The sequence below is a fragment of the Ixodes scapularis genome, unplaced genomic scaffold (genome assembly GCF_016920785.2).
Source record: "Ixodes scapularis isolate PalLabHiFi unplaced genomic scaffold, ASM1692078v2 PGA_scaffold10__122_contigs__length_95168666, whole genome shotgun sequence".
In the NCBI taxonomy this organism is placed as follows: Eukaryota; Metazoa; Arthropoda; class Arachnida; order Ixodida; family Ixodidae; genus Ixodes; species Ixodes scapularis.
This window is the reverse complement of record NW_024609836.1, coordinates 37069263-37287455: the sequence shown is the minus strand read 5'-3', so window position 1 is coordinate 37287455 and position 218193 is coordinate 37069263. Positions and strand designations below refer to the sequence as shown.

General features: G+C 45.6%; 2 protein-coding genes, 2 non-coding genes and 1 pseudogene across 14 annotated transcripts; 3 read left to right on the top strand and 2 right to left on the bottom strand.

The window, feature by feature from the left end:
- The first annotated feature begins 1402 nt into the window (after positions 1 to 1402).
- LOC8039095 (neutral alpha-glucosidase AB) lies at positions 1403 to 57431 on the top strand. 3 transcript variants are annotated; one of them, XM_029986620.3, is made up of 22 exons: positions 1403 to 1473; positions 2128 to 2229; positions 4592 to 4828; positions 6482 to 6658; positions 10549 to 10591; positions 18508 to 18598; positions 21520 to 21616; positions 22657 to 22761; positions 25682 to 25757; positions 26290 to 26463; positions 29072 to 29278; positions 33197 to 33367; positions 35605 to 35793; positions 37015 to 37111; positions 44039 to 44199; positions 44694 to 44943; positions 46104 to 46180; positions 47544 to 47618; positions 49750 to 49863; positions 51017 to 51129; positions 52032 to 52132; positions 56825 to 57431. In XM_029986620.3, exons 1-22 carry the CDS (start codon positions 1457 to 1459, stop codon positions 56935 to 56937), a joined length of 2787 nt encoding a protein of 928 aa, XP_029842480.2. In that variant the 5' UTR covers positions 1403 to 1456; the 3' UTR covers positions 56938 to 57431. The 3 variants fall into 3 exon arrangements, with proteins under 3 accessions (XP_029842480.2, XP_029842481.2, XP_029842482.2); XM_029986621.4 differs by lacking the exon at positions 1403 to 1473 and adding an exon at positions 1476 to 2024; XM_029986622.4 differs by lacking the exon at positions 1403 to 1473 and adding an exon at positions 1646 to 1710.
- A 2553-nt stretch (positions 57432 to 59984) lies between these two features.
- On the top strand, positions 59985 to 213988 carry LOC8039098 (calpain-A). 9 transcript variants are annotated; one of them, XM_029986616.3, is made up of 21 exons: positions 59985 to 60198; positions 144749 to 144928; positions 155857 to 155926; positions 156667 to 156919; positions 159141 to 159309; positions 162671 to 162748; positions 167010 to 167104; positions 168484 to 168561; positions 169204 to 169379; positions 176376 to 176542; positions 182051 to 182268; positions 187706 to 187748; positions 191570 to 191705; positions 196127 to 196216; positions 199450 to 199476; positions 202099 to 202157; positions 202423 to 202491; positions 205521 to 205599; positions 207562 to 207678; positions 208481 to 208539; positions 212822 to 213988. In XM_029986616.3, the coding sequence occupies exons 1-21, from the start codon at positions 60148 to 60150 to the stop codon at positions 212846 to 212848; spliced, it is 2241 nt and encodes a 746-aa protein (XP_029842476.2). In that variant the 5' UTR covers positions 59985 to 60147; the 3' UTR covers positions 212849 to 213988. The 9 variants fall into 9 exon arrangements, with proteins under 9 accessions (XP_029842476.2, XP_040356746.1, XP_040356748.1 ...); XM_029986615.4 differs by lacking the exon at positions 59985 to 60198 and adding an exon at positions 103739 to 104889; XM_029986617.3 differs by lacking the exon at positions 59985 to 60198 and adding an exon at positions 134880 to 137103.
- Trnal-aag lies at positions 103041 to 103122 on the bottom strand. The gene has a single exon. It is a non-coding gene; the product is annotated as a tRNA-Leu (tRNA).
- LOC115325939 lies at positions 148787 to 148954 on the top strand (annotated as a pseudogene).
- Trnac-aca lies at positions 180353 to 180434 on the bottom strand. Its single transcript has one exon. It is a non-coding gene; the product is annotated as a tRNA-Cys (tRNA).
- Positions 213989 to 218193: the final 4205 nt, after the last annotated feature.

The window sequence follows — 218193 nt, the reverse complement described above, 5'->3', positions numbered from 1 at the left end:
GTATTTCAATGAATTTTTGGTAGTCCAAACAAAATTTGTGTCTTCCAAGGAGTTTGAATTAATGAGTCTACTAGTGCGGAGTCGGTGTGGCTTCAGTGAGGTTGGCATTATTTCCAGCGCCGACTATTAGTGCTGAGCTAGTGCTGTGGTGTATGTGTGAACAGGCTTTTACTGGCCATAGCTGACAGAACAAGAAGTGCAGGGTACCTGTCTGCAGTATGCGCTCATTGCCTTCTGCTCTTGAGCTACGAAGGCGTCATCAAGGTTAGGAAGCTCCTGCCAGCAACTGGAATGCCAAGGAAGCTTTGATCACGCCGTGCGACCGGCGAAACTTGTTTTCTACGAGTTGTGCCTTTCTCCTGTGGTGCTGTGCTTTCGTAAAAATTTCCACCTGTTCTCAAAGGCAAGTCTCATTGTTTTCACGGGGTTTAAGAAACTTCTTGGTCGAATAGCGACAAACAAGTAGAAAACGTCTTCAGCACGCTTCAGCCAGCCTCTGCAACGGTTGCACAAACGCGATTTCACTGCATGCAAGATGGTCATCCAGTGGTGTAACTCGTGTCTATTTTTTGTGTGTGTATGCTGGTATTTCCAGAAAACAGCATTTCTGAGGCTCATTTTTTAGAGTGCAGCGGTTAGGTGCCCGTTTCCGGCTTGAGCGGTGTCGCCATTGGCGGAACCGTGCGCGTTGCATTATGGGACGCTTCCCTGCTAAATTTAGCGGAAAAATTTTCTTGCTAAAGTTAACGAAGAAATTGATGTTGCGTGACCTCAACACCAATTCGGTTTCCCCGCTAAATTTAGGGGGGAAAAGGACGTCACGACTTCGTGTCATGGTACATCACCCATGAACAAATTCAGTGACAGGAGGAGAGGTGGAGGAACAGAATATGGAGGAAAAGGGGCATACCCCCTCCTCCTCCTCAAGAGCTGCGCTGACGTCTTTCTTTTTTTCTCGTTATTTTTCAAAGTAAACAAAAGTGCCACGCCCCTTTGAGGAACACGTGTTAATGTCCTTTTGACAATGGATTACAAAAACTATCAGGTTTGACACGAAAGCACGAAAGGGGGGGGGGGGGGGGGGGGGGGGGGTAAAATACGGCGGGGACAGCAAGCCACGTAAACCTCGAGCTGCTCGAGCATTGACCTCAAGTTAACAAAAAACAGGGGGGTGGTGGTGGGGGTGGGGGCAAAATGCTGCAGCTGGGCGGCCTGCGCCAGAAAAAAACAACAAAAATTGATGACGTCTCAACAAAACAATTGCGCGAGGCTAAAAAAAAAAACGGTTCGGATACTTTTGGAAAGCTTAATTTACGTAATCCCTTTAAAATTAATCCACTAAAGAAAAGCGTCATGCAGTTGCCCGCATTTGTAAATATTACGTGTCATTCAACCATTTGTCGAGTTTCGCGACTTCCTTCACGCGCCGCTCCGCGTCGCGTCAGTAGAAACAAAAATGGCCACGTGCGACCGGTGAGTTGTCTTTAGCAGTCCGATATTTGCTTCTTTTCCCGATTGAGCTGTGCCTCAATAGACCCTCTTTTGCACCCTGTGAAAGGTTACACAATTGTAACTGGACTCTTAAAATGGGTCGACGTTTCCTCTAACCGAGTTTGGGAGGCACAGAACGAAGTGAGGAACTTAGCGGAACCAACGCGTAGCGGGCTTACAAGTTGACCGAGAACCTCGCTTTGTGACGCCGAAGCTAAGTTAATACACGTTTAAGGAGCAGCACTCAGTGTAATAGGGCTTATATCTTAGAAACATGACGTCCGCGTACCGCAAAGTTACATACTCGCGGTCCTCGATGTGAGCTTTGTGAAAATTACGAAAGGTGTCCTGCGGAGTCTGACGTTATCGCCGAACCACCTGACATTACATGCCTCCTCTTTTTTTTTTTCATTGTCTGTGTGGTTGCTGATAAGGCGGGTTTGAACGAACGAAACGCGCCCGTGACCCTTCGCGAATACGTTTCTCCGAAATTTTCACGTCGTTCTGATTGGTTTTATTGCGATAATGTCGCCGTAAGTATTTGTTCATCTCCGGTCGAGGGCTTTCGCTAGCGTCTACGGATGCCATGACGACGTGCTGACCGCGTCTCCACTTTTTTTTGGCGTAACTTTGCAGGAGAACCATGTTCAAACTCTTGGTCCTCTTCGTTGTGCTGGGGCACGTTTCACTAGTGGATAGGAGCAACTTCAAGACGTGCAACGACAGCGGCTTTTGCAAGTGAGTAGTGCTGCCTCCGTGTAAAAGTCGAAGTGGTTAACAAAAATATTTTTTCGTTACAGGTGTTCGGAATATTTGTTATTTCGTTATATATGTTTTATCTTGGAGTTGTTTACTGAACGTGATGGGTATGAACATTTGGTTTGTACGGAGAGGAGAGCCATGAAAAGACGTGCACTTTTCTCCCCTGGGTGCGCGTCAGACTCAAACAACGCTACGATCACCTTTTATTATCGAGGGAGTTTCCCACTGGCATTTTAATAGCGAATAATAGGAATGCATGTTCTTGATGTTTGGGTTTATATTTTTTAGTTCAGGTCCCATACTTGTACATATTTTTTAACATTTTGAGGAGTTGCATAGACCACTTGTTGACCGACAATACTAAAATAGTCCTTGTGCATGGCCTTTAGGTGCTCATTTGTATTTATCAATGCTGTTCCATTGAGGGTCTGCATTTATCAGTTCTTACCATCGTGTGTTCAGCTGTGTATCACATTATACCTTGTTCTTTTGTACAATATTCATTATTGTTTCTTATCCCTGCGACAGCAACCCAGAGTTTGTTGCCGAAAAACAGGAGCTCATCTTTTTGACGTATCATTTCTGCGTGTACTGTCAGGTACAGTTTAAACCCATGCGGCAGAGCATGCGGCCTTGGATGCATGCTGCACCAGCTGGAGGCGCCTGAAAACAACTGTGGAGTGGAAAGGGAGGCTGCGAGGGTGTGTGCCTACTCCAACGCTCACACCCTCGCAGCTCCCCTTTTCACCCCGCAGTTTTATCATTTTCCAGGGGCCTCCAGGTAGCGCAGCCTGTATGGTGCCCCTTTGTCAAGTATCGGTGCTCCCATCATAGGGTATCGGTGCTTTTATGGTGTATTATTACTCCCTTTATGGAGTATTAGTACCCCCTTTATATGGGAGTAGTAATCTCTGGTGTATAGGTACCCCCATTGAGAATACCAATACTCTCTTTCTGGACTATTGATACTCACAGTGAGTGTCAATGCTATCATTGGAGTGCGTACTGACACTCCTGTGTCTATCTTTGGTGTAGGCTAGTTATCACCTTTTTCTGTAATCTTTATTTATTTATTTTTTTAATCTGAGTGTAGTACAGCTCCAATTAGAATGCAATGAGGATACTAAAACCATGATTTTACTTTGTGTCGACTTCTACCATGATAGGTCATTGAAACACCAAGGAGCTTGTTGGGTTTGTAAGTGTGTATCGAAGGCAGTCGAAGGCCACATTCTCCATCACTTGGGTTTCATTCATTTATTTACTTAATTGTTATACACCTTAACGGCCCAGAGTCCTTACATAATGGCATATTACTAAAGCAAAAGAACTTAGTATGTTAACAGGAGCTTAGTAGAACACAATTATTAATTATAAAAAATATCTTCTTACCTGTTGGTGAAAAAAAAAAGATCATGGGAATAATTAATTTGTGCTCTTCTTTAGCGCACGTATTTAGTATACATTTCCTTGGTTAGTGGTGGTAAAGGGTCAGTTTGAAGTTGCAGAAACGATAGAGGAGAGGACAAGTATGACAAAACAGCTAACAACTTTGCTTTCGTACACTTCTTCATATGCGTAATCATATTTTCCAGAGGATGTCTGCATATACACAAAGTAACTGACGTATGTGGACAGCCTCTGAAGGTGATTATGCATATAAACAAGTGTACTGAAGCAAAGTTGTGAGTCAGCTGTTTTGTCATGTTCCGTCCTTTCTTCATCCATTCCTGTGAGAGTTCAACCTGACCCTTCACCGATATGTGCAAACTAGCTCAACTGGAACCTGTAAGGCCCGCTTCAGACGGAGCAATTTCACCCAGCAATTGGACGTCGCAACACCAGCAACACCGGCCGCCCGCGTTCACACTCAGCAACCGAATTGCTCCGACTTGCCATCATCATCATTAAATTTGATTTTTATTTCACTATTTAGACGCCCAGCTACGCGCTAAAAACGCATTCTTTTATCTTTGAATGGCATTGAGAATACTAACTCATTTTTCTGAAACTGTTTATTTCCGAAAACGATCCATTCCAAACCAGAACTAAGTCTTTAGCTGTCATCATCACCACCACAGGGGTGTCACGTGAAAATATCGCGTCTCTGATTGGCTGCAGCCGCTTCAACCGTCTTCGAATTGCTCCGAGTTGCTCGCTTGTTCGAGCTGGACCCGATCTCGGCAATTCACGCCGATCTAGGGAAAGCTAGGGAACAACCCGCCAGCAACCTCAAAATTGCTGGAAAAGTTGCCCAGTCTGAAGCGGGCCTAACCAAGTTCCTCGATTAGCATGGACGTCCCAACCCAGCCGTTCGTCGCGTTGCACGCAATTTCAGACGTAACCGCAACATGAAGCCGGGCGAGAGTCCATACCAGGTGCAGCTGTCGACGATCAAGGTGCTCGGCGGTCGCGTGGAGGCGGACGTGGTCAACTCCCGCAACGGGGTGGTGCTCCGGCTGCAGCTGATCGCGCTGGAGGAGGGCGTGCTGCGCATGCGACTGGACGAGCCCAATGCCCAGGTGGCGAGGTTTGAGCCCAAAGAAGCCCTCGCGGACAACATCCGGGAGGACAGGTGGGGACTCCTTCTGTTCCTCGGCAGCCGTGGTGTTTATGTTCCCTTGCGGAGTGCAGGCTCTTCCTTTGTGCAGTATCGGTGCTCCCACGGAGGGCGTGCAGCTTTGCGGAGTATAAATACTCCTTTTGTGGAGTATTGGTGTACAGTTGTGGAGTACTGGTATTCCCTTCATGGAATATCGGTACTTCCCTCCACGAGTATCACTGCTCTCTTTTCTAAGTATTGGTACTTTATGGTGTATTAATTAGTACTCCCTTTATACAGTAGTAATCTTTTCGTGGTGTATCGGTACTCTCTTTGCGGTGTACTGATTCTCTTGGTGAGTGTTAATGCTATCACCGGAGTGCCCCTGATCTGTCGATCTTTGGTGTATTTTAATTATCATTTCCTGTCGTTCCAATCTCTCGGGGGTGGGCGTTCCAAGAGAACGCCCACCCTTGAGAGATTGCCCGTCCTGTTTTTCTGGCTAAATATGTGCAACATAAAAATTCCGAAACGTAGCTCACCCCCCCGATTCCTGTCGAACGTCACGCGATGTCCGACGGGACTCACAATTGCCGCGTGATCTGCTGTACAGGTACATCTGACAAGCGAGTCTATAGCGGGTTTCCGCAATTCTGTCCGCGATCTGCGTGCGCAATATTGACTGCCGTAACACGCGAGTTGTTCCCGCGTGTATATTGCTTCGTGGAATGGGAATTTGCTGCGTCTGCGATTTGTGGTATTTGTTTCCGTGAAATGAGAGTTCTTGGCGGGTTTCCACGGGTCCTTCACACAGTAAAATGCGAATCTGCTACGTTCGCGACCTGTGGTATTTTTTCGCGTGACACAGGAGTTTGTCGCAAATTCCGGCGTGTTTATCGCATCGTGAAATGCAAATTCGCGGTGTCCACAATCTGGAGTATCAGTTCCCACGTCACGTGGTTAGTAGCGGGTGACCCAGTGTTCATCATTTATTTTTGATAAAGTTTTGCTGTGGCATCCCCAAAGATAGCCCACCCCATTTTTTTCCCCATTTATCTCTTCATTTTTGGTAGATGTTCTTTGGGAACTTTACAGTAAGTGTAGTACAGCCCCAATTGAAATGCAGTGAAGATATTGAAACCATACTTTTACTGCATTTGACTATTACTGTGTGAGATGACTGAAACGCCAAGGAACATGTTGGGTTTGTTGGTACACACTCTGCACATGCTCAACCATCCCGTGGGAAAGACTCGAAGTGACTGACTAAAATAAGGGAATGGACAAATGCACATTCAAAGTGCCATCTTTTACGGGCTTCGCTTACTACAATTACTACCGTGCACACTAGCAAGTGCAGTGTATGTACTACCTGCAGATCCAGCTTGTTCCTCGATATTTCGATTACTCAACAAAAGTTCCATTGAACTTGGAAGGAACCTTACTTCTGTTTCCCGAGGTAAAACATGAAGGCTTCCTTTCCTGTACATTTCTTCTTTGGTAGATGATAATAGTAATAATAGTTTTTATTGCAAGCATTTGTGTTATACATTATTCAGCCCACTAAAGCATGTGAGTGCTTGAGTGGAGAGCCTGCAACCTGGGGGACAAAGCTTTCACTTTGCCCCAAGTTGTTTGATTCTTGTTCACAGATTGTGGTTCGTTTCTGTTTTCTTGTTTGTTCAGCATCAAGCTCACGGGTCAGGATGCGCAGTCATTCAGCGTGGCATTCGGTGGCGGCAACCGTGCGGTCGTGCATGCCAGTCCGTTCTCCGTGGAGGTGTACTCTGGGGACCAGCTGGTCATTGTCGCCAATGCCCGTGGACTGATGCGCTTCGAGCACCACCGGACCCGGGATGCCCCGTAAGACGACACCATGTGTAGACGCAGACGGCGCCGTTTGTAAACGCAGACGGCGCCGTTTGTAAACGCAGACGGCGCCATTTGTAAACAACGACGGCGCCGTTTGCAGACATAGACGGCGCCATTTGTAGACACAGACGACACCATTTGTAGACAGAGAGTACAGTTGAGCCACTAGGTAAGCTACGCCCCAGAGTAACGACACTAGTTATCTCGGTGCTTAAAATCCCTGTTGCCGGTTACGAGAAGCTTTATCCGAAATCTGCAAGAAATGGTTTTCTGTACTCCGGAAATTTTCAGACACATCTGTCCACGGCAGAGCAAAGCAACATCGCTTGAGCCACCCAACACTGTTTCCAAAGCCCAGAATGTAGCAGTTTCTAAACGTGTCTGCCACCACTTGCGCCCGATCTGCACCAGGCAACGGAATGGCAGAAAAATACTGCTTTAGCAACATCGGTGCCAAGAGTTCGTCTGGGATGCATCCTTTCACGTGTTTTAGAACAACACAAAGCAGAAAAGATTCATGTTGCGAGCTAAATCAACAGACGTCAACCTAAGCAAAGTGCACATGGAAGGGGTGGGGGAAGGAGTGCCGACATGCTGAAGCGTAGCTTCTTATTGAGTCTATACTCCATCTCCTCGTAACTTGGCAAATGGTAAAGGCTACAGTTCTAGTGAGCTAGTTGGTACGTCGGAGGGAGAGACAAAACTATACTCTATTTCACTAGATGCGTGCAGTGCTGTCAAAACCATGGGCGGGCGGGAGGGAAGGGAAAGCTGCTTTGAAAAGAAATGTTGTATTGCTTGGCTCGGCTAACAAATAAGAGCTTCGGGGACCCAAAGAAGGTCTTTGGGACCTCTGAGGGTCCGCGGACCCCCATTTGAGAACCGCTGTCTTATTGGGAGAAGAGCGATGTCTGGGGTATAGCAAAAGATGGTCCGGGTAAGAGGAGAGTTCCTCCTTCGCCGTTTCTTCAACCGCTTAGGCTGCGTTCTTGCCCCTTTAGCTTTGGCAAGAGCCTTCAGATTCTTTGTCTCCGTCGCTCCAATTGGCTTGGCGTGGCCGTAGCGTTTGCTGCTTGCCAAGTTACGAAGGAACAAAGTGCCGCAGACGATGTCGTTTTCTAGATGCTGGGGAGCTTCGGTTTCCTTGTAGGGTTGCCGGCTGTGGATTGGGAAAATCCGGTGCGGCAGTGCATAAAATTAAATCTTCGTCGCTTCTTTTTTTTCTATTGGTTCAACCAACTGATGGAGGAGTTTCTCTGAATTTCGGTAATTGGTACACCACCTCATTGCACCTTTGCTTGCTCTCAAACGGCAGGAAAGAGCGGCTGGAAGCCGATTCTCGTGAGTGAACTCGCCTTACTGTACGATTACGGTCGAGCCTCTTTATAGTGAAAATAGTGACACAATTAGTGGAGATCGGGGTCGTCAAAGTTTTCGATTTCGGGGAAATCTCTCCTGACTGATAGCCGACGAAGCCCTCCTGCGAAAGCCTACAAACCTTGCAAATTATAATGCACGTATACTAGAGAATATCTTGCAGATTGTCATGCGTATCACTGCATGGCTCAGATCATTGAAAATAGTGCTTAAATCGGGAGAACACTTTACTTGGGGACAGGATAGGAAATTCGGGGAAAGGGTACTTTGAAGAACCCCAGTACACCCTCTTAAGTTCTCCAAATCTCCTTGACCATCTTTGCCCCGAAGTAAAGTGTTCTTTTAGTTCCACTATTTTAGTGGAGTCCAACATTGCATGTCTATGAGTCAAACATTCCTTAGTAGTATGTTCTTCATTGTTCACAAGCTCTGTAGCCTCTCGAAGAGCTTTGCGTGAATGCTGAGGCCGGGAGGGAGATCCTCGGTTCTCAGTCGAGGTGGGAAAAGGTTTCTCGAGACTCAAAAGAGCCCCTGTTCTTGATGTAATAATGCAATGAAGATGTATGCTTTTAATAGCGACATTTAATGTACCGATAGAGCAATGGGATTGATGTAGTGGAGGTACTGAATATGGTGAAGGTGCTCATATAACAAAGCTCCAGATATTTTGAAGGAATGTTGAGGTGCTCTTTAAATACTGGCTTAGGCACTTAATGTACCGGTGTAGCAATAGTAATACTAATATATATAGCTAAGATGACCGATATGGCAAAGATATAGGTAGTGTGAAGCAATGTTAAAGTGGCGCTCGTAATTCTGGTGTATAGGCATTTAACACGCTGCTTTGGTGAAGATACCGATACTAGTATTTTGAAGACAGTGACATAGTAGAGATCTTTCTGAAAAAATTATGAGCGCTTTGAGAAAATTTTATGCAGGTTTTATATGCAGAAGAGAGTAGATAAAAGGAGGAATGTGGGTTTTCATTGTTAGTTGCAAAGCCAAATCACAATGTGCATCAATTTTACTACATCAGAACCTCAAATGGCTTCATCACAGACTGGACATCGTGGAAGTTTGTACGAGTAATTGCAGTGCTGCTTAGTTTTCGGCTTACGTCAGCGGGCTCAGCCACATTACGATCGCGAAAACATCACGTCCACCGCCGTAAAAGAAGACCACTTGCTCCTCGCGCACACAGTCGCCCCTGAAGAAGAAACCAAGCAGGTTTCGAAACGTTGGGCTCCTTTTTATTTTTGGTTGGCGTTCCTTCCTCCTCTTCTAATTGCTTAGTTTTCTTTTGTGAGTAACTGTGACTACAGAGGCACATTTTGTAAGCATGGGTTAGGGGGATCGGTGGTAAAGAGTGCTGGCACATTGCGGCTCGTAAGAATGTGGGGCGAAAGCTTACACTGCAGAACCGGGGGTCCTGGGTTCAATTTCCACCCCTGCCCGCCCGTTTTAATCTGGGTGAGCATTGTACCGGCATGCGATCGCGCATCACAACTGTGTGATGCATGTTAGAGACCCCAGGGAAGCAGTTGTGCTACGCCGGCTAAATTTCTCACCTAAACCGCAAACCACTGTCGCCATGCCTCAAAAGCAGATCAACCTTACACCATTTAAATGCAAATGGCAAATATGTTGTTTTTCTTTTTTTGAGAGGCATGAATTGTTTATAACTTAAATTTCCGCCTTCATTACTCTATATCACTTTTAAAAGGTAATTTTTACAAGTTCGCTACTTTTCTGCAGAGCAAACTTGCGGCCTATTAGTATCCTTGCCTGAATGAGCTTACCGCGTGATAAGTTCTGGGGGTGTTTCTCCTCAAAATTAAGATCTGGGTTAAATTAGGATCTGGGTCTACTTGAGAGTGTTGTCTCTGCCTTATCATAGATTGCGGTGACATGCATGATTTGCAAGAAACTAGCAGATTAGCAAATCTTGTCAATCAAGAATACGAAAAATGCTCTACTGCCTGCCTCTGAAAATAACATTTACTAGTGTTTAGTTTCAAAGCAAGAATAAACTATGCATAACCAGACACCCGGTCTCCGCCAAAACAGGCCGCTAGCAGCCCGGATTAGATACCAAAGTTTCGAAGGCCATTGCGATTTTCAAAATTGTTTCCAATGACAAGATGGGGCCCATACCCGTGAGCCGGCATCGTACATCTTCATGTATTCTTGAGCTTCATTGGCCACCTTTTTCCTCTTTGAAAAATGAAAATCGCTTATAACTTCTTAGTCGGCGGTTTTGGGGCACTTTTTATGTTTTGGGGTCTTTTCAAACAACAAATTGGTGTCTCTGGGTGTGGCCAGAACGTGGTTGACGTTCAGACAATAAAACTAAGGCACTAGAATTGTGTTGTCTAAATGTTTTGATGATGATGATTATGATTATTTTATTTTTATTATAATTATTAATAATCATATAACATCAAGCTCTTAAAAGGTGAGGGAGCATTGTTGTTTGATTGTCTCCCGTTTTGCCGTGCTTCCAGCAAGGAGAACCAGGCTCCAGAAGCTGACGCACCTGAAAACGAGGTAAGCCCACCCACCGTCTTTCTCATCGTTGCCATCAGTGTACTTCCATTAATGTAAGACGTCCCTTTTTGAGTTCCATGCCTCGGGTTGTCTTGAATTTGTGGAAATTCTGTTTCTCATCCGCTGGTTGGTGGCCTTTAGACCATTTGCATAATTTAGCGGACTTCTCGTTGCGGTTGAGTATAATCTTACAACAAAGGCTGATAAAGTAAAGTCTGCCCTGCATTCCTTTTTTTTTTCTTTGTCCAAAGATTATCTTTGAAAAGGTGAAATTTGGTCTCTGGTATTTCTGATTCACTTTTTCTTTATTGACAGGCTATTTATGAAAGGATGTCTCTTCTCTCTATGCGTTCCTAGTGTATGAGGAGAAAACAGCGTGACTGTGTGAATGTATTCAGCCTCAAACGGCAGACCATTACAGCTGTGGCCTGGGTCAGATTTCACTTCGTCGAGGCGCTTGGTTCATAGCGGAATATCAACATTTTCCTGATCTCAGCAGACGACTTTCGTTGTTTTCACATTTTATTTATGTTCTTCAAATAGCACTTTGTAGCAGATAAACCATCTAAGAACGCAATCTTTTCTTGCTCTGCGAGAGGCAAATTAGCTCTTGCTCTCGTGGCAACCAAAATCTGACCCCGGGTGATTAGTTGATGAACGTTAAACGCGGCGAAAAAAGGTGCTTAGTCGGACGGGACAAACGTGTGCCATTTCTCCAGCATTCCTTCCTTTTGTCCCGTCCCCTCGAGCACCGTTCTTCGTTTTCCTCTTCTTTCTTTTCGTACGGTAACTTAGTTGAGAGTCGGCACTCGTGCATGTCTTTCACGCTTTCACGTCCCTTTTCTGTCTCTTCGTTCCTGTACGCTGTTTCTTTTTTATTACGTCTACACTTTTTCGATGCGTCTCTTTATGTCGGTTCTATTTTCCAATTGTTCACGCAAAATTCCTTGGATCGCGCATCAACCGAAAGTCGCAATCCGCAGCAAAGACAACGTCCAGTCTTGGAATAGCTCCGGCACTGTTGGTGTTTCAGACTGGCGTGTTTTTACCGCATACAAAAAAGTGGTCTCTCGATTTCCGCCCAACGACGTTGTAGAAGTGTCGCGCCGTCGCCGACTGCGATCCTTTCGGTAACGTGGCATACACTGCAGGTCGCTCTCCAGCTATACGGACCACGGAGGCTTCGGCAGCCAGGGGCCAAAACGCTGCAGTGACGGCGACGTTTGCGTCGCCGTGGTGTTTCAGCCTCGCTTTTTCTTTGCATTTTGCCAGAACTTCTGCAACCAACCACCGGTATTGCTACGTCCGACGGCGTGACACTCCGGCTTTTGCGACGTCGTTTGTTGGCACTTCGGGACTGGACTACTTTCGAAACACGGGCAGAATGAGACCCTAGATGCACCGGTTGGACACGCGTACCGTACGCCGTTCCGTCGGATCTCGACTTTTTTTGCTCCTGTCGGCTTCGTAACCCCAGCATGCTTCTCTCGTCTCTTGCTCTCTCTCTCTCTCTCCAATAGGAGCTTGACTCCGTAAGTCTGGCCCTTGCTTTGTGTCGTTGTGCACTGCGTACGGTCTTGAGTGCACCACGTTGGATGTGGTTCCGTCTCGCTCGCCTGGTCGTCTCGACCGATACGGTAAGGAAGTGACCGGCATCAGGAATAAGAAAATAAAATTTAGGAAACTGATGGGAAAAGAAAGACTGTTTTATGAAACAGCAACGCCATAAATGACCCAAGTTCAGGTATGAAGTTTAACCCTTTAACCACCAAGTTATTGAAAAAAAAAAAAAAATGTACAAACTTTCCCCAATGTTTTTGTTTGCGCATATTTTTTTTTGTTTTGATTTTGCAAGTGCATTACTTGAGTGGTTTCTGATTGGTATTAACACAAAACGTTCAAAACAAAAAGTTGATTTTTATGGAAGCTTTCCCTCAGTGTATGTATGAGTAATAGAATAACACATGCTGAAATGCGCAGTATTTATTTGAACATATGCATTGTAACAAAAGATAAAGCGCCTAGACGTCTCTCCGTACTAGCAAAATTATTAGTGCAAGGAACACTATCATCTCTTCGCGGTCAACCGGTTTCCATGAAGAACCCTGCGCTACTAAATACGGGACCGCGTAGCAGTTTGTCTCTATCACAATGAAGCTAAAAAAAAAAAAAAAAAAAAAAAACCGAATTAGCCAAGAATGTCTCTTTCGTCAGTGGGTTCCCGCAGAATCCCAGGCACTGCACAAAACGGGAACCTTGGAGGCGCGGGTGGCGGGTTTTCAGTGTTTACGCGTTGCCACACTCTAACACTACCCAGCGTGTCGTCTTCTTCAACACTGTGGTCGTCGTCTAAGTCCGTTTTGTGTTCAAAATCTATGTCCGACTCATTTTTAGAGACAAATTCGATGTCTTCATCGTCGCTACTGTTCGAACTGCCGCAAGAGAGAGCTCGTTTCCGAGGGCCGTCACCGGCATCACTCAAGCGTGCTGCCATTTCTGATCACTGCTGCAAGGCTAAATACGCTCCAAAGCCCGAAACACGCTATGTACTTGTGCAACCTCTCCTGCCCTCCAGTGTTGAAAATTGAAACTAAAGCTGAATTACAACCCTGTCTTGTGTTTGGCAGTGAAAGCAAACCATCATTTTGGCTGGACGAGTTTGACTCGTCATCGGCGATATTAGTACAACCTTCCACGACGAGTACAGCCCGGGCCGGGTGGTTAAAGGGTTAATGTGAGCGCTTGCAAAATAGGTAACGTTGTGGCTCGATGTTCGTGGAATATTGGGGAAGATGAATGGAGACGTAGTAACCCAACAGGCATGTCGCATGAGGTGTATCCCAGTGCCAGCGTGCAGCCGTGTGTAGCCGGGAGGAATGTTTACTAGAAGGAAACTGCAACGGTTCTGTATAAAAAAAAAAACACTTGATTCATCTTCATTCGGCCTCCAGGATCACGGATATTTAAATTAGATTTCAGATTTATATGCCATGTAGCTGCAAAACAGCACATTAAAAAAGGGTTGAAGCCGCTCTTTTTTCAACCCGTTCAGTTGGAAGACCGAATCGTGAATCCTGCATGTTTCAGTGCAGGGCAGTGCGGAATGCGATTGTTGGGTTGTTACACATACCACGTTAACCTCAATTATGTAGCCTACTCCTATCTTGGCCCGTAAGCAATCAATAGTATGTTCAAATAAATAAATAAATAAAATAATATGCAGAGATCTTAACATTTCCGTGCCCTCCGCAAGCCTTACCCAGGCATTCAAAAACGCTGCACACGTTCCCGCGCAGGTGGAATTTGCGAGGCAGTTGAAACCTCTTGCGATGACTTCGCACCCAGTGATTGGTTTTTCGGTTTCTCTCGGGTCTATTGATGCGTTCGGATACTGAAATTCACAGTACAAAAATGCGCTATAATTCACCTCTAACTCATTTTTTTTTTTCAAGAACCTTTTCAGCTTCCATCTAACTGGAGAATGTAGGTTTATCTAGTGGGTTAAATATATTGTAACTTGCCAAGTTATGAGAAAAGCTTGGCGACTAAAATTAACGCAGAAATAAATTGACTTCCACATGAAGTGCGGCACAACTCGCGCCCCTTAGGCCACCAGTGGCCGCTGGAAAAATGTGCCCGGTCTGGGAATAGATCCCGGGACCTCTCCAAGACTAGCGCAGCATTCTGTCAACTGAGCTAACCAGGCAGTCAGTTGACCAAACGGATGTTAGCAGTCGCCATCGACTGCTAACATTCTAACGGCAGTCTATCGTAACTACCGCAAAAGCGAGATCAGACGTTAATGATTCCATATAGAGATTTTTAGTGACGATTGATGCGAAGATTACTGGCAATTTTTAATTCTCTCGCGTTTGTTTTATTTTTTATACCCCCATGGCCGAAGCGTTACAGAGGGGTTGGGAATTCGGGATTAGAAATGTGATTAAAAGTTATTGTAGCGGCCCTAAACAAGAGCAACGATTAGTTAGTGCAACCTTAAACCTATCAAAATCTTCGACTGTCGCCATTGAAGGGGAGGGTGGTCCCTATCACAGTGCTATGTGTGAATATGTAAACTTTACAGGTGATGGTCTAGGCGTGACGATAGTCTGCTATCATCCCAAAAGGACATTGCTGATGTACTCAGTGTTGCGCGAGACTTTGTTAAGAATTTCGCCGTAACGTTTTTAGTTTTCTTTCGATGTAACCGGACCCTGATCGTAATGCGACTGTTCTTTACTTTTTAGCCAAGCGAAGACTATTATGTGAGTACTGCTAGCCAAGTTTAAACTTTCCTTCTTCGACAAAGGGCACATGTAACGTCCGCGTCCTACCCTAAAATGTTTGGGGGCTGCTAAGGGTCCTTTAGGTTTTGGCTGTTCATTTTAGGACCTCGAGGACGATAATGACTATGACGACGAAGACGTAAGTTCCTCCCGCAAAAAGCGCCGTTTTGCTGCCGCTGGCGACCGAGATCCGCCGTTCGCCTTCAGGATCCGGATCGTGATGGGGATGAGGAGGAGCAGGACGAACGCGAAGACTCTCAAAACGTAGACTTTCCCGCCGAGGAGCGAGGATCGGTTGAAGGAGATAACCCCGCCAAATATGAGGTGTCTCAGGTGAGGCTAGAGGGGTGGTGCAACACTTTTTGTACCTTTACTAAATTCCGCATAGAATAAATTCTCGACGTCTTTAACCTACGAAACATGCCTTAGTCTTTTTCTTCACACAATTGCAGTTTTGGGAGAAAATAAAGAAAAATGAGCAGCATTGTCCCCCTCAACTTGCAGACAGAATAAACAGTTACGTGATGCCAGTTATATGCCGCCATTGGAGATCTTAACCATGCGCTGGGATTGGCAAGGCACGGGGCAGGTCCTGAGTTCCAGACATAGTCGGGGTTTGGCTCTTTCTGTCCCTGCAGCAGCTTGGCACGAGTCGCAACCCAAATGCTCAATTAGGCATTGCACTGAGCCCAAGCCAAGCGTTCACACGGCACTTATGCCCAATCTACGAGCTCCATTTGAACGTCGTCGTTATAGGCTAATTCCCCCCTACTACAACCATGATCCTAGTTCCGCGAAAGAGACCGAAAGAGGTCTGTTCTTAACCTCGAAATTATATGCGACGAAGAAGCTTCTCAGTTGGTGGCGTTGCACGCATAGTGCCGGTAAGCTTGCGTTAATGCAAGAAGCATTCCAACACAATATCATTGCGCTGCCCCCTCAAGAAGGGAGGTCGTAGAGCGAGTTAAGTTATTGCTCCTCCTGGTGTTGTGGGAGGCAGGTTTCGCTCCGACGGTCTGGGGCGTGGTGGCTGGAATGTCTTTGAGCGATGCGTCGACTCGCTGCTTGTATTTAACTGTGTACATTTACTTACACGTTGAGGTTACATCTCCAAACTTGGGAGACCATCCTTACTCGTCCAGAGTCTCAGCCCAAGTCCCTCAAAATCTTCCACCGTTTTTTCCTTCGACATTCAACCTTTCACACTCTCACCGACAGCGACCAATCAGTTCAAATGTGGCTTTGTCATGTCACCGGTGAAGACCTTCAACTACTAATCTAACGGACCGCATACTCTAAACTCCCTAAAGTTTGCACTTTTCGCTTAATCTGGTGCGACAGAGAGGTGCCAGACCAGGCTTGTGGTACTGTCCCCTGTGCTAGACGATAAACAGAAAAGAAAACGTCGGGCTAGAATGTGATATCCGTGACGAGCCGCTTCAGTCTCTGGGGCACTCCCTGCGTCACCTCTCCACCCCGAAGGTCACACCGCTGCCGCTGGCGCAACTGCAAAGAAACAGAAACGAGGAAAACTACTGTGTTTCGGAACTTAACTGATCACGTCTCCATTGAGGTTTCGGAGGCTTCAGGGTTGCTTTTCCCACCGCATCTCTAGGCGTCCGATTTCCGGCTCCGTCGAAAGCGTGGCGCAAAGAGCCATCTCCTTCGTGGCCTAGTCGCTGAGTGAGCTCTGCTTCAGAGAAGCGACGCTTCGGCCATCTTGTTGCTTAAAATCGTGGTTGCATGTTGTCTGAAGCCTCAGCCGAACTCACAGGAAGTTGGTTTCCGTCTTCCAGAAATGTTAAAAACAGTCTGCGACGGAGCCAAACATTGCCGCCCGAAGTTCTTGAGATTGTATCTAGAGCTGGAGGAGGCGTATTTACAAGTGTTAACGATTGCCAATTCCACCCGCTTCGCACTAAGCACCAAAATGGCGGCGCCTACGGGGACATGGGGAGTAAAGTGTCGATATACGGGCTGTTCCTGAGAAAAGAGAACCACTTTTTTTTGGCTCAGCTATATAAACTATGCACCGCAGAATGTTCAAACCTTTGAGAATGTGATGATAGCAGTTGGTATGGAACACAAAATTTGTGATGACATTACGTTACCTGGATCAAGAGATAATTGAGAAAAAAAACTAAATTTCTTTATGAGCAAGCCCAATGTTGTCACAACAAGAAACAACATTGTGGGTGCCTGAAACATCTATTTTGGCAAAAAATACCTATTGCCGAAAAAGAAAACAATATCCTTGTTCTTCCTGACAAGTGTTTTTCACTGATATGTGTAGTAAGTAGCACGAGCGTCCAGAATGTCAGTCCTTGTTTTGACGATGTCAGGCTTGGGTGGATATCTGCTCCTAAAGAAATTTCGTCTTTCTCAATTATCATTTGGTCCAGATAACGTTGTGTTCTCAGACTTTCGCATTCTATCCTAACCGCTAGCGTCACATTTTCACAGTTTGAACTTCCTGCAATGCATAGTTCATTTAACCGGGCTGAAAAAACACACTTTTCTTTTCTCTGAAACTCCCTTACTTAAGGGGGGACACTACCTTGAATTGCACCTCTTTTAAAAAAAAAATGCATATTCAGAACTGCAAAGTTTTGGCATGTATGGATAACAAAGAACGCTCTCACAAAGTCTTGTCAATGTGCACTGACAAATGATGTCAAAAATAATTATTATTTATATGTTGGTGAGGTGTGTTGCACTGCATAGCACTCGTCATCCACAAGTGAAAATAGCTGAAGGAATGTCAGTATATCAGAAGAAGTTTGAGGAAGACATCACCTACACTGGTGGAAAGAATTTTTGACATTTAAGACATAAAAATAAATTTTTAAAACTTCATCATGAAACTTCAAGTGCATTTATCTCAGCTTCACTTTTTAGTGTCAAATATCAGTTCAGGGAAGCTATCATTTCATAATAAAATTATGCGTGCAGATATATTTTGGTTTCTGTATATTGAAATTTTCTGGAGAACACGACTGTGAACTTACTTTCTTCATTTTTATGCTCTTTTGTTATAAAAAGTTTATATTTCCTTTAAATCAAATGTACACCAAAAAAAAAACTTTTTTCCATATTTTGTTTTTGTGAATAAATTTTTATAATTTATGAAATTACTTTTCATAGTCGTCTGAAGCAAGTATTCTGGTGTATGTTCCAGCAAAAAAACCGGCCATTTTCATTGCCCTTTCTAAACGATAGCTTTCCTCAGCAGATACACTTTTTTATTATGAACTTTTATGTAACTCATCGTGGGATAAATTTATAGGGTTGAAAATTTCCACAGCATCCTTGTCCAGTGCTATGTGTACACCCTGCAAATTTCATGCAAATAAGACAGACGGTGCAAAAGTTAGCCTTCCGGAGTAGTGTTCCCCCTTAATTAGCGACTCTGGTGGTTACATATTAAAGGCGCAGCGTCAAATGTTGTTGGAGTCACGAGCTGCTTTGCGCCAGTTATTTCATAGTTTTGTCAACGTACCACTTTCGAGGCGCACCTCCAAGGTTCGGTAGTTTGTGAGCATTCAGCAGGACTTTGCCGACCTCTTCTCATACGGGGCTATGGCCCGGCTGAATTGCTGGTTACTGAAAACTGTGGTTTTCTGTCGGCAGGTGGAGGAGGCAGCAAAGGCGGTCGAGGAGGACAACATGGATGGCGCCTGGGAGGAGACCTTCAAGGGCCACAAGGACAGCAAAAAGAACGGTAAAAAAAAGTTAACAATTTGACATTTGTGTTTAGGTGGCATAAGGTCGGTCTGTCTTTGAGGTACGGCAATACTGATTTACGCCGTAAGTGAGAAATTTAGCCAGTGCGGTACCGCCGCTAGCCCGGGGTGTTTGACGTTCATCATGCAATTGTGATAAGCATGGTGTGGGACACAAACTAACCCATTTTCTCATTCATTCATACACGTGGAGTTTCATGGAAACGCGGGGCCAAATCGTTCTCGCAAAAAACATGCATCGCTCAGAAGGTTCATGTGCTATTAGCCTCTGCCAAAGGACCCATTTAAGAAAAATTTGTAGGTTAAGTAGGTTATTTATTACTTTTCAATAATTAACTTTTTAGTCAATAAAGTTAAAGGCATGGTTTTAATTACAAACCTTGTCGGCGTCATTAATAACCAGCAAATCTGTCAACTTTAGGGAAAAATGTGGCACATGCAGCATTTACAACATTCTTGGCAGGGAAAAAAAGCTAAATTTAGACTCGTTTCTTGGCTTGGGTTTTCTAATTGCATCTCCATGCCAACGCTGCCGCACCCATCTGTGGACAAAGTGCGCAGCTACTGCCTCGCCTCTCTCGTACGAACGAAGAAAGACGAGGCGGCGAGAAACTCTCGCGTAGCAAGTGACCTTCATGGACTTTCAAGGGTGTGGGAAACTAGACCATTTACTCCAACAAAGTTCGACTTGTTTTTTTAGAAATATTTTTTAAAAACGTTTGTTAAAACTGGAACCCTGTAACCAAAGAACGTCAACCTATAAGACTGAGCAAAATTTCCGAGTCCATTCAGTCGACCCAGACACTCACTTGTGTCATCTGCCGCACTTCGTGCACTGGTGGAAGGCACTGGAGCTCAACATGCAGGCCAACCCAACGCAGAACATGACTCGTTTGGTGCACGGTTACAAACTCTTAACTCTGAGCGAAATGAACCAAGCAGAATTGGGGAAACCGGGCCGCCAGACAGAACACCAGCGTGTGCGACGGGGAAACATGTGGAAAGAGGAACGGTCCGTCGGAAAAGCTTGAATCCTTCTCGAGCCTACGCTCCGTTTCACTCTAAGTCCGACGGCAACCGACGCCGCAATCGACTGCCGCCAAATGCACGTCGTCGCGGCGCTCGTCGCCTTTGTGCGTCTGCCATTACTGGCTAAACCAATTGCACACGAAGAAAGCGCGGGATCACGGTGCATTTGCCCAACGCGTTCAGTTTCCCTGGCAATGGCAAACACACAAACACTACGAGTGCCGTGACGGCGCACTTTTGGTGCCATTTGACTGTCGCGTCTGCTGGGATCAAACAGTGGATCCGAGTATGGGCCAAGCTCGTGCCCGCCCAGGCAATGCAAGAAGTGCAGAACGGAGAAGCAAAGGCTGTCGTGTCGTTTAACACCCAAGACAGTGGTGCAAGTGTTAAACGACAAGATTAGCTGCCACCAGCTCGCCTGCACACTTAGTCTTTACTAAGCAAAGGCAACATTTTTTGGAAGCAACAACCGGGAAGGCAATCGTGGTAAATGGAAAATGCGCACGTTTGGGAGGTGCGAGAGCCAGAAACATGTGTCAACTGAAAGTATATCAGCGAGGTTCTGTTGTATTTGTAAAACATTTGTGCCATGCAAGGCGCTCGCCGTATGTGGCCTTCTACGGGGTGTTTCCGAGCGCCGTCGAGGTGTGAAACAATTCTTATAAGTAAACCAATGTACCGAGTGTGATCAAACATTTGACAAAGTTGTCCTTTGGTGGTGTACTTATCGTACTGAAATTTCATGACTGTAGGTTTTATGAAAAAGATGAAACCTAAAGATTCCAGTTTTTTTCCTATGCACAGAGAGGAAAATGGTAAAATCCGTTTGGTTTGACGCCGCTACTCGCAGAGGACGAAACCTAAAGCCAAAAATACAGGCTCAATGATGCTGCTGATGGTGGTGATGATGGAGCACAGAATGTTTCGTGCACAAGCCTCATTTCGTGTGTCCCTGCAAAATTTTTCAATCTTTCCATCTGTTCATTTTTTTTGCAAGCATTTTTTATTTGTTTTCTAGTTTTATTGTTGTATTTTATTTTTATTTCAATGTTTTTTTTTTATTGATTGACTTTTGTTATGAGTTTTAATTTGTTCTAGGTATTATTTTCACCCAAAACCTGCCACTCTAGACGTTTGCATTCAAATAAAAAAAGAGAAAAGAAAAAAGAAATTTTTAGACCAGCTGTACTAATAGCTCAGCAACTATGATATCCGACTGCCACTGTATTGACCCAGGTTATATATTCATATATTAACTTTATATAAAATCTTGGCGTGTCACTCGTTCACGACGCTTGCTGCAACGGTCGTTATGATGCTCGTTCACGGCAATTTTCTCGTCAGGGGCGCCCCATAAAGCACATTCTGGGTTAAAGGCATGAAAGCTTCTTTGAGACACACACCTAAAGGTAGATCCGGCAGATCTGAGCATGTGTGGTGCCATCTGCAAGTCGCAGCATCTACCGAAGGTTTTTAATGCTCTCGTTCCCGTGCATGGGAAAAGACGGGATTTTTTCGGCTTAAATTTTTTTCCTCGGTGCCCACACTCGTGAAATTTGAGCACAATAAATGAACTGCTAAAGACGCCTTTGTGAAAGGATTCAGTGCACCCCGTTCATTGGTTTATTTTTAAGAACCTTTTTTCGCGCCGGCGAGCGCTCGGAAACACCCCGTATGCTGGGTGTGGAAGCTCCTCCCACCCCTTTCCACTTCAGTGGAGCAAACGGTGGAGAGGAGATGACCTTCTCTTCACCGTTCGCTCTACTGAAGTGGAAAGAAGTGGGAGGAGCTTCCAGTTTGTTCTTGACCTGTCACCGACTGTACGTTCCCGTGCTGTACTTCACTCGTCTCGCGTCTTTATGCATCGCAGGGCCCATGTCCGTGGGAATGGACTTCACCTTTGAGGGATTCGACCACGTGTACGGACTTCCGGAGCATGCGGACTCCTTCGCCCTCAAGTCCACCGTGTGAGTGTTCTCTCACCTTTCGGCAAATCCTTGGACTAGTTATTCTGCCCGTGACACCTGGCTTTTCTGGAGTGGCGACTTTTTGGAATTTCATTTTTTATCTGCCATTTTGACGTAGAATACATTATAGAAGACTGGGCACTCTCCGATGTTATAAAAATGAGTTGCGAAAATGCTTTGCACAAACAAAGGATGTCTACTTGTGCACCAATTCACCGCTATGTCTGCCATAATAAACTTCATGTGACACACCAATTCTCGCCAATTTCCTCACTAGTTGCCTATAATGCATGTGCATTTCCTGTATTACCGTATTTATTCGAATATAAGGCGGTCACGATTATAAGGCGAGGGGGCAGTTGAAGGACCCAAGAAAAAGAAAGAAATTGTCATTGCTATTTTGAGCTTCGAATATAAGGTGGGGTATGACTTTGAGACTATGGATTTTGGAAAAAAACCTTGCCTTATATTAGAATAAATACGGTATAGGCCTTCGAAGGTAAAGGTTACTGCTAGTGTTTTAAGGTTTGGTGTCACAAATTTGGTCAGAGAGGCTGAAAGGCTCTGCCGACAACGCCGGAAACGTGACGTCAGATATAACTTGGGGCGATACGGAGGCAGTGTGGCTTTTTCTCGACGGGTTACGAGAAGTTTGATGGTGTGAGACGAATGCTGGATAAGCCCACTTCGCTGAAACAAACAAAAATCGGCACGCGAAGAAGATGTTAATTTTGAGATTGCCCGCTCGGCTCGTGGGTCACACAACGCGCAACGCAGCCTCACTGGAGAGCGCGGGAAAATTCAAACTTCGGTTTTTGCGTTACCTTCCTTTGCCGTCTTCTCGGCAGCCATTTCAAATTTAGGTATGACAAATAGCGTGCCGGGAAAGAGCATTCCGAAAATGCGCGTGGTTTGGGTAGCTATAAAGACCATCAGAGCCCTCCTTTAGTAAGCAAGAGGTGTGCATCAGAATTGACCGAGCGTGGTAGATTGGGACCAGACTTCTGTTCGTCTCACGAGCAATCATTTCCTTCTTGCAGGGGTTCCACGGACCCGTTCCGGCTCTACAACCTGGACGTGTTCGAGTACGAGGTGGACAGCAACATGGCGCTTTACGGGGCCGTGCCCTACATGGTGGCGCACAGGTGAGTCCTGTCGGCTCCTTCAAGGTGCGCACTGCAACCTTAGGCTGACATTGAGGCTTAGTCGACAGGAATTTACTATGTTTGTATATACATACGTTATTTTGAGGAGTACCGTATTTGCACGAATATAACGCTAGTTTTTTTTCGAAATTACAAGCTCCAAAACGCACCTCGCGTTATATTCGGAATCGAGTTCAGCCACGAGGCGCGCGAGTCTCGAGAAAGCCAGAAAAGAAAGCCATCCCTCCGGCTCAATGCAAAATATCCGGTATTAAAAGAAGTGGGGGTGTGGAAGGGAATTTATTACGTGAAGGGGCGAATAGAAAACATAAGAAAGCCTTTTTATCGCTTTTGTGTTTGTACAACGCGCGCACGCCACAGAAACTCAGCGCACGCGCGCGCCATGCGGGAATGCGGGCACTGGCCAATTCGAGCCAAGCCAGGCCAAGTCAAGTCAAGTCAACACAAAGCCAAGACCACGAACCGCGTTTACGCAATCGTGCAACAGGAGGCATTTGTTTATGCAGAGGGACCAGAACAAGAAGTGTGATCGTCGTGTATCATATTCAGCAGTCTTCTTTCTGCCTGCGCATCGTTTAGTTTCTGCTCCAGAGTGATCTGGTGTTTGTGTGTTGGTGCTTCTGCTTCGTGCCTTGTTTGGATTGTGGGCTGCCTAGGAGCTCGCAGGGAAGAAAAAGGAACTACCAGACAAGCAGGTGCCATGCTGCTGCTTATCTGTGTAGTCGCCAAGTGGATTGTAGACGGAAGGACCTGAGCAGTGAGGATGAGTGTAGTCAAAACAAACTGATATTTCTTTTATTTCCATTGACTTTTCACATCTGCTATGTCCCCGAGTGTGAGAAATTGACGCGGCCTCGGTTCGCAATATAATAGTAATAATTTTTTTTTTTTTGAGGGCATCAAAACTTGCCCTCGCGTTATGTTCATAGTCGCGTTATATTCGTGCGAATACGGTAATTACGACGAGGGTTCCGAATTTTCGGCGTTTATTTTTTTGTGCAGATTCGGGGTCTTTCGGTTTCGTCGTTTGGCGTTGAACGAGAAATCGGCGTTCCTCTGGGCATACGTTGAAAACGGGACACGTTCGTGAGATTCCTTAGCCGCGAGTGGAGATGGGCGTGGCCCAAATGCTTGGAAGGTGTCGTAGTACACGAAACAAGATGAAAGTCATGGTTCCTAAAAAGAAACAAACTGTGGTTTGCAGACTGTCTCTCTGTCCCTGGAGGAGGTCACTTTCAGGGGTCTATTGGTATTTATCGAAGTTACAGAGCCTTGATTGTAATTAAACCAAGTAGTAACAGGTTCCTGTAAACATCGGACTAAATTACGTTTAAGGCAACTTCGTTCTTCTAACATTGTGACAAGTTACGTCGACCCTCCCCGGGGACACACCCCCTGGGAGGGTCAACTTTTGAACCCTTAGCTTAAAATGAATGAAATTTACAGGAGGTAGGCTGGAGGTCATGCTAGACGGTGCATAACAAAATTTCAGGTCTGTCAAGGGTAAATGGGAAGGAAAATAGAGCAGCTTCTATCAGCAGCATGCCTACATTGTTTAGTCGATCTATCGTCAGAAAACTATCACAATATTCAAGATTTTTATTCGCTAGGTATGTAGCAGGATGCCTAGGGAATGCGGCTATGAAGTTTTTGTAAAAAGACATTTATTTCCTTAAATGTTCTCTTCTGAAAAATTGGTCAACTTTTTGGTTTTCTGTGTTGCCGACAAAAAGTCAACATCTTTTTTATAAAAGACATTCGTAAAGTGACAAAAAAATTCCTTAGCCGCATTCCTTATTTAATTTCAGTCAGAAAAAGTGAAGAACGAGCCTTCCCTATATTGCCATTAACAAAGAATAAATTGACTAAAATTGAATTTATGCCAAAAAGTGGAATGGAGAAAAATGCATTCAAAGTACTCCTAACCCTACTTTTTCTTTAGCTTCGGTGGACAGAAAATCATTTATAAAAAATTAACTATGCAGTGTAAATTAATGAAACTTTCTGGGACAAGTCTAGATGTTGGTGGATGTAAATAGGTCCTTTTCCAAAATCAACTTTTTTTGCAGAATTTTTTTTTCTGGGTGGTGTCCCCCTTTAAAGGGGCACTCAATTGTATTTTCTAACATCATCTATTTACAGTGATAACTCAATCTACAGGCTCTAGGCGTCCTTAAAAAATGAAATTACGCTCGTGGGAGGCAGATATCTCCATTGGACATCTAATCAAAGATCATGACACGCTGTTCTTCCTGCACCTTGGAACACACCAAAGGGCGCCATCAGATGGCATTTGCAAAAAAAATATCTGTATTACGTCTCCTACCCCCAAAGATTTGACAGTTTTGCCAAAATGTAATGCAGAACGCACCTGAAAAGAGCAACCATAGCGGGGTTCGGAGTTTCCACACAATTAACTTTTTTCGTTTGTCAAGTTGTATGGAGGTGGTGGGGACCTGACGATGGCCACCCCAACAGAAAATAGTGCCTCTGCATTGCTATTGGACATTTTACAATCTAGAACTGGTCATTTTTATTGACTAAAGCTCAACAAACAATATGCCATCAAAAACAAGTTTCTATGAAAGTGCTCGCTTAATTGCTTTTTATATTTTTCTTAAGTGTTCACAAACAGTGGTTAACTGGACAATAGTGTCATCTCAATTCCGAGTTTCATGTCTGTCGAAGAACAGTCGTCGGTTTGGTTTTGTGGATGCAGGTGTAATCTACGCAGGTTACGAGGAAACAGCACAAGGTTCCAACAAAAGCTTCCTGTTTAGCGGTGTTTTTGTTTGCAACGTTTGCGTACAGCGCTGGAATGTTAGGCCACTGGGATGTTAAAATAGAGTTTTACGTGCTAGATTGTTGGGACAATCTCCAAGTATTGGTCTCCTTGCAGCGAGACCAGGACGGTTGGACTGTTGTGGCTGAATGCTGCCGAAACCTGGGTGGACATTGAGCCCAACTCAAAGCAGGTAAGTCTTGTGCAGTGGATCGTAGCGGTGTAAATGGCCGGACACAAAATCTACTGCTGTTCACACAATTCTTGTTATCGGAACCGTGCCACTAGTCGGGACGCTCGTAATGTCGTCGTTGTCGTTTTGCTTGCTCAGCCAAAGACTTGCTTTTTTTTGTTAAACTTTTCTTCTTTTTTATATCACTGCGTAGTAATTGGGTGCCCAGAATATGTCTCCAATTGGTGTGTCTGTCGTGTCTTAAGAAGCAGCCACTCGACTTCCGCGTGACACCACCGTAGAAGTGTGGTGTCAAGAGCTGCAATCCTGGCGGCGTCGCAGCAGCTGTGGCGGGTGGGGCAGACACCCGTTCTGCCGCTGCGGGTCGCTCTTCTTCTGCGACGTCGTTTGATGCCACTTGGAGACCACTTTTGATGTATGGGCGGGACATGACGTTAAACATGCCGGTTGGGGGACACAGCTTGGGTGCTCCGTCGGCGCTGCCGTTACATTGTTGTGTCTCGAAGCGATTTAGTGGTGCCCGTCTCCCCAGGGCGTGCTGTCGTCGGTGGTGGACTTCGTGAAGCGGAGCCCTCCCCCCAACCACCGGGAGACCCATTGGTTCTCGGAGAACGGCCTCATCGACGTCTTCTTCCTGCTGGGCCCTGGCCCTGGGGAGGTGGCCCGGCAGTACCGCTACCTCACGGGCGCCACGCCGCTACCCCCCGTAAGTGCGCACTTTCGCAGTAATTCATTTCTATTGCCGTCTTTTTTCCTCGAATTGGGCACATTAGTCGTGCGTGAATCGTAGATTTGGAGTTCAAAGTGAATACAGTCAAACCTCGATGTAACGAAGTCGGTAAAATTCGGAATTTGTTTCGTCACATTGAAATTTCGCTATATAGAAATTCGGAGCCTACGTCGAAGAAAGTTTTCACAAATGTTTTTCAGTTGCATAAAGCTCACCTATGATGCCTTTATTTCAGTTGCAAGTTGTCCGTCACCTTTTTCTGGGCCACTGTTGACATTATTATTGGCATCACACGACATTCGCATAGCCAGACGGCCTGCATCGCATCTTCGTCTTGCTGTGCACTCGCAAACCGCCTCAAGACATCGATCGCGTACACCACTTCATGGTTATTGGGCACATCGCAGGTATCTTGCTCATCAGGCTCGCTGTCGTCCCCGTCTTGCGAGTTCCCATGTATGTAAATAGATTGCTAGCTATCGGCTCGTCGGCCACCTCCTCCGTCGCTATGACAGCAGGGTCGGCTCCTTTGCCTTCAAAATCGTCGACAGCAAACTCAGAAGAATTCCAAAGCGAGCTGCGACATCGTTCTTCTTCTCACCATTGGCGACTGCTTGCACAATCTTTGCTTTCTGCTCAAACAACAACACCTTTCGCTTGCCGGAGCTCATAGTGCTGGAGCACTAATGCACGTAGAAGTGTCACTAGGTTTCAGAAGTATAGAAAGTATGGGCTGACCAGTACAATGAGAAACGCACGCTTTTAGTTATGCCTCGGAACGCACTACGCAGAGAGAATGAAGCCGATGGAGACGAAACGGCGGCGGATCTAGTGTCCTCTATTGGCCGTTCTGTACACCACACTCGCCAGATTCGCCGACTTCTCCCCAGAGGGCACCCTCCGCAGCATTGGGTGCATAGGGCCAGATGTGCCAGTTGGGAGGCACGTTTCACCCTTTGCGCTTTATCGGGAGCCCGTTTCAGCGCGTGTGCTTCCCAAAATCTCATTTGGGAACCAAAAGTTTTGTGCCGAATTGTCCATGAAACTTCGTTTTTGTTACATCGAAATATCGGCGAACGGAACTTCGTTACATAGAGGTCGAAAATACATGGCGTGCATACACTTGTGGTTAGAAAAAGTTGTATACTTCGTTAGATCGAGGGTTTTGTTACATACAAGTTCGTTACATCGAAGTTTGACTTTAGTGGTTTTGGCCAAATTTTTTAGAATTGAATATTGAATAATTTTTTTGAGCCTTTCGCTACCATGTTCCATGCTTGAACGAAAATTCATCTGAACTTGTGCAGATTGTTCCCAACCTTCCACTTGGCCACTTCTAAGCTCAGTTAATTTTAACATAGCTATATTTATGAACTATGGCATGCAAGCAACAAAATTGTCACAGCTATTTTAACCGTGAGTATTTGTAAATCTGCTCGCTAAATGCCAATATTCTTTCATCAGCTTCAAATTTGGCACAAAAAAACAACAAAACACAAACAATGAGCCTGGGTTGTCTAGACATTGCTGCCTAACACATGCTCTCGCTTAATTGCGGTAGATTAGCCTCCATTAAATGTGCCTCTCTACGGAGCGCCAGTGCAGTGCACGGAACCAATAAATGCAGAGCCTGCGAGCTTTGCGGGTATTGCTTCCCCGCAGTGCACGTGTGCTTGACGGAAAGTGCACCCGACGGGGCTAACTCGCCGCAATCGAATGCTTCGAAGAGTATAAACTTCGTAGTTCATCTCTAAGCGAACATTGAATAGCGTATTCGAAACTACTATTTAAAAATTTGAATATTTGCGCAACACTAGCACACATGCTTCTGTTTTGTCTGGTTCTCTTGGTTAGAGTTTAATTTCATGTAGAGTTTGGAATTCATGATCGACCATCATGACCAGCCCGCTGCGGTCGCCAAGAAGATGAAAATGGCAGGAGGGTCTTTCGGTCATCCCGCCTTAGGCGTGAGCTTCCTATCTTCGATGACGCTTCGGAGTCCAAACTTTGAGCTTGCACCCGCAGCTGGAGTGTGGCAGAAGGCAGCGGGCATGCGCCAGGGGTCTGGAATTGTAAAGAGATGCCCTGCTGATCTCATGCTGGTGGCGACCATAGCGGTGCAAGTGCATTGCGCTTTGCTGCGTTGCACCGGCATGCGGTGAGCTCTGCCGCTTTGCACCGGCGGGCTAGGAGCGGCGGCCGAGACGAGGGAGCTTCGATCAGTTTAGAAATATTTCCCTACCTCATAGGTTGACACCCTTCAATTACGATGATAGGTCAACCCCTAGTTTTCAGCTCAAATTTGATTGCACCATGACGTCCTTAAATAGAGTGACTGGCCAAAGTACACTCCTTAAGTTAACACGAAATAAATAAAAAAATAAAAAAAGGGAACTACCAAAAGAAGGAACATCGGCTTCCATGGACACTATTACAAGGACACAACCCCCCAACCAAACAAAAAGTAACTATGTGGCTGCGTTTTATTTTCATATTTTTTTTTTGCCTAAGTTTTTTTTGGAAAGCATATCAACGTGGTTCTGCCATAAATCGGTAACGAATCGAACCTGTTCTTCGTCCGCAGCTGTTTGCGCTGGCCTACCACCAGAGCCGGTGGAACTACAACGACCAGGATGACGTGCGTAGCGTGGACCTGGGCTTCGACGAGCGCAACCTGCCCTACGACGTGATCTGGCTGGACATCGAGCACACCGACGGCAAGAAGTACTTCACCTGGGACCCCTTCAAGTTCTCTCAGCCGGAGGCCATGATCCGCAACCTAACGGCCAAGGTGGGGCCCAAGGTTGCTCAGAGTGTCGACGCTTTTTGCTTGGGACATTGCCGACTTTCGACCAACCTCCAAGCTTTGGGCACAAATTTGACAAAGTTCAACTTCTTAACCCTTTGACGGTCGAGCTTTTTTCCCCAAAAATGTTTCCCAGTGGTTGGGTTTTGTTTTCAAAGGAATAGTACAAAGAAGGGTTCAGCATGCGGTTTATTTTTCTCAATTATCTAACAAGAGCACTTACAGATCTTGCAAACTCTTTTGGTTTAGATGCTGCAAAAGAAAATATTGAAGGCGAAAAGTTGTTTCCTCTTTTTTGTACGGTTTCATTTTGGCGTGTCCGCTTGCGCAATGTTTTGGCGGTTTTGGGTCCCGAACTGGAGGTACTTAACAGAGCTTTTCCACGGGTGGTGAGCTCTTGTCCTCTGAATTCAATTCTGAGAACCGTTAGAAGTCTGGATCAGAAGGGCAGTGCTCCAATTGCCACTGCCCTTAGAACAGTCGTTATGCGAAGCAGCCATTTTGCACGGAGTGTCTAATTTTAAAACTAATTAGCCCCAGAAAAGTGGAACACCATGCTAACGTAATGTTTATAGTTCGCCGAAGACAAAACAAATAGTAACACCTGCCATGCTTTCGCGTTTAGGTGGGCACTTTCAAATATGTAATCATATTTGAAAGTGCGTCCGTCAAAGGGTTCAGGGGGGACGCTCATTAGGAAGGCGAATTTTTAAACTGTAGTCTTATTTGTATGAAATTTGCGGGGCATATTTATAGCTGGGAAAGGACGACGTGCAAAGTTTTAGGTTTAAGTTTGTCTCTCAAAGATTTGTGTAAAAGTACATCAAATAAACACTGCATCCCCTGAGAAAAACTGCCGTTTACAAAAGGTAATGGTAATGGCCAGTTCTTTTTGGTGAAATATACCGTATAACAGTAGTGTCACGTGGCCATGAAGAGAAATCCCAAATATACCATTTTTAATAAAAACAAAAATATTTATAAAAAGTTAATTTTTTCTTGCGTGCTTTTCGTAACGACTGAGAAAATGCAGAAAGTAAGCTTGTAGTAGCGTTCCTTAAAAAAATTTAGTACAGAAATTTAAAGAACTGATTCTACGCGTTAATTCATGATCAAATGATGGTTTTTGTGAAGCAAGATTTGATGGCAAAAAGGGAAACTAAGCTAGTATACTTTTTTTAAAGTTTAGAAAGCTGCGCTTGGATGGTGCCAGCATGTCTAAAATTATTTATTACGGAAAAGATACTTCAGTTACAGGAATTGACATTTCTGATAGTATCTATCGGGATATTTAAAAGCTGACAAAACTACTCATTAAAGACTTGACTTTTAAAAACAAATGGCAATTTTGAAGTAGTGTTCCTTCTAAACGGGCAGTTTGACGAATTTAATGTCCACAGAATCTGCAGCATGTATTTTTTATACCGTTTACCTTGGCACAGGTGAGAGAAAATGTGCCACCTTCCCCTAAAATACTGCGATTTCGCTGCATAATTGCAAAGAAAAAGTCACAATTTTTTTAGATCCGAAGTTGCGCGTGGTGATCAGCTATCGGTACGCAAGCGTTCGTGGTGCCATCTACTGGAAGTAAACAAAACCATTTCCTCTCCGCCACCACCCTCCCCCTCTTTCCCGTGGCGAACCACCTTTTTTCTCGACAGCTCGCCGTGACCTTCAACAATGCTAGGAGGGTGCAGTGTTCTATTGTAACAGAGTAAGACCTTGAAATGTCAATGATTGTGGGGGAGGAATAGATAGTACCGAACCTGATATCTGATGTCACTGCACACCCCATTCGAAAGATAGTGCGAGTTAAGGGGTACTCAAACTTTTGATTTGTTTAATTTTTTTGTAGTGCACGCTAGAAAAAAAATGGTTTTCTGCTTTTCATTGTACAAATAACGTACGTTGATTCCCGCAATTAATTGACCATAGTTCGAAAATGTTGCCCCCTTAAGGGAGGAGGTGGGGAATAAATATGAAATTTCTTATTTCTAGAGATATCTGAACGAAATTTACAGAATGTGTTTATAGCACAGACATAAGAGTAACTGCAAAGTTTCATGGAGCTGTGCATATTATTTCTCAAGTTACATATATTTATCAAAATCGTCCATATGCATTCCTTATCCCAGGTCTGGAGAATTTGAAAAAGGTAGTAGCGGCGTAAAATTTGTTATGATGACCCCTAGATACATTCCCCAGGGCATAACAGAGCCATTTTTTTAAATTTCTTTGTTGAAAAATTTTAACGCAACTTTGAATCTTGTGTGGTCAATGAAACCCACATTCACCAAATTTTATTTTTTTATTATAAATTTTTAGTACAGTTTTCTAAAAAAAGGGCTCTGTTATGCCCTCACAAAGTTATTAGAGAACAGAATAAAAAAGACAGCACAAAAATCCATTCATCAGTTCCTGAGATATCGCTGGGACGAGCAGCCACGACAGTGAAAAAATCCATTCTGAGAAAACAGCACTTGAAAGTTGCACGCAGATTTTCAGCTCTAGAATGACCCTGCAGAATAGTCAGAAGTGTTCTTGCGCACTTTCTTCTTGTTCCGCCTTTCCAAATACTCTTGATGTCGTTTGCTGGCCTTATGCAGACGTAGGGCATCTTTCTCAGCAGCTCGTTGGAGGGCTAGATGGGTCGGCTGAAGTCCCACTGCAACCGATATTTCTGCAGTTGCTTTGTAGCAGCCGGCGTTGAACATCAACACCGCTTCATGCAGTGCAGTTTGCTGGCATAGCTCCAAGTTCGGCTTGAGCAATATCACAATGTCTAGCTTCTGCTTCGATCTCCTCACGTGTGAGGAAATGCGTCCGCAGATGGGTGCTAGAAGACGCGCTCCTACTTGTCGCGGCAGGCGGAAGACGGGCGCTGGGACCCGCGATCTCGGGAGGAACCACAACGGTCGGCATGCTCGGTACTCCAGGCATGAGCGGGGCGATGCGTTCTTCCTCGACGACAGCCGATGGCACAGAAAATCCATCACTGGAAGTGTTGACGCGATCATCATTGACGGCACGCCGTGCAGAAACTTCCAACTTCGCCATCCGCACTAACTTCATGGACCGCTTCCGCGCGCCAAACGCGTGCACCGTCTTGTACTTCGAACCCCGCATCGTGTGCGACCACGAAACAGACGGGCACGCTACACGAAACTACTCAAAGAAAGTTCGGAAAACGATTGTAAAGATGGCGAAAAACGAAGTGGAGCTGACGAAGCAAGAGCGCGTGCAAGCAGACCACTACCAAAAGCAGACGACGTAAGCGGCAACAGCAGGAGAAACGGAGGAGGAGCGCTCTGCGCGCGGAGAAATCGCGTCCCAGCCAATAGCAGTCGCGCGCTCCCCCGCACGCTCCTCGAGCGCGCGCTCTGTCCAATCGCGTTCTTGCGATTGCGACATGGAAGAACGGCGACCACGCCGTAACCACGCGGCCGACGCCGTTTTGGGAGCTGGCAAAAAAAAGAGAAAGAATTCACGTTCAAAACAAGACTAAAATGGCGGCCGTTGGCCCACCGCGTCGAAAATGGCGAGCGCGCGAAGTTGGGGTTGATTTTGACGTTTGACCGTCACTTGGATGCTATTCAGGCCTCGTAAATAATTGTTTTTAAATATTTCCCCGTTGTATTTGGTGCTGATAATTACAGAGAAGGTAGTTTATGAGATATACAACCGAAAAATAAGGTTTTCTAAAAGTCGACTTTTTCGCGATTTTCCGGTTTTCAAAGCCCGCGTCCCCCCTTAAGCGGTGTTGCCCGACCCCTACTCCGGCAGTTCTCAAGTTGCCATAGTGGGTTTTGTACTCTGTGACAAAGTACTTTTGGTTCCCGCCGACTTTGTTCCGACCCGGTTCAACTGTACGAGAATGAGGAACAGTGAGCACCCACCCTGCAGGGCCGTCGGATGGTGACCATCATCGACCCCCACATCAAGCGGGAGTCCGGCTACCACATCCACTCGGAGGCCACGGACAAGGGCTTCTATGTGAAGAACAAGGACGGCAACGACTTCGAAGGCTGGTGCTGGCCCGGCTCCTCCTCCTACCTCGACTTCCTGAATCCCGAGGCAAGCTCCCGCATTCTTGTGTTTGTCCTTTGCGCCTTGAGTGTCTGTTCTCCCGTTCCTCCCATTTTTCCTCCGGTTCCTTGCAATTGTCCCGTCTGTTTGCCTATTCCTCGTGTGTGTAACATAATACTTGCAGCAATACCGTTAAGCCCCAGAGACTGAGGATAAGAAAGTGGTTTTGCACAGCCGGTGATGATGCGTTCGGCTGGTAAGTCTTGAGTTTTTTTTTTCTTCTTTCTTTTAGGTGGGAATGGGATGTTTCAGTCATTGCATTGTTTCTCTTTGACCCTGGCTCCTGTTGAATTTGTTTCATGGTTTTGTATACATTACGAGAGGTTTGCTACGGCTGAGGTTTGCTACAGCTGATGTCTTCTGCAGCTGAAGTTTGTCGAAGCTGAAGTTTGTCGAAGCTGAAGTTTGTCGAAGCTGAAGTTTGTCGAAGCTGAAGTTTGTCGAAGCTGAAGTTTGTCGAAGCTGAAGTTTGTCGAAGCTGAAGTTTGTCGAAGCTGAAGTTTGTCGAAGCTGAAGTTTGTCGAAGCTGAAGTTTGTCGAAGCTGAAGTTTGTCGAAGCTGAAGTTTGTCGGAGCTGAAGTTTTTCGGAGCTGAAGTTTGTCGGAGCTGAAGTTTGTCGGAGCTGGAGTTCGTCGGAGCTCGAGTTCGTCGGAGCTCGAGTTCGTCGGAGCTCGAGTTCGTCGGAGCTCGAGTTCGTCGGAGCTCGAGTTCGTCGGAGCTCGAGTTCGTCGGAGCTCGAGTTCGCCGGAGCTCGAGTTCGCCGGAGCTCGAGTTCGCCGGAGCTCGAGTTCGCCGGAGCTCGAGTTCGCCGGAGCTCAAGTTCGCCGGAGCTCGAGTTCGCCGGAGCTCGAGTTCGCCGGAGCTCGAGTTCGCCGGAGCTCGAGTTCGCCGGAGCTCGAGTTCGCCGGAGCTCGAGTTCGCCGGAGCTCGAGTTCGCCGGAGCTCGAGTTCGCCGGAGCTCGAGTTCGCCGGAGCTCGAGTTCGCCGGAGCTCAAGTTCGCCGGAGCTCAAGTTCGCCGGAGCTCAAGCTCGCCGGAGCTCAAGTTCGCCGGAGCTCAAGTTCGCCGGAGCTCAAGTTCGCCGGAGCTCAAGTTCGCCGGAGCTCAAGTTCGCCGGAGCTCAAGTTCGCCGGAGCTCAAGTTCGCCGGAGCTCAAGTTCGCCGGAGCTCAAGTTCGCCGGAGCTCAAGTTCGCCGGAGCTCAAGTTCGCCGGAGCTCAAGTTCGCCGGAGCTCAAGTTCGCCGGAGCTCAAGTTCGCCGGAGCTCAAGTTCGCCGGAGCTCAAGTTCGCCGGAGCTCAAGTTCGCCGGAGCTCAAGTTCGCCGGAGCTCAAGTTCGCCGGAGCTCAAGTTCGCCGGAGCTCAAGTTCGCCGGAGCTCAAGTTCGCCGGAGCTCAAGTTCGCCGGAGCTCAAGTTCGCCGGAGCTCAAGTTCGCCGGAGCTCAAGTTCGCCGGAGCTCAAGTTCGCCGGAGCTCAAGTTCGCCGGAGCTCAAGTTCGCCGGAGCTCAAGTTCGCCGGAGCTCAAGTTCGCCGGAGCTCAAGTTCGCCGGAGCTCAAGTTCGTCGGAGCTCAAGTTCGTCGGAGCTCAAGTTCGTCGGAGCTCAAGTTCGTCGGAGCTCAAGTTCGTCGGAGCTCAAGTTTGTCGGAGCTCAAGTTCGTCGGAGCTCAAGTTTGTCGGAGCTCAAGTTCGTCGGAGCTCAAGTTTGTCGGAGCTGAAGTTCGTCGGAGCTCAAGTTTGTCGGAGCTCAAGTTCGTCGGAGCTCAAGTTCGTCGGAGCTCAAGTTCGTCGGAGCTCAAGTTCGCCGGAGCTCAAGTTCGCCGGAGCTCAAGTTCGCCGGAGCTCAAGTTCGCCGGAGCTCAAGTTCGCCGGAGCTCAAGTTCGTCGTAACGAAAGCTTTTCGTAACGAAAGCTTTTCGTAACGAAAGCTTTTCGTAACGAAAGCTTGTCGTAACGAAAGCTTGTCGTAACGAAAGCTCGTCGTAACGAAAGCTCGTCGTAACGAAAGTTTATCTTAACGAAAGTTTATCTTAACGAAATTTTTTTATAACAGAAGTTGCCTACAACAGGAGTTCGTTATTGCTGAAGTTTGTCATTGCTGATGCTTGTTATCCCAGAATTGAGTTGCTTTCAACAGAGGTTAGTTACAGCAGAAATTTTTTATGAGTGGCCCCGGATGGTTGCCTCCTCCAAGTCAGAGTCCCTCGAAAGTGGTGGTGTCGTCCCCAGGTGCGGCACTGGTGGGCGGGCAAGTTTGCCCTGGACCAGTACAAGGGCTCGACGGAGCACCTGTTCACCTGGAACGACATGAACGAGCCGTCTGTGTTCAATGGGCCCGAGGTGACCATGCATAAGGACTGCCTGCACACAGGCGGCTGGGAGCACCGGGACGTCCACAACATGTACGGCATGTTCCTGGTGAGTGCCCACACTTGAAACTCCCAACTTGGAGTTGCCACCTCGCCTGGCGGTTTTGCCACCTTCTGATATAACATTGTCTAATACAACATACTAATATTACTACTAATGTAACATTGTCGTTTGCCGAAATCGGCAAATGACAGTGTTATATTTGGAGTATAGTGGAGGCACACGAACAAGCTTTACTAACGGGAGAAACGGTCAGGACTGCTTGAGCTTCTTTGAAAGATCCGCAGCATGATGCGGATTCTTTGCCTTCTGGCTATCCGAAAATTAGAAAAAGGGAACTCTGATCTGTTTCGAATAGCCGAGAGTATAGGTATGAGGGCGTTCAGAGAGAATGGGTGGGAGCAGGAACGAGTGGACGGAGCGAACAGAGTTCGACGCTCGCTGAGTGAAAATTGAGGGCACAATCGGTATTTGTGGGACTAAAATTAAAAATTTTAGTTTAATGTTGGAGGGGGTGCATTCATTATGCGAGTGTGCTCATTTCGTGAGTAAATGCGGTACTTTTTATGTGTAATTTCTTACACTAGAATAGTTTTTGTAATATTTGAGTGATTTTTGAAAATTTTGATATTTGCACTCCCCTACTGAAAACTTTCTGAAGTCACTCGACAGTGAAATGATTACTTTGATGGCTTCTGACACTCTTGAATTTGAGTAGTTGTAATGGCTGGCGATGTGACACTTTAATGTCAGGAGTAGGCTTCAGAATTGGAACTTCTACTTTTTCTTGTTTTTAGATAAGCAAACAAGTTCAACCAATTTTTTGTTCCAATATTTTTTTTCTTTCAAATTCTGAGTTGAGCATTGTTTTCCAAATATAATAATTTCTTCTTTTTTGCTGCTGTGGAATAAAACATTCTTGAAATCTTGAAAGGCTTGTACTTGTTTTCACCTTGAAGACTGTAGGAAAAAAAAAAGTTTAGTTTCTTGTGGAACAGTACTCATTCCTCTCTGTGATGGGATGAATTTAGAACAGTTTCTATGCATTTGAGATCACTGACTTGTTGTCGTATCAAAACATGTGCGGTTAGGACATAAAAAGTACAACTTCTTTTCTCTAACAACCATATCTTGTAATATTTACGTCGCGCAGCATTCTGGCGCCGTTTGTCAAGTTACGTCGAAACAGTGTGTGACGGGGGGGGGGGGGATGGCACGAAACGCGTAAAATGGCACCGGACGTGACGTCTCCCTCCTTCTCTCCCCCAGCCCATGTCAACCTACATGGGCCACCTGATGCGTTCGGACAACAAGCTGCGACCCTTTGTCCTCTCGAGGTCTTTCTTCATTGGCTCCCAGCGTTACGGTAAGGCCAATTCTGTTGTATTCGGCGCCCTAAAGTTTTCCAAGTCACGACCAATACCGCACGAGCGCCGATCGACGGAGACTCACGAAAATTGGGGTGTGTGTATGTTTATACAGCCTAGAACTTAGTCTGCCTCAACGAGCGACCTGTCTCCCAGCTGTAGATGAGAAATTTGTCCAGTGCAGTACAACCGCCAGCCAGGGGTTTTTAACGTGCACCACGCAGTAGTGATACACGACTGCAAGCCGGTACGATGCTCATCCAGATCGAAATGGGCAGGGGTGGGGATTGAGCCCAGGATCTTGGGTTCTGCAGCGTGAACTTTCACTGCACATGCCCAGAGCTGGAGTGCGCTAGCCCACTCGGCCACCGATCCCCCTCAGAGATGCGCGAAATACCCCTTGGCTGTCCACGCAGCTATTGTTACGAGAGTAAGCAATTTGAAGATTTAAAGAGAAGAGACATCGTGATCTACGCTTTTTATAAACTCAGTTTTGCCAGTGGAATTTTTAGGTTTGATTTGTTTATATGACTACTTTGGGTCCTGACCTGACGTGATAAGAACATTCAAAATGACACCGCCCCGCCAACTTGTGCGCGTTTTTAATAAAACAAGACAGCAAGTACACCGTCGCTCCAGTTGCTCAATTTACTCAGGAATTAAACCTGGCTCAACATGTCTTTAAAAGACAATCAGGTTTTTTACAGTTCATGGTTTTCTGACGATTTCTATTGCAACACGTATACTTGTCTTTTAATGGAATCCCAAGTTCGTAGCTTTATCTTTGGCGGTTACTCCTGCTGATCGAAAGTTTGCGCTGCTGGGATGCATCCTTCAACAAAGAGCTCGCGCTTGCAGCCTAGTAGTGGAATTGTACATTACAAAAAGCTGGGAAGCAAAATATTAGCGAATCAAAGGGCTAATGAACACAGATAAGTAACAACTACATGAATATGTTAAAAGAGTGGAGTGACTTTTCAAGTGAAAATGAATCGGCGAGATGAGATCAGGATGGTGCATGCCATTCCTAGCGCTGGAGACATGGGAACGGAGACTCGTAGCTGGGCCGCGTCCCAGCGAGTCGCGGGCCACGTGTTTGAGACCAGAGGTATCAAACAGCACACGATGCGGTGTGCGGGTCGCGTGTTTGAGACCCCTGGTCTACAAGATGAGAGTTTGGTGGGTTGTTTCAAACGCCCCAGCCTCCAGCACATACTCGTCTGCTTTCCCCGTGCTCGGGCTGCATGTGCATGCTCGAGAGACATGGAAGCGAGACAGAAATGTGATGTATGCCACCGTAAGTTCTCTAAATTATGCTCCTTCGATAGCTCAGTGGTTAGAGCAGTTGACTCTAGTGGAAACAATTGCTGTCATCTCTATATCGCCGGTTCGAATCCGGCTAGGGAGACCGAATTTTCGTTTTCTCGTAAATTTGGCAGCCGGGGGCGATCGTGCGATCGCCCCCGTTTTCTCATAAATTTGGAGCCTCGGATGCGGCAGCCGGGGGCGATCGTGCGATCGACAACGTCACCAAGGGTTTCCGCGGGAGATGCCCTCGCAGTTTCCCATGAAGATCCTCACTATCGGCTGTTGCCGTAAAAACAGCCGTATTCGGAACTGAAAATACTCTTAGTGGGGCAAACTTTGTGGGATCTTGCTAGCTACCAACTAACACAAATACCGATAGAGTAACCAAAGGGTTGTCTCAACAGCGGCGGCGATCTCGAAGGAGCCGTCCAACCTAGTAGCCCTCGGTCCCCACATCTCCGCGGTAATATAGACAACGTTTAGGACTACATTACCGCGGGTTGGTTCGATTACTTACCTCCGTCGGTGCCAATGATCATCTACCTTGTCTCTCTCTCGAATATAGTGGAAGACACACGTACCAGAGTAAGGACAGAGTCCAAGAGCATTTATTAGAACACTCTTCAAATGAACTAGAATGTCCTTATCCAAAATGCCTCCCGCGCCGGCAAGGTAAGGAAAGGTCCTTACCTGCTAGGACGCAGGGTTCCGGAGAGCCAAGACTGGGGAAGCGTCGGAGAAGTCGCCGACACACGTCCTACAGGGGTGGAACGGCTGCGCCATTTGCGCCATTTTGCGCCAGACGCATTTATCTGCGCCATCCTGCGCCATTTCGCGGAAACTGCGCCACAGCCAATGCATCGCGCCATTGTGCTCCAAATCGCTGAACGTGCGCCCAATTTTTTTTTAAATTTTGTCTTGGTTTCGGTTTTTATCGACTCGATTGGCAACAATGAGCGCGTTTAGCTTGGTCGGCCTTGCAATCCTTTGTTCTGTTTATTCTTGCTTTGTATCCCAATTCCCGAGTCGGAAGCGCGCGAAAAAACTCGGGGTTCCAATTCCAAGTGCTACACCACCTGCGACTGGATTGTTGTTCTTCAACCATAAGCGGCTAAGCAAGTCGGCCGAGAAGAGGTAGAGCCGTTAAGCGTCAGATTACCTAAGGCTCTGCGGCCCGGGTTCCGGACGTCAGCCAGTTGAAAACACATTAGCAAACGATTCCTTTTAGTACTTCTTTAGAAGTTGGAACCGCATTCCTGCAAGATAAATCGTGATTTGATAGAACTGAAACGCAGTCCGATCCGAAACCTTGCCGGCCAGCAGCTCTCACGCGAGCGATAGATCTTGCTTGACAAACCTTGCTCCTGCTTATCGCTAAGAACACGATAACTCCGTTAATCGTAGTCTGCTGCTTCAATATTGAGTTATACAATAGTATAATCTCGGAATTTGTTGCCCTGTTCCTCCGCGCAACTGCACGTCCCTTTCTCACGCACGTCACGTGGTTCGCACATATAATTACCATCTCGAACAGGTGTGAGTTGTGCCATAAGCAGTGCTGGTTTGCATTTTGAGCAGCTGAAAGCCACTCAGAAAATATCAAGGACACTATCTGCAGAAACATAAGGTACTTGCTTTTTGGTTCTCATTAAGGCTCACAAAGTTTCAAGTTTTCGCATCTGTTACACTGTTATCCCACCTACATAGGTCCCTAACCACCATCTGTGTTGTGCTTTTGTGCTGCTAAGCACAACTGAAATTGCTCCCGTGCTTGTCTAAAACGCAAGCTGAAGTGCAATCAAAACTGATCTGAGCTGCTCCTAGCCTGCTCCAGAACATCGTTTTAGCTGCTCCCAACCTGCTCCAAAACAGCTGTTTCAGCTGCTCCCGTGGCTGCTCCCAAGTACATTTCATGAGTTCCACCCCTGGTCCTATCTCTTCGCGGTCACCCGGACAAGTCCCTTTCCCGAAAGCGGGAAAACGAGGCGAAACCTCCTCGCCTGTCACCAGTGATCTGCATCCGAGCGGGGGAACGGAATTTGGTCCCCCCGAGAGAGAGAGAGAGAGAGAGAGAGAGAGGAGAGCCCCTCAAGCCAGGCGGCCCTCCACCTCACAGACAGGTCGGAGCTCACAGCGAAGGAGGCCAAGTGTCCCGACCCGCGGCTGTTGTCACAGCCATCGGGGAAGAGAGACCAGAGGAACCCCCACAACTTGTTCCTTAGACTAAAACAAAAAAAAGACACTGGACATCCTGCATGGGCGACCGTCCTGAAACGCAGCGCATTACCACCGCTTTTGTACGTGTGGTACGTTCTGGAACATTCCTAACCAGAACACACGATGGCAACGAAGAATGGCCTGGAACTTTCCTCAAGAGCATTGATTAATGAGAAAAAAGGACTTTGCCAAGCGGGGTTTAAAGGTGTGGCAGCCACATACCGTATTTACTCGCACAATGAACGCACTCGCGTAATGAACGCACCCCCCAAGTCGGCTCTCAAAATTTCGACTTTGATTGTCACTCGCGTAATAAACGCACCCCTAACTCCGACGTCAAAATTTTGACCCCCTCCCCCCACGCGCGCGTAATGAACGCACTTTTTTATCCTGGTGCAGCGAGGTCGCGAATGCATGGGCAGCATGGGCGAACAAAACGCCTTGCAAAAGGCGTTAAAAAAATTCGCAAAGATCCAACAGAAGCAAGAAAAAGAAACATGGAGAGGAGCTTTTTTTTTTTTTTTTTGCACAGCGCAGTCTGGACTTCGGGTTTGCGCGCCGTCGCGCGCAAGGGGGTAAGAAAGAGAAGCGGAGAAGCGCTCTAAGCGAACGAAACTGAAGAAAAGCGGAAAAAAACAAAACAAAAAAACTACGGAACTAAGAGAAAACAAAAACTAAGAGCTTTTTTTTTCTTCTTTTTTTGCACAGCGTAGTTTGGTTACGGGGGATCGCGTGCCGCGCGCAAGGAGGTAAGAAAGGGGACCGGAGAAACCCTCTAAGCAAACGAAACAGCTTGCGAAAAACGGCAAAAAGAAAAAAAAAAACAAAAAAAAACGCGGAACTGAGGAAAAAACAAAAGAAAAAGAGGAGCTTTTTTTTCTTTTTGCACAGCGCAGTTTGGTTACGGGGGTCGCGCGCCGCGCGCAAGGGGATAAGATAGATAAGCGGAGAGCCTTCGCCTAAGCATACAAAACAGCTTGCGAAAGGCGGCAAAAAAAACAAACAAACACCCAAGGAATTAAAAGAAAAAGCAAACAAAGAGGGTTTTTTTTTTTTTTGCACAGCTTAGTGGGTCGGGCGCCGCGCGCAAAGAGATAAGAAGTTCGATTTTTCAGGATAAAAGGTCCGTTCATTATGCGAGTAAATACGGACGCAAAAATTTTACTTCGCCTAATGAACGCCCCCCCCCCCCCCCCCCCCCCCCCAACTTTGCATCAATTTTTCGGAGAAAAAAGCGCGTTCATTCTGCGAGTAAATACGGTACGTTGACCACTTCGCCACGCACAAGGCAGTGTAATTAGTGTTTTTTTTCAAAGTTTTCAATAACGCGTTTTGTACAATGGTACGACTTATGTGCATTCTTTTGTTATAAGTAGGGTGTGTATTTTTCGGTTTTAACCGAAAAACACCGATAAACATCCGTCGGTGACAAAAATATAAAATCGGTTAAAACCGAAAAACACCGGTGGTTGGGTATTTTCGCCCTGGTTTAAACCAAAAAAACACCGGTTGTTGCATGTTTCCGACCTAGCAAAACCCTTTACCCGTAGAGGTTCGTCAAACGTGTTATCTCGTGGATCCTGCATTCTTCCAGTGTTTATACATGCCTTGCACGTGGCGTCAGTCCGCCCTCCTTTCTGGGGGTCAAAAGCGTCTAGTGAACGCAGTGGAAGCTAAGCTCTCACACGCCTTTCCCCTATTGTGTCTACCATGGCCCCCTTTCGTGGAAAAGTTAACACAGTGGAGGGTAGGCTTTCACGTGCCCTTTCCCCATTGTGTCTGGTCAAGTGATGTCGGTGCAAGCCATGTATTCAGAGGCTGCCGTGGTTCCTGGAAGACACTGCCAACGTCCGTGTCGTACAGGAGCACGCGTTTTCATAATTCCGGGTTCAGAACCGCAAGGAACGTGCTGCCATGACGGATGCAAGCCTCTCGAAGTATGCTTGCATCTACTATAATAACCAAGTGTGAAAATAGATTCTTCCTAGAGAAGAAGTGTATGAAATATGTGAATAAAATTAGAACTCTGTCTGTGATCCATCGCATTTTTTTCCACTGATAATCACCGATTTTAGCCTAGTCGTGAGACGTCCCACCGAAATACACCGGTGCTTTGAGAATAAATAAACACCGAAAAACATCCGCCGATTTTTCTCACAAATAAACACCGGAAAGTACACACCCTAGTTATAAGTATTGACCTTAACTGTGCATGGTCAACATTTACGACATTGACATTTACGACAAAAAAAGAACTGCAGAGAAACCGCCGATGGCTTGCTCTTCTGGCAATCCGAAGTCTGAACGAAGCGTGCCCTCCGAGGTCACTGACAATGGCAACTTCATGCAGCGTTGGGCCTATGCAAGGGAGTACGATTTTAACAAAGGTGTGACGCCAGCTTTTCACGAGAACAGCAGTTTATAGGGAGATGCAATTTATATGACTGCGTAACTTAGACTGGAAAATATGGTAGCATGTTTTTCTATGTACGAGTCGCAGTTTTTTTTTCCTTTTTCTTTTTAAACATTTCGTTTGGTGTGTTTTGTACAACTATGCAATTTATATTGGTTTTTCTATTCTGTAAGTAAGGACCTTGACTGCACAAATTTGCCACAGAGGTTCTACTTCTCGTTTGATTCATTGGCGAGAGGATTGAAACTGGCTGTCGCTTCCTCATATATGTTGCGATCAAATATATGTATGCGGGCTTATCAGTGGAGTTTTGCTGTGCCGACCATACAAATGTGTGAGTGCAACTTGCGCACAAAGCTCGTTCAGGGTTGACTGGGAACTTTGTCCTTAAGGAATTGCCGAACAAGTATAGAATGGTGAAAACTTGCGGAGGACATTAACGACATCCTTCTTGAATATCCTGCGCCCAGCATGATAGCATTGTGTCTGTAGCTATGGAGCAGCTTGGTGCATAATCGAATTTGCAGTAAAGGCGACAGTGAAACTTGCCTAAACTTTTTAAGGATTGCAAGTGGAGTATTAGAAGCAAACAATGTTACGAACAAGCACATGGAGCTAGTGACAAACGAAGCGCACGCTCGTCCAACTACACTCACGCAGCCCAGTTCTTTTTGTGACGAAGGAATCGAGGAGCAGTTGAAATGATGGTAGCGGAGCCCGGATACGCACGGGGAATATTTTGGCAAACTGGCATAGGTTTGTGCTTGGGGGATTTTACATTTCCCCTGCATGAATAGAAGTGTCGTTCAACCTTGAGCGACCCTTGTACAAACATTTTTGTGGAAACAAACATTTATAGGTGCGACTTATAAACCGGAAAAAATTTATATGTGCGACTTATGGGCCAGAAAACATTGTACTTTTAGAAGTGGCTCGGCCGATTTGACTGACGGGCTCATAAGGGCTACCTTGCTCTGATTTGTACCAGGTGCCGTGTGGACGGGCGACAATGAAGCGGACTGGAATCACCTTCGCATCTCGGTGCCCATGATCCTCTCCCTGAGCATGGCTGGCATCACCTTCTCCGGCGCGGACGTTGGTGGATTCTTCAAGAACCCGGATGCAGAGCTCAGTGTGCGCTGGTACCAGGTGGGTTTGCTCGAACAGGAAGCGGAGATCTGCAGCAGTCTCAGTGTCTTTCTGAATCTGTCAGAAAGTCTCTCCGAACCTGTCTGGATGTCGTTCGAAACCTGTCTGCCCTACCGAAAAATCCAGATAACTTTTCGCAGTTTGTATTATGGAACTGGAAATCTATCTGGATTGTAGGTTTTCAGAAATTATTCCTTTGTCTGCAATCAGGATTTTCCATTTCAAGAAACAATTCCAGTTAAATTTGCACTTTCATAATCCAGATAGTGGAACATTGTACTGGGTTTTTCGGTAGGGTAGATCCTTTCTGAACCCGTCTTGATGTCTTTCTGGACATACAGTGGAGCACATAGAGGGCGACAGGTACAAACGTGGAAAGGGAAACTCTCCCCTCTCCGCTTCTACCTTCCCCTCTTTATTGTGACATGCCACACAATGCGCGTTTGCTTCGGTCGGAATATGACGTTTGACGGTCTCCCCAACCCCTCCGTCAGGCGGGGGCGTACCAGCCCTTCTTCCGGGCCCACTCGCACATCCACACCAAGCGGCGGGAGCCGTGGCACTTTGGGGAGGAGACGCTGGAGCACGTGCGGGACGCCCTGCGCCAGCGCTATGCCCTGCTGCCCCTTTGGTACACCCTGTTCTGGGAGAACGAGAGGACCGGCCTGCCCCCCTTCCGCCCCCTCTGGTTCGACTTCCCCGGCGACAGGGACACCTTCCTCATCGACAACCAGCACCTCATAGGTGGGCACGCGGTGCATTCCGTCTTTTCCTTGAGTGCACAACATATATAGGGCCAGGTCTCGGTGTTTTCCATTTCTGTTGATGTATACCCAGAGAAACTCGAGCTTGGCACAAGTTTGCAGTCCTAGGAACCTGACTTGGACCTGGTGCAGTTTTCCTCCACGGCGTTAGTTAGTGCCAGGGTGCTTTTCTTCTGTGTTTTTGTGACTTTTCTCTGGCTCTCAACATACTTGCTAAAGTGCCGGACGTAAACCCAGTAATTAGCGACGAAGCATAAACCTGGCACTTTGGCAATTTAGGTCTAAAGTTGCCACGTGGAAACTGAACAACCAGATGTGAAGCCCAGCCTTGATTGTTTGCTACGAATTGAGTGTTGCGGCACACCGTAATCAGACGCGGGTGGAAAATACGATTGTCCGCTCCTTTACGTTGGAAGTCGTTGACAACCTGCGCTCCTTTTGCAAACCTCGAGGTGTTCTGCTGTCATACACAGACTGACGTCGACCACTAGGTGAAGTCCTAAGGACAAGCACATCAGAGGCCACGAGACCACTCTCGCTACTTGGGAGTTGGTAAAAAGGTCTCGTCAAAATTTCTCCCAACATCGAACTTGCGAACGAGTAAAAAAAAAAGAGTTCCATCAACTGACTACGCGCGAGCTACGGCGCTGCGTTCAATCGGAGGCCGAAAAAGTTCTTGCTCTCGCTTTGACCAAAAATAGGACCCCTGGGTAGTTACTGCTGAGGTGGGAACGGGGGGTGGGGGCTTCATTTGTTGTGCCTCCGGTGCAAGCTTCCTACCTTTAACAGCGCTCCGCGTCTCGTGCTCCTCGATCACGCACGCACAGCCAAAGCACAACAGAAGGCACGGAACATGCACCGGAGGCTGGTGCATTTGAAACACTGCCTGCCCTTCTCACCCTGTCGGCGACCATAGACCCGAATGTGTCGCACTCTCGCGCGATGCTCTGACATAGTTTCGCTGGAAAGGGCAAAAGTTTGCGATTTTTCTTTTCCTCTTTTACGTCTGCGATTTGATATGTCAGACTCACGTTTTGAGAACTCGAGATTCAGCATTGGCGCCCTCATTGCGCCGCTTAGCTCCTCGTCTCCCTTGTGCCGTGTCCTCCCGGCCAACTTGTGGTTCCCATGGTATTCCAGGCGACAGGCTCCTGGTCCGTCCGGTGGTGGAGGCTGGGGCCAGCAAGGCGACAGTCTACTTCCCAGGCCAGAACCAGGTCAGTGGGGGGGGGGCTCGACTTTCTGTTTTTGTGGAACCAGCATTTCTTTTTTTATCGTGTGGCTCAATGGCTTGGGTGAAATGATTTCTTGTGTAATGGAGGGGTTCCCAAACTTTAGTGCAGAGGGACGCCTACCATCTTTTTTGGATGGCAACCGAAGAACCCGTTTTGGTCTTAGCATTGATGCAATAAAGCACTGCAGAAACATCTTTCAACGTTAATGCATATGCTAGGGCAGTGGTTCTCAAATGGGCGTCTGCAGACCCTTTGGGGCCCCTGAAGGCCTTCTTGCGGTCCCCAGAGCCCCCGAACTTCAGTCAAGCCGAGTAATAAAACTTCGTTAATTATTGATTCTCACAAATTGAAATGTACCGAACCATATGTTCCTAGCAAGTAGGATTGATTACTCATTGTCTCAGAGCTTCAAAGTGGGCTTGCATGCACTTAGTTTTCTTTTTTACACCTTTGTTATCGTAATCGTCTATTACCCCCACCCTCGGGTGGATGTGGTCCCCCATCACCTCTGTCGAACCAGTAGGGGTACCTGAAACATCAGTGGTTGAGAACCACTGTACTAGGGCATGTTTGTCACACGGTTATGCTTCAAAAGACTTCCTCAGATCTTTTAAAACACCTAGTGTCACTTAAACTGGGAGAACACTTTCCTCGGGGGCTGGGAAGGCCATATGAACGTTTGGGTGTGTGGGGAATCGCAAAGGGTTCTTGGGCGATCCCCTTGGTCCCTAGGAACCCAGTTTTGGAAACCGAGGTGCAACGCAATCGGCCTATATGAGGTAGAATCCGGCATTTGGCAGCGACTTCCTGCCTAGGTTTGCGAGCGAAATGCGAAAAAGCATAGATCGTGTACATGGCAACTGCGTGTATACGGTACCGATCCATCTGTGTGGTGCTCTCGGCAGAGAAATTGGGATTGACCCGTAAAAATCCGAACTCGCACGGACGGAGCGATCGATTATAGGGGCGAAAACGGACTCTCGCCGGGCGTTGGGGCGACGTGTTTGGTGCAGGTCTGTCCGAGCTCTTGACTTGGCGACCCTCCACGTTTCCATATTTTCAAATTGGAAAAAGTTTACAAGCCGGGATTTTCGAGGAAAGTGTGCCGCGAAGCCGTGAAGAACCATTGCGAAAAATTGTCGCCTGCCCGCCGAACCTAGCGAAGGTCAAGCGCCGCACGACGAACGTGACGCTTCGACATCGCGGCGTTTTACGACGCCGCGTCACGTGACACTGTGTCGATATCGCGCGAACTTGGCGCAGCTCGAAACACTGAACATTCTTTCTTTCCAACTCTACCCGTAGAATTAAAAAACACTAATTGTGCTTTTCATTTTCTTTTTAGGTGTGGTACGACGTGGAGACTTGGGAGAAGCACGAGGGCCTCAGCACAGTGACTGTACCGGTCACGCTCAGGAAGGTGAGGCTGGCCCCCAAGTGCCATCTTGCATGGGGAAATTGTAAGAGAATCTGGGACCGACGTAGCTCCAGATGTTTGATTGAAAAAAAAAAAAATTATGAATAATTGGTTTCCATGGCATAAAACAATGGGGTTCCAGGATGCAGCCTGCCGGGAGGGTCGGAGCTTTGAATTTAGGTCGAAGGGACACTGACGGGGTATTTACGCTCGCCGAGGTTTGTATTTGAACCTGACCCATGAGAGTCCAACTGCCCAAAACACAATTTGCGGCTTGAAATTTGTTTTCTTTTTTCCGCCCGGGAACAGGCGGTCGAGAATCGGCCTGTTCCAGTCGCACTCACGCTTGTTTCTATAGTCACATGGTGTTCAAACTATGTCTATCAAATATATTTGAAGTGTGGGTCATCTAAGGCGCACATTCAGTGTTAAAGATAGAAAAGAATACAAACATAATTTTTGTGGTCTCCAAAAAAAAAAAAAAAAAAAAATACCCTAATCACAAAAAAAAAAAAAAAAATGTTGCACAGATTACGGGAAGTACAGGTACACGTCATCCTTGATATGGCGACGTACCTTCGGAACTGTCAATCGTGGTACTGGCCAATTCATCTTCGAGTTCAAAACGTTGAGCAGAAGGGATACAAGTGCAAAACTATCGCGCGGCCAACGGTTCGCGCAAGTTCGTTGTCGTCATTGTCGTCGTCGTCTGCTTCAGAGGCTGTAGAGGCGGAGCAAGAAAAAGAAAAATGTGGTCGTGTGCTACCGCATGATCGCTGGTCATGAGCTTCTGTGCTTGGGTCTCGGTTTCGAGCAGTAGCTTTTTTGCTTTATTAAAAATGTACATGACTGCAGCAAAATCTTGATTTGGGTGGTCTCCTGACATCATATTGAATCGCCTGGCAAAGAATAAAAAAAAAAATCTTTGGGGGGTGTCGGTGCCCCTTAAAGAGCTTGCAGAACAAAAAAACCTCCCCCCTGCCCCTCCCCCCCCCCCGCCCCCCCCTGGTAATGTCCACCCCTCAGAAATTCCTGGGGAGAACCCTGGATATAACATACCAATTTGTGAAGTTTGGTTGCTTTTCCTCTACATACCATTGACCGCCCCCCCCTGGTAATGTCCACCCCTCAGAAATTCCTGGGGAGAACCCTGGATATAACATACCAATTTGTGAAGTTTGGTTGCTTTTCCTCTACATACCATTGACTTAGCTTCATATCTGCATACAACATACTCCTTTTACAACGATCCGAAATCTTGGTCACAATCAAGGTCTGTTATAACGAGCTTAGACTGTAGCAGCACTTGGACAAGCTCTCTAACAGTGGTTTGTAGGACTTTGATCCTTCAGACAGTAGTGCTTTGAGTGAGGGACTTGGAAGAGCAAAATTCTGTGTGTTATGCTGTGGAATCTTTATACAAGTACCCATATGTTTTTTTTAATTGTTTTTTTAATGTATTTTTTATTTCTTGACAATGTTCCATAGGAGCAATGTATTTTGATATGGAACATATATTTTTACTTTAGATAATATAACCATAAAAATAAATTTTAATAGGTATTAAATAGAATTAAATTTAAATGTGTCAGCTTAAGTTGCTTTTCAAGAAGCCACAAATGACCTGTTGCGCGGCCGCATTGTCATTGTGCCGCCGCGCGACTTGTGGTCACACAATGGCTGCCATAATCACACGACCCATGAGTGCCATGGGCTGTGCTATTCATGGCCCACGATATTGGGCCATGAATACCATGGCCAGCCAAAGCAGTTTATGCTAAAACAGCTACGTTTAAAGGACAGCTATAATAAAAACTCCTCAGTCTAATTTTTGAAGAAAACAGGCTGTCCAATCCTGGAGGCAGTATGCACTGCTTCCAGGATTAAAGCAAGTTCCTCGCCATGTAGGCATATTTTCTGACCTATTTGAGTCCGTTTAGAATATTGTGATATTGGGATAATGCATTTTATTTTTGGCTCTTTTGAAGATTGTATCGATGGGATTCCACTGTAATTCTATGAGAAGCAATCCTCAGAACTGTAGTCCTTGTGCTTGATGTCCTTGGACTGCCTGTCCTCGGAGCAGTGGTCAAGTGGTCGTGGCATATCTGAGGCCAATGTTGCTTGCCTCCAGATACCTGTGTACCAGCGAGGAGGCACTGTGATTCCAAAGAAGGAAAGGCTACGCAGGTGTTCGTCTCTAACCAAGGACGACCCGTACACGCTACAGATTGCCCTCGACAAGGAGGTGAGAGTCGCCGTTTTACCTGTGCTGGTGACGCAATTTGATGCTTTTAATGTCTTTCGAGTTTGTTTAGCGTGATTCCGTTTCTTTTTTTTTTTTTCACGAAAGCACACATGCGACACTGCGCAGATGCCATCGTTCCGCTCTTCCAACCCCAACTGCGACGATTGCATGCAAGCTTTTGCAGAAAAACTTCAAAATTTTTTGTGGTGGGATTTTTTTTAGATGTAGGACTGTCGTTGTAGGCACTAATCTACTGCACAGTGAAAATCATTACAGGGAAAGTTTAAGAAACCTATGCTGTGTATGGAATTTCCGGTAGCCCAATCCTCGTGTCATGTTTGCAAAGACGGACCTGTGTGATGTTCTCAGGTCTTCCCGGAACTTTCCCTTCTGCTGTTTTCCCCATTCAAGGGGAAAGCGAAGGCAAACATTCTTTTTCAACCTTGGTCGATGAGAGGATTGAAAGCAGCACAGTAGTGACAGGGGGGAGACCTCGAATAAGATACCAAGGATTGATAATAGCTGCTCACCGCTATTGGCTAGGGTCGATGGCCAATGGCCAGTGATTAGCTGATGGCTGATGACTAGCCAACGGTCAGACTGTGAGTAGCTCATGACTGATGACCATACAATGGCCGGTGGCCAGTGACTCGTTGATTGCTAGGCAACAGCCAATTGCTGGCCGATGGTTTATGACTAGCCATTGGCCAGTGACTAGCTGATGGCTGATGGTTTACTGATGGCCAATAGCTAGCCAATAGCCAATGGCCATTGAGTAGCTGATGACATGACTAGCTAATGGCTGATGGCCAGTAACTCATTGATTGCTAGCCGATGGCCAGTTGCTAGCTGATAATCAGTGACTGGCCATTGACCAGTGACTATGCCATGGCCAGTGACTAGTCCGTGGCCAGTGACTAGCCCGTGGCCAGTGACTAGCCCGTGGCCAGTGACTAGCCCGTGGCCAGTGACTAGCCCGTGGCCAGTGACTAGCCCGTGGCCAGTGACTAGCCCATGGCCAGTGGCTAGCCCATGGCCAGTGACTGATTGAAGGTCGTCCATGCAATATGTTCTACTCTGCAAGACATGGGCTAGCACGCTGTTGTCCTGGCAAAACTCTAGTGCTGACTGCCATGGACAATGTTTTTCGCAGAGCAAGTCTGCCGAGGGCACGCTGTACGTGGACGATGGCCTCAGCTTCCAGTACAAGAAGGGCGATTTCCTCTACCTCAAGTATCGCTTCGCAGACAACAAGCTCACGTCTAAGTGAGTTCTAGATTTTTGATTGGGTCTTTCCTCCCCCTTTGAATTTTTTAGTGTATGTATTTTGGTGTTGCAGTTTTTATGTATAGATATTAATAGTAGATTCTGTAGCAGGGGGCAGGGTTCACCGAGCTGTTTTTTTTGTTTTAAACTCCAATCCTTGATTTGTGTAGATATGTCCTTGTAGCAGCTAATCTTATAAGAATACTGAAAGAAGTGTGGGGTTTATGGCATGCAAAACAATTTATTTCTATCACACACTACCTATTCTCTAAAATATTGCAGCCGGGAGGGGTACATTCATTTAGTTACATTGATTTGTATTGAAGTTTCGGAATGTTTAAAATAAAACCTGTGTGTTCTGGGAATTAATTTTTTTTTTTGTCGGGATGCAGTGGTTCGCCTTTGTATCCTCAGGTGTTGAATTCGGATCTGCATGATTCTTTTAGGTTTTGTTCTTCATACATTGGAGATTGCAACAATACTAAGAGTTTTATAGAGTTTATACAATTATAAGATCTTCTAATTGGCAATCACAACTCATTTACAATTGTTGCATCAATACTAACACTGTGGATCAGTTATCAGGGGGAGAATTTCAATGTTTAATTTAGGATAAAAAAAGATATATATAAAAATCGGCTTTTATTGACCTTTATACTGCTTGCAGAAAATTTAGACACATGTTTTACCATTTTTATAAAGATATTGTAAAAAAATTGTGCACAAACATTTAGCGTAAAGTCAGAATTTTTTTGTAAACTGCGATAAATGGGGGAAAACAAAGGAATGATTTGTACTTGGCATACAAAACTAGAGCCAGTACGAGATTTTCATCTAAATAGGACGAAAAAGGGCGGAAAAATTTTTAGGAGTGTTTATATATGGGTTTGTTGGCTTTTTAGGCTCTTGGAAGGACCAGGCAACTTCAAGACAAAGGCGTGGATCGAGCGGGTAGTGATCGTTGGATACCCCTCATCACCTTCTCAAGTCACCATCACCTCTAGTGAGTGTTTCCTGTCGCTTTGCGAATTCACTGCCGTACGTTATTCGCAACTACAGTCCCGTCTGGTTCATGTGGACCCCATTAATACGTACATCTCGGCATACTGGGCTTCTCGGCTAACTTCTGTCGGGACTTAGAAAAAGCTGGTGCACGCTGTGCGTGTTGAACCAATGCAGCACTGTTCGCAGTCCTATTGAGCAGGTTGAGATACTTTTTTATGATGGGCCAAACTGGCTGATTCGGGTGTAATCTTGAGCCACATTCTTTAATATTAATTTGTTTACAAACCTTCCAATACAAAAGTTGCGGGGCGTGTTGGGAAACGAGCCATTGTGTTGTTTTCGTAAAGGTAGCCTTTGTGTGCACAGATCTTTAGAGCTTAAAAAAAGCCTCGGATAGCTAGCACGTGATTTTAAGAAATACCGCGCGAATACCAGCTGGCGAACTGCAATGTTCGTTTCTTTAGTCACAAAGGATGCTTTAAACCTCGCGTGCTTTCTTTAAGGCTTGAGAATAAAATATTCCCACGAAAGCTACCTTGATGGGAACGACATGATGGGATGTTTCTCAGCATGCCCTACAACTTTTGTATCTGAAGGTTTTGTGCATGAACTGAAATTTAAAAGGTTAGCTCATTCATCAGTTTGGCCCGTTGCACAAATATCTCCACTCGCTCGATAGGATTGTGAACAATACTCCGTTGGTTTGAGGTGCGCTATTCATTCGTGGCACAAGGTTTTTGTAAACAGCCTGTACACACAATTTAGAGGGCGAAGTGGGTAAGTATGGGCTTTTTTGTCTCGTTATTATGGACAACTTGTATTGTGGACGATTTTGGAGGGTACGGAAGTGTCCGTATTGGTGTGCCACGACTGTACCAGTGCTGAAAAAACGTGGAGTTGGCAGAAGGGATGGCGTGAGAAACTTTGGGCACCGCGTGGGGACTCTCGGCGAGACGCGTCTCTTGACTTTTGAGCTGTCGCCCGTTGACAGCATGGAGCAGGGACGTCAATGTGACTTCTGCTGATTGATTTAAAGGCTTTGGGCTGACATACCCTAGATGTGTATAACCCTCAAAATAGCGAAGAATATGGAACTGCATTAACTCTTAACTCTGTTCCAAGTCGTTGGGCATGAGGGGAATTCAAACAGGCTCAGTCTTATTCATCTTTCTCATAGAATGCTTGCTTCTTTCTCACTCGAGGTTGAACGCAGAACTATTCTTGTCTTGTAATCGCTTTCTTGAGTTGATTCAATGTAAAGATTATACTAGTCATTTGGTCTTTTGTACAGCAGACTCTCATTAAAGGGGCACTGACACATCAAAATCATGTTATATTTTATTATCCGAAACGATTGAAAACTATGCCGGAACATTACCTGGAAATTCAGTATTTGTGAAGTAAAAACACAACTTCCAAATGCCGATTTCGAAGTTCCCGCGCGATTTGCGCCGGTGCGTTGACGTAAAATATTGCGGAGTCCTGAGAGTCTACTTTCTTCCACGACTCCGTGCTCCAAACCGCTGTTGCCACCGCGACCAGAAGCAAGGAGGTGAAAAGCGGGAGATAAGGGCGCCGGCGGTCGGGGGAAAACCGGTTTTATTCCGTGCAAGCGGTGCCGCCCACTGTGGTGCTGCCTGCCCAGGCGGCATGTTTTCCAAGGGAGGATACAAATCCAGGAGGTGACATCACACCGGACTCCGATTTTTGGTATTTCCAGAAGAAGGGCCGTAGTGCATTTGCATTTGCGTTAAAAGACATGTTTTACGATTGCCGTTATTAAATGTTATGCAAATGTCGCCTACAAAGCTTCTAAATTTCATGATTGTTGACATCACTAATCAAAAGAAGTGAGGAGGCGAGGAGAGAAAGAGAAAAACGCCAAAAATTAAAAGGTGCGCTCGAGCGTAAAGAAATTTTTTTGTGCGATGCAGAATTTTTAGCGTGCCTATGACTACAACTTGCATCGTTTTCGACAGTGATGAAAAATATGACCCTTGTGATGTCAGTGCCCCTTTAATTCAAACTCCAGGAAACCACAAATTTTGCTTGAATTATTGGAAGTATAAACACTTAAAAATTCATCTAAATCATTTAAATATGATGCAAGATTAAATTTTAATTTTTGATATGGATGGCTATGCATGCAAAGCAGATATCTAACAATTTTCTCTGCACAGGCTTATGGTCATAACAGGTATGCCACACATGAAACATTGCTGAAATATGTGAGGATGGTTTCATCTCAAATCATGCAAGAAAAAATGATGGGTCCTAAAAAAAATTCAGGAAAAAAATATATGTTGGTGGAATATGTACAACTAGAACAAAACTGCAAATTAGAACTACGCAAATATTTTTTTCCTTGAGTTTTTTCTCGAGTTCTTAAAGGGTAACTGCAAAGAAAAAAAAGTGCATTTTTAAACAGCCTAATTGGCAGAAGCATGTCACAAAACAATTTTCCAACAATAGCAAAATTTTTACAGCAATATTTATTGCGTGGGACTGATTTCGTTTGTTTTAAATCAGGCGCCGCAAAGTTGGTATTATACGTCACGAAGTGACGTATAACAGCCACTCCGCGCGCGTCGTAAGAGCGGGAGTTTCAAATGTGGAGAGGTTGTGACTCAGACTAAATTACGTCCTGTAACGTAAATACTGCCCAAAAAAAAACAATTTTTTTTTCACGGAAGATTTGTTTTGTGACATGCTTGTCCCAATTAGGCTGTTTAAAAAAACACTTTTTCTTCTTTGCAGTTCCCTTTTAAAGGGGGGGTGCAACGATTTCCGGACTTCAATCAAAGATTTGTGGAAGTTGCCCTCTGACACTTCTGAATTAAAGAACTGAAAACCGATTTCGCCTGCGTGTCCTAGTTGTTGCGTAAAAAAGAGATAAATATTGGCATTTCGGGCGCCCCTCAACACACTCCCAGCTTTCAGGGTCACACCCGGTCCCCCTCCTAGTGACGTCATTCGGAGTGCCGTGTAGGTTCCCGTGTGCTATCTTGGAGGACGCTTCCTCTCCCTCTCTCTGCTGACATCAGCGGGCGTTAGGCTGCAGCTTAGAGCCGAGCGAGGTCACGTAATCTTTTTGCCGTAGTTCTTTCGGCTGCCACTTGGGGCTGCAGGTGGGGGAAAAAGCTCGACTTTTGCTTTGCGATTATGCAGCGGAATCGCGACATTTTTAATGAAGGAAGTGTTTTCTCTATCCTCCGGGACACGATAAACAACGTAAAAATGATGAGATGGAAATTCTTTTAATCATAAAATCGTTGCACCTCCCCTTTAAGTAGTGACATATTTTGGAGTCCCACAAAATTTAGTGATTTTTTTTCACAACAATAATAACTTTTTCTACTGCTTTAATACTTTAAATAGAAGGGTTAAAGTTCACTAGAAGTTTTGCTGAACTGCTAGTGATCTCGAGAACCAATAAAAACTATGATAATGTTACAAAAATAACCAATATTTAAGCGAAAGACGAAATGACAGAGATATGCGAGATATGGAGGTACAAATGTCTTCTTTTCAAATGCACTGCTTGACGACATCATATAGTCAGAGAAATTTTATTTCATTTATAAGAGCACATAGAAAGCTTTAAAAAATTGGAATAGAAATTTTTTTTTTTTTTAGAATGACTGAATTTTGTGCTTTTGGCTTTTGTTCTCAGTTTTACAGTGTTGTTTCTTTTATACAACTACACTTAAATTAACAATATTATAATTTTTAAATAGGTTTAAATAGAAGCTTTTATTTGATATGTTCCTTAGGCCTTAAATAATTGTACATCTGAAGCTAGCTCGATTCAAACTTGGCCGATTATTGTTAGAGATGAAAGATTCAATAATGTATCTTTTTGTAAAATAAAAAAAAGCTCACTTCTAGATAACTAACTCTTCTATATGAAGTCTTAAGATATTAAAAAAAGCTATCATTGTTGTGAAAATAACAATCTCAAAGTTTTGAGGCTTCAAAAGGTGTCCCTCGTAAAAACTGCAAATATGGCAAGACATACTTTCTGTTCTTTTGAAGCCCAAAACTCGAGAACAAAAAATTTGCCATAGTTCTAATTCACACTTTTGTTCTAGTCACACATTTTCCACCAACATATATTCTTTTCAAACTTTTTTGAGGACCCATCATTTTTTTTATGCGCGATTTGAGATGAAATCACCCGTGAAACAAGTTTATTCGTCGCTAAAAAAATGTTGACTATTGTGGACTGTTTAGGCAGCACATGACACTTCATAACAAAAAGTTTGGTTTGAGGTGTCATGTGCCGTCTTTTCATGTTTTGAGATGTCATGTGCTGTCGAATCTGCACGGCCACGTTGAGCATACTTCTTACCGAGCACCGGTGCGCTGCAGAGCAGCAACACCCGCAGAAGCGAGCTTAGTTGGTGTTGCTTTTCCTCAATGCACCGGTGCTCAGAGAGAAGCACGCTCGGTGGGGCTGCGAGAAAAATAAGTATGAATTGCACGAAAAAGCTGTTTGAATTAATCATCTTATAAATACAATAAATACATAGCGGAACAACGAAAATTTTGGCATTCATTTGAACTAACCAGAAGTACGAAATGTCAGTTTGAATCGTCCGAACCTACTGTGCACCCTCTCGTGACCGAAAAGGGGGTAACATTTTTCTAGGCAACGTTTCTGAAGCGTCCCACCTTTCTGTGTTTGCAGGCAAAGGCACAGAAAGTCTGCAGTTTGTCTATCAGGAGAACGAACACCTCCTAAGGATCCGCAAGCCAGCCGTGAACGTGGCCGAGGAGTGGACCATCAACATTGTGCCGTGACATTGAGGCCGACGAACCGCCGTCGTTCGGCCGGCCGAAACTGCGGGCTCCGGTCTTGTGAAACCCTTTGGTTTGTCTTTTTCGTTGCGACGTTCCTCGAGAAGTTTCCAGGTTTCTTTACAAACTCTTTTTCACGAAGGAACTCGGTACATGTAAATAAATAGGGAGAAACAAATTGTTTCTTTCACTTTTGCGGGTGAATTCTTTTTTGGTAGGAAAGGCACGCATTCTGTGTTTTTTTTGAGACAGAGTTGCGAATGACAGCTAGGTGCGAATGGAGCATAGCTTTGCACGAGAGGCGTTTGTTTGTACGAATCTGCACAGTCACCGATTGCCCAAAAGCCATTTGTCGGGTCTTTCTCTGTCCGGGCACAGGCTCGGTTCTTCGAAGCGTACTGATTTCGGTACCATCGCCTGGTGCTTGCCACCATTTGGCTCTCTGCTGAAAGACTTTCATGGGTTCAATAAATTGCCAAGTCATTCTACTTACGAAACATGTTATTTGTGTGGATTGCTCATGCTGGTTTTTGCTGATTATTTCCAATCAGTAGACCTTTTGCTAAATTACCTAATCACCAAGGAGCACGCTGCAGGTGTAGTTACGAGCACAATGTGATGGCGCCTACAGCAATAACTGTTCCAAAGCAAGAAAAAACAAAAAAAACTTTGAATGAATGGTGCAGTACACATGCATTTGTTTTGGTTGCTTACTTGCATTCTCTTATGGTAATATGGAAAGTCTGTGTAGTGCTTGCATTTCCAGCATTGTACTTGGTGCTTGGCTAATTTGGCAAAAATCTAGTGTGCACTTTCCCAGTCGACTGAAACACATTGGGTGGAGGACTTGTATTTGAATTAGAAGGAGAGCAACAATGTTTGAATATGTTTCAAGTAAATTATGAGCTGCATGAACTATCCTTTGATTGTAGTGGTAAAATGCAAGTCAGCATGGCTCTTCTTTGCTTGCAGGATTAAGCTTCAAAATACCGGGCAGGAAGGAACTGCTAAAACCGAAAATGTTTCTTTTGTAACCAGTGCGGGAAAGCTGTTATCAGTAACTTTAAAACTAAATTTTGCATTTTAAGTACACGAGAAGTGCAGGTTCCGTTTCGCCGTATTCAGTTTTCTGGCAAATAAAGCCTAATTCACTTATTGCAGTGCAGTTAGTGTTAGATATACTGTGTCTGTGAGAGGAGTGATGATGATGATGATTGCAAGTTTAGTGGCACAGGGGCAACTAAGGCCAGAATGTGAAACAAGTTTTTCAAGAAGCATTACTGGTATCTGAGAAGTAGTTAAAAGTCACAGCTGAGGCTGTAAACTCGTCAAACACAAAGTTTGGCGCCGAAGTTGACGGAGCACTCCGATTGGGTTATCACGATGATGACTTTGCGCTTTTGTCGCCAACGTCCAATCGGCGCGCTCCGTGAACTTTCGGCTCCAACTTTGTGTTTGACGAGCTTAGGGCCCCGGGTGTAAATATAAAAAAAGTCACAAAACTGAGGGGAAAGGGAACTTTGTTTTCAGCCCGCATGAACTGCATCAGAAAAGACAAACCGCTAGCGCATAACTTTTTTTTTTTTTTTTTACTTAGTTAATGTTAAGGCCCCAGCTTTCGCGTTCTAGCGTCGCCGCTAGCTTCAGATTGACGTCGAGTTCCAGCTTTCCGCGATGCGTAGTTTATACACGCGGGCCGAAAAATAGCGTTTCATTTTCTTTTTTGGACCCTGGAACCCTCGGTAAGGTTAATGACTTCTCAAAGTCATTTCGAAACAACGCAATTTGCGTTCTCTCAGTGTAAGCCGGCGTAGATGCACTTAGAAAGTCCATGCCGTTGCCCTCCAAACCGCATATAAAAAAATGGAAAAAAAATGTATGCACTAGCGGTCCGTTTTTTCTGATGCATATGCCTCTACGGGGCATTTGCCTTTGCGCGCCAAACGCTCGGCTCCCGTACTTTAAGTGGGAGCCATTATTTACGACATAAACGACACGCTTCTTTTTCTATCGATGTATTTTATTTGTTCCTTGGCAACGCCACGGTTTATTGGACATCCCTGGCTCGCAAAGTTCCTCCATCCGTCAGTGCGGCACTCTCTGTTGGACGATTGTGCCGGCTTGCAGATGACACGCTGAGAAGCGTCGCGCAAGCTGCCAAACCGAATCCCATTGTGGTATTACCAAACAGTGCGGTAAGACGCTGTGCGCGGTAGGACGCTCGTGGGTAAACAAGTACGGGCCCGGCTCTTCTGGAAAGCAAACACGTACCAGAATGCCCGAATATCTCAGGGTAAGTAAGTTGCGTTCAACGTTTCTGATATCCGCTTTTAAAAATGGGTCGTTCGCGAATCCGTTCTTTTTGTTTAGTTCAACTGCGGGTTCAGCGCTAACCATTTGCGGCACTTGTTGATCGATGCTACCGCGCGGGCATCAGAAAAAGATCTGCAAGGAAAAAGTGCACCTGCTTGCGCGCGTGTTTTGTCTCGGGCTGGTCGGGTCTACAGCTGTTATTTGAACACCGTTGCGTTATTGCTTTATCCTGTGACGAAGCAAAACTAGAGGCCAGACGCGGTATCGAAACAACGTCGTCTGCTCTTTGATCACACGCCGACAGCTTGGTCGCGTGGGCGGTTTTCATGTTGTTTAAAGATTGCTCTAAGCGTGATAGCTTAAATGCGTTTTCAATGAATAGTAGTACAGCACAATCGCGCTTTAAAATAGACGAAATAGAGTTCGAAACGCGAAATTTGCCTAGTGGCTCGCCAACCTTTTGTTTCGAAAACTGTTGGATAGATGGCGCTACAATCGCAAAGGTATAAACGGGCGAATCGAAGCTTTTCGGGATCACTGGGGCAGCTTTTTGCATCACGTAATGAAGTCAACGAAAGAGCGCTTTAAACGCTTTGAACGCAGCAGCGCATGATGAACGCTGGGGTGCGTTTGTTCCATCTACTGCGGTCGCCCTCATGTGAAATAACGTGAAATCGTGTTGCGCTTTTGCGTAACTTTTTTGTTTTGAAGACAGTTGGATAGATGGCGCCCCGGTTGCAAAGAGAGCGAGAAGCGCAACATAGCGGAACACGAGCGAAGGGTGCTGCGGCGGCGGTGAGTCATGTAGCGGTGCTTGGGCGCATGGAGGCTTGGGATCCTCGCCGTCGCGTCAAACGGTGTCCCTCTCGCTGATGCTCGGACGCAAAGACAGGCCGGAGGATGCCGTACGAGTACCGCAGGAAGGACGGGCCGCCCACCAAGGTCTATCTCGTAAGTGCCGTCGTTCTAAACGGATCCGCGCTCCCGCCGCCCCGTGAAATACACTCCACTGCAGGGGTCCTCTTTTTTTTTTTTTTTTTTCTTTTTTTTTCTGTTTTTAATTTTGTGTCACGCCTGGGACACGACTGTCAAAGCTCCACCCACGCGTGACCGCATTTAGAACGTCGTCTCCTAACCTCGGTTCCAAAATACTCGGGAGACGACAGAAATGCTTTGCCATAATCACTTCACCAAATGGAGGGCGTGTTTTTCTTTAGATATATCAGCGCATATCTGTCGGAAGTCTAACATCCCATATAGTTTTGTTTACTAACATAACAGCATGCTCTTTTTGAGATTTTGGTACGATATATCCCTTTGACCCGCTTCTGCATGGGGCTTTTGCCAGTATACGAGTTTTGATTGTTCCAATATGCCTCCGATAACGGTACGGGGTCAAAAGCATCAGCGGATCGAGTTTCGGGTACGATTATCGGAGTTATCTGGGTGAACTATACTAAAACTCGCGAGTGTCATCAGACCGAAAGCTGTAGTCGTAAAGAGCGTTTATAGGTATGAAGCTATCTTTATGCAATATATCTGATGTCCCGACCTACTGCCACGTTTAACGGTCAGTTTGTGATTTACCGCGTATCGCGACGGATATCTAGACATCGGTTCGTGGTAGTAGAAGAGGAAGCTGCCACGATTGTCCGTCAGTGGAGACCGTGGTGTGTCTTAATTTATCGCTTTCCCTTTTTTCCCGCCCAATCACGTGTGCAAATAGGCGGCTATAAACGTTATCTCGTGGCGTGCGCCCAGGTACTGTTCCCCGATATACCTGTAGAGTATAGACGGATGTTTGCCGTGTTGTAAGGTCTTGAAATAGACATAGTGACAGCGCTTATTCGCGATGGGGAGTGTACAATTTAAATCGTGTTAGGCGCCAGATTCTGAAAATGAACGAAACGTATAATTCAGACGCAATTGTCACTTGTATGATATTTTACTGGTTGTTCCGATTTGGCATTTTATTTAATATGCTGACATATATATATATATATATCAACAACAAAACATTCTAGTATTTGCTACATGTTTATTAATTTGTCTGAGCGCCGTTGTTTGGTTTTCTGTGTAGGTCTTGTAAACATATAAGCACCCTTGCTTGTTATAAAAGTCAGTGGGTGTAGAGTTGAAAGCTGTCTGTCAAATATTTTCTTTCATTATAGTTGGGAAAAAGGGGTAGTATTAAAACAACCGCTTTCAAAGTTGCACCTTTTTAGGGTTAAAGCCGAAAATATCAGCATAATGGGATGTGTGCGAAAGACACCGCGAAAGACACCGCGGTGTTGACAATAAGTTTGGGTATCGCCGCTTGGTGGAATTGTTTCCCAATCCAGAATGAGGATCCTTCAACTTCCTCTGCTGGTGCAAGCAGGTGCAGTGCGAAGCTTCTATGCACTATGGAAATTAAAACGTAACCGCGTGGGTAGCACGTGTACTACCCATGGTGAAGAAAACTGAAGTACCCCTGGCGAGTTTCTCACCGCGAATAATTGTCGGTTGTTTTACACATTATCGCTGTGAAAGCTCGCGAGCGCGCGCGAATGAAACGGTAGACCAAGCCAAGCGCTCGTGCTAGTAACTTTGAGAGAGCTGTACACAAAGTATATGAGACGCGCTGTAGAACCGAAAGTTTTCATGGTGTGGAGCAGGTTTTGAAAGTGGTCCCAGCTGAAATTTTGTATATTGCCTCGGTTCTTCGGGCGACTACAACCGCCATTTCGATTTCGGTACACGAACAAACACGCAAACTTGACGACGAAATGAACTTTTTGCGTTTAATATGGCCAAGGTGAATCAAACGCAGTCACTTCCTCAGGATGAGGGTGGAGTTTGGACAACAGAACTCGTTCCGGCTCAACGTTAAGTGGCGACCTGCACTTAGTTCTCATCAAATTTGCCACAGCAGAAAAGCCCAATTTCGATTTTTTTTCTTTAGTTGCCCCTCCTCCCCCCCCCCCCCCCCCCTCTCTTACACCGAATTACGAGTACATGAATGGCGAAGTGGAACGCGCGAATGCCGATCGCGTAACTCGCGAGCCCTTTCTGTACGCGGATATGAGCTCACACGCTTTTGCGTCATGGCACGCTGGAAGGATCTGCTGCGGGGCTGCCACGCTTGGCCGAGTCCCGAGGGAAAGGCTCGAAATGCGTGAAGAAAAAGAAGAGAATGGAAAGCAAGCAGGTATTCGAGGGTGGGGCGGTGCGCCACGTGCTTCGACGGGTTGTGGCCGCTCGACTGAAGCTGACGGTCTGCCACGGTTACCGGTTTACTATACGCTCAAAGCGGATGCAGGTGGCGAGTCGACATGACCTAAGGAAAGAACGAGATGGAAGTGGTGGGGCCGGTACTTTGCGCGGTTTTCATGGACAGTTAATCGCGAATAATGGTTTAACGTTACAGAGGGAATGATATGCGATAAACATACGCTTTGCTTGGGCACTTGGCGGGAAACTCGACATCGGCACTTTTTTTTGCATTTTACTTCGAAAGGGCGCTTACGGGTACCGAATTTTAGCGTTTATGTTAGTGACCCGTGTGAGCACTTTCACGACGCCATGGTAGCTTTAATAACAACCTTTCAATTAAAAACAAAAAACAAAAAAACTGCAATTCGTTAAAAAAAACTATTTTAATTGGTTACCTCCTGACAAACCATGGTTTAATTATGATCTGCGCAGGCTTACAGAAATGAGAAAAAAAAAAGTGCACTGAAACAATATCGCATACGCAACGACTCTTCGTTATATAATAAACTAATAAAGTAACTCTTCTCAAACGTGCAATATCACTTCGTCCCGAGCAAATTATTTCGCGACGCTAAATACCAAGCTAGAACAACCCAGTGGCGTACCACCGTGTTTTTGAGTGGTGAAGCAAGCCTAATCCCCCCGCCCCTCCGCCCCTCCGCCCCCCCCCCCCCCCCCCCCCCCCCCGGGCCGGGGGGCGGTGCCCTTGGTATGCCTTGGGCGCTGCCGGCCAGTGTTTGCCTTGCCCCCCCCCCCCGCACACACTCTGAGAAACTGGGGGGGGGGGGGGGGGGGAGGAGGGGGGGCAGCGCCCCCTTTGCCCCCTTGGTTGGTACGCCCCTGATAGAACCCCAATGAGTTATGGAATTCGGTCGAGTCTCAAGGATACTGTAGGTGTTCCGTCTCTGATCGTAGATGGTAACCTTGCCTCAGAGGACAGCTTAAAGGGGCACTGACACCCCAAAGGTCGTATTTATTTTTATTGTCTAAAACGATGCAAGTTGCAGCCATAGACACGCAAAAAAAACCGCATCGCGAAAAAAAATTTTCCCGCGCGCACGCGCGCCTTTTTATTTTTGGCGTTTGATTTTCCCGCCTCTCGCCTCCTCGCTTCTTTTGATCGGTGACGTCAAAAATCAGGAAATTTAGAAGCTTTGTAGGCGGCATCTTTATAACATTTAATGACGGCAATCCTAAAACATGTTTTTTAACGCAATTGCGAACGCACTACGGCCCTTCTTTTTGAAATACCCAAAATCGGGAGTTCGTTGTGGTGCCGTCTCCTGGATTTGTATCCTCCAACGGAAAACAGGCGACACCGCTCAAAACCGGTCCGCCGCAACGCCGGCGCTAGCCTGCGCTCGCTCCTTTCCTCCTCGCTTTGGGTCGCCATGGCAACAGCAGGGAGTGGTGACAGGAAAGGGGACTCTCAGGTCTCCGCAATTTTTGACGTCAAGGCACCGGCGCCGATCGCGCGGGAACTTCGAATTCGGCATTTGGAAATTGTTTTTTTACTTCACGAATACTGAATTCCCAAATTTCAAATTTTGAGGGTAATGTCCCGGCATCGTTTTCGACCGTTTCGGATAATAAAAAAAAATATGATTTTGATGTGTCAGTGCCCCTTTAAAGGCTGTCGCCTTCAATGATTACTTTGGGTCCGTATTTTCGGACGTCACTACGTGTAACTACATTTCTACATAACTACATTCTATGCCTGAAATTTAATTTAATGTGCAAGGTATTTTTAAACTGCCAACAAAAATAAAAACAAGGTTCAGCGACGGGTCCCGATGAAATTCCAAACACTGTACTAAAGTCTTGCGCTGATATAATTTCTTGTTACTTGGTCATTATATTTACTGTATCTTTAAATTCTGGTTATTTACCAGGGTTAACTGGAAGTGTGCGAATGTTGTCCGAATTCACAAGCCTGGTCCCAAAAATCTGGTTGAGAATTATAGGCCTATCTCCCTCTCGAGCGAATCCCGCAAAACAATGAAGCACATAATTTACACCAATCTAATGTCTATCAATAATTATATATTTTACTCCAACTCAACATAGTTTCCGCTCCGGGTCATCTTTCACCACGTAATTAACGGTAATCTATAATGATATAGCGCCGTCAATCATTAAAAGTAAGCAGGTCGACTGCATTTTTCTGGGCTTTAAAAAGTCCTTCGATATGGTGCCTTATGATTTACTCATGTTTAAATTTCAGAAGCTTAACATTTTTTTGTTGGATAAGTGATGATTTGAATTCTCGCAAACGGTCCGTGGTAATCAGTGGAATGCGGGGTACAGATCCACTACGCTCGGGGAAGAGGAAAGAAGGAAGGAGAGGAGGAGGAGGGGGTGTTCCGTAAAAGTTGTTGAGAAACCCCTAAAATTCGTAAAGAAAAAAAAAAAATAAAGAGGATAAACGTGGAAATGCCACCCGTCTCGTGTTCCCCGCTGTTCACATTGGTCCTATTTCTCAGGTTTTCAAGAGCGTGCTACATTCACAGGTTCGGAAGCAACACGCACTACATAGAACTGTCATAGCACAGAAACCATAAATACAGACTCGGCGATGCACGCTCGGAGCCGGAATTACGGCCCTGTTGACTGCTCCACGGCCTCGTATACTCGGCAGTTGAAACAAACTCATTCGCATGTAACCAACGTTAAAAAAAAAAAAAAAAAAAAAAATGGGTATGTTTAACAAGTATTTGATGTATATATCGCGAAAACAAACCTCCGCTAAAGCTTCGCCGCATTTGCGTCGCAGCAGCCTTTTTACACCCTCGAATAATTGCGGGTGTTTCATTCAACGCCATTTTACGATTAAAAAAGGTGTATATTACTCAAAAAAATGGGTTCCAAAAAAAAAAAAAAAAACAGTATTTCATAAAATGATTTTTAGGGGAAATCCACAAGCGTAGTCATGGGTGTGCATTTCTTTACACCCCCATGGGTGTGAAAGCTACAGATGGAGGTATCTATTGAACACCGTTGTTACACTTGTAAGGGTGTAAGATGCAATGTGACGCTCTTTGTACGCCCTCGATAAGGGTGTAGAAAGCCACGGGTGTGAGTTTCCGGAACGCCGTCTGCCTTTACACCGTCGAGGGTGTAAACATTTTAGTGCCCATGCGGGGGTCGCGCGAGGCGAGCGGACAATACGGCATGCGCTCGCCGCGCAGTCTGTATTTGCAGGGAGTTCAAGGTTAGCCTTTAAATTACTGCTAGGCTCGCGGAATTGCCTCGACGGTTCCGCTCATTGTTTTCTCTGGTTAGGCCCCACTTATCTGCGCGCGCCTTTTTCTCTTCTTCCGGTATTGTCAGTCTCGTTTCTCTTGCAGCGCTTGCGTCTAACTCTTGGGGTTGTGTCGTAAGGCGCTGATGTCTCGCCTACAGGAAACAACTGGTAGACCTTTTCTACGCCGGCGTCGCCATCTTGAATCGCGAAACTTCCGCTATGCGGGAATGCATCGTTTTGCTCTCGCCCCGCCACCGTAACCTGTAAACGTTTTTTTTTTCTTTTTTTAATTGCGACTGTCATTTTTGCATCTTTTGAATATTTTATTTACTCGTGCTATATTGTAGCTGTAATGCCTCGCTTATTTTTATTTTTTTGTCCCGCCCACCGGATATGTGAAGCTACGTGGCTGCGGACGAGGGTAAATGGATAATGGTTTGTACCTCGGGGTCAAGGTCCCGCGTTTTTGGTAAAATACCCAGAAACCCTGAGAATTTAAACCCCGAGCCAAATTGCACAACAATCCCCCCGACAAACGGGAAAAAAAAAAAAAAAAAAAGAACCGAATTGGTAGTGTTTTTGAATATGAACAACCGACGTCAAAATCGACATCGAAAAACACTAAATCAATAAAAAAAAAAAAAAAAAAAAAAAACGCGAATTTGAGGACAAATAAAACCAGGGACCCCATTTATGGTGTACGTATAAGGTCGACGAGTGACTCGTGTTGATTCCCTCTTTACAGGCAGTGTTGTACGGAACGGCGTTCCTGGAACGCGTTCCTTTTAGGAGGAACGAGGAACCCCGCTGTTCCATTTTTCATCGGTGGAGCTGGAACGGGAACTTGTTACATTTTCACGGGAACCGAAGAAGGAACAGCGTTCCTTTTTTTTCGACCAATGGGGTAATTTGTATTTTATTTCGAAGAGGGAAATTCTAAAAGTATAAAAACCATAAGCCAGATTCACGAAGAGCTTCTTAGTTTACGACAACTTAGCTATGAAGTTGAACATCGTAAGAGGAAAAATCGGTATTCACGAACGCGTTCTTAAGTGAGAGGAGGAAAGCGACGTTGTCGTACGGAGAAACTAAAACTTACCGGTGTTGTTGCTATGGCGACGAAGTCGTCGCAACACGAACAACCAATCGAAGAGCTCGGCATTTGTTCAGAGCTGTTCGGAGCACGTGGATTTTTCATAACAAACACAGGCGGTCTTTCTGCCACCGCTTGTCTGGGGTTCGTGTCCGTGCAGTGATATATCGACGCTAACACGATTTAAACACTCCCGAATGCCGAGGCCGGGATGCGTAACCGCCCCCATTGACTGCTACGAACTCGATCGCTACGAAGTCAACAACTGCCATCGTTGGTAAAAGACGGCCCGCAGTCGTTTGCAAAGCGACGTAGATGGAAACAAATTGCCGCGGCGTTTTTCGTGGCCTCGGAGATGCAGGAGCGAGCTGACGTTAAAAAATATACGTTTGAACTACGAGTGTCAGCAAGAGCCACGTAATACCTGTTCACACTCGGAGCGGACGCGCGCGCTTGATCGAAGTGCTGGATTCGCGCTGTTGGACCGCGAATTGATAAGCGCTTCAGGACCGATCCTTTACAATTGCAACTCGATGCTGACGTGACACCCGGCGAAGAAAGGTTGGATCGCATTGCGACCCATAAACTGTTATAGCGATCGACAGTGATGTGTAGTTGTGTCAGAATAAAATCGAATACTATACAAAGTGTACACACCGTGTTGCGAAGGTAATCCATACGGCGTTTATTTGAGCCCGGTATCACACAAAACAGAAATAGAATCGACGAGAGCCCCTTTTTGACGACAGCGTTCGTCACCGCTGCCTCGGAAAACAAGGAGATGACAAGAAGAGATTGACCTCTTAATCTAAAATTGAGGTCAGAAATCAAACTATAACGGGAAGGGTTCACAAGGGTCGCGCGGGCATATTCCATTCAGCATGCCAGCCGGTCGTGGGCAGACGGTCTTGGCCAAGGACCGTCAGAGCACCGCTGCGCCGAGTCGGAGTGCCTGCTAGGCCTATCTGCCGTGCTTGCTCGGTCGGGGTCCGTGGAATCGTGGCCGTTGGAGCTTTTCCTGGGTGTTTGTGGATCCAGCGTTCTTGTTCGTTCGTCGTGGTTTGTTTCAAGTACTTTTTACTTTTTTCTTGCTGCTTGAAGTCGGGGCGCGTGAGAAGCGCACGTAGAAAAATAAACGTCCATTGGTTGTCGCGACCAACTGAGCGACGCTGTCGGCCATGCTGATTTGATCGTAAGAAGTGAGTAAGACAGCTACGGAGCTGTCGTAGGATTTCGTCGTAACCTGCGCAAAACTTACGCAAATTTCGTTTCGTGAATACGAATTCGTTCTTAAGTTTTGTCTTACGCACATTTTTGGCGTAAGATCGTTTCGTGAATCTGGCCTCAGATGTTTACAAAGAGTAGAGTTGCGTTAAATTTTTTGGTTACTTAGGGTTTATTTTGTGTAGCCCTTGCTTGGTAACAGTCAGGTGCAGGAGAGCTAGTGGACATTTATTATTTTTGCAGTGCCCGAGAGTGCGGTACGAAACGCAAAACGTTTAGTCGAAGGAAAAGACACAGAAAGAGGGACGTTTCAAACTTATAGTCACTTTCTTTTCTTCCACGAATGCTCATACACCCAGAAATCTAAGACCGACTACAGCCATCACTGAACTTCCGCAAACAGACCTACAGTTACAACAAAAGGACAGGTTACCTGACATCGAACGCACCCTTGTATCTCGAATATTAATCACTTAAATGATACAAAAAAAAAAAAATCTTTACTAATCCCTTCGTCTTCAACCTTCAAACAGAACAACGAATCTACACTTTACAAAGAAGGACTTGTATTTTTCAAGTCTGACCTTCAAAAGCCGTACCCTCTTGTTTACTTGCTCATCTGGCGGACGCCAACATCGAGAAGCAACCGTTGTTAGTTCGAACAAGGTACTTCGCTAGATTGAAACGTGTGAGGTTGTTGTAAAAAGCTCGTGCAATGTGGGGTAACAGTACATTTGGCTGGTCTGAATCGCCCATCCCAAACAGGAATATGGTAAGACGCTGAGATTTTTAAAGGTGAATATATCAACCAAAAGAACCCTGCTGTCTTGTCTTCTTTTCCTGTTGCCCTGCCATCATTGCATTCGAATTCGTATGTTGCCATTTAACGGGATAAATTAAAAAAAGAAACTTTGCGTGACCTAACTAGTTATGGTAATAAAAAATGCGAATGTAATGTATATGTAACGATACGTTCCATTTTTTTAGTTGTAACGGGAACGAGTTCCTTTCTCACAGATGGAACTTGTAACGGGAACGCGTTCCAAAAATCAGAAGGAACGAGGAACGAGCTTTCGTTCCTCTTTTTGAGGAACGTGTACAACACTGTTTACAGGTCACGTAACATGGAACAAAATGACTCGTCGTAGTGTAGCGATTGTGTATAAACTATTCTCCGCTTTAAGACCGGCCGTAGCTCCGACGGTTTACGATTCGACGGCGTCAACCAAGCAGGGGAAAATCTGCATAGTCAACTGCGCTCGTTGTTTCTCCGCAGTTTAACAGTATACAGTTTGAAAATAATCTGGGTACTCCGCAGTTTAATATTATTCGAAGGTTGGCCAAACGGACTAACGTAGAGCAAAACGCAAGTGTCGTCTGCCACGCACTTTTCGCCAATGCAGTTCGCTACAACATCCAACGACGTGTGCACCAGTGCGGCCCCAACTTGCAGTTATTTAAAAAAAACAAAAAAACAAGTTTTCTCTGAAAGCATTTGTAGAAGCTGAGGTATACACTAAGCAACACATATATGTGCACGAGTGTGTCGCAGCCAATTTCCGAAGAAACAAATGAACGGTAGCAGAGTCAACAGCGTCGTCCATTCGCTTGTCCTCACGATAACGTTGATAGTTACAACAACCATCGCACGGCCCACGAAGCTCTGTTGTGTGAGGTCTTGAGCCAAATTAAGGTAACTCAAAGTTTGGCTACAGCAAAGCTTTCAACAGGAGGGTCGGGCCATCCACATTATGTGAACACCGCGTGAAGAAAGTCATTATTGATCCATCGTATAGCTCGTAAGACGGGGAGGACTGTTTTGAAAATGAAGCCGGCTGTGCGCGCCTGTGGGTTTTCAGCGCGGATCAAAGTTGCATACCGCAATCCTGTTCTTTTGAAATGCCACAAAATGTCCCGGAATAAAGCTCAACATGTACATGCCAAGTTGTCGGGTTGGAACCTCGACGGAGGTGCCCGCAATTTGACGTGGGCTTATTGCCGCCAAGGCGCCGTGTAACCAAGATCTCGCTCACACGTCAGGAGATCCCCAGGTGGTCCAAATGAATCATCAGGCCTCCGCTGGAACGTGGCAGACGCCCTTCGTAAGTCTGGCACATAAACCTCCAAGTTCACATTTATTTTCCTTAAAATAGCCGAGTACTCGCGCCTTCTTTATGCGGGCGCAAGATATAAATATGCTCGTACAGTGGGAAACGCCCGGCGCGGTGCGACCGACGCGGTGGTCGTTTGACCGTGCACGTGTCTCCAGCTGTTTTATTAGCCTGAATTGTGCACCTTTATGAAGCTGTACGGCAGACTACACGTTTGTTGTCAATAGCAAAGTAGTCAGCGGAAATTATGAAGGCCGTGATAAGTGTGCTCGGTGCACGTTCATTTGGTTTCATAGCGCAACTGATATTTTCACGCACGTTTCTCTATTTAGCTGGTAACAGAAAATTAGTTGTGTCATCATCATAAGCAATCAGAACAGAATATTGTCCTGCGATTCGGCGACAACGCGTCTTCCCGGAGTTCCACTGGCACAGATCCGCACTGTCGTGGGGACACTTGTGAAAGACAACTGCCGGGCTGGTTAACTGGTATAGTTAGAGCAGGTAGCAAGACAACATCGGGAGCCTATGGATCTTTCGCTAGGCATCGCAGCTAGGCATCGGAGATGCGGCCCGCGCTCGTATCGTAAACAAAACATCGTTCTCAAACTACAACAGCGGCGTGACAAAACAGACTGAAGTGCTCCCAGCTCTCGGCTCCGAGAGGCGCGCAGGGCAGCGCAAACTAGCGCATCCGTGTTACGGTGATCACGTGGACACCGTTGAGCCAACACCGGGAGGAGAAACTCATGACGTCATCGTTCGATTTCGCTCTGAGAAGTAACAACAAACAAAACGCGACAATGACGTTGACATGACTCTGACGTAGTTGCTCAATGTTGGCTGCTCCAACTCCGTGGTATTGACTGCGCTGTTGATTGCGCCTCGCGTCGTGTGTTAGAGTTAGCAGATTTCGGCGACTTGCCTCATTTGAAAGTTTGCTGGCCGGTTTATTAAATATATAAACGGAATTAGATCCTAATATTTGACATGTGGTCTTCCCGTATGATACGGAAGAGGACTGCATAGTTTTCTAAATATCGAAAATGAAGCGTCTCTTTAATAGCGCTATCTTGCTACGCTCGTTCGAGGGGGAAAAAAGCGGAATATCTGGGACCGTTTTGAGAGACCTGTCTCCTACAATCTACGCTGTCTTTAAAATTTGCATCGCGTGTCGACTTTCAGACGAACACTTCATGCGCGTGGAGTCCGCGCGCGTTACCTGCAAGGGCGCTTCACTGTCGAGTAAGGCGTTGAGCGGCAAAGACCGACGTTCAGGGGAACCGGTCGCGCAAGAAAAATAACCTTGGCAGATTTTTGGTTGTTTTTTCCCTTGCGTTTTCTTTTTTTTGGCGCTTTCGTTTACCCATTTGCTCCTTCACTCGATCGACGCCAACGAGGTAGAGGGGCTTAGAGTGATAAACCGGAAGTTCGGAAGTGGCACCCCCCCGGTTGCCGCCATATTTTACGCAAATGTGACCACTCGTCACGTGACCTTCCAAGAACCGTGACGTCACAGGTAAGATGGCAGCGCCCAGAGCTGGTGGATGCGAGTTTGTTCGGTGCGCGGTAGCCGTGATGTGCAGCTGCTTTCCGACGACTTCGGGCTTCTTCGTGCTCGCTGACGCAGGTATAATGTGAAGATGTGAAGGAATGAGACTTTATACCGTTTTTGCGCAAGATCGCTCTGGATCATCTGGATATTAACGCCTGTGAGACAGCATCAGCTCTGCATCGCCGTACCGGTGCTCGGATTCCCGGATGTGTCCGAGGATCGATAGAACTTTGAGTGCTTTTAACATGAAATTTTCGCATTCTCTTAGCTTTGTTTGAACGTTGAAATATCTGAGAATCTACGCGAAATGTATACGTCGCGTTAGGGCCTAAGGGAAGTTGTTTCAGCCCTCCGTCACCGAACAACCATAGCAACTTTTAGCGAGGAAGCTCCTGTGATTTTAACCTTTTGTGCTAATCCACGATTCTACATTCGATCGCTTTTCTTCCTTTTTTTTTGTGTGTGTGTGTGAGTGCGAAGTGCACACTTATTTTCAGCTACGCGGTTGGCGTTTTATTGAGTATGGGGAAGAATAAATCGTTGCAGGCACCTGCTTCAAAGCTATTCGACTTGCTATAAGAACAACTGTTTTGGTGCATGCATAGATTAACTGCGCATTTTTTCTGTTTTGTAGGATTTATTGCAGCTATACTCTTTTCCATCAAGAACGCATTGTATTAGTCGGTCAATTATTTAATTGTTCTAATTACCTGGATAAGATGATTCATATTTGTGTTCATCCCTTGCCTGGAGAGCAGTCTTGTTGAAAAATGTTGACTACCATTCCTTTCGGCCTCTTCAATAGACTCTTTTTAAAAGTGTGGGCTGTCTATACTTCGCATCACCGTAACTTGGAAAAGGCCAACCGCCACAGCCCCCTCGAACCAATCAGAGAGACGGAGCGAAGGTGTGTGACAAATCTGTGCAGACAACCACTCTGGTGATATGCTGTCATGTGCCTCTCTCCAATGTGTGTATTGACTCACCGAGACTGTAGCCTTTGCCGTCTGCCAAATTCTGATAAAACAAATTACAGTAGCTACTACTGTAATTACCCAAGGCTTTCATACTTTGGGTATTTGTTCGACAAGAATGTTATGTCCGCCATCCCTGTGAATTCGGCTCAGCACCTATTGGACTCGAATGCTGCATTAGCGTTCGACGTGAACTGAGGCCCATTCGTGTGCTTAACGCCGAAAAAAATGGTGACGGTTGTGTTGCTTGATAAGATTCTGCAAAGGGTCTATTGTGTCATACATATAGGAAGTGTCATGCTATATAACAATGCATCAACACATACTATTAAACTATATGCTCAGAGGTGTGTTTGTTTTTCCAATTAACAAGTTACAGCAGTGTGCTTTAATGCTATTATCATGTGTGTAGTTTTAAGTATCTTCTCTGCAATGCCTACGAAGGTCCTTGGAAGGAATAAATTAATAAATAACATTTTCACATCACTGGAGTTGGTTTTCGGATGCACCACATGTTCAGGAAAGGTTGAACGAGTGCAGCCCCTTGCAAGAAGTCTGCCAGTCTGGTATGACCCCTTAATTAATATTGAAGGGTCAGAGAAGCGAGTGTCCTCGTAAGGTCCAGAGCGTGCAGTGGACACAATTCTCGGTGTGTAGACTCTCAAGGCATGAAGGCAAGCGGAAATATGTTTATCTGGTTAGTGTATCAAATATGTTTATTTCCACTTGATTACATAATTACTGATTCTTAGTAAATGGTTCCATAACGAGTTCTTTCTGCGACAGTCTCGTGTTAGGCGTTCAGTCGTAGTACTGTGGACCTTGTTGTCGGATGACGCTCCTGGCACGTCGGTGTTCATTTTGTTCGAGTGGCAACTTTGACCGACTGATGCTGTCCTGTAATCATACGTCATGTGCGGCCACTGACGTCTCATGCACTGAAGCTGCAGGGCTGGCTTCTAATCCGAAAATTTTCCTGGTAGTTTTCGGCATCAATGTAGCAAGCTCGGGCATGTATTGCTTATGTGGCTGTGCCTTTTGCTGTACCGTTGACTTGAAAGCTGGCAACAATTTTTGTTTGCTATCCAAGTCTGGTGATGCTTGCAGTTCACTTTTGAGAGCAACCAACCATTCTATTCCTTCAAGTCACTCAGGGGCATTCTCCCTCAAAGTTGGAAATTGTGTGCTTCGTGGAGTGGACACAGAAAATTGGTGTCAGCAATTTTTTAGGTATTGTCCTTGGACGACAACCGACACCAAATCCACTGTCACTGCATCGCCGCTCACCTGCTTTGTCGTGCTTACCTCTTGTTGAGGTGATGGACATGAGGAGCTTTGGGGTAATCAGGGATTCAGAATCTTCGATTCAGCACCTTCGGCATCCGGGACAAAGGTCGCCGAAGGTAATCCTTAATCTCCCGTGGTCGCTCCTCGAGACGTAATCGAGGGTCGTTTGGCACGAACCCTCGCCGACCAATTCATTGCTTTGGTAGACATGGTCGGCTTCATGCAGTGGTAGCAAAGTGGTTTTCGGTCGCACATTCGCATCACCTACGTTTTCCTCGGTGTACTTTGTTGAGCACAGACCTACACACGACGTCGGGAATGCTTCGGCGTTAGAGTGTCTCATTGAATTGGCGTTGAATACTAAGGGGCAGCCGGTGGCGGTCGTCGTGCCATTGTGGCGTAAGTTGCCCTTGGTTTGTCAGATGCCGCTTCGCTCGCAAAAGTCTCGGTTGAAATACCTGTCAAACTTGTTCCGAAACAATCTCGGCAATCAAAATAAAAGCCGGGCAACTGATGGCAGGAAGTAGCTTCCTGATCTCCTCCCAGACAACGTCGTGGATGATGTCGTGGATGCCTGGGAGGCTGGCGTCGAAGTAGTAGCTGGACAACTCGAGTGTCGAGACGCCGGGAAGTTGTTCATAGTGGCAGGCTTGGGCATGCAGTCCACATTCCATGTTGGAAGCCTCAGTGATATGAACACTTCGACTGTTGTTGGGGTGTTGTGGACAAGGCTGCCGAAGGTGTTGTCTCTCACGTAAGGTGCATGGGATTCTTAGGTTCTTGTCTTCTGTAGCATCAAGGTCGGCGTGGGCGCTCGATCAAGCGCAAAACATCCTCCACGAGTGCGGTGGCGCTCTCATTGGGGCAGTGTCCTGGACAGAATCAAGAATGCGGCTCTCTCTCGTTGATGTTGGCTGACGAATGCGCGCTTCAGCTCGATCTTGCAAACTTCCCATGACGTTAAGGAGGATCCATGGTTCTCAGACCAGCGCCGGCAGTTTCTTCCACGAGAAGTATAGGTTCTGCAGGAGCTGGTTGTCTGTCCACCCAATGTGGCAGGCGACACTGTCATATTGTTCAATCCAGTCCTTGACGTCTTCATACAGCTTGCGTGAAAAAGCGTCGGAGTGTGATTTGCGACGGGCATGCAAACAATGGTGGGAGGGGACACGGTTTGCTGCTACAGGTTTGTCATTGTTGGCTTAGTCAGCTTCGGAGTTTCTGACAGGAGACCGAATTCCGGTGGTTTTTTCTGGTAGCAGCAACTGGCTCGGATTTCAGGTGCTTCGTGGCGTATTTCCGAGGTTACTCCTTGTGGTACTGGTCGTCTTGCGGTTGTTCTGCCAGGCTCGGGTCAGGACTTTGCTTACGACTCGACAGGGGTATAAGACGCAGGATAGTCCGCCAGCCGTGTCCCATTATCGGGTAACTCGGCCGAAGAGCCGCCGGGTTCACACAGAGAGGGAAGGGCTATGGGTAAAGTGCCCAGCACCTCCACCTGAACATACGATTACAGCTGAGCATGACCTGCAGTGTCCCAGAATAGTGAATATTGATAGAAGATAGGACTGGAACAAGGATCCGTGACAGTATAACAAAACTCACAGAAGAGAATCTATCCTGACCAATGAAGAAGCTGCATTGCTTTAGTGGCACTCTGTCCGAATAAATCCTCTCCTTCGGGGTTTGGCGACTGCCGTGGACAAACTGAACTGAAATGGATGTGGGACCACTTTTCTGGTAATGAGCCACTGCAGACTGTTGCCACAAAGCGGCGTGAGCTGGGTACGTAACACGCTCGATGAAATGTCCGGACAGCTTGCAATTCGCGTAACGAGTGTGGATGAAACGTTTGTGTTGACGAAGCGTGCGACAGACCAGCGGGATCAATACCCACTGCAACACCTGTGCTCCGTGAAAGTGCACGTCTACGCCGGAACAATTTCGGAAGCAGCACAGCATCACCTAAAGCATGGCACAGGAACTACCAGCTTGAAGGCAGCTCTTCGGTGCGCCGCACACCTGTGCTTCGTGAAAGTGCACTTCTACGCCGGAACAATTTGTAAGCAGCACAGCATCATTCAGCACGGCACGGGAACTACCAGCTCCAAGGCAGCCTTCCGGTGCGCCGCACAACCGAAGTGAGCCCTCGGTTGCCTCGGTCATTTGATCGAAGCTGCACCGCGATTGCACACCGCCAAGCACGACTCACGCAATTTCCGTTGCTAAACTGTGTATCCAAATATATTGCACACGCTTCACTGCAAACCTCGAAGATTCCGATGGTCAACGAGAGCACAGAAACGTCGCCTTAAATTTTATCCTAGCGGTATCCGAATCAATCCGAGGTCCGAGCAACGTAGGTCAGACTGTCTCTTCCGTGGCAATATCCCGGTCGGTCACCAGCGAAATGCACACGGTCACCACCGAAATGCACACCGTTCCTCCGTATTTTCACGTTATACCTACGTCAAACACCACGCTGAACTCTGAACTCGCTTTCGACCGGCCTCATATGACGGCTTCCGCGTCTGAAATCAACTTGCCGAGACGAACGACAACCAACAAAGCATCCGACAAGCTCCGGCCCAGGTGGGGCCAGCCGCTGCATGGGCGCTGCCATCTTTCCTGTGACGTCACGTATTTGGTTTGGTCATGTGACGTGTGGTCAAATTTGCGTACAATGGCAGCCGCCTTACGGGGGTCACTTTCGAGTGCAGACCGGAACCCCGGTTTATCGCTCTAAGCCCCTCTACCTCGTTGATCGACGCTCGCTTTTGTTTTGTGACGTCAAGTAAGCTCACGTGACACAAACGCATGGGGGGGCTGCATGGTGCTGCCCTCTAACGTGTTTTGGGTGAGTGAGGGGTACTGGGTTCGCTCACCGGCCGCTAGTGGTTGGTATAAAATGATAAGCTGGTCGAGACGGTCGTTTTGGTCAAGTGCGGGATATTGCGTGTATTCGGCTAATGCGTTCTGTCTTTTTCTTCTTTCGCTAGCTACATCAACGTCACCTGGGAGAAACGTTTAGCTGCAATCTGCTAAAGTACGGGGACCGGTTTAGCATACTTGTACTTACGACTACAGTTTGTTTATGTTTACACCTACTCAGCGGCGGGCTAGCAGGCGCACATGCGTAAGGGTACTAAACTTTCTGTCTAGCCTTGCACGCCGCTGAGTGGGCAAACTTTCTCGTGCAAATAAAGATTATTATTATTATTATTATTATTATTATTATTATTATTATTATTATTATTATTATTATTATTATTATTATTATTAAATTAAGTATTTCTCCTCGTGGTCTTCCTGGCTGTTTCACACGGTTTCTCAATTTTGTTTTTCAATCCAACAGTCGCTCCACTCAAATGAATAATCTCGCATGCACTTTATTGCTCCAACTATAGGTCCATCTGCTTTTATTTTGTTATATTTTTTTCCTGCGAGATTTGCTTAGAAGACAGTTTCGAAGAATGGTTGGTTTTAACGCGCTCGGCACAGTCCGTGCACATACAATCTGGGTCACGGTGAAAGATAATACTCTTCAAGTGAGGACATCGCTCTGCTCGCGATAAAGTTCGCTTTTCACTCTCTCTCTCTCACTATGGTTTCAAGCGGCGCCGGCAGGTAACTCGTCGACCCGTGGGAACGTACAAGACGGCTCGTGCCGCCTCATGTACCACACGCGCAGAGCTCCAGCGAGGTTGCCGCTAGTGCAGAAAGACCACGGTGGTACCGGGGTGTCATGGCAACGAGATAATTTTTTTCGCTCTCACACAGTTTCGCCGTTTGGCCGCCGGCGACACTGTCAGCCGCGGGCACGGTGGCCGCGGAATGATGAAGCCTTTCGGATGCCCGTCGAACGAACACTGTCTGATTTAATTGCACTATCTGATTCCTCGCGCCGCGCATTCAGCCCGGCCGTGTCCTCACCTAAAGAGTGTATCTTACACCGTGATCTGGGTTTATTACCAGTTGCCTGTTAAAAGGGTGTGCCGTCATAACAGACTTAATGGAAGATAGCTTTGGCAATCACTACAACACAGTATCGCGAGGACTGCGGACGAGTCTCTCCAAGAAGCAAGAGATAACTATACACCTATTGTTTATTACTATCTAATATCTTGCATATATTTTTAGAGCGCAGCTCTTAGGCGGCCGTTTCCGGCTTGAGCGGCGTCGGCGTAACCGCGAGGTCACGTGACCCCCCCAAGGTCACCCCAAGGTCACGTGACCCCCAGAGGTCACGTGAGCCCAGAGCTCACGTGACCCCAAGGTCACGTGACTCCCCAAGTCACGTGACCCCCTCCCCCAAGGTCAGGTGACTCCCCCAGAGCATATTCAAGAATGAGTGAAGGAGGAGGAGGGGTCTACCCTCCCCTCAGTCCCCCTTCTCCTCAAGAGCTGCGCTCCAATTCGGCGTTACAGGGGGTTGTAAACGGCTTTCACTTTTTTTTTGTAAAGCTATGCACTGAATGGGCCCTTGTGCACTTTTCTATAAGTTCATATCAAACAACAGCGGGGTGATTCCACGCCAGATCATACAGGACGCCAAAAAAAAAAAAAAAATCGATATTTTGAAGAAAAAAAGAATGTTTAACGTGTTTATACAGAAAGAAAAAAAATATATAAATGATTTGTCTGTTTTCTTTCGAGATATATAAAATAAAGGCTAGAAAAGGCAGCAGATGACTTGAATGTTGAAAGCAAGTTTGAATGCCTAGGGAGAGAGTGAGAAAAAATAAATGAAGGTGGGGGAGAGATTTGAACGCCTGTATTTCTGTAACTAGTTTTCACAGAGACAACTTTTTCGTTACATTAAAACTATACGAACAGAGTACGTGAGTAAAACCTTAATTGTCTCGAGGAAAACGTAATTTAAAAAAAAAAAAATTTCTAAGTTGATTTAAAATGTGGTTTTTATTTAAGTTTGCCTCTCGCTGTCGAGTATATCATCTTGTTCATCACTTTATGGTATTTTTGCAGATGTACTTTTTATTGAATTGACTCGTTTATTGCTGATGATAATAAACAAATATCAGAGGAACAAACAGCGCTTGTTCCTTCGGTCAGACGGGCTAATTTAGTGCACTTCAACGGAGTGCACTTCGCATTTAGTGTCATTTGTGTAGTGTGCCACACGGCTTCTTCCTGAAGAACACACTCTGCTTCAAGTGAGTTTGCTTCTCCTTTATCTTATTTTTTTATTTTGGTTTGTGTTGACCGATCAGAATCATCCGATTGGCGTAAATATTATCAATTAATGCAACGCTGTCTTGAAACGTGTCTTTATTAAAGATACTAAATATTGATGGTATATTTATGCCTTTAACATTTTAGGTGCTTAATAGTACCTTACTCATCCTTGTTGTTTATCGTTTCCGGGTGACACTAATTTATCCCGTGTGGCACCGAAACATTTGAAGTGACATTCGGTGAGCTGAAGTGGACTTGGTTGAAGTGCATTAAATTAGCCCCTCTGACAGAGGTATAAGTATATTTGCGGGAAAAAAATGGTAGGCGTGCAGGCGAGCTTGCGAAGGTTAACCATGATTAATTTCAGAGACTGTAGTAAGAAAAAAGGGAAACATCAATCACGTAGTTCAACTTCAATGTTTCCCTTTTCTTATCACAGTCTCGGATATAATTAATCGTAGTTGAGTATATATATTCGTTTTTTAAAATTAGGCGTCGCGGTTAACTATGATTGACAATCGAACGCAACAGGTTCTGGCTGCGAGTTGAAGGGAAGAACTCTGCTCGTTTTTCCTTGTTTTTTCTTCCGCGACTTTCATTGCGTGAAGAGAAAAGATAACGCGTATTTAGTATAGGTTATGAACGTCAGGGGTTACTTCTAAGCGGTTATTTACTGAAAGTACGAAAATCGTTGCGTCACCTCTTTAACATTATATCGGCCTTTCGTATTGGGACCAGGAGGAGGTCGCCTTTTTGTTTCCGGGTGTGCCGCCGCACCGGGCAAAAGGAGGCACTTCCCTCTCGGTATGTGCTGCGCCCTTTCTCGACGATTACTTTTTACGAGCTGTGGCGTTGCCCAATGCCAGGAAAAAACAAAAGAGCAAGAAATAAAGCGGGAAGAAAAAAATATGCCGTTCGTTCTCGTCTTGGAAACCTGGGTTCTCGGAACTCGGTAACGACCCGTTTTCTATTGGCCAATGGATTGTGCTCTCTCTCCCTTTCTCTCTCTCTCCACACACCTCACTTCTAGGGTTATGCCGTGACAGGTGTAACTGCGCCCACGCTTTTCTGAGCTTCGTCTGAAAGTGGGGTTGTTTCGCGTTCACTCCTAAGCTGACAGTGCGTAGGAAGCTGAAGCTACGAGCTGATGGCACCAATCAGACAGCATGAAAAGCGCACTGTCATGGTGTTCCTTCGTCGTATTTCTTGTACGTGTCTTATCATCGTGCAGTGATGCGATTGCTGCGCCATTTGCGCCAAAGCGGCGCCAAAGTACTTATGCCCTGCTACATCCTGCTACATTTGACCATGATGTGAGGAATTTGCGCCAACGTGGCGCCGAAATGTGATTTCACTTTATTCATAGTACTCTAAATATAGCATCTGATCCCAGCTACGCGGCCGAAACGTTATGGTAGGGTTGTCCGAATTTCCGGAGCTTTCGATTATTGTCTTAAATAATCTACTGCTCGGTATGATCTCTGTATCGGGCACTGACGGTACTCGGAAGTTGCGCGATATTTTCATGGTCGTGGTCTGTTTGGGTCGGTTAGGTAGCTTCGTTCGGTGCGCCTCTCACCGCGCGCTAGTGCGCTGTAGGGAAGCGAAAACTGCGGAGTAGGTATCGCGGTTGCTTCGCCGCAGCGCAGCCGCGTACTAAGGGGAAAGCACTTCTCCAGAACGACGCGGGCTGCTGTAACAAGTGTATTCTGCGGTAAAAGAATTACGAATAAAACTGCGGCTAGTAAGATAAGATCACGATATTCTGACGATGCTTCGTTCGAATTCGAGATTTAGCAAGGATACTTGTGTATTGTGAGAAGATTTAAATTGATTTCTCTGTAAGCCTTTTTTTTTTTCTTTTTTTTTATGGAAGCTTTTTGGGTTTAGTTGCCTTTACATAGACTTCATCTGTGCGATGGCGCAATGAACGGAGTAGATTAAAACTCAATTAGCCGAAGGGGTGGAAGAAAACTTGGGAATAAACTTAATGAGTTAGACTGGATTGTTTCTAAGTCCTATTTATTGTTCACGTGCCGAGTTTTGTTACGAAGACCTACATATACATTTTAATTGGTGTGAATCGAATGACGACAGTTTGTTTTTATCCGAATTAATAATTTCAGCTTTATTACTACCTAAGCCCGTGTTTGAGGGAATCAAACCTGCCGTGCAATTGATGCTAACAGAAAGCTTCGTCGCATTTTATTTTGTATTGCGAATGTCCGTTTGAAGAGGTAGGCGCAAAAAGTGAAATATGGCCACTTTCGGAGAAACTGGTTTTCAGTTGGGAACACTTCTTTTAAATTTAATCTTCTTGCGAGGTGACACGACGCGTACTTGGCAGACGTATACGTTAAGAAAGGTTGCTGGTATTATCGACTGTGCGCTAGTCGTAGATCCGCGTCTATGGAATAATTTCGACCCCATTCGCGTGGAACGTGTTTCGAACACATTGGTATGGAATCATGTGGGTCTACGATCTTCGTAGGGTTTCATCTATGGGATATCGTTTCAAATCGCATTAGTACCCTACCGAAAAATCCGGTATAACCTTTCGCTATCCGGATTATGGAACCGGAAATCTATCTGGATTCTATCTGGACTCTATCTGGAATTTAGGTTTTCAGAAATTATGCCTTTGTTCTCAATCTGGATTTCGGGTTTCCAGTAACAAATTTCCGGTTCCATATTCCGGATAGGGAAAGTTATACCGGATTTTTCGGTAAGGTATACTTTCCATCCCCCCCCCCCCCCCCCCCCCCCCCCCCCCCCCGCGGGAAAATGGAAAGTCTACGCCGCTGATTGTGACAGAAACCTTAATGAACTTTCCAAAATCAAGCACCCATAGCAAACAACTGAAACGTTTTGCGAAACTCGATATCGAGCACCTCAGGTCACTTGTCCATCTCGCTTCATGGAGAATGGTGCTTCAAGAAAACAAAACTAAAGATGCGTACATTGGGTGATTTCAGATAAGATTGACCAAAGGATGGCTAGTCGACATTTTCAAATCAACTGATGTCTTTATATGTTATTGTCTAGTGTCTGGTATGAACGAATCCAAACTTAGTTTTGACTAGAAAAAATACTTGGGGACAGGAAAAATCGTAAGGCATGAGGTGGTGGACAGTTGCATTAACGCGCACTGATGGAGGGGGCCCGTTTGAGAGTGAATAACTAAAGCGATAACATTAGGAGAACTCTAATACGTTTTAGGCGCAAACTATGGGTATAGCTTGCTTGTAATATATAGTAATCATATTTATTTAAAATTTATTTATTTTTCTAAAAATTGACAAACATGCCTGCTCGAACGACAAATGGCAAACTTTGGAGGTCTGTATCTCATGAAATAATTTAATCATTATGATATAATTTGCAGATATTATTCTACTAATATATAGCTAATATTTAAAAAATAACTAAGGTATCTGTGTGATACAATAGTTAGGATATATTTAGTCAAACATGGAAAACAAATCAAACAAAGAAAAATTCCGATGCGAATAAAAAAAAAAAAAAACACCACCCTCGATTTTTTTTTTAATTTAGGTAACCTGTTATACTCTATTTCGGCATTCATTTCCATTAAAAACATGTTGCATCATTTTATTGAGAAAGAAGATACAACTCCCCAAAGTAGGGTCCTTTTTCAAAGCCTACACTTAGCAGTGTTTTATACGAGAACTGACTCTGAGTTCCAGTTTCATGAAACCAACACACACCTTTTATATATTTTTATTCAGATGAGGCCAATGATAACTAAAGAAATCGTTCACACACTTAAATTAAGGAGAAACTACTGTGTACAAAGAGGTATCATATTACGGACTAGTGATCCGAGAAAAGATCATGCAGCCATCGGCCACTAGGAACTTTGTTTACTTTATTCTCCTGCGACACTATATGCTATTCCCTCTTCCGCTCTACCTTCATCTCTCTCTCTCTCTCTCTCATATATATCCCTGATATATATCCAGAACAAAAAACATGTTCAAGCATTCCCTTTCTGCGTGGTAGTGTTCTGTGGCTAGCAAAAATCATTTCCTCGCTAAGCTCACGATTATGGCAAAATAGTTGCCGGGAACCGCAGACGACACTCGTCGCTAGTTCTGGCAAAACGGCCGATACAATCTTTTTTTCGCATTTCCCCGCTCGCTGTCAAGGACAAGGGGGTTCGCTTCAACCAGCAAAACATGGCCGCCGACGCCTGTTTACTGAGCAGTCATGCCTGTCGCCATCTCACTCGCTGGCGTCACGGGCGATAATATCAGGCACAAAGGGGCACACCAACCGGCAGCATTATCCCCAAATACTCGAGCCTAGCGTAAATACATAGAGTGTAAACGCTGTCGCCATGTTATCGTAGTAAGACCGCCCCCCCCCCCCTCCCCCAACGGGGGACTGCAGTACGCGACGGCGTACTAACACAACGGCGACGATATCGACATCGCGGGCTCCGAATTTTCCCATAGTTCTACTCCACGGGCATTTCTCGAAACGCTTGATATTGTGTACGCCCGCCTGGAAGGATTTCAGGCGCGTAGTTAAGATAAGGCGGTTCTACGCGGCAAAAGAAAGCAATTTCACAAAAGCTTAAAAGCGGCGGCGACGCGTGTGCGGTGAACGCTTGTAGTTTTGGTGTAGACAGGGTGTGTGTGTTCTCGTTGTTGACACCAGCCGGCGATAAGGCACTGCAGGCGGTAGCTCAGTACAGCAAGGGCTAATCCGAGTGACCATCAACGTAACCCCACCGCCAACCCCTCGCGAACCGGTCGCCGACATGGCTCAGGCTGTGTCATGAACCACGTGGTAGAAGCTCGGGTGCTTTCATATCAGCGCGTGGAGGGACGACAGTGCGATTCCGGAAAGTCTTTTTCGAAGGCCGCTGACCACAATTTTTTCTCTGGAGACTTTCCCTCTTTCTTCCTTTGACGTGGATCAAGCTTTGCCGACAGCCTCAGTTGTGACCTCTCTTTTCAAATGTACGTTTGCAGTGAGTGAGCTCCTCAGCCTCGGACTTGTCACTTGTGCACCCAGTAGTTCTTTCACTTGGCAATTATATGCCATCAGTTAAGGTTTAATTTCTATTATTTATGTATACATTATGAAGACGTCCTGGAGCTCCGAACGAGTGTTTTGTGCAGATTACTTTTGCAAACACAAAAAGACTATACCAAAGCAGCGGAATTTTCGAAGTGTTGGCGAGTTGGACCTAAACTCGTTGAAGCAAATTCTTCCGCCTGACTGTTCCACCAAAGTGAGTGCGACGGACTACCTGTGCTACCATTGCTTCATGCACATCACTAAGGAGATCTCGATGCGAAGCTCAGAGCAGTGCCCTGACATATTTGTGCCAGCTGAAGAAGCAATTGAAGATCTAAATCGCAGCATACTACCTACAGATGTGTCGCCGCTGAGACAACCAAGCGTCGTAAGAAGTCGGGACAGGCCTGCCTATGTCAAGAGAAAGCAGACAGAACTGGAGCAGGTTGCTGTCAAGAATATACGCTCAAGGCTACGTATTGCGTACGACAGGGACGCACCATCGGGGTCGTCCGAACCAACATGCTCCACATGCACTGAGTGGGTGGACAACTTTCGGCAGGCCTTTGAAACCGCCACCTCTCTCCGGGAACGTTGTCAACTGCTTACACTCCTGCCGTCAACACTGACGAAGAATGAGGTTCAAAAGATGATTCCACAGGCCTCGAATGTACCTCATCAGTAAATCCCGAAAACTCAAGGAAAAGCATGGCGTGTGGTATGAGCCGGATCCTTACACGAGGTGCAAGGTGAGCCCTGAGAACCTGTCTGCTGCCCTAGAGTACTTCACGAAAGACGAGCTACAATGTTCGCGCCAAAGTCCCAACCAGAAGGACGTCATCTCTGTCATGCTCAACGGAGAGAAAACGTTCGTGCCAAAGCGCTTCATGACACGCTCAATACGAGAGGCCTTCCGTATATACAAAGACAAGCATCCCGATTCCGGCGTTGGGCTAACGAAATTTTATTCGTTGCGCCCTAGATGGGTCCAATGTATTCCACACCAGGAAGTGTGCGTTTGTGTGCGCTGCGCCAATTATTATCTTTGTATTGCCGCTCTAGAGAACGTTACAGGCTCAACATTCAACACTGGTGAAATGAACTCGGCATTTCTGTGCGACCCAGCAACAGAACTGTGCCTTCAAGGAGACTGTGATCACTGCCCAAAAGGCCAGTTTCTTACAGTCCAGGAACTTGATATCCCGGAGGATGAAGAGATTGTGCTTGCAACATGGGAGTCCGGCGACCTTGTGAAAAAAACTTTGGAACCTGAGACTTTCCTAAAAGTCATCCAAGTGACGGTTGGAAGTTGGGTACTTCACAACCATATCCGGCAAACGCAAGGTAAAGCGATCTACGATGAAAAACAGTGCATGCAACGCGGGAGCATTGTCTTTCATTTTGACTTTGCTGAAAACTGGACCATCGTGCTTCCTGACGAAGTGCAAGCATATCACTGGAAAAAAAACAAAAAAACAAGTTTCGATATTTACATGTGTAGTGACGACAAGAAAATCTACAAACAGCTTTGCCATCATCAGTGAGGACCTGTGTCACGACGCCGCTCACGCTTGCTTGGCTCTAGAAAAAGTGAAGGAGTGGGTTGAAGACAACGTTGCGGTATACTCGTACGTGACGTACGTAAGTGACGGCGCCGCCAATCATTTCAAGAATCGCTACCAGCTTCACCAATTTGCAAAGGACGATTGCCCACAAGCCCAGTGGTTATTTTCTGCATCTGGACATGGGAAAAATGCATGTGACGGAGTTGGCGGACTCGTGAAGCACCAGGCCACGCTGAACAACCTGAGAGAACGTTCAGTAAGCGCAATTCAGACGGCCAGGACAATGGTGAGCGTTCTATCAAAGAAACTGAAAGGCGTGCATCTTGTATATCTGGACGAAAATGAGGTTGTTCGGTATCGTGAACAAAAAAAAAAAAAAGAAGAGTGGCTGACGGTGCGCGCCTTCCCTGGCATTCAGTCTTGGCACGCGTGGCGGCTCAGCAAGTCATCAACAGAAGGGACCTGTGACGTATATGTAGCACGGACAGTCGGATCTGCTTGGAAGCAACTTTATTAAATGGGTACAGCGAGGAAAACCTTAGCGTAAAGTGCCGAATTTGATTTCCCAAGGACTGCTCATTTTGAATGCAGGGACACCTTATTTATCACATTTTTCTTCACGGGGTATTTAACCTACTGTTTTTGTTGGTGGTTACTAATAATTTTTATCTGATCACTATAAAAAAAATCCCAAAATGTTATCCTCGAGCAGGATAAAATATATCGGCTTGCCACGATTCATTCATACACCGAGAGCATCGAAGCTGCTCCAGTTAGGCACTATGGCATCCGTCACCTGAAATTGTTTGTAATCGTAAATACACAGCCAACCTAAATATCTTACTATTATATCTTTGTTTTTGTGTGTGGAAGTAAAGTTATTTATTTTACTCTAGGTGTAAAATATACCGGAAGGTACAACTTCACACTGCATCATCTTTTCTCAAATCATTAGTCTCTAATATGATACCACTTTGTACGCTTATGTAAAATGCTGTATATAGTTTCTCCTCCCTTTTACTGTGTGACCGATCGCTCTTTTTATCAATGACCTCATCTGAATAAATGTATATAAAAGATTTGTGCAAGTTTCATGAAACTGGAACTCAGAGTCAGTTCTTGTATAGGACACTGCTAAGTTTAGGCTTTGAAAAAGGACCCTACTTTGGGGAGTTGTTTCTTCTTTCACAGTGCAATGATGCAACATGTTTTTAATAGAAATGAATGCCGAAATAGAGTATAACAGGGTACCCAAATTTAAAAAAAATCGAAGGTGGTGTTTTTTTTTATCTGCATTGGAATTTTTCTTTGCATTGGAATTTTTCTTTGTTTGATTTTTTTCCCATGTTTGCCTAAATATATTGTAACTATTGTGTCACTCAGATACCTTATTTATTTTTTCAATAATAGCCATATATTAGTAAAATAATGTCTGCAAGTTATGTAATAATGATTAAATTATTTCATGAGATACAGATTTCCAAAGTTTGCCATTTGTCGTTCGAGCAGGCATGTTTGGCAATTTTTAGAAAACTAAATAAATTTTTAATAAATATTATTACTTTATATTACAAGCAAGTTGTACCCATAGTTTGTTTGTAAAAAGTTTTAAAATTCTCCTAATTTTATTGTTTTAATTATTCACTTTCAAACTTGCCCCCTCCATCAGTGCGCGTTATTGCAACTGTCCACCTCTCCCTGCCTTACGATTTTTCTTGTCTCCAAATTTTTTTTCTGGTCAAAACTAAGTGTGGATTCGTTTGTACCAGACACTAGACAATGTCATATAATAACATCAGTTGATTTAAAAATGTCGACCAGCCACCCTTTGGTCGATCTTATCTGAAATCACCCGGTTGCATTTTATGAACGCCATTGATAAAGAGTGCGTTCCAACTTCCAACAACCCGAACGAGCATCAAAAGTCGAGCCCCCTGAATCACTAAGGAAGTATTGTGCCTAGCTCACCAAAAACGTGAACTGTTTACCAAAGAGAAAAGCAAGATGTGCCGCTACTCTGGACGCTGCCCATGCCGCACAAAGAAACCTGAAAAAGATTATCCGAAAATCGCACCAGGATTATGCCCTCAGTGTTGCAGCGCGCGCCATCAATGAACCAAAGGCGTTCTGGACATTTATACGTAAACATGGAAAGAACACATATGTAGTAGGCATATCTGCCCAATTGGCAAAGCCCTCAATGACAGCGGAGATCTTAGTAGGCATTTTGCTTGAGTCTGGACGCCACCTCTCCGAGATCAACAACTCCCAATTTAAGGCTCAGACAACCCAGTCCAGCAAGTCTCCCCTACATTGTTCAGTAACTGTATCGCTGTAACTGACATGGAGGAAGCGCTAACTAGGTGACCGCATTACAGTCGCCTGGTCCCAGACACTGGAAAAGTTCTAAGCACATGAAAAATGGCGTATATTACGCCGGTCTACAAGGGAAATGGAGCTCCAGCTCATAAGCTCGAATCTTATCGGCCCATCTCCACCGCCTTGGTGGTCTGCCGCACGATCGAAAATGTTATGAACCGGGCAATACCTAAGCACCTTGACACCCATGCCCTGCTTTCGCCAGCCCACGTGACTTTCGTCTTGGTAGAAGCTGTGAGACTGCCGATCCTCGCTGCAGTATACGCAAGTACGCAAGATCAGTGGCAGCCTCGACAATGTCTTACCATGCGAACTCGTCCAGTTGCACTTCACAAAAGCCTTTGACAGGGTCAATCACACCATCTTACGGAAGAAACTGCGTGTTGGCTTTTAGAGAAACATTTTATGTTTGACTATCAGACATCATCCTCAACCGGCAACAATGCGTATACCACAACGGCGTCCCCTCACAAACCCTATCTGTTATACTATTGGGAATTCCACAGGGCAGTGTTCTTAACTCTACACTTTTCGTTTTGTTCATCGACGACCTCGTTCCACACATAAGTTCGATTCCTGTGCTATACGCAGACGACCTCACGGTTGTTCGACCGATGAAAACGATCAAAGACTGTGACGACCCCCATCAAGACCTTGACAGAATACACATCTGAACCATCGTAAACAAACTACCCCTTAGGGCGTCTAAATCCCTCTAGATCCAAATCGGTGTACTTCACAACAAAGAGAAAGATACCATACCCATGCACCTTCCCTCTTGAGGATCAACGACGCAGTCATCAACCGCAGTGACAGCAGGTACTCGGTGTGACCCGGGCCTGGACACCCGATTAACATTTTCAAATCATGTGCACTCCATCGCATCACAATCTCGCCGTTCGCCGAGGTCTAGGGCCCATCGTGTCGACGAAACTCTACACGGCGCTTTTTCTGCCCATCTCAGAGTATTGCTCGCCAATCTGGTTCCCTCGATCCACATCAAAAACACTTCGGAGCAGATCCAGCGGAAAGCTGTCTACGCTGTTTACGCCCGTCCCCCGTCTCCAGCCAAGGGATATCTTGACGAGGCAACTTCTTGGAACAACAAGATGGACTAACCTCACTACCAAGAGAGTCGTAGCCACCCTGAGACTTTTGGCAATAATAATTGGACCAGGAAAACCTCACGAGATTATTTAGCCACTGTCCCACGGAAATAGTACAACCGTATACCGGCCGACTGGAGCCCCTGCCTGTTTGCAAGAACTGAGCGCCATGCTGGCTCGTGCCGTACAGCGAGCGACCACCAGGAACATTAATATTAATAATATTCTGTCCGGTTAATATTAATTGACCGGGCGACGCGTCGCATCCCGAAGCAGCGATGGCGGAAGAGCTGTGTCGGTGCCGTCGCAACCGTAAGATGAATAAGAACCGATTGGGGCGCGGCATCTTCCGCTCATCGTTCATTCATCTAATCGCGATACGATTTCCATTTCCCTCGAGTTATCCTCCTTGCCCTCCTGTGCCTCCGTGACAAAAGATGGAGCCGCCAAGGCCGCCTATTTCTGCTGCTCTTGGCGCCGACTGCCGCTGCCAAGGCCGTCCGCTTTTTTTTCTTTTGTCTCTCGGGTTGATATTCCGGGTGCCCCCGTGCGGCGGACATGAACGCCACTTTGTTCCTCGAGGCTCGAGCGGTGACAATTTCGGGCGTCTGGATGAAGAATAGACCTCTTGCAAAGCTTGCAGCGTCCCAAGCGCTGCCGAAAGGAATTCTGGGAAACCATGTTGAATTAACTTGAGACTGGGGTAGAGAAGAAACGTCAAAACGTAGAAGGGACAGGAAATGGGCAGGACGTTCTGTCTACTTTCTGTCCCTTCTACGTTTTGATGTTTCTTCTCTACTCCAGTCTCAGGGTAATTCAACATGTTTAATATTCACCAGTTCGCCTGTACCCTTACAATTTTTTCTAGAATTCCGGGAACTGGCTTATCGAAAAGAGACACTCTCAACTTGAACGCTAATGAAGTCCCCCTCCCATCGCGAGCGCTAAAGCTATCTCGTTTTCCTCTTTTTGGGTACTTCATCTACCTATCTGTCTTATAGCCTATAGGCTACGTACTATCGTGTTTTAGGCTACATACTATCGTACCATTTCGTGTTTTCACCGGTGCGGAACGCAGGGGGCATTGCATTTTGTATGCACAGGGCGGTGGTCTTGCTATGGTCTTGCTGTGGTTGACCACACCATCACTTGGTCGTCTGCTCAGCAGTGGCGGATCCAAGGGGGGGGGGGGCGGTGGGGGCGATCGCCCCCCCCTCCCCCCCCCCCCCCAAACGCCTCGCCAGGCAACCCCCCCCCCCCCCCCCCCCCCCCCGGGGTTCTTCGTCAGCTCGAAGCGGTGGGTGGACGCGCCTGCTGGGCGCTTCCAAAGTGGGGTTTATCTCCGTCAAGGTCACGGTACGTTTTCCCGACAGGGACGGCGCCAGGAGTTTCGAAGGAGAGAGAATGTGAAGAGGCGCACCAAATATCAGGGTCCTCGACTGCACGCACACTTCCAAACAAGTCCAGCACGTCCAACACGGGGGGAAAATACCTTCAACATATCTAGTCCCCTTTCTCTCTCTCTCTCTCTCTCTCTCTGTCTCCATCTCTCTCTTTGGGGGTTTTCTGCGAAAAATTTTTGCCTTGAAAGCTCCCAAACGCAGACGCCAAGCAGTCTTCCTCAAGGGTAACGGATTATCCTTCCTCTCTAGCGGCCGCCTTTTCATCACTTTTCGTTTGATGGTTTCTTCGTGGTCCTGGGCTTGTCTTTTGGCATGTCATTTTTGGCTTGCTTTGAGATGCTGTCGCCCACGGGCTTACTAAAGGTATCCTATTGGTGTGCTCAATGCCAAGGGAAGTGCGGAGGGGACGTACCGGGAGGAGACGTTCCAAGGGGTGGGGGGGGGATACAGCTTGTACAGTCTCCGGCAATATGAAAGACCCACTGGGAGCGCGTGGCCGAGGCGGTGGCTGGCGGGGGCGTTGCGAGCGCTCCGGGCAATTCCATTCTGCTTCGAGGGGAGGACGCTCACTCGGGGCTCAGCACAATCTGATAAGCGCGTTTCGCTGTAGTTAAGCCCGAGTGAGCGTCCTTTCCTCGAAGCAGAATGGAATCGCCCGGAGCGCTCGCAGCGCCCCCGCCAGCCACCGCCTCAGCCACGCGCTCCCAGTGGGTCTTTCATATTGCCAGAGACTGTACAACCAGGTGACCAATTGCTTTTCTGCTCAACTGAGAGAGGAAGCAAATGCTCTGGCTACAGTGTAGTCTGGGTCTGAGCTTCTCCTGAAGACGCTCCGGACTTCCCCACGACCTTGCCTTAAACATAAGCCCGCGTTCGTCCTCGCCTCCATCCCTCACTGGGGATCAGCGCCGCAGCGCGGAATACAGAAAGAAGCCGACGAGCGCCAGAAGGGGGAGACGTTTCCTCTAATGGGCTTCATACTGCCTGCGGTACGACTTCTCGTGGCGGGAAGAATAGGGAGTTTTAGCGAGTCGTTTTTCAAGCGCACGGTTCCGAAATCACGAACGGTACAGCTGGTCCGTTCCGTGAAACCGTACGCCAAATTTGACATACTTTAGCGAATCGTGAAAGTGGCGCGACCGTGTAAACGATGATGATGATAGGGCTTAACGGTGGCGCCATCTTCTAGTAAGCATGTGAAACATTCTGCAACGTGTAAATCCGTGGCGACGGTGGCGGACACCGTGGTGGCAGCTCTCTTTCCGGCGTACGACTGATGTAAACAAGACGGCCGATGTAACATTTGCGGGTCGGAATTTCAAGAGCTGCGAAGCTAGATAGAGTAAAAAGTGTCTGAACGACCGTAAAGGTATGTGGTGTGTCTCCGTCATCTTGATCTTGAACGATCGTTCACGTTGTGTGCCGTCGAACCATATCATTTCGTCTGCTCGCGGTCGGCACGGCAGCTAGTCTGCCCGCAGACCGCAAAAATTTACTAGCATGCGCAGTTTACAGCGTTCACGATCCCTTACCATGGTGTGCAGTCCTCGAAATGATTTGGTTCAACCTCTCAGATGAAGCAGACTAACAGGACGGCAAATCGCCTCCCGCTATCCTAAGCCTAACGCTCGGCTGGGTCGGCGAAGGCGGTCGCCGAACCGACCGCCATCTTTTTTTACCCGAGTCGTGAACGGTGCTGGCTGCGTTTCGGTGACGACTCCAGCGGCCGGAATGGGAGAAACGAACGAGAAGAACCTCCCGACTCCTCGAACGACTCGCGCGCGCATGCGCAGTGGCGTCGCGGATGCGTTCGAGGGCGAACCGTTCGTGTGGAAACGACCTGCTAAAACTCCCTAATAAAAGAAAGATAAACGGTACGAGCACTCTAAAGGCTCGAGGCTGCTTACACGGGGTCCTCAAGCCGACGCCGTAGGCATTTATTTGTATACAATGCCGTTTCAACTTAGGGTGGCGGGACATATTTTAGGAAAGGCGCCCGCTACCCCTTGTCTCCCCTTGGCGCCGTCTTTTCCAGTTAAACGCGGTTTCTGTGGATTGACGGTAGAGCTTTCGCGCGGCTTTGCAGGAGCGAATATGTGTGTGTCGAACGAACTTGGGGAGAACGAGCCCTTTCAAAAACGCGACTATACATAAATTAAATAGACAGTGCCTGTGCCCGTTCGAGTGAGCACCGACTCCCGAACATCCATGCTACAGTCGTGAGCGGCCTTTAGCCCAGTTGAGATTCGCCGACCTTACAACCGCTCTGCCCTATCATATCTCTGCACCTGTCCTCTCGACCCTGACGAATGAGCTAACTACCCAGAAGCAAGTAAGTGTTCCTTTGATACAGAAAATATCCAGACGAAGTGCAATTGAATATAATTTGGAAGGATCCATTGCTGGTTTAAATTCTTGTCTAAGTTCAAAAGTTATATTTGCCGAACTGCAACATGCTTTCAAAAATATTCAACAATTATTCGCTTTCGTTCTCTCAAGTTGCATCCAAAACACGTGAAAACACGAGTTTGGGTTGGCAATGCCGCATGTGCTGCGCTCTGGACATTCCAAATATACGGCGAACAACCGACGAACTTGCCTGGCAGCGCTCGTTTCGCTCGCTGCGTCAACAGTGTTTTGACGCCGCGAGCAGCGTCGAAGCCGCCGGCCCATTTTTGTCGCTTGTTTGCAACGTACTCGCTCCGCTGATTTAAGCCGCTCTTCCCGTTGCCGCAGCAGTTGAGCACTAGCTCCAACCAGAATGTCTGCCAAGGTAATGTCTTTAAGCTGCCCTAAATCGACTGCTCACGTAGTGTCGGTCTGAAACGAAAGTTTCAGAAAGGATACTGTCACCATAATTTTCGAGATACTTACCTCTAGCGTGGTCACCCGCAAGGTTTTAATTCAAAGAGTTCATCCCCGACAGGTAAACCGTTACAAAAGCTCCCAAGATTTATATATCCGAGTTTAGTAAAAACGATAACTCCACAAAAAATATAAACACTCCCCCGCCCCCCCCCCCCCCCCCCCCCGCCGTTTTACACCGAGGAACCGCCCCCCCTAAAATGGAGGTCTGGATCCGCCCCTGCTGCTCAGGCGGACAACGCCAAAGCGCTTGCCGACGTTATAGCCAGCTTTGCACACGGCACATAGTTAGCGCGAACGTGGCATCGCCACGTTTTCATTTTTTTTTTTTTTCAATTTATTATTAGCACTGCAGATTCATCCGTGTCGCAGCTTGAGTTTGCCTTTTATTTATTTAGAAAAAGAAACCATCAATCGACGTGGGACATTTTAGCAAAAAAAAAAAAAGGGGGGGGGGAAGAGACATTCATAAAACACCACTGGATTATATATGTGGTTCCACGTAACTGCAGCCAAGGTTTAAGATATTGTGGCGCATTTTAGGAAGATGAAACGTAATAAGTTTGTTTGTCGTTAGGAGCAAGTCATGCAATTGTTTTTTTTGTATTTTACCCAATTAACTAATTAAGATTAATTAATGGGCTTTTGGACTGTTCAATTGAGAGCAAACGTTCCAATGACAAAATTGCAAAGCGTCCTCAGGAGCATCCAATTCAGTGGATTTTATCAAGATACCTCTAACACAATTCGTTTTCCCATACATAAAAAAAAAACGCGAATTTGTCAACAGCGTTTTGTCAACAGTATTCTATTCAGCATGCGCGTCTAGTTTATTTAAGCTACGGCTGAGAGCGCTGCAATACAAAAGCGCAAGCGCAAAATCATTTTTTTTTTTTTAAATTCGCGGTTTTTTTTTAAGTTAAAAAAAAGTGTTAAGGTTTCTCGATAAAAAAAAAAAACACTCAATTGGATAATTCTGAGGACGACCTACAACTTTGTTATTGGAACTTTTGCTCTAAAGTGAATATTTCAAGATTTCATTCGTTATTCTTTATTAATTAGTTAACTGGGCAAAATACGAAAAATAGCATGACCGCTCCTAACAATGAACACAGATATTCCTTTGCTTTCGTCTTCCTAAAGTGCACCAAAATATATATATTTTTTTAATTTTGGCTGAAGTAACGTTGAACACGTTACTTTAGCCAAAATTATATATATATATATATATAAATAAATAAATAAATATATATATATATATATATATATATATATATATATATATATATATATATATATATATATATATATATATATATAATCTGCCGGGTGTTTCAGCGAAGACTGACAAAAATTTCAACAATTAGTGTATTAGGTGAAAAGATATATTTTTCGGGATCGCATTACTTGGGGTGGCCGACGTCAGAAAATGCATGATACTCACTAGTTCGCTTAATAATAAAAAAATACTAATTAAATTCTTCGATTAGAAGAAAAATAGACGCATGGTTCTAATAAGAGACTTGCTGAGGGTCATCGAAAACCACCAAATCAGTAATTTTCAGAAGGGCTTTGAGTGCGTGAGAGGTAGTATTGCGCTAAAGTTACCTGTTACTCCTGTTACTCCTGAAGCCTGTTACTCCTGAAGCAGGTACAAGGCTGGGGCTCTGATAAGAGACGGAAAAATAGCGCGGGTGCTTTATCGCAACCGCTATCCTTGTACAGTCGGCACGGAATGAAACGCGAACAGTGGGTGCATGGTTTTCGCTAGATGCTGCACCACCTGAACCAGATGGGAGCTGCAAGAAGATGGCTCCTCCTTCGATGTGTTAGACTCTTGCTCAGTGCATCCAAACCTTCCGTGTTGCGTCTCTAGGTGACTCAGCGTGGGTCGAAAACCATGCGCTTCATGTTCGCGTTTCGTTTCGTGCCGACCGTACCTGCGCCGCGAGTGGTAACTTTAGCTACAGGTCGCTCCTGAAGTTCCTGCACGACGCTGGACTGCGCTTCTTTCTTTGAACCTCCCCATATAATATGCGTGTGTTCCATTTTACAAAAAAAAAAAAAAAAAAAAAAACTATAATTTTTTTATTTTTACGTCTTCAAATTCCTTCTGAAAATTACTGATATAGGGGTTTCGATGACGCTCAGCAAGTTTCCAATTGGAACCGCATGTCTCTTTACACTCGTTAAAAGTTAATTAGGGAGTTTAAATAAATAACGAACTAATTAGTGAGTATCGGGCATTTTCTGACGTCCACCACCACGAGTATTGCGGTCCCGAGAAAATTATCTTTTTACCTCGAATTCACTGACTTAATGAATTTTTGTCTGTCTTCGCTCAAACACCCGGTATGTATCACAAGGTTAAAGCGGTAGGCTGCGAAACCCAAAGACATCAGTCATACTCGCACGGCGATATCTCTGACAGATGGCCGTATTTTTGGAAAAGAAGTGCGCGATGGAACACGACCGACGAGACGTGTCACGTCACGATTCCCTCTCCTCTTCGGTTCGTACCCTCGAGCAGGTGAACTGAAACGAGGAGGAGAAAAGCGAGGCCGCTTCCCCTCATTTTCAGATGTTGCAGGATCGATCGTCCCAACCATTCCCATGACCCGCATTCAACGAGATATCGACGTTTTTAATCAAACTTTTATGGCATTTGTAACTAACCTGTGATCAGTCTGTTCATGCATCATAATCAAAGCGTCAAGCTCGTCATGAGCACAGAAAATGAACAAATGAGGGAATGAATGAATAGTCCGCGCTTTGTCGCGCCCTTGTTTTCGAAAAAAATATGGGTATCAGTTCGATATATCGATGTATAGGCGATGCTCTGGAGTTTGTAACATACCCTTCGAGGCTTGTGCGGCCTTATTTTGCGAAATCCAAGTTTCAGTTCAGTATCTCTTTGAAACTTCAATTAAACATTTAACCACAAATTCTCCAGGTGAACGCCAAAAGAACCAAGAAGCGCGAGACCCGTTCAAAATTTTCGAATAGTCTTTTAAATCAACCTGACTCCTCCAAGACGTTAAATCGTACAGCCGAAGGCTCTCGCTAAATCTCCAACTTTGTTTTCCGTGTAGCATTTACGCCTTCTGGCACTGATGACATAATCAAGCTCAACAGGCTTGCAATCCGGAGCGACCGAAAGTCGCTTGGGACGAAAGCAGCGACCCGCGTGTTCGTGAACAGTAAAATTGTCTATATAAAACCCATCGAGCACAACTATTGTGGACACAGCCAGCACTGTCCACAATTGTACACGCGTCTTGTATAGCGCAGTACAGCGCTTGCGAGATGAAACATGCTCCGTTTAATATATTACCCGAGTGCGATAACTCTGTAGATTTTAGTCAAAGTTATTATAATGCTTTAGGTTTACAGAACGGCATTGGAGTGGTCCAAATCTGGATGCTCGCGCTCGTTGTGCGTGGTGGTGCTCATTTCGACCTGTGCTGCTTACGGGCGATCAAAAATAATAGTGACGCCGTGAAAAAGTAAGTGGGTAGTTTTCACGAACGCGCTCTTGTTCTAAAGAGGAAACACTTCTCAAAGCACCGTGACCGACAGTTCAGTTGATGATTTCATCTTGTACCACAGCAGAATGCGGGATTTGGTCTCATGGACACAGTAGTTGAGACAAAGCGCTAAACAAAAATCTTTATATAGTGTTGAAAGTGCCGAGAAAGTTGGAAAGAGGAAGTGTAGCCAAGAAAAAAAAGTAGAACAATTGGCACGAATCCCTTAAATTCTATCGCCTTTTAATTGGCAAATAAAGTAATTTTGCTATTTTGCCCAACTCAGCTTATAATTCAACATGGCGGCCTTCAGGAAAAAAATATATACTTTTAACAGAAAAAAAAAAAAGACATGTTTAACTTTTAAATAGGGAAACCCTATGTAGTCACCGTTGAACATTGAATGGAACTTGTCCTTGAACCTTGACGGTTTCTTGAAACTCGAACCGTCGGCGCGTTGCGTTCGCCGACCGTGGCCTTTTCACCAAAGATCTTTTAAGAGTTCTCGAACCGTGTAGATGTTGGCGGGCTCCGCGCTGTCTGCATCATTTGTCGGGTGGAGTGCTTGAACCTCGCGCCCCGGGAGTCGGGCTCCGGGAAGCCTGATTACCATAGCGACGGACGCGTGATCGCCATGGCAACGGCCGTTCACTCGGTCAATCGAAAACAGTCCATGCTTGCCTGCTCATGACCTGATGGGAGCAGGCAACATCCGCCGCACTGTCAGCTTAAAGGATCAAAGGACTATAATTGCAGGGCGGGGGCATCGATCTCGATTATCCAAGGGCGAACATCAAACTCGGTTACGTCATTGTTGTTGCTCGTATGTTTTTGTGGTTTTCTTCCCCGCCTGTTTGAAGGTTTCTACTTCTTTTGTAGAAGAGGCTCCCCATCCAGGCCTCCGCCTGCTAAGTGGATCGTTTCCGAGAACAATGCAAGAAACGGAGAACGCACTTAGAGTTATGACTTTAGAGTCGTTGCCTTTTTCGTATCGACCGACTTCGCAAGAAACGGCTGTCGAGTGTCTTCTCTCGACATGAGGGTAGAATGGCGGACAAGCGAGTGAAGATTAAGCGATCGAGAGCATCGTCCAAAAAACAATGGGGTATACGCAGTTTGTGAGTCACAGTTTGACTTGACAGATATCGCGTTGGCTAACAGCTGAGTCCCATTAGACTGGCATTCCATTAATTCTGCCCCAAGGTCACCTTAAAGGCCCGTGGTTAGTACATTATTTTACAATTCGGGCGTTTTTTTTGTTTCGTTTTGTTTTTGTCGTTGACAACAATTGCTCGTGTGTGCTTGTGAGGACGCCGAAGCGATGTAAAGGTTTGGCAGCGTTTTGTTGCTTTTGTGATTTGGTTCAACGATCTCCCGTTAGTGGGGCGCGGCTCCACTGTTTACGGCCCAGTTCGTTGCCCTCTCGCCACCATCGACCCAGTGCGACCTTGACTGCCCGGAGCAATTCAGCGAGCTCTTGGCACGCCATCATCGATCTGTCAGGACGATTTCGTAACTCTGTGCGTCGTTTTCTGACGGCAAAACAGTGCGCAAATTCGTGAGTGCGTGCGTTTGAGTAAGTGTGTGTAAGGTTGGGTGTGTGTCAATGCATCCGAGTTAGTGTGCTTGTCAGTGAGCGTGACTGAGCGTGAGTGAATGTGTGAGTGAATGTATGAGAGATTGCGTAAGTGTAAGTGAATCTGGGAGCGTCAGTTTATGGGTGAGTGAGCGCGCGTGTGCGTGTATGCATGTGTGTGTGTGTGTGTGTTTGTCTTTTTGTGGAACGCTGGTTTGTGTTTCGCGGGCGGTGGGGTCAATGACCGCACCGTTTTTGACTCACGATAGGCCGCAGCGGGCGCTATTAGCGATGTGCGCGGCCAAAAGCGTCGCTGTGGTCAGCTTTCCACGATTGGCCAAGCCATGTGCATATGAGCACTGTCAGATTGTCGACTTTGACGGTGTTAGTTTCGTATTGTGATGGCCCCTAGCTTCCGCTGTGCTCTTTAAACACACCATCGAACTCGTCGTCGCACCCGATGGTAAGTAGCCAGAAAAACAACTGGTGACGTCACGGCGAGGCAAATCCCAGTTGTGACGTCACGGAGAGAAACCATAAGAGGTCGCCACCGAAACATCTCGGCGCTAATACGAGCCATCTCGGCCAATCCGATGTCACGTGACCAATGTCACCTGACCAACCCGATGTCACCAGCCATCCAGGCCAATCGGATTCCGCGTGTCACGTGACTTCAAACGAGCATAGTGTACGTGACACGACCGTGGCGCTGGAATGCGCTCCGTGACGAGGTGAAGCGGAGCGCGGTCATGATGCATATCTATACTTATTTTCAAATACATGATGCGTGGCAGCTCACCGTGTATCCTGATTTGCTCGACATTCCAGTCAAGTTCGCCCGTGAACCTCAGCGGAACTTTGGTGTCCGACTCGCTGTAATAACTCGGTATGCGTGAGGCAGTGACGCACAATCGGAAACGTCGTTTCGTTTCACAGTGACAGCGGGGTATAAAACTAGGGGGAGAAGGGGGATGGGGGCGGGGAGGACGTCAACTTTCTGTTAGATAGTTATAAGATATGTTAGGCTTTTATATTGTGTGAAGGCTGGTTATGGTAATCTAAAATAATAAAATAAAAAGCTGTTGTGTAATCAAGTTTCTTTCTAATCATTTAAATTTTCTGTGAATATTCAGGCAACTTTGAACAAAAAGTTGAACTTGGTCGAATTACGCCAAAAGTCATATGGTCCGCCAAAGCAGCCGAACCACGAGGTTCGAAGCTCGGGTTTTCCCTGCGCCGACAGTGCGGTGGAAGCTACTTGCTTCTTTGGACCAGTTAAACGCCTACCTTTTGCCACGTGAATCGTGATCACCCTCCCGCCCACAGCCACGCAAAAAGGGCGGGGACAGATGATGAATGTGTGGCGATTGTTTGGTCTGGCAAGCGCTGCCACCGAATTGTAAGCGTATGTGAACGGTGTGTGGTCCCTGTACACACTAAAATCTTTTACAACAATAAAGGCATCGAAAGGGTGCAAAAAAGGCATTGAAAAGGTGCTACGTTGAAGTGAGAACACCGTTTATTTCTGGAGGGTGTTCGCTGCACTGGAACCCGCTTGGAACTGTTTGTTTTAGTGACTACGTCGAATAATTATTAATAATTCTGGCCTGTATTAACATTTTTAACTTGGAGATACATTACGTGAGCTTAGGTAAACTGCGGTCTAGTTGAAACATTGACGACAACAAAGTAACCTGCGTGTAGCCTTCGTAATTGCAGAGATGATGATCTGCAAATCAGTGTCTTTGTATTGTTGGGTGCTCATATATAACGCGGTAGAGAAATCAACAAGGCCGTGATTCCTCTGTTGTGCGCGTGATAAATATCATCTGTATTTGCTCTTTCTGCGCATCTGAGAACTGTATCTGGTGCGATTGCTACTAAGATCGCCAGCATCCTGCTTTTAGGCTGTTCACCAGAGTCCTAGGGGTGTTGCTGTGACACCTCGTCACACTACATACTAATAAAATTACTCGTAAGAGTATAATTCAGCTTGTCCCAGGGCTAACACTCTAAGGGTGTTGCGATAACACCCTTAGAGTGTTAGCCCGGTGTGACGAGGCTTTAACCTAGCGTACCTTTCATCAAATCGACGTCGCGGCTCCTGGTGCGCGATCACTGAATGTTTTATGGGAGCTTTCGAGGCTCCCCCGACAAGGGATAAATGTTTTAGCTCTCGCCAAGCTTCGTCGCTGAGGTGGTTTTCACGAGACAACCGCTGAACCCAGGCTGGCGTGCGGACGGCTCCTTTCAGAAAAACCCGCCGCTCACGTTTCTTCTTTTTTTTTTTTTTTTTTTTTTTGGCGGGCCCATTGGCGATTTTGTTTATTTTGGTGTGCTGCAACGAAGACTAGCCTAGAAGGTATTCTCGAAATTTTATGATCCCGATCGGAACGCCCGCGTGGCTTCAACGAGAAATAGCAGGCGCGGAACCCGCCCGCGTTTATAATTTATTTTCTATGTTTTTATTAGTTCTTACAGATTTGTTTATAAAAAGCCGTGAAAGCTATATACAGGTTTTCTTTTCTTAAAGCTTTACAGATTTGTTTAAAAAAATCCGTGAAAGCCACATTTATGCGGTTTGTGCAGGTGTATTATATGGCCTGGAGGATATAATAGCGGGAGCTAATATCGTCACGATAATCGGCTAATGAACTGAAATATGTGAACATTTTAATTAGTGAAAATAAGCATAGGGTTCCAATTCGAAACTTGCTGAGCGTCATGGATAACCACCACATCAGTACACATTTTAGTAATCACGGCAGATGGCTCAAGTTACCACTCTTTCGGCAGGAGCAAGGCTAGGGTAAAAACCGATGCGAAAAGGTGCCCGCGAGGTTTCTTCCGTCTCTTATCATCCGCGTTTTCTTACAGCCAGCTTTGTGCCTGTTGCACGAGCGGTACATTTAGCGCACTACGGCGCTTCCCATGCGCTCAAAAGTATTTCTAAGAAATAACGATTTAGTGGTTTAGGTGACGTCAAACGAGTTTATAACCGGAACAATATGTTTATATAGTCACTAATTAAAAAAGTTCATAAACATTTTTCGTTATTTATTTGAGTTATCATGAGTTAAAAAAAAATATGTTGAACCTAAAATAAAATTTAAAAAAATATTGAGCCTAAAAAACATACTCTTTTAATATATCAACCATGACATTCTACGGAGGTCTTAGAGATTTTATAGGAATTCGGTCAACGGTCATGTAATCCTTGGCTTTAATATCCGATTACAGCTTTCTTCCTGTAACTAAACGGATACTTTATTTCTAATTACGAAAACCTTGAGTCTAGGGTAAAATGAAGGGCAGTACAAAGACAGCGTCTCATGTTTGTGAAAACATCGTGTTTGTGCTGTGCCTTATTTTAACCTATGTTTTTTGCATCTTTCTTTTTGGGGTGTAAATACGTTCAAACAATACACCAGCTCGTTTACACACTTACTTTCTGCTCATTTCTCTTGTTCGTATACGGTCCTGCACTTTCACTTGTCTGTTGGTGTTTTCTCTTTGCTCATTATTTTCTCGCTGATTTTATGAACTAGAGTCACTCCCCAGACATGGGATAAACATGGACTTATTGTTACGTCGAGAGTAGTCCTAAAACTTAACTGATTATAGTGCAATTGAATGCAAAGGTGCAAGCGAGCTGGACAAGAATGACGAAAATAATCCCTGGAGAAGGGGAACAAGAGGGACAAAGGACAAACACCCGTAATTCCGACCAGTGGAAGTAGTATATAATAGGAAGTTGTGGTGGGGGTGAATAGTGCACGTTTGAATCGTAGGTATTTCTATGTTGTCTCTTTCTCCCGTCAGATCATTAAGATATCCGAACGAGGTGCCTCAATCGAAAACCTGTGTCCGTTACGCTAGTGTTTTTTTTTATTATGTTTTCGTGTTCCGAATCTCGCCAGCAGGGTTTGCGAAGTTTTCCAACTTATCTACAAGGTACTTCTGATGCGGATCCCACAAAACATACATATTCCAGTGTAGGTCTTGGGCAGTCTCTATAGTTTCTGTTTAGCCCCGCGTAAATTTGGGATTTCGAATTTTAAAGTTTAAAAGAAATTAAAAGAAAAAAAAAGCTTGACTATGTGATACCCAAAATATTTAACATACTGTCAGTATGTTAAATAATAATAAATAATAAAAATTAAATAATAAAAAACTGCGAGTCCCAAGGGACTCGCAGACACTTTTACCACATTCAAGACCAACTCCCAAATGCTGCACCTGTCCGTTATATTATCTAGGTCCAACTGTATAAAAGCATAATCACCAGCACTGTCACAATCTGCTGTACAAAACGGGATCACCATTCTTCTAAACCAGTCCTACCGAGGATCAAGAATAGGTCATTCATAACTTACAAAACTTGTGGCAGCGGTGGGATTCGAACCCACGCCTCCGAGGAGACTGGTGCCTTAAACCAGCGCCTTAGACCGCTCGGCCACGCTACCGATGCGGAGTTCAGAAGTTGATATCACTGATAATCGGGCTGAAACGAAGTATACCGATATGTATTTAATTTACTTCGGTTCTTTCTTATTCGTCTCATTTGTGTTTGCGTTGTTATACTGCCTTTTTCCTTTCTTTCTTTCTGAGGAACATTTGTGGGTTTTTAAAGTGCGGAAAGCATTGGTCAAACAGAAATGCCCTGCCGGCCGTGGCCTGCAGAATACATTATATAAAATAAAAGGCTCGGAAGCAATTCCAACAAAACCAGATAAGATCACAAGATCATATCTCTATTAGTGTCACAGTCACCTACCTAAATTGCTAGAGAAGCGACACAGAATATTTCCCCGTCTCTCCAATCAGGCTGATTATTATTATTAGCACGCTGGCAGATAGTATTATCGGTTCTTGTAGTAGTGGTAATAGTAGGATTAACTGCAACGGTAGCATAAGTAGCAGCATTGAGCTCTACACCGGCTACCGATCTGCGTCCGGGGGCATCCTACAAATTATCGTTTGGACACGTCAACACGCGATATGCTCGTGAACAATACACGTATTGGAGGAGGAGGAGGGTAGCCGAGGGGCAAGTCATGTGAGATGAGCGGGAAGCGTCGAGGGGGAGCGAAACTGGATATAGGAAGAGCGGCTCGACCTCTCCGTTGTTGCGTGTTCTGCGAAAGCCGGCAGTTGGCGCCTGTCGCAGGGCGGACCAGGCAGGCACAACACCTCGTGCGCTCTTTTTATTTCCTCCTGTACCGCGTCCACTTGTCGGGGTGTTCAGTCTGCTGTAGTCATTGATTCATCCGGCGACATTCGTTCTCGCGAGAAGACTTCACGTCGTGAGTGGGATACGACGTGTCAAGAACGTGGTTAGCTGAAGCCAGCGGAAACTGGGTCATCCGATCCACTCACTGTCTACGTTCGGCGAACGACGTTTGTGCGTTGTCGGTTGCAAAGTGTGTTGTCCGCTACACGTACAGCGTGCCGGCTGCTGCATCGAGAGTGTCGTCTGCTAGCATACTCGCGATATACCGTCTGCTAGATTCTGGAAGTGTCGTGTATCCTCATGAACTCAGCGTTGGTTGCCTGTTGCGTTCAATAACTATCGTCCGCTTCACCTGCTGTCATCGTGCAGTCCGCGACGCTGAGTGTGTCGTCTGCTCATATATTTGTCTGCTACGCTCAGCCTATCGTCTGATACGCACAGACTGTCGTCTGCTACATTCGGAACGTCGTCTGCTACGGCCAGTCTGTCGTTTGGTACGCTCAGACTGTCGTCCGCTGCTGCCGTAGCGCCCTGCGTCGTCTGCCGTACCCTTTAGCGCGTCGTCTGCTAGCGGAGCAGGACCACGCTGTCCCCTAGCCTGGCTCGCCCCCAAGAACGCTGTGCACGGCGGCCAGCCTCGCTAGCGAACCGGCGCGACCTCTAACGTCCACGTGGTCTCCGAGTCGGGCAGAGATATTTCCGAAGAGAGCGACCCCGCCTCGTTTCTCTCTCGGCTGCTCGCGGGGCACGCGAAGGAGGACAGGCCACGAGCGTCACGACAACATGGTGGTGCTGCTTCCCGGTGCGCGGTGTCTTGGCTCGTGATCGCTCGTGCAGTACGTTAGCTTGTGCTGCCGTTTGGTGGTGACGTCGCAGTGTGTGCGTGAGTGTGTGATCCGTTGGATACGTGAGAGCAAGCGACAGCTGAACCATGGGGTTGTCGGAGAACAGCCGGCGTTACTCGTGGGACTCTTGGAATCTCAAGTCTCCAGTTTACAAAGTAAGCTTAGGCGATTCGAGGCAGTGTTCTGCCCGTCACCGCCAAACCAAACGCGATACCGAGATGCGTTACCGTCATGCAAATGTGACGAAATAACGTCGGCCTTGCTTCTTAAATCTGTCGAACATCACTTTTTCATTAGTTTGGATTTTAGTATGTAGTATGTGACAGCGACAAGGAGTACACGATTGATTGAAAACACGTTTTATCACACTTTTTATGCACCTGTGGTGCTAACGCGAACTCTGATAACAACTAAACTGTGTCTAGGTTATTTTATAGTTTTTTTTAAATATTTTTATACGAGGCCCCGACAGCGTGCTGGCCCTTTATAGGAACCAAAGCCGTGACTAATTTTTATATAAAAGAAAGTAAATAACGTAATTTTTTTTTTTATGAAACAATACACGAAATAATTTCACTCCTTAGTTATTTCGCATTCCAATGAATACTTTAGTACACGTTACTAATAAAACCTTACGCGTTACCAGTAACGTCGTTATTGGCAACCTCCAACACTCATTCGGGGCTTCCTGAGACATGTCCTTGAAAAGCAGTCGCGTGCTTCTTCGGTTTGCTGTCTGCGAGCCAACCGCAGGCTCTTTCCGTGAATGTGAACGCGGAAATACGCGAGGCGGCGGCGTAATTCTCGTAGTAGAATATAATTACAGGTTGCAGTGACAAGTAAAAGAAAAATAGGTAGAGCGGGTAAAAGGAAGTAGACCGATTTAGTACATTGAAAATTTGCCAGTAGGTTAGGATATTTGCTTCAACACATTTTATGATGTTCATTTTGCCCTAATGCATTGACATTTTTTTAATAATAATAATATATTTATGACGCTGGCCTCCATATATTAGTATTTCGCAAGGTATGTTTTCCGAATGTTGATTGTCATGTATATACGAAACCCTAGGAACCCGCGCACTGCTTCTTATTTTCCAAACAAGACTTCTAGATGCGCCACTGAATCTTGAATTTTGAACGTTGAGCCTTCTGATCTATTTTACGATAACTATTCCTTAGTTGGGACGTTTCTCTAAAACTCAATTAACTTGGCAGATTTTACAGTACGTGAACAATGTGTGCGCCAGGCATCCGTGTCTTGTTAGTGGAACAAATGGCGTAAATTAGCATTACTTGGAAGAATGGAATCTTCCGGGACGTTTTGTTATTATTTGCGTCTTGTTTAGGCCAGGTGGCAGCCAGCCAGAATCTCACGAAGCATACAGTTTCTTTTCGGTGAAACCCGGAAGCCTTTTTCCCTCGAGTAAACCAGGGAGCCAACTCTAGTTAGAAAGAAGGGGGAAGGTAGTTGCGTTTTAAATCAGATTGAGAGGTAACATAGCCTTCTCTCCCAATGCCTTGGAACATTATGCTACTATACTGTCACGGTCGATGGCTGATTTTCTCTTACGTATCTCTTTGTTCTCAGCATCTTAATTGATAGGATCTGATTATGTTATCTGTTTTCCTGTTGTTCGAATGGACAACAAAATGTTGGCGCTTAGAAGGATGCGTGAGCACCCGCTGCCCCTCTTTTTTTTGTTTCAACAAGTCAGCCGAACGTATTTTCAATATCAGCCATCGCGCTAGGTATCAGCTATTGTTCGGCTGAGCTATAGACTGGCCGTGATTAATAAAACACCGCGGTGACGACACCGGAAGAGTGCAAGGTCGACACTTGACACACGGTGTTGCTCTTGATACAAGAGCCCTGAGGAAGCTTCGAGGAGATTCCCCTTCAACTTTTCTGTCATTTCATTTATTACTCGCTTAAATACCGACGAGGGTTCAGACATAAAAGAAAGAGAGGGGGAAAGGGGTCATACAATCATTTTATGATATTGCCCATGGCGTAAAAAAATATAACAGGAACAAGGAGCAGGAACAACAAAGGATAACAAAAAAGCACCTGCCGTAAAAGGCGGCAAATGTGCTTCCCGAAAGTTTTTTTAATATCAGGTATGGTTACTATTGAGTCCGGTCGATTGTTCGAGTTGCTAATGGACACAGTGAATGTTGTATAATGTGCCACACGAATGTGCCGTAAAAGAGCGTTTATTACTCTCTTCACCACGTCTTTCTCATGATGTCACACTATGGTCTGGCTCAGCTCATCACTACATGCATATAGTACTTTGAACGCGTTCCGAGTTTTGTTTCTAGTGTGCGTTAACAAAGCGTCGCGTCTTCTGCTGTTTTCGCACGAGTCACTTCTTTTTGAATAGCAGAACTACGCCTATGCATGTCCTGCGCGCGTTATTGAAAGCTGGTAATCAATTCCAATTAAAAATCCCCTCACCCGTAAAAGTATTATGACATTACTAGATTATACAGTTCTCGAATGATTCTTCAAACTTGTATTGTGACTTTTGCTTTTACTTTTCTGGCGGTCACGTCAGTGCTGCGGCTTTTGGTCGTCTTACAGTTACAGCCCTATTCGGCGAACTGAACTCCCGTAGCTCTCTTTTATTATTTGCGTAATGCTTTTGTTGTTTATTTTCGGTGGAGGTTCCAACCGTTTCTTTACAGTTCGAACCGGAGAGCTTCTTTCCTGCTACTCGAGTGTGTATAAACGCAACTCGCAGACGCATCGAAGGCACTTTTTTTTGTAGTCCTTAAAGGGACCATGCAACAATATTGAGTAGGGATGTTTCTCCCTTTACTCAAGCTTACCGACATTAGTGGGACACAACTAAACTCGCAGGCAACGCCACTGACCGAGAAGCTTCTTTGTCGCCGCGTAATTTCAACGAGACGATCGAGCGTTGTTTTTTTTTCTTTTTTTTGTAATTGTAATTGTTATCAATTAATTTTTTTTTTCTTTCTAGTAGCGTGTACGAGACTGCGTGAGAACATATCGAGGTCTGGTTGGAACGGTTAGCGCGAAGACGCAAAGCTAGATGCCTTCGCCTAGCTCTATTCGCCGTTCGGACGCGTTCGAACACCGAACGCCGGCGTCCGCGTTTGAAAGCGTTTGAACAGTTATTAGACACAAATGACGCCAAACGCCTGCCTTTCGCGTTCTGACGCGTTCGACGAGTGCAGACGAGATCATAGAGTTATTCTAATGTACGCTAGAGGTTTAACTGTGCAACCGGTCTACTTTTGCGGTGCTCCCGTACATTCCTTACGGGAAAACGCGCGTGCATTTTGCCTCTTCGCCGAAAAATAACGTGCAACACTTTCGTTATTTGGGTCATACCGAATAGTGTATGTACATTTATTAACACTGTAAAAGTGCAATTGCTTTAGTCAGCGGAATTTTCTTCATCAGTGAACGATGTTTAACGTCGCCGTATTTCAGGCTCCAACCTTTATTCCACAGGAGGTGTGTGAAAACGAGCGACGATTCTAAGCAAAATAACAATCGAAAGGAATATAGAGCGTGTTCAAGGCTAGAGAGTATTCCGGTGACGGTTATATATTGCTAATATGACAGTCCTGTCACTATATATGAACGTGACCCTCCCTTGCATATTTACGAGGGGTTAGAAACATTACAAACGTGAAGAGCAAAGCACGTGGGCTATGAAAGGTGTCTCCCTTTATTATTTTCCATACCGCGCAGCACTCATGACGCACGTGTTCTCAAAAAATTTCGAGCTTGCGGGTGATATTTTGAACGAAGCAAGCATCTTCACGGAGCAGAAAGAATAACGCGGTACTTATTTATCAGAAATCGGAGTATATTACGTGGTCTTCAATTTATTTTGATCGTACATGCACAGGGAGGTACTGATCCAGTGCTACTGCGCAGTTCTTGCCATCTCTCTTGGTTCTCCACATGTCCTTCGTTCGTTTAGCACGTATATCCCTCATGCTGAAAAGCGCCGACGTCGTGCACGCGCCAACAGTGTCCGACAGCGTTCGTTCGCTGTCGGACGTTCGAAGCCGTTTTAGCACCGTTTTTAATGCGACGATTTTAAAAGAAAAACGCCGTAACTGACTGATCATTTTGACTGCGTGACTGAGAAATCTTCCAAGCTACCTACGTACGAATTATTCGGGACATCTGCCCTTATAATAGAGCACAAGGAGCAAATGAACTCACTTTTCCCCACAGAAATGCGCTACCAGAAGTCAACTGTCGACTGGACATTAGCGCCATTTGAACCTCTAGCGTAACCTTTTATAATAACTCTATGGATGAGATAAAGGCTTCATTTGTCTCCACTGTATACTCGCCGAACGCGTTCGAATGCGAAAGTCAAACGCCAGATGGCGGTGTTCCGCGTTCTAAAGCGTTCGGCAAGCGCAGTGCAGACAAAGAGCAACTATAGCTTCCGGCTCTTCCGTCTGAACGCTTTCTTTTTTTGACGTGGTTACTTTTGACTAATGACTGCGGCGGCTTTGTCGGGAAACGCGAACTGTCTAGTTTCCTCTCGGAAGCCGGTTTTTTCACGCATTAAGAGCGGGTCACGTGTGCGCTTGCATATATAGGCTGCCTACGCGCGGCTAGATGCGTGGCGAGGAGGGCCGTCTCTGTTCTTCCCCTCTGCCGGCATGCCAGATATAGACCGTTTTATCGTGGGTAGCGCCATTTTGAGAGCGAGAGAGAAAAGGGGAAAGGGCTACCGGCGCTTTCCCCCTTTCTGATTGTGTAGAAAGAGTGGAAGTCCCGGATGAGAGGCCTGGCCGGTGTTGGGCGTCTGCAGTGCCCCAACTTCGTTCGCGCTTTTTTCTACGTTTCAAACTCCCAAACTTATTTAGAGTCATGGTCTTCGATGGCGACAGACCCCCGGTCATCGGGGCACAATTGCTGGGTAACAGGGTGCAGGAATAACGACAAAAAGAGTCGAATACTGTCCGAGGACCTATGTAGCTTGCATGGAATCCGGCAAGGCAAGTACGGCTGGAAAGTTTCTAAGCTCCATTGCTTTCCGCATGACTGGAAATGATGAACCAGTTATACATTTTTGCTTGCAATGGGCCTATTTCAACGTAGCCGCCTTTATTTGTAATCAACAAGTTATACACGAAACGGGAAACTCAATTAACTTTGTAAACGCCCGGAGCTGCTACATATCGTCTTGCTCCGCTGTTTTTATCTTTGTGTCCCTGTTCTTATATTTCCTTGTGAATGAACGACGAAGACGCTCCAAATGTACTTTTATCGAACCGCAGAAAGCCTCGAAGCAGCCACGAATTATCTTACTATTTGATGCAATATTTTGGGCACTCACCTCCAATTTCTATAGCTGGCACGTTCGCTGCCGCTGTTCCCCCCGTCGCCACACTGGCGGATGCTATGACCCAAACAAAGAAACGTGCACACTGGGCTCGAAAACGCAGATCGCAACACACGAGACTTTCCCTGCAGCGACTATCAAGCGCCTCAAAGCGCTTTATTCAATGGAAACAACCCACCAGCGGCACTCCAAGGACGCTTTTGCCGGCTCCCTGGTATCGCGCAAAAGATCGCGATTAAAAAAAAAAAAAAGATACAACAAAGAAATACGTTTTCAACAATTTCCAGCCTCACCCGGGGGCAGGAATGAGCCTTCAACTAATTGTTTATGATGATAAAATCGAGTCAGTCACCACTGTAAATTATCACTATTAAGATAAATTCAGTTACAAAATTTTACAAGCTGAAACAGCAGTTATCACGAGAAAACTCGCACGCACATTGCGAGCGTACCCCATGTTCATCGGCGGTGCAGCGTTTGGTGCGCGCTCCATTCACGAAATGTTCCGAGCGATGTCGAGAGGATGGCGTTGAGGAGACGCCTTTTCGGTTTACGGACGCAATCCACTGCCGCCGGAGACGGGGGTCATGTGGAAAGCGATGGAGCTCAAAGACATTGCAGCCCCTCTCTCCTTGCCGGATTCCTTGCAAGCGACATATGTCCTCGGACAGTATTCTATGGTTTCTGTTTTTATTCGTGCACCCTACGACCCAGCAATGGTGTCCCGATGACCGGGGGACTGTTGCCATCGAAGCCTCTGGCTCTAGCTAAGTTTGCGAGTTTAAAATAGGAAAGAAAGCGCTACCGAAGTTCGGGCACAGCAGACACCCAACACCGGCGAAGCCTCTCATCCGGGACTTTCACTCTTTCTACACAATCAGAAAGGAGGAAAGCGCCCGTAGCCCTTTCCCCTTTTCTCTCTCGCCCTCTTTCAGTAAAACGGTCTATAGGTTTGCTCCCCCCACCCCCGGCGGTCGCCATCTTTGCGGAATCTCGAAATATCCGTTAGGCGTTTCCCGACCGACCACATGCATTGCTGATCTCTGAAAATCATTTTGTAAGGCGCAACAAACAACGGACACAAGAGAGAAATCCTCTTGTGTACACCATGATTTCCAACGTTCACCAAATAGCCCTACTACAAGTTCTTCTATTGCTGATCTCGTTCGCGAACGCTACACGTATATACGATACTGGCTCCACTCTTATTGGGCGAGGTTATCGGACGAACGCTTGATCGGCGGCGCGGGAGGCGGCCTTGAATTGTAACGCATTCGATATGACGTCGGGAAGCCGGCCTGTCGAGTCTTGGCGTGGTTTCTCTACTCTTCGTGGATAAGACTGCCCGACGGGAGATGTTACGTTCGATAGCGTCACAAAGCAGCAATCGAAACAACAGTCCGATCTCACAAACGTTGGGCGCGTGCGTGAAGCCGCCATAACTTCACTTCGCTGGAGGCGGGTGGCGGTACAGTGGCAGTGCGCGAGATCGGGCTCCACACGCGCAGAACTCCAGCGAATGTTCCCTCGATGCATTGCGGCAGCGCCGTCGTAGTCAAACTGACTGGTCAGGTGGTTGTAAACACCTTACGTATAAATTAACAGTTACGCGCAAGGCTGTTTGCCCGTTCTTCGTACGCGTACATTTAGGTCAGTTTTGTCTTCGATTGTTCGTACACACAGACAAACACAAGCACGCATATCCACACAAGCACAGGCACAGATTTGCACAGCACAGCCACGCACGCGCGCACAGAATAACGCAGTCTAAATTAAAAAAAAAGATTTTTTTTTTTTTTTGCGGAACTTGTGTTTCTTTTTTTTTTTAATTCAAGAAAAAAAAAAGTTTTGCGCGTTGTTCATGCGCCGCGCGAAGTTACAGGGTTTGGTGTCGGAGGAAGAAGCGATGCTCTGGGCGATTGAATGTTTCAACGTGTACGTTTTGATAAGATAACATATATCTAATCTGAAGTAGGGTGCCCTTATCTGAAGTGCACTCACACACTATATCTTAATTTTTACATAAAGGGGTAAATTAATCACGCCCCACGGGGCGTCTGACTACGGTTGTTTGTGGTTCTTTTTTTTTTTTTTTTTTTGTGTGTGTGCATTTGTATCCGGCAACGAGTCAATTATTTTTCTCTTCCTGGGGTTCCTTTAAACGGGGGCAGGGGAGGGAGAGAGGGGGGGGGGGGGGGAGTGAAGCTTCACTGAGGATGTTTTGCGTGGATACATTTTACCGTAGGAGACCGTTTCTTCTTGAGCTTCGTGTTTTTCTTACGTCCCTCCAGTCTCGATTATGTACGGCCAGTCTGAGTCAGCGCGGCGCGTGCTTGCATCGCGTGGTGTCTACTCGGCGGTGGGTTGGCGGGCTCGCCTTCCTTTGTGCGCTACAATGAGCGATGTTGGCGTACAGGTAGAGATAGGAAGAGAGGATGTAGGCAGTGCACGGCGCAGCAGGTGGTCGCGCTTTGCGGCTCGCATTGCGCACTTACCTGGAACCGATACGTGTTTCGAGTGTTTCGCCGTCCTCGTCGCTCGTCTCGTCGGTCGCTCGAAGCCGCGGCTTCGAGCCTACTGGCGACGACGAGGTGTTTCGACGGCTCCCTCCGGGTTCCCGCCAGTGACATTACGACCAGCTGATTATCGATTCCCAAATACAAAACACGTCGGTTGCCCTCGGAGTATGTAGATGAGGGATGCGCTGAGGGTGTGAAAAGGAAGGGTACGTCGTAAACAAAAATATGATGCAAAAAAGACATATATAGGGGTGTTTCTTTTTTTACTATTCTGGCAGATTTGTTAAAAAAAAGAAAAAAAAAACGCCATGAAGGCTACACTTATGCGGTTTATGTGGGTGGCTAATCTTTGCGATAAGTCGGCTAATTAATTTAAATGCACTACTTAACTTTTCAATTAGTGAAAATAGACATATGGTTCCGATTAGGAACTTGCTGAGCGTTATTGAAAATTACTCAATCACTCATTTTCAGAAAGACTTTCAGCGCGTGAGAGTAGTGCGCTAAAGTTACCACTCGTGGAGCAGGTACAAGGCTAGCGGTTGCGGTAAGGCGCCCTCGCAATTTTTCCGTCTCTTATCTAGCCCCAGCCTTGTGCCTGCTCCACGAGCGGTAACTTTAGCGCACTAGAAAGACTTTGAGCACTCACGCGCTCAAATTCGTTTTAAAAATTACTGATTTAGGGGTTTTGCACGACGTTCAGCAAATTTCTAATTGGAACCATATGACTATTTTCACTAATTAACAGGTTAAATAACGAATTTTAATTACTTAGCCGAATTATCCCAAAGATTAGCCACTCCCATAATGTCCCCCTGGGCGTATAACCCACTCGCACAAACCGCATAACTGTAGCTTTCATGGTGTTTTTATAAACAAATCTGGAAGAATAAAAAAAAGCACCCGGTATATATATCGATATAAATCAGAGATCCGTACTTGCAAAATTGCTAAGCTAGGAGTTTATTGTATGTATTACGACAGTTTTGCCGAGAGGCTCGGCTTCGTGAGGAGATGGCTTACATGGACATGTATGCCATCTCCTGTTTCAGCGCTGTTTCAGCTCATATTGTCCGCGATAGTACGTGCAAGTGAAGTATGTAGCAAAGAGTGTAAGAATATAATTTTTTTTTTTTTAGTGTAGTGGCCGAAGCTACCGCCTGATGCGAAGAAAATCGTTGAAATTAGTTATCCACTTATTCAGATAACAGCCATCTATGTCTCTAGCGATGAAGTGACCGGAAGCGCCTAAACAGGAAGCCGAGACCAGCTTCACAACAGCCGCTAGGTGCACTGACGGTCGAGTGATCTGCTGGGGCCCATGGGAGTGGCCACTCTTTACGTTACACTATATTACTCTGTGTCACGCTTTCGATGGTGACGATTTCCTTTTGGCTTTACATTTAAGAATACCTCTAAAGCACGAACTCCGAGATTTAACAGTTTGGGAATGGTTCAGAGTCTTCAGATTCCTGAGCTCCGTGACTTCTTTTCCTCGTGTACAGCTCAGGGCTGCCTTACACAGCACTGCTTTGTTACGTACAGCTCGCCGAAACATTCTTGTCTCTATAATATCGCGTACCAGGCTATCTCTTTGAACTGATAGCCACGGACTTGTGCGTAGCCAGACGTAAGCTTCTGCAAGGTAACGTAAGAGAACGGGGCTGTTTGAACCTGCTGCCTTGGTTATGGCTTTTGCCGAAGTGAGTCGTAAAACCTGGAAACCCCCCTAACGTACTAGGTTCTGTTTGAGCGTTTCGTCTGTTTTCATTACCCTTTTCTTTCGCTTCGTTGCAGACTCGTTTCTCGTGTTTACTTTTTGCAACCCTCGTGGCAATGGCCGGAACTGGCGCCAAATGTATATTTCACACCGCACGCACAACCCTGAACTCACTTGTCCGTATACACCGAGCTAGCGCGTCTGGCCTGGCCTAAAATTAAGCACCTTAAACAAACACCTCCATATGTCTTCGATGCAGCCGTGTTTTTGTTTTGTTTTTGTTTCCGTTTGTATGCAGTCGCTTGCAGACGCTTCGCAGTAATGGCGGCGCCAGTAGGCGCCATGTTTTCGTTGCTTCGTCTGCCAAGAATACGCGACTATGACTCCGCTGCCCCCTGGCTAAGCTGATAGTGTGGTGGGAGCTACGCGCTCACCGGACCAATCAACAGCCGTCTTTTCGTCAGGTGCACGGTACCGCTTTCTGCACTTGGGGGGACAGTGGGGCGGGAGCGTGATCACGGTGCGAAAGATAGACTTATGAGTTCCAACTAGGGGTATCGCGAACTTCTGCCAATCCTGAGGTTTCGACAAAAGTTCGACGTTATCAAAGTTCGACGAAGTTCGACTTGTGGACGGCCTTGTCCGACTTGTGCACTAAAATTTCGCATGTTGGGAAACGAATGATTTATAAGGAAATTCATATTTCTTTTTCATAAAATGGTTAAGTATGAATGTTGAGGCCGCCTCCCAGGTGGCGGGTTCGAATACCGGCCGAGGTGCCCGCAATCTGATGTTGTGCTTCAAAAGATCCCCAAGTGGCTAAAATTAATTATTTGTTTTCCACTGGGGCGGGCCAGATGCCTTTCGTTGGTTCGGCAGGTAAGACCCCTAAATTTGATTATTGTTTGCACAATATAAAAGCAGAGATAAGTGCTATTGGGGGCACAGCTGGCTAGAACATTGGCAAGAGCTGTGGCCTCTTCTGCTTGGCGCCTAGCAGACAACCAAGCGGGGTGCGGTCACAAACTGGGAAAGCAATCGATCTCCGAGGGAAATCACAAAGCTCGATTCCTCTCGGAGGTCACGTGACAGGGTGCTGTGTCCACGATGGTACTTTTAACGCTTTAGTTTATTAAGTTGAAATGATGAAACAAGATACCCAACAAACGTTGCATTTGTCCTCCGCCAGGTGGCGTCGGCTCGTTTTAAATTTTCGCTCATGCGCACAAAAGTTGAACTTGGTGCGAGAAGGTCGAACAAGTGGAACCTGGTCGAACTCGAACCTTGACAGGTTTGCGACATCCCTGTACTTTGTTCCCTTGTAAGCTATACAGTGCGGCAAAAGCCACCCGAACGTCGGACCAATCGTCCGCCTCTTTCTTGTCACATGACCCGCTCTCTGTGCGTAATGTGACTGGTCCAACAAGTACGCATCTTCCGCCGCACCGTCAGCTTATGGACGAAGCTTCGGGGGATCGGTGGCCGACTGCATTAGCGCACCGCGGCTCAGAGCACGAAGAGCGAGTGCTCGCGCTGCAGAACTCAGGAACCTTCACCTACCCCTTACTGTTTCGTGAGCATCGTACCGGCGAGCTGTCGTGTATCTCTACTGCGTGATGCACGTTAAAGACCCCAAACTAACAATGGTACTGCACTGGCTCTTATCTCCAGCGAAACCGGCGTCGCCGCACCTCAAAGGCAAGCCGACCTTACGCTGTCTAAACACGAACGTCGAATTCGGTTTTGGTTTGGGTGGCGTCTTCCCCTCACGTTCATCTAAGCTGTGAACGGAGCGAGCAAGACCGAGGAGGAGAAGTTTTCTCCGACAGCTAGAGTCAACACAGCTTGGCTAAATCGAGCTCGAAGGTGTTGGCTCTGCCGCCCAAGCGACTCGGCGCCGTTTCCGAGCAGCCCGGCTTTTAGAGCTGCTTTTATCGTGCCTTATGGGGTGACGCGAGTCGGTCATAAAGTCGGTCATATATATATCGCGGCGCTTCTGAAGCGTTAAGGGGAAGCCGCTCTCCATCTCAAATCGATTTCATATATTCCCCACTTCCACACGCAATACCTATCTTCCACTCGATCAGCCAGTAAGTTACTTCGCCAACGGATATGTACAGGCAACAAGATTGTTCTAACATCGTGAATTATTTTATGTTCTTTGAGCTAAAAGTGCGTCTATGTGTACCTGTCATCTTGGAGCTAGGGCTTCGTCAAGCTGCACTTGCTGCAGCTTCTTTAGCCCACCTAACCATCTTTCTCGATTAAATAAAAATAAACATTCACTGACTGATCGATTGAATTAATGTTTACCTCATAAGCTACGCGCAGAGCATCCACACTTCATCCACCGATTGCCATGCGGACGCAACCATTTTGGTGCCGGAGCAAATGCCTAGTTGCGATTCGAAAGTGCGGCTTTCTGAGCTTTAGACAGACGGTGTCGGGAGGCTCCGGTGATACCATTACGCTCTGTCGCGGACAGTTTTATCTTTTTCTAAAGCACGGAAAAGCGTTTCATGCGATTTCAGATGAAGCTTAAGATAACTGGAAGCGATGACGTTAAGTATGCTGTCCAGACCGGTTATAACGAAGTCGGTTATGACGAAATAGCGGCTACAGCGAAGCGATCACGATTCCCCGTTCCCTTTTGCACTTCGTTAACCGAAGTCGGTTATAACGAAATAGCGAATATAGTGAAGTGATTTCCGAATCCCGTTGACTTCGTTATAACCGCGGTCTCGACACAACCGTTGTAGTGCCGTTTTGTTTTGAAACGTAGCTTATTTGGCGAAGTTAATTACGTCGAGTGTGAGCAGCTCGCGTTTTAGAAACTGAGAATTGACCCTCTTCAAAAGGGAACGCCCTCCTCACATTGACCACGCACTCTGACCATGTATTGGACACGATATAGTTGCGGCATCGTTCGACGTGAACTTGACTCAACTCGCATCGAGAGCGAGCGCGTTTGGCGAGGATTCGGACCCAATCGTCACATATGTGTCGTGCCCAGGTTGCTCGCTGGGATTTTGAAAGGGGTCTAATTAACTGTCATTTAGAAAACGGCAAAAAAAAAAAAAAGGGTAGACTAAAATCACGGGCTGGCGTCGGAGACTGCGTCGTCCGTGCTCCTGGTAAACACGTCGTCACCCGACTGCATTCCTGACGGCCGGGTGTCGTCACTCTGCCATATGTGTCAGGTATATATGTGTCCTTCAGTCGAAAACTGACAGGAAGGGGTTGCTATTTTATGCACGCGATACCTGCTCGCCGATGAGGCTGTTCACCCGTCGCACAATTGCATTGGGCGTAGGGTAATCGCACTCGCCGCGATTGCCGCTACGCACGAAACTATATATGTCTCTGTCGTTGACACGTTTTACGTATTCACGAGGAGCAATGCAGCAATGTCAGCCGAATCATCATCTGGGTTTCCGGTGCGATAGCTCCTCTGAGCAGTGACTCAATGGTATGACGTCATCGCATACCTTTCGTTCAACGATGCAGTCAGATAAAAAGTACGTAAAACAATTTGAACTGTTTATTCCCGCCCATTACATTATTGCAATATGCCCGGACAAGAAATGTATGCATGGGTGGCAAATAAAGCTTCAGACGAAGATTCCGAAGAAACTTTTTCCAGCATCTTCTTTTTAATTACTCGTTATGCTGCTTCGGATTTCATAGCGGCACACATCAGTTTGAAAGGTGGCGGAAGAAGGTCTAGTTCAGTGTGAATAGCTCCCATATCGAAGTATTGACGGAAACGGGACGGCTCTATCGGAAGGTCATTTCAAAAGTTCCAGTAGGATTGAATGGTGATGGGCTATGAAGTCTAGTCAAAATAAAGGTATATTCCGTGATGTCCAGACGAACGAATACGTGGCAGTTCTTTTATTATTTTTTTTTTGTATTTCTTCTATATCAGTTGATGACCAAAGCGAATTCCACTCATAAAGTGTTCGCTCAATGTGCTTCCTTATTGTGCATCCTCATTCGTGAGACAAGCACCTTGAAGTTCGCCTCGAATGACGTCGTTGCTGTCCTGGGCAGCTCAGTTAGGTACGGGTCCATCACTCACACGCTCTTTTGAATTTACCGTCTTCATTGTGGAGAAGAGTGCCTCACAGCTGTACCTATGGTTGCACAAGGCTTCCATATCGGAAGCTGTTGGACCTTGTTGGACTTCGGTGCCCCGTCAGGCGACATGATCGCCTTTCGCCCCAAGAGCCATTTGAAGAAATGTGCCCCTTCAAATAAATAAAACTAAATTGAAATATTTTTTTTTTTCCGGGGGTGGGGGGATTGTTTACCAGGGAGCTGCCAGTCACACTGTGACCTGTGAAGAGCCGCAGTTTGGCCAGCCCTGGTTCTCTAAGTTGGACCCTCGTTGAGAAAGTTAGCAAGATCACCTACCGCCGCAATTGGCCATAGCCAAGTTCAAGGGCCGCGCTGACCAATCTATGCGGTCGGCGATCTCTCCGACTTTCTCGCCGAGCGTTCAACCTAAAGCCCCTGGTCTGCTCGGAATTCGCCTTTCGACCGCGCGTGTCTTGGAATGTTTTGGGATTATTTTGAAGGCCGACGGTCAGCGGTACAGTTCTTTTGTCTTCTGGTATCCAATTGAACTCCTAAAATGGCTCGAAACAGCGAGGTAAATCGAAGGACTCGCACAGATTTGTTTGGGAGAGCTGTATATGTCGTCGATATTCTCCTCTCGTACCGAGACAAAGAGTGACCCGATTCGAAGACCCTGGCGCCAACGCGCCGGCACCCACCCCTCGGAATGGCACAGAAAGGCCGGTATACGCCAGGCACGGAACCTCGTTGGAATCGAAGCTCGTCCTGATGAGCGCAAGAAGAGCGGTCTTCCGTTGCCGCACTGGGTGGTGTGTCATCATCATCGGACGCCATGTTGATGCTTAGCACGTTCTTCGCCCCCTCGAACATCGGAACGGACGGTTCCTTCTGTCGGGACGTGCGTGCTCCGAGGTTCAACGGACCGACTGCTGGAAGGCAGCGCACCCCTTTGTTGGAAATCGTAAGCTGCGGGCTGCAATAACGGTGTTCGGGCTATCTGGGGTACTAACGAAAGTCGTGAAGTACAGTGCTCACCAAACGTATCCGGAACACGCCAACGATATCTTCTGATGGCAGCGCACGTTATTGGCGTACTGTGACCTCCGTTGCTATACATCGCCAAAGAAATCCACAAAATTCTTCTTCTTCATTATAGCGCTATCCTGGCGACAGCCGAAGAACTGCTCCATGACGTCGATGAAACATCCCGAGCTGGGAAAGCCGCTCGCTCGAGGTCGAAAACGCGGCTTTGACTGTGGACATCGCTGCAATTCTGCCGGCCGTCCAGTTGATTCATATTCATATACGTGATGATGCATAGGTGCGTCAAAGTCCAAACGGTCGGTGGTCTGATGATTTAATCGGTAAGCATTCGATGTTTCTACTTAATCGCTGACGATTTGAGGACGTGGCGAAGAGCGTAGACCACTTCTTAGCCTGGTCCACGGTTCAGCGGCAACTCCGGCCGCCCATGCTCGGACCCTTCACTTGTGCGCTTATGAAGCAGCTCTTCGGCTGCCGCCAGGATAGCGCTCCCACGAGATGAGGCGCCTTTCCCGTGTTCCGGATAAGTCGCTGAGCACTGCACCTTCAACTGGTGACTTCAGGTCGGTACTTGGAAGCCGATTCCTGAAAGCGGTAAGGATGCAGTTACGAGCCTTTGACAACTGGTCCCCAGTAAACGGCGAGGGGTAAATAGGAGTTAGCAACTACGATCTCCAGATGTTCCTGGAAACTGGTCTGCGGACCAACTGTATACGTTGGAGATTCTGGCAACTGATTTCCACAAAGCAGTCACCTGTCCAAGCACTGGGAACTAGGATTTGCAGATGTTTCTCTGTTTTTTTTTTTTTTATTTTGAAAATGGCGTGTTTTCCTCTATTTGTCACGTAGGTGAAATTAGTATAATCGCTTAGTATCATCGAATCATCTTCGGACGACTTCGGTTTAAACTAATTTGAGGCTCCAGGTTTTTATTGAGTGGAGATCTTATACTTTTGCACTCTATGTAAACAAGCATCTAAAAAAAAAGTAGGTAAAAGCGAGAAAATGATGATCGACCCTTCTTATTTCGAGCGGAAATGACAGGAAACCGACGTCTCTCGACCTAGATCGAGTGTTTCGTTTTGCTACGGCATGGTGAAAGGACGTATTTTGGGCGTCCTCTTGGCCGAAACGTCGTGAATTTGAACATGTCAAGACTCACAGACGTTGCACTTGTCGCGTGTAACGCTCAATAGGCGTTTGACAAACAAAACAACAACAAGAACTCCGCTGTTCGGTCGCCCACCGTCTCGTATCGCAAACCTCGCTTTGTTTCTCCGAACACCGCGTGTCTTCCATGCTCGATGCTGCTGCAGCGTGAAGGCCATCCCTCGGCTGCCTCGTCGAGGTTCGTGCCGTCGGCGACTTGCTCGCGCTTTTATTATTCCGCTATCGGCCAAGGCTTCCTCCGCGCCCTTCGCTCTCTTTCTCTGCGAGATGTTGCAAGCCGTGTGGGACGCCGCTGAGATGGCTCACGAGATGGCCTTCGGGGCTGCTGCATCAGGTCGCGTGAAGAGGGGCGAGGCCTGGCACACAAAGCGCACAGGGTATCGTTTGTTGGCGTCGGGGCTACCGCTACTAACACCGCCTGTAGAAGACAAGGCAGGACTGCGCCTTTCCCGTCCCAAACGTCATCTTTAGCGGATCCACGCCTAGCTCGCGTCAGCGTCGCCGCTGCAGCGTCTCGGGGCGAGCGTGACGCTACGGCAACTCTTGTCAAGCTTCGGCGTGTTTGCCGCTTGGGGCGCGTCGGAGATCCACGAATGATGACGTCACGAGCGGGAAGTGGTATTGCTCCCGCTCGTTCTCGCCGACGCGAACCGCGGTCAAGTGCACGACACTCGGGAGGACGAAAGCGTTTTACACCCTTCAGGGTGTGAAGTGTGTGTATACGTTTCACAGACTTACATCCCCATGGCGCCATCATTTCGATGCCTTTATTTAAAACAATGCGCCCTTTTTAATGTAACAAGGGCCGTCTGGGGGCTTGTTTTCAATATACGAAATGAAGGGCAGCCTGACATGCCTCCGCTCGTCAGAGGAGATTGACATCGTGCCGTTGCGTTGGTTTTTATTGTTTTTTGTGTGTGACGCGTACTACCGATGCACCGATGCTCAAAAAAGGATGGTCGAAAAAGACTGAACACGCGCAAGGATAGGTGCTGACAATGTTAATCGTACGGTCCCCCCCCCTCCCCCCCCCCCCCCGCCCCCTCTCGTGTGAATGAGTATATATCTTTCAATTGTCGAATAACTTTAACGGTGGAGCAGTCACAGGAACGGATGATTCTGGTGTATCGCGCCTGCTTCATTGCGTCTCTATTTATGATCGATGTATGTGATAACCGTATTCGTTGTGTCTTGCTTGTGAACTTGCCACTCGTAACCAAATATCTGGTTGCTGCTGAGATTTCCAGCAAGCTATCTTTCGGCGCTGTTGGGCTTGGGAAAAGCTGATTTCACTCCAAAAATTAAGGGTGTACAGCTTACACCCGTTGTCCCCTATAATACACGCTAAAGCTTCAGTTCGACGTACAGCGCACTGGCGTTAATGTGAGGGCCCCAACTTTACGAGAGGCTTGATGTCGGTGCGATGCAACATATTAAGCAGCTAAAATACGTATCAAAAACTACAAAAAAAACAAAAAAAAAACACCGAATGATTGCAGTAGGGCCAAGAAAACCCAGATTACTTTGTTTGCAGTAGTCACACTTACTTTAGCTATTTTAATAAGTTGTATAACTCGGTTATCAAGCCGCTCGTGAAAGTTGGTATCGTCGAACGTTCAACTGAAGTTTTAGGGTGTCATACATGTGACAAGGGGTGTAAGAATATGCTGTTTTTTTTTTCAGTGTGTTAGTTTGTCTCGGGGCTAACGCCTTTACGGAGAGGATAAGCCGCATAGCAAACATTTCGAACATACGTGCCGGTAGCAGCTGAAGAAGCTAAGCGCGGAGAAACTGGGGGAAAGAAGGAGACCAGAGCATGCGGGAACGTCAGAACGCCGAGCTCTGGCTGGGATAAGTAGTGGGTATAGACCTAAAGCTGGCACCTTTTGTGTCACTGCATCCGCCGAACGCGTTACAACGCGGAACACCGGCGTCTGGCTATGGTGCCTGGAGCGCGTCTTCGACTAGTGTGTTTAGCGTCCTGTGCTGCCCATACATCAAAGGTGGTCCCAAAGTAGCAACAAATGACGTCACAGATGCCGGGGTGTCACACTTTTGTACGTCGCGATCCTGGCGGTTGGTCATATAGAAATGCTAACTAGAAGTTGCAAGTAGCACGAGCGAACGCGAGTGTCGCCGTCGTCGTTGCGTCCCAACTTCTGGCTACCGAAGCTTCCGTAAACTGCACACTCGAGAGCAAACTGCAACAGAACCGGCGTTGGCCACATATTGGGACGCCGATAGGATCGCGACCGGCGATAGCTTGACTTTTCTGTGACGTAATCGGGCGGAAATCGAGGGACCACTTTTTTGGACGCGGTAAACACACCAGTCGGAGACTCGTTCCAGGCACTCATAGTTTGGCTCTGGCATTCGAACGCTTTCGACGAGCGCGGCAGAGACCTACCGACTGATCATTCGAGCCAGAGCTCGCCTTTCTGACGTACCCACGTGCTTTCGGCTCCTCCTTTTGCTTAATTTCTAGGTGTATATTCTGTTTTGCCATAGATGATAGCCAAACAGCGTTGGGAAGATATCGAATACGCGCTCCGCGCGAGACTCCGCCGCTCCCGGAGATCACGTGATATTCACACGGCATCGGAAGGACTTCAATGGCTCGTCCTCTTGTGGTCCAAGGTAATGGAAAACTATGGTGCCTGGAACGCATCTCAGACTGCCGCGTTTACCGCGTTCGAAAAAAGTGGTCTCTTTTTGGTTTCCGTCTAATGACGTCATAGGCCTGGCACGAATTGTTGCCGGCCGCGACCCTGGCGGTGTCACAGCAGCGATGGTGGTTGTGGCAGACGCCTGTTCTGCCGCAAGTCGCTCTCCGGATTTAACAGTCTACGGAGGAGGGTCGACCAACTTCAGAGTTTGAACGCTGCGACGACAGCTACACTTATCGCGTCAGGATCGCGACATTCGACAGGTGTGACAGTCCGGCTTTCGGCATTTGTGAAGTAATTTGTTGCGGCACCCGCTGGGAGGTGTTGTTTGACAACACCTCCAGCGGGTGCCCCGTGACCCTGGCCGAACTTGACAAACAGGAGTCCACACAAAAACAAACGAGCCAAAAAAAACTTTTTTTTTTCTTTAGTGTCGGGGGGGGGGGGGGGGGGGGGGTTAAATTTGCGAGTTGGCGGGCGGAAGACTCCACAGCCTAGGGGGGTCGGACGTGCAGGTTGGCCTCCAGAGGAAAGGTGATTGATGGACAAGGGCTTGGTATCCGTAGTCAAGTCCCTTACGGCCCTTCGGCGGCCGCTTATATTGAGTTAAGCAGCATTCTGGGGCTATCTAGGTAACCAACTCCAGAGGGTTTATTAGCGCCGTAGAAAACGCTTGAAGCCCCAAACAAGCTTGATCATAAAAAAGAAAAAAAACAAAAAAACAAGCGTTTACACAAGACTAAACACCTTTCGAACGAAGTTAACAAGAGCGGCTATAAATAGTACAAAACAGATTCGAAGCCACGATATCAAAAGAGCAGCCATACAGAGGGAAAAGCTATAGCTCCGAAGCTGATGTGTACGGGCCAAAATACCTCCGACGCGGGGCTCTATGTATACAAGTGTACCATTATAGCGTTCAGGTCCACCCCCAAATGGAGCCTCCCGACTCCGGTGGAAACCATAAGCCGAGCCGTTCAGACGACCAGCATCGGCCCAAAGACTCTCGCAAACCCGCGCAGAAAGTAAAAACACGAAGTGAAGCTAAAGTAAACATTGGCAAAAGGGGAGTGCTACGTTTCCTTCGAGCCAATCAGAGCGATAGGAGAGAAACACGTGAGAGCCCTTACCAAAGGCACGCGGGCGAGAGCGTAGCCGAAGCAGTTAGAGAAGAGGGAAAGGAGGAACTCCAGTCTTACCTTCTTTTTTTTGTGTCCAAGACGTAGTGATGCAAAACTATCGATAAATTGACTATCGATACTATCGATAATTTTTCCAAAACTATCGGTATTGTCGCAGAACTATCGATAGTCGACTATCTATAGTTTTTCGATAGTTGGCCATCGATAGTACTGTGGATGTTTTTTTTACTAACGGTAGTCAGCTGGTAAGTGCTTGGGATAGTTGGTGTCCCATTTGAAAAAAATAAAGCGAGAAAAAGAAAAGAGGGAGCGACGCAAACTACCGGTGTCGCAAAACTATCGATAGTTTACCGATAGTCGAATAACGATAATTTTCTGATTATCGACTATCGATAGTACTATCGATAGTTTTTTTTTTTTTTACTATTGATAGTCAGATTTCTGGTGACTATCGATACTATCGGTAGTATTATCGATAGTTTTGCACCACCGCCAAGACGTCGCTTTTCTCCCTCTCGGAATACAAAAAACGGCTTTCCTCACTGTCCCACCCGCGTACCCTCTTCACTGCTTATCAAATTTTGAGGACAGAGAACCGGTGCTACGATATCTCAGGTTGGTAGATTACGTGAAGATGGCGAATGAAGGCCTCCTCGGCAGCGCAGCCGATCGTAAACCGTAGCAAGAGGCGTAAAAACCGGTCGTGTCGAAGTCAATCGTAAACTCAAACGCGAGTGTATGAACGGGCCTTTATGTGCCTAAGAACATTCCTTACGTAAGAGTGTAAAGCATTGCTCAAAATAAGTGCCTTTCCTTGCAATGAATCTCGTCCGGTTGAGAAGTCGCAGCTTGCCTTGCTTAGGCGTCTTTTGTGTTTCAAATTTTTTTTTTTTAAATAATTTGTTAGTTTGCGATTTTGTTTCTCGATGTCGTGTAAAATAAAACGTTTATTTCTACTTCTATACAGATAATGTATTTAGGGTAAAGCTTTCGGCGTTAAAAAGAAATATATAATATATACCTCACATTTTGTGCACCTCAGTTTCGTCAATGGGATCAAGAACAGTCACTTCTTATTATTATTTTTTTTTTTTTTTATGGTTTCGCATTTTTTTTTTAGTTTGTGTCTCCCTTAGCAGTTCCCTCGTCTTGCGCATGTCAGCTTTCGTTCGCTATAAGGTCAGAAGCGAGTCCTTGCACAGCCATACCCTGAGCTTCCGTCAAACAGTATATTACCCGAGTGTTTCTGCTCACGGCGACTTCGTTTGGCCCTTGTCTGTGTCTTGCTAAATCGCTCAAGCGCGCCGTCCTTGGCCCCGCGCATACGCTGTGCCAATTTCTCCTCTCTCTTTTTTTTCCCTTTTTTTAATGACACCGCTTTGTCGACGGTTGCGTGTCGTTTTCCGGAAGGCCGGTCGGTCCACAGGGAGGACACGGTGACAGCGGTAAAGGGTGCTCGAGCACTGCAGGACACCGCACACATACATTTGGGTGCAAATCGAAGGATCCTCAATCGGTTTTTAGGCCTCTTGGACCGGCAGCGTGGTATTATGCACCGGCTGGGCGATGGGAGAAGAACAGATGCCGTTCTCCCGTCGCAAGGAAACGAAGATGGCGGTCTATCGATCACGTGCGTAGGAGATGCGCCCACGTGGGCGACTTTAGTTTGAAGAAACGTTAGTTCCGCCTACTGCCTCGGCGATATGACTTGAACGCACCTCTTGAGTCGAACCGGGTAAGCCCCGTTTGCCTTTCTTCTGGGTTCGGTTTACTAGTTTCTCCACCCGAAACATGCTTCGCATCGCTGACTACGTCATACGACATATCTCACGGAAAACCTACGCGCTCGGTGTGTATATACCTGACCGTCGCTCAGTCAGACCGCCAGGGTTCGTAAACGGCGATTCCTTCTGTTCAATTTCCCCGCTGAGTTTAGCTGGGAAAATGTCGTCACGTGATCTGACGTCGCGAGACCTATACACAAATTCAGTTTCCCCGCTAAATTTGGCGAAGAAATTAAAGTCACGCGACCTGTACGTGAATTCCCTTTCTTCCTCTAAATTTGGCAGAAAAAATGATGTCACGTGACCTATGGACAGTTTTAGTTTTTCCGCTAAATTTAGGGGAAAATATGCCTTCTTCATTTCCCGAAACGACGGTTTAATGTCCTGGAAACAAATTTAGACCATCGCTCTTTAAATACTGCACTTCGTGCATTATAGAAAATTCAAAAATAAACGTCGCTGCCAATGGGGAACTTAGGTCCCAGCTGAGCGCTGACTCAGCACTCGTGCCCCGTCTGTGCCTTACGCTGGCCTCCGTTAGGTGGCGTGAAAGATCTAGCACTACTGCCTTGTCCTGGGAGGTGTGTTGGTCTAAGCAACGACGACAGAAGTCGTCGCTGCTGTTTTTGCAGAACAGTTTTGGCGTCGGGGCTTCGTTCGCGCAGCAACTTCGAGATAGACATGCTTTGAACGAAACGATTTGTTGAAAGTCTCAAATGCCAACCTTGCTGTCGTAGCATAGCTATGTACTATATCGTTCATCCCTGAAGTTGCTTGGTGTAATACACCACAAAGTTACATGTTTTGTGGTACTTGCTAAGCGCCGCGTTTGTGTCAGTTTTTTGTCCTCGTCTTTTGCGCTGAATTTGCTGCCCATGTGGTACTTGAGCTTAGATTTTATTGAGTGTCAGCACGTTGGAGCGTCGTCGCGTGAAGTAGAGCTGACGATTCATTGTTCGATGCGTAGCCTCTTTTCCATCGTCAGCTCACCTAACAGACCCCGGAGGAATGTGTTTCGTGGGTAGGGCAAAAATCGAACCATAGAATCCGAGCTATTCGCCTCGAGATCGAACCGTGTCGCCACCGCGCGGCCGAAATTGGAAACGCGCGAAAGCGGGGATACCGACGTGCGTCGTCTGCTACGGGCGCACGCTCAGAAGCATGGATCTCGACGACGCAAGCCCGTTTCAGGCTGAGCTTGACATTCCTTACTAAATGTTTTATGTTTTTGTTTCCGTTTCTTCTTACTAAAGGTTGTGTTGTATCGTTCGCCACGCGTAGAAATTCAGCAAAGCGATTATTATTAAGTCGGAAGCTTCCATAATCTTAGCGTGTTGTTTTTTATACAATCGCTGGTACCGCGTATTTTGTTATCTCGCACAAACCTTGGCTTTCATGAAGCATTGAATGTTGAGTGGGTCTGTGGTTTGATTAGAAAATTAACCCGACTGATCGCTATCCCCTTTAATAGACTAATCAATCAATAAATCCGTATGTTGATTTTTCGCCGGTCACATTGCGCGAAAGACGTTAAAACTAAACATTTTTCTACTGGTTTTACTATGTCATAAATGGCATATTGCATTCCCATTATAAACTTCACGTTGTGAGTCCTACATAAATATGAACACGGGAAGCCTATTAAAATTAAGTATTTTTAAAGTTATTATTTAAACAGTATAATCGCCCTCGGCGAAATGACAAGCACGCTGAAGTGGTTTACCGTGCAAGCCTGTGTCACAAAAGAAGTAAAGACGTCAAAAATATTAAAGCGGGCATATTTTACTCCTCGTTGACTTTCTCCAGCACAAGACTCCAATTAACCGGCAGAAAAAAAAAATTGCAATTAAAGCATTACTTGAATAATCTGAAAGTTAATCGACGAACTGCCTAGTCCCGATATACGTTAGGTGAGGGCGGAGGGTCATCGGAAAGTCTCGTGAAGGTCGCTAGCCCTCATCAGTAAAAGAGTATCACTGCGGCCGATGTTGTCTGTGTCGTGGTGCGCGTTGTTTGTTTGGGTTGCAACTCTACCGTGTTTGAACACAAGATTATTTAGCCAGAAATTTATAGTATTACCTCTTGACATCCTCGGCCCTCAGCAAGAAAATTGAAGCGGGTGAACCCACACTACCGAGAAAAGCATTTAATAATAGGAACATTGCTGCGTTGCTCGGTTACACTCGTTTATTACAGTCACGGCAGATATATTAGAACAGTTTGTTTCACTTGTTTCAGTTGTCCTGCCAACCGCGCAGTTTGCAGAGTTTGACTAGAAGAGACACTCTCTCCTCATCGCAACGTAGTAGATTTGTTCAGACTCCAAAAAACTTATCCACACTATGGCACAATGAGAGGGCAGAGGAACTCAATAGCATGATAATTTCCAATACAGCGCTAACTTATTTTCATTCTAAATATTTATATTACTGTAAAAGCTAGACGTTAAAAAAGTATAGAAGCTGCGATTTCACAACCCACAGTACCAGTATTATGTTATCTGGGTTGGAATTTATTCTTTTTTTTTTTTTAATTCCCACGTTGATGAACCGATACATCCATTTTAAAAGAAACAAATATTTAACATAAATATTCCAGTTCAGCCGGAGACAGGCATCAGTCGTGGTGATCCATGCTTTCCAACTTCTGCCTAGTGCAGACGACGCACCCACAGAAGACCTTTTCATTTCAGTAGTTGCCTGACCGGCGGGTAGAGGGCGCTGACACACTCGGCGCCATTAGGTTGCTTCAATTTGGTCGGTTTCGGTTTAAACGTACACGCGACTGTGATGTTGTTTCATGCCACTTTCGATTAGTTTTGCGATATGAATTTCTTTCTAGTAGCACACAGCGAATGAAACAATAGTATTGAGCCACTTGGCAAACCACGAAGTGGATTCGAGCCTAAATTGCGATCTTTTTTTTACTAACACTATATGCGTCTGATTCCGTCCATCATTAATTTCGGTCAGGTTCGGCGGTGAAACAACTGCGCTGATGCACAGGGAGGATTACCATTGTCCACGGCCGTACCCGCAAACACTAAATTTAAGTAGACAAAAAAAAAAAAAAAATAAAGAGCAGGACAAGCTTCGCCTGCAGCGTGCGCTCGTTGCCCGCCGCCGTGCTTTGGCTGTGCGTGCACCGAGCGGTACGGAAGTAGCTAGCTCGCGCTCAAGTCATATATTGAACTGATCATCTTATATTGCAACAGACTATATTGCATGAATGCTTAGTGAAAAATCCAGTCGACAACATGATTAACAATCTGCTGAATCACCAAGAACAGATGAACTGACAAGTTTACTGTTCGATGTTTGGTTTGCGTACACCAACCTTTTCTAACTTCGAGACTGGAAACGTCTTTTATAATGACAAGAAAAGTTTAATATAATCACGTAGATAATATAAAAAGTGATATTGTCTCAGCCTGTTTTATTTAAAGAAATTGAGCGCTCGAGAAATATTTTGATAGACCAGCCTAGGCTGACTAGAAAATTTCTTTAACTAAAGTACTCATTTACAGCATTTCAAAATATTGGCCTTATGAAATAAACGTTTTGTTATGTGGACATTTGCTTACGACGTTCTCAAGGTATGAGAATGGTAAGATAAGTGAATGCCAGACTTCAAATAAAGTCTGATATCCATCTTCCATAAAATTTGCCGAATGAAATTGAAGAGCGCAAAAGAAATGATCTCCGATATGTTTGGCTGAAGTCGAACGTCCGGCGCCACCCAATGGACCTGTGTAGAAAGGACTTGAAACGATGCGCTTTGCACATTTTGACGTCGCCATCTACTGAAAGTAACTCCCTATTCGAAGTCGACAACCGGCTGCACTCGGGTGATTTTGATGCAGAAGGATTCTTTTCGGCGTCACATTTTATGAATCATAGGCACTATCAAGCTGTCAGTGGCAGTTTCTTACGCGGAGAGTTCAAATATTTGTGTTGAAGTAAATTTAATTTAAACTGCATGGTTATATTAAAATTGACTTAAGCAACTGAAAAACTATGGACATGGGACCAAGCACGATATACAATTCCGTGGAATTCATAACTAAACCGATAAAGCGAATGCTTATATCGCACACGCGATTAAGAACGTAAAACAGATATAGGAGTGATATTGCGAACAAACAAGTTGCCTAATGTTAAGGTACCATTATTTCTAGCATAAAAAATTATTCAAACTAAATGTTTGTTCCCGCGCCTTGTCCACTAGTTCCATAGTGTAATCAAAAGAAGCTGTTTTCGATCTGTTGGAACTACAAAACACCATGTTTTCAGGAAAAACACGTGGCTAATTACGCGGAGTGTTTTTGTTTTCTTCCTTGACACCAATGCGCACTCATATATATGATAACATTGGGCTTCCTATTGCAAATGTTCCGCCCTTATTAGTAACCAAACCTCAGTTCTCATAAGTTATTGGTATTTGAACCCTCGAGGCTCTCTTCAAGTCATATATGTATTCAATGTGCGCAAGTGCTAACGCTGATTCCTGTTCCTATAAAACTTTTTCACACGTATCCCGCACGCCGTCGGTAAAAAAATATTGAAAACGTGTTACAAAATCAACTACAGAAGTTGTGCGCATAATGATGTAATGCAATTGCATGGTAAGTATAAGTATAGGACGACACTTTACGGAGTAAGGCAAGAGACGTGGTGAAACGCGACGAAAAACACGAATTCAACGAATCCGCCAAGGCGCGGACGGGAGAGCGGAGCAACAAGTTGAAGCAACCTAATGGCGGCCACATCACGTGATTCCAAGATGGCAGCGCCCATGCGGTGGAGGGTGAAAAGGTCTATAAACTTAGGCCGCACGCTGGCAACACGATTCGATCTTCACTGAAGCACGGAACAGTACTGGATCCTTTTCCGCTAGAATTGTTTTCCCACCGATAGTATGCGACAAAATAAACGCCAGAACCTACGCCGTCTAGCGCGCGACCGTGGAGAGCCTATGGGGCGGCCGTTCTCCTATCCCCGCTTTGATGATGATGATAGCGCGACCGTAGCGCCACCTCTAGGTCGATCTCGAGGCCAATAGAGTCACTAGGTATATACGCGCTCAGAGTATCGACGCTCCATTCTTCGATTGTCGTGCGCCATTTTGTTTCCGAGTCCGCCGCCATTGCTTGGGCACGTACTCTGAACACGTATTAGACGCCAGGGCTGCGTTCGCATTCAACGTGAACTTGGGCGCAGCTCGTATAGGATCCGAATGCTGCGTCAGCGTTCGGCGAAGACCCGGATTCAAACACGAGTGCTCTGTGCCCCATGGATGAATGGAAGGATAAATGGTAACGGGCGGTGGCTTATGCCACCTAGTCTAGAAAAAAAAAAAAAAAAAAAGAAATGACGATTGCCAATGTTGTTTGATGTGGTTCTGAAAAGGAAAATGCTACCGCCTGAGCTCGGTCTCAAGAAGCTCAGGTGACATCGTTTTGCCATGTCGCGGTTTGTTTCAACATTTCTGAGGGATGGAATGGCGTTTCCCGTGCTTTTAGATAAAGCTTCGGATACCTGACGACAATGAGTTTCAGCAACAAAAAAGGCAGAGGTCTCCCGACTCTGAAACGTATATACCTTATATTTAGTGCCTCTGCAGTCAGGCACGTCTGGGCGGTTCTGGACATTCGGGTCAGTAGGACAACCGATTACACTTTGCTATCGTATACCGTTGAATCCGCCCATTGTCCTGGTAGCTTCCACAAATATACGTGCACTATATTATCCTGGGTGGTTTCTTTTTAAAATCTTTTTTAACGACACACGAAGTAAAACTGCAGGTCCCAAACTATCCTTCTAAACTTAGGCGATCGAGCTCATCAAGACGTATCTTGACATCAATCTACCTGGCTGCAGAGCACCGTGAAATCGAGGACAATGTTTTAATTATTTTGTTATTAAAGTGCTCGTTTTTATTTTTTATTTTGTACGCCCCTAATGTGGACACTGAAAATATCTTTGGATGTCCGTGACTTCTAGGGCGTCTAGAAGCCGTGTCATGCGGTATATACTGCCCCAGACACTACAGCTGTTGCAGACCCTTTTCAAAAAGCGCGCACCATAGCTTATCAAAGTCCGCCATAATTTGGGACCCGCATTCTCAGCCTGTATTGGACACGAGGGCTGACGTCAGCGTTCGGCGTGGATTCGGCGCTGTTCGTATCGAAAACGAGTGATACGTCAGCGCTCGGCGAGGACTCGGATCCAGTCACGGTGCACGTTTCGTACCTTAGAGAAAATGGCGACCGCCAATGTTGCTCGATGAGGTTTTGAAAAGTGTATATTGATTGTTTTGGCCTATCTCTAGTAAGGTATGGATCTAGCAGGGAGGAAGCATGCCGTTTGCGGACTGTCATGAAGACTGGGAGCGGATGTCCGAGCAGATATGGCATCGGCTAGAACAAACAATCGTGGCGCCCTTGACCCGATCAAACGCCTCTGAATAACAGCTCCATCTTCTGGTCGATACGGGTTTTTCGCCCATACGCTCCGTTCAGTACATTCCGACTCCCACAGTTATTTGCCTGACGTGGTTCCGTTTCGATGACAAGCGATTTTTAGAGCGCAGCTCTTAGGGGCCCGTTTCCGACTTGAGCGGCGTCGGCGTAACCGCGAGGTCACGTGAGCCCCCAAGGTCACGTGACCCCCCCCCCCCCCTTCCCCGAGGTCACGTGACCCCTCCCAAGGAGGACAGGGGTAGGAAAGAGGTGGAGGAGGAGGAGGAGACGAGGGGAGGAGGTCGAAGGAGAGGAGGAGGAGGTGAAGGAGGGGAGGAGGAGGACGAGGGAGGAGGGAAGGAGGAGTAGCAGGCAGGATCACGAGAGAAAGAGGAAAAAGGAGGGGTATATTCTCCTCTCCGTACCCTTCTCTCCTCCTCAAGAGCTGCGCTCTAATTCGGCGTCACAGGGAGTTGTAAACGGCTTTCATTTTTTTTTAAGCATGGAATGTTTTTAACGCTAAATTTAGCGGGGAAATTGACACCTTGTAGCCAAAACATCAATTCAGTTTTCCCGCTAAATTTAGCGGGAAATTGACGTCGCGTGACTACACACCAATTCAGTTACCCGCTAAATTTAGCCGGAAAAATTCACGTCTTTTGATCTAGAGACACCAATCCAGTTTCCCCGCTATATTTAGCGCGGGAAATCGACGTCCTGTGGTTTATACGACCGTTCATTTTCCCCGATCAATATTCCGGCAAAAAAATACGTCACGTGACACATTAATTCCCTCACGTATTCCTTATAATGCAGCATTGTAGGACTTTGCAGGTAAAGTTGTGTCGAAGCTCTGTTACGTTGCATTGTCATCCTGTTTACCGCATACCGACTTGTCCAAGTCACGATCTGGTTGCATGTACTATCGCGGACAATAGGGAGTTCTCGTAGACCGCGTTTCCCCTCCGCTAAGCCCTCCGCAAACAAGAAGCCGCTACTGCGCCTGCGCGCCGATATGGTCTTGACTAGAGTTGCGGGTATCGTAGCGGGTTGTTGGACGGAGAAAATTATATACGAAAACTCCCTAATGTATGAGCTGAAACAGTCTTCTATGCTTATTCTTTGGCGTACCTGCCAGTTTCTGGGGGATTTATGGTTCAGCCTCGGAATGGAATGCAAAGTTGAGGCTCCGTGCTTGGGACTGTTTGACAAGTTGGCTCGTACTGCCCGCTGGGGTACCTGCCACGCATGTCTCATACTGAAGTCACTCCGAACCGCGGAGTGACCGTTGAGGTCGAGTTTATGCACTCTGGCGCACGTGATATTTTTCTTCTTCTATGCCCTTTTAGGAAGGTGACTGCGACGTTCGTTATACTTTTATGATATGTAGTGGAAGGACGTTATACGAAAATTCACAGAATATATCTAGGGTCCTGAACCTTTTAGGTTTTCATATATATATATATAAATATCTGTCTGTGTGTCTGTGTGGGGGAGCGGTAAAAATTGGGCGCTTTGCTTCAAGCTATTAATGGCGAAAATCGAGTTTTTCACTATATTCTGAAATATTCAAGTTTTTAGGCTGCGTTTAGAAGATCAATTAACAATAAAGAGCATTCATCGGTTTCAATTAAGGACTATTTTTTTTTTCAAATCAAGTTATTAAGGTACACAGTATAGCATTGAAAGATGGTATAAGAACTCACTTGGGCTTTTAGATTTTTAATAATCCTCGTTGATTAGACAGCCGTCTGCGAGCGCAGCATCTTTTTTTTTTTTTTCATTTTAGCCTGTGAGGGTACGCTGTCTCAACAGCCCAACATACGCGTACATTTGTAGTGCGCAACAATATCACTTCAGTTCGACAAGAACGAAATATCTGCTGTTCCTTTCGAAATCAAATTTTTAAGTTAATTTCTCATCCTCATCTTTTTTTCTTTTTTGCTCTGTTGGAAACGGAAATTAAAGAAGGGCAATGGATACTTCCCAATAGACATAAAAGCGGCGTTCGGAACTCAATGTATGTCACTGCAGTTCAACGAGGCCAACAGAATCGAGGTTCGTTTCCGAGGTCTGGAGCTACAGCGCGTGTGTTCCTACGAACCCTATGCTTCCACTGAAACTATTTTCGGAGCAGACTAATTTCGAAAATGGCGAAATTTAGGTCTGCGAATTAGGGGAAATATCGGGTTTGAACCCGATTTTCTAGAAACATGTTCGGGGTGTAAATATGGGGAAATATCGGGTTTTATTTAAAAGCGAGGGACTCTAGATGTATCTCACCACCAAAGAACAATTGCGAGGCTTTAGAAAATTGCGTTTTGTGTATATTCATGAGAGCTGGAAAGTTAGCCAGCCCCAAGGGCGTCCGGTGTCTGAAGCATTGCGTTTGAGGAATTTAGCCTGTGCAATACCACTGCTCCTTGGGTATCTCATGTGCGTCGATCACTAGTGACTACACGAACAGACGCCCTGTACGATGCTAAAACGAACAAAAACGCACAAAAAAAGTCCGTATTTGAAAGGTTCTTTGACGTCCCAATAACTCTTTGAGCTCGTGAAGAACTGTTCCTACTTAAGACCCTTATTCCTACTCAAGCACTATTGCCCCCTGGCGCTCTAGAAAAGCAACAGTGCGATAAAGTACTTTTGTAAAAAAGGAGCTTAAAAGAACCCCATATAGGTTTTTGATAAAGAACCCTATTAGGGTTATTTGTGACTTAAATCCTAGAAGGACTGCCATTATAGAGACGTACACCCATATTTTGAGTGATGTACATATATTTTAATATTAAAATAGGGTGCCTTTGCATGAAACACCCTTCATAGCATGAAGGGCGTGGTAAAGGATGCTACGGTGACATGTGGGCGAACACAATTTTTGAAGAGTGTTCGGTCTTTAAAAACAGTTTTAGCGGAGGTTGTTTAGCGACCATGTCTTATAATCATTGACCTACCGGTTCCTTTTACTTGGAGATACAAATGGCCTTGGATACGTTACGCTTCACGTGGAATATCTACGAAAACAAAGGAGTGACGAATAAGTGCGGCGGCTGTCACGACTCACTCCACGTGTCGGCTACGTTGTTTGTCAACAGTAACGAGCTGCCCACGTGGCCTTCTACTTTTCTGGTTTTTGTTATTGCGAAATTTATGACGCGTCTGTTCATTAGGCTTACCCCCGGGGACACCTCCAGTCGATTCCGCGGCCGGGGCATCTCTGATGATAGTCTCGTGCAAACTTCAGGCAGCCAGCAATTCCGCAAATGGTGAGGCGTCGACACGAGCGCGCGGCTTTGGCGGGCGGAGAGGCGATAAAAATAGTCGGCAAAGGCTGGCGGCTGAACAGGCCGTTCGACGCTGGAGCGCGCGCGGCCGTAGCCCTGCAGGACGACGGGGAGCGATAGCGAGCGTTGCTCCGCTTCCTGCCATGACGCGGGACCTCCCCGGTGTTTGTGTGCCGCCGCCGTCGCTGCTGCTACGCGTTCGCGCGTAAAAACCTCCTCCAGACTCTCGCTGAGAGGCAACGGCGGGGAAACCGGTGGTGGGGCTCCTCGTCTCCAAGTGACTCAGTCTTGTGAGCGTTTTGCTGCAGCGCGAGCAATCGCGCCTGTGTTTGTTTCTACGGTGAACAGGCGGCTTTCCTTTTCTTCTTACGTGTGCACAGTTTGTGAACTCTTGTCAGTCTTCGAGAACCACGCGCCTGGTGCGGTGCTCTTGCGGCTACGGTGACTCCACGACATCCTTGTTCCTCCAGTCGTCTCTGCTCTGCTGTTATTTGAGATCGGTTCACATAATGGTTATCGGAGGCTGATAGACCGTTTTCCTTGCCTCGACTGTATACTTTCGGTCATTTCTGTACATCCTCGTGGATCGGGTTCTTGTTTTGGTGCCTCGGTTCTCCACTGGTTCGAAGTTTTGTCCCCCTTTGGCTCGTCTCTGTCGCGTCCCTACATCGTTCCCTTTTGTCGTAGAAGTCCTCTTGGCTTCAGATTTCTATGCACTTCGAGCGTCTCCGAACATGCTACTCGTTAATCCGTTCTCGCGATGTCCCTCTATCGGCCAGTGATCAAGTGGGCGTGAAAGCTGCCCGTTTCCGCCGCCAAGGCCTCGGTCTGTAGTTTCTGGAGCCTGGACACTCCGTACGTGGTCTGGTGAAGGAAGTGTTGTGCGCTGCAGCGAACGATCAGAATTTTCCTCTTATAGTGTATTGCTTTGACGGCTACTTCGGGCTCTGCTGTGCTGTGCTACGGGTGTACTCTCCGTTTTCCGTCCTACGCGGTATTGATCCGACGGTCAGCGTGATTACCCGGACGAGGGGAATTGAGCTCAAGAACAAGACGGAATAGAATGTGTGGCAGTTGCGGTTGAATAAGGGTTCGTACATCGTCTGATCTGCCATGGGCGAGCTGTGGCGAAAAGGATTTACGAAGGTGAGCTTCCACCTGTATGCTCATACTATAGCATTTTTTTTTAAAAATGCGATAGATTTAAGTTTTGTGGTAAAAATGAATAAGTCAGTTTTGTTTCGATCGGTTCTGCCGCTTCACTACGGACCTTAAAATAATGTAATGTACACGCATACACGTAAACAAACACAGGCACGTGCACGAATACATGGGCACAAATAACTGTCAGCGTGATGATGTTATCAATCTGCAGAGTACCGTCTTTTTCGGTCTATAGTACGGACCTAATGTATAATCCGCAAAAACCAATTTCAGCTGCAAAAAAAAAAAAAAAAAAAAAAAATTGTTTTTTTTTATATTGTTTGCATTTGGTGCATAGTCCGCCCTTAGTGCCTAACCTGAACTTTAAAAAATTATCATACACAGCACATCTGGACAAATGCCTGTTGTATTAGTTCACAAAGAAGCTTGTATTGCACAAAAATTGCCATTAATATACTCTGTTATTGGTAAAATTCTTCGCGTCTTGTCACTGTGAACGATCTAGAAAAAGAGAAAACCTTGGAACAGTCCGCACCTCTAGAAAATCTGCACCTGGTCACAATTTCAACTTTTAAACAGGTATATAGTCGCGGGCTATACGCCGGAAAATACGTAAGTTGTTGGGGGATATATTCTGTCTGTCCGAACAACCACCTCCATCATGTAGTGAGTGCCTCTTGCCACACCGTTAGCTGCACTATACCATACTCTGTTCAACAGATAGGATAGTTTGAAATTAACAGGGAAGCTACAGGTGGTGCTGCGTGTGTGTCGTCCGTTTCATCTGTAAAGCGCGAAACACATGTACGACCATAGGTACGACGAAACCTTCCGATCCGACGTGCGGACTGCTGGAATGACCTTGGGGGGGGAGAGGGTTTTCGTAGCATCGGAGAGCGTTGAAAACCCTCGCCTCCGACCGTCGTATTGCGCGGTCGGACGTCGGATCGGACGGTTTCGTCGTACATGTGTTTCGCGCTTTATTCCTCGGTCTGGCGTTTTCAAACTGCGGGAGTACAGAATCATCTGGAAGGGCGATTGACCAGATTTGTGGCAAACACCGACAACTCTTCCAGCGATTTTGTGTCTTCTCTCTTCTTTCCCGTCTGTTTGTGCTGTACGTTATAATCATGACCAGTCATCACGATTTAATTAATAATTTTAATCATAATCATCAACCAACACGCCCAAACTTCCATCTTTCAGATTTTTTTGTTTTTATTGTTTATGTGTGGGATTGGATGCGGCAAGGATCACTTTGCAAACCCCAGATTTCTCGGGGTAGGGAGGCAACGTTCCAAAGTGCAGTGGCGTGGTCAAACTGAGCCCTAGAATAATTTACAATTACCTGTTCCGGCATTTGCTTGAGCAGAGTTGACTTGAGGGAGGCCGCCATACATGTAAAAACAGTACTCAATCAATCGATCAATCTTTATTGGGTGCCCAGGAGGAAACATGCGGTCTCGATTCTGGCACACTGAAACCTCGACGCTCGGGACGGTTAATTATTGCACATAAGCGGATTAAAACGAGCAAAACATGAAAACATCCCAACGAGATTGGAGTAAATGAGCAATACATTTGATTACACAAAAAACTATAGGTAGAGAAAGTATGCGCGTTGGCATTTCACTCTAGTTGAAATGTGACAATAGCGCGTTGGCTGTAAAGATTGAGTCACAGAAATAAAAGCGACGAAGACCGAGCTATCAGTACAAAGCATTATATGCTTGAGATAATAATAATAATAATAATAATACTTAATATAGTTATTCATATTACTTAGGTAGACGCGCTGGATATAGCCAACGTTCTCTGATTTCGTCCCAGGTTGCAGGCGCGAAGTCCTGTAGATACAGTAATTATGCAACATGTGACTGCAACACATGTTACACAAAAAACAAAAGCAAACAGTTAGAAAACCTACTTGTTTTGTTTTTAAGCGACAAAAAAAAAAAAAAAAAAAAGAAAAAAACGCAATCACGTGGAGGACAAGAACATGTAAGGACTGACAATGTTGGAGGTCTAGTGAATTCCTTTTAACCGCGTCTTTCGTATTGGTTCAACCGTGTCTGTGTATTCGTCCATGAACCGTAGTCTTTTCTAGCGCTTATCAGCCAAGCGAAAAACGCTGAGTAGCTGGGCTGTGAATGAGTTGAGTTGAGAAAATGCCTTTATTTAATGGCATACATGACTGACCAACAGAAGCCGATTATTGGGAAGGTCGATTGGCGGCCGGACGTCGCTTGTGTGAGTCACCGCTCTCACCTTTGGCTAAATTTGATGTGATGTCAGGCGGCGAACGGAGCAATCCCTTCGATGCGATAACCGTGATTCAGTGCAGCTGTTATTTGAGCCGACGACGTGGCTGGGCCCCGAACATCGCGATAAGGCGATTACGATCCGCTGAATTGCCCGAGGCCTTGTCGCTTGCTGCGTGTCGTCAATATGCCTATTTCGAGGATGCTCGTCGACTTTTATAAATGTTATCATTCCATGCCAAACGTCACGTACGTTGTTGCGCGCGACCGTTTCCGATTTTGCAGAAAAGCCGGCGTCGGTGGCAGGCGGTAAATTCAGGGTTGGTTGATGGGCTCCTGACGTCACAGACACATGACCTCGTGCGGTAATTTCAAAACCTCCCGCAACGCTTACGTGAAACGTGACGTCACGCATGGAATGAAAGGCATTAGAAAACATGACATGTAACGCGAATTAAAGGTCGCCGCATGTCCAAATCGCATGTCCAAATGGATTTCACTCGCTAAAATAATTAATTTGCCTTAAAGAAAACTTAGAAGAATTTTTGGTGGGATTTGAACCCACGACCTTTCGGTTGCGAGCCAGACACGCTACTGACCATTTAAGGGGGGACACTACCCAGAAAAAACAATTTCTGCAAAAAAAAGTTGATTAAAAAACAAAAAGTCATATTTACATCTACCAACACCTTAAGAGTATCCCCAGAAAGTTTCATTAGTTTACAGTGTATAGTTAATTTTTTATAAATTCTTTTCGGTGTCCGATGCTAAAGAAAAGGCAGGGGTTGGAACGCTTTGGACGCATTTTTCTCCGTTCCACTTTTTGGCATAAATTTCACTTTAGGAAAACTATCGTTTTGTTATTACATAACTTGGATTCATTTTTATGAGTTCCTCTTGAGTAGAATTTTAAGGGGAAGATAGCTACGAGCTTGTATTTTTTTATTTTTGTCATTTTCCATGCTCAAGAACTAAAATTTTGGCCCAAAAATGGAAATCTAAAAAACAGTATTTGAATTGATGTGGCTTTTTTGTCATGAAAGATGGTATAATATAGAAATATAGCTCTCTGCTCTGGACTGTCCTAAAGCAATATAACACATGAAAACGACAAATTTATAAGTAATTTCAAAACGATAGTTTTCCTACGCAGACACGCCCACTTTCATCTTTAAACATTTGCAATTTTTTGTACTTCACCCAGATTAACAAAAATGGGCACAAATGTTTTTAACATGAACAGAAACAATCCCTGTGAATGTTATTTAAATCAGACAAATGGTTCAAAAATTCACTTTTTTGGGTAGTGTCCCCCCTTAAAAGAAAATTTGTTGCTTTTTACCCCAAGGTTCGTAACCTTTTACTAAAATATTTCCGTGGAAAACTTTTTTTTTTTTTGCGTGAGCGTGGTTTTAATTTTTATTATAAACGCGAAACTAGGCATCAATCAGTAATTTAGAGAAAAAAATATGTATTTTGATAAAACGCTTTTGTAATTTATTTTTGAAATTCGGACGGCGTTTAGCTTGCTATGTTATGATAATTATAAAATTTTAGATTGTTGGATTTTTTTATTTCAACAAAATGCCAACAAGTTTGCATTTTTCTAAACTTTTTGTTGGCAGCCTTGTACATATCTTGCATATAAAAAAAACTCAAAAAACCGTATAACAAAATACTTAAAAATATTTATAAAGGTGTGAAAAAAAATTGTTTTGCTGCCTAAACAGTCGTTTATTCTACCCTGAGGTGGTCCAAGTAAAAATACGAAACATAACGACTTTAGGGGAACAGTATATTGCCTTTCATTTTTAAAAGTTTTATCAAAATAATTTATTTTATGAAGCGAGAAAAAAAAAATTAAGTTGAGCTCCCGCGTCGTAACCCGGCATTGTTTCTTAGCAAACCCAACAGAGCTGGTTTCACATTAGAGATGAGTAAATACGACGCAACATCCTCCTAGTTTACGATATAAAACAATCAGAATTACCCTCATCAGCATCCACATGAACCGAAGAACGACTTGCCTGTGCGGAGTGACCTATTCCCTCCACTGTTATGGCACCGTGACTCTGACGAAAAATAAACTAATTTCTGTGCCAGATTCCCGATCGCACCTGCCAGTGGTCGTCGATCCTTTCCTTTCAAAACACTATATATAACCGTAGGTGAAATAGTCCCCTAAATGTGGGACCAAAATACATTTCTTTTCGCGATGTTAATGAATTTACAATCCTGGTCCTCGCCGTGTTCTTCAAAGTAAAAGTCTCTACTGGCAACAATGAAAAAGTGACGTCAGTGGAAGGCAGGGGTTTTAGCTTTTTGGACTGTAGACTTTGTTCCCAAGTGATTAAAAGCACTTTCATGGTGTCAAATGAATGCTTTTGGAAGCTCGCTTCAGCACCCGTGCAGCAGCACGAAACAAGTGCTCGACATAGTCCATTTTTAGACTGCCCGCTCGACCTGCAAGCCTGCCTTCCACAGTCGTAACGGCGGGGAAAAGCGCGGCCGTATTTCAATGTTGGTTTTGACATCATTTTGACTTGCCGATTTCACAACAACCTTTGCGAATTTCGCCATACTAAATAGCATACAGGAAAGGGTAAAGGCCGGTGATTCCGAAAGTATAGTTAGTTGGGGTACTTACAAAAATCGCCGAGGTAGCCTTCAAAAACCGTAGTAAAAAAAAATAAAGTCCGTTTTTTTTGCGGAGCATTACTAATTCCCCTGCTTTATGCAGATAATTAAGATATATGTAGATGCATCTTAGATTAGATATTTGTTATCAAGACGTACACGTTTGGAACGCCAAAAGCACCGCTTTTTGCTCCGACAACCCAATCTTGTAAGAACTACTTCGCGTAGCGTATGAACAATGCGCAAGACTTCCTTTTTGATGCCGACGTCGATTGGGCATCCAATTTCGGAGTGAGGGGAGCTGACATTGGTGCAAAGGGCGCAACGAGCCTGCTATGCAGTGGCGGCCTGCTATGCAGTGGTGGAAGCGGCTGCGGCAAACCGCTGCGCGTTTTTAGGTGTACACTGTGACTGTACAGTGTACGGCTATTGCGAGTCTAGAAAGATTCGCGTCAGCTCTCGTGTCAGGTGGCGTGCTGTGCGGTGAAGAGGCGCTAACAAGCAGTGCCGCGTTGGAATGCGGGAGCTCAACTTCAATACTTTTTTTATTACTTTAGAAAAACATTTTCAATAAACGTTTAGAAATTTTAAGTCAATAAACTCTTCTAAATTCGATTTGCTTCCTATCTTTACCTAAATAAACCACCTCAGGATAGAATAAACGGCCATTTAGGCAGCAACACAGATTTTTGTCGCAACATTATAATTTTTGTTTTTCTATGAAGTATTTTGTTGTGCACTTTCAAACATTTTTTATGTGCAATACATCTACAGGGCTGCCTACAAGAAGCTTCATAATCACTAGGTGTAAGGTAATAACTATAAATAAAATAATAGAGAAAAGTGTTAAATTTTGAGCACTTTTCTTGAAATTTCGTTGAATTAAAAATACATAGACATCACAACATAGCAAACTAAAATTCGTTCGAATTTATGAAAATAAATAGTGAAGTATTTCGTAAACCACGCTCACATCACGAAAAACAGGTTTTGCCAACAATACAAACTTTCATAGTCATCACAACAAAGTAAACTAAAAGCTGTTCTAATTTGAGGAAATAAATTCTGAAGCGTTTCGTAAACCACGCTCACATCATTAAAAAAAGTTTTTGCCAGCAACATTTTAGGAAAAAATAACAGATCTTAAAGGGCCCTTGAAAATATTTTTTTCAAAGCCTGGTTGGAACACGCGTAATAAAAAATAATTTTACGCGAAAAAAAAAAAAAAGAACAATATTGACGGCGCGAGATGTGATTTAGTTGGTAGTCACCTCCTTTCCATTTGTTCTCTCTCTTGGCATTCTTTTAGGCTTGGAGGAGAGGTGGATTGACTTCGCTTTTGCTTTGACGGGGAAAGACCGAATGACCGTTCTGTGATGTCGAGGTTTTGCGCGCAGAATTTTCAATAAATATTGGAAATTCTGTCAATTCCGTCAATATTGCTCTAAAATTTTTTTTTTTTCGTATAAATTTTATTTTTTTGACACGCGTTTCCCTACCAAACTGTCTAAAACAAGAAAAGCAGTCGTGAATCTTCGTTTACAAATGGGAAATGGTCGAGCGCAGTGTCTTGGATGTTTGGCATAGAGTGACCCAAATGCGATGGCATTTCTACGGCCACCAAACCGTCATGTGCGTCCGTCCGATACCACCTAGAAGACAAGGCCTCCGCATGACATCATTGTGAGGTCCTCGGACAAGGGGCCACATATGCCAAATTATACTTTAGCACTTGTGAGGAGGCCGTCTTGAGCTCTGACAAATTTAAAAAAAAGGGGGGGGGGGGCGGTCGCCTCCCCCCCCCCCTCCGTGTTCCGGCTTCACTGCCAGGGCCCAGAGCCGTATATATATATATATATATATATATATATATATATATATATATATATATATATATATATATATATATATATATATATATATATATATATAGAGAGAGAGAGAGAGAGAGAGAGAGAGAGAGAGAAATAGAGAGAGAGAGAGAGAGTTTGGTCATTCATTGGGAAGCATAGGAGGTAAATGAGGAGGCACCATTGGCAGAAAGCGGGCTGGGCATGTTCCAGGGCGTCTTCACAATTTCGAATGTGGTCAACCAGAAGCCGGAAATAATACCCTGGCGGTGGTAGCGAGAAACAAAATTAATAAGTGCGTTGGAGTAACTCTCGGTGACTGAAAATACGGTGCACGTGATGTTTCAATCACGGTCATTTAAAATCATGGTAGAAGAGCGCGACTAGCGGAACGATCGACATAATCCGTGCATCATTCGCCGAGGGCCGGGAATCTGCCGTCCGAGCGGTCCCGCTCTGCCCGAGCAAAACAGAGTTCGAGTGGCACGTTTATTTCTTACATCTTTTTGCATGGTCATAATCGAAACATCACGTACACCATATGTTCAACTATGAAGAGTTACTACATTTAACCCTTAGGCTCCTATTAAAACTGTTTCTCGCTACCAATTCTTTTTGACTTCTGGTTGGCCAAGAGGGCATGCCAAGCCCCCTTTGTGCGTCTGGCGCACACCCTGGCTCTGCCGGCTCCTCCCATTGAGCAAACTCTCACGGCCCTGCCAGGGCGCAGTAAGTCCATTTGTATGTAAATATGAAATGGATAGATTGAAGTCGATATGCCCTCTTTATCGGGTGGTAGCCTGCGCCACCTAGCCTACTAGATGTGCCCTTGTATATTGTGCGTGCTAAAACCTGATATCATACCCTCCTCTTGTGCAGCTCGGGGAGCGCGGGGCCGGCCTGAAAAACCGTAGCGGCCGCATCCAGGACTTCGACCAGCTCAAGAAGGAGTGCCTGGCCAGCGGCAGCCTTTTCGAAGACCCGGAGTTCCCGTGCACAGCCGAGTCCGTCTGGGGCCCCAAGGACCACAAGTTCCCCATCGAGTGGATGCGGCCACCGGTCTGTATATATTTTTTGTCGCACACTCTCTCTCTCCGCGCCCCGCGTCCTCCTCTGCGCGGATGGATGGACGTAAATGGGTGAACACGTTCAAGTGGGCTGCGGCTTGCGCCACCTAGCTAGTGTTCGCGTCTGGCGCCAGGACCGACCAAACCTAGTACCAAATAATTGATCCTGAGCATGGATATACTTCTAGCAATCTGCAAAGGGAGCTATCGCATGTCGTTATCAGCATGAGCCGTGGGAAAAGCAACTTCCCGTCCGCCACAGACAACGAATTTGTCAGTGCGAAAAGAATCTGGCAAAAGCTGGCTGTCAGCACGCGCTTAACCACAGAGCATGGAGCTATGACCACATCGAATGCTCCCTATACAGCTCCCCCGTTTACAAGGAATGAATTTGCGGCTGAATGCAAATAACCGGAAATTAAAACAAAGGTGCACCACGACTTCGACCTCGAGTCCCGCCGTGCCTAGTCCGGCAGCTCTGGGTGCCGGCTCCGAGAGACAACCGTAAAAAAAGCCCCCCCCCCCCCCCCCCCCCCCCCCCCTTTTTGGGAGACGATGGGCAGGCACTGCAGTACCAGGAGTAGCAGGGGGAAGACCTGTGGGGCAGGGTATGTTGCAGGGCCTGCAGCAGTTGCTGGGGCTGCCTGCACATTGCCCCCTCGCTGCTCAGGTGCTGCACCCCATTTCGCACATCTTCTGCAGCAGAGAAACTGTTGAAATCTCAATGGACCCTTATTAGCTTTAAATGGCAGCCTAACAACCTCTAAAGCAGCGCAGAGATGCTTACACACTTTGTATGCAACAAGGCACACACTAGGGAACTGGTTCTCAAGCATTGATGTTTCGGCATCTCCAGTTGAATCGGCGGATGTGTTGGGGGACCCGAATCCACCGGAGGTGGGGGTTGTGAAATTAAGAAAAGCAAATGCATGCAAACAAACTTTGGAGCTCTGAAATGGAGTAGATTATATCAACCCTACTCCCCTGGCGCATATGGTTTGGTCTATTTAGCTCTTTGAGACAACCAGCGTCAATAAAAAAAACAAAAAAAAACTAAATATTTATTGCTTGGCTCGACTGGTGTGGTCGAGGGCATCAGGAATCCCAAAGGGTTTGCGGAATAACATTTGAGGACCGCTGCACTGGGGAGTGTGTGTGGCTCATAGTTATGCATCACTGAGTGACTCAGGCCTGCTGAAATAGGTATGGAAAGGATAAATAAGGATATTTGTGAGCTTGGGGAACCCATGAGGTGGTACTCTGGGGAATGTTCCTGGGAACCCAGTTTGAGAACCCACGATCCAGAGCAGGGGGTCTCCAAACAGTTTGGCTAAGGCGCCGGATTAGGAAACCGTCACAGCCTCGAGGGCTGAAAAAAAAAAAAAAGACGAAAAACTAAATAATTAAAAAAAGCTATATAGTTGGTGACAGGTCAAGAACAAAGTGGAAGTTACTCCTACCTCTTTCTCCTTTTGCAGAGCGAATGCTGTAGGGGACGCAACCTCAGCGTTTGCTTTGGTAAAGTGAAAAGAGCTAGGAGGAGCTTAGACTTAGTTCATGATTAAAGCAAGTATTTAAAAACTCTAACCTCATTTTGAAGTTTTATATTTAGCTAATTACGACATTACACCACAAATGTGATCAAGAAAACTCACAAGGCATAAATCAAAGCGCGTCGGAACCTAACGCTCACAAAATATTCAATAGTTGTGACAGAGGACACTAAGCACAACGCGCGCGAGAACGCAAAGGAACATTAAAAAACGAGCGTGTTGGTAAATACTTCAGCAACCGGAAAGAATAAACACAAATTCGGGACGCAAACAGACGATACAACTCTTTCAACTCACAACGACATTTCGTTGTCGTTGTCGTTGTGAGTTGAAAGAGTTGTATCGTCTGTTTGCGTCCCGAATTTGTGTTTATTCTTCCCGGTTGCTTAACGCAAAGGAGTTTTAATATTGTTGCACAGACATGGAGCCGGGGACTAAGAGTGGTGATGCTAATAACGATTAATGTTCAGTCATAATTGCGAGAGAACATCGTTACGATCCAGTTTCTCTCGTTCTTTCTGGTATCTTTTTGTTCGGAACGCGTCGCAGCGCCGTTTTTTAGGTGCACATCTTGTGCTGTACCAACGGCAGCAGGTAGGTCTGCTTGAAGCGGGCCAGTCAGGAGACTTACGCGGTCCGGGTTTGGAGACACCTGATCCAGAGGAAAAGTCTGCCATATTTCCATATATTTTGGCTGCCTCGGAATGAAGGGGCATTGTAAGTAATCCCGGTGAGTTCAGCCTACCGTAAAATCTCGATTAAATGCCTCCGCTGAAAGATTGCCCATCCCATTTTACGTACGAAAAATGGTTCACCCCCAGATTCACGAGCACAAGAAGCTGCACATTCTGGTGTGCACAAATATCGAAAATGGAGCTTTAGGCTTCGTTTTGTGGTCAAATGTAACCTAAGGATAGCACTAGCTAGGTTGTAGCAAGATTCTTGTCTAAAATATTGTTATTGGTTCGTATGAAGGAATCGGGAAATACGATATTCAACTATGAGGTACTTCGCAATCGTGAGAAGTTTGTTGTGGGTGGGGCTACATTTTTTTCATGCAAAAGTATCGCTTCTCGGCCTTTTGGCTAAGATAAAGTATACCCCGGTATGGCTTCCGGGTTATCGCCATCTGGAACTTTGTGTCAGGTGGTAGGTGCCCCCGCGGGGGCTTCGCCCTGCTCCTGTTGGCAGTCGGCCAACTGGTCCTCTGGCAGAATCGTTGAGCGGCGGTTGGCCAGCAACGACGATCTCGTGCAATGTGGCCCGTCCTCTCTTGACTGCGGGGTACCATGCTCCGCCACCTGGACTCCGAGCTCTTTTGGTTGGGCGAGGAAAAGTTCCTCAGGCGGTGGTCTTGCCGCTACGTCCGGCTGGTCGGTGGTCGCATCCACTTGCTTTTCGCGCCTCTTGCACAGGTGAGAGGCGCGGGGTGGGGTGAAGGGGGGGTTGGACGTTAGCCAGCCGAACGCTACGCCTGGCTTACACTGACATTTATTAGGTAAAGGAGAGAACCCTCCTCGTTGTGTTGAGATGTAAAGAGCGGCCATGTTTGGTTCGCTAAGTTATGTTTTTTCGTTACTTCCGTCCCTGGATCTTTGTAGCGTACATGTTCCTATTGTATACCGGTGTGATTTACGTCTTGCAGTTTACAGTGTCAATAAATTTTTTTAGAGCGCAGCTCTTAGGCACCCGTTTCCGGCTTGAGCGGCGTCGCCGTCGCCGACGCCGTCGGCGTAACCGCGCGGTGCATTATGGGTAAATTTTTCCGAAGGGACCCAAGGTCTTCCCGAAGGGACCCAAGGTCTTCCCAAAACCTTCAAGGGGACTTCGGGAGGACCTCGGGTTTCTTCGGTAGGACCTCGGGAGGACCTCGGGTTCCTTCGGGAGAACCTTGGGAGGACCTCGGGTTCCTTCGGGAGTTGCACGCAACAGGTTGCATGCAACTTGTCGCGTGCAGCTGGCATGCAACATTGGTTGCATGCAACCTGATGCACGCAACTGGCCTACAACGAGTTGTATCATATGCAACCTGTTGCATACAACTCGTTGCAACAAGATGACGTCACCATGCAACCTGGTGACGTCATCGGCATCCGCATTGTCATCATCATTACTGATGACGTCATCAGTGACATCACTGATGACGTCATCAGTGACGTCACTGATGACGTCATCGGATCGTCATCGTCAAGGTCACGTGACCCCCCCCCCCCTTCAGTACCCTTCCCTCCTCCTCCTCAAGAGCTGCGCTCTAATTCGGTGTTACAGGGCTTTCATTTTTCTTCAACGGCTTTCAAATGGCTTTCATTTTTCTTTAACCCTGTTCTTATCGGCTTAATATCTGATATGGACCTAACTGGTCCAGATATTAAACTTATTTTTGTGAACGGTTCTCCTCCGAAGCTTGCTTCGAGGTCGCCAGGATAGCAGCGGTCGACGCAGACATCGCTTCTTGGCCTTTCGGCTAAGATCAAATGTAGTATGTATGGCTTCTCTCAGCCTTTTGGCCAATAATAAGCAGTCTTTAGCTTCTCGGCCTTTTGGCTAAGGTCAAGTGTATTATCGCTTCAATTCAATTCATTATTCAAAATAATCACAGACCACACTGCACAAACGCATCTGGGTCCGTAGCCTATTTGGCTTGGGTCCATTACAAATGTACAAAAGTCAATATTGCGGCGGTTACCTGGCACCCGTGCAGCCTTTTGGCCAAGATCAAGTGTAGGCCTTCGGTTCTCGGCCTTTTCGCTAAAGGCCCGTTCACACTCTTGCAACCGAGTACGACTGAGAGAGACGAGACCGGTTTTTAAGCCTCTTGCGATCTCTTAGGACCAGCTCCGCTGCTGCGCATCCGGTCCTAAGAAGTCGCAAAAGGCTTAAAAACCGGTCTGGCCTTACTCGGTTGCAAGAGTGTGAACGGCGCTTAAGAGTTGCTTGCTGCGTCGCCGAACTTGTGGTCCTGCCCACGGGTCTTTCCGGCAGCCGCTGCCGGGCAGTGAGACTCGTTGAGGGTCCCACCACACAGTGTTCAGTCCCACTGGACGAGCTCCTGGCCCACTTTAAAACCACGTGGGCCCCTAGTGGGGTCCGTGCAACGGACCCCCCTAAGGACACTAGAGACAAAATCTGGTGTAAGCTAAATAGCTCAACTACATGCCAAAATTTCTTGTCCTTCACGAGCAAATATATATATATATATACACACACGCACACATATACCGTTTTTTTTAGCTTAACAGAATTATTTAAAAAAACCGTGAAAGTTACACTTATGCGGTTTGTGCAGGTGAGTTATACGGCTAGGCGGCTAATTGATTAAAATTCGTTAATTAACTTTTTAATTAATGAAAATATACACATGGTTCCAATTAGAAAGTTGCTGAGCGTCATCGATAATAACTAAACTATTTTTATTACGATATAAGATAGGGGAAGAATTTTAAGGCGTTCTGAAAAAGCGCCCAGTTTGTACGCGTTTCTAGGCTTCGGTTCCTTATCGAAGTGCATTTTGCGGCCGTGGTCCTGCTCCCTGGTGGTCGCGGCGCGAAGCCATTCCCTCGGCTCCCTCGTAAGATCGGGGGAAGTAGGGCGTACGTGCGTTGCGCTTTTCAGCCATTGGAGAGCAGGACTGCGGGCTCAGAGATACGCTACCATAAGAATCCGAAACTTAGAAACGCATCCAAATGAAGCGTTTCTACAGGATGCCGTAAGATGCTTCCCCTGCGTTATATATTTCTAAAAAGATTTGATTTAGTGGTTTTCGATGACGCTGAGCAAGTTTCTAATTGGAACCATATGTCTACTTTCATTAATAAAAAGTTAATTAACGGATTCTGATTAATTAGCCAACTGATCGTTACGATTAGCCCCCTATACTACGTCCCCCTGGCCGTATAACTCACCTGCGCAGACCGCATAAATCTAACTTTCACGGCTTTTTTAAAACAAATCTGTTAATTTAAAAAAAGAAACACCCCATATATCTGTCTGTGTGTATATGCATGTTTGCTTGTGAAGGACAACAAATTTTGGCATGTAGTTGAGCTATTTAGCTCACATCAGATTTCGCCTCTTGTGAAAATTGTGTCACGTCCTAGACGTGCGGCCATCTTTGAGGGCACTCGCCTGGAACTTTTGATAGAGGGCAGGCAAAAGCGAAATAGCTGCCTCAAAAATGGGAACGCGTAGGATTGTGCATATACTCGAATTTCTGAATAGTACTTTCTAATAATACACTACACACTTGGATGTTAACTGCGATATTCATAACCTTTCGAAGTGTTGATCTCACCAGGTCAGTCCCGTTGAGCGCGCTTGTTACCGAGCACCGGTCCATGTTGTTAAGCAACAGCCGGGAAAGCAAATGTTGATTGCGGCGGGTGAGCCTCGTTGAGCGAGTTTCTTGCCGAGCACCGGCGCACTGCGGATAAGCAACAGCCGCGGGAGCAAGTGTTGATCGCTGCGGGCTAGCCCCGTTTAGTGCGCTTCTTGCCGAACAGCAATGCACCTTAGAATATGAATCACCAACTCGCCCAAGTTTCCATTTTATCAAGTGAAAGTAAGTGTTGATCGTGACGGGTTGTCCCCGTTGAGTGCGCCTCTTACCGAGCACCCGTGCACTGCGGGAAAGCAACAGCCGCGAAAGCAGGTATTGATCGCGGCGGGTTAGCCCCGTTGAGTGGGCTTCTTTCTGAACACCGCTGCACCTCAGAAAATGTTCACCAACTCGCCCAAGTTTCCATTTTATCAAGTGAAAGTAAGTGTTGATCGCGGCGGGTTAGCCCCGTTGAGTGCGCTTCTTACCGAGCACCCGTGCACTGCGGGAAAGCAACAGCCGCGAAAGCAGGTATTGATCGTGGCGGGTTAGCCCCGTTGAGTGGGCTTCTTTCTGAACACCGCTGCACCTCAGAAAATGTTCACCAACTCGCCCAAGTTTCCATTTTATCAAGTGAAATTAAGTGTTGATCGTGACGGGCCGTTGAGTGCGCTTCTTACCGAGCACCCGTGCACTGCGGAAAAGCAACCTCTGCTAAAGCAAGGGATGATCGCGGCGGGTTAGCTCCGTTGAGTGCGCTTCTTATTGAGCACCAGTGCACTGCGGGAAAGCAACAGCCGCTAAAGCAAGTGTTGGTCGCGGTGGGTTAGCCCCGTTGAGTGTGCTTCTTATCAAGCCCAATGCACTGCGGAAAAGCAACCTCCGCGAAAGCAAGGGATGATCGCGGCGGGTCGGCCCCATTGAGTGCGCTTCTTATCGAGCACCGGTGCACTGCGGAAAAGCAACCTCTGCGAATGCAAGGGATGATCACGGCGGGTTAGCCCCGTTGAGTGCGCTTCTTATCGAGCACCGGTGCACTGCGGAAAAGCAACAGCCGCTAAAGTGGTCGCGGTGGGTTAGCCCCGTTGAGTGTGCTTCTTATTGAGCACCGGTGCACTGCGGAAAAGCAACCTCCGCGAAAGCAAGGGATGATCGCGGCGGGTTAGCCCCGTAAATGTTGGTCGCGGTGGGTTAGCCCCGTTGAGTGCGCTTCTTATTGAGCACCGGTGCACTGCGGAAAAGCAACCTCCGCGAAAGCAAGGGATGATTGCGGCGGGTTAGCCACATTGAGTGCGCTTCTTGCCGTGCACGGACGCTCCGCGGAAAAGCAACACCCGCGCAAGCTTTCTTCCATGGGTGCTGCTTTTGCGCAGTGTACCGATGCTCTGTAATAAATGCGCTCAACGGGGCTAACCCGCCGTGATCAACTCCTTGAAAAGTTTGTATACCACATGCCTGCTTAGCAAAAAATGACACTTTCAAAGCTGGATGGTGCACTTACGCACCTGGTTTATTTAAAAAGAAACGGAGGCTTCGTGGAGGCTGATATCTGCATTGCAGTAAAAGTTTCAAAATTATTCTGGTTATTATGTGTGAGTATATGTTAGGCAGAAAGGTCCCGAGAACCTGTGTTTGCCATTTGTGTTGTACCTTTTTTTTAAACCCAAGATTGATTGAAGGATATTTAGGCATTGCAATAAGATATATACATTCCTTCGGTTAGGTATGGCTAGGCTTAATAGCTTCAATTTTATGTCAAATCCATTCTCTACATGCTTCCCCAATGTGTGTATTGGACTTTTTGAGGACACAGTTCTAAATATGATTAGTTTAAAGTTGACTGAGCTTAGTAGTGGACAAGTGGAAGCTTGGGGACAACCTTTACGTGTTCAACTAAATTTCAGTTTAAGCATGGCGCAACGTTATTGAAAGGCTTGGAGAAACTGTTTTATCTTTGATTTGAAAATGTTCACCCAAAGCCTTCATTCGCTTCAAACACAAAATCCACTATTCGCACATGCCTAGGGAATTGCAATTTCTTCCGAAGATGTATCGTATTAGTCGCAGTCACATCGTCACTTTCTTGTTAAGTAGAGGATCTGACGTAATGTGTGTGTAAACATGTTGATGTGATTTGCTATGCCATGTGCCCTAAATTGCAGTAAGAAAATTTTATTTTCTCCTTTTTTCAAAAACAAGAGCTGATCAACCACTCCCCTTCTCTCCAGGGTTCGTTCTGCTAATGTGGAAAGGGTGGAGGGTTTTGCAGGACGTGCTTGTCCCGCTTTGCTTAACCTGCGTCACCCACCAGTGGTCGTCAGCACAGGGCGCAGATCGGACATGACTGCTGCTTCAATGTTTGGCTGGAATCGTGTCCTCGCTGATTACACACAAGTCCCAGCCGAAACTGACGCAGCTTTTGTGTCCAGTCTGTGCCCTGTGCTGACCTCCAGTGATTGGCATAGAAAGCCTAGCGCTGCGGCTTCATTGAGCTGACGGCTTCGGACTCTTTACAACCATTCAAATTCTCCAAATGTATATTTTCTTTAGTACCAAAGTTTCTGATTATACTCTGGTGTCTGGAACGCGTCCCCGACTGGTGTGTTTACTGCATCCAAAACGATGGTACCTCGATTTCCACCTGACGCCGTTATAGAAATTTCACGATGTCGCCGGCCATGATCCTGGCGCAACCACCACAGTCGAAGCAGCTGTGGTGGTTGTGCCACACGCCTGTTCAGCTGCAGGTCGCTCTTCAGCTTGATTTGACAGTCCAGAGAGGCCTCGGCAGTCAGGAGTTGGGATGCCATGACAACGGGGACGCATTCGCTCGTGCCTTTTGCTGGTGTGCCAACCGCCAGGATTTCAACATCCGGCAGCGTGACACTCTGGCTTTTCTGACGTCATTTGTTGCCACTTGGGACTACTTCTTATGTATGGGGAGGGTAGGACACTAAACACACTGGTCGGAGAAGCTTTCCAGGCGCTGTAATTATACTTTGAAATTGACAGTGTTGTTAGAAAAGTTTGCATAATTTCGTACTAGTGCTTTTCGGAGTCTTGGTAGGCAGTTTAGCTGTCAGTGTAGCGGCCTCCCTTGCGGGCTGAATGCATTGCGGCGGTGTGACATCCGTGTATTGAACACATCGCCGATCAATCACGCTGTATGACGGGCAGGATTGGGTTGAGATAATGGTTACCATGTAACAACCATTTTATTAGTGCAGACGTGTGGCAAACTTAACCAGAGTGCATCAAAGCTACACCGAATTAAGCTAGATTCTAATCTGACTTAGCATGGAAAATGAGGTCTGTGCACTGTGACATTGAGCACAATGTCTCGTGTTGTGTTCAGCACAATGGCAGAGCCCTCATTTTTTGTTTGAAATAATTTTGAAAACGCAGTGTATACTTCGGGGGAAATGTTCTGTGTGGCTCCATTCGTCGACGCATCCCCGAATTTATTTCAACTTCTTTTATCCGAAAGTATAATCCAGTGTTTGGACAAGCTGGGCTTGATTTCTTAAAAAATAGCTTCTTTTTTTGTCATTTAAATGAAACAGAATTTTGAAGTATCGTCCGGCTCATTTCGAAGCAATGTGGTTTGTAATTTAAATTTAAAAAAAAATGTTTGGCATAATGCAAATGGCATACCTTCAGCATCAATGTGAACATTATCAACTAAATATATTTTCTGAGAGAGCACAAGAAACTGAGCCTTAAGTAGCAAATAGAAGTTATGGGCAAATGATTTGCCCAAAACTTCTAAAATAATTTTTAAGAATAGAGATACGATAATAATAAAACCAAAACTAGCGTGCAACTTCACTGGTCTGCCATTTTTTTGCGTGGTCAGATGTTGTATGAGGATCAGCATATGGGCAGCTTGAGCCTGTTTCGCCCAGCGTCAGAAGCAGTCAGAAGGCCGTTGCGATTTTCCGTGGGAAATAACGGGCTACAATTCATCGAGTTTGTCAGAGTCCAGCAATGACCAGCAAATTTTATAAGATTTTCAGCACAATGTTTCAGTTGATTTACCATTAGCATTTGATCCGCCGGCTCAGCCTCCCATAGGACCACCCGTGGCAGCTACATTCACAATCTGCCGACATATGAAGCCAGGTGTCGCTTCAGAAGTAGATGATATGGAAGGTTTTGTTTGCTTGCTTTGTGTAAACTGTTCTAACGGGAACGCTAGGAGCCAGCACTCGTGTCTTTCTCCTCGAACCCACTTCAATCTCCTTGAACCCACTTCAGTCAGCACCTTTGTCAGTCTGCTCGGACCCACTTCAGTCAAAAAGGACTTCTTGGAAGGAAATTGATGAAATGTTACTTTGCTGCATTTCCAAATTCATCCCCACCCTCCGTTGCATGCTGCAATCAGCCTAAAGCACACACAACCTGCCTAACCACAGATGCTCACTGGCTCCATTATGCACAATTTTATGGAGGAACGAGCATTGTCTGTTCTTAGGTCCAGTATTTGACGTCACAAGTGCCCCTGCTCGTTGGCAGTAGCGCAGCAGCCAGCAATTGGGCGTGTACGCGTAAATTTCAGATTCGTTTTCTTGCAAGAAAATTCTTATTTTGATGAGATAATTTGTAGACATACTCGGGGTGGATCATGGTGAAAATTTTATAACAACGGATGACCATCAATATTTAGCCAATGATTTCCTTTAAGTTCATTGTAATAAAAGTATGAATCAACATTTTGGTGTGTGTGAGGATTGAAGGCATCATTGTTTTTTGTTGGTGGGGGTTGAAACGGCATATGCTATCTAATTTCCGAGTCACTTGGCAGGGATATGATCCTGGCCCCGGGATCCATACTACATGGCCCCCATAACCATAGATGAAAAAGTTTGGTGTAATGCTCATGTTGCTTATGATGTTGCTCACGATGTTGGTCATTATGCTGCTCACAATATTGGTCGTGATGTTGCTCACAATGTTGCACATGATTTTGCCTGTAATGTTGCTCACAATGTTCCTTATAATGTTGCTCATGATCTTGCTCATGCTGCTGCTCGTGTCTGATATCTTTTCCAGGAAATATGTCGACATCCAAAGCTGTTTGTAGAGGGCGCGTCAAGGTTCGACGTTGTTCAAGGCAGCGTCGGTGAGTTTCCCTCGAGCATTCACTTTTTTTCGGATTCCAGAAAAACTGCTACAAGCACTTCTAGGGTCCCACATACTTGGATCTCAATCATAAGAGCCAAAAAGTACCCCTGGAACCCATTTGCTTTTGCAAACTTTCATATCCTCAAAATCATATAATTTTAAATTGTGTTTTTATATTATCCAAAAATAAGCCCTGTTTTTGGTAGCAGATGCCCTATATCTCTGCATACACACACTATACAAAAAAACAAATTTAAAAAGTAAAAAAAAAAAAACAACACAGAGGTGAAGGCTGCAAGGCATGGTAGCAACTGTAGCTCTGAAGCTGGAACACTTGCTGATAGCAGCATTTTTTGAAAAAGAGTTCTGTCCTGAAATAGACAACCGAAGTGGAGTGAGCCTTAAAAAGATTTGTTCTTGGTGTCACCAAATTAAGTTTTTGAGAGTGGTCCATACATGTAAGCCCATTTCATACATTACTCCAATCTACATGCTGCAGGAAAACCACCCAAAGCATATAGGTAGTATTCCACAATCAACCATAACAAATCAAAATACACATGCATGTAATGCAAGCGTGGCATATCTTACGCTCCCTAGGTTTCTCAGAATGATCGAGACAAGTTTACATCCTTTATAATGAATTAGTAGCATCCAGTCCAGTTTTCAACACTTCTGCAGTACACTTGTCTCTTTGTATGTCACTTGAAGCTGAACATGCTCTATTGAATGCTGCAGGCAACTGCTGGATGGTGGCCTCGGCGGCCAACCTGACGCTGAACGACGAGCTGTTCTACCGTGTGGTGCCGGAGGACCAGGGCTTCGACTCGGACTATGCGGGCATCTTCCACTTCCGCATCTGGAAGGCCAACCGTTGGATCGACGTGGTGGTGGACGACCGGCTGCCCACCATGGACGGGGCGCTCATCTTCATGAAGTCACGCGCTGGAGACGAGTTCTGGAGCGCACTCCTCGAGAAAGCATATGCCAAGTGCGTTGCTTCTCCCCTCTTACCCCTCTCGTATTGCCATGCGCACGGCCGAGCTGGCATAGCGTGCGGCTTCCACACGAAGGCATGGGGTTTGAACCCTACCATCTAAGTTTTTTTTATTTCTTTTGCAGCTCTTCTATGATGTTCTAGTAGAATTTTGTAACATATCGCTTGTTCCTGTTCAGAACGTTCTAGACTATATAGTAGTCTGTATAAAAGTAGCCGCGACTGGCCACATCGGGTTGGTTCTTTTTCTGTTTTAGTTAGTAGGCACAAGTTCATCTCATTAAACATTTATTTCCAGTTCTATATTCATCTGTTCTTCCTATTTGTGACAATATCTGGAATCGGGCAGCCACTGAATCGAGAGAATGACTGGTCTAGTGGCCCAGCTTAAAAATGAAAGCTTGGAAGTTTTTAAATCTATGTTTCAGGAACAGAAAAACCGGTCACTGGATATAGTAAAAAGAACTTGCTCTTCGTGCAAGTCTTGTTGGAATGTTAGGTGCTAGATAAACACTTTTTGCTCACATTTTGCCCGTTATTAAGCATGGTGAAAGTGCTGACGCACACACCCAATCTCGCCACACTGCAATCTCTTTCTGCATAATAAATTCCGTCTGCTATGGTCACCATCATCATGGCAATGAACCCTCTGCTGTATTGACACACATGCGAATGCGCAGTCTGGAGCCAGCAACAGTTGACGTAATTTTCCAAATGGGGCAATAGGCACCGAGCTACATAGGCTTCCAAACAGATGGCAGCATGATACGTGCAGTTGCCCCTTGTTTCGCTTGGGGAAAATGGTTGATAATCTCAGGTTCAAGCTTGCGCCAAACCTTGCCGGAACCACCAAGGGTTCGGCAGACGACCGCTTTCCATTCTCAGCGTTGACCATCGCATCAGCGCATACGGCTTTGGCTAGAATTGCTGCGTTGATTTTAGCAGACGCTGGCTTCGGTCTCTACGTACTTGTGTGCATCCATCCAGCAGACGCTTTGTCGCCATATTTTGTTTTGTAAGGTTCACGGTACCTAGTGTTTTTTTATAGAACAATAGAGGCTGTGGCTTGTGATGAGCTTGGTAACGTCGGAACGAATGAAGAAACGAAGGGTGGAGAGATACTAGTAGGTCAAAGAGGAGACATTACTCGCACCTGAGGTCTTCGTCTTTCTAGCCAAACGAACAATTAGTGCTGTTTGCCAACAACCAATACCAACAGCTCAGCAACCTGAGAAAGCTCCCATAGTACCTACTGTTTCCTCGAAGATGACATATTAGAAGTCAACCAATAAAGAAATAAAAACTGCTCATTAAATTGTTCAAGTTCCCAAAAAGGGAATTGGTAACTTTAAAGTACTGCATACAATGAGACATTTCTATACTATCTGCTCGCTTCCTAACGTTAGGGGAACTAGACGGGAGTGCATAATTTTGGATGCTTTGCCGAACTGCTTATTGGGATTATATGATTTTGGCCTGACCAGTGGTACTTGACAAGAAAACTACTTCATCAGTAGTGTGTAACACTAATGTGCAACAGTTTTTTGTGTTGTCTTAATTTTGTGTTAGTTGATTACTAACTTAAGAGTGTCTCTACCACTTTTATGGCCAGTTCACACATACATTGCAGTGCTAAATCAACGCTAGGAACAGTGTTGATGCAGCACCGACTTGAACGTATACTTATCATCGACGCATTGCTATATTTGCACTGCATCACCAATATAGTGCTTACCACTGCATCAGCATAGTGAGGATTATTTCTGGTGCTGGCTAATAGCACTGAGGTATAGTGTTGTAGTGTATGTGTGAACAGGGGTTGGAAGAGCTGCATGAATGTTCAGCGATTTCACTACATACACAGATATCAGAGAACATGCAATGCTTATTCTATCGCTGACTTCTACCCAGGCAACTTGGAACTAGGATGCACATACGGTAAATGACTTTGTTTTCGGGGGCTCTATGTTTTGCGAACTTGGTGAAGTACGTGTTTCGGAAACATTTCTCGAGCACAAAAGTTTGCAATTTGGAGCTGTCTTCTATGTATTGGTTACAGCAGGGTGGTCTTTGACGTGGTAACGTTTTTGCAGTATTTTTTCAAGTCTCGAAATTTGCAAAAATTAGGTCCTCTCAAAAATCGTGTCCTTTACGGTACAAGCTGTTTGTGGCTCGCGATGGCTTCTAAACTTTATTTTTCCTTTCGTCAATGCAGAATGCACGGGAGCTACGAGGCCCTCAGCGGGGGTTCTGCCTGCGAGGCCATGGAGGACTTCACGGGAGGAGTGACGGAGCAGATCGACCTCAAGAACCCCCCCAAGCACCTCTTTCTACTCATGATGAAGGCATACCAACGGTCCTCGCTCATGAGCTGCTCCATCCCCGTGAGTGGGGCTCGGCCGCGTCGCACCCGCGGTTTTGGACTGCCTGCGTCCTCCTTACTAATCAAACGGGAGTATGAATAGGCAGCTTGTATGGCAAAAACTGTTCACAAAAGGCAACAGGGAAATGCTGATGGCAGCTGTCTGTGGACAAAGCAGTGGAAAGGGAAGCGCACCGCAAAAAGAGGAGAAGAGTAGCGAAAGACAAGGGCGAAAGGGAGGCGACGTCACGGGGCGGAAGCCAATACGGGCACGGGAAACTGATGAACAGCGAAAGTAGCATCGGGCAGTGGATGCCGCAGCCAGGCGTGCAAGGCGGGCGAATGAGACAGAGGAGCAGAGACAGCGCCTAGCTTGGCTAGTTGAATTGCAGAGCAAGAAGTGCAGCAAGCTGACGCGGGTCTGCGTGCGACAGAGGTTGGGGCGAAGCGGGTTCGCTGGAAAAAATTGAAGGAAGATTCATTGGTGGATTCTTCGGGAATGCGTTAGCATGGCCCTTGGGAAACGCCGCACACGTCTCCCTTTAGGAAACGCTAACACTGACCCCGTAACAAACCCAAAAAGAGTCAGCAAGATATAAAGGAAGCAAAAGAGAAAGCCAAAGGAGAAGGCCAAAAGATCATTTCTCAAAGGGAGACTCGTGTGGCGTTTTCAAGGGTCATGCTAATGCCTTTCCTAAGGATCCACCGATGGATAATTAAACTTGAGGAAGAAAACCTTCAATTTTTTCTGTAAGGTTTGGTGTTTCACTTTGTAGTCAATGAATACTCATGGCGTGGCTTATTACCTTCGAGCTTCTTGCTTTGTGATTTCTCGTTCGACCATAATACTGCAATCTTATTGGCCGTGGAGAGATAATGAGATGCATGAGACTCGCTGCACCCTGCGTTTCTCAACTTGTCGGCGGCTATAATTTAATTAAGTGCTGATTCTGTGTTTTGGAGGATAATGTTGCAGCGTATGCATATCTACAGAGCATGGCACTGTCAGCGTGAACAAGCAATTGCTGTTTTTTCTGTTTCTATCTTAGAATTAAAAGGCTGTCATCCAGACTGGTACTGTACTGTGGTGTAAAATGTGTCTTCAGGGTTCTAGCCTAAACTGTAAATTTCGAAGCTTTGGAGGGAGGGGGGGTCAACCCCGAAATATTCTCTCTGCCTATGCCGATGTTGGTACTGTTCAATATCGTCTGGGTAAGCTACAAAAAAGTGCCGACGTGTTCCTACTGTGTTACACAGTGTACCTGGCTACTGCAGTGTGCACCATTTGTGCCGTTGGCATACTGGCTGGAAGCGAATGTGCGAGTTTACGTGATTTGCTGGCTTGTCTTGGCATCGGCATGCTCTGATGGACTTGCTCCTTTTGCAAGGCCCTCTTGAACTCTACTTTTGTTTTGCCTTGCTTTTCCTACAATCTAAACAGTGGACCTTCTTCGACAGTCAGTCTAGGCTACCTCGCGTACACTCTATCTCACTTAATGATGGATTGCGGCAGACGTTACGAGCCACCTAAGCTAATGTAATGCCGGTGAGTGTCGTGTGACCTTCGGGAGCGGTGCAGCGACACGCAGGGCGTGTAGTCCCTTGACACTTTCACAGTGATGGATTAGCTGGCGTGGCTTGTTGCGTCTGTTGCCATTCGTTGTAAAGTGACTCGCCTTATAGATGGTGACTGAGAATGTTTAAAACACCTCAGAATCCGGCACGACATCACACTGAGTGATGTCGAAAACCGCTGGCAATCCCAAGCTGCTTTGCACTCGTACGTCCCCAGCATCGTCTGCTATCAAGCTCTGCTGGCTGGCTTACTCAATTCGGTGCCCCGTTTCTAGCTATACTCGATGCCACCTATTTTATGCTACATTGTTGACGCTAGCATATCTTCTGCTAGTGCTGCAGCCTTTCACTGCTGCGAGAGCACGTGGCATTTGTCTTGCGTCTCGTTTTGTACATGCTCTCGTGCGGAGAAGACTCCTAACAAAGCCACAAGCTTGTGCAAGTGGCTCTGTTGACAGTGTTAGAGCATTGCGGAAATTACGGCAGTCTTAAAAATGTGGCACAAAATAGTTGGCGATGAGTATGGCCTTCGAAAACGGTCGGTACCTACTTGACATCATTATCTTCGACCGGTTTAGATTTCTGCGATGTCTCGTTACAGCTGCAAAGAAGCATCCAATTGAATGGCAGTTTTTATAAACAAATGTTGGACACCATTCTACCGCTTGCCACAGAGCATATCTAAAAACATCTGACTTCAGCAGTCAAGTTTTGTTGTGCTAAGGCGCTGCTTCTGACATTGGCAGCGAAGGGTGCAACTCTTCGTTACAAGCTTCACGTCCGTTGGTGCTGTGCCATTACAGTAGCTTTATTAATTTTGGTTATTGTGACTGTGTTTCTGAATTTCCTTTTTATTTCAGCTGCACATTGAACTGCCAAGCTTTCTTTGCTACTAGTAGTATATTTTATGTGTTCAATGCCAGACTTGTTTTCCTGTTGTTTGTCGGTCATTTTGGCACTGCGAGCTCTAAGCACAGAAAATGCTGCACATCCTCGCACAATGCCTTGCACCGCATTTGTGAGCTTTCATTTGACTAATTGTAATTGCTCTAGCTTTTATTTGAGCATTGCCCCCATGCTTCAAATTCACGCGAGGCTTTCCAGTGGGAAACTGAAGGTTTGTTGTGATATGTATTGTACACAGATCAAACGAAGCCTATTGGAGCTAATAAGTTCTTTGCTGGCAGCCTTTAATGTCTGCCAGCAGTGCCGCAATAACAGGGTGAGTTATTCTTTGGTTTTTTCTAATATTGAAGGCTCTCACGTTTCATGCAGGATGGGCAGCATTTTCCAAGTTTTCTTGATATTTTACTGTGCATAGTGCATGCTTCTTTCACATCATAGCATCTAGGCAAAAGCTATTTCGCTGAACTGTGGTTTAATGAATGGCAGTCATTTTGTATCATGTTTGTTTTGTCGAATGATGTTTGAGTGAATGTGCTAAACAAGCTGCTATCACTGACATGAGTAGAACACTGCGTATGCTTGCTTTAGACAGCACCACTGATGTAATCTAGAGGTCAGCACCACTGAAGTCATGAAGAAGTTGCTTATGTTCATGGTTTTGTTGGCACTTGGCTCAAGTGGATTTCGTCCACATTTCACTCATCTCAAATTTCTTCTCAGTAAATAGTACCATTCACTTGAATGAGTGCTATCATTTGCTCAAATGTTGCTAATTGAAAAATTGTTTGATAGAATGAGTGCATGTGCATGTTTTTTCTTTTCTTTTTCTGAACAGTGTCTTGCAGTCCTGAAAATGTTTCTATTCAAGATTTTGTTTTTGAATTCATGTTTTCTTTGCGTAGGTGGGGTCCATACCTGAAGAAAAATTGGCAAGCGGTTTGGTCGCCGGTCATGCCTACAGTATCACAGCAGTTAGACTTGTGAGTCTACACTTTTATGCCAAATTTTTGTCGGGTGCGCAGAATTCGCCATAGTGATGTTTGACTGTACCACAAATATCGCCCCAATTTGCCGTAAAATACTGCGGAATCGCCCATTTTGTTTAAGCACCCACTACTAACATTTCCCACACTTGGGAATTTTGCAAATTATACATTAAGCTCCAGATTTGACTGAACAAGCACCCACTTCTAGGTTAATCCAGTCTTCAGTGAAAGTGGGGTCGGCACTTCCCTGGCATTTTATGGAATATGATTATGGGAGCAAATGTATTGCCTATAGCCATTATTTGATTATATTAGTATGGTGGTGTCCTCGCTCTGCAACTATGCCCTTTTTTCTGGCTCTCAGTGGAGCGTATCGCCTTGGCTTTTGCATTAGATATTTGAAACATACAGCTTTTAAATAAGCCAGCTGACTGCCTTAATTTTTTTTTAAATAATAACAAAAAGAAAAAAAAAAATTTTTGAGGGGGGAGGGAAGGGGGAGGGAGTTTCAGTTAGCTATTTCTCATCCAGCAAACGTTCAGCATATGCTAAAAAGATAAAAGGTTCATAAAATTGAATACGTTTTTGACAACAAAAGCTAGATTCAGGTGCGCTGCAAGTTCAACTAAAAGAAAATTAAGATGAATCATTTAATGCTTTCAGAAGCGACATGATTTGAAACATTTACCCACAGAGAATGCATTGGTACCAGCAGCCATGAACTGGCAATAACTAAGCATGTCATATTTTAGCACAATAAATGCATAATATAAGAGTGCTAATGTAAGCGACAAAACACCCTTTTTCTCTGTCTCTGGATAAGCTGAGTCGTAACTGCTTAAATGATTATTATCTCGAGTGCTGTGGTGGCTCAAGCAATACAAAATTGTGCATCACTTATTATGTCTCGGTCTGTATTGGGTACCTCACTGTGTAGTGGGTGCCTTGGTTTGTATTAAGGCTGGTGCGCATATTAACTGCGACTGGTGACCGAGTGCATTGTGATCTCTTTGGCTGTGTTTTATATCTTGCCCAAATGAACCCAAATTGCTCCAGCGGGTCATGTCATGTGACAACACAGATTGAATAATGCTGAATGCAGGTAGGTTTTCGAATGCAAAGGTACAACACCCTTGCCTTGGAGTAAGACCGAGTAAATTTCGGAACACGGCCTTGGTAACTGCTCAACACACTGGCACACTGGTGCCCTCTATTGAGTATACGGTCAAACCTTAATGTAACAAAGTCGGTAAAATTTGAAATTTATTTCGTTACTTTGAAATTTCGCTACATAGAAATTAGAGGCTAACGTTAAAGAAAGTTTCCACAAATGTTTCTCCGGTGCACAAAACTCACCAAGGACGCCTCTATTTTGGTTGAAAGTACTCCGTCACCTTTTTCTGGGCCACTCTTGGCATTATTATTGGCATCAAGCGACGTTTGCATGCAGACGGCCTGCATCGCGTCTTCGTCTTGATGTGTGATCGCGAACCGCCTCAAGACATGGATCGCGTCCACCACCTCACGGTTACTGGGCACATAGCAGGTGTCTTGGTCATCAGGCTCGATGTCTTCCCCATGTTGCGAGTTCCTATGAACATAGCTAGCTATCGCCCCATTGGTCAGCTCCTCCATTGCAATGACAGCAGTGTCGGCATATAGAAAGGAGTCGAGGTCAACCTTGTCAGGGGCGGCTCCATCACCCAGGACAATGAGAAATGCATGCTTTTAGTTAGGCCTCGAAACTAACTACGCAGCGCGAATGAAGCCGACGGATGAAACGGTGGCGGCTCTGGTGTCCTCTAGTAGGCATTCTATACACCACCACACTCACCAGATTCGGCCCGTTTCACCCTTTGCGCTTTATCGGGGGCCCATTTCAGCGCATGTGCTTTCCAAAATTTCCTTTGGGACCCAAAAGTTTGTGACAAATTGTCCATGAAATTTCGTTACATCAAAATTTCGGCAAACGGGACTTCGTTACATGGAGATAAAAAATACAGGGTGTGCATACACTTGCGGTTAGAAAAAGTTTTGTACTTCGTTACATCAGGGGTTTCGTTACATAGAAGTTTGTTAAATCGAGGTTTGACTGTATGTCCAAAACACTTCCTACGTTTGTGTAACTAGACTGAAAGTTTTGCAGTATTTGCAGTATTCATTGTTGTATTGAGCATATTTGTACATGTATTCTTGCTGGTTGCTTGGCCCTATGCACAGGCAGGACGCTGCTTTTGGAGGCCAGTACTATTGTCTTTGTAATTTGTTATTTGAATGAAGTATTATTATTAATGCTTTACATCAGTACCCACATGACAGGGAAAAGCTGACGGTGTCTGTCTGTGGACAAAGCAGTGGAAAGAGAAACGCGCCGTGTAGAGTTGGGGAGAAGTGAAGGACAAAGTAGAGAAGGAGGTGACGTCACGGGGCGGAAGCCATTGCGCTCTGGGATGCTGGGGCGAGTTTGAACTTGCAGGTGTAAGGAGCTCATCTGTCTTGGTTTGTTCTACAAAATGGAGTGTGAACCAGGTAGTACCGCTGGTCCAAGTAGGCGGCAAAAGAAGACGGATTGTGAACGAAGGAGACGGGCTGCGGAAACCGGTGAACAGCAAAAGCAGCGGCAGGCAGCAGATGATGCTGCTGCTAAGCGTGCAAAGACTGGTGAACGAGAAGCACCAAGGCTGAAAAAAAAATTAAAAGAAGATCCATTGGTGGATACTTAGAAAATGCGTTAGGATGACCCTTGGGAAATGCCATGCACGTGTTCCTTTGGGAAACACTTACACTAACCCCGTAACAAAGTAAAAAAGAGGCAGCGAAAAATAGGGGAAACAAAAGAGAAAGCCAAAACAGAAAAGTGAAGGGGTCATTGTTAGGTTAGGTTAGGTTAGTTTAGGATGGATCTTCCTTTAATTTTATTATTTTAAGGCCACGGTGAAAGAATAGTGTGTAAAATTTATGACAAATTGTGCGCAGGTTGGAAGTGTTCCAGGTGTATCCGATAGATGAAGCCAGTGTGGCAGTGTGTTACGCGGCTACGAGAGTTCAGAATGCTCTTGGTCATGGTCAAACAGATGTATGAACCAGCCTTTAGGTGCCCCATGGACATTCCAGAGCCACTAAATAGGCTACACTTAAGAGTAGCAACAACCTTGTTGCTCAAAATCGGCGTTAAAAGTAGTCATATGCTAATAATGGATTTCGATGTTGAAGCGACTTCAAAGCAAATAGGTAATTTTGGTGGAATATTTTCAATTCAAATATCATATAGTTTCTTTAAGTGTTTCAAACTACTGCACCTTGCTTAATTTAAACGGAAGCCCCGATAAGCTTGTGAAGGTTGTTCCCAGGCTTCCATTTGCCCATTTCTATACAAAGTTAATTTTATTATAATTATATTTATTGACTGGTTAAAACCTACATTGGGGGTAGCAAGTAAATGATTCACTTGACCCAAAATAAACCTATAGATACGCTCAGCTATACCTAATAGAGGGGATTTATAAATCTTGCTAGATGCAAATATCCTTTTTTAAATCTAGTATTTGAGAACAGAAAAAAAGACAGTCATGAATGATGAATTCAGGTTCTCAGGGCATCTCTGCCTAACATAATACTCTCGAATAATAGCCACAATTGAATTTTGACAATTTTATTGTAGTCTCAACATTCATAAAGTTCCCATTTTTTTTGTTGATACATACACCAGGTATGCACGTGTACCATCCCGCTTTGAAAGTGTGCTTTCCTCCTGAGCACGCGACTGCAATATTTTTACTTTTCAAAGTAATGATCGCAATGGGTTAGTCATGTTGAGCGCGCTTCTTACTGAGCACCAGTGTGCTGCAGAAAAGCTACATCCGCGGAAGCGAGTTTTCTCGGGTGTTGTTTCTCCGCAGTGCACCGGTGTTTGGTAAGAAGCTTGCTCAATGGGGCTAACCCACCGCAATCGACAACACTTTTAAAAATATGAATATTGCAGTTCATTTCGAAGCAATATCGAATAGCGATTTATTCGAAACCACTATTTGATTATTTGCACTACCTATAGTTTTGAGCAAGAACAATGTTGCCTGAGCTTCCTGACACCATATTTAAAGCTCGCGAAGTGTCATTTTAGAGTTGTAACTATCGCCAATTGCGTCTGTGCGCTAGACAATTGGAAAAATGGAGTGTCAATACTCTAGGCGTACCTTATTTTACACGTCCCACTAGCACAAGGGTGCCCATTCCCTGGCGCCATTTCTTGACGCAGGTCTTCATTGAGCGCCTCAACGGCAGGATGCCTCTAATCCGACTCCGGAATCCGTGGGGCGATGACACGGAGTGGAGAGGGGCCTGGAGTGATAAGTATGTGCCTGCTCGTTTTTACAGCGATAGCTGTTATAAGCTCCTCCCACCACTGGAAACACCGTCTATTGTTGATGTTGTAGTTGTAGTAGTAGTAGTTGTTGATGTAGTAGCAGTAGTAGTTAATGACGTTGCTGTTGTAGCTGATGATGGGGGTGTTCGTCGTTGAAGTTGCCAAATCCTCGAAATAGATTGCCTGGGTCTGCCGTTTGGAAAGCAGAGACGTAACCACTGAGCTACGTCACAGCATTAATAACCTGCTCTTTGTTTTGGGTTTTTGTAGTACCCAACGCCCACTGCACGCGCTCTCTGGAAAAATATGGAGAAATAGCCAATAACAAAATGCCGTCGTGGCACTGCTCATGCCGGGAGATGCGATCCAGAACAAAAAGAAAAAGCGTTGGGAATTTGTAATACTCGATGCCCACTGCATGTGCTCTCTGTAAAACTAGAGACGAATAGCCAATAACAAAATGCCGTCGTAGCACTGTCATTGCCAAGAGCTCATGCCAGGAGGCGTGCTCTGGAGCAAAAAAGAAACAAATGTTTGGAACAAAATGGTCTGATGTCAATTTGGTTCCGATAGGTTTTGTTGATGCACCCCACGGTGCGCAAATGCGACGCCCATACCCAACAACTTTGCTGTGACGTGTTGCAGCTATGCTATCACTTTGATTGTCTCTAGATTAACAAAAGAGTGCTCAAATTTATTTCGCCTCTATTTCACCACAGAACCTTTTGGACTTTCCAAAAGTGTCCCTTTTTGTGGCCAGTGTTGAAAACAGTGTTCGAGATAGGTATCGCTTCAGTTTTATATCTCAACAAGTGTATTCAAAATGGTAAGGCCTTTGGCGAACCCCTGCAATGGAAGAACAGATTAATCATGACGTTTAAACTCTGAGACTGGGAAGGAAACTTCATGACAAAGTAGAAGGGACAGAAGAAAGTGGACAGACAGCGTTTCCTTTCAGTCTTGGTGCTTAAACGTCACAATTAGTACGGTATGTACCAGCTCACCTGGACTTCAACTATTTTTTTCAAAGAATGCATCACAGAGTGTTCGTCCAGGTGAGTGCCTCCCGATGTCAGATGGTGCATCACGTCACGGTGTCCTTGGACACTGTGACATCGTGATCATATGACCAAGTGTGCTCCGACCATGACGTGGCATCTTTTTTCAGAATTGCCTCTGAGCCAAAAAGCTTGCCCACGAAATTTAGCGGGAAAGGGCTGCATGCTCTGTCTGTGATGCTACATCTGTCCATGACAATGTCTGTCTCTAATGTTACACTTGTTCATGATGTTCAGTTGGCCCCTAATGTTGCATCTGTCCAAGACGTCAGTGTGACTGGTTCCCTCTGTTTGTGTTTTGGTCGCAGGTCCAGGGAGTGGAGTCTGGTCTCGGAGAGCGAGAGGGAATCCATCGGACTTACCTTTGATGCAGACGGAGAGTTCTGGTGAGCCCGCCATTCCTTGTCTTTTGAATGAGTTCGAACCGTCTAAGAATGATCTAAACCGGGGCTAGATCATTCACGACCATTGTCCTTGTTAATAGTCATGTCTCGTTAATATGGACCTTGTTAATATGAATACCCCCGCCACATAGACAATATTTTTGGAACAACTGGGTAAATACATGCATTTTAAAGTGATAGCCTTAAGGAGCTCATGTCACAGAAAAGCCGGCGTCGTTGGGACGGGAAAATCTTGATCGGGTGATAGGGTCATAACGTCACAGCCACATGACCTTGCGCGGGAATTTCAAACAACCCCCAATGCTCATGTGAAACTCTCGGCAAAAAAAAATCTCCGCATTCCTGTAGTCCGTTGCTGGTTAAAAAAAGCGGGACAAGCCCCTCCTTCAAAGCTCTCTGCTCACCTTGATTGGTGGCTTCCTCCTCTCCACTCAGCTCCTGTCCAGCGTTCGCTTTGCTAAAGTGGAAAGAGTGGTGAACTTTGTGGGAGGAGCCTCTCCCACTTTTCTTAATGTGCAACAGATTATAAGAAACCATGTCTCTAGGAATGCAAGGTGAACATGGCATGCGAGAAAGCATGCAGTTCCGCTGACCTTCTCCTCTTCCTTCCCCTGTTGCTGCTAGGATGTCAGAGAGGGATTTCCTGAAGGAGTTCCACTTTCTCGAGATCTGCAACCTGGGACCCGACGCCCTGGATCAAGACATGCTGACGGACAGCTCCAAGAAGAAGTGGGAGGTGTCCATCTTCGAAGGGGCCTGGGTGCGGGGTGCCACCGCGGGGGGATGCCGAAACTACCTGGGCAAGTGGGCCACGCCTTCTTTCGTCCCATTTCTACATATATTTTCCGGGCTATGGTGTGGTTTTCGGTGTATAGTCCACGGGGGCGAATTCAATCGATAAAAAAAGGTTTTCGTTAGATGGTCCACACCTAGTTCCTAATCTGCAATTTAAAAAAAATTATACGCAGCACACCTGGACAAATGCCTGCTTTATTAGCTCAAAACGAGGCTTGTATTGCGCATAAATTATCATTAACATACTTTGTCATTCACAAAATCCGCCACGTCTCGTCATGGGAAACGACTTAGATAAACCGAATCCTCGTATAGTCTGTAGCAGTAGGTAGTCTGCACCATATAAAATTTAAACTTCGAAACACGGATAATTTGTGGACTGTACTTGGGAAGGTACAGCATACTCCATTTCACCCAGTGTTGGGTAAAGTACACCTAAAATCTACTTGAAGTAAAGTACAAAGTAAATGGGAAGTTATGTACTTCAAGTTTAGTATGCCAGGCATAGTGTACTTGAAGTAATGTACTATAACGACAATGTACTTTAAAAGTAAAGTATGACTACTTTTTAACACAATCTTTCACGATTCCGTTTCCTTTCCCTATACAGTGCTTTTTTTTAAAACTGGTATGCATCATTCCAGGGTAACTTTCGGAAGTGGAGGCGAATGTATTGGATAAAGTCGATTAAGCACAGAGCAGTTGTTTTACTCTTGCCGAGTTCGAAATGCAGCGGGAAAGCTGCCTTCAGTAAAACGGAGTGATGCGTCGTCTGCTTTCCTTTCTGGTGAAAGTAGAATATCCCTCCCAGTATTTCTTTTGAATTGAGAAAGCATCATTTTGATACAAGGTTAACAAGACCAAATTTGGAGAATGTACTTTGAAGTCAGCAGTTGTACTTTCCTCAGAAAGTAGCAGAACAAATACTTAAGGGGGGACATGGGCCTAAAGTTTTTATTTTTTTTGAAAAAATTCATTTTTCAATTTTGACGTTTTCAGTTTTAGAAACTAATTATACACCCTTACACCAAATTTGATAACCATACGCCAAATATTTACGATGATATAAAATATTTTCAACAGTTGTGAGGCAGTAACAAAGTAAAGGAGTTCAATGTTTGAATGCATTTTTCTCAGTTCCACTTTTTGCTGCAAATTTCATACGAAGGAATCTTTTGTTCGAAGGTGAAAGTGTTCAGATACCACAATCAAGATGTTTCTGAACTGAAATTTACTGGGGAATCGGGCTATCTACTTTATTTTGTTTTAAGTTAAAGTCCTCAGTGATAAAAAGCCAAGTTTTCAAAAATTGACATGGGACAGATTTGCATCTCATATTTTGAGGTAATCACTTTTCCTGAAATATTTACATTTGAGTTATAAAAACTAGATAGCCCAAAGTGCCACATCCCCCACTTTATATTCTAGCAGTCAAAATGGTGCTTAATAGCTTCATTTGCATATGATAGATTTCTTAACAAAGAGTGACACATTTTCTTATGCAGGTATGTAAAGTTGTCCTGGAGAGCTGAAAGTTTGCACAGTACACCTACATCTGAGGTTAAATCTCCTCTCTAAATTTCATTCCAATCACTTGAGTAGTTAAGAAGTTCGACCTCTAGCCAGTGTCCCCCCTTAAGCTAACATACAAGTACATATTCAGAGGATGTATTTCAAGTAAAATACAAGTTTTCTAATTCTACAGTCGCCGACCGATAATTCGGACTTTGCTGGGACCGAAAAAACGTCCGAATAATAGAGCAGTCCGAAAAATCAGCAGATTGAAAAACTTGCCTTTATTACTTCCAAGTGGGCTTAAAAAAGCCGTAAATAGTGCCTTGGTTCAGGTTACGCCTGCGTGCCTTGTTACGCCTCCGTTTTTGTTCGGCAACTTTCTGTTAGCTTGAGAATCGCTGCCTTCTTTTCTAGCGTTATGGTCGAGCACTTTCTGCGCTTCTTAAAGGGCAACTCTGCTTCATTTTTGGTTTTGAAAAAACAATGCAGTCCTCTTCAGTATCGCCTAGGAAGACCACACGTCAAATATTACTACGCAGTTCTGTCTAAATGTTTCTTAAACGGTCTGGCAAATTTTGCAGCTCGCCAAGTTGCCGAAATCGGCTGACTCGAAAGGGCGAATTCAGGCGCAACCAACAGCGCAGTCAAGGCTACGGAATGGGCGGAGCCAACATTGAGCTAAACGTCATCATCATGGCCCCCCTTTTGCTTGTTTTTACTTTTCCGATCGAGCGTAGCGCACGACGTCGGCAACGTTGCCTCTCGGCGCTCAGCAGTGTCTACGTGATTGGCGTACGCACCTGCGCAGCGCACTTCTTGGGAGCAGACCAACCGCCCGCCGTGGTCCCGCCGTTACCGCCGCCTTCCGTGTCACAACCACCGTCGTCGTCTCACCGTTTGTGATTATTACCTCTCGGAGTTTCGTCCACACTATGGACACCACGTGCGCAGAGTCGCAGACTTATGCCGCAGTTGTGCAGACATCGTCGAATGCCGTAGACACCAAAACGTGGCGAAGAGTGCAGTGCAGACGACACTCGCGCCTGCCGCACGCCCGCCCCCATCCCGCTCGTCGTTGGGCTGAGGATCACGTGACATCTCGTACCACGTGATGGCCATGTACTTGGCGGCCCGAGGCCAATGTTGCCGGACGGAGCCGAAGTTTCGGTTTCGATTTCCGCTCGTGTTTAAAATTAATTTAAAAATTTATATCCCATTTTTCGCAAAGCAAACGACGTAATGTCTTTTACTAGGGCTTTTTAATTCGAATTCACTAATCATCCCGAACTCTTCGGAATTGAGCGGAGTCGCCCTTTAACTACAGATCGCAGCGGCAGAGCAACATATGGGGCCATGACGTCCAAGCCAGCGTTGTCGGAACGAGATCAGAGGCACAAATCCACGAGCGCAAAATGGCGACTGGCGATGCGAAGGAACGAAAAACAAAGCAAAATGATAATGATGATGATGATGACGTGCAGCTAAATGGGAAAAAAAGGGCTAACATAGCGCCAGCTAGCGGTAGGACTCAGGAGTGCTCAAGTAGCGCTGCCAAACCAAGCCAATCCATTGGCAGCCAACATAGATTTGAAAATGGCCGCTTCTCGATGGTGTTTTCCGCTGATCGCTTGCGACGATTTTGTCTGAATAATCAAACTTTTGGACTTCAAGCTGTCTGAAACATTGGTCGTGAATATACACTATTTCTATGGGGTAAGTCACGGTTCCGCCTTTAGGTCCGAAATATCAAACAAGTCCAAAATATCGAAGTCCGAAAAAATGGTCGGCGACTGTACTTGAGTTAGTACTTTAAGTACCACATACTCAAAGTACATCCCAACACCGGTTTCACCTAATGATGAACTGCAGTGTGGAAATGATTGACTGCACCTAATGATGGACTGCACCAGAGGGCAAAAACTTTGTCTTTCCACTCTGGTGAAGAAGGAAGACCAGCGGAGCTGTACAATGGAAAGTAATGGCCGGCCGCAAGTCGGCAAGCCAGAGTGGAAAGGCTGCCGCCATCTATGAGCGACGGCGGCAACCAGACACGTGGCTTACCGCCATTGCTCATAGATGGCGGTAGGTGTCCAAAGTTTCGTGTCTTCATTTCTCTGTGGAGAACACGATCCTGGGGAAACTAGCCCTGAACAGCTCCGCTGTAAAAGCTTTTAGCCTTTCCACCCTGGTGAAGAAGGTAGCCCAGCGAAACTGTACTATGTTAGGACAACCTCAAGGGCGATTTCTTAGACGACCCCAAGGAATGACGTCTAGAACAACCTCAAGGACGGCTCATAGGACAACCTTGAGGACGACTCCTAGGACGACCTCAAAGATGATGCCTAGGACAACTTCAGGGATGACGTCTAGGACGACCTCAACGACGACTTCTAGCACGACCGTGAGGACAATGTCTAGGACGACCTCAAGAACGATTTCTAGGACGACCTCAAGGACGATGTCCAGGACTACCTCAAAGATGACTTCTAGGACGACCTCAAGGACAACTTCTAGGACTACCTCAAGGACAACGTCTAGGACAACCTCAAGGACGACCTTTAGGATGACGCTTAGGGAAATTCTGTGTTTCCATTCTGGTGAAAACCAGAATGGAAAGGCTAAAAGGTTTCCGCCATCTACGAGCGACGACGGCAACCAGACAACCGGCAAGCCGGTTGTCTGGTTTCCGCTGTTGCTAATAGATTGGTGTAGCTGTCAGGAGTTTTGTGTCGAGACTTATTTGTCTACGAACACGAAACTGGGGAAACTAACTCTTAACAGCTCCACTGTAAGAAGGAAAGGGTTGAAAAATTTCAATAATTTTTTTAAAGCAGGTTAGGAGCCTTTGCATGATTTTTTTTATTATTCCAAAATATGATCCCCTAGGTCTCAAGTATAGATTGCATTTCCTGTCGTCCATGGTTTCGATGGATTCACGGAGTTTTATGAAAGAGCACAGACATCCGACGACTTTGTCCACGGCGGGTTTCCCGAACCCACATCCATTCATTGGGTTCTTTGAGCAACCGGATTAATTGACGCCTTACGTGGGCAGCGCACTTCTGGTGCTTTGATTTGTCTTTAATTAAAACTTTTCCGTGGTATGGCTAAAAGATTCCAGGCAAGGTAATCTAAGGATGTGGTATGAGCCATATCAGCTAATCCAGCTCTGTGAAGGTATCATGTGGATATATGCACCCTGCGCATTGTTGTGCACTTATCCGCAAGGTCACGTGGTATTCGCTTGGCATTGGACAGACTCCAGTGGCTCTAGACATCTGCTGCTGTTCATCGTAAGGAAAAATGGAGATTGCAGTAGACTCTCATCAGTTCATTCAAACCTCAGGAAGCCACACATTTTGTTTGAATTATCAAAAATTCATCTAAATATGATGCAAGACAAAATTATGATTTGCCATAGGAATGGCTACACATACAAAGCAGATATTTGATGATTTCCTAGCTCTACATAGGCCAGCTGATCAGAAGCAGGTATGCCACACATGAAACATCAGTGAAATGTATGAGATAAGTTTATTTGTCCTTCGAAGGTGTTGTTTATCGTTGACTGTTTAGACTGCACCTGACAACTGAAAACAAAATTGAGCTTGTTCCTCAGGCTAAGAAGTTGTCTATGGGGACATTTAATTTGAGCAATGACAACGGGCACCGTGCAGCACTTTTCATAACAACTTGCGCGGGCGCTGTGATGTGGACATATGCCATGCCATGCCATCTCACAGCGTCCACTCATGTTGCTAGGGAAATTTCTGCGTGGTGCCCGTTTTCGTAACTCATGTGTGCCTTGCTTGAGCCCTGTGGAGTGTTCTTCTCATTGAGCACCGGTGCACTCCGTGGGTGTCGCCTCTCTGTAGTGCACCGGTGCTCAAAAAAAAGCGCACTCAATGGGGCCGCAAGAACGAAAAGTATGAATTACATGAGAACGCCGTTCGATTTAAGCGCTTATGAATGTATTAAAGATATAGCAGGACAACCAAAATATTAAAATTTGTTTGATTAACCAGAAGTATGAAATATCCGAGTTTGAATTTTCGCGGGCCTAGTGTAGATAGCGCTCTGCCGCACAGTCTGGCGTCTCTCAATTAACACAAAGTTAATTTACAGATTTTAGCCAGTTATTCAACTTATGATGACAATTATTCCCCCCTGTAATTTCCATTGAGTGCCATAGACACACTGCAAAGAAGACATTATGTAACTGCATCACTCATCTTTCTTTAAAATTTGTTCCAATTAAAATTAAGCACCCTGTATACCAGCAAAGTTTTGATGAATGTTTGTATACAGTCCTGTCTCGTTAATATGGGCACTTGTATTTCCCCTACAAAGTGTTCATAATGTGAGTGTCTATAGTATACGAGACAAAAATTCATGTATTTACCCAGTTAATTGCCAAAATACTGTTTTTATTGAGGGGTATTTATATTAGTAGGATTCATAATAACAAGACATGACTGTAGCTGGTTTTCACTGCCTAAAAATATAGTGCATCACATTTTTTTAAATATAATTTTGTGCATGCCAGTTTAAAGTAGAAGCGTGCACATTTCAAGCTCTCAAACAATGGGTTACTGCAAGCCATGGAAGGATATGACAAAGTTTTGGAAATTATTAATTATGCTAAGCTCTGAACAAATAGGACATGCAACGCTGCAGTGTTCAAGTACTGGTTGTGGCAATGCTGAATGTTGACACGGCACTCCTTGTTACAGCGACAGTGAATGTTGCACACGAGCAAATACACATCATTAAAAAATGTACAGCGTAAAGGAACAATACACAAACAGAAAGGAACACACTACAGCACGGCGCATCCTTTTGCGCGTTGCATCTTTCAACAGTTTGCATCATCAACTCATGCAAGCTTCTATGTCAACGAGCAAATACAGTGAGTGGCGCTGTATATCTCTGTCGAGATGGTGCAGTACAATGTTGAGAAGAATTCTAAAAAGGAAATGTGTTATAGGGCTGGGTTTCACAAGGCATGTTACACTTGATCGTAATGCTTGATCAACACACAATTGAAGGTGTCACATGACACCCTGACATCACATGACACTATAACTCATGTGATTTGCGACATCACATAACACCATGACGTCACATCACACTCGACTTGGCATCAAGTTCGGGTGTCACGTGGTGTCAAAAGTTGTGACCTCACATGCTGTCATTTGACACTGATGTCGCATAATGTTATGAGGTCATATAACTGTGATGTCATATGAGACTGTCATGTGACATTACATTACATCATGAAGTCACATGGGACTGTGTTTTCTTATGATATAAAGATGTCGTGTGGCATCATGACGTTGCAGGATGTTACTGTATCATGTGACTTGGAACACATACAGACAGCATGTGCCCAGTTCATTCGTAACGCATTTTGTCCATCTCAGAGTTTATAAGATATGGTTGAAACATGCTTAATTTTTTTATTGTGGTCATTCGTTCTCCTGCAGACACTTTCTGGGTGAACCCGCAGTACTTCATTACGCTGGAAGACCCCGACGATGATGACGAGGAACAGAACTGCACCCTCATCGTGGCACTGATGCAGAAGAACCGGAGAGCGGCGAGGACCCTGGGTGCTGGGTTGTTCCTCACCATTGGCTTCGCGCTCTACAAGGTGGGCAGACTTATGAGTGCAGGACACCTTGCGGCCACAGTGGCTAGGTGGTGCAAGCAGCCGCCCAATTTGAAGGGTTCAATCCTGTTCGTCTACCCTTTGATGCAGTCGTGATCTACATATGGGAAGGTGAATGTGTAACCGTCCACTACTCTGTTGTACAAGCGGTGTGACGGTGTCATGAAGCGGTGTCCATTGTTGTGCGTGCATTTTGGGAACCAAGCGTTCCAAGGCTGCTGCCAGTACTGAGCAGTCAGATTTTATGCGTCCATCTGCATATGAATTGCGACTGCACTCGACTTACTTGGAGATTGACTTTGGCCATGGGTGAGGAAGTGAAGTTAATTGTTTGATTCGAATTCGGCAGGTAATAACTTCTGTGGTTAGTGTTTCACAGTGATTTTGTTGGGGATGCTAGTTTGGTCGGGGATACTCAAATTAGTTTAAAGGAAGATGCTCCTCCTGCATACTTTTTTTTTGTAATATGGAGGTTAGGGGGCCGAAATTAGTAGTACCGTATTTACCCGAAAATAGGTCGACCACGAAAATAGGTCGACCCCTATTTATTGAGCCCACCGACAATAAAAAAAAATAATTCAAATATAGGTCGACCTTTTTTTTTTTTTTTTTAAGGAACAGGGGAAAGTTAGGGCAAAAGAAACAAACCTTTATTTACAGCACTCTCAGCTAAATCACAGGGCGATGTCAAAAAAGCTTCGTCAGCTTGGTAGACATCCTCGCAAATCGGCAACAATACCTCACTGACACGGTTGTAAAATGGATGACGACAAGAAGAAACGAAAGAAGGTGGAGACGGGCGAGTGACGAAAGATCAAACACAAAGACACGAGCAACGCTGCGAGCCCCGTGAGTAACACGCGACCCGCCGAAGAAAAACAAACTAAAGTAGCTCCGTTTTTTTGTTGTTTTTTTTGTTGTTTTGTTTGCGCGTTTGCGAGGGAGAGAGGAATGGAGCGCATAGGAGGGCAAAGTGCATGGCGCATCGCGTTCCTCTCCCTCCCCTTCCCCCTTGCCCAGCGAGGGGAACGCTACAGGCGTGATGGCGAAACTCGACGCCCGAGAAATGTGCGCGAGAGCCCTAGCGAACACGGGCTGTCGGCTGCTGCTGTTCGGTTGTTTTTGTGCATCAAAAGCTTTTTGAAACAAGAAGCCGCGCGGCTCTACCGCGACGCCGGCTAGGTGATTGATAGCCCCATTCCCTCGGTAGGGTTTCAAATTTTGGTTGCGAATTAGGTCGAAATTCTTTGGTCACGATTATAGGTCGACCCTTAATTTTTGACAACATTTCCGAGAAAAAAAGGTCGACCTATATTCGAATAAATACGGCAGTAGTTAGTAATTGGGTTCCTCTTTTCATTTATACAATTCATTTTAAGATAGCTGCTCTAGTTCAATATTTGTGCTGCATGGCATGCATAAAAAACACCCATCTTGTACACTCAAATTTTCCTACTAGGTAATTATAAGGATAAAGCAGCCTAAATAGCCAGGTTGGTTCCCGATAAACTACGGAGTGTGAATATATATTTAAATCAACAATACCTAAAAACATTCATACAAAAATGAAAGAAAGTTTGTGTCAATATTTTTAAGATTTCACTTTTTTTTGTATCTCTTTTTAAAGTGGTAGTATTTCTTTTGTAACTAACAGGACTTTCACACTCTGTATGCCCTCAAAAACTGCTGTGTAAAATTTCATTGTGATTTGACAACTGCAAGAGGAAAACTTTGTGTGCACAAACTCTGGAAACAGGCACAAGCACCAATTTGAGAGAAACGCATTTCAAAGTTTATTTTTATGTCAGACACCAAACTCATTCCTCAAACGATATGAAACTTGGGGATGATGTAGTCCCAAATGTTTATCCCTGGACGCCCTCACTAGAACTCTCAAGCAGCATAGGTCTCACCCTCACAGTCATGACCGACATAAAGGCACGCTTCGAGCATTGCCTTTACGTTGACTTCTAAGCTTTTACGGACACTTCCACTCCATTGTTCTAAGTCGCACATTTCATGGCTGGTGGCTGAAGCACAATGCGATGTGTATGCAGCCGAAAGAACTTCGGAAGGGCATGCAACGTTCATGCACTTGAGCTCCAGCAAAGGTGCAAGACCCTTGCGTTTGTCCTCAACTTACACAACAGCGAATTCGCACTTGCCACATGCCCCGCATGTCGCGCCGCTCACAAGTCTCGTCTAAGTTTCACTTTCGCAGATAACGGCATCTCCGCCACTTCCCTTCTCAACGGTTTTATTTTCGTGAAATGTCAACAGCTTCTTTTCTGAAGCACTCACGAAGTCCGACACGTCGCCAACGAGCTCTGAAGCACTCGTTGCTCAGTGCTTGTGGTGCTCGAAGAGCTCGAAGGCGCATAGCCATTCTGCTGTAGTCGTAGATCCACAGGTGGGTCCATTGCTCATTCGTCGCACTTCTACGCTTTTGCGTAGAAGTGTGCCCTTCCGGAGTCGAAGGTTGCGTTTCTCGACGTAATTAGTAGTGAGAAACTCTCGATAAGCAAACAGAAAACTTAGTTCTCGTTTGAGACAATGTGTGATGCAATGCGACCAGAAACGATGCGCCGGCTTCACTGCACGGTGCGTCAGGGCGGCAGCCAATGGCAGTGCTGCATCTACGTCAGGTGGTTTTAAAAGACCACTTGGGGTCTCATCAGGACGCAGTAAAATGTTTCCTAAGACGAAAGCCTTACTTGTCCCATTATGCGAAAAGGCGTCGGCGTTGTCCCTGAAAGATGGTCATAAAAATATGTCATCAAACATGCGCCGCTCTAGGTCAAAGTGGACGCGCCTCGGAAATAAAACACAAAGAAAAGCACGGCAACACAGATGCTTCGTCACGGTAGCCGTCGTGAAGCCGGCGGGGTTCGCCACGCCTGCTCAGTGGGAGAGTGTGACGTCACTGCTAGAGTGCCGTGTGAGAAAAAAAAGTCCTGGCGTGCTGCTTGTTAGAACGCGCTGCGGGTAGGAATGCTTTCGCATTCCTACACGTAAGCAGTCTTAAGTGCCTCTGCCGAATTTTTTATTCTTATTTATAACGCAATTACAAAGCAATGGAAGAAGTCAACAAAAAGAAGAAGGCTTACTCCTTGTTGAAGTGGGACGTTTAGAGGGACACGAGGTCGAAATTGACCAACTTCCACATTTTCGTGAGTCACGGTAATGCACTCAATTTCTTTTTTTTTTTTTTTGTAACTTCTAGGACGAATTTTTTAACAATTGTTTTTTATATGAAACTAGAAGATATACAGATTAAAAAATCATTTAAAAAATTGAAATTTCGAGAAGAAACGTCTATTTTTAAACCCGCATCTCCCCTTAAAGCTTTTCTTTATGTGCCCAAGGAACCGTATTCTACTGGTCTTCTAATAGCCCAGAACCCTCTAGGTACTCTCCCAAAAGGAATTCACCTGTACACGGAGCATTGTGTGCCTGTGTTTAAAAAGTTGCGAAGGCTTTTAACCCTTTGACGATAGAGTTTTCTTTTCCGAAAGATGTGTCCTACTGGTCTGGCTCTGTTTAAAAACGAATAGTATAAACAAAAGAGTCAATGCTTAGGTTTTTTCTAAATTATCTAGGGGATGTACGTACAGTGCTTGCAAGCTGTTTCGAACCTGTGCGGAGTCTCCCCCCACAGGTTCGAATCCTGGCGACTGTGCAAACACCTTCTCTTTTTTTAAGAAGACAGATGGGATGGCAATCGATGTGAGCACGGACGCCATATGGACAAGGTTAGACCCTAAGGAGCTTTGCCCCTAAAAGAAATGTTTGAGCAGTCGACAGGATTCGAACCTGTGCGGGGAGACCCCAATAGATTTGTAGTTCATCGCCTTAACCACTCGGCCGCAACTGCGGGACTAGTAGGGTGCTCTGAGATGTGGTAGTAACTCAAGAGCTGGGGTTTCTGTCATGGATGAAACGTTGCATGTAGCCGCTCATTGTCTATACAGGAGAGAGTGCTACGGTCAAATGCGTATATAATCTCGTTAAACTTTGCATGCCTCAACTCAACGTTTATAGACGAGAAGGCGCTGCTGTCAAATGCTCAAATGCGTATATAACTACGTTCCATACCACACATTCTCTTTCTGACATGGATAAAAACGAACAAAAGGCTCGGCATGCTGCGGCTCAGCGTCTACGCAGACAAGCACCACCAGAGCTTCGCCCCAATCAACATCATTCACCACGTGGAGATGCGGTCATTTTTTTCTGTTTGGTTTCATTTCGGCGCATCCACTTCCGCGACATTCCAAAGGCTCAGGTTCTGAACCGGGGTTACTTCACAGAACTTCTCTACCGGATGATAAGTGCTCATCCTCTAAATTTGATTCCGAAAAGCATTGGAAGTCTGAATCAAAAAAGCCAGTGCTCCCATTGGCACTACTGCCAGAGCGGCCGGTATGCAAAGTGAGCATCACGCGCATTGAGCATCTAATTCAAAAACTATAAATAGCCCAGCAATGATAAACAATGTGAGAAATATTACATTTTTAGTTCACCAATGACCTAACAAATAGCAACACCTCCTGTGGTGTGCGCAGTTTCGCGTTTAGGCGGGCACTTTCAAACGTGTAATCCCCACCGTACACCCGTGAGCGATACGAAGGTGAACAGCCCTCTGTTGTGTATTCAGGTTCTGGGAGGGGTGTTGTGTATTCAGGTTCTCGCGCCCCGGTCCTCACCGAGGAGTCGCGTATATTGACGTTCCCCCACGAGGCACGCGAAAACGAAACCTGACACGCGCCCGGTTCGGTGCTCTTCGGACGCGTGGTTCCATCTGGTGCAACGTGGGAGAACCTCAATACATGTGACTCCTCGGTGAGGACCGGGGCGCGAGAACCTGAATACACAACACCCTCTTCTTGTTTTTGATGCTCCTACAAGTTTTAGAGCAAGCTCCGTTCCATCTAGAAGAGTGCTAAAATGCAAAGTTTAGACCCTTGGCCACATACCATTTGAAATGCTGAGAGTTAATATAGCTTTAGGGAGCCATAAAACAGGCAAGAAACAAGGTAAGGTGTTCACCTTCATATTGCCGGTGGGTGTACATATGTATGGCAATGACCGTCAAAGGGTTAATCACCGAATGTGTTACGTGGCTGGCACCTGACCATTTTTGGTTACGCATGTTATGGAAGAACACGGGAGTGCTGGTGGAATGCCTCCTCTCCAGCGTTTGCTCGCAAAAGTTGAAAAGAGTGGAGGGCTTTGCGGGACGAGCTTGTCCCACTTTTTTTAGCCTGCAACAGGGAATAACGCTCGTTTGGAATCAAGTTCCTAGGGACTATGCCCTAGACCTTCCCTAGTTCTTGTTTAGGGACAAGTTTAAAGATAAGTCCTCGATTATTCCCTACTGCTTGTTTTGGGTCAATTCCCTAGACTGTTCCCTAGACACTCGTCGTTTTGGGCATTGCGGAAGCTTCCCGAGGGCTGGGAAAAGAGTCCCGAGACAGATGTTTGTGGCAGATTGACGACCCAGACCACTGCCCGAACCCGCTGGACATGGCCTTCTTCAAATTCAACCCGTCGGCGGCCCGGTCACACACGTTCATCAACTCGAGGGAGGTGACGACGCGCTTCAGCCTCCCACCGGGCACCTACTGCGTGGTGCCGTCCACCTTCGAGCCCAACCAGACTGGCGAGTTCCTGCTCCGGGTCTTCACCGAGAAGAAGAACGTCTCCGTGTTAGTGCCCGTGTTTCCCACTTCTTTAACGCTGACACGTGTTGAGGACGCTTTACACGAGACACCATTTAGGCCGCACACGACGGACAAACGAGTCCGGTAGAAATAACTCGGAACACGCATGTGTGCTCGTAAACTTTCAACGTCTTGAACACCGGAGACTTGGGAACGAATCCCTGTGCTGGGTTTTCCACACCTTTGTTTTCTAAGTCTCAAGCTTTAACAATGTTGAAAGAAGTTCGTTTTTAGAAAATTGCATTTGTTTCGACACATACGTACGATTTCGGCAAAGACAGAAACCACGCTAGTACACGCGATACGATACGACTTTCCTCCTCGTCTTTGCTTTTTTCTCCTCCCCTTTTTTGTTTTTGGGACGGATAGCAGCAGCAGAGTGTTTGAGGGACCGCATCCTGGGACCTACAATATGAGCACATTTCAACTACGCCGGCAGATGCCCGCTTTCCCTTCCAACGAAAATCGTTCCTAACTGGACCGGAAGGGGAGAAAAAAACCTACATTCCCATCTGGCAAAATTCCTGCACTACACAAGTCTGGGCAAGTCATATGTGCTGTTCCACGGGAGCCTGTGAGCAAGGCACATGCTGCCGCGGAAATGGGGAGGTTGGAGTCAAAGTCGGGTTTGTGACTGCAAGAGATGCAAACTTCATGTTCCACCTTGTAGCAAGCGAGGGGGAAGAGTAGTACAAGCGAAAGAAGCGCATGTTTCCCAAGAAATTGCCAAATCTGAGATAGCAGGCTCAAAGTAGAGTGTTTGACTGCAAGAGACGGGAACTTCATGTTCCACCTCTGCTTGAGCGTTAGCTCTGGCAGGGCTTTCTGTCGGATGCTACACTCAATAATATTTGTGTCATAAAAGCACAAATAATGACCATCCGCTCGAGAACTAAATTACCGTGCTGTTATTTATAATCTCAAAGAGACAGTTAAAGGATGACGAGCGGCCAGAGATGAAGGAACTCTTTCTAAATTCCTCCTTTCCATTTGAGAAAAGGGGGAGACTTTCTTTTTTTCTGCGGGGAGGACCTCACAGGCCGACTTCAGTGGGGAGAGGAGAGAAGAATGTGAGAGGAAAGAGAAAAGGAAACTGGGAACCAGTCTTTTTTTCCTGGCAGAAGACTATTCTAAAAGTCAACCTTGAAAGGGACACTGACAGGGTAGATTTATGCTCACCAAGGTTTTTATTAGTACATGACATATGAGAGCTGAACTATACACAGAACACAATTTGCGGCTCGAAATTCGTTTTCTTTCCGCCCGAAAATTGCCAATCGAGAACTGGCTTGTTTGAGTTGCTCTCGCTTTCCTCTATGTGGTCACGGGCCGTTTTTTACGGTTTAAACGCAATCACCCAAGATAATCAAAGTCATGGGTTATTGAAGGCACGCACACAATATTAAAAATAGAAACAAAATATTATACCTTTTTTTGTGGCTTCTAAAAACCAAAAATACTTTAATTGAAAAAAAAAAGAAAAAAAAAAGGTTCAGCCTTTTTAGACTTGTGAAGAAGGAAGACCAGCGGAGCTGTACTTGATTCACTGTGTGCTTCTTCTTTGTCGTCGTCTGTTTTTCGCGCTGTTTCCTACGATGAATTCCCACCAACACGCCCAACTATCCATTCTTCTACTATTATAGCTAGAAAGGTTACCGCCATCTACGAGCGACGGCTGAAACCATACTGGTTGTGTGCTTGCTGCCGTCGCTTATAGATGGCGGTAGCTGTCTAGGTAGGTTTGTTTCGACATACACAGACACAATCCTGGGGAACCTAGCCCTTAACAGCCCCGCTGTAAAAAAGTTGCACAGCCACATGATTTCTAGCAACACTATCCTCCTCTATGTTTCTTCTCTCTTCCCAGTCCGGTTTCGGCTTTGAGCAGTTGCGTTTGTCTTTATGAAAATATATTTAATGCTGTAGCAAAATATTGATTGGGTAGTCTTCTGACACCACAATGGATTGGCTAACAAAAAATTAAAAAAAAACATTTTGGGGGGTTTCAGTGTCCCTTTAAAGGCGCATTCCCACCGGCGATGTAAGCAGTCGCGCGATGAGACTAGATCGCATCGCAAAAAAAGCTACATGGTCACACCGGCGTGCGCGATGAGCGAGTCCAACGGCTTCGTTGGCGAGTCGTTTCTCGAAAACTCTTGCTCCGAACGCCGTTGATTGGCTCAGCCGCTCCGCGACTAGATCGCATTGCAAAAAAGTCGGGTCGAGTAGCGACTGCTCAAATCGCATCGCTTTTTGCCCGCGATGGTCGCTTTTGCGATGAAAGTTATCGCGCGACTAGATCGCATCGCCGGTGGGAACGCGCCTTAAAGCATACCGAGAAGTGCAGAAAATTAAAATTCCGACAACGGCCCTGGCCGCCCAGTTCATTGTTTTAGTATTTAATGATCATCTGTAGAACAGTTTCAGAATAGTGCTGTCAGCTCTGGCAGTACCACCTCTGCCAGCAGCGCCTTTTGCCAACCTGCAGATATAGAAAGCTGCCAGCCATCGCTAGACAAGAATTCCCACTTATTATAAATTGTTTTCTCAACCTTCTATGCCTCACAACCATTTCTTAGCCTTCGTTTTGTTTTGGGTACAATTCCTGCTTTAGCCTTTTCAAACATTTGACATTAAATTTGCTTAGTTGGCAAAAAAACATGGCACTTGAGAGAGCTGTACAGCGTTTTCCCATAATGCAGGCCTCAGCGTACTCTCAGCAAGGCCGGGCCGAGTCGGGTATCCAAGCGCACAAGCTCCAAGCTGCCCAGCACTCGAGCATGGGGGGGGACGGGTGCTGAAAACGTCGTAAAGTTAACTAATAAATAAGGACCAAGCTTCTAAAACCTGTCTTACGATGTCACCAAAGTCAAACTGCATTTCTTGCTTTTTCGATAAGACACAACGCAACATTTTTTAAACAGTTGCAAATCAGAAGAAGTGAGGTAAAGGGAATGCGAAGCAGATACAACTTGTGGTATTGCTATTTTTTCTCGGGAGATGTTTTCGGCAAATGCGCTGTCGTTTGCGTGGCTTAGGATTTTGCGGTGCAGGATCAGTCCGCCCTGTGGTGCAGTGTTTTTTTGTTGTTTTTTTTTTTTTTGTGAGAGAGTTGCCGTTTGGTTTGTGGCTGCCACCTTGCTGTTGAGGTTCCGTTTCGGTTTTCAGAGTGCGAAGGGTAGGGTTTGAACCCCGTGAGGTCTCTTCCCCAAAGAGTCTGGAGTGTAGCTCATAGCCTCCGTTGCATTGCAATGTGCAACCCCCATATTTCCTTTTTTTTTGCAATTTGTGTAGCGTGATGTGGCTGCCGTAAAGGGCCTCGAGCATGCACTGTACAGTGCTCCTCAAACTCAAAGCTGCCACTCATGCAGTTACTCAAATGTATATCTTTTGCCAGGCACTCAAATCAAATTGATCACTGCAGCAGCTGGAATGTGTTGTTAGGCTGGGTTGTGTTTGGGGAGTCAAAAGTTTAGTTTGGCTAATAGGCCCAGGAATAACACAAAACATGCCAAAAAGGATTCATCTCGTAGCAGCATTAATTTTTGGGGGCACCGCACATTAGTGATTACACGAAACTGTGCCAGTGCAGTTCTCATTTTAATCTTGAGGGTCGTTCACACGCAGCTCCGTTTTCTTACATTATGAAGCTTAAATACGGTTACATCGAGGTGCGACCCCCAGTCACCTGCGCATCCGTGCTTCGTATTCCGTGTGCCAAGCTACTTTAACCGGTCACTGCCTTGTACGAAGCGCAGAGGTACTGGTGGCTTATGGTCATATATTGGTATAAACACACGCAAGATTCATAACGTAAAACAATGGTGCTGCGTTACCCTGACTTTAACTTGTGGGGCTTGGAAACCAAATGTCACCACCCTTACTCAGCTCTGCTGCATGAGCCAGGCTCTGAGCTCAGTGTTTTCTACAGAACATTGCAGTGAAACCCGTTTAGAACGAACCCACCTACAGCGAAATATTGTCGATATCGAACTCACGGAAAATTTAAATAAAAATGCATGTAAAAAGTACTTTTTAAAACGAACATATTGGCTATATCAAACTTTTCCCCCAGGAAGGCTTCCAAAAACGCGCAAACAATCGTCTTCTAGCCTGACCCTTTCCTCAAAAAACAAAAGGTAGGAAAGAAAGAAAATTCCAAATGCTCAAGTTGGGAACAACATTGAGCAAAGAGAAGCGATTCATAAGAGGAGAAAGCTAAAAAATACAGTCTGCACGCACATACAGAAAACAAAACTTCATCCCAAAACCGTTGTTCCCGAAGAAAGCGAAGGCGGAAGCAAACAGATGAGAAAGAAAGAGAAGCTCTCGCCTTACAACGAACGTATCGTGGAAGTTCGTTGTAAATGGTTTTTGTTATATCGAATTACTTGCTATATCGAACTGATGGTAGCGTTTCCTGCTGTTTGTTATAAACAGGTTTGTAGTTTCCAAAGCAGAAGATAGATGTAAAATGTTGTCCATGTACTCTATTTCACCAGGGAAGGAAAACAAAGACTGCAAGGGACTTCGAGTCCCGCACCTTGAGCATGCCGTTGCACACGGACTCACTCTGCGATTACGCTCTCACTAGTGGTAACTTCAGCCTCGCTTGCACTAGTGGAACACAGTATAGCCATACCTAATGCGTTTCGACTTACTGTAGCTAGTCTCTCGATAAAATTCACGCTTGGCGTCTCTTACAAGTACCGCCAACCATTGTTCTGCAAACACACGAGACACGTTTTAAGATTGAGTACTCCGCCGCCATTCACTTCCATGGGCTGTACGAGGCATGCTGCTCTTGCGGTGGGGCATTTGACACTATTGGCCAACACAAACGCATCAAGTGGTTTTAACTATATAACCCACCTCTGGCAGACGTTATTGTTTTTCTCTGAATGCTTGCCTGTTTCTGTTTGTGTTTACTCGGTGCCTTTTTTATTGCCATAAGGGAGAATTACTTTGCCCTGGTAAAGTCCACTTATGGCTCACGACTGTGCGTAAGATATGCCTACCAAAAGTTTTGCAGACTCGCAAAGCGAATCCTTCTTAATTCCTCACTAAAAGCCTGATCATTTGGTTTGGTTATTTCTCTCCAGGTAGCTTCCTTAAAAATATGACTTGCATCAAAGCATTCGGAGCAGTTTTCAGAGTTCCTAAATTACAAATCTTTGCACGTAGGGGACCAGCATGGAAGTGCAAGAGGTTGTTTTCATGTAAAGTGGTTATGTGCCTGCAATTGGTTTCTTATTACATGGTGGGTACGCATCACGAGTTGCAAGTTGACGATGGTTGCCATAATTTTATTGCTCGCTGAGGAGTTCTAAAGTTCTAGAAACGCCACAAAAACATTCGTCATCGCCATTGGATGGTAGATCATGCATGACCATGTTTCCTTTTTTTTTTGCTCTCTTTTCAGCGAACATGACGAAAAGGTTGCAATCATTCCTCCTGACGACAATGTAAGACTTTCTTTCGTATTTGGTCTTTTTCTATAGTGAACAAAAATTGTTTTATAAAGGCACTTGTGTCTTCACGCAGAATGCTAGCTAGCCTCAATCATTCCTTCCGTTTTGGAACATTTTTCAGCTGCCGCACACGGGCAACGCACAGAAGCGGCGAGACTAACGCTTAGCAAGTAGTACTGGAAAGTTGGCAATGTCAGTATTACAACTAAGGAAAGTTTATACCCTACTTCAAAACAAAAGCTACAATGCATTTCTGCTTCTTGTGGCGAAACGTGAGCTACGCTGTGTAAGAAGCGCAGAAAAATCAAGGACAAAATAGAGAACAGGCACAGCAGACACCCCCGGTGACATAACTGATAGTTCATTCAACATTTGTACATGTCGAAAAAATTCTACCCCAAGTTTGCTCATGCACATGCTGGTTCATACGTTTGCCTTCGAGTGTCCTTAATCGCGTTGCAGCCCCTTTAACTGCTCAATGTACTGGCACACTGCCGCCATTTGTTGGGCATCTCTGAATCCTCCAACCTGCATATACACAATTTTTTACGCACAATTTTTTCACCGGGGGCTTGAAATAAGCTAGTGCCAGTGTGTTAAGGTATTGCGAGGAAACGCAACACGCTTGAGCACACCCGAACGGGAATGTGTGAGTCAGTTTTTACATTTTCTTGCTCCCTAATTGCAGATATAGGAGCTAATATCTTTGTTTCTTTTAAAAACTTCACTAGAAAAACTGGGGGTTTTGAATGAAGTTTGCATAAAATATCGGTCACGAGTAACTGCCTGTCTGTCATTGAAACCAAAGCAAGCGGGCAGTCAAGCAGGTTTGGTGCAGACATGGTAACCCGGAAGCGGGAGAAAATGGGACGGACGTGCCCACTTTCTATCTTGTCCTCGTTTTTTTTTTCACTTTATGACGTAGCGAATTGCTATACCGACGTGCCTATACATCGGTCGCGCTTCTTCCAGACACTCATGCGACTCACATCTGCAACTCCCGAGCACGTAAGGAACCCCGACCCGGACATCGGTGTGACCGGGATTCAGTTCGTTGGGATTGGGCGTTCGGATTGCAGATATTTTGACTAGTCGCCGACAGGCGAGAACAATGGGGAGGAGCTCTGGTTGTCCCGCCTTCAGCACGGACGTCCCACCTTCGGCCACGTTTCGGCACCTCGTGCTCCTCTAGCGTGCACACTCAGTCAGAGCACGGCGGAAGGCATGGAGCGCTTGTTGAAGGCCGGGCATTCGAAAGACTCAGCTTGTCGCTCTCCCCTGACAAGAGTCTGACAGAACTCCTTACCTGTTTTAGCTGGAATTATTCTCTAGATAGTTTTGGCGCCGGTTTGATGCTAAGGTTGCTGCACTGCTGCGGCGAAGCGAGGGGTCACAGTGCGTGTAGCTTGGGGAGAGTATGGTTTCCTCTCGGATACTGACCACGTGACCGTGTCGTGGGACTACCGTATTTACTCGCATAATCCTCGCACTTTTTTTTGCGGAAAATCGATGGAAAGCTGGGGGTGCGAGAATTACGCGGGGAAAATTTTTTCCCGAAAACGTAGAGCTCTAAAAAAATAAAAATAAAAAACCGAAGCGCCAGCAAATTGGGGTTTTCGCGCCGGCAGCTACCTAAAAGTTTTTAGAAGTAGCAATACAGGGCTTACCTTAGCAATAAAACCACAGGTTTAAGACAAAGTAAGATTTAATTTGGAAACACTCGAGCCTCAGTCCGAATCAGTGGTAGCATCGCTGGTCGTTGTCTCGTCGTCACCTCCCGATTTCTCGTCGGCTTCGGACGCCTCGTCTTCTTCCCACACCAAGTGGTCTTCAGTAGCATCCAAGGCATTTGATATGCCAGTCTTTTTGAAGCTCTTCACGATGATGTCTGCTCCGATCATCCCCCACGCTTCCGCTATCCAGCTGCACAGCTGCTCCACCGATGGTCTCTTTATCTTGCCGGCCGGCGTCAGATCGTGTTGGCCTTCGGCCATCCACTCTGCATACAACCTTCGAACATTATCTTTGAATGGTTTGTTCAAAGACACGTCCAAAGGCTGCAGCACGGACGTTAGGCCACCTGGAATGACAGCCAGGTCTGTGCGCAGTTCCTTCAACTTTGTGCGAACCGGTTCCACAAGATGGCCCCGAAAGCTATCGAGAACGAGGAGCGACGGAAAAAGAAGTGCTCCCGGTCGCCGCCCCCACACAGTCTTAAGCCAGTCGACCATGAGGGCAGCACTCATCCAGCCTTTTTCTTGCACCCGTACGTGCACACCAGGGGGAAACTTTCCTTTGGGGAGAGTCTTTCGTTTGAAGATGATGTACGGTGGCAGCTTCCGACCGTCCGCCGTCACAGCTAGCATTACCGTGCATCGCTGCTTCTCTGCGCCAGACGTGCGTACGTGGACGGTGCGTGCGCCTTTCTGCTCCAAAGTAGTGCTGCTGGGCATGTCGAAATTAATAGGCGTTTGGTCCGCGTTCCCAATCTGCGACAGCAAAAAATTGTTCTGCTGCCGAATCCTAATGACGAACCGGTGGAAGTCCACGATCTTATCCTTGTAGGCTTCGGGCAGGCGTTGGCAAAGCGTTGTACGCCTCCTCAAAGAGAGACCATTGCGCCGCATGAAACGCGTGGCCCACCCGTTACTGGCGCGGAAGTCTTGTGCCGGGACGCCTTCCTTTCTGGCAATTGCGCGCGCCTTGTTGCACAAAAGCTCAATGGACACGGCGCACCCATCGGAGCGTAGAGCCTTGACGTAGTCCATGAGCAGCGTCTCAATTCGGGGAAACTTGCCAGTCTTTGGACCACGGAAAGCCCGGCGTGTCCTGTTGGTCGCCTGCAGCTCCCCGTGCTGCCGCCTCCAGTAGCGCACGTTGAACTCGTTGACGCCGAAGTGTCTGCTTGCGGCGCGGTTGCCGTGCTCAATAGCGTAGTTTATCGCTTTCAGCTTGAAAGCAGCCGTGTAGTTGGCGTATCGCCCCATGGCGAAGTGGCAACCAGCACCGAACAAAGAGGTTGGCTCAAAGCGTTCGACGTTCGACCAGTTCGACAACTGATTGCGACGCGACACGCGACGACCGGGGGCTGCGCTAACGCCGTCTACCGTTGCGGTCGCGAGACCGGCTCAACGACAGTATGACTAGAGTCTGACAGATGGCGCTAGGACTGCTAGCACTCTGGCCATACGGAGCGGCGCGGTGCCGGAAAATGCGGGCGGTGGAGAGTGCGTGCGCCATATGCGGGTTTCACGAGCAGGCGACTTTCGCCGCTGCAGTTTTGGGGGTGCGAGGATTACGCGAGGAAAAGAAAAATTCTATTTTTGGTGGCCCACATTAGGGGTGCGAGGATTACGCGAGTGCGAGGATTACGCGAGTAAATACGGTATATTGCGTGACTTGACATCGCAGAAAAATATAAAAATAACTCTCGATACAGGTGGAAAGAGCATACCAAGAAGTCGGAACACCGAGCTCTTTTTGGAACAATTGTCGGGTGGATGCAAAGCTAGCGGCTACCTTGCTCAAATGCTGAATGCCGGAGTTCCGCGTTTGCGTTCAAACAGTTAGTATGAACAAGGCAGCTAGCTTTGCATCTAATGCTGTGGAAACATGTTGCGTCTAATGCTGTGCGTGAGTGTGTACCAGTATTAAGGCCTCGGCTGTTTCTGGACTCAAGACAAACAAATAAATAAATAAAAAAAATACTGTATCCATAGGATCGAGATGAAACTTTTTTCGTTTAATGAACGACGAGTTTCAGAAGATTGTTCAAGCCCATTTTGCCACCGTCTCTTGGCCACCGTCCGTCCCAGGTCCGTGCAAAAGAAGAGGACCCCAGTTCCGAACGTGCCCAGATGTTGCGCGCTCTCTTCGCCAAGATTGCCGGCGACGACATGGAGGTGAACAGCCTCGAGCTCCAGAAGATCCTCAACATGGTCTTCAAGAAAGGTTGGCCCAGATTTACCGGTCGGCCGTTTGGTCGTTGAAGAGCGTCAACGCCATTGCGGGCTTGACACGCTTTCTACGAGATCTCTTTCTTCCTTGGGGCTTTTGTGGGACAATAGTTTCTTCCCAGGTTAAAATCAGTCCATTCCCAACTGGATTTTGGAACTGGCCTTTGCTCAATCCAGCTGGAACTAGTTTGTTAATCCAGCTGTAGGTGGACTGATGTTTACATGGGTTAGCGTGTATCAAAAAATAAATTGGAAAGCTTTTTTTTTTTTTTTTCTGGTGTATGGCGATAGTAAGCCAATTCACACTGGCGCATTAGAGTTTGGTGGTCTCACAAAATCAAACCACAGCTTTAAGAGTGATTAAATAGATCTCATAGGAAGGGTTTCAAACTTTGCTCATTTTTTTGTTGTCACAATCGCTGTTAGCTACACCACCAAAGTATCTTCTCGCACCGTGCGCTTCATGTATTCCGACAGAGTCGCAGGAAATTAAAGACTGGTGAAAGTTGTATTCTATGCCACTTGCGAAGATCATTGTTGTGCAAGGCCTGTGGCAGCAGAGCTGTGAGAACCAAAACGCCTGCAAGTTGAACAGAGGGATTTTAGGTGGTTTAGGTAGCAGCGAGCGTGACAGTCTGCATATACTGAAAATGTGTTCCCAGGAGCTACGGCTAGCGGCTACGCTACCACGACCCAGCATAATGGAGCACTGCTGTTGCACTTAAAAGGCACTCGAGAATCTTCAGCTGCATGAGGCCACTTTTTCCTCAGCACCCCACACTGATTTTTCTCTGGTCTGCGATGTTTGTAGGCCAAAATTTGTCGACTTAATAGAATGAATGATTGAAAAGATGAATGAATGGAACATGCCTTTAATAAAAAAAAATAAGAAAAAAATTTATCATTCCCTGCCGAGTGGCATCGGTTAGGTCTTAATAGAGGTCATTGCAATTGCTAGTCATTGCCTTGATTAAGCCTTCCTACAGATGTTTGCCTTATGCATAATTGCAGGCATAGTTTGTGTGGCTTGTACATCTCTGACATTTGATTGGTGGCTTTCCACAGATTTTGTGCATTTAGTGCAACAGTCAAAATAAGAGTATGTGCAGCAGAAACCTCATGGAGTAAAGTCACATTTAATTTAGTTTTATTTATTGTATTCTTAAAGTGACTTTACAAAGGGGAAGCAGAGACAATGAGATGCAAGCTAAATAACAGTATGGCAAAATGCTATGGAAGCAAAGGTCAAGTTGCTACATATTAGAGTGGCAAGTGCAGCTCAATATTTGCTTGGGTCTTGTATGGCAGGGTCATCAGGAAGCAAATCCTAGTCTGAAGCTAATAACTGTAAGGGGGAGAGTTTGAAGATATTCTGGGAATATGAAGGGGAATTTGCATAGGCCATGTAATATAATGATATGAATACAAGCTATGTAGTGCTGTCCTGATACTGTGTATGATACTATTAAGTGACATAACTGTTACTGTAAAAGCGGAGATCTCATAAGCATGAAGAAGGAAGGTGTTAGGGAAAGGGTTGTTTTTTAGATGTAGCATATTTAGGAAACTGCTCATATTTGCTTAGCCATCAGCTATTTTTCTAGATCTTTGGAAGTTAACATCCCTACAAAAGAGAAATGGATGACTGTGAGCCACATACACATTGATTTCTTGCATTTACAGGCTAACAGGATTATACCCTAGAGAGTAAGGGAAAATCATTGTTTTGAAAAAGCGTCAGTGTTTTGCTAAGGGAAGAATGGCAGTCTTGCTTTGAATGCTTGTTTAACCAGGGTTTTCACTCTTCCTTGCTGACTTGCAGTGTGCCTTTGAAACGGCTTGTGACGTTGGTCTCCCAAAGCTTTGGAAGTTGCCTCGTGGATGGCTCACTTGCACTCATACACTTTCGAAAGTTGCACTCTCAGAATTGCATAACAGCACTGCTGGCATGACGGCAGCACCTAACACCTCAGCTGCCTCCCCCCACTTTTTTTTTTCTCTTCAATTTTACGCACATAGAGAAACTGTTGTTTGCGAATTCGTATACCTGTTCACATCATTTATCTCTGGATGCATTATATCTTGACGTCTCTTTTAAAGATCAAACAAATGCAACCGAGATATTAGGGGTTTTACATATCAGTTGGGAAGTTCTTTTGAAAGGTTGAAACTGTAGTGCTTTCTCTTTAGTGTGAACTTTCATCTCATGCATAGTTTTCTTCCAAGAAACAGGGAATGAACTTCAACTAGCTACCTCCAGGGCAGTAGCCTGGTAGAAAAGAACTTTAGGTGGTAGGAATATATATCTGTGTTCCAGTGGTGCAGAAATTAGGTGCAATAATTGACATTAGCAGTAAACTGGTATTGGGGACATTTAAGGGGAGAGTTTTGCATATTACTATTTACTAGAAATTTTAAGCATCACATCTCTTTAGTGTGTTCTTTATGGAAGGAGATCTGTTGAGGTGCACAGACATAATTTGCAAAAATATCTTCCTCCTGGTGCCAACCAAAATTATTTTAAACAGTTGCAGTGTGGTGTAGCAACTGGGTATCATTTGCTCAGCTCACTAACTAGCCAGGTGTTTTAGATTTTGTTTATCTGAGTGAGACTGAAGAGAGCTAACTTTTCATTTTAAGCAATTAGTTTACACTATTCAACCTCTTTTTTCTTTTGGACAAAACTGTAGGTGTACCAGGAAAGATAGTTTGTCAATATTTTATAATTTTTTTCTGCAACAGAAGTTTACTTTCTGTAGAAAGAATTTATTTAAGGACTGGGATCCCCAAGTAAAGTGTGGCTTAACGTTAAAAAAAGACAATCATTAAAAATCATCATGAAAATCTGTCATAAAAACCACCATAAAAAGCCATCGCAGAAAATCCATAAAAACTGTTGCCTGCCTGCCAAATTTTGCAGTGTTCACATGATGTGGTCTGCATGTGCAACATCTCTGTGTGATATTGCGGTGCAACATTGTAGTGTAAAGGCATGGCATTATGACGTTATGTGATCAGAGGTCACGTCACCTGACACCGTGTCTTGACACCCTCATGTTATGTCACATGACATGATCACGTGGTTAGTTCTGGTGTCACGAAATGTCAATCCACGCGACATGGTGTCGCATGATGTGCTGTCACGCTAACCTTGTGCAGCCAAAACATGCCGCACATTCCGTCTCCCACCAGTGTATCTTAATACACGAGACTTTCATTATTTCAAAATCCAGGAATCCATGAATTTTATTTGAATTATCTGAAGTTTGAATGATGAAAAATTCATCTAAATATGATGCAAGATAAAATTATCATTTGCCATATGAATGGCTACACATACAAAGCAGACATTTAATTTTCTCTACATAGATCTACTGATCATAAGCAGTTTTGCCACACATGAAACATTTGTGAAATGTATGACAAACTTATTTGTCCCTAAAGTATGTTGTGTATCGTGACAACTCAAAACAAAGTTAAGTTTGTCCATCAGGCCAAGAAGTAGTCTGATGTGAACTATTAGCAAGGGACACACGAAAGCGAGGAAAATGGGTACCGCGCAGCAGTTTTCAGAGAAACTTGCATGGACGCTGTGACGTGGACCTATGCCATGCCACCGCGTCGGAGCGTCCGCGCAAGTTGCTAATGAAATTTTCACGTGTGCACGTTTTCATAACTTATGTGTGCCGGCTTGAGCCCCGTTGAGTGCACTTCAGCACCGGTGCACTGCGGAGAAGCTTGCCTCTGTGGTGTTTGCCTCTCTGCAGTGCACCAATGCTCGAAAAGAAGCGCACTCAACGGGGCCGCCAAAACAAAAAGTAGGAATTCCACGAAAACGCCGTTCGAATTAAGCGGCTTAGGAATACATTAAAAACAAAGCGGGACAACCAAAACTTTGAGATTTGTTTGAATCAACCAGAAGTAATACCTGAATAAAATGCTTAGATGGGCCAGTTGGTACATCATATAAAAAGCACCGAAGGAGCAAGGACCAATAGTAGAATAACAACGACAGCGCCCTGTGTCATTGTTATTCTACTCTTGGTCCGTGTTCCTTCGGCGCTTTTTTCCCATGTAATATCTGAGTTTGAATTATCACGAGGCTACTGTACTCTAGGATAAAGATACACTCAATTTTTTTTTAGAGAAATAGTCCAAGTCAAATGTGACATTTAACATTTTTGTGAGTGAAAAACTTAAAAATGCAGCGTTTGTACGAATGAAACAATATCAGCGACAAGGCACACATTGAAAAAACCAGCATGCGCCAGCATCGTGCCCCAGCATGTACCGTTTCCCCCCCAGACGTGCACATCTAGGCTTCTTGCGCCCGGGAAAACAGTCTTATTTTTCACCTTTAGTCTGGCTTCGTTTTGTACACGTTTTACACGTGCCCCCTTCCCCTGATTTTGGCAGAGCGCACTGTTCCGAAAGCAAAGGCACCCCCACGAGGTGAGCCCAAGTGGCTCGAAGGGCTTAACTGTTTTGACTGCTTTAGCTGTCCATGTAAGTGGTACCCCCTTTTTGTTTTCCTCCCTTCTCCGCCGCCTTACCCGGCTTCTTGCCTCGGACGAGCTTTCCGCAGCGCGGACCGCGAATGTCGATGTTGCGCATATCGTTGGCGTGGTAAATCGGACCTGCTTCGCAACTGCTTCACGAGACGCGCTCAATACCTGTTTCTTTCCTCTCATCTCCTTTCGCATAGCATCTCTATCTCTTTACGGCATAGTTCTTGTCTTCTACCACGTGTTACGTATTTCCTCTCGTGGTGACGGCCTAGCCTTTTCGTCTTTTTGCACTCTCGTTCATAGGCCAGGTTCTTGTGTGTTATATACCAGCTTCCCGTTCGGCTGGGTTGTTGGACAGTTTCATCAGTGTCGATCGGCTCAACTGTTAAATTATATATTGTGGGATCTTGCTTTAAAGTCATTGTAGACTTTTTGGATGTAAACATATTTTGAACTTTTGGGTAGAGAAAGGCTTTGGGTTTTTGAATAAGGGAGAGCGGATGCTCATATTTTTTTTTTAGCTGCCGAACTTAGGGTCAGTTTTTTTGACTGCTGGCCGACTTGTTTAGTGGCCGTCCGGCTTGTCAGCTTTAGTCACTGTCAAGATGAGGAGGGTAGGGTGGACTTTCACTTGTCCCGCCTCCAGCATGACCTTCCCACCTCGAGAGCGCCGCGGCGTCCGCACAGCGAATGCACAGAGTGTCCCCCCAAAATGTTCGCAGACTTCTTTTTTGCTGCAGGAATTAACTACGCATCATTCTGAAAACTTGAAATCTGGTTCAGACCGCTGGAGCTACATGTTTATTTTAGTGGTGGAACAAAGCCCTGTAAAATTTTTTTGGGGGACACCCTGCACAGTGGAAGGCAACAAGCGTGCGCCGAAGGCAGGGCGTCTGAAGGAGATGCTCTGTCGTTCTCATCACATCGGTGACTATTGTAGACGTCGCTGGTTTCCACTTTAGTGCCTTGATACTGCGTCGTCACACTTGCAGAGGACCTCACTGTTTTCTACTATCTTTTTTTAGAAGTGAACTTTTAGTGAGATTTTTTAAAGGGGCACTGAACTACTTGCTATGGTAGTCTATTTGTGGTCATAACTCAATCTACTGACTTTATGCACCCTAGATAACCAAACATTACATTCATGCGTGGCCAATATTTAAAATCGGTACGAAAGATTGATTACCTCGGAGCTATCATAGATAACAAGAGGGCGCCGTCGGTCGAGGAGAAGTGTGGTGCCTTCTGGTGTCTGCGATAGTTCTGAGGTAATTAATCTTTTATACCGATTTTAATAGAAAAATTTGCCATGCATAAATGTAATGTTTAGTTTTCTAGGATGCTCGGAGCCCATAGATTGAGTTGTGACCATTATTAAGCTAGTGCAGAAAGTGGTTCAGTGCCCCGTAACGGTGCTTGTGGAGATAGTGTCATTTTATGTCAATTCATATATGACCAAATTCAACCAAGTCATTTTGATATGCCAACAGTGAGCAAGCTAGTGCATGGTACTCCTAAAGAATACAAAGATGGTGATAAGTGCACCCATGGAGTTAGTGTTGGGTTTAGGAACTTAAATGGACATGTTAGAAAAAAAGGTAGGCATATGCAAATATTAAAAACTTCTAAATATTAGTTGAAATAGCATATAGAACACAGCGTTGAACAGCGTAACCATCCTTCTTGATGGAGGGTGCTTCCTTCGTGGCACGAATGCACTGCAGCAAAGCACTCCTTGCTGCAGCATTTTTGCAAGTGCTGCTTCCCCTAATTAATTCCGATCTGAACTTAAATCCCTAATATTTTGTCATAACTGGTGTTAACTTTTCTGTTAGCTTTACGAGTTATATCTACGATTCAGAGCACCGTATTAGCACATGGGTCTTCTGTTTCGATCTATCTTTTTAAAACAATTTTTACTGACTTTCGGAAAAACAAAAAATAAATTTTCTATATATGGTATCTCTCCATTGTAGAATGCTATTAAGGAGAAAAAGCTTGAATGTGAAGCTTTTAGAGCTGGCACTTTTTTTTATTGCAGCTTTCATGGTTTTAGGAGATGTTCTGCACAATGGACCAAATGGTTTTTCATTTGAAATTATTCAGGTAAAAATTAGGATTCTAATTATATCCATGTTCAGTCCTAAAGGCAACTATTTGCACATGTCTAAGATGAAAACGTGCAGGGCCACCGCAAGTCTGACAGATGCAGTATCCAACTTGTCTCTCTACGATCTCTCAAATGTTTGCATGCCTGCTTCACTGCCGAGCATGCAAAGCAGACGAATCATTGCACTCTACAGAAGGAAGCCTACGAATGGCATGGTCCAAAAATTGTGGTTGCTTACAGATATCGTCTACACCGGGACACTGATCATGACGTTGCTTATTGTCGGTGTCCCATTGAAGACTGCAGGATTTCCCTCACTGCTACCCACCTTACAGAATGATCACAATGGTTGAACGGGACATACTATTCATTTATTGATTGTCATCCTTGGAAGCCACACCCAACCCTTCTGTAGCAGGATCTGTAGCACGGTCTAGAGTCACTCAACAGGCTATGTTTCAGGGTAATGACACAGCCATCTTGTTGCTTCAAGTTATGAATGCCAGTTAGTTGAAGCTCTATCTGAATTAGCAGAAAACACTTTTGCAACCCCCAAAAGTGTTTTTAATAGTCTGCGACAGACCAGAAAATATTACCCAAGCTTCTCGGGACCGATCTAGAGATCAGAAAGTCACATTTTTGCATCGTAACCATCAGCAATTGCGCCTGATCTGCACTTGACAACAAAATCGCAGTGCTCGCGAGACGGTCGGGGATTGGGGTGTCAGCCTCCTGAAGCGTACCTCGTTTAGTGACTGGCGTGGCCGGTCACATTTGGTCACTTTGCGGTGATGTCCAGAAGCAATTGACATGCACAAAGGCTAGTCTAACGTTTTGTGCCGAGGATGCCCACTTGATTATATTCTTGTAGCGATCCGTGCATTGTCACTCGTCGAGTCCTTCCTTTGATTGCAATGATTAGGCGTCCATATTTTGCAGAGAAGTAGATGTGCAAACATTTTTTACAGAGTGTGACGGAGGCCAGTGCTAGACTTAGACAAAAAGCCCTGAAGTGCATGATTTCGTTTTTTTTTTGTGTGTTTTTTTTGCCCACCCATGAACGGTGTAACCTTTTTTCCACGACCACTCTCCATGTTCGTTTGGGGCTCTTGATCGTTCAGCCGCAGTGGAAGACGAAGGGGAGAACGGTAAGCATGGCGTTCCACCTCTGCACGGGGCTCCTTTTCCTTTGTTACTCCGCTGCTTCTCCTGTTCGGTGTGCAACTCTCGGGAACCTGGATGGATGTCTGTGCACAAAGTGTGTGTGCCCTTTGTGACTTCGTGCGTTATTGTGACTTGTCCCATCATTCGTAAAACATTTTGGCTTACTCGAATGGATAACTTATGGTAGGGCAAGTGAAGTTTGCATGCCTCCTTTGCCTGTTTTTTGTGCCGATTCAATGGTTTACTGGCAATACCCGTAGAAACCGAATGTTTGCGAGTTTGTGCAAGTTCATAATTAGGTGCATCTTTCTACTGATAAGAAAATGAGCAATGCATTCCAGTTACTTGAATTTCAGTGTTTGTGCAAGTGCCAAGTGAGCTGAAATGCTGCCACTGGTGGTAGGGTGTTCTCTTTGCCAGGGGCGCGTCAGTATCTAACAACTCAATTCTGAAAAAGCTGCTGTCAGGGAAACCAACTCTCGTCTTTGTGGGGCCTGCTATACCCCCGTTCGTGTGTCTGTGAAAAGTTGGGACGTTCCTGCACTGGCACATATTGTGTGTTCACACTGTCATGAAACTTGTCTCTGTGTTTATCTTCTTCCTTGTTTCTGTGTAAGACAATGCATGCATCACTCCCTCCTTGTCAAGTTTAATACAGACATCTCTGTCACATTGAATCGCTGAAATTTCAACTTGGTTAACAGTACGATCACCATACAGAAGAGTCGCATTGCTGAGAAGTAGTATATGTCTAACTACACAAGGTTGACTGGTGCTTCAGCCAGTTCTAACATGTCCTGTCATCGTGCATATGTTGCATATGTGCTATGGTGCTTTTAATGTGAATCAAAAATGTACGCCCATTGTGAAGCTTGGGTAGTTGTATGCAACATTAGTTTATAATTCGTGATTTTTAGCCTGAGCTCATAAATAATGGGTATAGTTGTTGCCGTCTTGTTGTCCTAAGTTTATGATTGGTTTGATGATCAGATTTCTAAGAGTGCAACTTTCGATTTAATGTCAAACAATCTGTTTTTATTATTGGTAGGTGGTCCTTACCTGAAATTCATTCAGAAGTAATTCATAATTGACATGTATTTAGGTTGATTAAGGAAATTATCATGAATGTAAGCTTTTTAAGAGAATAAGGTATCTGTTTAGGAAAATGAAGATTAATGCTGTGGAGTAGGAGTGCCGAGGCTGGGGCATACATGCTGAACCAGCCTCTGGCTTGTGCATGCTTCCTAGAACTTCACTTCAGGGGGGACACTACCTTGAATCGCACCTTTTTTTTCCAAAAAATGCATATTCGGAACTGCAGAGTTTTGGCATGCATGGATAACAAGGAACACTCACAAAGTCTTGTCAATGTGCACTTGACGAACAATGTCAAAAATAATTATTCTTTATATGTTGGTGAGGCGTGCTGCACTGCGTAGCACTCGTCATCCAAAAGTGAAAATAGCTGAAAGCAATGTCAGTATATCAGAAGTTTGAGGAAGACGTCACCAGCACTGCAGGAAAGAATTCGTGACATTTAAGATGCAAAAAGAAATTTTTAATACATTATCTTGAAACTTCAAGTGCACTTATCTCAGCTTCACTTTTTGGCAGCAAATCCCACCTTAATAAAACTATTGTTTCAGTATGAAACTACCGAGTGACTTAATATTTGTGGATTATATGCTGAAATTTAATAGAGCCAGTTACTATGAACTTAGATTTTGCATTTTCATGTTCTTTTATTATGAAAAATTGTAATTTGCAAAACTTGGCAAATGTAAAAAAGAAAAATAATAATTTCATACATTTTTTTACCTCAAAAATGCATATTTTTAAAAATTTCTTTTTATAGTAACCAGCAACAACTATTTCAGTATGCATTCCACCAGAAAAATATGGGGTTATAAACACCATTTCTCAACGATAGATTCATTGAGCAGATTCCATGCAAAGCAATGCTTTTCTTCGTTTGGGGGGGGGGGGGGGGGGGGTATGGAACCTCATAAAATTGGTTCACAGGGCTGAAACTTTGCATGCCCTTTTTCCATATGGCTATAAACACCACCTGCAAATTTCACGCCGATTGAGTGAGCGGTTCAAAAGTAGACATGCCCAGGTAGTGTCCCCCCTAAGCCTTACTTCATAAGCAAATAATGTTAGCACCTGTGGGTGTTACAACTCACAGCAGCATAAGTCTGAGCAGGTGGTCCCTGTGGTTTTAATTTGACTGCCAATATGCACTCCTCATAATACCGTTTTTGTTTGAACGTATGCCAAGGTTTCTTTTCAACACTGTTTCTTTTATCAGTCAATTTATGTTTTATTGTTCCCCCAAACAGCTGGCATGCCTTAAGCTGGAGTGCACATGCACAAAGTGAAATAACAATATGACTTATTAAGAGAAATCTTCATTCTTTTTATTTTCAAAAGTGGTGAAGTTCATGTCAGTTATTTGACTTCACGCATTTAAGCTAGCACTTACATGTGCAAACTGAGCTTGATGGCATTGCTGTATAACGTGGCATTTAATTCAAGGATATGTCGAGGTTTTGTGTAATGGTTTTTATGGAGCATGCTAATGCTTTGCTCAACTTTCCTTTCAGAGTTAAGGTCGGAGCAGTTCGCCCTGGATGTCTGTCGTAGCATGGTTGCTCTCATGGACGTATCCTTTATGTTGCGCGATGACGTTGATGGTAATGCGGATCAGGCACAGTGAATGGGATTGAGAGCAGAAGCGAAAATGGCGTGATTGGGAGGACGCGTGGAAACGACGTCGCTGCCACAGTGATAGCGAATTACGCGAGTGCCGAGTCGCCATCGCCGCAACGCACGCTGTGCGACGGCATAAATGTACTCGTAACTTTTTGTTTTCTGGGACCTTCCGGGAAAGTGTTTGGGCCCTTCTTTGACCTTCTCACCAACCAAAGGACGACCACTCGGGCAAGCTGGGACTGGAAGAGTTCAGAGCGCTTTGGATACTCATCAGAACTTGGAAGGCAAGCGTTTCTGCTCCTTGCCGCTTCATATACAAAGGCTGTTTTTCCTTCCGAGCCCCCCAAAAAAAAAATCTGTAAAAAAAAAGTTACGGTATTAACTTTTTGTTTGTGTACACAGAATGTAGATACAAACTCTAGCTACTTTGCGAAAATACCGCACAGATGAAGGCAGTTACTATGACGTGGCACAAGCTTTCAGACGCAATCCCCAAAGAATTTAATTGTTGCTGGGGGTTATTGGTCATTCTATCGTGCATCGGCAAGACCGCCACTCGCCACAGACTTGTAATGTGCACGGAAAAAACTGCATGGAGCTTTTTCACGGAGGACGGACGAACGTCCTTGATGAAGGGGTTCAGGAAAAAAGGTCTGGGACAACTGACGGTCTTCTTGAACTTGTGATACAATGACTCGGAACCCAGGCGGCAGCCTTTGTTAGGGAAAGCATTCAGAAGTTTTTGCCACGTTATAATAGCTGACTAAATCTGTGAGCAGCTAGAGTAGTACATAAAGACATTTTGTGTATATATTAAAAAATTGCATCACTACACTGTTTTCTTACCCTGTCTATTGGAATTCGAAAACAAAACAGCCCTCGTATTTCATCCTATATTTTGCGAGCTCACACTATCTTGTTTGCCTTCTTTTGTTCTTGTCATTGCTTCATAGGCACCTCTTAAAAGTGACTTTCAGGATCAGATTGGATACATATAGGGTAGCAACTCTATTTAAATAAATTTTCATGGATCCCAAGTAATTTGAAATGTTTAAAGGAATATAGCCTTTTTAAAACAAAGGTCTTTTATGGAAAAAGGGTGCTATTCTTTAAAGACCCCAAAAAATAAAATGTTTGTCATCTGTAGTAGCTTACTGAGTAGACATATTTCTTGAGGAAATTCCTAATCCGTTGTTTTTCTTTGTTTACCACTAAGATTATAAAAGTCACCAAAAATATCAAGAATGTATCCTGGCCAAGAATAGACTCTTTTCAGACATTAGATTTTCACAAAGCTATTCTGTGAATTGCTTGCCACACTGCTTACAACAAATGACTTTTACGATGACTCTGATCAAATATGCTGCATTGATGCAAATAGGTATATGGACTTACAAAGTGGTTCTGTTGTTTATATATCTTAATTTAATCTCAAGTAAATGATTATGAGTGCTCGTATTACTTATCAACTTCTGGCACCATAACTTGTTCTTATAGCGATCATTCTTGTCCAGCAACACATTTTTTTAAAATATGAGTACAGTCGTCAGATATTGACGCAGAATTTCGCTGAAAGCTTGCTTCAAAAAATATAACCATAGAACACCGTGCATCTGTCCATTCCACACTAAGCATCCACCCCCAAAGTTTGAAGCGTCTGAAAAAAATATGCACAGTTCATATATATGTAAAATTGATTATCTCACATGCACCCAACCCTTATTTTTTCGCGATTATCTCAAATTTTGAGTTGGCACTTGCTTGGTATTTTACGGTATATTTTGTGGTTAAAGAGGAGGAAAAGATAAAAACTAGAGGAATCTATTTTCGTTTTGCGACCCTTCCAAGATTTTCATGAAATGCAGCGGTGAATGTTGACCTGGCAAATGATGAATTGGCTTCTCTGTGCCTCATTGAGCGGGCACAGTGGGAGAAACAGGTTGTTAGTCTTCATACTTAACGTCATTCTATGCATGGTTCCTGTGTCGAGTTCTATACCACGAAGTGCAATTATTGCATTTTCAGGGAATCCTGTTTGAAGCAATTCGCTGTGAGATCTATAGTAAGTGACAGGTTAAGAATTCAGTGGATTCTTCACCTCCAGCGCGAGCTTGCTGCCTTTGATAGCACCTCATTGCATGCATAGCCAAAGCCTGGCAAAAGGCAATGAGCATGTGCTGCAGGCTAAGAATTCAGAGTACTAGATCTACTTAATTTCCAGCCCCACCAACCATAACGTCATTGTTTTTAACGCATAATCTGTTTAAGCAGCTGGAGTTTCTGAGGAAATCTCGACGAGTCATTACAGAAATTATGAAGTGTGTAATATGCACTTAGAGGACACTATACTGAAAAGTGGCAAATGAGGAAGGAAGTACTAAATTCTAAACATGCCCTGACGGAAGAAGAACGCTCCACCCTGCGATTGTGAGCTTGATATTCTACCGCTGTGTCAATTAGTGGGTTTCCTTTTTTCTTTATTGGCGCCACTTAGTGGGTGGTCATAAAGCTTTGTAAATACTTTGTTTCACTTTAAAGCCTGACCCGTAAAATATTTTTCCTCCACCAGGGTGAAAATCATCCTTGGGGGGGGGGGGGGGGGGGGGGGGGGCGAGACTTTTTTTGTTACTGCATCTTGGGCTGGATAAGCTCCCAGCTTATCTATCCCCAAAATGCAGCAACGAAAGGAGTCTCCCAGCTGTCAAGATAGCAGTGGGAGAGGAGGAAATGGGAAGGGTGGCAAAGAGGATTTCCACTCTGGTTGAGAAATATTTTGGAGGTCAGCCTTCAAGTCCAGATGCAGCTGGCGCTACGAGCTGGTGGGACCGATTGGGCAGCATCAAAAGCGCAACGTCACGTTGATTGTCAGGCGTCTGTACGTGCTCCATCATCGCTGAACCACCACTCACATGCAGGAAGACCCAGTGACTTGTGCTTTCCACGCTGTTTAATTGGTCCCACCAGCTCGTGCCATTGGCTGCTCCCGGACTTAATAGTGAATCGAAGTGTAGCTGGCATTGTCTCTACAACGGTGGTCTCTGCTAACTGTTTAAATGCAAACGCCGATTGTTGGCGTTTCGCGTTCAAACAGTTTAGGGGGAGAAACAAGAAATACAAGATGTGCCCACTGCCACATAAAAGAGAACAGAGTTTTGAGTAAAATAGTGTGCTATAACTAAAAAAGAGAAATAAAAAAGAAAGTGCAACGTCCACCAGAATCTCCAAAGAGCTCTGCGGAAATGCTTTCTGCACGTACCAACTTGATCTGTGGGACCAGGGTAAGTCGAGCATTTTTTTTTTATCCCTCCTTTAGAACGTCTTCACTGCCTTCGACAAGGACGGATCTGGTTACCTGAGCACGTTCGAGCTGCGGGCGGCCTTGCACTCTGCCGGTAAGTTCCGCGATTCGGAGGCCTACCCTGGCATCCATCTTTAAGGGTCTTTAAGGGGGCATCAAAGCGGTTTTTGAGTGTTCTGGGTTGACACAGCACGACGGGACATGGGCAAAATAAAGACGCGACGGTACACGGCGCTGACCAGCAACTGAAAGTTTATTTCGCTCACACCCTGTACATAAACAGATGGGCGAAAGCCAGATAAGCGGAGTGCAAACGAAGAAAGAACAAACACACATACAATCTTAGCATCATTTTGGATAGATAATTCTGTGCTGTGCTAGCACCGGTATTATCTGTCCTTCACTTAGAAATGTTTGCCAGCCAACCAGTCAGAACAAATCTTTTATAGCTTCAGTTTTTGAGGTTGCCTTTTTATGGGGCGTACTCGATCTAGGCACACTCAGCATTGTAAAGGACCCAAACGTTACTCATGTGTGGTCTTCTTTCCTTCAAAGGTGGGACGAAAGGTTTCGTTCAATCCCTTTTCTGGGATACATCTCGAAAGATGGGCGTAATGTAAAAGCTTAGAGACACAAAAGATCAAGGTGAACCTTTTTAGTTTTATAGGTTATCTAAGTGCAACTATTGCAGCATGTTTATACCTTGGATCTAAGAAGACCCGTTGCATGGTATCATTCTGGTGGGTCAATTTTTACTTGAGCTGTTAAGATTTCTGAGAATTTTAAGAACCAGAATTGTGGACCTTGGAGGCACAATGAAATGCATGCGTGAATAGTGGATTTTGACTTAAAAGTCAATTCGAAACAAAGAGTGATTTTTACTGAATATTTCTCACTACTGTTGCATCATGCTTAAACAAAAATTTGGCTGAGCTCGGAAAGGTTGTTTCCAAGCATTCACTTGCCCACTTCTAGGCTCGGTTAATTTTAATCAAACTACATTTATGGACTGTGGTCTCTGGAAGTCCAGGGTTTTTCAAGTAAAGGACTGATTTCACATAAATTAATCCTGTAAAAATGCTCAGCTATATGTAATTTAGGGGATTTATATATCTTAATGTTATATATGCAAATATCCTTTTTTAGATCTTGAATTTGAAAGAACAAAAAAAAAACAGCCGCTAATGATGAACACAGATTGTCAGGACACGGGTGCCCAAGAAATATATTGTTGCATAATACCGACATTTTCTTTTTGAAAACCTTACTGCAATGTTTATATGAGCATTCGCAATTTTTTTGTTTGTTTGCAGAGTGGTGCACACACGAGAAACATGTGTGCACCACTGTGCTTTGAAATTGTGCTTTTCTCTTAAGCACACCGCTGTGCTGTGGTGAAGCAAGTTTCGCAGTTGTATAGTTTCAACTACCGTGGGTATTGCTTTTCCTCAGTGCGTCGGTGCTCGGTAAAAAGCACGAGCTGTGATCACCACTTTAAGAATTGAGAATATTGAAGTTGATCTCAAAGAAAATATTGAGTAGTGCATTATTTGAAACTAGGCACTATTAAAACATTCAAATATTCGCATAATCCTAATGAAATTCATACTTATTATAATTTATAAATTATATTCACAATGGTAACTTATAATTATTGCCTCGAGCAGTCTGGCTGCATATTTGCAGTAATCTTTGCTTGTGGCAATGCCATTCAAAGCTTGCCTTTGGTTAGGCCACTTAGTCTTTCTTACCGTTTTTTTTTTAGGTTCATTAGCAAGATTGGTGTAAATGTTTTGATGGTGGAGGAAAACTACATGATATTGAAATCCATCGCAATTAAAACAGTACCATATTTGAGCCTATTCACAGGGTCCTTTTGGTATATGAATATGTATTCTAACAAGGTGTGCATGGATCTAGTTTGTTTAGTGGTAAGATGGAGCCAGTGAAACTTCATTACTATATTACACTGAATGTCTATTGCGACCAAATCTGTTCTGATCGGCGTACATAGGATAAGTGCTTGTTCCTCAGCCTTGGTGTTGATGTCTTGCAGGATATCTCGTAAACCAGCACATCCTCAAGGCACTGGTCCTGAGGTATGGCAACGACGACGGGAACATCGCCTTTGAGGACTTCATTGGTTGCGCTGTCAAGCTGAGGACCATGATTGGTGTGTTGACCTTCTTTTATGATTGTGCAAATTGTTGAATCGATAAATGTGTGAAAATAAGGCTATAGACAGCAAAGCTGCTAGCAGAGCTGTATTATTGTTTTTGTGGGCTCTCAATCTGGGTTACAAGAATCTTGAGGTTCGCCAGAGTAACCTCAAGATTGTGGTAAGCCTCCAAATGTTCTTGATAGTCTCTGCCCCAAATTACTAAAGTGTTTCCTCCATTCAAGCACCATTTTAGCAGATCTAAGCCACCCATTGATGCATGGCAATCAGTGAAAGAATATGCTGTACTTTTTACAAAGTATTTTATTGCATCAATGCTGAAACTGAGAGCGGTTTCTCGGCTGCCAATTAAAAGCAGGTAGGAGTTCCTTGAGATGAAAGAGTTTGAGACCCTTGTGGATAACGAGGATCGGCAATTGAAGTATTTCGCAACGGAAACTTCTATAAACGGTAACAGATGCAAGCAAATGGCTTCGGTGGAAGAGTTCGGGTCATGTCAGTTACAAGCCACACGTTCCATGTGTGCGTTGGTACAGATCTCATGTTTTTCGTTATTATTTAAAAATTTTAACATTTCCAGCATCAATAAAACTTGTCTGAAAAAGTTGGCAGAAAATCCTACAGTCACTATTGGCATACTTGTTGTGGATACCTAATGGCTCAAGGTCGTTTGGATTCACTTTGAAATATTTAGATCACTAAGAAAGCAACGATCACGCTCTGGCACTTTGGCACATCTAACCGCGCAAGTGGACGTATGAATTTCATCCTTGGCTTTGTTTCCTTCTGTGTGCAGAGGTGTTCAAGGAGAAAGACCCGAGGAACCTCGGAAGTGCAGTCTTCACAATAGACGAGGTGGGAGCGTGCTTTGCTTCTTCTACTTGCCCTCGATCTACAATCGTCTCACAAGTTGGCTTTAGTGCTGGCGAGGACACGAGCACAAGGGCGTAGCTCCGCAGAAGGCTCGCGCGTACTGGCGCTCGTGCACAGGAAGTGCTTTTGAAAACCACATTCTTGTGCCTTCACCGGCACTACAGACAACTTGTGAGGTACACCCCTGGACTGCGGCAAAGATCCAGGTCGACTGAAACAGTCGACCTGGATCTTTGCCGCACCCACAGTTCCCACGAGCTTTGGTATCTCTCAAATTGTGAAAGAGCTCAAAGACTGAGACCTATATGCTTTGCATTCCAACGCATCTTTGCACCAAAGCTTTAAAAACTGGCGGGTAAGCCGAAGAAGCGGCTGTTTCAGTTCATCTTGTCTGTGGTACAAGCTGACAACACTGATCTCAGAGGGGTTGTGAAACTGCGAACTGCCAATTGTGCTATGTGGCACCAGCACACTAAAGCACAAGGGCACAGCATGCGAGAAACTCGAGTTCCAGTGGAATTTAGAAAAGAGACTTTTTCCTCTCCTCTTCAGTAGATGTGTTGACTGTCGTGATCTATCTGCGGTTCTAAACGGTGACGCTTTTAGTCCTAAAACACAACATAACAATATGTGCTGACGGTTATTCATGTTTGTGATCAATTAGTGGATGGGTGAAATTTGGCGAATCCTATAGATGCTCGGAGCTCTGCTAGTGCTTTAAGCGTTACCAACGGAATAATGTGCATTAGTGTGGCAAACATTACAAACCAGCAACAGAGCATTTTGCAGCTTATTGTGTCCCCAAATTCGGGAGATTAACACTGCTTGATTTTTTTAATGTTTGTCCTGACAGCTAGAGCGTGGTGCAGCTAGGAAGCTAACGGATGTCTTATATATTGTGAACATCAGCAATTAATGGGTTTGATGTAAAAAATGACATGCACCAACTTTTTCTTAAGAAGTTGGGTGAAATCACATATATTAGGTCAACAAAATAGTTCTGGGTAATGCACTGCCCATGGCGTCACATCCGTCTGCAACACGAGAACCCTCAGCCAAATGCCTAAACCCCCCAAAGCCTGACCGATAAGTCTGCCCCTGCCTACACATCCTAGAAAACCCGAAATTACGATACTGCATGGCTCTTTCGCTTGTTACAAACACGACCATACATCACGATACGAGACAATCTCAAAAACCACTTAGTGCCCCTTTACATCTACAAAACAATTAATAAAATTGAAAAAAAAAAAAATTCTTTTTTTTAAATTTATTTTTAAAAGAATAATTCCTTCAGAGGTGTATTAGCTTGACGATACTAGTTTCTGGACCTTTTTGCAAAATGAGAAATACAAGTTATTTATAACGCAAAGAATATGTTTAAATAGAATTCTCTTAAATTTCACGTGTTCTCTTATAGCTACTAGCCGAATTTTCGGGAATGTGTTACCAAATTTGTAGAATACATAGTTCCGGTCCCTATTTTGGATCAACGAGCCAAATACAGGCACTAGATCTACATAACTTGAATTTAAAAACAAATTATCTTTTTTAAATATTTAGTGCGCAGGAAAACCAATTGATCTTGTGAATGGATGCACGCAACTACATTGTGTGGAGGCTGCATCGGTGACACATTCTACGCCGGTGTCACTTCACTGCCGCGCAGCTGTTTCTTAGTGAAGTTCTTCCAACAGAATGTAAAGCTTGCCTTATGAAGACCTGGAAATCAGATATGTCAGTATTCGAATAGAAACTTTTTCAGGTTTTGAATATTCGCACCTCACAAGCATATAACCTCGCACAGCATGATGCAAAAGCTATGGTATCCAAGGGGTGCCTGTTTTATTATTAATTTATTTACCTATTTACGAATACTACATCTCCAGTCAAGAGACACGGTAGTACTGGCAAAACATTGTCAAAATCAATGGAACTGTCCAATAGTGCCGTTACAATGCACCTTTTTCGAGTAACAAGTGCCCTCTGGAAAGTCGGGAAACTACGAATGAGAGGGAAGCTCAACAGCAGTGATGTGATTGCTGCGCCAATTGCGCCAAACTGCGCCAAGGGCCTAACCCTGCTACATCCTGCTACATTCCGCCGAAATTTGGGTAATCTGCGCCAAGCCTGCGCCAAAGGACCAATTTCGGTCGCCTTTCAAAACCGAAACTAAACTGAGTACCGTAATTGAGCATGCGTGAGCTAGGTGGCGCAAGCGACCGCCCGACAGAAAGTATGCTGCATCAATCGTCCATCCGGTCTCGCATGGTTTTTCCCGCCGTTCCTCATTTCGCGCTTTCGTGGGTCTCGTCTCGCATCCTCTTGAAATATTTTAACGATAGATGCAGGCGTATATGGACGCCCCGACGCTAGCTTGCCGGGTACCAGCCATGCCGTCGTGTTGTAATACGAAACCACGTTTTTGCACATTGGGAGTTACTTGTGATCTGAAGCACTCGCTTCTGAAAGAAACGGCCGTGGCACAACTATTTTTGGTCTCTGCCTACCAGTCACAGTGGTTATGACGTCGGGTGTTCCCGTCCACACATTGCTGCAGATATGGCGCTTTCTAAAATGACACGTAAGGACCGCTGCAGGATAATCAGCCATCCTGTCCTTGTTTAAATAAACGCTACTACAAAAATCCCTTTAGCTCGAAGACTGTTGTGTCAAAGTACTGTTTACCTAGGTTTCTCTCGGTCGGATTTCTTTTGAGAGGGACCCCGGTACGTGAAAAGTCTGTCGCAAAAGAAAGTTTAAGACAAGTTAGCTAAAGCAAAAAAAAAAAAAAAAAAAGCAATGTCTGCACGCTGAACCCGCACAGCACGCTTGTTTATCTTGAGTTCAGTTGTTGCACAAAGCGCTCCAAGAACTTTTTGACCCTGACTCGCAATGTCTTGCATTGATGCGCTCATGTTTTTTTTTATTATTAGCTTTATTGTCCTTGTTTTGTTTGCGCTTTTTAACCCTTTAAATTAGCTTGTGCCTCGCATACTGGCCTACCAAGCACGCGCCGCTGGACTGTTTTTCTTTTTTTTTTATGCTGGATTGTTACATTTTGCATACAATTTTGGGGACCAGATGGCGACTGAGCGGAGTGGCAGAGTTTCGGTTTCGATCGAACAGCAGTCTCCGTTTGCATAACGAAGCGCGTGCAACTGCAAGCTGCCGAAGTTGCCCTCACGTGCATGCAAACATGATTGCACGACAGAGGCACCAGCCGGGACGCTTGCAATCCATTGCTTTACATTTGCTTGCTTCTGACGAAAATCTGGCATGTCGGGAACCAGTAAAACGGTGTGTGACGTTTTGGAATTGCTCGGCAACGCCTACAGCACTGTACACTTGTGGGATGTCTCAACGTCTCTTTGGAGACATTGAAAGTGGACATTCATTACTTGCCCAAAGCTAAGCGAGGCTTGCAGCAGCCTTGCAGAAAGTTTCAACAAGCAAAAGGAAAAGCACCCACCAGCACCTTTTTCATGTGTACAGTTTCGTATTGTATTGCAGTAGTTACGTGTTTCATCAGTTGGATACTGCTTCAATTTATTATATTATATAACTAGTGAAGTTTATGCTTTCATATTTACTGCTAAGCTCGTCATTTTCAAATAAATTTAATATGTGCAATTTGGTTCTTATTTATCTATAGTGGCTACATATATATATATGTCATTTAACTGAAGCATCGCAAAATATGTTGTGTCATTGACATTTCAGTTAAAAACTTGAAAGACTCCCAGGTCGTCTAACTTGACCATAATTTGCTTATTGTGGCGAGCAACTGCCCTTCCTTTGTCCAGCACTTAAAAGAAATATTTTTTATTTTTATTAAAATATCTGCTCCAAAAGCCACTTTTTGCTGCTTTGAAACACTGTTTTGGCTGCTCCAAAAGCCACTTTTGCTGCTCCAAAACACTGTTCTGGCTGCTCCAAAGGCCACTTTTGCTGCTCCAAAACACTATTTTGGCTGCTCCAAAAGGTGCTCCAAAACGGCTTAGGCCAATCACATCACTGCAACAGGCACATCAGAAAACACTGGCCTCTTGCTGGTTTATTGGGTTTTGTTGTTTTATACGCCCCATACTACCGACGGTCAAAAAAGAATTGTCACAACGACGATTCCCTTTTGACAGCGGGAAGTAAGGCCAGGGGAGGGAGTGTCCGTATGAGCGGAGGCTCACTAGAAAAAAGGTCTCGCACACGGTGCCTTTACGATGCCTAAAAGTATTTTTTTATCATCTTCGCTCGATTTTTGCAGTGGCTGGAGAACACAATGTACTGCTAGGGACCTCTACACGACTGCGGGATCTACGGCCGGCCACCCAAAAGAGCATTTAGTGCGGTCTGGACAAGGAAAACCGATCGACTCAGTCCTGTACTTCTTCCGAGGTTGCTTCGCTTCCTTTAGCTCCCGAGATAACGCCAATCAGCAATCGTGCCCTCCCCCCACCCTGCGTGTGGCGGATGGGCAAAGCACGTTCTGTATAACCAGAGTATTTGGAGTTTGGACGGACTGTGCGTGCGTATATGACACACACGAGAAGAGACACGCACGGCGAGAGTGCTTACAGCAGGTGGAACAACGTACGGAAAAGTTCTCTCACTGCCAAGGTGTCCAGTAGGTGTTTCTAATTTTAAATTTCCCACATGTTGCAGCAAGCTTGTTGTTGTTTTTGCAAAGTTTATTATTTAAGCGCCCGATGCGTTTTGGGGTGTCGCAGAATTGGCCTCTCTCGCTGGCTGCACCCATGTGAAAGTTGGCTCATTTCCACCTGTATTCTGGAACTGGTTTTTGCTGAATCCGAGTGAATTGTTTCGTTTCCAGCTGGACTCAGCTGACACCAATTTCGTAATCCAGCTGGAAATGAACTGATTTTCACCTGAGAAGTGACTTCGCAATTGCACTATAAAGAGTTATCGCAATACGCGGACGGTTATGGCACATTTTTGCAGTCGTGACAATTATAAAATTATATTTGAGATATATTTATGCAAACTTGCCTCTGAGCTATTTTTGAATACAAGGGGCGTTTGCACTTTTTGGCCCCTGCTACCGAAGTTATAAATATTATGCACGTTGCGCGGATCTTCGTTGGTCAGCTTTTTTTTAAATTTGACAAGATGCTTTTTGGTTTGAAGAGGTGTTCAAATGAGGGAATGGTGCATTTTGTTGCTCTGTCCAGTACATGTGTGTGGTAATGTTTTTTATTGACATTTCATGTTCGGTGTGCCGATTCATTTCATCAATCCTTTTTTTTTCCTTTTTACACGGAGAGGCTTTCCTCTAGTCATGGGCAATGCGTTATTACCGCACCAGTGTTACACACTGCAGGATATTTCTACACTGCTTCATATACACAGCTGTTGATTCGATGTGATGGTTCCCGTTTATGTTGCAAAATAAACCCACCGCTTCTGAAACAGATTTACGCCACTGCGCTCTTTTCTCAAGTTCTTCGTTACGTAAAGGCCGGTTGATTTTCATCTAAAGGTGACCGACTTCATCGCTGCCGGCTGCGGGCGCTTACGATGATTAGAGGGCCTAGACTTAAAGAGCCACTGAAAAGAAAAAGTTTTTTTAAACAGCTTGGTGGGAACACGTGTGTCAAAAAATAAATTTTACTTGAAAAAAAAAAAATGTTAAAGCAATATTGACGGCGTGAGACGCGATTTAGTTGGTAGTCACCTCATTTCCACTTGTTTTCTCTCAGCATTTCGGGCGATTGGAGAAGAGATCTTGAAAGTGAATATCTCTACTGGGAACAATAAAAGCGTGACGTCAGGGGAAAGCAGGGATTCACTCTTTGAAGTGCAGACTTTGTTCCCAACTGATTACAAGCAGTTTTACGTTGTCAAATGAATGCTTTGGAAGCTCGCTCCAGCACCCGCACAGCAGCACGAAACAAATGCTTGGTATAATCTATTTTTAGACTGCTCGCTCTACCTGCAAGTCTGCCTTCCCCTGACGCTGCAACATAGAAAAGCACGGGTTCATTTGAATGTAGGTTTTGACATAATTTCTAGTTGCCGATTTCACAATAACTACTTTAAATTTCGCATTAATAATTATACCACACCAGAAACGGTGATTCCGACAATATAGTTAGTGTGGGTAGTGTAATGAATGGCCGTCCTGAAGACCCACAGGGGGTAAGTCCATAGACAAGCATCCTTGGCAGAGCAGAGGTGCTAACCAGCGACCTTCCAAGAGGCCAGCCAACACGGGTAGCAGACCAAGCATCTCGGCCTTCCAAAAATCGCACCGCTGCCACCAGTAGCAACAGCTCCGGGGTCATCCTCGTAGTAGGGCTCTGCTGGAGCCAGAGGCTGCCCAGGACATCAGGCACAAGGAGCTTGGAAGCAGGGCCACTTTTGACAGCGAGTTTACTTTACATTTGTACAATGTGGAATACAAAATCGGAAGACGACGAGTCCCAAAGAAATCCTCCTCTTTTATTGGGACTGTCTTCCCTACATTCCCCACGTAGGGATTTCGAATAGTCAAGTCAGCTCCTTCCCTACACACACCGACACACCCCCGCCTCCATGCACACACGCCGCCACTCCCATGCAGACCAGCTGTCCCAGGGACGTCTCTTCTTGCCCCCCAGGGGTTGGCGCAAACCCCACACCCACAATTTCTGTTGCTTCCTCTTCCGATGGAAAGGCAATAGAATTATTTAGATTTGCACGCCATTTCTCGGACGTTGCGCCAACCTCCTTCCGTAACCTCAAACATGGCGACCCATGTTTAACGTGAAGAGCAGAGCGCTGCTATGAGAAAGTGGCACCCCACTACTGCTGTGACCCACTGCACAATCAATGAAGAAATAAGAAGCCAACTGTAAATCTACAATGGTTTTGCATTTCAATCTGGAGATTTTATGGCGAATCTTGGAATCATTTTAGCGTTGTACTGGAACTATACGAGTGGCAAAATGGGAAGACCATCGCCGCCTTCTTTTACTGCGACTTTTCCGAATTTTCTTGATATGAAGCTCCAAATTACAGGGTTCCCACTAGAGCTGCGCTTAGTATCGGCCAACGTTACTGAAACACTTAGTTGGGAAACTCCCATAGAGACAGCTTTGAAAAAGTGGCCCCAATCTGTCTCCGAGTACCGAGCTAATGACGAACACCACGCCACCTCGAAGAACTGCACCTGACTTGTATTTTGGCTTGATAGAGGTTACAGGGGTGCCATCCCCGGCGGACGCGCCGCGTTCAACTACTGAAGTTAAAATGCACCTAGGGTGGGACGCGCTACCTGAAAGGCCCGCTGAGGCATGGTTGTATAGAAACAATATTAATTGTTCCGTAAAACCTTGCGAACTAGAGATGATAAAAACATCACGCGCCCATCATGTGGTACTAAACTCCAATAAATTTCATACAAAAAGAGTCTTTTCCGTTTGTTTTTACGCAAAAACAGGCTTTCAAAAAGCTCAAGGTGACCATAGTACTGACAAACGAAAAAGAGTGGCGCTGTTGTTGCATTTAGCTCGGTCTCGGTGGACGCTAGCGGCCCAGGTTTCGAGGGCGAGTTTCCCAACTGAGTGTGTTAGTAACGTTGGTATCGGCACTCCGTTCCCCGACATTGTTGTGGGCGCCGCCATATTGGGGCTTGTGCAGAGCAGACGCAACTGGAGATCGTCATGATTCCAAAGTGCGACTTCCTCAGCATTTGATTCGGTGTTAGGGACCCAGGCGAAAATCTCATGTAATATTGCTTTTCCCTGTCGCGGTCTGTTTAAACATTTGTGGAGGACGGAAAAGCGTTTCCTGTGATTTCAGATAAAGCTTCAGATAACTGGCAACCATGATTTTAAGCCCTTCTGCGCTGAAGCTTTGAACCAACTGTAGCGCCCTCATTTTGGGTAGTACAAGCTCACCTGATTGTGCCTCGCACTATTTATGGCACGTTGGTTGGGCTTTTTTTAATTCTGCCTGGTGCTGAAGAACGAAAAAAACCCTCTGGACACCAGAAATTGGCCAGACTCAACGCCGCAAGAGAATCAAAAGTGCCAAATTCATGAGACTACCGCTAGGGTGCGCGTCTCTAATCTCTGGGGGTTGACGTCAAAACACCTGTGTCGCGACGCTCTCATTTTTTTTTTTTCTTTGTCATGTCTACTTTGGAACGCGTGAAACGGCATCTCTTGGCTCACGCTCTTAGCTTTGACTGCGTTCGAATTTTTGTTGTTTCTTTGTATTTTTATCGTGATCTCGCGCTCCGCACCAGAGCAGGCACACTTCTGCATGCGTGACAGTTTGAGACGCTAAAGTTTGTACTACCCAAAACAAGGCCTAACAAGTCCCTTTTCGCAGCTCCCCCTGGGCAACGCAGGCGGCCCATGTGGCCAAGTGTCGTTACTCTGAAGCGTAGCTTATTTAGTGGCACTAGTTCCCACATTTTTGCCAGTTCCGTCAGCAATAACAAAAAAAAAAAAAAAAATTGCGGTTTATGATTTTTTTACGATGCTATATCTTGAATTGCTCGACACTGTGGGCGGCAAACAGTTTTCCCGGTGACTAGATTCTTGGTGACGTTTGGGTCATTCTGAACTAGGGTGACCACCCGTCCCGCGACTCGCGGGACTGTCCCGCATTGAGGGCTCGTGTCCCGCGTCCCGCCAGAAATTCCCAAATCTTAAAAACGTCCCGCATTTCACGTTGTCGTAACATTCACTGCGCAAATTATGGCGCTTCCGAACGACAGGCAACGGGGAACCGCGGAGTTCGCTGATAAATGTGTGAATCTCGATGGTATGTCATTTTCTTGCCAAGCACTGCGCGAAGCAACCGTCGTTCTTGCAGAAGACTGACGCGCATGCGCCGCTGTGCCTCTCTCCTTTATGACAAAATATTGCAAGCAAAAATTGCTCGCCAAAAGCTGAAAAAGAAACTATTGTAATTTGTTCAAAATCATACTGTATCATGCGAAAGGGTTGTTGTGGAAAGCTTTTTTTTAGCGAAGACGGCCACACAAGGCAAAAATCTGCAACTCACAACGGGCAGGAAACAAACAAACAACAACATAAGGTTTTATTTTTGTGTAAGAGCATGTCAATATAAGAGTAAGTATCGACACGAAACAATACACTCCGTGCGACGCGACCGGCGCGCCGCCGCGCGGCCGTTACCGAAGGTAGGCAGTGAAGTCGGAGCGATGCGGTTGCGCTGGGTTGACAGCATGAGCTGCTGCGTCGTTAAGTGCTCCATTAGTTATGCGTCGTATCTCGTGGGGACGAAGTTTCACAGTTTTTCACCTCGCCGATGTTTTGTGGGACAGCAACAACGATGGACCCGTGCCGTACGACGCGAGACATTTGGTCTCCCGATCATGTCTGCCACTCGGCAGGGCTGACATATTTTACACTGCCGCTTTGCGCTCTGCGTTTGTTTTCGTACCAGTAACGCCTACATATCTCAGCTGAAATGCCATTCCACACTCGCGGGTATGCAGTGCGAATTTCGTTGAAGGAATGCCCTCCAAGGAAGTTTCGTCCTCATCGTACGTGTCGATGATATTTCCGGACCGGTATGGCACGCAGTCTGTACTTCATGAAGAAAGATTCGGACGGTACAAAAAGCGACAAATATGAATCTAAGAAAAACTGCAATGAAACT

Coding starts and splice junctions, on each gene's coding strand:
- LOC8039095 (XM_029986620.3), top strand. Junction 6,659..10,548: donor CACCGGACCCGGGATGCCCC/GTAAGACGACAC, acceptor CCGTGCTTCCAG/CAAGGAGAACCAGGCTCCAG. Junction 22,762..25,681: donor CCCTACATGGTGGCGCACAG/GTGAGTCCTGTC, acceptor GTCTCCTTGCAG/CGAGACCAGGACGGTTGGAC.
- LOC8039098 (XM_029986615.4), top strand. CDS start 104,821: ATGGGGTTGTCGGAGAACAGCCGGCGTTACTCGTGGGACTCTTGGAAT. Junction 156,920..159,140: donor CTCGAGAAAGCATATGCCAA/GTGCGTTGCTTC, acceptor TCGTCAATGCAG/AATGCACGGGAGCTACGAGG. Junction 169,380..176,375: donor GGGATGCCGAAACTACCTGG/GCAAGTGGGCCA, acceptor GTTCTCCTGCAG/ACACTTTCTGGGTGAACCCG.